General features: G+C 39.6%; 2 protein-coding genes, 1 long non-coding RNA gene and 1 pseudogene across 22 annotated transcripts; 1 reads left to right on the top strand and 3 right to left on the bottom strand.

Moving 5' to 3' along the window:
* Positions 1-36,408: 36,408 nt before the first annotated feature.
* Positions 36,409-246,210, top strand: LOC114094371 (polycomb protein SCMH1). Of its 18 annotated transcripts, none has more exons than XM_071617736.1 (21): positions 36,409-36,706; positions 89,982-90,111; positions 97,721-97,818; positions 100,995-101,063; positions 101,519-101,542; positions 110,790-110,860; positions 125,869-126,103; positions 130,806-130,894; positions 141,110-141,353; positions 194,212-194,444; positions 198,162-198,288; positions 213,682-213,882; positions 215,899-216,090; positions 223,196-223,390; positions 226,538-226,603; positions 227,652-227,794; positions 238,485-238,748; positions 240,176-240,721; positions 240,945-241,088; positions 241,765-241,926; positions 245,590-246,210. In XM_071617736.1, exons 3-20 carry the CDS (start codon positions 97,797-97,799, stop codon positions 241,885-241,887), a joined length of 2,988 nt encoding a protein of 995 aa, XP_071473837.1. In that variant the 5' UTR covers positions 36,409-36,706; positions 89,982-90,111; positions 97,721-97,796; the 3' UTR covers positions 241,888-241,926; positions 245,590-246,210. The 18 variants fall into 18 exon arrangements, with proteins under 18 accessions (XP_071473837.1, XP_027793308.2, XP_071473836.1 ...); XM_027937507.3 differs by lacking the exon at positions 36,409-36,706 and adding an exon at positions 37,040-37,209 and having other exon boundaries at positions 240,179-240,721; XM_071617735.1 differs by lacking the exon at positions 36,409-36,706 and adding an exon at positions 37,040-37,209.
* LOC114094373 (tropomyosin alpha-3 chain pseudogene) lies at positions 93,402-94,318 on the bottom strand (annotated as a pseudogene).
* Positions 200,040-242,657, bottom strand: LOC114094374 (uncharacterized). Of its 3 annotated transcripts, none has more exons than XR_003583019.2 (5): positions 242,577-242,657; positions 236,554-236,650; positions 221,841-221,947; positions 207,338-207,495; positions 200,040-200,236 (listed from the first exon to the last, which is right to left on the bottom strand). It is a non-coding gene; the product is annotated as an uncharacterized lncRNA (long non-coding RNA). The 3 variants fall into 3 exon arrangements; XR_011708817.1 differs by having other exon boundaries at positions 236,554-236,645; XR_011708818.1 differs by lacking the exon at positions 221,841-221,947 and having other exon boundaries at positions 236,554-236,645.
* Positions 245,353-274,682, bottom strand: Ctps1 (CTP synthase 1). The gene is made up of 19 exons (XM_027937512.2): positions 274,555-274,682; positions 271,253-271,431; positions 268,755-268,925; positions 266,381-266,481; positions 265,542-265,658; positions 262,910-262,993; positions 262,322-262,402; positions 258,963-259,114; positions 257,847-257,979; positions 255,260-255,348; positions 254,288-254,382; positions 253,583-253,645; positions 251,645-251,688; positions 250,373-250,469; positions 249,174-249,229; positions 248,988-249,084; positions 248,235-248,379; positions 247,567-247,660; positions 245,353-246,274 (listed from the first exon to the last, which is right to left on the bottom strand). Exons 2-18 carry the CDS (start codon positions 271,416-271,418, stop codon positions 247,576-247,578), a joined length of 1,776 nt encoding a protein of 591 aa, XP_027793313.1. The 5' UTR covers positions 271,419-271,431; positions 274,555-274,682; the 3' UTR covers positions 245,353-246,274; positions 247,567-247,575.
* Positions 274,683-276,939: the final 2,257 nt, after the last annotated feature.

The raw sequence follows: 276,939 nt of genomic DNA, 5'->3' as shown, positions 1-276,939 counted from the left end.
TGCGGGGGCACTTTGAGATATGGGGAACGGCAGGTTGACTGAACACCAGGAAAGCAGACACCTGCCAGCCGAAACTGGCCATCCCTGTCCCCTAGGTCCTGGGGTCATTCTCTGTCTTCCAACTGGGGAACTCACAAGTGGTCCTGGAACCCCAAAGGCCCTGCACTGCATCTGGACCTCTTCTTTCAGCCTCCAAGTTCCCAACTGCAAATTGAGTCTTTTGCAGAGAATTAGTCTAGTTCCATTTCCCTTCTGGTTCACTCCTGCCAGGCCCAGAGAGCTTTTTTATATAGCCACAATGGTTCATCAAGGTGTCATGCTAAACATGGCTTAGTTAACTCCTGAGAGGAATTCTGTTCTCGTTTATTATTTTTTCTTCCAGCTATATTGCAATTATATCCTCCTAGTTTCTTAAAAATAGAATGTTCTTTTTATGAAATGTGCTGAGTTGACAAAAATTTAAGTTGCCCAGTTCTATGGGTTCACCTTTTTTTTTTTTTCAGTAAAAAGATCTGGGAATTAGATTGCCTATAAATCTAATCCAGCCCCTTATTTTCACAAACTAGAAGAAGGAATCCAAGAGAAGAGGCTTAACTTGTCAAGGAATCAGCTTTATTTGTGAGCTGTATAGCCTCTGGGATCAAAGACCCGGTTCAAAACCAATCTGGCTATTTTGTGACCACAACTGGGCAAGTCACTAGACCTGAGTATGTCTCAGTTTCCTCATTTGTCCATGAACTGATCAGAGAACAAATAAGACACTGTATGGTTATTACTTTGAGACTAAAGCACCACAGACTGTTAGTTGTCATAATCCTTCACCTGCATGGCTGAGCCAGAAGCCAAGCTTCCTGGCCCACGTCCTGTTACTCCTCCCTGCCCTGGTGTATTCCAGAGGGACAAAGGTGGGCTATGGAGTCAGAGTCCTGGCTAATCCCAGCAGTGACATTCACTAGTTGTACAACTATGGAAAGAAAAACTTGCATCCTCAGTGGTTCTTCATCTGAAAAGAGGGACTATAATAGTTGCCTTGTTCCCAAAAAACCAAAGGCAGAATGTTTTCTCTGATATGTGAACACTAATTCACAATAAGTGTGTGTGTGTGTGTGTGTGTGTGTGCGCGCGCGTGTGTGTGTAGCCCTAGAGAAGAATAGAGTTACTTTGGATTAAGTAGAGGGGAATGAAGGGAGGGCAGGGGTATGGGGGTAGGAAGGGAAGTAGAATGAACCAGACTTTATTACCCTATGTACATATGGAACTATACAACCAGTGTGATTCTATATCATGTACAACAGAGAATGAGAAATTATACTCCATTTATATATGATGTATCAAAGTGCATTCTACTGTCCTGTATAACTAATTAGAACAAATAAAAAAAATTTAATATATATGTGTGTGAAAATATATATAATTAGTTACTTTGTGGTTGGTGGGATTATATGAATGTATTAATATGGGGAGGCTACTGCCTAGAGCCTAGCTCATGACCGGCTGAAAATAAATGGCTATTCTCTCTCTTTCCCCCATATCCCTTTTTCTGGTTGTCATTTCGTGAATTTCTTCAGTGGTGACCAATCTTCTACTCCTTTGAAGGAGGATTTGATTTTGGAAAGAGACTATGGTCACTGTGAGGCTCCCCTGGCCAGAGAGGCAGAGAGTAAGTAATGGAGCCCGGGCAGGAATACCCTCTGTGTCCATGGAGGCCCCAGCTCTACAGCAGGGAGGAAGAGCCTCTCCTTCAGTGGCTCGGAGGCCAGCTCAGAAGGAGGACAGTATTGCTGGGGCCACACTTCCACATTGCACAGCCTCTTCTGGAGCCATCAAGGGACCAGGTTTGAACCTCACAGGACAGGGTGGTCATCACGTTGGCAGCTCAGAGGGGATGGCTCTGGCCTTGGAGACTGCCTTTCATCCTTGTCAAGCCAGATGTCAGAGCCAGAAAGACACATCATCCAGTCCACTCCCCCAGGTTTGATAAATGAGAGAAGTAAACCTTGCCCTCCCCCACAGGTGCTCTGATGGACAGTAGGAAAACTTCAAGTGCAGTTCAGAAAGTGCACACTAGAAAGTGACCTTGGAAATATCTAGCCCAACTTTCCTTCCTTGCCCACCCTACAGTACAAATAAGGAAAGGGAAGTCCAGGTAGAAAAAAGCCACATGCCCAAGGCGACAGAGCTCTTGTATACCCAAGTCTCCTGACCCTCACGCCATGTCCAACTACTGCCCAGAGACACAGCTCTCTAAATGAGGAGCAGATGCTTGTTCTCCCAGGCTTTCCTGAGAACAGCCATGGAAGAACAAGAGCAAGCCCAAGAAGAAATGCTGGAAAGTAGGCCACCGTCCAGGAGAAATGGCCACACCAGGGGGACGGCACGTTAAGGGGATGCTTTCAGCAAAGAGGCTAATTGGCTAGCAGCTGCGTCCCTGACTTTCAGGTTGGCCAGGAAAGCCCTCCTCTCTGGTCTTCACCTTCCCAGCTATGAAGGAGAATAAATATGGCATTGTATACCCCCCTGGCCCTTCATCCCACACCCTAAATCCTGCAATCCCCCAGGATCTCACAGCAGGAACTAATGGCCACACTGTCAGAAATGCCCCTTGCCACTAACTCCCACAATGCCCACTGGAGGAACAGAAGGGAAAACTGGCTTCAAGCTTTTACCTCAGACTCCCACTTTATTCATTCTCAGTATCATTTTTGCCCTTGTCTCCCCCACATCTTCCAACCCTCCTTAGGCATCGACTGCAGGAACCTGAGCCTGGGAAAACTGCGCCACCTAGGGGCATTCAGCCTCCACTGCAGCGTGGTAGAGGAGGACGGCTGCCTGTGGGTTCCCTTTCGGTGTTAGAGATGGCTTCTGATCCTTATCTGCCTTCTGGGTGTTCATGCCACTTCGAGAAGGGCAGGTCAGGGATCTTGAAGCCCAGAAACAGACAGTCCAGCAGCTATAATGAGGCAGAGTCCAGACCAGACCTGAGGCTTCCTGATTCCAGCAAGCGTTTTCTTTTTCCCCCTATTCCAAGGGCATCTCTAGGTGGAGTGACGGTTCTCAGATAAGAAATGAGTAAGTCTTCAGCAACTGTTCTTTAGTGGGGCAGAAGTAATCTTAAATCGCTGGGAGAGGTTTTTGCTTGTTTCAATCAGGATTTAGAGTGGGACAGGGCTGGCTGTGGGCGGTGAGCAGCCTGCTAGAAACACCAGGGCTTGGGTGTCTGACAGACAGGGGCCACGTCCTGGATCTATCAAGGACTATGCAATCCCGATCCCTCTTCCAGGACAAAGTCCCTGAACTACCTGAAGAGCAGAATTAACTTTCTGACTGGGTTCTTGGGAGGATCAGCAACAAAATCTGTAAAACACCTGACACGTGACTGGTCTCTGGTCTGCCTGTCCTCCGGCAGCAGCTAGAACCACGCTGCCTCTCCTCCATGAGCCCAGGGCAAGAGCCAAAGGCCCAGAGTGGCCTAGAGGCCACCGAGGTCCTGCCTCCCATCCCCTCCCTCACCTTTCTCTTTCTCCACCCACTCTCACTTCCCACCCCTGCCACCTCCTCTCCCTCCCACTACCTGCCGCTGGCCTTGGCATCCTAGCTACAGTATTTACTTTCTCCTGTGCCTGAAATAATGTATGCATAACCTGCTCCCTCATGTCTTCAGGTTTTTATTTAAATGGCACCTTCCAGAGGGGTCTTCCCCACCTAAAACTTCCACACCTGCCCTGTATTTTTCTCCCTCGGCATTTGTTGCCACCTAACGCACTTCTTTTGTTTACTTTCTGTTTCCCATTCAATGTGTTCACTGCTAAGTTCTTGGCATATAGAAAAGGCTCAGCAAACATTTGTTAAATATGTGGACGACGACTCGAATAATTTTAAAAAGAAAGTAAAAACAGAACACCACCCCCAACGCCCCGAGTGAGTTTCCAAACTCAGAAAAGAGTTCACACGTGTAATCATTTTCATTTTAAAAATCCTTTCTCCGAAGCAGCCACCATTACTCACCCCCAGGACCTGAGGCAGGGGAGGGATGGCCAGGCCTGCTCTGTAGGTAAGGAGGAGGGAGCGCTGCAGATTCAAGAGCTCAAGTCTGGGGCCCACAGCTGGTAAGGGGTAGAGCTGAGAACCAGTCTCCAGGCTCCGTGGCTACAGAGCTTTCTCCTTCCCACGCTGTGGCTTCCATGGAGTGGGGGACCTGGAAGTACTTACACTGAAGCACTTGGTTGAAGTATTGTTCTTAGCATAAGCACAGTACTTAAGTGGCCACCCAGCCAGCTTTCCAAGGGCTATCTCAGGGGAGAACAGAGCCTTTTGTAACATGCATGAAAGCTAGGCAAGGCCATGAGATTGGCCCAGGGCAGACAAAACCAAAGTAGCATGGGCAGCCTCCCAGAGCAGAAGCTACTGTCGGGGAGTGGATGGAGGAGGAGAGAGAAGCTGTGAGGGGCCAGGCAGGGGAGCACTGGAACCAGGTTCGGGGCTCCTGGGATTCAATCCCAGCTCCACTCGAAGCTGGTGGCTGGATTTCCAGGGCTCTCCTCTTTGTCACCCCTCCCTTGCCATTCATCTCTGGCATAGCACTGCTGTCTTGATATATTTGCTTTTCCCTCTGAGCCAGCAGATCTTAACCAGGAGGAATTTGACCCCCCAGAAGACATCTAGCCATGTATGGAGACATCTTTGGTTGTCATAGTTGGCACCCAGTGGGCACAGGCCAAAGATGCTGCTGTATGTCCTATACTGCAATGACATCCCCCAAGAATCATCTGGACCAAAGTGTCAACCATGCCAAGGTGGAGGAACTTGCTCCAGACCTGAGTCCCTGTAGGCAGGAGAAGTGCTGAGTCTTCTCTATATCCAGAGCTGGATGTGGCTCCTAAAGGACATCCATGAGTATTTGCTGATAGAGATGGTTCAGAACACAAAACCTCTGGGTCTGTCCTAGGCCTACAAGTCTGTGATTTAAACCCCTTGATTTTACACTGCAGCTTCACACTGTCTCTCACGTAACAGGGCTGTGGACCTGGGGTCAGAGGTCAGAAGGTGTCTCCAGAGAAGGGGACTCAAGTCACCTTTGTCTGTGGCTCTACCTCTCCCTTAGGTCCCCAGTCCCTGCTCTGCCCTGACTCAGAGGCAGCCCTGGGCATTTAGATTGGCCCAACATGAGCTCAAGTCGGCTCTCCCCACCTTCACCCTCCAGTGGCCCTTGGGGAGCCACCTTACTTCCCTTCCTCCCTGTAAACCAGGCATGGTCCCTGACCTACCCAGAAGTGAAGTGCTAAATAGACATGAAAAATTCTCACTACTGAAGGTGACAAATTGGCTGCTCCTATTAGGAGGGTTCTGATGTCAGTAGCCTGGCTTGACCGGACAGCTTCCTGCTCACCATAGTCCCAGTCAAGCTATGGCCAACTAAAGTGCCCCAGGAGCAGAATCCAATTTGGGTTTGCAACAGGCAGCCCTGATGTGATGATCCCCTTGTTCAGGGTAGAGGCACCCTCTTGAGAGTGGGCTGCTCCTGCCATGACACACCCCCTGCTGAATGCTGGGAGAACAAGTCACATCCACCTCTGCCCCCATAGGTGCCCCTGTGTCTGTACCCTGTCTAGCATTTTCATAGCCCTGCAGGGAGATGCTACATTCACAGAGGAGCTAGGCCTACAAAGGTGAAGCACTGCAGGTGGTGTCTTGGGATTTGAGCTCAAATTGTTCTGCATCCCCTCTATCCACCTCTCCAGGGGAACTTTTCTGAAGGGCAGATATAGGAGAAACCCCTTCCCCCAGCCCAAAGGAACACCACATTGTGCTGTGGGGAGAAGGGAGCAACTAGGAATCTCACTTCTCCACGCACCCTGCCCCACCTCCAGCCTTGTCCCAGCCAGTGTGAGGGAGTCCCCAGAGCTGGGAGAAAATTTAGCAAGCACCCGTCACCATTCCTGGCAGAGTTTCAGGAGCAGAGGACCAGAAATATGCCCTTCCCACCGGCAAACTGTGAACGCTATTCCAGAGCCTCCAATAGGATTTAAAACTCTTAGCTACATTTCTAGGATACACATAACAGGCCATCCAAAATTCCTATTCCATCTTCTTCCCCACATCACAAAGATGGTTTGCTCTTCCTACAGCTGGACCTCACACCTGTATCTGCATGTGTTTCTCTCTCCACCTGGGAATTCCTTTCCCCATTCTTTTGGCCAAGCAAATCTTTTCTCAAGCTGGACTAACCTATCCAGTTCCTTGGGCCCACACACTTAGGAGCCAAAAAATTTTGATTTCTTTTAAAATCAGAAGGGGAAAAAATGAAATTCTGGGGCAAAGAAAATGTTCATAATTCATAATAGTATATTTGTATTCATACCAAGGTTGTGTTAGTCAACTTTCTGTCTCTATCACAAAATGCCTGAGATAATTTACTAATTAAAAGAAAGGTTTATTCTGGCTTGTAGTTTTGGAGGTCCACAATCCTTATTGCTCCAGGCCTGTGGCATGACACTGTATCATGGAGGGAACACATGGCAGAGCAAAGCCACCTACCTTGTCATCCAGGAAGCGAAAGAAGAAAAAGGAAGGAGACACCAGGCCCCACCTCCTAAAGGTCCTGTCCCCTCCCAGTAGCACCACCCTGGAGACTTTAACACATGAGCTTTTGGAGAATTCAAGACCCAAACTAGAGCAGGGGTTGTAAATATGCTTTTTAAGTGTGTGTGTGTGTGTGTGTGTGTGTGTGTGTAAAAGGACCCACAAAGGCAAAAAGGCCTAAGACCCAAGAAAGTCACAATGTGGACCTGTCCCCAGCTTCAAACCTTTGTCCACTTCCTTGAAGCAGTATTAGCCAGAGCACACAGCACTGTCCCTTGTCTGTGTCCCCACTATCCATCCATTTCTGTGCTTGGCATATGCTATCATAGTCTTTTGTAAACCTGGCTGTCCATTAGATGGTGAGCTTTGCAGGAAGGGGGCTCCATGTGTCACATTCCCCTAGCTCAGGGGCAGCACATTGGCAGGCACTCAGCAAATATTACTGAATTCAGCTGATGCCCCTCAGCACAAATAAGGAACAAAGGCCTCCCTTCCCCCAGGTCTCACAATAATGTACACAGCAGAGCCGTTTCTCATCACATATTCATTCAAATGTGCCCATTGTGTGCCAGGTACTGTACCAGGCAGCAAGAATCAATCAGCATTAAGAAAACAAACAAGATCCCTTCCCTCCCAGAGCTCATATCTGACGTCCCCTCCAGCCAGTCTGTCCCTGATGCCCCCATCATTTTCCCATCCTGCCCCACTGATGTTCCCCAAATGCTAGGACTGGGAGAAGAAAGGCAAGCCCAGGTCTCCTTTTCTACCTACTTCAGCCCCTCCTCAGGCCCCATGCTTCTCTCAGAGGGACTGCATTCCTTTTTCTCCGCCCTCTTGGAAGGTGACTACTCCAGCTCCCGCGTGCTCATTAATTTCACGCTCCGTCTCCTGCGTGACTGACCTACTTTCTGCTTTTTCCCATGTGGCTGCCCAGCTCTGGGTCTCTCACTCACCTGGGGCTGGGTCTCCCTCAGCTTTTCCCTTTTCCCTGCAGCCAGGTGTCCCCTCTGAGGCCCCAGACCTCTCTGTCCTCACCACTGGAGTGGAGGCTTCTGTGGCCCTGGGGAAGGCAGGAGCAGAGGGCTTGTGTGCACAGACCTGGAATTTTAGCCCCATTCCTTCCAGGTGCAGAGTCTTGAACAAGCAATCACCCAATCTGGGCCTTCACTGATTTCGTTTATGTATGTCGACCCTGCATGTGGTTGTGAGACAAAAGAATCTGTTAGAAGGGTGGACATTGCTTGGATTAAAAAATATCCCTTGTCCCAACTTTACCCATGAACCTCCTGTCAGCTGGGATACCTCAATTTCCAAAGAAGCTTGCTACATCCCTCTCTGTTCACAAGGTGATTTTGTCCTTCCTGTCAGGCCCCTTGATCTGCCTCCTTCAAGGCCAAGCGTGGGGAGCCCCTCCTGAGCAGTACCCCAGCCCCTTCTCTTCCTGGATCCCCTCAAAGAGCAGTCTGCAATTCTTTATATCTCTCCTCACTCGGGAACAGATATGAGGCAGGATTTTTAATTGGTAATCCTCATTTGGTATTCATCACATCTGGGCTTTTCTGGGAGTGCCCCAATGTCAAATATCCTGTCTTCTCATTCCCATGAACACATTTTGAAATAATAAGAATAATAGCTGGCATTCACTGCATGCTACTCAAGACAGGTGCTGTTTTCCAGGCTTGCTAAATCCTTGACTGATCCTATAAAGTAGGTAATATTATTTCTCCTGTTTTTCAGGTGAGGAAACTGAGACAAAAGAGAGAAAGAAACTTGCCCACGGGGATGGAGCTAGAATTATAACCGAGCAAGACTGGCCCTGGAGCCCAGCCCTAAACCATTGAGGAAGCACAACTGTTATTGCTTGTGCTCAGAACTGGCTCAGCCATTCCTCAGTCAGGGTTAGGGGTGTAGCTCAGTGGTAGAGCACTCGTTGAGCACCATGCACAAGGCCCTGGGTTCCATCCCTAGCACTCAAAAAACACAAGTGTCCACACACTGTATATAATTTTCCACACAGCAAATGGGATTATTGGTCCTCTCCTCTTGGAAAGGACTGAATGGCTTCTAGAACTCTTGCTGGGCTGAAACCAGGGAGTACTGGGTTCCTTGTACAGTATATGGAAGGCCAAGGTCAGTGCTGGTCCCTGTGGGGACAGGGCTCAGCCTGCATGGCTGCTCTTGTGCTACTTGGGTGTTAGGTACACAAAGGGCACAGAAACCATCTGATCTACTCTGAGGCTGCTGAGGAGGACCCATGATGCTATCTCAGGGGGTGGGACAGTACCTTGGCTTCAGAAATGCAGTGCAGAGAGGCAGGACATCAGGTAGGACCTTCCCACTGTGCAAACTCCATTTGAAAACATGTCCGGGAGAAAGGACAGATAAGTTACTCAGCTACAATGCAGAGCATGGCTTCTGCCCCCCCAGCACAGTAGCAGGGCCCAAGTTCAAGGAGAAGTGTCTGGACAGTGGCCCCCTCCGCCCCCCATAATTGCCAGAGGGGAGATGCTGAATCCCTGTAACACCGCTTGAGTGGAGGGCTGTGGACATGACTTTTTATCCAGCAGAGTTCATTTGGCTTTAATAATGAATATTAGTTTCTGATTATAAAGATAAAACATGCTCATTGTGAGCATTAAGAAAAATTTTAAAAGTCATCTATAATCCCACAATCCAGAAATAAAACCATTAACACTTTGGTGCCTATTCTCTGAGCCATTTTTTCAGGCCTATGAGTTTCCACATCATTAGGATTCTAACAGTACATGAGTATTTTCCCATTCTGAAAACTCTCCAAACCATGATTTTTAATGACTTTGTAATATCTGATCCTACAGGACATATCACGATATGTTTAAGTATCCTCTTCTTGTTGGACATTTAGATTATTTTCTACTAAAACTGCAATGGCTATTGAAGCAAGAAACAAAACTGCCCAGTCATATATGAATGAAAGAAAGAACAAATGAACGAATAGGGTTGGCCAAATGTTTAAGGGTCTGGACAGCCAGAGAGGGGAGTCCAGACCCAGTGCAGGGGAAGACCATGAGAATGCTCTTTGAACCCTTCCAAGGCAGGGGCTGCAGACAAAGCTCTGGCTACTGGAGCACTGGGGAAGGGGCACTCCCACTTCAGGTCTGGCCTCAGGGACAAAACTCAGCAGGAAGCCAGGGAAACTTGCCAACCAGGCTTCCCTGGTGGTGCAGGACTGAAAGAGGCACTCGCTCTACTTTTCACAGCATTCAAAAGCAGAACTGTCAAAAGCGGGCCCCCAAATGTTCATATTATGTGGGAGAAAGTCTTGGGGAGAAAATGAGGAAGGAGGGGAATTATGCAATTGAAAACATGTACCAGTCCAGACAGAATAATGAAGTGCAGACATTGGATTTTGCACTCAATGGAAATTGCATTTAGCCATGTTTTGTGGTTTGAGAAAAAGAGAGAGACTGACTCAGAGAGACAGATGGAGACACATGGGGCAAGGAGAAAGAGATAGGGGAAAGAAGGAGACAGATGTGGGGAGAGCGGCAGCGGCAGCCAGATGGAGTCCCAGTGAGGACAGCATAGGGAGCAGTGGGGCTTGGGGCGAATGGCCCAGTCTTTGGCACCTGGTCTGCAGAGAGCCAGCCCAGCAAGTCCAGGGCTAGTTCTGGCCTTCCCAGAGCCAGAAGGAATCTAAGAGTCTTCTGGCCCCAATCTGGGGGCTTGGGATTATTTTACTATATTTTTTCTTTATATTTTTGTATTTCTGAATTTTTAAAAAACAGTTTATTCTGGAAGTGGGAGTGCACATTGGTCATAACAGCAACTCCGGAGGTTGAGGTAGGAGAATCACAAATTTGAGGCTTGGCTTGGCAATTTAGTGAGATCTTGTCTCAAAATTAAAAAAAAAAAAATTAAAATGGGGATAAAGGTCAATGATAGAATGCCTGTCTAGCACATGTGAGGCCCTGAGTTCAATTACCAATACCACACATTAAAAAATATATATATTGCTTCATGGACTACTAATTAACAATAAAAAGGAAGCATCTATTGATATATATGCAAGAATTTGGATAGATCACAGGGCACTATGCTGAGTGAGAAAGGTCAGTTACCTACTCACAGGTTATACCTATGCTACAATCTCACTTATATGACATTCTCAAAATAACAAATTATAGCAATGGGAAGCAGATTAGTGACTTCCAGGGCTAGGGATGGTGGAAGGCTGTGGCCATGACTATGAGGGCTAGCACAAGGGAGACCTATAGGATGATGGGATAGTTCTCTTAGTGGTCACACCAATCTCTACATGTGATAAAAATGACATAGGACACACACATTATATCAGTGTCAGTTTCCTGGTTTTGGTATGGTCCTGTTGGGAAAACTGGATGAAGGGTCATGGGAACTCTGTTCTACTTTAGCAACTTCCCATGGCTCTATAATTACTTTAAACAAAAAAAGTTACCTCCCCTACATAGTTGTCAAAAAGCAGATCATGTACTGTGTGTGTGTGTGTGTGTTTGCACGCGCGCATGTGTGTGTGTGTGTGTGTGTGTGTTGGGGATCAAACACTTGGGGATGTGGGTTAGTGTTATCTATAAACTCATGTACTATTCTTAATAATCAGATAAGTTATCCCAAAATGTTAAGCACCACACAGATGGAAGCTAAAATAGACATGACAAAATGTCACGACCTGGGGGTTATAATCCACACAGAAGTTCTTATGTAATCTAAAAACCCACCCTGAGAGTAGAAGGCGGAACAGAAGCCACCTGGAGGAGTTGGAGAGAGAGCGGCTGAGCAGGACATGCCCTTGGCCTCCTCCTGGCTGTGTGACTCCACTTCTCTAAGTCCAGGTTCCTCATCTGCTAGACAGATTAAAGGAGACAGTGCTCCTGAAGCTCGAAATGCTTAATGGATATGAGGTCTCTTCCTTCTTCGAGGCAGCCACCAGCTGTGACCTGGGCTTGGGGGCCTCCCTTTACCTACTGGAGTCAGGAAGGAAAGTTAACACCAGAAGTGTCCTTAAGAGAATTCCTTACATGCTATCAAGCGTGTTATAAAAGTTGTTTTGCTTTGCAGTGTTGGTGATGGAACCTGGCATGCTAGGCAAGCTCCCTTACCACAGAGCTACACAGGAACCCTACAAAAGTTAGGGGGAAAATACCCATTTTTTTCCCTCAAATTTTTTTCTACAATTTTATTTACCTTTAAGGGTTTTTTTAAAAAAAAATTCTTTTTAGTTGTAGATGGACACAATATTTTTATTTATTTATTTCTATGTGGTGCTGAGGATCGAACCCAGTGCCTCACACGAGCGAGGTAGGCGCTCTGCCACTGAGCCCCAGCCCCAGCCCAAGAGTTATTTTTAAGGGTATCTTAAATGTGGCAGAATTTGGTGGTGAGGGGTGGAACACTATGGCTTCGAAATGGAAACAAAAATGGCAATTCCACCAGCATTTTTCAATGGTGCAGATGAAAGCAAGTCTTTCTGCTCTGGCAACTGTAAAACACTGAAAGCAAGGCAAGTTCAAAGAGCAGTAACACTGGCAACTGGCGTCACCTGCTCAGAGGGGACCACACAGGTGGGTAGATGTGAGTCGAGTGGACCCGGAAGCTGAATTCTCAGGAACAGTAGAGAAGCCCTGTATCACCTGGTCTCTGCATTTTACTGCTTAAGACTCCGAGGACCACCAGGTTTGAAGCCAACCCTTTCATTCATAGATGAGACCCACAAAAGAGAAAGCTTGTGCCCAAGCTCTGGGCACTGATATGGGGCAGCAGAGGATATGCTTTTGGAAATACATTAGCATGGGCTGTGAGGCTTGCTTTCAGAGTGGCCATGAAGCCTCTTGGCTCAGAAATAGCATATCCGTGACACTTCACAGTTTCTAAAATGCTTTTGTGGAGCTGTTTGCTTTGCTTCTCCTTCTTGCTTTAAGCCTCCCTCCATCCAGGGCCCCGCCTGGCACCCAGTGGAAGGTCAGCTGTCCACCGCTTGAGTTCCTCCAGTGACAGCAGCCCACTCCTTGTTGGACAGCTCCTGTTGTCAGAAAGCTCTCCTCGGCAGCCAGGTGTGATGTCTCTGACCCAGCCAATCAACCCCACACACAGCCTGTCATTCCGCCATTTGAATTCCATTCCTGTACATTTTAAAGATGAAAACATCTTTATGAGTCCCTTGTTGAAATGCAAATATGGCTGTGAACACCTAAAGCCCCAGGCAGTGAAGACCTTTGAGGTAGAGTGCTGGCAGGTTGCCCTGTGATGGGGTGACTGGGGAGAATCCGGAGCGATGAACCCGAGGCTGGGAGGCCAGGAGGGCTGAGTACACTTTGGGTCCTCCAGGGCCTGCTCCTTGTTGGAGAATAGAACAGCGGTCTCCAAAAAGGCGGATACCTTTTTATCTGCATCTGCATGCTGGCTACTAGAAACAACCCTAGCCACACTCAGGGGTGTCTACTCTGCAGAGATTCAGGGATCCAGAAACTTCTGGTAGAGATGGTGCTGCAAATTCATGTTCCATCCTCATGCACAAAATTCACAGTAAGAATAGAACAAGGTCTACTCCAAACAGGAATAACCATGCTCAGAATCAGGACAAACAGCTCTCTGGAACAGAAATGCAAAAAGAGATGGGTGGCATAGGGTGGCTCAGTAGCAGGTCCAGTGGCCCAGAGTTTGACTCCCTTAGGGTACAAGTATCTGCATAAGCCCCATTTGAGACGGCTGCCAAGTGACTACACATATGAACACCCTACCCCCCCATCTAAGGAAGAGAGCCTTGAATCCTCACCATAAAACTTGACTCCTAATGGGGTCCTGGGAGTGCACAGAAACCATCAAATCGCCATACCGCATGAATCTGTACAGAAAACTTAGTAGCACCCCTGAAAAGCCTACAAACTAAAATTTCACAATACATGGAGAAGATAAATGCTGACGTAGACAACCAACAAAATCAGTAACTGGGAGAAGGATCCCATGACAGAAAAACATAAAATGATAGAATTATCTGAAAACAACTTCAAAATAAATATATTTGGGGCTCCTCAAATAAAGTCAAGAATAACATCCATCCATGAAAAGAATAATAAACTATAAAGATAGATGGACACTAAACAGAACCATTTAGGAACACCAGTAATGGGAACATTACATATATACATACATATATAATTGAAATAAGCTAAGGGGGCAGAATAAATCTAGATTGGATGAGGTAAAGATAGGATTAATTTTTTTATTTGGAAAAAAAACCCTGAGATTTCTCCTAGCATGCAGTAAAAGAAGGAGAGATAAATTATGGAAAAGAGCTCTGTAGGAGTTAAAGAATGTTTTAAGGCAATAGATAGGTTTTAGACCCTGTCGGGGTCTACACCCACATTCCCCTGGCTGACCCCACTGGTCATCTGATAACAGCTCTATTCTGGATGGCAGCTTCTGGTGTCACCACTTAAAGGCATTTTCCTGGCCACAGGTGAATGCTATGAGCCTCAACTGTACCCCGCAGTACCTTGCTCACGATCAAATCCTTTGTTAGCTCTATTTCTTTCCCTGCCTCTCTTCCCCGCTTCTTCACTTTTCTTCCTGGAATCATCTCCCCAATTAAATTACTTGCATGAAAATTTTTGTCTCAGGCTCTGCTTTTGGGGAATTCAAACTGAGACCCATAGGAAAATAGCCAAGGCTTAAGCAAGAACCAAGTCCACTCTCTCTTATGGGGTGGTAGGGCATCAGGTCCTTTAGGACTAGGTGGAATGCCCCTGAGTTCAATTCCCAATACCCACCCCAACAAAAAAAGAGGCCATGTGCCCCTAATTAAAAGTCAGAGATTTTATTAAGGAAAAAAGTGGAGCACCAGATACTGGGAGACAACAGACATTTCATGCCTCAAGCAGTTAAGAGATGTGGAGCATAGATCCACAGACTGCTATGTAGGAGTTCCAGAACAGAGGGGATGCTAGGGAAGCATGACAGAAGAAACAAGGAATTCTTTAGGATTAAAGAAGGATTTGCAATGCATGCTCAATGATGAACAGCACAAATAAAGCAAATTCACATCTTGCCTACAAAACTAATCTGGATCCAGATTCTATGAGTGGGGCCTCTGTACAGCAGTGTGCTAGTGCCAACTCAGATTCTCTCTCTCTCTCTCATATATATATATATATATATATATATATATATATATATATATATATATATAGTTGTTGATGGACACAATACCTTTATTTTATTTGTTTTCATTTTTATGTGGTGCAGGGGATCGAACCCAGTGCCTCATGCATGCTAGGCAAGTGCCCTACCACTGAGCCACAACAACCCCAGCCCCGACTTTTCTTGAGCACTGATTATTTACATCTCTTTCCTGCTCTGAGCTTGGTGATGTTACATTGGAAGCTTGAGACTGGCCATGGATGGAGAATGTACATCATTCTTAGCAAATGCTATGGATCAGAGCACCCTACCTCTGAGATCCAGTTTTCGGCATTTACTAGTACTCCCCTGCTTATAGGTGGGATGAGAAATTCAGACTTTGTTCTAATTGGAATAGAAAGCCATCAGAGGGTTTTGAACTGTGGTATGGCTTCATTCTAATAACGTTGCTGTAGAGAACAGGTCCGCAGTGTGCAAAAAGAATGGAAACAGGGAAATGGATCTGGAGGTGACTACAGTGGACTTGGTGAACAAGGGCTGGGGAGCTGGTCTGGACAGGTCCCAAGGAGGAGCTACTTGAATTTTGTGTCCTATTTTCTTGTATCACCTCACATCCTGATTTGTCTTTGTTGACAGAGTTAGTCTGGTGGTTGGGAAAAACATGTTTTCCTGGAAAGAGCATGAGATTTGGGGGCCTGGAGCCATTTCTCAATACCAACCCTTGGGGAAATTTCTTATCTTCTTTGAATCACAGTGCCTTCTACATGAAATCGACATACTGCCAGAAAGGGTGGGTGTGAAGACTAAAGGAGATAAGAAGCAGGCAATTCCCTTTATCCTTCTTTCCTGGGGCAGAGCGCCCTGACCCTCAGACCACTCTGACCCTCAGACCACTGCAAACTATAAATTCCATATCCCAGAAGCAGCAAGAATGAAACTTCAGTCATGGGATTTCCCAGACTAAATATGGGCCTCTCCAGTTCCTAGGTAGGCCACCAGTGCCACCTAGTGTCCAGCATGGGTTTATGCAGGCAAGCCTTTCCCCAGAATGATTTCTTGGTACTGAAATCACCTCAAGGTTAAAAAATATTCCACTGCCAGATGGAGCCAAACATATATTAACTGTTGTAACATTCACTGTCTAACTTGGTAGCAAAACTTGCTCTTTGATACCCCCTAATCATGCCAGGGCATGTCAATCTTGCTTTGGTATCCAGATTGTAGAGGATAGGACCTGTGTCTTTAGCATCTACTCCTTTTTCTTGAGCAATTACTTTGGGCCAGGCATTTGGACTTAATTCTAAGGAAATTATATTCTTAGTCTTTATCTCAAGAAATTTGAGTCCAAAATATGGAAAGTGACTTGCTTAAGCACCTGGGTAAACAACAAAATTGAGATTTGACTCCAGGGTTCCTCTCTGCAAATCTGAGGTTTTTTCTATAAACACATCCAGCACAAACTGGGCATACAGCAGATAATCACTAGGTCATTCTATTTATTAGGCTCTTTTAAAGTAGTGGGAAAAAGAGAACACTGAACAAGAGTCAGGAGACCCACACTCAGGTCCAAGGTTTGTCATAAAAAATAACTAAGTCGGGCTGGGGATGTGGTTCAAGCGGTAGCGCGCTCGCCTGGCATGCGTGCGGCCCGGGTTCGGTCCTCAGCACCACATACAAACAAAGATGTTGTGTCCGCCGAAAACTAAAAAATAAATATTAAAATTCTCTTTCTCTCTCTCTCTCTCTCTCTCTGTAATAAAAATAACTAAGTAATTTTAGGTGGATCTATGCCACTCTGTGGCCGTCAGTGTTGTCATGAGTAAAACAAAATGATTGAACTACTGGTCACAAAGGTCCCTGTAAGCCTAAACATATAACAGTTGCAAAGTTGGAAGTGCTGTGGGCAGGGATTAAATAGTGGGGAGTCTGAGGCATCTGTCTGGAGCTTTGCCCATCAGAAGCTGTGAGAACTTGGGCAAGTTATTTGATCTGCCCTCCATTTCCTTGTCTGCAAAATAAAGGTAATGAGAATACTCATTCTCTACTTCACAGTTATTGAATTATCTATTACACCTTCTTAAAACTGTGTTTGGTATACAATAGGTGATAAATTTGTGTTCATTTTAAAATTATTGATTCTACCTTTTACCTAACTCTTTTTGTTAAGCCATTGAGCCAGATCACATGAAAGTCTTGTGTATTACAAACAGGATGGTCCAATGGTTAACTTCTCTAAGGTCAAGGACTATCATATAGAAAATCATAGAAAAAGCAATGATAAAGGTCATACATCTGACATACAAGTTCCTTCTAGGAGCTCTTAGATTATAACTTCAATAAAATTCTTAAGAGAAAGTGAGGCCCAAATACCATTACTGAATCCTAAATTCCAATGTCAAGGTACTGGGAAGACTAGAGACCTGGATCTTATACCAGACCACTCTGGGCCTCAGTTTCCTCATTTGTACAACTGGGGATAAAACTAGCTGAGTATTTACAAAGACCCCTATTATGGGTCAGGCACTGTAATAGGTCTTCACATAGCTAAATGGGAGAAGAGTGTGCATTGTCAAGGGGACAAGGATCCCTGCCCTCTCATTTGGGGCATTATACGACAAGAACAAAGGCTAGGCAGTAGAATGGTGCATCCTCTCCATCCTATTCTTTGAGGTCTCCTGGAAAACTCACAGGTGGGAAGTTGGAGACCTTGATACATGATGGGACAAAGCCCTTCCCTTTTCAGAATCATAGGTCTCTATAGAAGTATAGTCCAATAGAATTTTCAGAGATAATAGAAGATTTCAATATCATGTGCTGTTCAATATGGTGGTTATGTTGATCAGCTTTCTGTGGTTGTGACAAAATACCTGAGAAAATCAACTTAAAGGAGAAAAGATTTATTTTGGCTCATGGTCATTTATTTTTTGGCTTCAGTCCATGGTCATTTGGCTCCATTGATTCTAGGCCTGTGGTGAGGCAGGATACCTGGCGGGAGCATGTGGTAGAACAAAGTTGGTCACACGGCAGCCAAGAAGCAGAGAAAGAGCAAGGAAAGGACTGGGGACAAGATATGCCCTTCCAGGGCACAACTTCCGTGACTTAGTTTTCCCAAGTAGGCCCTATTTCTATAGTTTCTACCACTTCCCAATTGTCCATTCAATGATAAGCCCATCAGCAGATTAATCCATTGATGAGCTCAGAGCCCTCATGATCCAATCACCTCCCCAAAGCCTACCTCAGGACATCGCTGCATTGGGAACAAAGGCTTCAACACTTAAGTCTTTGGGGGACATTCCAGATCTGAACTGGCCATTAGCCACCAGTACCTTTGGGGCACTTGAATTGTGGCTAGTGCAACTAAAGAACATTATTTTAAATATATTCACTTTAAAAATTTTTTAATTTAAACAGGCCCTTGTGGCAGGTGGCTACTAGATTGTATTCAGCTGCTCTGTAACTATAAGATCAAATCAAGCATCTTCTTGAAGCAATGAGGAAACTGTGACACAGTGGGTTTGGTGAATTGCCTAGAGGCATTCAGTGACTCCACAACAGAATTAAAATCAGATCCTGGCTTGCTCCTATTCCATGATGGTCATCTCTCCCTGCATCACTCCTGCATGCTTGGAGACCTCTGCCATGCTCTACATTGCTCCCTGCCTCCCTACAGCTTGGTAGACACCCTGACTGCAATGCTCCTCTGACCCACTCCTACACCCTTTCTGCATAGCAAACTCCTACCCATGCTTCAAGATCCAACTCAGACATTACACCTTTTCCACAATCCTGCCAGATCTTTACTCCCTCCCCATTCTCCTGCAGCATTTTCCCTGCTTAGTTGTGTCTACTTAGGGCACTTGAAATAAAATTTTTGTTTCTGTCTCCCACTTGACTAGAATTCCATTAAGACACCTACGGGCTTGATTATTTCTATCTCCAGAACCCACAACAGAAGACTCTTCAATGTGTGTGGAATCAAATATTTGATATATACTAACTATTCTACTGGCTTTAAATTAAACAAACTTCATCCAGAAGATAAGGGAGGTATAACTAACAATCAGGGTGCCTGGTTTCTGCTTGCAAGTATGGTAAATTGTGTTCTCTGTCTGGGCCTGAAGAAGTTGAAATGGGTCATTTCTAAGGCAAACCTCAGCCCTTAAGGGATATATTCTGAGCTTGGGCAAGTGGAGGTGGCTGGAGGTGGCAGGCACAGCTGGGAATGAGGCTGAGGTCGCTGAACCCAGGGCTGCTGAGAGATGTAGCTATGTCAGCAGCTGCTGCTGGGTCAAGGGGCCAGAAGAGTACAGGATCCCGAGAATTAGTAGAGGGAGGGTGGGAAAGCAATAGGAGAGGAAAGGAAAAGTACAGAACCAGCTACACCAAAAAGAGAAGGAAAACAGGAAAAGCAACAAAATCCTGACTGTAGAAAGCCATTCAAGCATTTTACTCATTCATTCAACAAATATTTAGTCACATATTTCCTGAGTGCAGGGGCTATTAGAAAAAGAAACTGAGGCCCAAAGCAGGGGGATGACTTGTTCCAGGTGACATGAAGGCTCCATTGCACCGATGGAGAGTCAGCCACATCCCTTGCCAGCTTCTGTTTGTCAGCCCAGCTCCATTCCTCCCTCTATTAGAGAAAACTTATATATACCCAATTGCTGAGTTGCCCCTGTTCTCTGACACCACCTACTTATAATAAGCCTTTCCTCACACTCTCTTTCTGAGATGTCTCTTAGTGCCCCAAGGTGTGCCAAGCCCTCTGTGCAGCATGGAATAGTCGTAGCACTGAGTACAGCTGCAGTGTGGTGGGGCGTTGACAGAGATTTAAATGGTGGAAATTCAGTCCCTATGACAGAATAGAAAAGAAAGACACACACACGATTTTTGTATGTATATAAGTATACATATAATTTTTTTTATCCAAAGTATCTTTCTTTCCATTTACACAGTGTGGGTGACTTATTACTCTGCTTGTGAGAGAAATCGGCCCCCTGGCCTAAGTAGTCTCTGGTAAAATCTGGGAAATCACTCTCATGGAGAGGGGAAGAAATAGAGACAATAGATTAATATTTACAAAATTTGATCACATGGCAGTCTCTATCTCATTCAATGCTCACAACACTCCACAGGGTTGTTACAGCCTTATGTCCCCCAGTTGTAAAATAAGTACACAGGCCTAGAGATGTTTGTTAAGTAAATATCTGATGTTAAGATTTGAAGCAGGACTGATTCCAAGCCTCTGCTTGGTACACCCAGCCTAAGAATGCCTTCACCCTCCCTAAGAAAGAAGGGGTGATCAGAGCTGTCCACTCTGCCTCCTTTCCCTAGTGCCCAGACAACCTGACCACCTTAGTGCAGACTCCTCTATCCCCACAGTCCTGGGGCTAAGACCAAACAGTTAAGTCTGAGTAAAGCATAATTCATCAGCCATCAGAAGCCCTGCAGCCATTCTCACTTTGTAAGTGGGGAAACAGGCCTATGAGGTTAGGCTCTTCTCCTCTCTAGACTCGCTCTAGTGCTTGCTCAAGCTGCGTTCAGCTGGCAGGGGCCAGTGACATATATTTCTTCCCAACTCTGTGTTGAGTTGGGCTGGTAACTTGCTCTTGCTCACAGTTCAAGCACTTAACCTTAAATACTAGCAAATGCTAGAGATCAAGTGTTTCTTTTTTCATTTGAAGTTGCTACAGAGAACTGATTGTTAAACATTTACCAGCACACCACCGGCTTCCTCTCAATAAGGAATAATAAACATTGGTGGGATGTTCAGGAGCAACTTCTGTCAGAGCACAGGAAAACTGTGATTTTTATCATTAATATTCATGTGGCCTGTGATTACTTGTGTCCAAATAATCTGAGGCTCCTGTTGAAAATGTTTCCTGGGCCATAGGGAAACAGAATCTCTGTAGAATCTCAGCATTTTGTCAGGTCTCCACAGATGATTTTTTTGGTTCCTGAGTTTGAATATCACTGCTTTGTAACCTCACTGTCATATCAAATGACACCTCAGACACAGAGGGCAATGTTTAGATTCCCCCAAAACACACAATTCTGCCTCAATTCCTGAGTGCCTGCCACCTACTAGCTGAGGGTGGATAAGACAGGCCCAGGTTGCCTTCTGTCCCCATTTCCTCAACTCTGAGATGACATAGTACCCCACTGGTGTTTAGACATTAGAATCAGACAGAATTTTCTAGATGAGTTTGCCTGCTAGATCTTCCAGTAGAACCTATTAATACATGGGAATGTATAGTTGATTCTTAATTAGCTAAAAAGTTCAAAGTAAAAAAAAAAAAAAAACTGGGTTAGAGTCCTGGATCTGACCCATGCTGTGTGTGAGATGTAAGGCAAGCCCCTGAGCCTCTCTAGGCTGGTCTGGCCCCCTCTGTTAAACCAGCATTCATCTCAGAGGTTTATGAAAATCAAATGAGACAGAGCTGGGAAGGCAAACTCATTTACACAGCTCTGAGTCCACAGGCATTGCCTCAGCTGTCTGCCCTTACCGTGGACCCTCCTCAACCCCAGCGTCATGGAACTGTCTCCCTCACCAGGCTGTGAGCACCTCAGTGAGGCCCTGGGCTTACTCATCTCTGAGTATGCTTAGCACACTAAGTATTTCCTAAAGGTCTATGGTTGAATACTAATTGTACTAGCCAGGGTTCTCCAGAGAACAGAACCAATAGGAAAGAAAGAAAGATATGGAGACTTATCATAAGGTATTGGCTCACATGATTATGGAGGCTGAGAAGTTTCACAGTCTTCTGTCTGTTAGGAAAGACTTAGGAAAGCCTGTAGTGTGGCTCCAAGGTCTGAGAGTCAGAGAGCTGATGGTGGAGACTTCAGCCCAGGTCTGAAGACCTGAGAACAAGGACTGCCAAGGGTAGGAGGACATCAACATCCAGCTCAAGCAGTTGGGAAGAAAGCAGATTCAACCCTCTGCTGCCTTTTTGTTCTGTTCAAGCTCCCAGCAGACTGGAAGATACTATCTACATTGGGGAGCTACTCCCTTCAGCCTACTAATTCAAATACTAATCTCTTCTGGAAATACCCTCATAGACACACCCAGAAACAACACTTAACCAGCTATCTGGTTAACACATAAAATTAACTACCACAAATATATATGATCCAAATGTAGAAACAGACATAAAACCACCCACACATAGATCTGCTTAGGAGTTACTCTCAGAGAGGTTGTATGCAGGTATAATCATAGGCTTGGGGTCAAGGGTTAGAGCGGGGAATTGTACCTACTGCTGTGTAACAAATTACCATTGACTTACAGGCTTGAAACCACACATTGATTACCTCACAGTTTTATGGGTCAGGAATCCAAGCCCAGCTGAGTCCTCCACCTCATGTCTCACAAACTGCAATCAAGGGATTTTCCAGGGCTGGAGTCTCATGGGAGGCTTGGCTGAGGAAAGATCTAACCTCATGCTTGCTCAGGTCGTTGGCAGAATTCATTCTCTTACATTCGTAGGATTGAGAGCTACCATTTCTTGTTGACTGAGTCGGAGGCCCCCTCAGTTCTGTTCCTCACCTGTGGGCCTCTCAGTCAGCCCACCACACTACAGCTTGTTTCTTCAGAGCCAACAAGGCAGAGGCAGGGGGACTGCCTGAGATGGGTGCCACCCTTCCGTTGTTTATATAATAATGGGCATCCCGTCTGTCCCATCACCTGTACTGGATTCTACTTGTTAGGAGCAAGTCACAGGACCTGCCCCCCACTCAAGTGGAATGAATTACACAAAGCCATGAATGTAACAGGTAAGATGATGGCCTCAAGAATCTGTCAACCCGGGCTGTGGTTGTGGCTCAGTGGTAAAGCACTTGCCTAGCATATACAAGACACTGGGTTCAATCCTTGACACCATATAAAAATGAATAAAATAAAGGTATCAAAAATGTTGTATCTGTTCTAAAAAATCTGTCAACCACAGGAGCCAAGATGAACTTCAGAATGTTTTTCCTTGGTGAAGCTGGTAGACACAGACTTGTGGCATAATAGTGCTTTGAAAAACCATATCTAACTATTCTACTCTACTTAGGAGAAAACAAAATCCTACAGAAATGGAGTCATCAGTGAGAACATAGCACTGTGACACTAAAATCTAGATTCTCTGGCTGACAATTTCCAACATACTCTATTACTTCTGTCTCTGCTTACTGTCAGAAATTTGGGAACAAAAAATAAAATTAGGTGACACTTAGGAGCTATAGCTCAGGGAGTTTGGAATATCTTGGAATATCTACAGAATAATTTCAAATCCTTACCATGACACACAAGTCCCTTTGACTCCTTGTGCCAGGCATTTTTAATCTCATCTCTTTGCTGTCATCCGGTATCCAGTGTTGCATCACAGAGAACCACTTGGTACTCCCTGGTTGGTACCTCTCTCCCTTTATATATTCTCAACTAGGAATATACTTCATTTTCTATTCTGGGGTGGGGGTGGGGAATAGGACAAGGACAAGGGGAAAAATAATAAATAATTAAATAACAATTCTTTTAGTCCCATTCAAAAACCATCTTCTCTGTGAAACCTTACTTAATTCTTTTTTTTTTTTCTGTAAAGCTTCTGTAATTCGTATAGGCAGAATAATTAACCCCTCCCTCCTTTCTGCCCTAAGGACCTAATGCAGTCTCTATGGTAGCTCTCTCATATGTATAACAGTTGTTTCTGATTTCTGTTTCTCCTATGACACAAGGACCTTAAGGCAGGGTTGTTGGAAAAACGTGAAACTAATTTGGTTTAAACAAGTCTATCGTGCCAGCTGGCCCTGTCAAAAGACTACCACAGTCTCCTGCTGAGCTGAGACACCAACACAGCTAATGAGAGTATTTATTTCTAAGCAGATGTCTCATTGCAAGTCAAGGAAAGGCTAGCTCAATCCCCACCCAATTATATTCTCTTTTGTAGTTCACCCAGCACTTCACTCCATTGAGGAAATCTTTAGGGATTGATTGGACAGAATTGGATTGTCATTCTACAATGATAATTGATGTATTCCAAAGACTGACCCCTTACTAAGAGTTTGGGTAACAGAGATGAAAAATAAGACAAAAAAAGGGGCCATGAACCCTTTGAGCATATTTTGGAGCATATTTTGGAACCAAAATAGTTCCTAACTCAAAGCCCAACTCTGTTACTTACTAGCTATATGATATTGAGCAAGTTATTTACCTTCTCTGGTATCAGTTTCCCCAGTTAAACAGGGAATCACACCACCTACTCCATGAAGAGTGCTGCATGGATTACAGGCGATGATGAATCACATGCCTGACACATTGCAGGTGCTCATTAAATGTTAGTGGCCTGCTTCTTACCCATCCATAGAGAATCAATGTCTCAGGCAATAATTACCATACCCTGTGATCAGTGCTATAACAGATACAAAGTGCTAGGGAAGCATAGTGAATGGAGGGACTCATTCTACCAAATAGAGAAAGGAAAGGGGAACACTTCCAACAGGATGAGCAGGATCTAGCTGGCTAGGGGGATGTTCAGTACAGGGGAGAGTGTGTTCAAAAGCAGCACTGTCCTACACCTAGACTTCATTTTTATCTCTCAGATAAGCTAGCTTCTAGGCCTCAAAGTTAACATGGAGATAAAACAATCTCCTCCTTCTGTGATAGATGACTGGTGTTTTTATTTCTGTGCTGTACTAGAGAAAGTGTTTTCTCTCTCAACCAGAAATATGAGATAATCAAATTTGCAGCTAAGTTAATGCTGAGAATTGAAATGCACTGAATTCCAAAGTTCTCATTTGAAGAAGAATGTCAAGTGAGTCTCACCCCCAATGCATGTGTCACATTTTGGAATATATCTTAGATGGGAATTTGATGCTATTGATTTGAGACATATGTATAATCTGGGAGTGATATTCTTACTGTAGGAACACTCAGAATCTCCTAACATTCTTGCATGCATAATTTCATGATTTTAATAACTTAGACTCCCAGAATCCCAGAATGTTAGTACTAGAAGACCCCTCAGAGTTCCAACCTCCATATCTCCCTGGTGAATAAACTGAGGGCAAATATACAGAGAGTGATCTATATAAGACCATACAGCAAAAACCTTATTTTCTGACACTGATACTTAGACCTCTAAGTTTCAAATCCAGTATTCTTTCTCCGGGACTACAGATCCCCTTGAAGCACTGGAACTTGTTTAAATTAGGGCCATTTCAAATTGTATACTTCAATAATGGGAGTTCATTTTGAGAAAGATTCATTCCCTTTAGGTTCAACTGGTTGCTTTAAGCCCCAATACCCCCAGTTCTTGACCATTTCCTCAGTACTAGGAATCTAGAAGTGATAGAATCACAGGCTCTTAGGATAAGAAAGGGATTGTAGAGATTTCTTTGGTTCCACTCTCTTTCCACCAAAGAAATAGCCTTCTTAAACATATCCAGTGATGTACTCATTTCTCCCAAAGAAATTCAAGCCATTATTTGGCCACAACTTCAAGCTTCATTGAACAGAACTCTTGTTTCTCTAATCTGTCCATTAAAAGAAAGACAAAGAGGGAAATGGTGCTCATAGACAAAATTCTGAAATCTGAAATGTTCCAAAATCTGAAACTTTTGAGCATCATGATAAAAATACCATGCGTAAATGCCTCTGATTGCTCTTCAGTACCCACTTGAGGTAAGTAGTCCAAGCTCCTTAGCGGAATAATCCAGACTTTGACAATCTGGCTCCAAGCAGGCCTTGTAGGCTTTCTTTCACTCACTCTTCTAGTGCATCCTAGGTTTCCCTTGAGGATGCTTTTCTGTCTCTGAACATGCTGCACTTGCTTCCTGCATGCGCTTCTCCTCTTCCTCTGACCAGAGCAATCCTGAGGTTCCTTTAAGGTCCACTCAAAAGTCACCTCCTTGGTGAAGTCTTCCCTGGGCCAAATTAACTCTTCTCTGTTTTCTCTAGCATATTGTACATTGCACTCCTTCTGTTGTAAGAGCCCCTTTTGCATTGTCTTGGTCCTTTGTGGTCTAGGACAGGGGTTGTTATTTTGCTTTTCTTTGCATTCCCAGTTCCTAGAACCTAATAAATGTCCCTTTGACATTTATGGAACATAATGGCCTTAATCTCTTTAAAATTTTTTTTAATATAATTTTTTTAGTTTTTTTAAGTGGACACAATATCTATGTGGTTCTGAGGATTGAACTCAGTGCCTCAAGCATGCAAGGCGAGCACTCAACCACTGAGCCACAACTGCAGCCCTAGGCTTAATCTTTTTCCACATTAGCCTTTCAATTATTTGAAGACCTCCTTGAAGAACTTGCCTTACCCCACTCCACTTTTATTTATTTCTTCTCTAGGATAATCTTCACAAGTCTTTCATCTGTTTCTTGTAAAGTCTGATATCCAGATTTCTTATCTGGTCATTTGCTCCTGGATGTTAATTGCTCAATATCTCTATTTAAATATATGACACCTAAAACATAACTCAATGGCCCAGATGGGCTGGTTGCAGCAGAACAGTGAGAGAATTTCAATTTATGATTTGGAGGGAACATTTCCTTTATCATCGCTGTATGCCAGGAGCCTTTGCCTGCCTTGCTGTCTTCCACTCTTGAATAATCTGGTGATGTGGGTGCTATTTCTCCCATTTTATGGATGAGGATACTAGCCACTTAGTAAGGCACTTTGAAAGAAAGCCATCTTAAAAGTCACAAGTCTAGAGCACAAAGTGAGTTTATGGCCAACCAATATCTTTAGATTGTTTATATATTGACTGCTGTGAAGTTATTATTATTTTTTATTACCAGCTAGTGGTAGACTTAAGGGCAACTGAGGACAAAAAGAATCAGTGCCTTTAGAAGAGTGTGAAACCAAAGCACAGAAAAAAGGCATGTTGGATTAATGACCAACTTCCTAACAATAACAGCCTTTATCTAGGAGCTTAGAAAGAGCCTGGAATTTCTCAACCTCATAGTTTCCTGGAACTATTTTTATTTGGTATTTTACAAGAGGAGAAAGAGTAGAAGTGTCTTAGATAAACAATGAGGCTTGGAGCTCAGCACATCTCTGCAAACACAATCAGAATCCGAGTAGCCAGTGGGGCCCTGTGTTGCAGGATAGACAATAAGGAGGCTGCCTCTCTGGCCTGTGGCTTGGGTCTGAGAGGGCCCCACTGTGCATGTTCATTCCACCTATATCAACTGAGCACCATGTTCCTGATGCAAGGTGCTGGGATAGAGTGAAGAACACAGAGAGGGTTCCCACCCTCTGGACCTTCTAGTAAATGCAATGATAAAAGTATGTGCCCAGGGTACTAGGTCAGGAGGAGGAGGGGCATTTCACCCACCCTTGGGTGAGAAGGTATTAGAGGAAGTTCTCAGGGAAGGTATTCTTAATTGATAAGTAGGAGTTAATCTGCTGAAGGCAGAGGAAGAGACAAATGAACGAAGAAAAAGTTCCAGGTGTGAGCAGAGCCTCAAATGCAAAAACAACATCAAGCTCCCATAAAGTGTGGGAAGAATTATAAGCAGTTCAGTGTTTAAAGTTCAAGAAGCTAGGGAGGTAAATAGGATTATTAAGTGCCTCTTGTGTACTTAGGTGCTGTGACAAACCCTTCATTTACATTATTTTACATCATTAACTCTCTGTGTGACTTTGACCAAGTCATTGCACCTCTCTGGGCCTCCCTGGTAAAATGAGGATTAGTGATTCTAAGGTCCCATCTAACTTCAGACTCTGGCATAACTGAGTGGAAAGGCATTCAAATCTGTGGTCTGCCCACCATGTTTATAGGAATATTAGTGAGGGGATTGAGCATCATGATCGTGCATCCCCAAATTATAGGCAGAGGAATATGCAAGAAGATCCTATTCAACTTAAAACATTTACCAAACATCTAATTAATGTGCCCGAATTTGGAAAATACCCAGATTTGTTGAGGGCCACAGCCAAGTGGGGATGACGCATGGCATTTTTGCCAGAAGTAGTGGTTGAGAGGTGACACCAGCGAGCCATTAAGATGATGACTTTTGAGTTCTCGCGGAGTTCCCGTTGAGTTCCGGTTGAGCTCTTGCAGGGATTCCTGAAGAGTTCGGGTTGGTTGGTGAAGTTCTGGTGGTGGGAGTTCCGGTTGGTGTGTGGTGTTCCTGGAGGAGCAGCGTGGGTGGCGTTCGGGAGAGTTCCCTGGGAGCATATGTGGAGTGTGCTGGTGGAGTTTGGAAGTAAAGTTTGTTCCTGCTTGAGTGGCTCGTGATTTGTGCCCAGCCAGACTGCGGCACAGATTAAAATTGCTATCTGGCAGGGTGGTCTGTGATAAACGCCACTGGAAAGGGTCAGATGGTGAGTTGTGGACAGCTCAAAGTTGGGAGAGATCACAGTTGGTGTGGAGGGTAGAGCAAGGCTTCTTGGAGGAGATGGCATTTATGATGGACCCCAGGATGCAGTGTTGAGGGAGAGGCTGAGTCGGGGGCATTGCAGGCAAGGGGAGCAGCAAGAGACTGATATCATTAACCAACCCTGCATTTCTGCTCCCTCCATCAGCCCCTTCTATCCTGCCCTCAGAATTCTCACCTGACATTTGAGACTCTCCGTAGTTAAGTGTAGGTCCCATGTCTCCACTATGTGGATCCTCTGCTCCAGCGACACAAAACTACTTGGAATTTCTTAATATGTCCCTCAGTTTTCTATCCCTCATTATATTTCTCCATACAATGCCCACTTCCCTAATACTCACTCTAAACAACTTCTTCTACCCATCATTCAGGTCCCCATCTAAAATAAGAGTTCTCTTAGTAACCCTTCCTGAATCTTCCAAATACCACAATATTCTGACTGCATTTCCCTCTTGGCACCTGTAACTTCTTGCTTTGTATCATAATATCTGTCCTTACCAGACTGTAAACTCCTTGAGGAAAAGTGCTACCCCAGGTTGATATCTCTTCAACTGTCTCCCACATGGTAGGACTCAATAACCAACTAGAAAGCCAGCTCCACCACACACAGGCTCTGAGCACAATGGTCAGAGTCTAAATGAACTTTCTGTTGTCTAACACTTAAAGACAACTGGAACCATGGTTCTATTTTCCTGCGTCATCCCCTGAACTCAGTTCCAGCAGTGGACTGTGGTTAGCTTACCCATTCTTTTTTTTTTTTAATATTTATTTTTTAGTTTTAGGTGGACACAATATCTTTGTTTTACATTTATGTGGTGCTGAGGATCAAACCCAGTGCCTCATGCATGCTAGGTGAGAGTGCTACCACTGAGCCACAACCCCAGCCCAGCTTACCCATTCTTGTATTTGTTTTAGGAATGGGAGCCTGAGGATAAAGCTAGCTGAAAGGTGTAGATGGCATCCATGGAGCAGGTGGCTGATCTGAGGGGGACAAATTAAACAAACCTACAAAGAAAGGGCCTGCAAAGAAAATTAGGGAGCCTCCATTTGGCCAAAATTTAGCATTCTGATGTAAGTGCATCATTCCTACTTCATAAAGGAAAAAATTCAGAGAGTTCAGGAGTCTAGAGAAATTAAGAAGCTTTTTAGGGTCATATGTTAAGTAGCAGAGCTTGAGCATGAAGTCAGGTCAGACGCACTCCCTACTGAATCACAATTGCCACTCAACATCACAGCTGTCTCTGAGGGGATAGGAGGTTCAGAGTTCCTAGTAAATGATCTTTTTCCTAGATCAAAAAGTTTCCAACCCTTCCTCTGATCCCAAATTTCATATACAGATAAAATCTGTTTAAACAGCCCATTTGATGACTTTGGGCACCCTCGAAGCAGAAATGAAGTCTCAAAAGGCCAATGACCAGGAGGAGGTATGAAAGGGAACCACCAAAATCAAGGAAGTGAAGAGCTTGTGTGTTCTAGTGCCTCCTTCACCCCAGCTTCCTTTAAGCACCAGAAACCATCTCTTATATTTCCTTCATGTCCTCTCCTCCAGGTCAACAACGCCACCATAAAAATAAAATGTTCCTCAATGTCTGTGACAGAATGATCACCCTCTTTTCTGTCCCTTACAGAAGGCTTTTCCAGGTTTAACTCCTTAATGTAATACATAAACCTGTGGACCTGGGGTTTTCTAGTATCCCTTCTTTAAAAGAAATACATCCTGATTACTTTTCCTTTTGTCATTCCTCTCTTTGCCTCTGTACTTCTTGGCATCCTTCTGCCTTTTCCAAGGGTCACAGGGTCTGTCACAGCCCAATTATCTATTCCTCTCCTTTTTAAAAGTATAAGCATGATTGGGCTGGGGATGTGGCTCAAGCGGTAGCGTGCTCACCTGGCATGCGTGTGGCCCAGATTCGATCCTCAGCACCACATACAAACAGAGATGTTGTGTCCGCCAAAAACAAACTAACTAACTAACTAAATATTAAAACTCCTCTCTCTCTCTCTCTCTCTCTCTTAAAAAAAAAAAAAAAGTACAAGCATGAGTCAGGTGCAGGGGTGCATCTCTGTAATCCCAGCGCTCAGGAAGCTAAGGTGGGAGGATGGCAAGTTTGAGGCCAGCCTCAGCAACTTAGAAAGACCCTCAGAAATTTAGGGAGATCCTGTCTCAAAGTAAAAATAAATAAAAAGGATGGGACATGTAGCTCAGTAAACCTCAATCCCCAGTAAACCTCTCCACCCCACCAATACAAACAATGCCACCTCTAATGTGCTGTAATGTGCTGTGCCCTAGGATACTAAGTGGAATATAAGTGAAATTTGTGTGCTCAAGGAAACTAGTCTAACTTAAAATCCCACAATGTGAATTATTTCACACAAAGATATTTACCAATTGACAGTGCAGAGGAGGGAGCAATTAACTCTTCCAGAGTAGTGTCAGGAAAATATTGAAGTGGATCTAAAAGAGAAGCAGGGATCCAAAAGACAATATGTATACTTTTAACTTGTTTCTTTTTTAAGCAAACATGTAGGAATATCTCTATATGAAGCCTGCCAGAAGCATTGGAGCTACAGGTGAGTGAGGTCTCTGATCTCAATAAGCCTTCAGGCTAGAAAAGGAGTTTCTAAACATACCCTAATAATGGCAATACAATGCATGTTATGCCATGGAAAAAGTTATAGAACAAACTGCCAGAGGAGATGGCAGAGATCATTTAATTTCTCACTAGATGTAGTAGGTACAATTCTAAGATGATCCCCAAGATTCCTGGCACCTGGTGCACATGTGAATAATGAGCTGTGACTGTGGTGAATTTTACTCCCTTGGTTGTTGTTCAGTACTCTTTCTAGGCTGTTTCCATGTTATTATCTATTTTTAGGCTATGTGATACAGCACAGTTGACCTGAAAGCAGGGAGAGTATCTGAGTGATCCTGACTTAGTTACCTGTGTTTTCAAAGCTCAGAGTAACTTCTGATTGGTTGAAGAAGGGAAGTCAGAGAGTTCCAAAGGATGAGATGGGTTCAATATGAGAGAGGTTCTCTGTTGAGCTAAAGGGGACCTCCTTGCAAGGACCTGAGAGTGGTCCCCAGTAGGCAGTGAACAAGAAAATGAGGATCTCAGTCCTATGGCCACAGGGCAATGAATTCTGCCAACAACTTGCAGACCTCTCCTTTGAGCCTCCAGACAACTTGAGTTCAGCCTTATGACACTGAGCAGAGAACCCAGCCACATGACACCAGGGTTCTAAGCTCCAGAACTATGAACTAGTTACCTCTAAGTTTGTTTTAATTTGTCATACAGCAATAGAGACTAAGGTGAACACTAATGACACTGTGTTCTCCTGTTAACATACTTGCTTTCTCAACTAAGCTCCTTGGTTTCAAGCTGATCTAATTAATTATTTTGAAACCCAGTTGCTAATATGGAATGAAAGTTTAAATGAGGCACAGGAATGCAGTTTAAGATTCTGTCCATTTTCTTTTCCCAATGATGCATAGACTGACACGGAGACTAATACTTGTACTGAAGGAGGAGGCTCCCTTCCAGTCAATTGCATCACAGCATAGTCCAGAGACAAAGCAGGGAGGCCAGCCTCCCCTGCCCAACCTTGGCTGATGTGGATTTCCCTCCCAGGAGCATTGCTCACAGAGGATCATAATCAGGACCCCCTCGTGCAAATAGAAAGCTGCCAGGTTCTAAATGATATTCATAACCCACTCCACACTCAGCACAGCAGGAGTCTCAGGATTTAGATTTCACTTAACATGTCAGCTGTATGTGAAAGCCAAACATACATATTTTTTGAACAGCCAAACTGGAAGTTTTTTGAACCTCATTTATTGATTTCTTTTTTTAAAAAATTGTAGATGGACACACACAATACCTTTATTTATTTTTTATGTGGTGCACAGGATTGAACCCAGTGCCTCACACGTGCTAGGCAAGTGCTCTACCACTGAGCTACAATCCCAGCCCTCATTTATTCATTTCTTGTAAAACATTTTATATTTTAATATGAAAGAGAAAAGGGTAACTTAATGACCATGATTATTTAGGAATAGTTAAAATCCCTGTGGACTCCTTCCTGATGATATCTCCACTCTCAAACCCCCAAAGAGAGTCAATACCTAAATTTGGTGTTTATTGTTTTCATTATATTTTGATTATATGTGTATGTGTGCCCCTCAACAAAACTGGCACTGTTTTATTTTAAAACTTGAAGTGGCATCCTACTGCTCATCCCTTGGTTGCTGATCAGTACTCTTTCTAGGCTGTTTCCATGTTATTACCTGTAGCTCAAGACGGAGGGTTGGAGAAATTTTCTGTAAAGGGCCAGTTAGTGAATGTTTTAGGTTTCATGTGTCATAAGGCCCACTGCAGCACAAAGGCAGCCATAACAAGCAAGCTAAGTTACAAGAAAACTTTCCCATATAATTTTCCTATACCATGAAATATTACTCCTCTTTTGATTTTTTTGAGCATTTAAAAATGTAAAAATCAATCTTAACTCCTAGACAGAATGCAAACAGAAGAGGGGACAGATTTGGCCCAAGGAACATTATTTGTCAATCCTGCTCCCAAACATTTATTTTCTCGCTATAGCTTTCTACTGTATATTCATTCATTTAAAAAAAAAAAAATCTTACTAAGCATCTACCCAGGATTGTTGCCGACCAGACCCTGATTCTACTTTTAAGAAACTTATTTTGTATTGGGCTGGGGTTGTGGATCAGTAGTAGAGCACTTGCCTAGCACGTGCAAGGCAATGGGTTCGATCCTCAGCCCCACATAAAAATAAATGAATAAAATAAAGGTATTGTGTCCAACTACAACTAAAAAAAGATTTAAAAAAAGAGAAACTTATTGTGTAAGTGAGAAAGATAAGATTCCTTACTCAGTAATGAGACTGAAAAAATGAAAGTTCTAGGAGAGGTTTATATGGCTTGCCACGAAAGCTAATGGGAGTAGAGGCAGGAGAATTTGTTTCATATTGACACTCCTGGGAAAACAGGCTCTGGAGCAGGTATACCTGGGTTCTTCTGTGGCTCCACCATTTACTGGCTGTGTGACCTTGGACAAGTTACTTCATCTCTCTGAGCCTTGATTTTCCTATCTATAAAATACAGATCATCATAGTTGTGGTTTGGATATGAAGCACTCCCAAAGGCTTGTGTTGGAGTCTTGTTCCTCAATGTAGCAATGTTCAACATGTGTCTTTTAGGAAACAATTGTATCATGAGGGCTCTGATCTCATCAGTGGATTAATCCATTGAGGAATTCACAGCTAAATGGACTATTGGGAGGTGGTGGAAACTGTAGGAGGTAGAACCTAGTTGAAGGAGTGGGTCCTTGGGGGAGTGCTGTTGGGGATTAAATCTTGCCCCAGCCCCTTCTGCTCACTCTCTTTGCTTCCCCACCACCTTAAGGTAAGCAGCTTTGCTCTGCGACACCCCTCCACCCTGATGTCCTGTCTCAGGCCCAAAGCAGCTGACCATGGACTGAAACTTCTGAAACCTATGAGTCAAATCTTTCCCCCTCTAGGTTGTTATGCTCAGGTATTTGTCACAGTGACAAAAGCTGACTGACACAATGCTACTTATAAATGCATTTGTCGTGAAGAAGCAAAATGTCACAAGAATTAGTTTAAATAGTACTTGTAAAGCACTGGAAGAGTGCCTGGACCATAGCAAGCAATCTGAATGCTCTGACTCTTCAAGCTCTTCATACTCTTTCTGTATGTTAACTTCAAGCTGGAGGATCATGGAAGGCTTTGTGAAGGCAGTATAAAATCAGAGGGTTTAAAGATGGTTAGGATTCAGATACATGAAAATGGAGAGGAAGGCATTCTAAAAAGTTAGAAGAGTATATGGGACAGCCAAGACAAGAAAAGTACAAATTAGAATACAAGTGAATCAAAAGGGAAGTAAAGGAGGGGAGTGAGAAATGCATTTAGAAAGGAGGATTGTGGGCAGATCACAGAGAGCCTTGACTTTCTCCTATAGCTGCCAAGGACTTACTGAGTTTTAATAAGTGGGAAAACATCATGCTTCCAAAATCTGGCAGCTATGCAAGGCAAGTTTGGGAGATAAGAGTCCAGAGTTAGGTTATAGTTCCCACCATCCAGGGAATGGGACTTTCACCAGAGCAGAGGCAGTGCGCTTTGGAAATTCCCTGCATATGGAAGAGGAAAGGGAGACATTTAAAACACCATCACAGGGATTACGGTGGAGCCATTGTCTGAGATGGCAAACACAGAAAAAGAAGCTTCAGGGTAGTCATGATTTTGCTTCTTAATCTGTAAAGTTTGAAGCTCCAAGTGGAACTGTCTAATAGAAGTGGAGCTGAGAACAAAAAAATGTCTGGGCAGAGAGCTGATGACACAGGCTAAATGCTAGCAAGATGTTAATCCTTTTAACAACTTGAGAGATGGGTATATGATCATCTCATCTTAAAGGGGAAGGAACAGAAACTAGAGATGTTAAGAACAATTCTCCACAGCAGGCCTTCTCAGTGTTCCATCCCAGGACAGTCCCTCACACCCATGCTCAGAGGCTGTTTGATACAATTCTGGTAAACTTGGATTTTTTTTTTTTTTGCCTTCTTGGTTTTAGCAGATTAGAAGCTGGCAGAAAGGGGAAAGGGATAATAACAACAAGAAAAGTGACAGCTGACAACTAGAAACTTGAAAGCATCAAGAACTCTCATTACACAGCATTTACATGTCCTTCACTCCTTAACAGTCTAGGGGATTCCTTGATAATAAAGCTTGGTACTGATTTGTGTTCATAATGAGTTTAGAAAATATTAAATTTCTTTCTGTATACTTAAATTAGAAAGGCAATGAAGTTTTAAATATATTTTTACAAGATATTCATCTGACATAAACATTTGGGGGGAACATATCTTAAAAAAAAAAAAAAAAGCTTCCCAGACAGCAGACATTTTGACACAACTGTTTCCCTCTCACTCATCTGAAGAGCCCTAGAAGCATGTAAAGGATATTCTGGGCTGTGCAGTCTTGGGGACTCTGCCAGGGCTCTCATGCCCACCTACACCATCACTGATAACCTGTTCCTTTCCTCCCATCTGCCTGGCTGACTTGATTACTTCTCAGAAAGTGGGCAATAAGGGGAGGTCACAGTGTTCTGGGTCAAACAGCAGCTGCCACAGAACCCAACAGCAGAACCCTCCCTACACAGGGGTGAAGTGGAAACAAAGGTGTAAAACGGGGCACCTGACCTGCAGTGTGTCTGGTGGAAAGGCAATACCAAATCAGGAATAATGACCAATCATCTGGATCCCAGCTCTGTAGCTCATCAACCCTGCATTTCCATGTTTTTATCCCTTTGCCTTGAAAGCCTGCCAGGGGCAGGAAATCATCCCTCAGGCCTAACTAGGGTCTTGAAAGCTCTTTCTGAAATGCAAATCTGAGAAGGTCATTTCCCTAAGTAAAACTCCCCAAGAGCTTCCTATTGCCTAGCAGGCATTCATAAACCTTGCAGTCTCAAGACTCCTTTCTATTCTTAAAATACTACAGAAGACTTCAAAGGACTTTTTTCTATGCAGTGTGTTTCTTCTATATTTACCATATAAAATTAAAACTGAAAAACTTAAATTTATTCGTTAAAAATTACAATAACAAACCTATTACATATTAGCACAAGCACATTTTTCAACGAAAAAAATCATATTTTCTAAGACATAAATTAATGAGAAGAGCGGTGCTTTACATTTGTGCAAATTTCTTTCAACACCTGGCTTAAACGAAGACAGCTGGATTCTAAAATCTACTTCTGTATTTAATCTGTTGCGATATCATATGTTCTGTGGAAAGCCTCGCTGTACACTCATGTGAGAATGACAGAAAAAAAAGTTGGATTGGGACAAAAAACCGTTGTTTTTGTTTGCTGGTGTTGTTGTTTTAGTTCACTGACCCCTAGAAGGGGTCACCCGGGACCACACTGTGAAATCTTTGACCTACAAAATAAAATCGAAGCTCTCTACCTAGACGTACTAGGTCCTCCTTTCACCTCCTGCCTTACTTTCCCTCCCTACCTGCAAGGGCAGCAGCAGCGTACCCCAGGTCTCTCACATGCTCCCACACCAGTCCCTGCAGCTAGCTGTCCCTGCCACGCCTTGATACCTTGGCACTCAACCTTCCCTCTGCCTGAGATGAGCTTTCCCTGCAGACTCCTTCCAGAGCCAGCTTGCATGTCTTTGGCTCCAGGAGGCCTCCGGGGACCCACCCCTGCAGGCAGAGCACAAGTGGACAGGAGTCTCCGCACGTCATTTGCTAGCTGCGCGACTTGCACAAGGAGCGTCACCTGCCTAGACTTCAGCTTCCCCACTGCTGAAACGACGTGGCGGTGAAACAGAACTGTAGCGAAGAGCCCTGGGCGCATGACCCTGTGCACCGAGCGTGGCACGCCAAGGCTGCCCGCATAGCCGAAGGGACTGCGCCGGAACCGCTTATACTCACTCGCTCGGCCCTCGGCCCTCGGCCCTCGGCGCTGTGGCCTGGGCTTGACGCGCACTAACTTATATTTTTCCTCCTACTAGCCCTCGGGGTTAAGCGCCAAGGTGTCAGAGAGGACCTCGCTGGAGCGGAGGTGAGAAGTAACTCGCTCAAGGTCACCACAGTCAGCTGCCGGCGGGGCGGGGCGGGGCTGCTCGCAGCCAGCTGCCCGCGGCCGCGGGATTCGAACCCCAGCCCTCTGCGCGCGCCAGTTTACCGGTGCGTGAAACGCCAACTAGACAGTGGGTCGGGCGCCGGCCGGGCCGCGGGCGGGAGGCGCTGGGTGGCCGGGCGGGGTCGCTCCCTCGGCCGCCCCTCCCCGCGCGCCTCGCCGTCCCGCCCGCCGGCGCGAGCCCAACGGCCCAGGCGCGCGCCACCTCGCGGCGGGAGGCGCGGGCGGGGCGGGGCTGGGGAGCCCGCGCCCCCGCCCCCTCGGCCGCCGCCGCCGCCTCGGTGGAGCCCCCCGCCGCCCGCCCGCCACTCTCCGGAGCCGCCCGCCCGCCCCCTTCCCGCGTCCTCGCTCGCTCCCTGCGCAGCGGAAACATGGCGGCGGGAAGGGAGTGAGCCGCCCCGTGCCCCGCGCCGCCGCGCCCGCAGGTAAGCGCCTCGCGGCTCCCGCCGCCCGCCGAGCCCGTGCCCTGAGGGGCCGCTGGCCACCAGAAGCCGGCGACGGACCTGCGCGGCCGCTGCGCCTGCCCTTCCCGGCCCCTGCCGCCTGTCCGTCTGTCGCGGCGGCCTGCGTGTCCGCGGCCCTGCCCTGGCCGTGTCAGCCCAGCCGCGAGCCCCGGCGGCCCGCGCTGCGTGTGCGTCCGGGCCCAGGGTGGACCCTGGAGCCAAGCACAGGGGCCTTGTGGAGGGTCGGCCTCGCGGGGCGGCGGGTGCGCGGTCGCTGCGTCCTGGCGGCCCGCGCCGGGGCGGTCTGGGGAAGGGCGGGCAAGAGTCTGCGTGATGTCTGTCTGCGTGGGTCAGTTGGACTGCCCAGCTGCCGGGGGTGACAATGCCTGCGGTGCTGGCGGCCGGTCCCTGGTCCCCGGGCAGGCGAAGACCGAGGGTCCTGGGAGCGAAGGCCTGGAGCTGTCAGCCAGGGATCTCCAGGCTGGGAGAACTCACGTGTGCCACCTGCCCCTGCCCGGGGCCCCGCCAGAAGCGGCCCTGGAGAGCAGGTTTCAAACCCCAGACGGGGCCTGGAGCAGCTAGCACCGAGGCCAGCCAGCAGCCCTGGAAGGCTGGACACGTGGGCGCAGCACTGAAAGGGGTTGGTGAACCCAGAACTTCTGCAGACAGGAAGGGAACTGAAAGTCATCCAGGGTCCCTTTCACCCATCCCCATGCCAAAGTATCTTTCAAAATCCCGAGTAGTACCCTAGAAATTGGACGTATTTGGACAATTCTTCCATTGATGGAAAGCTGATCTGCTCCCAGGGAAACCCATTCTGTATGTACCTTCACAGATTTGATTATAGCTTGACAGAAACAAGAATGCCTCCCATTCTTCCTAATTCTTTTCCCTTATGGCCAGCTGTTAAGATATCTGAAGGTAATAATCACGTCCCCTGAGGCTTGTCTTCTCTTGGATAATTCTCTGATCCACTCCCTGGATGATTTCTCTTCAAAGATCTTGATGTGACCAAAGAGATGAAACCTTGTTAAGTTTTTATAGGAAGGTCCTTGGCCCCAAGGATTGGCCTGCTATAATAAAAAGTACTTTCCCTTCCTCATTTCTGTGCTGTGTTTTGAACTTGAAAAAAAAAAAAAAATAGCCCTCCAGTAGTGATTGTTCTCAGGAGCTGAGATTCTATTTCGTGGAAATTTTCACATTCCCCCGCCTTTAACAAAATGTCTAAATGCTTTATCAAACAAACTAATGTATATCCAAGGGGTTTAAACTGTAATGTGCCATGTGAATTGAAGAGGTTATTATTTTTACTCAGAAAGAGATCGAGACCTAGTTTGGTGCCAAACTACAATTTAATATTTGGTTGGAGAGGAAAATGCTTTATTACACTGAACTCTTTGCTCCTTTTCTGCCAGCAGAAGGCCCCATATTGATATGAAAAAGAACAACTTTTTTGTTGCTCACTTAACAGCATTATTTTTTACTTTTTAAAAATCAGTTAGCTTTTAGAGGTAAGTGGGGTTAAATTTTATTTTAAAAAGGTTCTTTCACCAATTTCCTAAACCCCTGCCTAAACAACTCTGCAAATTAATAATTTCTGAAACTCAGCAGGGATGTGATGGCCTTGTAGATAAAATCTTGTATCTGGGGCCCTGTTCAAGTTTTAAGCAAAGTTTCACTGTTTTTATGACTGAGATAAGCATATACCAACAGTCAGAATTGGCTCTTTATCTTTGTTCTTAATGTCTTCATTTTTTAAATTGGTAAGTGGTTTTGAAGTTTGCAGCACATATGTCAAGTTTTGATTTCTAGTTTGTGCAAATGTGTTTCCCTTTTATGTAAGTTGGGTACATTTTTGTATAGCACCATTCAGTGCAAAACTCTACAGATCCAGAAAAGACTCTGAACCTTCAAAGAACTTGGAGTTAAAGTTAGGAGAAACTCACCAGTGAGAAAGCACAGAGAACATTCTACTGAAAAATTAAACCTACTGTATTCTTTTACATTTATATACTTATTATAGGTAATATGTTCAGCACTATGCTATGCTCTGTGCTTAGCTGAGCATACAAAGATGAATACTAATCTTTGTGGAGCTGGCAAATTAGATGCTTAAATTGGTCATTTTTGGAATGAAAAAATAAGAGCTGCGCATATGATGCTGTGATTGACCCAAAGTTAGTGCTTTTAGGCTAGCCTAGGAGTTGAGGGAACATTTTGGGAAGAGATGATACGTGACCCAAATCTTAAATGATAAGTAGGAGTAAGGTAGGCAAAGATGAGTAGAAAGTATATGTCAAACAGAAAACTGATTGAGTAGAGGAATCAGTGTGAGAAAAGAAATGGCTTGTGTAATGAACCACAGCAATTTGGGACTGATAAGAATATAATAGTAAACACAGAAGTGTAAATTGTGAGGCTGGACATACAGGCAGAAGCCATACCATTCTGGGCCTTTTATGTATAAGAATCTTGAAATTAATTCAGTGGGTGATATTTTAAAAATAAGACATGGTTGACATAGCATTTTTAAAAAGTGGTCATAGGAGAAGAGGAAAGGATAATTTGAAAAAAATCTGAGGCTTTGTGATTGGATGTGCATGTGAGAGAATGAGAAGTCAGGTTTTTAGCTTGAGTGATCAGGTGGATGGTGGTAATATTGGCTGAGACAGGAAACAGTGTACAATGAGTTGTTTTGGACTTGAAGATTTTGTGATTGCTTGAGTTAGTTCAATGAGTAAATTTAGTGGAAGTAAGCTGGGTACTATAGTCAGAAAATGAAATATTAATTTATTATTAACATGAATGGGGCAGGAGTTGTGGCTTAGTAATAGAGCGTTTGCCTAGCCTAGCATGTGTGAGGCACTGGGTTTTATTATCAGCACCACAAATAAATAAGTAAAAATAAAGGTTCATGAATAACTAAAAAAAGATATATACATATATATATTAATTATATATAAACTGGAGTTAAGTTGTCTGATTTGGAGCTGTTGTAGGTAACAGCTAGGTCTCTGTGTGTGGGTAGCTGAAATACAGTAGAAATTAAGGTCAGCAAAGCTGAGTATAGCAAGGAACTCTGAGGCTGGTATATATTGAAACCATGATGTGTGGATAGTGAAGTGATTTAGGATGGTGGGATGTGGGGAAGAGAGGAAGATTGTGACCCAGGTGCAGTAAAAATAGGAATTAATCAGGAGGGTGGTAGATGACAGATGAGGAGGTGGGGTGGAGAATGCTATAGCCAGATGGTGCAAACCTCAAAGGAGGAGGAGTTTTTAAACATGAGTGGAAAAATAATGGTTTTTGACTGCTTTCTCCTGCAAGCAGAGTTCTTATCACTTCATCTTTATTCAGGATTCATATTAATCATTCTCTTTGCTCTGAAGAGTTTGTTCTTAGTTTTGAAAAGTAGGAGGGCAATACCCCGTATCAATTTTTTCTGCTAATATGTAATGACAAAAGGTTTTCCTCTGATGATTAGTGGGTGGACAGGAAACAGATAAATCAGTGAGGATCTACCCATGGTCACTGGGCAGAGTATTTCAGAAAGTGCCAAGGTTTTAGATTTAGAAAGATTAGGATTCATATCTAGACTCTTGTCATTTACTGGCCTTATGACTGTAAGTGAATTGTTTAGCCTCTGTGAAATTCAAGGTCCTTATCTGTAAAAAGAAAATTCCTTTTTCATAGGGTGTCATAAAGATTACATTAAAAATATATATTCACTGGAAAAGCAACAGACATCTTACAGTTGCAAAATAATGTTGGTTCCCTTCCATCTAGCTTTAAGAGGCTTATGCTCTGCCAGAAGAAATGAAAATTTTTTCATACTTACCTAAATTACAAGGCATGATATAGTATGTACTCTAAGAGAAGTAAAATCAGAAAGATTTAAAAGTTCAGAGGAAAAAGCATCATTTCTCAACATTTGGAAACAAGGTTATATTCTAGAAGAATTTCATTTGGACCTTGGAGAACAAATTTCAATAGACCAAGAAAGAATTTAGTTAGAGATGCAAAGTAAGGTCAAGTATAGAGTATGTTTGTTAAGAAGTAATAGCTGCCACAAGTTTGAGTATTATATTTACGTAAGTCAGTAGTATAATATGTAGCTAAAGAAAAGGTGTGGGACCATTCATTATATTACAGATATGAAACTATGAAGTTTGGATTTGACTCTAGATATACTAGAGACCATAGCTTATACATCCTCTCCCTACCTCAGTTTACTATGTGTAAAATTTATAGTCATTAATTCAGAACTTCAGATTCTTTTTCTGAAGGATACCAAATAAGAAATTCCACATTTGAAAGTAAGTTACTATGTAGGCCAATTTTAATTTTTAAAAAATAACCACTAGGATTTGTTTTGAATCTGTAGTTTAATCTTTGCAGTCACCTTGTTTAGTAGACTTAGTGGAGTTAAGAAATGTACCAGATCTCATCAATAGAAAATGACCAAAATGCTCTGATTTCTTTTTCACTTCACCTTACTTATTTAGATTTGAAAAGAAGCCTGGGTTCCTCAGTGTCACCAAAAATTAACTGTACAACTGGAGACAGATCACTTTGACTTTCAGATCTTCAGTTCTCTGACTTACAAAACAAGGGAAGTTGTAGCTGTTAAATTTAAGAAAGATGGCATGTTCAAGTCGTTCACACAGTGTTTTTCACATGTTAGGAACAAAAATGTTGGGTCCCTACCTCCCTATTTGTAACTGATACCTTTGTCAAGGCCTTAATGCTAACTGTAGCCAAGACATATTTTCTAGAACTAATTATTTTGATAACTTTATGGCTAAATAAACCCAGCAAGTCTTATCACCTTATCTTTGTTCCAGCCTCTTCAGTCATCTTTCATCTTCTGAACTGTTATTCTTGTGCTTTTCTGGCTTCCTCTTCCTCTTTCCCAACTGTTCTTGTTTGCTCTTTCTCAAACTTTTCCATTTTCTCTCTCAATCTCCTGTTTCCTACATTGTTAACCATTTTACTAGTTATTTTTGTGTGTCCTGACCTTAAGTTGAAGCCAGGCTTCTTCAGAGACCTGAAGAGCATATTGTTTGCTCTGAATCTCTTTTAAATGGTTGCAATGGATGCAGCTCATTCTACTATATCCCTCCAATCAAGAGAGTAGGGGGAGAGGAGGATAACTAATATTTTACACATCACTATCCAGGTATCATCATCTTAAACCCCCATGCTCCCTGGCATGAGGGTTATATCATCCTCATCTTCTGATAAATAGATCATTACTTTTAAATCTTTTATATCATGGCACACACATGATCTGCCTTCCCACCTCAATTATTGTCCTCATCCTGATTGACTCCAGTGTTCACGTGGATGATTTCTTTCCCAACATGTTGCCCTCTTCAACTCAAGTGATCATCTCTTTAGCTAATCGACTTCCATAGTCATGCCATGGACCTTGTCATTCAGAGATGGTCCACCTCTGAAATTACACATGAAGGTATGCAGCTTTGTTCAAAATTTCTTCTCCTACCTGAACTTTGATTTTTCCCACTACTAGGTCTGTTCTTTGCCCTTATCAAAATCTATATTCACTCACTTCCCACTATAGTTTGATTATCTTAATCCACCACTATTTTGTTTATTCTCTTGCCATTATCCTTTATTCTCATGCTCCATTTTTCCTGTTCCTGTCTGGGCAATGTCCCAGACCTTGTTGAATCAACCTAACCCCTCTTTTCTTGCCTATATCAGTTCTATTTAACCCTGCTGGAGGAAATACACATAGTTAATGGATTGCTGCCATTGGGCTTTCACTACCTAGTCATTTCTGTGTCCTGTTTTCTATCATGTCTTATGTCAAACTTATTTTTTGATCGCCCTGTTTCTCCTCTTACTCTCAGCGTGTGTTGCCGCTTCTTAAAAGAAAAAGTAGAGATCATTAAAGGAGATCTGTCTTACTTGACTGCTAGCAATCTAAATTACTTAAAATTGTCTACTTATGCTTTTCTGCTTCTTCCTTTTACTTAAGGCCAAATCTCTGAGCCCCATCTTTTTGTTGCCTTCAACCTCTTTCTCTTTCTGCTCATTTTCTCTTTGTGTACATTTTCTTTTATATTTAAATCTGCTTAGAATTATTAATAAATCTTATTAACAAAATCAATCTTATAAATACCCTACCCTTCATACTCAGGCCTCTTGAATGTTTGTTTAAATTTGACATAAAAACTTTCTGATTCTTCTTTCTACACCCTGACTTTAGTTCTCCATCTGAAAGTGAGGATATAATAGCACTTGCTAGGTGCTGTAGCATCTAAAAGTTTTATGAAAAAAATTTTAAATGAGGTAATGTATAAGAAGAAGCGCAGGACAGTATCTAGCAAATTGTAGAATGCAATATATGTTATAATCATATATTTTTTCTTTTACCATTATTGCTAAAATTATCTCAATTTTCAAAATACTCCTGAGGAGGTAATAAACTCTTGACTTTACAGACGAAGGGAACTGAGATTTAAAGGTCTACAAATTTGCCCATTTCACACAGGAAGTGGGCAGAGTCCCTGGAACTTCTGTGATCAAAGTCATCAGTCTCCTCCTTGGTGCTGATAGGGACAAAACTGTGTGTGTGTGTGTGTGTGTGTGTGTGTGTGTATTGGGGGGCACTGCACAGCAATTTCTAGGCCTTTGCTGCATCATTTCACATTCCTGTTTAATGTTCTCTCTTCCTTAAAAACAATTTTTCCTCCCTTGGGCTTTGGTATACTTTTGTGGTTTGGTTCCTCCCTGGCTATTTCATTGTAAGTGTTCTTTGGGTGAGAGCTTCTCTTGCATGTCTTTGGTCCTAGGTCCTCTTACCTTCATTCCCTTAACAATCTCATCCACTCACTTGGCTTCTAATAGTGTCTGTGTACTAATGACTCAAATTTCTGTCTACGGTCAAGATACCTCTTCGGAGTCTTAGACTTTACCTTTTGCTGCCTATAGACAGCTTCATTAATAGTTATGCATGAAGTCTGGCAAAGTCATTGTGTCCCAAATTGTACCCAACATTTTTGTCACTTTTTCTACTTTACCTCCTCTCTTCCTGAGGGGTGCCTCTGGTTTAGAGAAAATTCAAGAGTTCATTCAGTGGTTATTGTTGATCACTTAAATAGAGAGGAATAAGAAATAAGACATAGTTCTTTTTCTCGGGAAGCTCACTATCTATCGAGTGGAGGAAAGTCAGATATGCTTAACTAACTCTTAAACGATATCAAGTTAAATGCTACCTAAGTGCATAAATACTGTAGAAATTCAGAGGCAGAGGAAAAATTCACTGATTTCTGGGATGGTTGTATAAAGCTTCCAAATTCATTGCCTGAGGAAAGCTCAACATAGATAATTTAAGGATGGAAGATGAGATAGAAAGTATGGGAATTTGGACATAGAGCTGCTTTGAGAATAAGAGTGAAAATTCATCCTTTTTTTTTTTTGTAAATCCTTGGAATATTATAAACTCTGTTTAGTAAGTTTTCATGGGATAGATCAATTCTAATTGTTTCTCAGTAGAAAGTATTATAGATTCAATTATCAGCAGTTTATTGGAGCATTCTTTTGAACATATGTTCTGCACTAGACACTTAGAAGACAGAAAACCAGGAAATATTTAGTGCTGTGAAAGCATTCATGGCCTATTCAGGGAGTCAAGAATGAAAATTATATTACAGTATAGTAATTATCATAGTAATGGTGATGTGCTGTGGTAGGATATCTATATATGTTATAGACTGAATTATATCTCCCCAAAATTCATATGTTGAAGATCTAACCCCTGGTTTTTCAGAATGTGATTATATTTGGAAATAGGGCCTTTAAGGAAATATTTAAGGTAAAATAAAGTCAAGGGTAGGCCCTAATTTGAGTCCTTGTAAGAAGAGATTAGGACACAGACATAAACAGAGGGAAAACCATGTGAAGATAGAGGGGGAGAATACAGCTATTTATAAGCCTATGAGAGTGACCTCAAAAGAAATCTTCTCTGCTGACATACTGATCATGGACTTCCAAACTTCAGAACTGAGAGAAAATAAATTTATTTTGTTTAAGCTGCGCAGTCTGTGGTATTTGTTCATAGCAGCCCTAGCAAACTAATACAGAATCCTTCTCTGAGAAGTTAATATCTGGTTATGCCTAGGAGTTGCATGGATAGTGTAGGTATAGTAGCAGCAGGAGTATGGAAGGATAGATAATTACGGTCACAGAGTATTAAAGGATAATGTCACATTTTCCTATATAATTTGAAATATATAATAATCTTGTTAGGTAGGATGCAAGGTCATTGTAAACCCTATTTTCTGATAAGAAACTAAAGTGCAGATGGAGTAAATGTTGTGTCCAGCTACAAAGAGTGTCAGGACTAACTCCTCATATCTAGGTCTTCTCCCTATAGATTTTGTGTGTTGTCCAGAATAACGCCTGGTCTCTTTAGACTGCCTTTTTAAAACCATGTGCTGTTTGAACCTCTTACTGTTTCTCCTACAAGTCATCATGAGTTAATTTTCTTAAAATTTGAAGCATGTGAAGGCCGCTGCATTATTTTTGCCTTTGTATTTACTATAAATAATATAATTGTTCCCTTTTAAAATGAAAGCCTATATATGTATATTCATTTTAACTACTATGCCTGTTGCTCATTGGCTTATTATGGGCTCATTCCCAAATATTATTTATTATAATTGCTTCACCTCATGCTTATGTAGATTTTTCATCTGAGACATTCAAACATGATGGAAATAAAGCTATTTTAGCCACTATGCCTTTGTTAAGTATAATAGAAAACATGAATTTGCATACTTGTTTTTGAAAATTTTAAGAAGAGGTCAGATGATTTAGAATTTTAGACTCCAGTCCTGATTATGTGGTGCCCTGATGTGTGTTTAGTTACCTCAAGGGACAATGAAAATCTCCAAATAAATAAAATTAATTAGTTTCTTTAAAAATTAATAAATTTGGGAGAATAAAAATTTATAAAATCTAACAGGCATAATTCTAACAGGTTTATAGTTCCACATTAAGGGAATATAGGAGTTTAGAAACATTGTCTAATTTCTTTGTATTTGTTCAGGTTTTCATTTGTTCATTCATTCAACAGTTATTGATGTATCTAATTGCTGCCATGCACAGTGTACTGTAACAAAGATGAATACTACAATTTTATTTTATTTTTTAAGCTTATAATTATTAATATATATTAATTGTATAAATTAATGGCAGAACACACTTATATAAAGCTTAAATTGCATTTCAACTGAATTATGAATATACAGTTGTCTACTCATTATTCTTTTTACTTTTTTATGAATCTGAACTATTTAATTAAATAGTATTTAAAGAAAATAATAGCTTATTGCCCTTTTTACGAGTGTAATACAAGGAGGAAGGGGGATGTAAAGAGATATTATTAGGATAAATCATATAAAATTTCTGGTTTTATAAATTTAAAATGGCCTAATATGGGTATCCTCATTCAGTCTAATATAACAAGTGCTCTGAAATATATTCAAAGTATTATGAGAATAAGAGCAAGAATGGTTGATTCTAAGACAGAGGAGGAAGGTGATCTTTGGATCCCTAGAGAAAGGAGGATGACATTTGAACTGGATCTTAAATGTTCAGATTCACACCTGGACCAGTCTGATTCAACCCCAGTGTTCTTTCTATTTCACCATGTACATTTCCTCAGCAGTGTTATATAATTTTGAGAGTATCAGTGCAGGCAGCAAGGTTTACTTAGGAGAATTGTCATATGTATTTTTTGACTGAATATATTCTATCTGACCAAACGGTGTAGGCAAACTAGAAAGATCCCTGATATTGTAGTTGGATATTAAAATGTCCCCCAAAGGCCTATGTGTTGAAGTCTTGGTCCTCAGGTTGGTGTTATTGGGAGGTGTTAGAACCTTTCAGAGGTGAAGCCTAGAGGAAGGTCTTTGGGTTATCTGGGGGTGTGCCTCAAAAGGGGATAGTGAGACCTTGACACCCCACTTCCTGGTTATGAGGAACTTTGTTCTGCCACCATGATGTCCTGCCACACCATAGTCCCAAAACAGGGCCAATTGATCATGGCTGAAACCACCCAAACTATGAGCCAAAATAAAACTTTCCTTTTTGTTAAACTAGTTATCTCATGTAAGCTGAATAGAAGAATGAAATGCTTTAGTGAATCAGAGTCAAGTTTTTTGTTTTAATTTGAGCAAATATATGAAATAGCTTCCTTGTTATGGTTGGTGCCCATATGTTAATAAATTGCAATATATATATATACTTTCAATCTTTGCCTGCCTCTACTTTCCCATTCTCAACCAACAAACATTTACCAACTGCTTACTAATGATACAAAGGAGAATAAGATAGGGTTTTTTCCTTCAGTTTATTATCCAAGTGAAAGTATTATTATTTAATTTCAGTGCTCTTCCTTACTGAAACTGTAACCCTAGTCTAATCAGGAGACAACCCTAGTCTAACAGCAGACAAATCCTGGCCAAGGAACAATTCTACAAAGTAACTGAACAGTACTCCTCAAAAACTATACAGGTCATCAAACAAGGAAAGCCTGAGAAACTGTCAGCCAACAAGAGCCAAAGACATGACAACTAAATGTATTATAATGCCCTGGATATGATCCTGGAACAACAACAACAACAAGTTAGGTAAAAACTAAGGAAGTCTGAATAAAGTGTGGACTTTAGATAATAATGTAGCAGTATTAGTTCATTAACTGAAACTAATATAATGTTCCATACAAATGTAAGATATTAAGGGAAACTGGGTGCAGGGCATATGGGAACTCTGAACTATCTGTATAGTTTTCTATAAATATAAAACTGTTCTAATAGAAATTATATGCTATTTCTTTGGGATTTAGTTAAAATACATTTCTTCATAAAATGACATTTCTAATATGGTAGAGTACTTTCATGAAGCAGACAAATTGTGGTCTACTGATTTATGTACCAAAGTGAATGCTAAGTGGATGTCTCATAAAATTTTTCCACTTCAGTATCATACATGTAGGTGCCAAAAAATATGCTAAGTGCTTTTCAACAGAGAGCACTGAGATAGATGCAAAAATTCGTACCACATATTATTGCTTGATAATTGAAAATATAGTACCATTATTTGGAACAAGTGTGGATAAATCCTCACCCTAATGTGTGAACAAAAATGATTCAGTTCATATTGGAATGCTTTTTATGTGAGTTGTTTGATACCAAAAAAGTATTTAATATCTATTACTGCTGTCTATGAATGTGAGTTGAATATTTTTTTTTCTGCAAATGCTTTATTAGTATGACTTTTGTCATATACTTAAGAGGAATGACCAAAGTCATACACAAGACATACTCTCTTTTTTAAGAGGAATGACCAAAGTCATACTCTTATGACCTATAATTTTATAAGTCTTGGAGTCTTGTGCATGAAAGGCAAGTGCTGTACCCCTGAGCTGTATGCCCAGCCCTTGGATTTAGTTTTAAGAACAAAACTTTAAAAGAAATCTCTTAATCACCAAGTTTATAGTTCTACTGAGTATCTTATCATCAGTTATAGTTATACCTATACGTAAAGAAAAAAATCTATCTTCAAGGACACATTCTGTAAAAACTTATCAAATGATCCTAGGAGCTCTCTCTCTACAGAAAGATTAGAAAATATTGCTAAACAAATATCAGTAGAACTGGCAATTGTCTTGTTTCTCACTCCAGAACCTACTCTCCAAACTCCCTAACTCTGAACTCTCAGATTTCTGTCACAACTCCAACTTAATTATGTAAGGCAGCTTTATTTAATGGCAAAGCAAGAATTTGTTATTTGGGCTAAATCATATCAACTGTCTCAATCAATAAAAGTAGGGTTGTTTTTATGCTGACCTTGACACTTGGGTGTTACAACTATCTTCTTGAGAATTGCTAGTTTAATTTGGTGAAATGGTGTGGGGTTTTGTTTGCCCCCTCATCTTAACTTCTTTTATTTCACTTATTTAATTTAAAAGTAGACAAAGGTTGTAAATATAACTCAGTGGTAGAGCACTTGCCTAGCATGTGCAAGCCCCTGGGTTCAATGCCCAGAACCACAAAAGTAGATAAGTAAGCAGATAGGGTAAACTGGATTGAATTAGAAGAGAATGCGACAAAGATATTTAAATTAATACATTTTCTTTCTTTTAAATTCAATGAAAGCTTTTGTTTATGAATTTATTTTGAAGTTCATATAAAAGAATTGGTTTCATTTTATTTTGTTTAACATGTATTAATTATATATTTAATAGGGTTCAATGTATTTCAATACATACATATAATAAGTGCCAATCAAATCTAGCCTCCTTTTATCTACTACCCATCCTCGCTTCCTATCCTCTAATAATCACTATTCTGTGTTCAAGGCTACTTTTTTTTTTTTTTTAATTTCCACATATGAGAGAGGACACATGGTACTTGTTTTATTGTATATGGCTTATTTTACTTAACATAATATCCTCTAGTTCCATCCACTTTATAGCTAAATAATATTCCATTATGAATATACAGCACCACATTTTCTTTATCCACTCATCCATTGAAGGGCACCTAGTTTGATTCCATATCTTAGCTATTACACACAGAGCCACAATAAATATGGGAATATGGGTATGCAGGTATCTCTTTGGGAGGCTGTTTGAATTTCCTTTTGATATATACCTAGAATTGGGATAGCTCTATCATATATAATATGATATTTTTAGTTTTTTGAGGAACCTTCATATTGTAGTTTGTGTCAGTTTACATTCTCATCAACAGTGTATGAGAGTTCCTTTTTCTCTATGTCCTTGCCAGCATTTTTTTTAATAATCTAACTAGGGTGATGGGATCTCATTACAGTTTTGATTTGCATTTCCCTGATGGCTAATAATATTGAACATTTTTCATATATGTATTGATAATTTGAGCTTCTCCTTTTGAGAAGTATATATTCAGATAACTTGACTATTTTTTTTTTAAATTGGATTACTTTTGTGTTAAGTTTTTTAGTCTTTTTATAAATTCTGGATATTAATTCTTTGTCAGATGGATAGTTGGTAGATATTTTCCTCCCTTCTGTAGATTGTCTCTTTAATCTGTCGATTGTTTCTTTGCTGTGTAGGTGCTTTTTAGTTTGATTTAACCCCACTTGTCTATTTTGGCTTTTGTTTTCTGTGCTTTGGGGATCATATCCAAGAATTCATTGCCTATACCAACTTCTTGAAATGTTTCCCCTATGTTTTCTAGTAGTTCAGATCTTACATGTAGGTCTTTGATCCATTTTTATTTGATTTAGGTATGGGGGGGTAGGGGGGAGGAGTCAAGTTTCAGTCTTCTGCATGTAGATATCAGTTTTTCCAGCACCATTTGTTAAAGAGTCTGTTCTTTCTCCAGTGTTTTTGGCACCTTTGTTGATAATCACTTGGATGTAGACATGTGGGTTTATTTCTGGATTCTCTGTTCTATTCTGTTGGTCTATGAGTCTGTTTTTATGCAAATACCCTGCTGTTTTGGTTACCATGGCTCTGAAGTACATTTTGAAATCAGGTATTGTAAAGCCTCTAGATTTGTTTTTTGTTTTTTTACTCTAGATTGATTTGAATATTCATGTGTTTTTTTCTTCTTCCTTGTGAGTTTTTAAGGAATTTTCTTCTAGCTCTGTGAAGAGTATCATTGGCATTTTGATGGTGATTACATTAAATCTCTAGGTCGCTTTGGGTAGTATTAACATTTTAGTAACATTTATACTTATAATACATGAAAATGGAAAGTCTAGTGTGTGGGGGTTGGGGTGGTTTATCAATTTCTTTCATCAGTGTTTTATAGTTTTGACTGTAGAGGTGTTTCACTTCCTTAAATTTATTCCTAGGTATTTAAAAAAATTTTTTGTAGTGATTGTGAATGGATTGCTTTCAGGGTTTCTTTCTCAGCAAATTTACTATTGCTATATAAAACTACTACTGATTTTTGAATGTTGATTTTGTGTTTTGCAACATTACTGAGTTTATCAGTTTAATAGGTTTTTAGTGAAATCTTTAGTTTGTTTTTTTTATATAGAATCAAATCATCTGCAAACCGTGATGATCTGAATTCCTCCCTTACTTGTTGTTTATCTTTTTTTCTTTCTCTTGCCTAATTGTTCTGGCTAAAACTTTCCATATTATATTGAATAAGAGTAGAGAGAGTGGACACTCTAGTCTTGTTTTAGATGTCAATAAGGAATGAGGAAAAGCTGAAAGTTTTAGTATAATGTTGGCTGGGGTTTGTCATATATAGTCTTTTATGTTTAGGTACAATCCTTCTATACCTTATTTGCTCAGGGTTTTTATCATGAAGGGATGTTTAATTTTATCAAAGGCCTTTATCTGTTGAGATGATCATATTATTTTTATCTTTCATGCTTTGATTTGGTATATCACATTTATTTGTGTATGTTGAATTATCCTTGAATCCCTGGGATAAATACAGCTTCATCATGGTGAATGATCTCTTTGGGTTTTTATTTTTATTTTTTAGTTGTAGTTGGACATACCTTTATTTCACTTATTTATTTTTATGTGGTGCTGAGGATTTACCCCAGGGTCTCATGTGTGTGAGGTGAGCACTCTACCACTGAGCCCCAGCCCCAGCCCATGAATGATCTTTTTAATGTGATTTTGGGTTTCATTTGCTATTTTGTTAAGAATTGTTGCTTCTGTGATCATCAGATATATTGGTCTATAATGTTTTTTTTGTTGTTGTTATGTCCCTTTCTGGTTTTGATATCAAGGTAATGCTGGCCTTGTAAAAATTAGTGGAAAGATTCCCTTCTTTTCAATTCTTTGGAATAATTTGAGAAGAATTCGTGGTAGTACTTCTTTGAAAATTTGATAGATAGAGCAATGAAGCCTTCTGGTCTTGGACTTTTCTTTTTTGGTAGACTTTTATTACTGATTCAAGCTCACTACTCATTATCAGTCTGTTCAGGTTTTCTATGTCTTCATAGTTCAGTTTTGGCAGGTAGTGTGTGTCCAGATATTCATCCAGTTCTTTGAGGTTTTCCAATTTGTTGGCATGCAGTTGTTCATAATAGTCTCTAATGATACCTAGTATTTCTGTACTATAAGTATATTGTCTTTTTATCTCTAATTTTATTTGGGTCTTCTCTTGGTTAGTTTAGCTAACAGTTTGTGTCATTTTGTCTTTTCTAAAACAACTCTTTTGTTTCACTGATCCTTTTATTTTTCAGTCTCTATTTTTGCTATGATCTTTGCTATTTATTTCTTCTAATTTTGGGTTTAATTTGGTCTTTCTTTTCTAGATTCTCAGTTAGGTTGTTATTTGAAATCAATTTTGTTTTTGATGTAGGTATTTATTGCTACAAGTTTGCCTCATAGTGCTTTTACTGTATTCCATAAGTTTTGGTAATGTTGTTTCTATTGTAATTTGTTCCAAGATATTTTAAGTTCCCTTTTGATTTCTTCAATTTCCCATTGTTTGTTCAGTAGCATTTTGTTAAGTCTCTGAATTTGTATAGTTTCTAATGTAGTTAATTTGTAGCTTTCTTTCATTGTGGTCAGAGAAGATAATATATATATATATATATATATATATATAAAATTTTTTTTAATTTGTTGAGATTTGTTTTGTCGTCTATTATATGGTTTCTTCTAGAGAAAGTTTCTTCTAGAAAAAGTGCTGAAGAAAAGAATGTGTATTCTGAAGTTGTTGAATGAAATGTTCTGTAAATGTCTCTTGGATCCATTTGATCTATAGCATAGTTTAACTCTGGTGTTTCTTTTTGTTTTGATGATTTATCCATTTGTGGAAGTATGGCATCAAAATCTCCCACAATTATTATATTGGATCCTTTCTCTCCCTTTGTATCTAATATTTGTTTTCTAAAACTGAGTGCTCTAGAACACTAGGTACACATGTTATATCTCTTGTTGAGTTGATTCTTTCATCATCATATAATGATCTTCTTTGTCTCTTTTTACAGTTTTTATCTTTAAATCTATTTTGTCTAAGAATAGCTACTCCTGCTCACTTTACTTACAATATCATATTCTATCCTTTCAGTGAAATGTTAATGATTTTGTTGACTTCTGTATTTTCAACACTAACAGAATTTTCTTTTGTTAAATCCCTGAATGATGACATTTAAATAAACAATTATGCTGAAACAGTGTCAGTTTGTGAAATTTAGTAATTTGCTGGTATTACTGATAGTTACTAATAAAAATCTATATTTAGTTACCTAATATAGTAAATGTTTACATATTAAGTGCTCAATGCATATTAGTTAAATCCAAATTTGAATTAATGGACTATTTGCATCCTACCTAATTTTTTCATGTGTGTCATCTTTACCTTATATTGAGAGGGAACGGTATTTTATTCTGATAATAGATTAGAAATAATTTTGTTGTATTATGATTGACATAATTTTAAATCCCATATTTGCCACCCCTAATCTACTAAAAAGATCCTTAGATTTCAGAGACTGGTTTGATAGTCCCTGCTGTATTTATAAGTATTTTTTTTCTATGCATTAAAGAACCCAAGATCTTGGAAGGCAAGGCATATTCAACTTTGTGTGATCATTATATGCTTTCATGGTTTCTGATATATTGCTTGGCTTGTAATTTATTCAAAGTAGATATTGTTATAATGTCCTTGTTCTGTGTTCCTAGGGAAGAACAGAGCTACTATTTTATAATCTATGGGAGGAGACAACCAGAATTATATTGAATGTTAAAAATTTAGTCTAAGCTAATATTTCCCTTGGTGGCCTGATTATGTGGATCATTTGGAATATTTAGAAAGAAATAACAGATACCTGACCTGGAGATTCTGTTTCAGTAGTTTTAGGGTATTGCCCCTGGTAATTATTTTTTGGGGAAAAAAAAGCAATTCTAGTTTTTAAATATTGATAGTTTATTAACACTGTTTAGTTGCAAAGGACAGAAACCAAACCTAAATGGATTGGGGCAAAAAAGAAATTTATTGATTTACTTAATATGAAATAGGGAAGGTATTAGTAATATTCACATTGCTTCTGGATGTATCTCATCTTTATCAGGCAAGAAATATGCAAGTGAGGTATTTGGGAAGATACTATGAAGTATCAATTTCACTCCCAATTAGGTTCTACCTTTCTGTCTTACACTGTCAGTTTTCAAACTTAGCAAGTTTCAGTGCAGACTGTAGTCAAAATGAACTTTTTTTTTTTTTTTTAAAGAAAAGCCACATTTCCTTCCCAATGCTTTCACACTGACCAGTTTACCTCAAGGCTCATGTTCTCCAATATGCATTGGTATAGCCAGGTTGTTATAGCTGGCTTTTATTTGAATTGGGTAATATATATATAGTCTTTCTAAATTGGATGATGTCTAGACTGTTTTAGTTATTAAATCCTTTGATATCTGCCCTATTTCATAGTAAGCCACATATATGAAGACCACATGAATGGTCAGTGCACATCAGATCCTATGTTCTTCCTACCAAGTCTCTTTTTGCAGTATACTTCAATACACTGAATCCCAGTACAAAACAGACCACAGTTTGAACAACTATCTCATACCACATTATAAGTATGGTGAGCCAACCTCTTGGAATAGAGAAGTCTACACTGCTCTGTTTCAACTTTGATCAAGTTAATCCTGTCGTTTGTACCAGTCTTCTTCCACATACCAAATTCTGGGTTCTTTTGGTTGCAAGTAATGGACACTAACTCTGGTTAACTTAGTCTACACTGGTGATTGTCAGAGTCACTGGAAGAGATTCTTTAAAATTAAAAATTCCTGTAACAAAATAAAATATTTTTTAAAAAATCCATTGTATTGGGTTCTCTAAGAGGATGGAATATAGGAATTAGTATTTTTAAAAAGCTCTTTAGGGGCTGGGGATGTGGCTCAAGTGGTAGCGTGCTCGCCTGGCATGCGTGCGGCCCGGGTTCGATCCTCAGCACTACATACAAACAAAGATGTTGTGTCCGCCGAAAACTAAAGAATAAATATTAAAAAATTCCCTCCCTTTCTCTCTCTCTCTCTCTCTCTTAAAAAAAAAAAAAAAAAAAAAAAAAAAGCTCTTTAGGTGAGCTGGGAATGCAACTCAGTGGTAGAGCAGTGTTTACTGTGAGCAAGGCCCTGGATTCAGTCCCTAGCACCATGCCAGAGTGGGGGCGCAAGAAGAAGCTTGCAGAGTGATTCTGATACTTGCTCTTTGTTGGCAGTTTCAGTGAATGGCTTTCTAATTCATTTGTTTTCTCAGGTGTGAAAACTGGGAGTCATTTCTGAGATTAACTTTTCTTATTTTCAGTTCATTGTTAGTACCCATGAGGGCTGTATCCTAAATATCTAATGAATCTTTCCATCCTCTTTTCCTTTTTCTATGCTCATCTTAGTTCTTCTTTTGGACCATTGTATCAACCCCCTAAATGTTTTTCATGCTTGCACTTCTGTACCTCATTCCCTAGCAGTGATGTTGCCACAGATCTTATCTCACCCCTTCCAGAATGACTATGGAAGACCAGTTGGGATACCTCCATAAGGAGGTGCCTTTTTGTCTCTTGAATATACAAAGTTCTTACCTATCGCTTAGATTTTGTACATACTGTTTGCTTGCCTGGGAAGGTTTTCCCCTGACTCTTGGTTAGTTTTTTCAGCTTAAAAATCTCCTCCTTATGGAGGTATCCCAACTGGTCTTCCATAGTCATTCTGTTTATTTCTGTGTTAGCACTTAATCACACAATCTATTTATTTTTGTTTACAATTTCCATAGGGAAGGGTTCTTGCCTGTCTTACTGTTATTTTTAACTCTCCTGTCATAGTGCTTAGCATATGATGGCATTCACTTTGTTGTTATTGAGTGAATGAATGAATCTTCACTGCCACCATCATGGTCCATGCTTCTATCATCTCTCCCCTGGATCACTACAGTTGTATTCTAACTGCTCTGCCTACTACTGCTTTGGTTTTCCTGTTATCTATTTTCCATGTTGCTTTAGGGTTAACTTTTTAAATTTTTGAAGTCTGATACATTTTTCCTTACCTCTTCATATACTTTCCATTTATCTTAATATTGCTTATATAATTATTAATTATAAAATATAGACAACATAAAATTTACCAGTTTAATTGTTTTTAAGTGTACAGTTTAATAGCATAGAGTACAGTCACATTGCTATGCAACTATTCCCATCATCCATCTTCAGAACATTTTTAATCTTGTAAAAACTGAAACTGTATACACATTAAACAACTATTCTTCCTTTCCTCAAGTCCCTATTAGCCATCATTGTGCCTTCTTCCTGTTCTGTGGCTGTTCGTGCCTTATCCCACCTATCCTCACACATACTCCACATTTCCCCCATCTTTTTTTTAAATTATGTATTTTTTAGTTGTTGATGGACCTTTATTTTATTCATTTATTTATATGGGGTGCTGAGAATCAAACCCCAGTGCCTCACATATGACAGGCAAGTGCTCTACCACTGGGCCCCAGCCCCTATTCTCCCTTCTTGCATCCCCCAACAAGCACCATTGACTTTTGTCTCCGAATTTTGCCTCCTCCAGGAAGCTCATTTAAGAGGAATCATAATATTTGCCATTTTGTGGCTGTATGTACTTTTGAATTTTTAAATATGATATTGGCAATAATGGGTTGACATATTTAGTACTGTCTTTGGGCCAAGCTTATTATTTATTTAATCATCACTGTCTATGCCAGTAAAGGCTTTATCCATCCTCACTTGACAAAAATGAGGCTAGGGAGATTAAATAATTCATCCAAGGTCATAAGTATATAAAGCACCAAGTACAGCTTTTGATTATATATACCTCTCTTATCCTTATGCTTTGTTCTGTACCCCGAAAGTTCCAACTTATGTCAAGATGGTGCTAGAAAGGAATTGAATAGTTTCCTGTCCTCTTTCCTTGTGCTCTTATATATCTGTTTACCTTGTTTAGATTTTCTTTTGAAATAGCACAAGGAAAGTTACAATAAAAATATGTGAGCTTTATTTTCAGACTCCTTTAGATTATAAACTCCTACAAAAGTAAAGGCAGTGTCTTTCATTTATATGTTCCTAGCATCAGCCTGATAGAAGTCACCAAGACATGTGTTTAATTAACCTGAACAAATTTTGTGTTCTGTTTCTGCCCCTCCTTTCCTATCAAGGAAAACTGGTTTCCAAGATACAGATACCTCTATATATAGTTTTTGCTTTCAAGGAGCTTAGTTTAGTTGGAGATGACACGAACAAAAAATATCATCATCATCAAAATTGATTCATGTTTAAGTCAATTCCTGTTTGTACCAAACATGTTAAGGCCTTATTTTACATAAGGAATATTTTTGTGAAAGTTAATTCCATGAGTCATGGAATTAGAGACAGTGCCTCTAAACAATGTGCATATCCCCCAGTGAAGTTCCCTCAACTGCTGCCTGCCCACAATCCAGATGATGCTTGCCACTCTGTGGGATCAGTGAGAAGTGATTGAATCAGGTGAGGGATTCTAAAACTGGGGATTGTGTCCCTTGCCTTACATGAGCAAATAAACCCCAGTCCCCAAATACCTGGCAAACACTTCAACTCTTCCCTGATAGTATGTCAACCATACAACAGCTCAAAGTTGTTAGTTTTCTTAAGAAAACTAATAATTAGCCCAATTCTGCATGTGAGAAAAATTTAAAGAGTATTGATGAATGTAAAATATTTTTAATGTAAAAATATTTACAAAGTGATATACCTAATTAGCACATTTTGCTATGTACTGTCACTGGTTACTATTGGTTATATTGGGCCACCATAGAACTCAGTCATGGTATTCTGTTTTAACCATGACTATTTTGATACCAATTGGTGTATTACAGTTCAGTTTTGACACTAATCATCCAGATCTAGTGTCGGACTCCCACGGTTTCAGAGGAGCATGATGCCCAGTAAGACTGCTTCTACTTCAGATCCCAGCCTCAAGTAGGAGCCACAGACTGCCCAGACCAACTGGCTGAAAATCTGAGGGATCCATGACCACTCTCAGGTTTGGTAATTCACTAGAACAACTCAACAGAATTGCTGTACTTATGATTACAGGTTTATTATAAAGGACACAAATCAGGAACAGCCAAATAAAGGGACACTGAGCATGATGCCTAGGAGAGTCTTGAATGCAGAGCTTGTGTGCGCTCTTTCCATGGGATCAGGGCATATTACCCTTCAAGTTCATCAATGTGTTCACCAACTGGGAAGCTGCATTGAGCTTCAGTGTCCAGAATTTTTATTGTAGTTTCATCAAGTAGGCATAATTGATAACTCAATCTCCAGACACCCTCCACTTCCCAAAGTTTGAACTAACTCAAAGCCTCAACCCTCTAATATATGTAAACAGCTTCCCATTCTGATTCAGCCAATTAGCAGAAGCTTAGGTGTGAACCCCAGAGCTCATGAGTAAGATATATTCCTATCACTTGGAAGACTCCATGTAGAAGCTCTGTGCTAGGATTTTGGGGCAAAGACCACACAAATTCTTTATTATACAACATGTGGTACAAAAGAGAAAATTTAGTGTAGTGGGTAAGAGTAATGCAGTAAAAAGTTATTTAATTTTATTTCCTCATGGGGTTGTGGTGAGGTTTAAATGTGATCATTAGTGTAAAGCACTTAATACCATGCCTAGTACGTATGTCTTGAATATATAGTGACTAGTATTAAGGAGTGTTTTAATTTCCTTGGGCTGCTTTTAACAATCCATAAATTATGTGACTCAGAACAACAAAAATTTATTCTCTTATAGTCTGGAGGTTAGAAGTCTAAAGTCAAGGTATCAGTTGGGCCATGCTTAATCTAGGACTATGTGGAATCCTTTCTTGCCTCTTCCTAATATATGGTGATAGCTGTGTTCCTTGGCTTGGAGCTAAAGCACTCCAGTCTCTGCCTGTGTCCTCATATGGTGTTCTCCCTATGTGTCACTGACTTTATCTTCTATTTAACTCTTTTTTTAAGGACACTAGTCATATTGGATTAATGCCTACTCTCATGACCTCATCTTAAATTGTTTGTATCTGTAAAGACCTTATTTCCAAATGAGGTCACATTCATGGATATAAAGGGTACACAGTTTGGGGGACATAATTCACAGTTGTTATCCCCCCAAATTCATGTCCTTTTCAGTTCTTTCACTGCATCCTAACATTCCCAAAAGTTTTAACCCATTCCAGCATAAACTCTTAAATCCAAAATCTTATCTAAATACAATCAACTCTAAAATCCCAAATCTCATCTTAATATCTAAGTCAGGTATGAGTGGTCCTCTAGGTATAGTCCATCCTGAGACAGAATCCCTCTCTATGTGAGTTCTATGAAACCCCAAAGAAAAGTTACCTGCTTCTAAGATGCAAAATAGAACAGTCATAGAAAAGACATTCTCATTACAAATTGGAGAAAATGGAAGGAATAAAAGAGTCACTGGTCTTGGAGCTGTAGCTATAGCTCAATGGTAGCACTAGAAGTATCCCAGGGACACTTCAGTTAGTCATAGAATAGGTAATTGAATAAATGATAGATTACATGAGTCCTTTACAGTTATTTCTAGTAGATGTTTGTATTTTTCAGTTTTTAGTTATTTTTCAAGAATACATTCTATGCCTATCTTAATGAGGACCTATACTTTTTTTAATTCTCCTTATGCCAATATCAGTGTTTGTAGGTCTTTTAGAGGATACACTATAAAAATTGTTTTGCATTGAAGAAAGCTTATCCAAGGCAGTTCTAATGAGAGATCAGTTCTGGTGATAAATAAGAGATGTTAATTGCCAGATGTCATTTTGTTTTATTTTGCTCACACTGATCTCATTAATAAATTGCCACCATAGTAATATGAAAGTAAAGAACTTTCTAGAATCTCAACTGCTAGCACAGAATCATAGGTCAACTGCATTGTTGTACACAATTGGGTTAAAGAGTTTCAGGCTCCCTCCCCCCACTTTGAAACATTTATATACTTTGAAACATTTATATTTTGCAAAATTCAGATCCTGTTTTAGTGCTTGTGTACTTTCTAAGTGAATATTCTTAAATTCAACTCATCGAACATGCATCTGATAACCACTATAATCAGGCAGTGTATTAAATCCTGAGGATGTAAAGATGAATAAGGCATCCCGTCAGGGCTTCACCATCAAATACAGAGGAGAGATATGTAAACATATAATTATAGTACACTATTTAAATGCTCTAAGCAAAAACCAGATATAAATATAGCATAGAAGAAGAAATGGTTATCTAGGGAAAAGATTTAGGAAGGCTGAGGAAGAGAGGATCCATTGATTTCTGAGTTAAATTGTGAAGGATGAGTTGTAAGTTAATGAATTGGGTGTTTAGTGGAAAAAGTGCCTTATTGTAGATGAGTTGAGTGACTGTAGATCATTTAAAATAACTTAGGGGATGAAGGTAAAAAGGAAAAGATGAGCAGTAAATGAAGCTGGAGAAGTAGTCAGGGGCCAAATCTTTAAAGGATTAGATTTTGAAATGGCACATATGTTTGCCTAGAACTTTAATGGATTTTATCCTGTAGTCTACATGAATCCATTGAAGGGCAATAGATTAACCAGAGAAGCAACATGATCCAATTTTAATTTTCCAGGGATTACTCTGATTACTGTATATACATTGGAATAGAAGTTGAAAGAGGCCAATTAAGCTACTGACTACTCGTGAGAGGGAAAAACATGATATATGCAAAGAGCATGGCCTAGATTGTTTCTTTCTGATATCAATTTAATCATGTCCTGACTCTAAATCTGAAGCTTCTTCATCAGTTAAATGGGAATATGTGATCTCACTAGATATTATGAAAAATTGTGTTGCAAATGCATGGAATTGCTCCAAAGCACTGAGTTTAAGTGTTACTTGTTAGATTTCAGATTCTGTTTCTGTTAAGTTTTAGATAACTTAAGTTTAGGAATTTTTTTATTGGCACACGTTATCCAGAACGGTGGGTTTCATTGTGGTGTATTGGTACATGCCTATGACATTATTTGATCAATTTTACTCCTCAGTATCTCCCCTCCTCCTTCCCCCTGTCCCCACTTCTTTACCTTACTGATTTAGACCATTCTATTTCAATAAAACAGAAAGAAAAAAGAAAATTTATAAATATTTTACGCTCATATTAAAATATATATTTTGGGATTTTCCAAACATTTTAAAGATAATGCAATTATCTTTAATTTAGCTATTGTGAATTGTGCTGCTATAAACCTTGATATGGCTGTGTCACTGTAGAATGCTGTTTTTAAGTCCTTTGAGTATAAACTGAGGAGTGGGATAGCTGGGTCAAATGGTGGCTCCATTCCAAGTTTTCCAAGGAATCTCCATACTGTTTTCCAGATTGGCTACCCCAATTTGAGTCCCACCAGTAATGTATGAGTGTGCCTTTTCCCCCCCTCCTCGCCAACACTTATTGTTGTTTGTATTCTTAATAGCTGCCATTCTGACTGGAGTGAGATGAAATCTTAGTAGTTTTGATTTGCATTTCTGTAATTGCTAGAAATGTTGAACATTTTTTCATGTTTGTTCATTGAGTGTATATCCTCTTCTGAGAAGTATCTGTTCAGTTCCTTAGCCCATTTATTGATTGGGTTATTTGTTTTTTTGATCTTAAGGTTTTTGAGTGCTTTAACTTTGGTATATATACACAATGGAACATTACTCAGCATTAAAAGAGAATAAAATCATGGCATTTGCAGGTAAATGGATGAAGTTGGAGAATATAATGCTAAGCAAAACAAGCCAATCCTCAAAAACCAAAGGCCTAATGTTTTCTTTGATATGAGGATGCTGACTCATAATGGCAATGGGACGGGGCTTGGGAGGAATGGAGGAACTTTAGATTAGGCAAAGGGGAGGGAGGGAAAAGGAGGGGCCAAAGGGGTAGGAATGATGGTAGAATTAGTTAGACATCATAACTTAAGTACATGTATGAAGACATGAATGGTGTGAAAATACTTTGTGTACAATCAGTGACTTGAAAAATTGTGCTTTATATGTGTAATATGAAATGAATTGTATTCTGCCATCATGTATAACAAAGTAGAATAAATAAATAATTTAAGAAATATTGCAGGGCTGGGGATGTGGCTCAAGCGGTAGGACGCTCGTCTGGCATGCCTGCGGCCCGGGTTCAATTCTCAGCACCACATACCAACAAAGATGTTGTGTCTGCCAATAACTAAAAATAAATAAATAAATAAATATGAAAAAAAAAAGAAATAATGCAACTAATGCTCTTTCCTTTGGACACCATTTGAGACTCTCAATTAGAGAATCAAGATAAATGTCTTTTGTGGGGGGAGGTAGGGAAGTGCAATAGGAAAAACTTGTAGGGAAGTGCAACAGGAAAAAAAAGTGAGCTATTTAGCTGAAAAATAGCATCTGGATTTGCTCTGCCTGTTCCTTCAAATGTTTAATAAGAATCATATGAATAGTTTTTCTAGCCACCTTGCATATCTATTGTGAGGATGACATTTGTTTTCTTTAGTAAACATTTACTAAACAACTACTATTCAAGGCCCTATTTCTAAGAATGTAAACTGATTACTACCTGAGTCACAACTCCAAGTGAAATACCGGGCTAAAAGAACTGATAACTATAATACCAATAAGACAATATGTGAGTTAGATAACTTTGAAATTATGAAGAACTTTGAAACTGGAAGTTATATTCTGTATAATATATATTGTTATGTTTTATTAAGTGCATTTCACATTATTCTTTTTTTTTTAGAGAGAGAGAGAATTTTTTTTTAATATTTTATTTTTAGTTTTCGGCGGACACAACATCTTTGTTTGTATGTGGTGCTGAGGATCGAACCCCGGGCCGCTGCACGCATGCCAGGCGAGCGCGCTACCACTTGAGCCACATCCCCAGCCCCTATTTCACATTATTCTCATTGTGCCTCTCCAAGTAAAGCTGAGATAGTCACTTTTTTCAGTACCTTCCAAAAGTAAATGATAAAAATGATTTAGATTTTTTGCATATTTTTAATTTATATGCATATTTTAAGCCCAGGTTTGATTGGGCATAGTATTCACTGATGTCCAAGTAGCTCAGTTAAGTTCTTCTCTGAGCCTGAGCTATGTGCATTTGTGTGTGTGTGTGAGTGTGTGTACAGGTACGTGTACTTACACACATGTGTGTAATTGAGATGAAATGGTTATTATTTCTAGAAGTGCTAACAAACATTAAGTCTTTATTCTTTCCGTTAGTCTTTTTGCTTAGCCTACCCAAACTTTTACTGTTAATCATTGTTGAGCTTTGAGATAGCAACTTCAGTGAAATCATTTAAAGTCATTTATTTTAAACAAACTGACATAACTATAGGGGGGGGGAACATCTTTTCCTCACCCCCCCCTGGATTGACAGCTTAGGCCCCTATAACAAAGGTCATATTAACAGGAGAAAAACATAACCCATTTATTATATATAAGTTTATGTGTTATGGGACCCTTCATATGAAAATGAAAACCTAAAAAACAGTTGAACTTGAATATTTTTATGCTAGGTTTAATAATGAAGTGGACAGTTATAAAGAGTGGGCTATGTCATTAACATAAACCAGACATGTTTTTGTTTTTCCACAATGTCAGAATTTGTTAAATAATTGTCAGAATTTATTGAATAACAATCACTTGACAAGCTACATAAATTTCATCAGCTTTAATTTGTTGAAATACTCATGGTTCACTTAGTGCTGTGACTGAGGCAATTGAAAGTTCTTATCCATTCCAATTTTAATTATTACTTAAGTCACACATCATATTTCATACAATGATATATGTATAGGTTATAGAAAAGCTAAGAGAGTGTTAACAGTGGCCAGAGGGTTTTGTTTTGTTGTTTTTTCTTTTTCTTTTTTTTGTAGATTAACAGCATACCTTTATTTTATTTTTTTTTTTTATGTGGTGCTGAGGATCAAACCCAGTATCTCACACATGCTAGGTAAGCGCTCTGCCTCTGAGCTACAGCCCCAGCCCAGAAAGAGTGTTTTTTAAAATTAATTAATTTATTTTAATTAATTATACATGACAACAGATTGCGTTTTGATTCATTGTACACAACTGCAACACTTTTCATTTCAGTGGTTGTACATGATGTAGCGTCACACCATACGTGCTGTCATACATGCACCTAAGGTAATGATGTCCATCTCATTCTGTAGTGGCACCCCCTTTCTCCACAGAAAATCTTAACTGGGCTTCTCCAGAAATCTTCACCATGGCTGATTTTAGGACTGTCAACAAAAGAGTTCAATGTAGATAAACTTCCTATTTTTGTGTTGCCCTATTTTACTTGGCCACTGGCCAGGAAGAAATCAACATTCCAGGTGCTGGACACCCCCTTACTAGTTTTTTCACAAACATTTATCCAGTATAGTAGTTTGTAGAAATATGTAAACAAGGCCTCTGGCCTTAAGCTGGGGCTTCACAGAAATGTCTACATTTCTAAGATAAGAGAAGTTACCAATTGGGCTCCATGGAAACGGCTGGCAGGGGGAGGAAAGAAAGGGGAGAAGAAGCTCTCCCCTTCTCAGGTGTTGTCCTTGTTGGGTTAACTTGCCCAGAACAGTGGAAGAAAAAGCTGCTTTTATGTGAACTTCTACAAACTGTGAACCTCTGAGCCCCTCCCCTTACATGCTGGGTATAAAATTGTGAAACTACCTGAACTCAGGGTTCAGGGAATTGATTGAATACAGCAAAAGCTGTGCCCTCTGAACCTGGCTGCAGCCAAATAAAACTGTTTCCTGCTATCTTTGGTGCCTTGCCTCATCTGTTTCTACAACAATTCTGCCATCTTCCCTGCCCCCATGCATCCCTAAACCTCCCTCTCTTGTGCCCAATCACAGTTCCTCCTTTTTCCCCATGCCTCCCCCCTCCCCATTATGGATCAGTATCCACTAATCAGAGAGAACATTTGGCCTTTGGTTCTGGGGGACTGGCTTACTTCGCTTAGCATGATTTTCTCCAACTATCCTACAAAGCTATAGTAACCAAAAACGGCATGGTATTGGCACCAAAATAGACATGTAGACCAATGGTACAGAACAGAAGACACAGAGACAAACTCACATAAATACAGTTATCTTATATTAGAAAAAGATGCCAAAAACATACATTGGAGAAAAGATAACCTCTTCAACAAATGGTGCTGGGAGAACTAGAAATCCATATGCAACAAAATGAAAATAAACTCCTATCTCTCACCATGCACAAAACTCAACTCAAAGTGAATCAAGGACATAGGAATTAGTCCAGAAACTCTGTGCCTAATAGAGGAAAAAGTAGGCCCAACTCTTTTTAGGCCTCTACTTCCTTAACAAGACTCCTAAAGCACAAGAAATGAAATCAAGAATTAATAAATGGGATGGACTCAAACTAAAAAGCTTCTTCTCATCAAAAGAAACAATGAGGTAAAGAGACAGCCTACATATTGGGAGGAAATTTTTGCCACACACACATCAGATAGAGCATTAATATATAAAGAACTCAAAAAACTTAACACCAAAAAAACAAACAACCCAATCAATAAATGGGCTAAGGAGCTGAACAGACATTTCTCAGAAGAAGATATACAGTCGATCCACAAATATATGAAAAAATGTTCACCATCTCTAGTAATTGGAGAAATGCAAATCAAAACTACCCAGCAAGAAGGTTTTAAGAGACTGCACTAAGAGCAAAGGCAGAGAGCAGATAGAAATGCCAAAGAGTCACTGCAGGTGGTCACATAAGATTACAAACTAGCCAAAGAACTAGTGTAGAGTGTGGAAATAATTTTAGGGCAAGATCCAGAAAACAGGAAGTTTTGAAGTGGGCTTTGTCACAGAGAGATCCAACTGAGCTGAAGCCCCAGGGACAAGAGTCAGAGTTGTAACCTGCTGACCTTGTGATGCATTCAATACATGGTCTTGTAGAGAATGGATTGGTGTGTGCCACAGTACCACTGTCTTATGTGCCTCTCCTTTTATGTGTTTCAAATTAGAGAGTTGAATCATTCAATAGTCTAATGTGTCTTAAGATGTGCTTTTATAGCTGGGAGTTATTTTTTTCACTAAGTTCTGTATGTCTGACATATGGTGGTTATCTATTTGCCCAGACAAGTTACCAAGTCATTCTGCCTTTAGCACTTGTAGTCAGGATACAGTAGCTCAGGGCAAATGCTATTTTATAAAATGGAGTAACTCAGAGATAGGGACTGCTGTCCTATACAACATAGAGTAACTCAAAGCAGGATACAGCCTTCTCTCCACAATAGTTGTGAAGAAAAAAAAATAGGCAAAGGGAGTATGATCTAATAAACCAGGGCAGGGTGGAGAGGAGGACCCAGCAAGGCCTGTTGGTCAATTTTTTTTCAGGCATCTCTGTGTCTTTGGCTCCTTTCCTCTACATATAGGGAGGAAACCTCTCACATAAGGGTCCTTTGACCCTGCTTTGTGGGTAGTGCAGAAAATCCTTTCTAGGTTTTAGGACCTTCTTAAGAGAAGAGTAGAGGAAAGTGAGAGAGGCTTTTCTGCTTCTGCCGTTTTCTCAGACTCTTTCAGCTTAAAATATTTCAGGGTAGTGAGTCCTAAGCCCCCATTGCATTTTCTGGAGAATATTTTAAATCTTTTTTTAATGTCACATTAGAGTAGGTTCTTTATGGAAGTCATTGTGTTTTTCTCCTTAAAAATTACTTTTAAAAATTAGTAAAAATAATACTTCACATATTGGGCCTAGTGGCCTAATCAGTTCTGACCAGTACTGCAGCTAGAAGTTTTAGGTGAATAGTCTGGGGTGCTAGCACTGGTCATAGAATCTCAGGGACTCCAGAAAACTGGACTATTTGGTGTGCCCAAGCAATAAGTACAGTCTTTTTCCTGTGGTTGGTTAGAGGCTCTCAGCTTTGATTTTTCTCCAAAAAGCTGTTTAAATTATGTATACCAAAATGCTTCAAATTTCTGGTTCTTTTGCAATTCTCTTCTCTATGTTCCAGTGCTGCTAAGTAGCTATGTACTTATATTTTGAAAGTCTTCTTTCGTCATCTCAATGCCATGTCTTATAAGTGGCTTTTAATAAGACAGAATTTGCCTTTGTGTTACATGTATTTCCTTAATAAGTTGTGAAGACCGTATCCAGAACAGTCTTTGGAAAGCTAAATTATGTTCATGATTGTGTTGCTCAATCCTTTCCACCCTCTCAGTATCTTTATGTAATGATTCTGTCAAATTTCAGAGAAACTTACAGATATAAAGCACCTAGCTCATTTTTGTTTAATGTTGAGATTTTCCTTAACTGCCTTTCTCTCAGAAATCAACTTACGGGCCCCCCACCCCCCTCGCCTGCCAGGTAGGGGAAGGGTGACCACCGACAGAAAAGGCCCAGTGGCCCAGGGCGGGACAGAGCTTCCAATCACTCCTGCAAGGTAGGCGGGCCTGCGACCCACCGGCAGAAGAGGAGGAGTCGCCTGCTGAGAGGCTGAGCCGCCCCCTCCCCCTGCGCCAGCATAGTAGAGAGAACTGGGACCAAACACAGAGCAGGCCCAGCGGCCTGCTGAGGGGCAGAGCCGCCCCCCACCCCCCTCGCCTGCCAGGTAGGGGAAGGGTGACCACCCACAGAAAAGGCCCAGTGGCCCAGGGCGGGACAGAGCTTCCAATCACTCCTGCAAGGTAGGCGGGCCTGCGACCCACCGGCAGAAGAGGAGCAGTCGCCTGCTGAGAGGCTGAGCCGCCCCCTCCCCCTGCGCCAGCATAGTAGAGAGAACTGGGACCAAACACAGAGCAGGCCCAGCGGCCTGCTGAGGGGCAGAGCCGCCCCCCACCCCCCTCGCCTGCCAGGTAGGGGAAGGGTGACCACCGACAGAAAAGGCCCAGTGGCCCAGGGCGGGACAGAGCTTCCAATCACTCCTGCAAGGTAGGCGGGCCTGCGACCCACCGGCAGAAGAGGAGCAGTCGCCTGCTGAGAGGCTGAGCCGCCCCCTCCCCCTGCGCCGGCATAGTAGAGGGAACTGGGACCAAACACAGAGCAGGCCCAGCGGCCTGCTGAGGGGCAGAGCCGCCCCCCACCCCCCTCGCCTGCCAGGTAGGGGAAGGGTGACCACCGACAGAAAAGGCCCAGTGGCCCAGGGCGGGACAGAGCTTCCAATCACTCCTGCAAGGTAGGCGGGCCTGCGACCCACCGGCAGAAGAGGAGCAGCCGCCTGCTGAGAGGCTGAGCCGCCCCCTCCCCCTGTGCCGGCATAGTAGAGGGAACTGGGACCAAAGACAGAGCAGGCCCAGCGGCCTGCTGAGGGGCAGAGCCGCCCCCCACCCCCCTCGCCTGCCAGGTAGGGGAAGGGTGACCACCGACAGAAAAGGCCCAGTGGCCCAGGGCGGGACAGAGCTTCCAATCACTCCTGCAAGGTAGGCGGGCCTGCGACCCACCGGCAGAAGAGGAGCAGTCGCCTGCTGAGAGGCTGAGCCGCCCCCTCCCCCTGCGCCAGCATAGTAGAGAGAACTGGGACCAAACACAGAGCAGGCCCAGCGGCCTGCTGAGGGGCAGAGCCGCCCCCCACCCCCCTCGCCTGCCAGGTAGGGGAAGGGTGACCACCGACAGAAAAGGCCCAGTGGCCCAGGGCGGGACAGAGCTTCCAATCACTCCTGCAAGGTAGGCGGGCCTGCGACCCACCGGCAGAAGAGGAGCAGCCGCCTGCTGAGAGGCTGAGCCGCCCCCTCCCCCTGCGCCAGCATAGTAGAGGGAACTGGGACCAAAGACAGAGCAGGCCCAGCGGCCTGCTGAGGGGCAGAGCCGCCCCCCACCCCCCTCGCCTGCCAGGTAGGGGAAGGGTGACCACCGACAGAAAAGGCCCAGTGGCCCAGGGCGGGACAGAGCTTCCAATCACTCCTGCAAGGTAGGCGGGCCTGCGACCCACCGGCAGAAGAGGAGCAGCCGCCTGCTGAGAGGCTGAGCCGCCCCCTCCCCCTGCGCCAGCATAGTAGAGGGAACTGGGACCAAACACAGAGCAGGCCCAGCGGCCTGCTGAGGGGCAGAGCCGCCCCCCACCCCCCTCGCCTGCCAGGTAGGGGAAGGGTGACCACCGACAGAAAAGGCCCAGTGGCCCAGGGCGGGACAGAGCTTCCAATCACTCCTGCAAGGTAGGCGGGCCTGCGACCCACTGGCAGAAGAGGAGCAGCCGCCTGCTGAGAGGCTGAGCCGCCCCCTCCCCCTGCGCTGGCATAGTAGACGGAACTGGGACCAATCACAGAGCAGGCCCAGTGGCCTGCTGAGGGGCAGAGCCGCCCCCCACCCCCCTCGCCTGCCAGGTAGGGGAAGGGTGACCACCGACAGAAAAGGCCCAGTGGCCCGCGGCGGGACAGAGCTTCCAATCACTCCTGCAAGGTAGGCGGGCCTGCGACCCACTGGCAGAAGAGGAGCAGCTGCCTGCTGAGAGGCTGAGCCGCCCCCTCCCCCTGCGCCGGCATAGTAGAGGGAACTGGGACCAAACACAGAGCGGGCCCAGCGGCCTGCTGAGGGGCAGAGCCGCCCCCCACCCCCCTCGCCTGCCAGGTAGGGGAAGGGTGACCACCGACAGAAAAGGCCCAGTGGCCCGCGGCGGGACAGAGCTTCCAATCACTCCTGCAAGGTAGGCGGGCCTGCGACCCACCGGCAGAAGAGGAGCAGCCGCCTGCTGAGAGGCTGAGCTGCCCCCTCCCCCTGCGCTGGCATAGTAGAGGGAACTGGGACCAAACACAGAGCAGGCCCAGCGGCCTGCTGAGGGGCAGAGCCGCCCCCCACCCCCCTCGCCTGCCAGGTAGGGGAAGGGTGACCACCGACAGAAAAGGCCCAGTGGCCCGCGGCGGGACAGAGCTTCCAATCACTCCTGCAAGGTAGGCGGGCCTGCGACCCACCGGCAGAAGAGGAGCAGCGGCCTGCTGAGAGGCAGAGCCGCCCCCTCCCCCCCGCGCCTGCAAGGTAGTCGGAACTGAGACCACCATCAGAACAGGTCAGACCTGCAACCGAGAGACAGAACAGGCCCAGTGGCCTGAGGAAGGGTAGAGCCGCCCCCCCCCCCACGCCTGCAAAGTAGGCGGACCTGCGACCCACTGGCAGTACAGCCCCAGAGGCCTGCAGAGGGGCAGTGCCGCTGCCTGCGCCTGCAAAGTAGGCAGAACGGCGACCACCGACAGAACAAGCCTAGCGGCCCGCAGAGGGACAGAGCCGCCGCCCGCGCCTGCAAGGACGGCGGACCTGCTACCGACTGGCAGAGCAGGCCCAGCGGCCTGCCGGCATGGTAGGCACATTGCCCCAATTGGCGGAGGGGCAGAGCCGCCGCCCGTGCCTGCGAGGGAGACTTTGCAACTATACAAGGCCAATATAAATATATAGGGGGAAAATTCAATAGCACAACAGTTTCACCAAGAAGAAAGGAACGCGAACAGTATGAAGAGACAAGGAAAGAAAGGACCACAAGCATTGCAGGTCAACTCAACTTTAGAAGAGGTAATAGCTGCAGCTGATGGAATGTCAGATAAAGAATTCAGGATATACATGCTTCAGATGATCTGGAGTCTCAAGGAAGACATCAGACAGCAAAATCAGACAATGAAAGATCACTTCAACAATGAATTACATAAACAAATCCAAGAAGCAAAAGATCAACTATACAGGGAAATAGAGGTTATAAAAAACAAACAAACAGAAATCCTAGAAATGCAGGAAGCAATAAGCCAACTTAAAAACTCAATTGAGAATACTACCAGCAGAGTAGAACACTTAGAAGACAGAACATCAGACAATGAAGATAAAGTATTTCAACTTGAAAAGAACATAGACAGCTCAGCAAGACTGTTAAGAAACCATGAGCAGAACATCCAAGAAATATGGGATAACATCAAGAGACCAAATTTAAGAGTCATTGGGATACAGGAAGGAACAGAGTTTCAAACCAAAGGAATGAGCAATCTATTCAATGAAATAATTCGAGAAAACTTCCCAGACTTGAAGAATGAGACAGAACCCCAAATCCTAGAAGCCTACAGGACGCCGAATGTGCAAAATCATAAGAGACCCACACCTAGACACATTATAATGAAGATGCCCAACATACAGAACAAGGAGAGAATTTTAAAAGCTACAAGAGAAAGGAAGCAGATCACATTTAGGGGTAAGCCAATCAGGATAACAGCTGATCTTTCAACACAGACTCTGAAAGCTAGAAGATCCTGGAATAACATATTTCAAACACTGAAAGAAAATGGGTTCCAACCAAGAATTGTGTTTCCAGCGAAATTAAGCTTCAGGATGGAAGATGAAATTAAAACCTTCCACGATAAACAAAAGTTAAAAGAATTTGCAGCTAGAAAACCATCTCTTCAAAACATCCTTGGCAAAACATTACAGGAAGAGGAAATGGAAAATAACAATGAAAACCAACAGTGGGAGGTAGGACACTAAAGGGGGGAATATAATCAAAGTGGAAAACAAACCATGTTTAGTAACATAAATAAACAAATATGGCTGGAAGAACAACCCATATCTCAATAATAACCCTAAATGTTAATGGCTTAAACTCACCAATCAAGAGACACAGGCTAGTAGAATGGATCACAAAACAAGACCCAACAATATGCTGCCTACAGGAGACGCATTTGATAGGAAAAGACATACATAGGCTGAAGGTGAAAGGTTGGGAAAAATCATATCACTCATATGGACTTCGGAAACAAGCAGGAGTATCCATACTCATATCAAATAAAATAGATTTTAAGCCAAAGTTAATCAAAAGGGATAAAGAGGGACACTACATACTGCTCAAGGGAACCATACACCAACAAGACATAACAATCATAAATATATATGCCCCAAACAATGGTGCAGCTATGTTCATCAAACAAACTCTTCTCAAGTTCAAGAGTCTAATAGACCACCATACAATAATCATGGGAGACTTCAACACACCTCTCTCACCACTGGACAGATCTTCCAAACAAAAGTTGAATAAGGAAACCATAGAACTCAATAACACAATTAATAACCTAGACTTAATTGACATATATAGAATATACCACCCAACATCAAACAGTTACACTTTTTTCTCAGCAGCACATGGATCCTTCTCAAAAATAGATCATATATTATGTCACAGGGAAACTCTTAGACAATACAAAGGAGTAGAGATAATACCATGCATCCTATCTGATCATAATGGAATGGAACTGAAAATCAACGATAAAAGAAGGAAGGAAAAAGAATATATCACTTGGAGAATGAACAATAGGTTACTGAATGATCAATGGGTTATAGAAGACATCAAGGAGGAAATTAAAAAATTCTTAGAGATTAATGAAAACACAGACACAACATATCGGAATCTATGGGACACATTGAAAGCAGTTCTAAGAGGAAAATTCATTGCTTGGAGTTCATTCCTTAAAAAAAGAAAAAACCAACAAATAAATGATCTCATACTTCATCTCAAAATCCTAGAAAAAGAAGAGCAAAACAACAGCAAAAGAAGTAGAAGGCAAGAAATAATTAAAATCAGAGCTGAAATCAATGAAATCGAAACAAAAGAAACAATTGAAAAAATTGACAAAACTAAAAGTTGGTTCTTTGAAAAAATAAACAAAATCGACAGACCCTTAGCCATGCTAGCGAAGAGAAGAAGAGAGAGAACTCAAATCACTAACATACGGGATGAAAGAGGCAATATCACAACAGACACTTCAGAAATACAGAAGATAATCAAAAATTATTTTGAATCCTTATACTCCAATAAATTAGAAGATAGTGAAGGCATAGATAAATTTCTTAAGTCATATGATCTGCCCAGATTGAGTCAGGAGGATATAGACAACCTAAACAGACCAATATCAATTGAGGAAATAGAAGAAACCATCAAAGGACTACCAACTAAGAAAAGCCCAGGACCGGATGGGTATACAGCAGAGTTTTACAAAACCTTTAAAGAGGAACTAATACCAATACTTTTCAAGCTACTTCGGGAAATAGAAAAAGAGGGAGAACTTCCAAATTCATTCTACGAGGCCAACATCACCCTGATACCTAAACCAGACAAAGACACTTCAAAGAAAGAAAACTACAGACCAATATCTCTAATGAACCTAGATGCAAAAATCCTCAATAAAATTCTGGCCACTCGGATACAAAGGCACATCAAAAAAATTGTGCACCATGATCAAGTAGGATTCATCCCTGGGATGCAAGGCTGGTTCAATATAAGGAAATCAATAAATGTTATTCACCACATCAATAGACTTAAAAATAAGAACCATATGATCATCTCGATAGATGCGGAAAAAGCATTCGACAAAGTACAGCATCCCTTTATGTTCAAAACTCTAGAAAAACTAGGGATAACAGGAACATACCTCAATATTGTAAAAGCAATCTATGCTAAGCCTCAGGCTAGCATCATTCTGAATGGAGAAAAATTGAAGGCATTCCCTCTAAAATCTGGAACAAGACAGGGATGCCCTCTCTCACCACTTCTGTTCAACATAGTTCTCGAAACACTGGCCAGAGCAAGTAGACAGACGAAAGAAATTAAAGGCATCAAAATAGGAAAAGAAGAACTTAAATTATCACTATTTGCAGATGACATGATTCTATACCTAGCAGACCCAAAAGGGTCTACAAAGAAACTATTAGAGCTAATAAATGAATTCAGCAAAGTGGCAGGATATAAAATCAACACGCATAAATCAAAGGCATTCCTGTATATCAGCGACAAATCCTCTGAAATGGAAATGAGGACAACCACTCCATTCACAATATCTTCAAAAAAAATAAAATACTTGGGAATCAACCTAACAAAAGAGGTGAAAGACTTATACAATGAAAACTACAGAACCCTAAAGAGAGAAATAGAAGAAGATCTTAGAAGATGGAAAAATATACCCTGTTCATGGATAGGCAGAACTAACATCATCAAAATGGCGATATTACCAAAAGTTCTCTATAGGTTTAATGCAATGCCAATCAAAATCCCAACGACATTTCTTGTAGAAATAGAGAAAGCAATCATGAAATTCATATGGAAAAATAAAAGACCCAGAATAGCAAAAACAATGCTAAGCAGGAAGTGTGAATCAGGCGGTATAGCGATACCAGACTTCAAACTATATTACAGAGCAATAGTAACAAAAACAGCATGGTACTGGTACCAAAACAGGCGGGTGGACCAATGGTACAGAATAGAGGACACAGAAACCAATCCACAAAACTACAACTATCTTATATTTGATAAAGGGTCTAAAAGCATGCAATGGAGGAAGGATAGCATCTTCAACAAGCTGGGAAAACTGGAAATCCATATGCAACAAAATGAAACTGAATCCCTTTCTCTCGCCATGCACAAAAGTTAATTCAAAATGGATCAAGGAGCTTGATATCAAATCAGAGACGCGCCGTCTGATAGAAGAAAAAGTTGGCTACGATCTACAGTCGGTGGGGTCGGGCTCCAAATTCCTCAATAGGACACCCATAGCACAAAAGTTAATAACTAGAATCAACAAATGGGACTTACTCAAACTAAAAAGTTTTTTCTCAGCAAAAGATACAATAAGAGAGGTAAATAGAGAGCCTACATCCTGGGAACAAATCTTTACTCCTCACACTTCAGATAGAGCCCTAATATCCAGAGTATACAAAGAGCTCAAAAAATTAGACAATAAGAGAACAAACAACCCAATCAACAAATGGGCCAAGGACCTGAACAGACACTTCTCAGAGGAGGACATACAGTCATTCAACAAGTACATGAAAAAATGCTCACCATCTCTAGCAGTCAGAGAAATGCAAATCAAAACCACCCTAAGATACCATCTCACTCCAGTTAGATTGGCAGCCATTATGAAGTCAAACAACAACAAGTGCTGGCGAGGATGTAGGGAAAAGGGTACACTTGTACATTGCTGGTGGGACTGCAAATTGGTGCAGCCAATTTGGAAAGCAGTATGGAGATTTCTTGGAAAGCTGGGAATGGAGCCACCATTTGACCCAGCTATTCCCCTTCTCGGTCTATTCCCTAAAGACCTAAAAAGAGCATGCTACAGGGACACTGCTACATCGATGTTCATAGCAGCACAATTCACAATAGCTAGACTGTGGAACCAACCTAGATGCCCTTCAATGGATGAATGGATAAAAAAAAATGTGGCATTTATACACAATGGAGTATTACTCTGCATTAAAAAATGACAAAATCATAGAATTTACAGGGAAATGGATGGCATTAGAGCAGATTATGCTAAGTGAAGCTAGCCAATCCCTAAAAAACAAATGTCAAATGTCTTCTTTGATATAAGGAGAGTAGCTAAGAACAGAGTAGGGTCGAAGAGCATGAGAAGAAGATTAACATTAAACAGGGATGAGAGGTGGGAGGGAAAGGGAGAGAGAAGGGAAAATGCATGGAAATGGAAGGAGACCCTCAGAGGTATACAAAAGTACATACAAGAGGAAGTGAGGGGAAGGGGAAAAATAATACAAGGGGGACAAACGAATGTCAGTAAAGGGGGCAGAGAGAGAAGAGGGGAGGGGAGGGGAGGGGAGGGGGGATAGTAGAGGATAGGAAAGACAGCAGAATACAACAGACACTAGTATGGCAATATGTAAATCAATGGATGTGTAACTGATGTGATTCTGCAATCTGTATATGGGGTAAAAATGGGAGCTCATAACCCACTTGAATCAAATTGTGAAATATGATATATCAAGAACTATGTAATGTTTTGAACAGCCAACAATAAAAAATAAAAAAAAAAATAAAAAAAAAGAAATCAACTTACGGATTCTAATTACAAGGCTTCCAAGTAAAATACTTTAAAAATTCATATGTATACTCTGATCTCTCTTCAGATTATGTAAATCTTTGCCTTTTAAAATTCAGAAATATTGTATCATTTAAAAAATTTTTTAATTTATATATGACAGAAGAATGCATTACAATTCTTATTACACATTAGAGCATAATTTTTCATATCTCTGGTTGTATACAAAGTATATTCACACCAGTTCATGTCTTTTTACATGCACTTTGGATAATAATGTTTCCAAGGTGCAAAACTACCTGGGGACAGGGCTTCTGTATATCTGTGGCAAATCCAGTTGTGTCACAGGGGGTTGAAATGGATAGTGCAGGGGTGGGACCCAGATCTGGTTTCCTCAGCCTCCTTCCTATTTCCTTTAGAAATTCACAGGCCATAGGTGGGGTCATGGCTCAGTGGTGGAGATCTTGCCTAGCACGTGTGAGGTTTGATTATCATCACCACATAAAAACAAATAAATAAAGGTATTGTGTCCATCTACAACTAAAACTATTTTTTAAAAAAGAAATTCACAGACCATCAAACCAGGACTAACCTTCTTTTCTGAACCAGTATCAGATACAGTCTGATAGGTGCATTGGCCCATGTGGAAACCATGGGACTGAACAAGGGGGTAGGTAGCATGTGCAGTAGTGAGGAACACTGGCTCAAAAGCCAGGTCTCCGGATTTGAATCCAGAGCTGTCTGACCTTGGTAAACTAATCTCATTCATCAGCTTCCTTATATTTAAAACAGGTGCAATGATAATAGTACCCATCTTATGGGGTATTGTGAGGAGATTTGAGGTCAGGCACTTTGAACAATGCCTATTATGTGGTAAGTGCTTCACAATGCTAAGCAAATGCTATCACTATTTACAAGTATGTCTGTAAGAACATACTTGTAAATGCCATTAGATTTTTACCCATGGAGCAGCAGACAAAATCTCATTAAAATGAAGATAATAATAGTACTTGCTTTATAGAATAGCTGTGAGAACTAAAAAACGTAAAACATGTAAGGTGCTTAGAGCAGTCCTTGGCACATAGTAAGGACTTAAAGAGATGTTTAGTTTTATCATTTATTTCCTTAGCTGTCCTCTAGCCATATGGTTGTATGACTGGAAGTACCATATTTTAATTTTATTTAAATTTAGAATTAAAAAGTGATCTTCAGTTAAGTTTTTGGGAAATTTTTAGTATGTTTGGAACAACTTGAGTATGTGAATCTTTTCTTCTAATTATAAATGTGGGAAATCAAAATACAGATCAAGTATTTCTAATGAAAACTTTAGCGTCTAAATTGAGGTAAACTAGGGCTGGGGTTGTGGCTCAGTGGTAGAGCACTTGTCTATCATGCATGAGGCACTGGGTTCAATCCCAGGCACCACATAAAAATAAAGGCATTGTGTCCACCTACAATTAAAAACATATTTTAAAAATAAATAAATTGAGGTAAACTATACATAAATATAAGATTTTGAAGACTTACTATAAAAAGAATTTTTTAAATGATTACTTGCTCAGATGATATTTTGATACATTGGGTTAAATAAAATGCATTAAAATTTTTTCATCTCTTCCCTTTTTTTAGCTTTAAAAATGTAACTACTAGAAAACTTAAAATTACATAAGAGGTTTGAATTATACTTCTATTAAATGGTGCTGCTCTTGACCCTGGGTCAGGAAAAGGAGTAATGGGAAAAGAATATGAACTAGGTGGGGTGCATTTTCTAATTACACAAATATCCCTGGAGATTCTGAAATAACTCCAATCAGTGGAACCTCCCTCCCCATCAAATTATGTTTGCCTTTTACCCACCTTGCTGAAAATCAGTGCCATATGGTTATATGACCCTGCTTTTACTATTAGGAGTATTTTCTGTTCTCTACGGTATATCAGAATGGAAAAAAGGTTGAGTCACTGGTCTATTTAAAGGTTATTGTGCAGGCTAGATACCTATTGATTTTGATGAAAAAAAAATTTGGAGTTCTCTGAACTGTTACTACCATATAAAATTGTTCTCTGAAATAGTATATCACAAATCCTAGTCCAGTGAACCCAAGGGACTTAAAAGTGAGGCAGAATTAAAGTAGATTTTAATTAAATTGATTGTCAGTCGCTGAGGAAGTTGAGGAAGGCATCTCATTTTCTAAAAGTTAAATTTCAGGGATTAAAAAAAACCTCAAAAAGCTAATTAAGGAGATGAGATCTCTCTCTACAATGAAAACTATAAAATATTGATGAAAGAAATTGAAGAGGACTCACCCTCCACCCAACCCCCATCAGGTCCATAATTTTTATTCTACTTTCTGTCTCTGTGAATTTGCCTATTCTGGGTACCCAGTATAAGTGGAATCATACAATATTTTTCCTTTCGTGTCTAATTGTTTTCATTTTGGGTAATATTTTCAGGATCCATCCATGTTGTAGCATATATGAGAATTTCATCCCTTTTTACAGCTAAATAATATTTCATTGTATGTATATGCTTCACTTTCTTCATCCCATTTTCTTTTTTTACTCTTTGACTATTGTGAATCATGCAGCTGGTAACAGAGGTATATAAATAGCTGAACTCCTGATTTTAATTCCTTTGAGTATGCACCTAGGAGTTGAGTCACTAGATCATGTAATTCTATGTTGAAACTTTTAAAAAACTACCAAACTATTTTCCATGGTGGCTGTACCATTTTATATTGCAAGAAGCAGTGCTTGAGGATGCCAGTTTTTCCACGTCCTCATTAACACTTGTCATATATCTATTTTTCATAACAGTGATCCTGATAAGTGTACAGTGGTAATTCGTTGTGATTTTGATTTCCATTTCTCTAATGATTAGTGATGTTAAGCATCTTTCCACATAGTCATCTGTGTATCTTCTTTGGAGAAATGTCTGTTCAGGTTCCTTGCCCATTTTTGAGTTGAGCTATGTGGAGTTTCTTTCTGGTTGTCATTAATCTACAGGAGTTCTTTTTGTATTCTGAATATTAATCCCTTATTTGATATATAATTTGCAACTATTTTCTCCCATTCTTTGGATTGTCTTTTTATTCTCCTCATAGTTTTCTTTGATACACAGAATTTTTTCATTTTGATGAACTACAGTTTATCTGTTTTCTCTTTTGTTGTTTGCTGTACTTTTAGTATACTGACAAACACCATATAATATTTTTTCTTTTGTGTCTAATTAAATTAGTATTCTGACAAACATTGACAAAGGATTTTCCTGGTTTTGTTCTAATAGTTATAGTTTTAGCTTATATTTAAGATATTTAATGAATTTTGAGGGGTTTTTTGAGGGTTGTTTTTTTTGTTTGTTTGTTTTTTGTTTTTTTTGGTATGGCATAAGAGTTCAGTTTCATTCTTTTGCATGTGCATATCTAGTTTTTCCAGCACCATTTGTTGAAAAGTGTCCTTTTCCCATTAAATGGTTTTGGTACCTTTGATAACAATCAATGACTGTACATGAGGATTTATTTCTGGCCTCCCTATTCTATCCCATCTATCTATCTATCTCTGTTCTTCTGCCAGTACTATACTATTTTGATGACTGTAGCTTTGTAGTATGTTTTAGAATCAGAAACTACCTTGTTGTTTGTTTTCAAGATTCTGTTTGAGTTTTAGAATTGCTTTTCCTATCTGTTAAAAAAAAAAAAAAAGGTCACTGGGATTTTAATAGAGATTACATTGACTTTGTAGATTTCTGGGGTAGTATTGTAATCTCTCCCCCACCGCCCCAGTACTAGAAATTTAACTCAGGACCTTTGGCCACTGAACTATAATCCCCGGTCCTTTTTTAATTCTTACTTTTAATTTTGAGACCGGGTCTTGCTAAATTGCTGACGTTGGCCTCAAGCTTGAGAGCCTCTTGCCTCAAAATACCAAGCCACTGGGATTGCAGGTGTGTACTACCACACCAGCAGTTTTATAATCTTAACATTAATAGTCTTCTAATTTATGAACATAGATTGTCTTTCTAGTTTTTAATTTCTTTTAGCAATGCTTAGTACTTTTCAATGTACAACTCTTTTACCTCCTTGGTTAAATTTATTTCTATATACTTGATTATGGTTCTTAATATTTTAAATGGAATTATTTTCTTGCTTTCCTTTTCAGATTATCCATCACTAATGTACAGAAATGCAAATGATTTTTGTGTAATGAATTTGTGTCCTACAACTTTACTGAATTCATTTATTAGTTCTAACAATTTTTTTGTGGAGTCAGTAGAGTTTTCTACATGTGAGATTGTATCCTCTGCAAATAAAGATCATTTTACTTTTTCCTTTGAAAAATGGTTCCCTTTTTTTCTTTTGCTTGCCTAATTTCTCTGGCTCCACATTTGCCCATTCAATCAGTCATAGATTGAATATACATTTTTTAAAAATCACAACTTATGCCAACTTTTTTTCTTGTCTTTATTCCCTGAATAATACTGTATAACAACTATTTACATAACATTTATATTTTATTAGGTATATAAGCAATCAAAAGATGAATTAAAGTGTATGGGAGGACGTACATAGATTATATGCTAATTACATATTATTTTATATAAGGAACTTGAGTATGCATTGATTTTGATATCTATTTCATTTACTATTGGTAATCCTAAAACCAATTCCCCATGGATATTGAGGAATGATTGTACAATGCTTAATTAAAGTGGTTAAAGTGAACATCCTTTTCTTGTTGCTATTGTTAGGGAAAAGGCTTTCAGTCTCACTCTTGAGTATACTGTTCAGTGTGGATATTTTCATCTATGGCCTCTATTATGTTGAGAAGTTCTTAGTTTATTGAGTGTTTCTGTTAAGAAGGGAGGTTACATTTTGTCAGATGCTTAATATGTATCAATTAAGATTATCATGTGGAGCTGGGGTTGTGGCTTAATGGTAGAGCGCTTGCCTAGCACATGAAAGGCACTGGGTTCAATCCCTCAGCACCACATAAAAATAAATAAAGCCATTGTGTCAAACTACAACTAAAAAAAATTTAAAAGAAGATTATTATGAAATTATTGTTATTTTTTACTTTCTTATATTTATGTGGTATACAACATTGGTTAAACCATCTTTGCATTCTGGAATCCTACTTGATACTTGCATATTAATAATCCTGTTACTATGCTGCTGAATTTATTTTGCTGAGTATTTTTGCACCAATATTTGTAAGGGCATTTTCCTGTTTTAATTTAAAGTTTTATTGGAATACAACCAGGCTGATTCATTTCTGTACTCTCCGTTTCTACTTTCATGCTACAGCAGAAGAGTTCAAGAATTGCAACAAAGATCATCAAGCTGAAAAAATGTTTCCAAAAATTTTTTCGAAAGGTTTGATAACCTCTGAGTTAGACAAATAAACCTCCTTATTCTGGCTCCATTCTGGCCAAGAACTTTTCAGGTTCTCATTTGGATTTTTGTGTAGATGTACCTTTGAAGTAAAATGGCCCTGTTCATACTCCATTGAATATTTTAGGTCTTGTGAAAGTTACGTTTTCACAAAAGTTAATAAATTATCATTTTAGTTTACTCATCATTGTTTAATTACCTATAGATCTGTCCTCAAAGGTCTATTCCATTTTTAACAGAATCAGGGTTTGGAACCCACTAAGCTGAGGGAAGAATCCTGGAAACTGGAAAGCTAACCAAATTGTTGCCTTTGGGAAGCTCATTCTGGGTATCTGGTCTGATGACTTCCTTTGATAAAAACTTAATTTTATTGCATGTCTCCTTTGAGCTACAGTAGTTCACATTTCTATTTTTCTATCTTCTAGATTTCTTCATCATGCTAATAAGGAAGAATGATTTTCTATTTGGTATAGCTGATCGTATGATAAAAAAAACAGATCCTTGAAAAGGTCAGAGCCTGTAAGTGCACATGACAGAAATAGACTTATCCTCTGTTAGGCTGTGTATGAATGTACATATCTCACACACACACACAAAATACCCAGAATGATTTTTTAAAAATTCATCCTTTCTTATGAATTTATCTTATAGTTTTAACAAATCCTGTGTTTCATTTATACAGCTCTTTATAGCTTGTCAACTATTCTCCATACAGTTTTCTCATATAGTCTTCACGATAATCTAAAATAGGTACTATTGGTAATCCTATTTTATGGAAACAATGATGAGTTAAGAGACGTCTTCAAATCTTATAAATCTTAACTGTTCAAGGCTTAATCCCAGATTGTTTTTGTCTCTAAATCTTACTATTCTCATACATCATAAGTTCTTAATCAGTATTAGAATTTTAGTGTATATGTAATTTAAGGATGTATGTAAGTAAGCAAGCTGTATGAAATTAGAAAAAAAAGTAGGTATGAATCTATGGAAAAATGCTTTTATGGGTGTAAAATATCATTAGTGAACCAGATTTTAACATTGAATGCTTAATATGCAATCTTAGGGATGATACTAGAGTCTTCCATATATAATATAACATTGTCTTAGAATGGCAAAGTTCTTCAAGAGTTGCCCCCTACCTTCTTTTCTAGCTTCATCTTATTCAATTCTTGTCATTCATCTTTGTAGCTTCCCATATCCTTTTCTCTCTATAATACATGGCTAGCTGTTGTCCAAACATACTGTCCATTTCCATGCCTTAGTACCTTTGTACTATGTTCTCTTGGTAAAATGCCAGTCATCTTTCTTTCCACAATTGTAACTTAACTTCATCTCTTCTGTGAGGCTTTTCGCAACTTCCTAGGTAAAGTTGGTCATTTTATCCTACTTCCTGGAGCATTGTGTTTAGCAAATTTTTACTATAAGAATAGTAAAAATTACATTAGACTGTGTATTTGAATTGCTGCCTCTCCTTCTGATTGTTTGTGAGCATGAGCTGAGACTTGTCTTTGTATTCTTAACACCACATATTACTATTAGTCTTAAATACATTTGCTTAATGAATAAAATAATAGCTACAGCTCTTTAAATCTGTACACTATTCTAAGTGGCAGACTAAAATAAAATACCTAGAAGTTTATAAATATGTGTAAAACAATATAGTGTATACCTGAGGTATAGCAGTGGAATGATTAGAGCCAGATACATTATTTAGGGATAGATTCCTGTAGGTCAGGGGTTGGCAAACTGTCATCCAGAGACCAACTCCTACCTGCTACCTGTTTTTGTTAATTAACTCTTAACTAAAAATATTAGAACAGAACCATATTCATTTGTTAATGAATTATTTATGTATGACTGCTTTCATGTGATAGTAGTTGCAATAGAGACCATGTAACTCATACAACTGAAAATATTTACTCCCCAGCACTTTACAGAAAAAAAAAAAATGTTCCAACATTGCTGTAAGGTTTTGAACAGAGGTATGAAAAGAAAAGGAACATGAATTAGTAAAGCATGAGTGCTTATAATGCAATTAAAACTAGTCAAAAGTTATATGAAATAATTGCTGTTGTTTTTATTTTGCTGTTAAGGAAACTAAGGCATGAGGAATTAAGTTAATTAGCCAAGATTTTATACTAGTAAGTGATAGAACCAAATCTGAATCTAGGCAGTTTAGCTGCAGAGTCTTCATAATAAAAGAGGAAATATCTAGATAGATTTTGTAAAAAAAAATACCCATAAGCTTCAAGTACAGTACTTAGTCCAAGAAATTAGGAAGTGTGCTTCCAAACATGAAAAAGTGAAAATAGACCATAGAAGAATAATATTAGGGAGGCAGGATGTCTAATTCGAAGAGTATACTATGTATTAGGCAGAATGGGAGGAAAAGAAAACAGATACATTATACATTGAGACATGTTATAGTCAGTCATTGAATGTAGTCTTGACAAGACCAGAAAGCAGTTAACTTTTCTTTCATACTTAAAAGCTGTCTTTAAATACCTGAAGATTGGTATAACCAACTCAGAGACAAGCTATGACTTTAAAGGAGATAGAGGGCATTCAGTGACCACAATCCCCAAAACATACACATCTGCATCCCATGTAAATTAGGGTTAGTAAAGATGTTGAATCATAATACACACCATTCCCTTTTATTCTGTTTTGCCCTCTTATGGGGACTGATTTCTGTCCAACTCCACATGACTGCTATGATAAACATTCACCCCCTTGGGCTACTTTTAAAAAATGTATGCATATTGTGTGTATGTTAAAGTAATACATATGCACTCTGAAAATTTTGCCATTTGAAGTATACTAAGTGAAAAGGGAAAGTTGCCTTCCATCACTATCTCACCCTGTTAAAAGTCTGATATTGTGTGAAGTTACTATTATTAGTAGAAGTATGCTGGGTTATTTTATGTATTAAGAGTCATTGAAAGAGAAAAGAATTGAGAACCACTACCTTAAGGCCAAGATCCACTGCCAGAAAAGGAAGGAATTTTCTGGGGAGGTATGAGATCTTCATTACAGGAAGTATAAGCATAAAACCTTTTTAGGGATGTTAGAAAATTCAAGCATTGGCTAAAGTTGGTTGGATTAGAAACTGGGAGAAGGATGCATTATACTAAATACCTTAACTATAATCAAACTTTAATCAAACTTTTAGTATTATTTCCAAACCTTTTTTAGGAGGATGCAGTTTATACCAGCAGACTGATTACCAAGTATGAAAGAAAGGACTCAGTGTGACATTGACCTGGTTACCTTAAGTAGAGGACAAAGTGGTATAATAGAACTGATTACTTTCCAGTAAATATTGAATTATTTTTATAGATTCCTTTTTATCTTATTGACCATCTTGATATCCTCAAAACATACTTTATTTTCTATTTAAAACTCTATTTATACTTACTTTTCAGAACTGTAAATAAAGCAGGCACACATTGTTCATTATTTCAAAAAAGACTATCTGACAAGTTTTGTGTGGTAGATATGGAGGAAATAATTGAGCTGGGCCCTGCTGCTAGTGCCCCATAGACTCACAACATGATATAATTTAAAAGGGACCAAAGAGATAAGGAATGTAAAGTGCCTACCATAGTACTGATAAGTTATAGATGAAGAAGCAGAAAACAGACTGGAACACTGTGAGCTGCCACTGGTACAGTTGCTGTTGCTATTTTTTCTGCCCTCATATCACATTTCTGTAAATCTTCAGAGAGAATATTGGTGTTACACACACACACACACACACAAGCATGCACAAATACTTCTCAGTTTTTGACAGGGTTGCATACAATAAATCAATTATAAAGTGGATTTCACCTTTGAAGTGAAATTCTGAATCAGAGTTCTGTTTTCATTATCACAAACAACACTGTGCAACTATTCATTCAGAGTATAGGACCTAGGTTTGTACTAAAAATTTTACCTCTGATGTATTCTGACTGGCAGAGAGTATAACATTCAGGACTGTCATCTCTTTTATTATAAATACTAACTATCTGGTGGCATAGTGGCATGTACTTGTAATCCAGCTACTTGGGAGGCTGGGGCAGGAAGACTGAGTTCAGGCCAGCCTAAAAATACCCACCCCATATACTAACTAGAAAGATGATGATGATGTAACCTTACATATTGCATGATATCAGATCTATGTATGCCTATCTGAAAGTATAATATGGCACAACTGGAACCACTAAGTGACTTCTCTGTTTAAGCCAGAGCATTCTAAGAAGGATCAACTTTTGTGCTCTGGATCACACCAATGTAAACCTCTGGAAAGAGTGAACATTTTACATGGTTAAAGTCTACTTAGGACGGTCTGTAGAACAAAGGGAATTTTGGCCTCTGTATTTTCATTAGTCATTCATTGCTAGCTGCCTTGCTTGTTAAAGGCAATATTGATATTCTGTGGGATTCTTCTCTCTGTATTCATACATAGAGATGTATAATTACTGCAGAGCAAATTGGGGAGGGAAAATGCCAAGGGGAGCTCTGTTTCATCTTCTTTGTTCACATCTGCTACATGGAAAAGACAGAATTTATTGCTGTCTTTGAAAAAGGGATTGCCTAGTTATCCCCACTCACCCACCCACTTCCTAGCAGATCATCCCAGAGGAATATTACATCTCATCACACTTATCTCCAAATGAAGTAAAAGTAAATGAAGAAGATTTGGAGGCAGAGAATCAGCTGGGGAGCACTAGGAATACTTCCTAATGAGAGAAAGAAGCTGATCAGTGCTGCATTCTATAGTAGTCCCCTGTCCCCTGCCTCCCTGTAGCTTGTCCTCCATGACCACAGTGAGCACGTGTTCTATTTGCAGCTCTTCCATTTTGAGCTCTGTACATATTGACATAGAATTGTGGTTTATCACTGAAAAAGTTCTTTCTTAGTGGGTCTTCAGAGGTTGTTTGATGAATCTCTCTCTTTTTTTTTTTTTTTTTCCTGTTATTCAGTTTAATTTCTAGGGGAAACATCCTTCCTTTTCTATTATTTTCTGTGCTTTCTTTCCTCCACCCCATTTGTATGTGCATGCAAACTTGAATTATTTGTGTTTTTTTTTTAATTTCTAAGTTCTAAACTATTTAACACATGGTGCCTACATTTAACCTAGCTTTACCTCTTTAAATTCCATTATTGCCTAATCTTATTCAATGTCCAGATCAAGCTGATAAGCATTAACACTTCCGTTTTTACTGTAATAAAATGAGTAGATTATCCACATTCACATGTATTCTCTCCCAAACTGGGCTATTTTAAGCAGAAAGCATTTGTAGGGTTTCTTTGTGTGAGTAGGGTTTTTTGGTTGTTTGTTTTGTTTATAGTGTGGGGTCAGGAGGAGGCACAGGAATGGGAGACAGAATAGGTGAAAGAATAGTTTAGGTTCATATCCTTACTTCTTTTTTTAAAATATATTTCTTTTTAGTTGTAGGTGGACACAGTACCTTTATTTTATTTATTTAGTTTTATATAGTGCTGAGGATCAAACCCAGTGCCTCACATGTGCTAGGCAAGCGCTCTACCACCAAGCTATAACCCCAGCCCAAATCCTAATTTCTTTACTTATTGTAACCATTTAGAAAATTACTCAACCTTTCTAGGTATCATCTCCTCATTAGTAAAAAGAGATAATAATAATAATACCATGCTACATGGTGAAAATTTAGTAAGATGCTATCATTGAAATACTTAGCCTAACCTCTGGCACATGATAAACACTTAAAAATTATAGCTATATGATGTTAATGATAATTATTAATATATGTTGATCAACTTTTCATTGCTATGACAAAAATACCTGACAAGGACAATTTAGAAGAGGGAAGGTTTATTTTGGCTCATAGTTTCAGAGATTTAGTCTATAGTCAACTCACTCCTTTGCTCTAGGCCCAAGGCAAGCAGAACATCATGGCAGAGAGGAATGTGGCTGAGGGAAACTGCTCTGCTGATGGCAGCCAGAGAGCAGAGGAAGGGGCCACAAGGAATATGAACACTTCTGCACACCGCCAGTGACTCACCTTCTGTAGTCACACCCCACCTGCCTACAGTTATTACCCAGTTAATCTATTCAAACTAGGATAAGCTGATATAATTATAGCTCTCATAATCTAATCATTTCATTTTGCCTCTGAATATTCATGCATTAATATAGAAGCTTTTGGGGGACACCTCACATCCAACCATAGCAGTATACAAGTAATAAATTTATAACTACATTTTTCTTAATATAATACACAAATAATTCTTTCTACTTTTCCTTGATTTAAGGGATGGCCAGTTGTGATTATTTTGTCACATTTTGAAAGAATGCTTCTATAGTATTGTTAATTTTTCTATCACATATTATCTTTCAAAAATTTCTAGAAATACCAGAACTTTATATTCTCTAGATCTATATTGTTCAATACAGTTGCCACTAGCCATATGTGTTTATTTAAATTTAAATTTAATAAAAATGCAATAAAAAGTACAACTCTTTAGGACAATCCATGAGCCACATTTCTAGTGCCGAATAGCCCATTAGACAACACAGATATAGAACATTTTTGTCATTGTGGCACAGCACTGCTTTAGATATTAGTTGTCTATCCTCTTGTGTTCTTTCCTGAAAAACCAAAGAGGATATATTTTCTGAGGTCATATAGATCCTACTCTCTTAATATTTGAGGGCTCTGAATATCTTATTTTGAGGATTCAGATAACTCTTTTTTATGTAACTTCTTAGTATCATTTCTGTTTTTTTAAAGTAAATACACTTTCACTTCCTGTAGGAAGACTGGATTACCATAATTTGTGAAGGTCCCAATCAACAGTAAAAGGAAGTCAAAGGAAGAATAGGCAAAATAGAAGTAGTTCTAACAGATATTATGTAGAGTAGTTACTCAGATTGTGAATAGTTGAGTTCTCAGGGGTTAACTAGTAACAGGAGTTTGACAGTCCCTTTTGTTAAGTATATTGTACTATTCAGGATCTGAGTTTTTCTTGTGGGAAAGGTAATAAACCACATTTTCCCCTAATAATACTTGTTATCTGCATTATATACTTTTAAAGCCATTTTGTCAATGTACAGTATATATACAATGGAGTTTTACTCAACTATAAAGAAGAATGAAATTATGGCATTTTCTGGTAAATGGATGGAAATGGAGAATATCATGCTAAATGAAATAAGCCAGTCTCAGAAAATCAAGGGTCAAATGTTTTCTCTCATATGTGGAAGTTAGAGCAAAATAAGGGAAAGAAGGAGGAGAGGATCAGATATCATAAAGATATAGGGAAGATCAGTAGAGTAGAAGATGGTATTGAAAGGGAGGGAGGAGGGACAAGAAAGGGGAGGAAATGCAGAATGAATTTAACAGAATTATGTGCACATATAAATATCCCATAAGGAATTTCACCTTTATGTTAAGTACAAAGAACAAATCAAAAATAAATAAATGAGTGAAAAGAGGATCATTAGAGTAGATGAAAGATATTAGGGGGAGAGAGGAGGGAAAAGAAAAGGTGGAGGAATGGGACTGAAATCAAATTCCATGCATGTATGATTTTGTCAAAATGAACTCAACTATATATATATAACTATAATGCTCAAACAAAATAAAGCCATTTTCTCATTTGGAATTTTCACCCTGTAAAGCAGGTAGCATTGGGGTTATCATCCCAATTTTCGTTGCAAAGCAAGCTGAATTTCAGTGTAGTTATTTGCATAAAGTCCTAAAGGAAAAGCAGTCTGTAAAGGAAAATATAGTTGTTCAAATCAGATTAAAATTTTAACTTCAGATTCAGTGTCTTCCTTTTTTTAAAAAATTAATATTTTTGTGGATGTTGTTCTTGCTTTACTGCCTCAGACTGGTACAGGAAAATAGTGAAAGTTCTTTAGAAAATTCTGAGGCACTCTCAAAGAATTGCTGCAGTCTCATCTGGCCTTTAACCATGTGCTTTGGTCACCATAACAATATACTAAAGAATGAGTGGCCTAAGTAACACAAATTTATAGTCTAAAAGTTTTAGAGGCTGGAAATCCAAGATTAATATGCCAGCAAGATTGGTTTCTGTTGAGCCCCCTCTCCTTGGCGTGCAGATGGAACCTTCTCTGTGTCCTCATTGTGGTGTTTTTCTTGTGGTGGATTTTTGTTTGTTTGTTTTACCCTGTTAGATTTGGGTCCCACCCTTCTGAATTCATTGAACCTTAATTATCTCCTTAGAAGCCCTGTCTCCAAATACAGTCGAATTGGGGATTAGGGCTTCAACATATGAATGGCGTTTTTAGTATTTTTTTATTTTATGGCATAACTTGGTTAGTTGGAAATAATGTTTATACTCAGTATTTGCATGGTACCAAATGTAGCAAATATCTGTATTTATTTTTGTGAATATAGAGTCTTAAGTTGTATCAGTGATACTTGCTATAAAGTAACTTCCAACCTTGGGATATTTTAATAGAAAAAAATATATATCAAATGTACTACTTTTCTTATACCCTCATCCAGTTTGTTAATATGTAAAGGTCTCAGTCAGGTTAATAACTATCCTCCCTCTTCTCCCCTCATCAACTTTGCAGATGGAGAAAATAACATACGGAGAAATTGGCTTGTCAGAAGTCAGAGCAAGATATTGGCGGATCCAGGGATAAATCCCAAACCTCATAACTCCTTAAGCAGTCTTTAGTTCATTGATTATGCAGCCTAGTGGTAAGTTCTTTTATGCTATCATAGAGGTAAGAGGGATTAAGAAACTGTATTAGCTTTCCATATATGTGCAAAAATATCTGAGAAAATCAGCTTAAAAGGAGAAAATACTTAGTTTGCTTCATGGTTTCAGAGGTTCAGTCCATGGTCGTTAGGACCTGTCACTTTGGGTACATGGTAAAACTTTCAAACATCGTGATAGGAAGCATGTAGTAAAGCAAAGTTGCTTTTCGTAGCTGGGAAGCAAGGAGAAACAGAGGAAAGGAATGGAGTCCCAATATATTCTGCATGGGCATGATCCCAGTGACCTATTTCCTCTACCTAGGCCCTACCTCCTAAAGGTCCCAAAGGCTAATGTCCATTTCATGATTCAAAATGCATTCAGTCCATCTCCAACAGTCAGTAAAGTTTTAACAATTCCAACACTGCTGAAATGTCTTAATCTTCTCTGAGCTCAAAACATATTCTTAGCTGTGAACCCCCATAAAATAAAATAAAAAGTTACATACTTACAACATACAGTGATAAGACAAGCATATGGTAAACATTCCCATTCCAAAAAAGAAAGAATGGGGTAAAAAAAAAAAAAAAAAAGGAATGGAATTAAAGCAGGACAAATCTAATAGGACAAACATAAAATCCTGTAGCTCCATGACCAGCATACAGGGCACACAAAGGTACAATATAAGATCCAGAAAGCTTGAGCAGACCTGTCCCCTATAGTCTTGCTGGCTGCAGCCCACATGGACTCAACGGTTTGGTTGACTCTGCTCTGTGTCTGAAGCTTTCCTTGGTAGATGCTCCACATTCCTGACATCTCTAATTTCCTGGGATCTCCAGTGCAACTTCAGTCTCATTCTCACGACTTCATTTATTTCCCTTTCAGGAGCTACTTGCAAGATCTCTGACCCTGCTATGCTCTGCCTGGCTTCCCACACTTTCCTTTGAATTCTCAGTGGAAACCTTCATAACCCAACCCTTGCATTCTCCTCACCTAAAAACCAGCATCATGCCAAGCATGGTGGTGCAGGCTGTAAGCCTCACTCAGGAGGCTAAGTCAGGAGCCAGCCTCAGCAAATTAGTGAGGCCCTAAGCAACTTAGTGAGACCCAGTTTCTAAATAAAATATAAAAAGGGCTGGGATGTGGCTCAGTGTTTAAGCATTTCTGGGTTCAATCCCTGGTACCAAAACAAAACAAAATAAAAACCAGCATCTCCTGGATAACACTAAGGTCTGCCTCCAGGAACTGGGTCTGTTTGGACCACAGCTGCAGCCACCTCCTTGTGCTTGGATAATTGAACAAGGGGAAATTAATCCAAGAAACAATTCCTTATGTAGCCCTATGGGGAAAAAAAATGTGCCTGGGAGAGGTTCTCTTCTCAAGCAGGTCTTTTAAATAAGTTTCTACTCTACACTCTTGAGTCTAGGATGGGTGAGTTACTGATAATTCCTGTAATGCCTTCAAGGCAACTTTCTTATTTTCCTGGTGCAGAGTGTTTGGATTCTTCTCCTTCCCTCTCTCCTCCTTCCCCATTGTCCTTAAGGGACAAGGTCTTTCGATGTTGCCCAAGCTAGGCCCCAGCAATCTTCCCACCTTAACCTCCCAAGTAACTGGGCCAGTAGGTATGCCAAGCTTAGCTTTTTAAAATGGAACTAATAACTTTAGCAACCACACCCACCTTAGCCAAAACTTTGCATGCACTTCTCTGGCTGAACAAATTTTAAAAAATTTTTTGCTCAGGCGATTCTCCTGGATCGGCTCTGGTCAACTGGAGGGTCTCACCCAAGAGTGAATCGCAATAAAGCCTTGTTCAGCTGCTTTAAAAAAAAAAAAAAAATTTTTTTTCTCAGCCAGCACAGTGGCGCATGCCTATAATCTCAGCTACTTGGGAATCTGAGGCAGGAGGATCACAAGTTTGAGGCCAGTCTCAGCAATTTAAATGAGACTTTGTCTTAAAATGAAATTTAAAAAAAATAAAAATAAAGGACTGGGAATATAGCTCAGTGATACAACACCCTTGGGTTTAATTCCTAGTAACAACAACAACAACAAAAATTCCCATCTGTTTTTTACTTTTTTTTTTTTTTTTGGAGGGACTTTATTTCAAAAAGACACTTGTCAATATTCAGTATCAAAACAGTTGGACTATTGTTTGTCTTTCTCCCAACTGGCCCCAAAGAGACCACAACAAAGGAGAATACATTTTAAGCCAGTAAGCTGCAGGATGTACACCTAACAGACCTCACGAAACCTCACCTAAAAAAGTGGGGATTGGGCTGGGAAAGAAACGTTGAAAGATCAGCACACTGCCAGCCCAGACTGCAGGACTCTCACAGCCAGACGAGGTGGCCAGGTACCCCACCCCAAAGATGCAGTTTCACAATAATATAAAAATTTAAAAGTTGTGTACATAAGCTATTCAAGATTCTCCAACACTGACTGATACAAAGCACAATGAGATGGCACTTTTAGATACAGCAGCTTCAGACCCAGAAAAGGGTGATGAGATGAGTTCATATGGCTAAATCAGTGGCCAAAACATAATTTTCTTTCTTTCTTTTTTTTCTTTCAAGCAAGCAGGAGAGCAATTAAGTGGTCACGCAAGATTAAGGGGCCCATGATCCATTCTGTGAACACTTGGAAAGTGGGTAGAGATGGGAGAAAAATTTGGTCTCAGGGCTAAGAATATGGCTCAGTGGTAGAGCATTTGCCAAACAAGCACGAGGCCCTGGGTTCAATCCCCAGCACCAGAAAAACAAAAAGTCTCAGAGGTCTCATCATGTTAATTTGGTCATTTCTGATGAAAAAAAGTAAAAAATAAGAATACAGTTGTCTAAAGATACCTTAAAGCTAAAAATGAAACAAAACCTGAATAGCAAGGTTTTTGTTTTTTGGCGAACTCCTCTTGGGATCACCTTTCTGGTTTGGCTGGTACTTTGCACAGAGCAATGAGGTTTGCCATAGTAGCGTCTTTCCCTGGGCTCTGTTTGGCTCTCAGTAAGGCAGGCCCATTCCTCTTTTCCTCCTCTATGGAGAGGGCAATAGGGACTAGGCTGGAAAGTTACCTTCCAAAAGTGAGAAGGGAATTAGATTGCTGCTTCAGAGCTATGAAATTATTTGTAATGTTTTACAAATGGTTACTGTAACAACAAAAAAAGTAATTACAAAATGTGTACATCACAACATGCTTTTAAAGACACTTTGCGTTGTACTCACATTCCCTTAAATGCTGTTCCCAAAGGTGCTCAGCCTCTAGCCCAGCTGGAATCTCTGGGAAGAAGCAGACACAGTTTGGTGAAAAAGACAAGGGGGTAGGGGGTCGAGGGGGTGTTGAAAGGAGAAAGCAGCCTTCCAGTTAAAGATCAGCCCTCAGTTTCAAGGTCAGCTTCGGGCTGGCTGGCCTCAGGCGGAGTCAGGGTCAGAGGGAGGAGCAGCAGCAGGGCAGGACTGGGGAGCCCTACATCTCATTCAGGTCAAGCAGAGTCTGGTCCAGCATCCTTTGTGTACAGAGGTGCTCCTCTTTGGTGCATTTCAGCTTATCTTCCAAATCATCAATTGTCTTTTCCAGTTTGGCTACCGATCTCTCGGAAAACTCAGTGCGGGTCTCTGCCTCCTTGAGCTTATCGATAAGTGAGAATCTTTATTTCTTCCTCATATTTGTCTTCTTTTTGAGAGTACTTTTCTTCAGCAGCATTCAGACACTTCAGATTCTGGTCCATCAGTCTGATCTGCTCATCCATCTCTCGGCAACGGGACTCTGCCAGCTCAGCTGGTTCCTCTGTGCGTTCCAAGTCTCCTTCAATAATCACTAACTTACGAGCCACCTCTTCATACTTCCTATCTGCTTCTTCTGCAATGTGCTTAGCTTCTTTGAGTTGGATTTCCTGGAGTTCCATCTTTTCTTCATCTTTTAGGGCCCGGTTTTCAATAACCTTCATACCTCTCTCACTCTCATCAGCAGCTTTTTCTGCTTCCTCCAACTTTTGCAGGGCAGTAGCAAGGCGCTCCTGAGCATGGTTCAGCTCCTCTTCAACCAGTTGGATCCTTCGGTTCAAGGAGGCTACCTCAGCCTCAGCCTGTTCCCGGGCCCGCCTTTCTCCCTCAACTTCCCGCTGGAGAATGCTCAGCCCTCTCCTTGGCATCATCTGCTTGCTGCTGCTGAACCTGGATCTTGCGCTTCACTGCCTCAACGGTGGTGATCCCGGCCATGGTGCCCACCCATCGGCTTCTCTTATCTGCCTTCTGCCTCCTCTCGGTGCTGCAGCCGCTTCTCTGTTTTTTACTTTTGATTTTCATTAAACCTGTCTGAAAGCAGCCAGCAATACTCATGATATACCATGACTGCTATTTTGCTTTGAAATTTCCACCTTCAGATTTATTAGTCCATACCTTTAAACTCAGCCTTACATAAAATTACAGGACATAGGCAAAATGTTTACCACAGTGTAACACATATGGCCTCTAGTCCAATTTAATTCCCAACAGATTCCTTACGTACATCTGAAAGCTTATAAGCACACGTCTTTTACTCCCTGCATTCCCATCAGCATTCTCTTCTATAGTTCTTACCAGAATCTCCCTTGAAGCTCTACTTATAGTATTCTAGGCTTTTTCTGGCCCACTTCTCTGGAGTTTTCCAAATTCCTCCTGCAGCCCAATTCTGTGGGCTTCTGAACCACATGGTCAGGTATAGTCACAGCAATGACCCCACTCTCAGTACTATTTTTCTGTGTTTGTCAACTTTGTGTCACTATGACAAAATACCTAAGAAAAATCAGCTTAAAAAGAGGAAAGATTTTTTTTTGACTCATGGTTTCAGAGGTTTCAGTCTGTGGTTGCTTAGCCCTGTCACTTTGGGCCCATAACAACGTTTTCTAGTTTATTGTGCCTTACCCTTTCTTATCCCTTACTCAGGACTTATAATTTGGGTGATTTGTCTTCTTTGGGATTAAGTCACATTTGCCCTTCTGCTTCACACTAAAATCTGCTATTTTCTCAAAAGCCTATCCTACCTTTATTCCTGAAATAGTTGGGAGTCTTAGTTATTAGGAAGATCGAACAACCGAGCCACATGAAAAAAATATTTAATCAGTATATTCTGTCCTCTGTTCCTCACCTCCCCTCTTTGCCCATTGTTGGTTCTTATTGTAACTCTGCTTTCTCCATTATAGTAAAAACTATGGCCACTAATGTTGACCACTTCCTCCTTCTCTTATCCACCCATATATCTTATTCCCTAGCTTCACTGAATTGTAATTGTCCAACATGGTACTGCCCAAGAGCAATTAATGCAAACCACATATATAATTTAATTTTTTATAATAGCCACATTAAAAAAGGTAAAAATAAGCAAAATTAATTTAGAAATGTATTTTATTTATATATCTAAAATACTATTTTGATATGTAACCAGTACAAAAATATATACTGCAAAAATCTTTGAAATCTGGTTTCTGTTTTACAGCATATCTTAAATCAGATACCAAGTTTTATCAAAAATATTTGATCTATATTTAGATTACAAGAAATTTACAGTTGAAAAAGTAGATCTACTCAAAAAAAAAAAAAAAAGGTGGGTTAGGCTTAGGATCCCAGGTGGGGGTGGGGGGGTGAACTCGAACCTACTCTGGACCTGGGTCCCTTGCAAGTCAGTGAGGGCAGATCTGGACTGGGCCTGAGCTCTCCTAATAGTCTGCCAGTTGGAAGGGGTGAAGGGAGCTGGGCTCTGGTGGGTGTCTGCCAATGGCAGGATGGACCCAGGCCTACTGTGAGCGTGGGTCCCGTCTAGGCCAGCATGGGCAGATCTCTTAACATCTTTTGTCCTATGTCAGCTTTATTTTCAAGATTATATACTTTGTCTTTGTTGCCTGAAACTCTATCTTCCAAGTGTTCTAATCTGTTGCTGATGATTTTGGTTGACTTTTTATTTTGGTTTATTAATTCCTTCATTTCAAGGGTTTCTGATTAATTCTTTTTCAGAATCTTTATTTCCTTAGTGAAGTAATTTTTTACTTCTTGTGTTTTCTCTCTGATTTCACTCCTTACATCCTACGTCTTTTACTTCATAGATCAGTTTAATTATGAACTTTCTAAATTCCTTCTGTGGCTGTTATGGTTTGGATGTGCGGTGTTCCCCAAAAGCTCACGTGTGAGACAATGCAAGAAGGTGCAGAGCAAAAATGATTGGATTGTAAGAGTCTTAACCCACTCAGTGAATTAATCACCTTATGGGATTAATTGAGTAGTAACTGAAGGCAGGTGGGGTGTGGCTGGAGGAAGTGGGACATTGGGTGTGGCTTTGGGGTACATATTTGTATCTGGCAAGTGGAGATCTCTCTGCTTTCTGATCATCATGTGAGCCACTTCCCTCTGCCACACTCTTTAGCCATGATGATTTGCCTCACCTTACGCCCTGAGGAATGGAGATGGCTTTCTATGGACTAAGATCTCTGAAACTGTAATACCTCAAATAAACTTTTCCTCCTCTAAAATTGTTTTGGTCCTCCTCTAAATTTGTTTTGGTCAGATCTTTTAGTCACAGCATCAAAAATGCTGACCAAAACAGAGGCATTTCATCTGCTGTAGTGTCAATGGAACCAGGCTCTAGGGTCTCTATGACCCATATTCCCCGGGATAAAACACTGTCCTTGCCTGATTTTTCTCCTGTTCTCCTAGGCATACTCTGGGTCATGCCAACAGGCATCTACCAGGTCTGTTTTTCAGACCCAGCTCAGATTTCCCAGGTCTAGGCTCCTAAACTTGCTCCTCACAGCTGCCACAGCCTCATGGCAAGGTAGCTCTTGCCTCAGCTCTCTGTAGACAACCGGAAGACAGTAGGCGTCTTTCCTATAGGAGGATATAGTGTAGCACACCCTCTGGATCCGTCAACAGTGTCCTTGATCTCTGATTTCTCTGTACCAGATGCCACAATGCTACCTACAATGTATGTTTCCTTAGTCCCCCTCCCTGCTTTGCTCACAGTGGTCAGTTCTGGCAGCCACTGACGGTGGTGGTGGGCTTCCTTCTTTATTTTAATATATCCCAAGCTGTTCTGAGTGTTCAGAATTGAATCCCAGGAAAATCCCACTTTCATCTATCTCACTGAGAAGCTATTTATCCACTTTCTTGGTCTCCCACCATGGAGCAGCTTGGAAAGCAACCGCCTCTACTCTGCCATCTTCTCTCCTTATGAATGTGATTTCAGTAAGGAAGTAGCAAAGACTTTAGAGTTGTTTTGAAAACATTGAGTTGGAAATGAGATTTAAATGTCAAACTGAACAATATAGAATAGGAAGTGCTCTTTCATTCATTTAATTGATTCTGATATGTAAGATATAAAGGAAAATATCAATTAATACAGGTTTATGAATAGTTAATAAGATAAACACATGTGCTTAATCAAACATAAATATATACACATGGGATATAGATTCATTGCTACTACCTCAGCTCCCATAATATTATTTGTTACTTAGAGAACAAGAATCCCAAAGTTTAATAGAATCTTAGAAGTTTTTTTTTTTTTTTTTTTCAACCCATAAATTCCCTCTCAGCTTAGGAAAGTTTACACATTTGATGATGAGTGGTCATCCAGCCTTTCTGCTTCCACAGGAAAGTTCATTGCCAGAAAGTCTCTGACATCTGCTTCCCTGCAATAAATGCTTTTTCAAATACCTCCAATCAAAAGATGACGTTTTGTGAAACCCCTGGTAAGAACCCCAGTAGAATGCAGTTTTTGTTCAGTGATATATATGCAGTATCTAGAATCATGACTGACAAATACCAGATAAGTATTTATTAAATGAATGAATCTTCCTAAGCAGGATTCACATTGTTGCTTCAATTCCATTTTTCATTGTGGATTTACTCCCTTTTTGGACCATTATTATATATCTTTCATTGCTTTTTCCTGCACTACATCTTCCCCTCCATGACACTATTAAACTTACTGAGCCCCAGATTTCTCATTTTCAAAAAGATATTGATAATACCTGAGGTGATAGATATGAAAATGACTGGCTCTGGCCTGCTATAATGTTAGATTTTAGTTAAATCTGAAATGGAATCAGTACAGCAACCTCTGAGCTTTTACCTTACCCTGACATCCATGAATGAAAATTTCATTTTTAAGATTAATTTTTAAAATTATAACAAAACATACATAACAAAGTTTACCATTTTAATTTTTTTAGTGCTGGAAATTGAGCCCTGTGCCTCACACATAGATAAACACTCTACTACTAAGGTATATCACCAGCTTTCCATTTTAACTAATTTTTAAGTGTACAGTTCCGTGGCATTTCTGGTCAGAAAATTCAAAAAAACATTTACTTATGGAACCATCAGTCCCATCTATCTATAGATCATTTTTTTATTTTGCAAAACTTAAAACTCTACCCATTAAATAATAGTAATTTCATTTTTAATATTAACCTAGCATGATTGAAATAGTAAATTTGTTGTAAAAAATTAAGATAAAGCTAAATATGAATGACTTTTATATCATCTGCAGTTTTAGATGCTCTGTTTTTTGTTATTCTTAGTTAACATGAATAACTGCTATCCAACGTTAGTGGTTTCTTTAGTTAAGTACCATTCTCTATATTACAATAGTTTTGATGAGAGCATCATTGAAATATTGACTTATTCATATGTATAACTTTTCTCTCACTCATAACTGTTTCTGAATTTGGTAAAAAGATTTTTTAAAAAGTGCTTTCTGTGTGTCAAGTTCCAGGAATACATACTGGCTTAGTAAGTATTTAGATGTAGCATTCTGTGATAGGCATAAAGGTACAAGGTTGAGCTAATACTTTTCTTAGAAGCATTACCAGAAAATTTTTACAAAGTAACATTTGTCCTAGATCTTGAGGAATAAACAGAAATATCTGGAAGAGAGAAGTAGGAATATGTTTATATGTTTGGTCACAGTATAGGGTATGATCCTTAAAGACTTTTTGTTGTTGTTGTTGTTTTTGGTACTGGGGATTGAATTCAGGGGCAGTCAACCACTGAGCCACAACCCCAGCCTTATTTTGGGTTTTATTCAGAGATAGAATCTCACTGAGTTGCTTAGTGTCTCACTATTGCTGAGGCTGGCTTTGAACTTGCAATCCTCCTGCTTTAGCCTCCCGAGCTGCTGGGATTACAGTTGTGCAACACTGTGCCCAGCCCCTTAGGACTTTTAAATGGAGTAGTGACATATTTTATCTTATCTGTATTTTAGAAAAATAATGTTGATTTGTATGTAGAAAAGACACAAGAATAAAGTAACTGTTTTTATTGAGTAAAGGAAGAGATAATGAAATCTAAATTCAAAATTTGGTAAAGAGTTTTTAAAAAGTGCTTTCTGTTTGTCAAGTTCAAGAATATATACATAAGCTCAGAGGTTGCTGTACTGATTCCATCCAGGAGATGGGAGAGAGGAGCTGGTCACTTTAGAGGTAGAACTGGCAGAATTGGATAACCAATTGATTTGAGAACCAAAAGCAATGAAAAGCAGACAATTAAGAAGAATTTCAGATTTCTGACTTGTTATTGCTAACTGGGAAAGGGACTACCAGAGAAGAAAGACATTGCTTGTGTAAGAGGAATAAATTTGATTATTAAATAGTATCATACATGTCATACTACATTAAACTACATATCACAATATACTCTGAAACATGACCATTATTCTTAGAATGCTTTAAAATTTTTTAAATAAGTGGTTTCTTTTATTATGTGTGAAATTCTCTCAGCTGCTGTTTTCTCATTTAAGAACTGATACAAGAGAAAACAACTACATTACAAAATGTACACTGTTTAAATACTTCCTGATACATGGAGTAATTTGTGGCAGTATTTAAACAATGTACATTTTGTAATGTAGCTGTTTTCTCCTTTTCTTCTTTGGGCACTGCTTTCCAGGTTCCTCTAGTTTGTGTGAGGAATTAAAAATACTTGTTGGGCTAGGGCTGAAGCTCAGCTACATCTGATTAATTTCTATAATTAGAAATTATAAAGGGGATCCAGTACTACCACCCCGTATATTTATTTGCTGTGTTTACTTCCATTTTTTTTTAGTGATAATTTTTAAGAAGTGTATTCATTTGTTAGGGCTGCCATAACAAAGACCACAAGTTGATGGTTTGTTTAAATGACACTAATTTATTTTGTCATAATTCTGGAGTCCAGAAGTCCAAGATCAAGGTGTCAGCAGGGTTTCCTCTGAGGTCTCTTGTTCTTAAGGTATAGATGGCCATATTTTCCCTCTGTCTTTATGCCATCTTTTCTCTGGCCCTGTCCAATTTTTTTTTTTTCTATAAGGATATCAGTCATATTGAATTAGGGCCCACCTCAGTGACCTCATTTTAACTTAACTACCTCTTCAAAGATCTTTTCTCCAAATACACACTCTGAGGTACTGGGGAGTGGGGACTTCAATATGAAATTTGGGAGGGCACAGTTCACCTACATGGGTGCTCTTTGTTTTTAGTTTTTTTTGTTTTTTTTGTTTTTTTTTTTTTTTTGTATAATTGTGATATTTTATGAATGTAACTTTTATTCCCTTGTTTTACCTAATAACATTATAATTTAACATTTTCCCATTTATTCTTTAGCCTTTGTAAAAGTTTAACAGTTTCAAAATATTTTTCCAAGTGGTTACACAGCTGAATCTGAATCAATCTTCTGTTCTGAACGCTTATGTGTTCCCTCTTTTCTGTTACTATAAGCAGTTCTAAAGCTTTTTAATTATAACATTCTTGTCTCTATTTGTATTATTTCCTAAAATACAATCTCAAAAGTGATGACTTAGTTAAAAACTGTTAATGGAAACTGCTAAATTCAGAAGTAGTGAATCTTGTGTTTTCTTTCTACGTGACTCTTTTCTCTCTTCCTGCAGTAATAAACTGGAATGATGTTAGAAAATACAAATATGGTCACCTATCAGAGTCTGCATCCCAATATCAAGGTAAGAAAAAAGCCATATAGCATGAAAAAGTTTTGTTTGACATTTTTTACCATAAAACATTTGTTCTTAGAAGTCTGAGTTTATAAATAACTCACTTTTTAAAGAAAAAGCAAATATTGTCATTATTAAGGTGTCTATAAAAAGTAACATTTTATTCTGAGCTGAAAATCTGGAAACGTACATTTCTTATAAATAATCCCAATTATATTTAGAGCTTTAGGCACTGTTGCTCAGTCCCTCCAGGTTTTCATAGTTTTTATTAGTTTAGTCTCTAGAGAAAGGCAAAGTTTAGTGTACTGCCGCAGCTACTAACTAAGAAAACTCAGTATCTTTTAAAATGAAGTAATCAGATAAACAAACTTTCAAACCCCTATTTTACTCCAGAATTGCACCTTTCTACCATTTCAGTATGTTTATCATGATGACCTATGCTATAACATTTTTTTGTTTAATAGAAACTGGTGACATCCTGGAGCTAGGTAAGATATTTTTCTTGTTTCTGCTAAATAAAGGGAATTACTAAGATTGTAATCAGTTTTACTCTACTAGGAAGATACTTCTACATGTCTCCATCTCATAATCCAATGAACTCTGTGCTCACCTGCCTAATGTAATTTATCTCAGTGCCACATCAAGTCCTACTTTTCAGGAGGTCACAGACAAAGCTAACAAAAAGGAAGGGGGTGTGGCTGATTATGTAGACTATAGGAGGAAAGGAAACTAAGCCCCACTGGAAGTAACTTCTTAATGCACTGCAACTAGAACTAAACAAAGTTCCACTGTCATAAACCAAAGTTTGGTGGGATTTGCCCAAAAGAAATTAATTATAAATTGAACTGAAATTAAGTCTAAAGATTTTCTAAGTGTATGAACTAAATTAAAACTAAAATATTAAAATGTTATCAGGTAACAAGTCAGATTGATAACTTCTTTTGGTTTTTATCACTGTATAGTATACTTCAGGATTAGGATTTGAGGAATAAAACTAATACCAATATTTCTCAATCAGCTTTAGGGTTTTTACATAAGCATTAATATTAATGTCTTAGAATCCTTTAAAATCTTTTTACATATTACCTTAATGTTGGTATCCTGATACCTTTATGAATTTTTGTTCAATTTTGTGTGTGTGTGTGTGTGGTGCTGGGGATTGAACCCAGGGCCTTGTGCATGCAAAGCAAGCATTCTTCCAACTAACTGAGCTATATCCCAGCCCCCGTTCAGGTATTTTGGTATATTTTGTTACTGTAATTACATGTGTTCAGCCTGTTATTGTCTATTTGCTTTTTCTTGCCTTTTGTTCCTATAACATGATACTTCCCATTGCCCACTGACACACAGCATAACATAAAGTAGAACACTAAGAGTCAGAACCTCCTGGGTGTGTTGAGAGCCAGTTCTGCCACTGAGTTACTCTTAAATCCTTAGTTTTCTGATTTGTAAAATGGGGTTAATTCCATTCTGCCTACTTCACACGTTGTAAAGAAGATGGCATGAACTAAATCATGCAAAAATCCTTTAAAACTTTCAGATACTAATACTGTAGAGGATTGTTTTGACTTTCATTCTGTTCAACGATTTTACTAGACTTTAAGTCAGATCTTCTGACATTCAAAAGTGAAGCTGAAGAAATTAATGAAATTAAAATATGCAGGTAAAAGTACCTGGCACTTTATAAAGAAATGATACTTATTTTTATTGCTCCTTAAAACCTTCTTCAAGATTTCTAAGATGCCAATAAATAGTGGGAAAATGCTCAGACATAGGAATCAGGCAGGACTTGGTTCAAATTCCCGTTCCCCACTTATCAGTTTAGTAACTTTAGGCAAATTATTTAATATTTTTGAGCCCATTTTCTTATCTTTATAATGAGCACAAAACCTGCTTTTCAGGCTGTAGTGAACATGGGAGATGCTGTGCTAGTCTGGCATGCCAAGGGAAGACAGTGATAGCTCCTGCTAGTTTTGTTGCTCATATAAGTAATAATTGTAGTTCAATGACAGCTTTAGGCATGTAAACAATCTATTTATTGAGAGGGAATTATGAAACATGGATGCTCAATTCACATAAAATATATCAGTTGACAAATGATGTTAAAATTTGAAAGTATAGTTTTCCTCATGAGAGTACTGGTTAGCACAGGCATAGCCTTTGACATGACTTAATACTACATATTTTATTTTTTTTACATCAGGCAGAGAGAACAGCCCCAAATATCAAACAAATAAAATTTAGTAGATCTGTGGAACTTCAGTGTTGGAAATGCTGCTCTGGCCCAGCATTTCAAATTTGACATTTTGAATTTCTTATAAAATGTCTTATCTTGAACTATACAAGTTGCAGGGGACTTATAGCCTCCTCAGGTAGATTGCTTCATATTAGATAGATATTGGGCAAAAATTTCTTTCTTTGTAATTTATATTAGTCACATTCTAACTTTTAGGGCTGTATGAAACAGGTTTAGCCTATTTTTTATTTACTGGTCTCTTGATTATTAGAAAGCAGTTGTAGGATCTAGTTTGTCACTGCTGCTCTGCCATTTTCCTGGTTTAAGCCACTATCATCTCACACATAGATTATTAATGGCATAGCTTCCTAACTAGTCTTCCAGCCTCCATACCCTTCCTTCCAGTCCATTGTTCACCCTGCAGCCAGAATGACTGCACCCCAAGCCCTTCATCACTTTTGCTTCTCATTAACATTGTGTGGGAGGCATTCATATCTGAACAGTGCTTCTATCTACAACTGCTTTCTTAGACTACTTTTTCTTTAAACTTTACCCAGTAAACATACCAAAAAATCCAGTTTGTAGAACTCCTTTTGCTCACCTCCAAGCCTTTATACATGCTTTTATTTTCCTGTCTAAAACAAAGTTTCCTGTCTCTTTGGCTTCTGCTTATCTTTTTACACTGTTGCTTAGGATCCTAAAGATGACTTCCTCTGCACGTTTCCACAAACCCTCCAGGTGCTCCTATAATACCCACCACCTCTCTAGGTGTAGCCCTTACCATAGCATATTATAGTGGATTGTTTGGCCTCTGTGTCTCACTAGACCAAAGCTTTTCAAGGGACAAGGACAACATTTTGATCATGATTATGTCTCCAGCACAATACTGTTGATATTTGATAACTACATGGATGAGAAAATGGCTCTGAGACTTTTTTTTCTCATGCTAAGTAGTCATGAACTATTCCTTCAGTTGATCCTCGGGTGACTCTTTGCCACAGGTCACCATTTCAACTCTGCTTTGCTGTATCTGTCTCAAAGTAACTCCCAGATGAAATTTAATATCCCACATGTGATTTTACTAGTCCAGTCAAGATTAGGACTATTACTTCTGTGCTGCTTTTCTTTTCATTCATTCAAAAACTTTCACTAAATCTTTATCATTAAGTTTCAAACACTGTATAAAACAGTGAAGATTTTAAAAATGAATAAATATATTTCCTATCCATAAAGAGCTCACATAAATAATTATAATGATAGGATGTGATGACAGTAGAGGCATAAACAAGATATTATAGAAAATATGGAAATTGTAGGATTTGTTCTTGGAATATAAGAAAAGTCAGAGGTTTTGCAAAGAAAGTAACATTTTTACTAAGTGTCATTCAATGGGTAGAGGCGACATGGCAGACATAAGAGGCAAATAAAGCCAAAAGTTGTTTAAGGAAACTCTTAAGTCATATTGTGATTCTGTATCTATGAAGCCTCCCAAATCCAAATCTTTTTCATTTCAGGATACCTGCCTGAACCTTATAAAAAGTTTTTAATTTCTTCTCTCTATTAATTTCTTCTTTATTAAATAAAAATAAAGTTACTTTCTTTTTCATCCTTTTTCAAAGAAGAAACCACATGGAAATGTTAGTGGAGCAATATCATAGTTGAACATATTTTTTACCCAATATTCTCCAACCTTTGAGACATTTGATGAAAGACTGTACATATTAAATCACTCTGATTCTTGTGTGCATGTTCTTTTAAAACTAAAACTAGCTGGCAGAAACATGTAATAATGAAAAGTGTTGCATTGATACTAGAAGCTGAGTTTCTACTTGAAACCTTTCTTTTTCAATCAGGGTATTTGATGAGCTCTTGACTTTTAGTTAGGATGTTGTCGCGTATGTTTAAAAGGTTACTAATGATATAATTCAGTTTCTATTATTTGTTTTCAGAATTTTGGGGGGGATTGGTGTTTTATTTTGAAGTGATCCATTAAAAATATCAAGCTATTAATTTTAAAGGGTTCTGAGCAATGTTTTGAGAATGAATGACTGTGTATCTTATAGCTTTAGACATTTTTAAATAGCTGGTTTTTATTAATGTTAGGTATGCCACAATTTATAAATCATCTGAAAAGTGCCAAGAAGACATAGCATTGAAGGTATGACTTATGAAAAAGACTTGCTGTAGCAGATATTTAAATTGGTTATGAAATGATGTGAAGCTGAGTGCTTCTCATGATGGAATAGACAGGCTAATTAGAGGAACAGAATAGAGTCCAGAAATAGATCTAAGAATACATAAGAAATTAATATAAGATCAAGGTGGCATTTCAAATAAGTAGGAAGAAGATGATTTATTCAGTAGATGATATTGGAGCACATTTATTGAATATGTGTAAAAAGGGAAAGCTAGAGTCTTTTCTCATTCATTTCATAAAATAAATTCCAAATAGATCAAATACTAAAAAAAAAATGAAACCAGAGAAATCATAGAAACATGGGCTAATATTTTTTATAACATTGAAGTGAGGAAACTATGGTATGAAAACCAAGAATCCATAAAAGAACAGACTGAGAAACTTAAAGGCAAACCCTACCAAACTGAGACATACATCTTCAGTATAAGGGCAGACAGAGGATTAATAGTCTTCATTGACAAAGACCCCTTAGAATCTGTGAGAAAATAAAAAATTAACTCGGGAGAAAAATAACAAAATAAAATGTAAACTAGATGATAACTGTAAAAACAAGAGCTTTAACTTTATTAATCAAAAAACTATAAATAAAAGATAAATAGGACTTTTTTCATTGATAATATTTATCAAAATTATAAAGATTATGCCCACACACAAGAATGGGGTCCTAATTAGAAAAAGATATAGCCTATGCTTGTATAATTTTATGAAAATGGATTCTACTATCATATATAACAAAGAAGAACCAGTTAAATTAATTTAAGTAAAGAAAACATTAGCTTTTCCTTAAAAAAAAAACAAAACAACAGTTTAGGAAGGTGTGGGAAATACACTCTCATGCAGTTCTGATGAGAATAGAAATTTGTATAATCTTTCCAGAGACTATTTGGCAACATGTATTATATCAAAATTTAAAATATTCATATTCTTTGTTCATTAATCCTACTCTGGAATTTGCCCTAAGAAGATAATCTGAAAAGTATTCAAAGAGTATACACTTAATGAAATAATAGTATTTAACAAAATTTGTTGTTAAGTTATATAAATTATGGTATATATGAACAGTGGAATATCATTTAAACAGTAATTTTGGAGTAGGATTTTTTATCTAAAAATGTTGATTTTCCTTATTGCTCTCAGGCATTTGCATTCTACACTTACGTGGAACAAAGTAGAGATCTTCTAGAAGAATGTGACCAGAATGCCAACTAACAAACATCTTGTTTATTATCTTTCTTCCCCATTAGAGTATAAGCTCCACATGGACAGAGACTTGCTCTATTGCTCTTGGCCATATATTCTCAGTGCTTAGAGCTAGGGTTAGCATACAGTAGGTGTTTGATAAATATTTGTTGAATGAAGAAATATTAGAAAAGAGGATTCAAGCATCCAACTAGGTGAACTCCTGTGCTTTACATTTTACAGGCTTCTTATGTCATTTGTAAGAAATTGTCCCTTCATGGTACAGGCCCTATTTTCCTAATGATAAATGTCATTGTAGTGTGGTATGTGTTAGAATTTAGAAAACAATTTCATAAGCATTATTCAGTGATATAAATAAGACGACTGGCTTTTTCTTATCTGTAATGTCTCAGCTTAGAGAGTTCCTCTGTAGAGCATATGTCCATAACTTCACTAAGATATCTCCTAGTTCATCCCATTGCCTCATTTTATTCCTTTGAAATACTTATTATCTTATTTATTTATGTGTTAATGGTGTCTCATTATATAATAGAATGTAAATTCCATGAGGGCAGGGACCCCAAGCTATACTGCCTCACTCATGGCGGATGTTCAACAAACATCTATTGAATAAATTATTGAAAATGATCAAGTGATAATGTTGAATGCCTTGAATTATAATGTTAGAATAATTGAAAACACTCAAATTATGTGTGTTCACAAAGCATTATACAAAATTAGTTAATATTTATTTTCACATGATCTCAGACCTCAAGTATGGAACAAATTTCCCTGTACTACATTCTCAAGGCAATCTGTATTACCTCATTAACTTAAATTTGTCTTAATTGTAACAGAATATTTGTTATTACTTTTTTACTATATCTGCTTATCTCTCGGCTGAAAGCTCTATAAATTTAGGAACTTTATCCATCTTGTTCCCATAAGATTTAACACTGTTCTTTGTACTTGGAAGGAATTTAAATATTATTAAGTGAAAAATGTATGTACAATCATACGAGATAGGTATTATCTTTGTTTTTCAGATAAGTAAAGTGAAGTGTGGAAGGATTAAGTAATTTCCCCCAAGATTGTTAGCTATAGAAACAAGACTTAAACCAACATCTTCTGACTTCAAATATCACATTCTTTCAGCTACACCAATAGTTTCTATACACAGGTTTTAATTAGAATTACCTAATGAGCCTTTCAAAATACAAGTTCTCATGCCACACTTGAACCCTATTCATTGAGAACTTCTGAAGACAGGGTCCTGAACTTTGTTCAAGTGAGTGAAAAAAATCTATGATTATGGTTTTGGTATCAATTGTTTAGACCATGGATTAGCAAACTATTGTTTGGGGCCAAATCCAGCCCACTGCCTATTTTTGTCAGTAAAGTTTTAATAGAACATAGCCATGCTCATTCATTTACATATTGCTTATGGCTACTATTGCACACAATAGCATAGTAGTTGTGACATAGATTATATGACCTGCAAAGCATAAAATTTTTATTATTTTGTTTTCACCAACTCCTGGTTTATATCTTGCTGTCTATAATATAGTGCTTGCAAATATTTGTGGTAGGCATTGGTAGTAAGTGTTTTCAAGTATTCTTATTGAGTTAATAAGAACTATCTTAATTTGCAGTTTACCTGATGTTTTACTTAGCTTTCTTGCCTCTGTGACCAAAAGACCTGACCAGAATAATTAAAGGAGGAAAATTTTTGTTTGGGGCCCATGGTTTCAGAGCTCTCAGTCCACAGATGGCCAACTCCATTGTTCTGGGCCCAAGATGAGGCAAAATATCATGGCAGACGAGTATGGTGGAGGAAGGCAGTTCAGGACATGAACACCAAGAAGCAGAAAGAGAGCTTCCTTTACCACAGACAAAATATAAACCCTAAATACAAGCCCCCAGTGACCTACTGCCTCCAGCTACAATTATCACCCAGTTAATCCATTCAAGTGGATTAATGCATTGATTAGGTTAAGGCTCTCATAAGCCAATCTTTTCACCTCTGTACTTTCTTCACATTGTTTCAACACATGAGATTTGGGGAGACACTTAATATCTAAACCATAACATCTGACTAAGGGACTAAGCTTGAGAAGTCAAGTATAAGAAAAATATCAGTCTAGGTATGGTTTAAGCCATCAATCATCATAGTGGATAGACTGCTTTTAATAAAGAGATTCTTTTTCATTTATTTTCTAATAGGGTGTTTTCAAAGTGGTGTAATGTCTGAGGTTTCTGGCTTGTATACCGATAGCACAAGAATTGATTCCATGTGCTATCGGTAATAGAGAACTATAATTAATATTCTAATTATTGTGGTATCACTAATGATGTGGTAATTCTTAAAACGAAAGTCTCTTGGGTTCTTCTAGTCAGAATTTAAGCCAATATAAGCAATTAACCAGAATTCATCAAACCTCTAGGCATGTGTTGCCCAGTTCATTAGCTCTTAGCCACATATAGGTATTTAAATTAAAATTATTTAAGATCAAATAAAATTTAAAACTCAGTTTCTTACCCATAGTAACTACATTTTAACTGTTCAGAAGTTACATGTATCTATTGCTAATTTACTAGACAGCACAGATACAGAACATTTCTATCAGCACAGAAAGTTATATTGGACATGCTGCTCTAAATAAAAGAGCTTAAGAGTTTCAATTCAGTGAAATTCAATACATACTATTTAATTTAATTTTTAATTTATAAGGATAGAATAATTATTTGTATGATTTCTTTTTCTAATAGTGAACAGTTATGACATGTATTCAGTTCTTGATTTAGGACCCTCTCAGCTAAGAGCAAATTCTTTATTAAATTCTGATAACCTCTTTAAATCTTAACTTCAGGAAATATCAACTTATTTACCCATGGACTGTGTCTGGTCATGATGATTAATCATTGACTAATTCATGAAATGTTTCAGAACTGACTGATTTGTGGCCAAATCTATTTGGCTTAGTTAAGGATGATGGTGGGAAAGGAACCAATTTTAAACAGAAGCTATAAAATCAATAGAGTGTAAAGTCTTGGCATCTTCTTTGGAGTGCTTTAGTTTTCATCATTCAGTGACTCGTTTTTATTCCCAGCATCTAGTGCTTTTTGCATGGCCCAAAGGGGCCCTGTGCTGCTCCACTACAGAGGAAACTTCAAGAAATGCTGGTTTGCTACAGTGTTTTAGCTTGTGAGAGTCTCTGGGACCTTCCCTGCTCCATCATGGGGTCACCTCTAGGTGGGTATTAGGAGGAGATTGGTAATTGGTTTAACCTTTAAATAAATAACTTGGTAATCTTTTTTGGTCCAGTGAAATCTGTATTTAATAGCCTGTCCCTTACCATGTTTTTCTGACCCCAGCATGATGTCACCTTAAAGATTATTTCTCTAGGATAGTGTTCTTTAAACTTTGAAAGACATATTCTTATTTACTGTCATCATAAATGCTTCCCAGGTCCTACTTTCTCTAGATTACCAGACCTTTGTCATTTTGTACCTCAAAGCAATACAGCTGTGACTGGGATGGGAGTGGGATAGGGATAGGTGAGAGAAAGCCAGTTTAAAGAGTGAGGACTCAAGTATCATCTCACTCCTCTGGCTTCCCCTCCCCTCAAATCCTTTCACCTCATGTCTCCAGATGCCTTTCTTTCATATTCTTTCTAAGCCAAGAAGGTAGAATCCAACCACATTGGGTGTTAAAATCTGTCATTGGCTGTAATAAAGGGCCACTGCAGGAATCAGATTGTTCAGAAGGAATCTCCCCACTCCCTTTCTGTTTCTTCTGTTCTGTTTTCCATGAGCTTCCTGGGCACTTCTTTAAGATAGTTGTATATCTTGCTTTGGAATTTTGGATTACTTTAGAGACTAACATGGAGAACACTTTGGGTCATCTTGAAACCATGATTTTATTAAAACATTAATCTAATAAATGATCCATTCATGTCAACTAAATCCTTCTCCCTAATACTCCTTGTAGCCCAAACAGGAAAAAAAAAAATTCTTTATGCTCAAATGAAGTCTGCAAGTGGCTTAATGTTTAGCATAGATTATATCCCAAAAGCATTTTTTAGGAAGTTGACTGTGATAGAGATTTCTATTTCCTTTACAGGTCATTTTACCTGGGACAAATACCTAAAAGAAACATGTTCAGTCCCAGCGCCTGTCCATTGCTTCAAGCAGGTAATTAATTCTCAACATCATTAGTAGGTGGGAGGCAGGTAGTTTGCTTTTGTTTTTCTTTTCTGGTTCCTAAATAAACAAAACTCGAGGCAGAAGCCCTTTGACTGTTCACCTGAGGTCCCCAGAGTAAACTAGTATGGGAGGACCACAACTCAAGAAGTAAAATTTGGTCACTATGAGTTTTAGCAGTAGACATTTTCCCCAACTTCATCCCAAGTAACACCCTTTCCTTCTTCTTCACCTCCTTGAGGACATTCTGTGTTACTGAAAAAATTTGTTATTTTTTACTGTAGCTTTCAATTCAGACAGATAAGAAGGAGACTTACAGCCCTTAGACAGTTCTTGAAAGAGGACCAGTATTCCTTTCTCTGTACTCAATAACTTTGTCACAATCTTATCTTCCTTTAAGAATGTTGACACCGAGTCCCACTGGGAAACATTCGGGAACTGATAAGAGGTCATCCAGAGCTTCCGCCATAGAATTAAATGCTGGAGAAAGCGCACATGTGATGTTGAGTGTGTCAGTATGGATAAAGTTGATAGATGAAAAGGTGTACTTATGCTAAACAGATCTTAACATCAGGAAGTTATTTACGTCTGTCTTTCTTTAGCACTCAATGGTTATTTTCCTCTGTCAACATTTCACTTTTAAATTTGAGTTTTATTTTCTAAGTGAAAATATAAATTTAGGACCTGCTTATTTAAAATAATAGGGGCTGAATTCTTATTTTTACCTGAAACATTTTCTTAAAGTCATATTGTAAACAATAGTTTTCAAGTCACTGAAGAAAGGGCAATAAACAGTGATCTCTGAGAGATGGACAACACATGAATTGAGCCCTGTGTGATATCCCAGCTTACTGTGTTAAGAGAGTTTCCAGATCATGGCTCAAGAAGAGGAGCCCAAGTTGATACAGCAGATTTCTTAATTTGAGGAGATGGAACTGGGAGTGAAGGAACAGCAAATTGTCTAGAATTTGCAGATCAAAGTACCCAAGAAGAGAGAACTTCACAGGAAGAAAACTACAAAAATCTACAGAGAGTCCTTTTCAACTACTCAGGAAAGTTCTACTGTCCAGTACATATATGTGAGGAAACTACTTAAAGTCAAAGGAAAACCTATCTGACAGAATTAGAAGGAATAGAGCCTAACAGGACTTGGAATCATTTCTCTTTTTTTAATATTTTTTTTTAGTTGTAGTTGGACACAATATCTTTATTTATTTATATGTGGTGTTGTCCAGTGCCTTACAAGTGCGAGGCAGACGCTTTACCAATGAGCTACAGCCCCAGCCCTGGAATCATTTCTGATTCCATCTACTCTACTGGAAAAAAATTTCTTAATTCATTGGGTATTGAGTTAGAATGCCCAGGAAATCTTGCTTAGTAGCAATTGTGTTGACAGTGAGCCATAGCCTGAGCACTGTTGCAGACTTGCCTAATAAATTATAAAATTAACACTCAAAAGGATTAAGTTATTCTCATGTAGCAGCATCTGGGAACAAAGCACAAGCAAATTTAAAGAAATGCAAAAATATCCATTACAATACCTGGCATCCATTCATAGATTACAAGGCATGCAAAGAGGCAGGAAAGTGCAATCAATATTAAAGAGAATAATCAATTGATTGGAACTAACTCAGGACCTACACCGATCATAGAATAGAAAACACACTAATTATTCTAATTTATTGACATACATAATTTAAGCAGAAAAATAGAAGATATAAAAAAAGACTTAAATTATACTGCTCTATGTGAAGGAAAAAATATACTGGGTAATATTAATGGCAGAAGAAAGATTAGTAAATTTGAAATAATCCAAACTGAAATGCAAAAATAAAATGGAGAAACAAAAAGAAAGACCAGTGAATGGTGGGATAACTTCAAGAGGCCAAATAGACATGTAATTGGAGTTTCTAAAGAAGAAAGTATTTTTCAAAAAATGAGGAAAATTGTAATTGTACAAATTCAAGAAGCTCAATGAATCCCAAAAATAAGAAACAAGAAAAAAAAAAACTACACGAAAGCATGTCATAATTACATTATACAAAGTCATTGATATGGAAGACCTAAAAGCATCCAGAGAAAAAAGACATTTTCCATATAACTAATATAAGGATGACATTGAATTTCTTGTTAGAAATAATGCAAGCAAGAACAAAGTTGAGTAGCATTCTCAAAATACTGGAGGAAGCACCATCAACCTAGAATACTATGCCCAGCAAAAAAAAAAAAAAGAAAAAGAAAAAGAAGAAGATATTTTCAGATAAACAAAAGCTGAAAAAAATTAATCACTAGCAGACTCACATTACCAGAAATGTTAAAGGAAAAATCCAAAAGGAAAGTCGTACCAGATGGAATAACAGATCTATGCAAAGGAATGAAGGTCACTGGAAATTATAATAACAATAATAAATAGCCAGGTGTGGTTAGTACATGCCTGTAATCTCAACAGCTCAGGAGGCTGGGGCATGAGGATCACGAGTTCAAAGCTAGCCTCAGCAAAAATAAAGCATTAAGCAACTCAGAGAGACCCTGTCTCTAAATAAAATACAAAATAGGGCTGGGGATGTGGCTTAGCAGATGAGTGCCCCTGAATTCAATCCCCGGTACCAAAAAAAAAAAAGTAAATATTTTTTCTTAATATTTAAATGTCTATAAAATGTATTTGGTGTGTAAACAATTATAACTATTTATTTTGGGGATTACATATATGTGTAAAATGTATGTAGCAATAGTATAAGGGCAGGAAAGGAGAAATCTAAGTGTAGATATACCATAAGGTTCTAATATATAAAATAAGTATAATATTACTTAAAGATAACCTATATAAAGATATTTACTATAAACCCTAGAAAAAATAATAAAATAATTTAAAACAAATAGCAATATAGTATATTTGAGCCCAGACTTATCAGGAATCAAATGAAATATAAAAGGTCTAAACTTTCCATTAAAAGGCTAAGATTGGCACATTGACAATTTATTTGTATACTGCCTTCAAGAAAAATTATACTTCTAATATAAAGACAACAGGTTAAAAGTAAAAGGATGAAAGATGATATATCATGCTAATATTAGCCATAATGTATGACCATAATATAGCTGAAATGAGTATATTAATCTCAAAGTATATTTCAGAGAAAATATTACCAAGACAAAGAAGGTAATTTCATAGTGATAAAGGGGTCTTACACTACTTACACGAAGCAAAAATTGATGGAATATAAGGAGAAATGGATAAATCCAAAACATATCTATACTTAGACTTTTAATACTCTTTCTATAATAAAAGAACAAGTTGACAAAAAAGTGAGCATATAGTAATTTTGAACATTACTATTCATTAATTTGACCCAGTTGACTCACATACACTCCAACATTAATATAGCACACTTAATTGTCAAGTGCATGCAGATCCTTTATCAAATTAGGCCATATTATGAGCCATAAAATAAAGCTTGAGAAATGTTAAAGGATTTAAGCAGTACAAAGTATGTTCTATGATTATAGTTGGATTAATTTTTTTTAAAGCCAAAGCAGAAAATTACGTGGAAAATCTCCAAACATTTGGACCCTAAATAACACATTTCTGAATACCTTATGAGTGCTGAGAAGACAAAAGGTACATTAGAAAGTATTTTAAATGAATGAAAATGAAAACAGAACATTTCAGAATTTGTGGAATGCTACTAAAGTAGTACTTGGGAAATTTTATAGCACCGAGTTCTTTTATTTAAAAAATAAAAAAGAGCAAGTTAACTCTGAAGTAAGCAAAGGACAGGAAACATTAAATATTAGAGTATAAATCAAGAAAATACAGAACATTTTTTAAATAATAAAATCATCAAAACCAAAGCTGGTGCTTTGCAAAGATTAATAACACTGATAAACCTCTAGCCAGAGTTACCAAGAGTAAAGGAAAGATGATGCAAATAATTATTATCTGAAATTAGAGAAGTTATATTGCTGTGAAGTTAAAGGTATTCAAAACAAATTATGCCTTTAAATTAATAACTAAAGTGAAATGGATAATTTCCATGAATGACACAAATTACCAAACCTCAGTCAAGATCATAGAAAACCTGAATTTCTGCTATAGAAATTGAATTTGTGGTTAAAGGCTTTCTCACAAAGAAGATTCCAGGCCTCAGTGACTTCTCTGGTGACTTGTTTCAAATATTTAAGGAAAAATATTACAAAGTCTACACAGACTGTCTCAGAAGATTTACGGCAAGGGGATACCTTCAACTCTATGAGATGAACATTTCTGCTGCCCAAACCATAAAATAGCATGGAAAGAAAACTATACAGCAATATCCCATGAATACAAGCAAAAATCCTAAACAAAATTTTAGGAAAAAGAATATAACAGTATATAAAAATAATAACTCATCATGACCAAGTGGGATCCTAGGAATACAAGGTTGGTTTAATTTTCAAAAATCAATGTAATTTGTCATATGAACACACTAAGGAAGAAGAAAATGTATAGTCATTTCAATAGATGCATTAAAAGCTTTAGACAAAAATCCAATGTCAGTTACTAATAAAAATTCTCAACAAACTAGAAACAGAAGGGAATTTCCTAAGTTAAAGGGCATTTATGAACAATCTACAAATGACATCAGACTTAATGATAAGGATTAAATGTTTTTACCTTAAGATCAAGACAAGGCTGTCTAATTTTGCCACTTCTATTCAGTATTATCTTACCAAAGCACATAGTTCAGAAGAAGAAATAAATGGGATTAAAAGATTAGGACAAACACAAAAGAAAATATATAGAGGGCAAATAAGCACATGAATAGAAATGCTCAATTCCATTATTTTATTAGGGAAATGAAAATAAAAGTGATTAATATACTATCCCTATGGGTTTATTTAAATGGCAAATAGTGGAAAGGTTGTGAAGCAAATGGAATTTTCATGTACTGCTAATGAAAATGTAAAATGGTTTACCTACTTTGGAAAATAGTTTGGCAGAAAAGCATCATCACACTACTGAGCTAAAGAATGTACTAAAAAAACCTGGGAATTGGATAATAATACATTCTTAGCTTTAAAAAATTATATCTCAAAGATAAAGCCAGCATTCTACTCTATTGTTTAAAATAATCCAATAGAATATATAACAGAAGAAAAACTACCATTTATAATAGTAGCCAAGGAGGGAAGGAGGAGAACTAACAAATATGCAAAACTTACATAGAGAGAGCTTTAGAAGGCACCTTTCCAAAGGTATAATCCATAAAAAAAATTTAAAAATTCATGGAGTGGACTTTTTCAGAATTAAAGACTTCTGATCTCCAAAAAGACACTTGTAAGAGAATTAAAAATACAGGTCACAGCCTAGGAGAATATACTTGTAAATCACATAGCTGACAACAATTCTCCCCAGATTGATTTATAGATTCTGTCATTATCACAGGTGCTTTTTTTGCAGCGGGGTGGGCACAAATTGACAAATTGATCCTAAAATTCAAGTAGAAATACAGGAGACCCAGAATAGCCAAACAGTCTTGAAGAGGGGAAACAAGTGGAGAACTCATATTTCCTGATTTCAGAACTTACTACAAGGCTGCAGTTCTCAAGACATTGTGGTTCGGACATAAAGAGAGACATATAAATTTTTGGACTAGAATTTAGAGTCAAGAAATGGACCCATGGAGATCCAACATGGCGGCGGGTGCAGAGAGATCAAGGCTCTGACCTCTTCAGCTGCGTGGGCATAGGGAGTCGTAAACCATCTAAATGCTGTTTGCTCAGGATCACTAGGCAATGCTGAGCTGACATGGATCTGGGGCGAACAGTCTGGGCCTCTCAGAACACACACCGAGCCCGGATCGGCTGAATTCAAGCTCCCGTTCGCCTGCTTCTCGCAGACAAACTGCTGTGACTCAGCACTAAACGATCCCGCTGAAACAACTGGTCGGCCCTTCTGAATCTACAGAGGTTAATGCCAACCAAGCCTTCATAGGCAGTGGCCACAGGATTGAAACGGGGCTTGGGAGAGCCAGTCAGGACCCACCCGTTGCATTGGTCACCTGGCAAAGGGAACGAACTGTCCCCATTTGCATGGGATGCCACCATGGCAGAGAACTGACGTCACCAGAATGCGGCGGAGGAGATAACTCCATTGAAACCGTCAGCGACAGGTGTGTAACCCCCTAGCCTTCCCTCTCCACACAGCGGGGAAACCTTAAGGGCCCCTCCCAGCTCTCCCGTGAGCGTGATAGCCAGACCGAGGGAATCAGGAGTGGCGCGGGACCCGCGGCGCAGAACTCCCGGCTACCGCTCCCACCAGTGCTGACAACTGAGGTCTCTTGCACCAGCTACCGGGGGCGTGGCTACCGGAGGGCAAGCAAAATTCGCTGAGGGTTCTGTTCTCAGCCCCAAGCTCTACAAACTTAGGGTCTGAGGGAATGGCAAACAGGGAGAGTGTGCCCAGTCGCTCATGAAAATAGGGCTCCCAGGAGCAGCAGACCTGGCGTGTAGCCAGTATTGTGGTGAGCATCACCGGTGAGCGGGGCCTGGCTTGAGGGAAAGTGGGGAAGTGACTAGACACAAGAGAAGGCCCTAGGCACTCAGGATTGGAGACCCGCCCAGTCTGGGAGGAGGAGCTGCTGCACAGTGATTGGTTCCCTCGTATTGAGAGGAGAAGCTTGGCCCAGTGGGAACAGCTCCACCTACTGGAAGAGAAGTTAATCAAACTCTAAGACTGCATTTATTAATTTTTTTTTAATTTGGGGTTTTTTTTTTCATTTTCATTTTTTTGTTGTTTTTTAATTTTTTAATTATTTTTTAAATTTTAACTTTAATTTAAAAAAATTTTTTTTCTATTTTCTATTTTTTTTCTTTTGTCTTTTCATTTCTTTTCAATTTCCTTATTCCCCCTTCCTTGAATTCTACCTGCTTACTCTCATTCTCTTTAGTGACTTCTTCCCTTCCCTTCTAATACCTTTCCTCCCAAGCAGCAAATAAATTTATAGGAGTAAACAGTAACTCAGCAGTCAAACAGAACAAGAAGTAACATGAGCAACATGAAAAAGCAAGGAAGAAAAGGAGTACAAATAATGCAGGACAGCCTAAATATTCAGGAGGACCTAGAGGCATCAGAAAAATGGTCAAATAAAGAACTCAAGGATTACCTTAGACAGATGGAATGGAACCTTAAAGAGGATATGAGACAGCAAATTCAAACAGTGAAAGAACACATTAAAAATGAATTACATAAACAGATAAAAGAAGAAGTTAAGCATCTTTATCAGGAGATAGAGATTATAAAAAAAACAAACAATAATTCTAGAAATGAAGGAAACTATAAACCAAATTAAAAACTCAAATGAGAGTATCACTAACAGAGTGGAGCAAGTAGAAGCCAGAACGTCAGATAATGAAGACAAAATATATCATCTTGAAAAGAGTCTAGCCAACTCAGAAAGGCTGGTAAAAAATCACGAGAAAAACATCCAAGAGATGTGGGATAACATAAAAAAACCAAACTTAAGAGTCATCGGGATAGAGGAAGGTATAGAGGTTCAAACCAAGGGAATGAGCAACCTGCTGAATGAGATAATTATAGAAAACTTTCCAAAAATAAAAAAGGAAACGTATATACAAATTGTAGATGCATACAGGACACCGAGCATACAAAATCACAGTAGACCAATGCCAAGACACATTGTTATGAAGATATCCAATATACAGAACAAAGAGAAAATATTAAAAGCTACAAGAGAAAGGAGGCAGATTACATTCAGGGGTAAACCAATAAGGTTAACAACGGATTTTTCATCACGGACGCTGAAAGCGAGAAGATCCTGGAACAACGTATTTCAAACACTGAAAGACAATGGATGCCAACCAAGAATTTTGTATCCAGCAAAATTAAGCTTCAGGTATGACAACGAAATAAAAATCTTTCATGTTAAACAAAAGCTAAAAGAATTTGCAGCCAGAAAACCAGCATTGCAAAGCATTTTGAGCAAAACACTACATGAGGAAGAAATGAAAAACAATAACCAAAACCATCAGTGGGAAGTGCCTCAGTAAAGACAGAGGGCGGGGGGAAAGCTAATCATGGAGAAACAAACTAAATTAAAAAAAAAAAAAAAGATAAATAATCAAACATGGCTGGAAGTACAAACCATCTATCAATAGTAACTCTAAACGTTAATGGCCTAAACTCTCCAATAAAGCGACATAGGCTGGTAACATGGATTAAAAAAACAAATCCAACAATATGCTGCCTCCAGGAGACACATCTGATTGGAAAAGACATACACAGGCTGAAGGTGAAAGGTTGGGAAAAAATATACCATGTACACGGTCCTCGTAAGCAAGCAGGGGTGGCCATCCTCATATTGAATAAAATCGACTTCAAGGCTAAGTTAATCAAAAGGGATAAGGAGGGACATTATATACTGTTAAAAGGAACCATTCACCAACAAGACATAACAATTATCAATATTTATGCACCAAATAATGGTGCTGCGACATTCATAAAACAAATTCTCCTCAAGTTCCAGAATCAAATAGACCACAACACAATAATTATGGGTGACTTCAACACACCTCTCTCACCACTGGACAGATCCTCCAAACAAAAGTTGAATAAAGAAACTATAGAACTCAATATCACAATCAATAACCTAGACTTAACTGACATATATAGAATATATCAACCATCATCAAGTGGATATACCTTTTTCTCAGCAGCACATGGATCCTTCTCAAAAATAGACCATATATTATGCCATAGGGCAACCCTCAGTAAATATAAAGGGGTGGAGATAATACCATGCAGTTTATCTGATCATAATGGAATGAAACTGGAAATCAATGATAAAAGAAGGAAAGAAAAATCCTACATCACATGGAAAATGAACAATATGTTACTGAATGATCAATGGGTTACAGAAGACATGAAGGAGGAAATCAAAAAATTCTTAGATACACAACATATCGGAATCTATGGGACACAATGAAAGCAGTTTTAAGAGGGAAATTCATCGCCTGGAGGTCATTCCTCAAAAAAAGAAAAAACCAACAAATAAATGAGCTCACACTTCATCTCAAAGCCCTAGAAAAGGAAGAGCAAAACAACAGCAAATGTAGCAGAAGGCAAGAAATAATTAAAATCAGAGCGGAAATCAATGAAACGGAAACAAAAGAAACTATTGAAAAAATTGACAAAACTAAAAGTTAGTTCTTTGAAAAATTAAATAAGATTGACAGACCCTTAGCCATGCTAACGAAGAGAAGAAGAGAGAGAACTCAAATTACTAACATATGGGATAAAAAAGGCAACATCACAACAGATACTACAGAAATACAGAAGATAATTAGGAATTATTTTGAAAACCTATATTCCAATAAAATAGAAGATAGTGAAGACATCGATAAATTTCTTAAGTCATATGATTTGCCCAGACTGAGTCAGGAGGATACGCACAATTTGAACAGACCAATATCAATGGATGAAATAGAAGAAGCAATCAAAAGACTACCAACCAAGAAAAGCCCAGGACCGGATGGGTATACAGCAGAGTTTTACAAAACCTTTAAAGAAGAATTAATACCAATACTTTTCAAGTTATTTCAGGAAATAGAAAAAGAGGGAGCTTTTCCAAATTCATTCTATGAGGCCAACATCACCCTGATTCCGAAACCAGACAAAGACACCTCAAAGAAAGAAAACTACAGACCAATATCTCTAATGAACCTAGATGCAAAAATCCTCAATAAAATTCTGGCGAATCGGATACAAAAACACATCAAAAAAATCGTGCACCATGATCAAGTAGGATTCATCTCTGGGATGCAAGGATGGTTCAATATACGGAAATCAATAAATGTTATTCACCACATCAATAGACTTAAAGATAAGAACCATATGATCATCTCGATAGACACATTCGACAAAGTACAGCATCCCTGTATGTTCAAAACATTAGAAAAACTAGGGATAACAGGAACTTACCTCAACATTGTAAAAGCTATTTATGCTAAGCCTCAAGCCAGCATCATTCTGAATGGAGAAAAATTGAAGGCATTCCCTCTAAAATCTGGAACAAGACAGCGATGCCCTCTATCACCACTTCTATTCAATATAGTTCTCGAAACACTGGCCAGAGCAATTAGACAGATGAAAGAAATTAAAGGCATAAAAATAGGAAAAGAAGAACTTAAATCATCACTATTTGCAGACAACATGATTCTATACCTAGAAGACCCAAAAGGGTCTACAAAAAAACTACTAGAACTAATAAATGAATTCAGCAAAGTGGCAGGATATAAAATCAACACGCATAAATCAAAGGCATTTCTGTATATCAGCGACAAAACTTCTGAAACGGAAATGAGGAAAAACACCCCATTCACAATATCCTCAAAAAAAATAAAATACTTGGGAATCAACCTAACAAAAGAGGTGAAAGATTTATACAATGAAAACTACAGAACCCTGAAGAGAGAAATAGAAGAAGATCTTAGAAGATGGAAAAATATACCCTGTTCATGGATAGGCAGATCTAACATCATCAAAATGGCGATATTACCAAAAGTTCTCTATAGGTTTAATGCAATGCCAATCAAAATCCCATCGGCATTTCTTGTAGAAATAGATAAAGCAATCATGAAATTCATATGGAAAAATAAAAGACCCAGAATAGCAAAAGGAATTCTAAGCAGGAAGTGTGAATCAGGCGGTATAGCGATACCAGATTTCAAACTATATTACAGAGCAATAGTAACAAAAACAGCATGGTCCTGGTACCAAAACAGGCGGGTGGACCAATGGTACAGAATAGAGGACACAGAGACTAATCCACAAAGTTACAACTATCTTATATTTGATAAAGGGGCTAAAAGCATGCAATGGAGGAAGGATAGCATCTTCAACAAATGGTGCTGGGAAAACTGGAAATCCATATGCAACAAAATGAAACTGAATCCCCTCCTCTCGCCATGCACAAAAGTAAACTCAAAATGGATCAAGGAGCTTGATATCAAATCAGAGACTCTGCATCTGATAGAAGAAAAAGTTGGCTCCGATCTACATATTGTGGGGTTGGGCTCCAAATTCCTTAATAGGACACCCATAGCACAAGAGTTAATAACAAGAATCAACAAATGGGACTTACTTAAACTAAAAAGTTTTTTCTCAGCAAGAGAAACAATAAGAGAGGTAAATAGGGAGCCTACATCATGGGAACAAATTTTTACTCCTCACACTTCAGATAGAGCCCTAATATCCAGAGTATACAAAGAACTCAAAAAATTAAACAATAAGATAACAAATAACCCAATCAACAAATGGGCCAAGGACCTGAACAGACACTTCTCAGAGGAGAACATACAATCAATCAACAAGTACATGAAAAAATGCTCACCATCTCTAGCAGTCAGAGAAATGCAAATCAAAACCACCCTAAGATACCATCTCACTCCAGTAAGATTGGCAGCCATTATGAAGTCAAACAACAACAAGTGCTGGCGAGGATGTGGGGAAAAGGGTACTCTTGTACATTGCTGGTGGGACTGCAAATTGGTGCGGCCAATTTGGAAAGCAGTATGGAGATTCCTGGGAAAGCTGGGAATGGAACCACCATTTGACCCAGCTATTGCCCTTCTCGGACTATTCCCTGAAGACCTTAAAAGAGCATACTACAGGGATACTGCCACATCGATGTTCATAGCAGCACAATTCACAATAGCTAGACTGTGGAACCAACCCAGATGCCCTTCAATAGATGAATGGATAAAAAAAATATGGCATTTATACACAATGGAGTATTACGCAGCACTAAAAAATGACAAAATCATGGAATTTGCAGGGAAATGGATGGTTCTAGAGCAGATTATGCGAAGTGAAGCTAGCCAATCCCTAAAAAACAAATGCTAAATGTCTTCTTTGATATAATGAGAGCAACTAAGAACAGAGCAGGGAGTCAGAGCAGGAGGAAAAGATCAACATTAAACAGAGACATGAGGTGGGAGGGAAAGGTAGAGAAAAGGGAAATTGCATGGAAATGGAAGGAGACCCTCATTGTTATACAAAATTACATATAAGAGGTTATGAGGGGAATGGGAAAAAAAAAAAGAAATGGACCCATCAATTTATTGTCAATTGATTTTCAATAAGGGTGCCAACATAGTTCTTTCAAATTTTCAAAAACCAGCACAAGAACAGCTGGAAATCCCCTTTGCCCTTCTGTACCATATTAAAAAAAAAAATGAACTCCAAATGGATCATAAACCTAAATGTAAAATCTAAAAGTAAAAAACTCTGAGAACACATCAGAGTAAATCTTCATGACCTTGGCTTAGGTTATAGTTCCTTAGATATGGCACCCAAAACACAAATAACAAAAGAGAAAATAGGTACATGGAACTTCAAAGTTAAAGCTACTGTTATTCCAAGGACACCATTGGGAAAATGAAAAGGTAACACAAAATAGGAGAAAATATTTACAAATCCTATATCTCATAAGTGACTTGTATCACAAATATTTTAAAAATCTTTTTAAAAAACTCATCAATAAAAATACAACACAATTTTTAAATGGGCAAGGAGTTTGAATATATATTTCTCCATATAAAATGACCAATAAGCACATGACAGAAATTCAATATCATTATCTCTACAGAGAAATGTAAATCAGAATTGTAGTGATACCACTTCACATCCACTAGATGACAAAAAATTTTAAAACAGACAATAACAAGGTTGGTAAAGATCTAAAGATATTGGAATGCTTGTTAATTGGTACAGAAATTATAAAATCCTATAGCCACCTTAGAAAACAGTTAAGAGTTTACTCAAAATGTTAAATGTAGAGTTACCACATTACCCAGCAATCCCACTCATGAGTATATACCTAAGAGAATGGAAAATACAGGTCTACTCAAAATGTATCATAAGTGTTTGCCACATTATTATAATAGCCAAAAAGGAGAACAATCCAAATGTTCATCAGCTGATAAATTAGTAGCGTAGTATATCCATACAATGGAATATTATTCAGCAGTGAAAAGGAATGCAGTACTGTTATATCCTATAACATGAATGAACCTTGCTAAGTGAAAGAAACCATTCATATATTGTTCACATATTATGTAATTCCATCTGTATAAAATTCCAGAATAGACAAATCTACTGTAACAAAAATCATATTCATAGTTTCTAGGGGCTAAAATGAGAGGCGAATAGAGAGTACCTCCTAAAATGAGTACAGGGTTTCTTTTGGACATTGATGAACTTATTATAAAATTAGATAGGTATAATGTTTGTATGACTCTGTGACTATATTAAAAATCATTGAATGCATACCTGAAAAGTATTCATTTTCTCATGTGTGAGTTAAACATATACCTAACATATGATCCAGCCATTCTCCTCTTAGATTATTATTATGCAAAAGAAAAGAAAGTCAGTTGGCCCTCCATCTATGAGTTGCATATCTGTGGATTCAACCAACCCCAAATCAAAAATATTTGGGGAAAAAATGTGTCTCTGCTGAACACGTACAGTTTTTTTCCTTATCATTATTTCCTATACAATACAGTACAATAATTATTTACGTAGAATTTATGTTTTATTAGGTACTATAAGTAATCCAGAGATAGTTTAAAGTATACAGGAAGATATGCATAAGTTTTATACAAATACTACACCACTTTATATCAAGTCCATTTTGTGGAATTAAGCATCTGCAGATTTTGGTATTTCGAGGGCATCCTAGAATTAATACTCCACAGATACCAATCAACAACAGTACATTTTCATATAAAGATTTGTATATAAATGTTTATAGAGCAGCTTCATTTGTAATTGATAAAAACTGGCAACAAACTAAATGACCAGCATCATGGTATATCACTTACCAATAAAAAGAAATGAATTTCAGATTGAGTAACAGATTTTGGAATATTTGCATATTATATAATGAGATATCTTAGGGATATGACCCAAATCTAAACCCAAAGTTCATTTATCTAATATGTACTTTATACACATGTCCGAAAGGTAATTTAATACAGTATTTTTAGTGCACCTGTGTTTTAACTGCAACCCATCACATGAGGCCAGGTGTGGAATTTTCCGTTTGTATCATCATGTCAGTGCTCCAAAAGTTTCAGATTTTGTAGAATTTTGGATTTCAGACTTTCCGATTAAGGATACTCAACTGTATTGATATATTCAACAATATGGGTAAATGTCAGAATAGCTATGCTGAGTGAAACAAGCTAGACAAAAAGTGTATTTCCTGTATGATTCCATCTAATAAAAGATGCAAATCAATCTATAGTGACAGAAAGTAGATCAGTGGTTGCTAGGCATGGGAATCTGGAAAGACCCAGGAAAAGGTGTTACAAAGGAGCATATGAGATCCTGACGGTGATGGCCTTGTGCATTACTTTGATTGTGGTAATACTTTCATGGGTGTATATGGTGTCGTAGGTATGTACACAATGTCAAGACTTATAAAGTATATAGTTTGTTGTATGTAAATTATGAGTTGATTTATAACTTAATTTCAATTTTTTAAAAAATATTAATTCCCAATAGTCTGTGTGGTAGATATACAGACCACTATACTGAATATTCCATGAAGAGACATTAAGGATATAGTTTAATGTGATTTAGTGGTCTTGAAAAAAAAGTGTTATACCAGAAGGGGTAGGGTGTTGGAAAAGGTAGAATGAGAAAATATTTAAATAACTGGACTATATGAAACATTCTTGTCCTTTTTTCACTACTATAAATTAATATTTGATGCTTAATAGGAAAGTAATTTTCTTCTTCACCTTCTTTCTTTGTGTTTCTTTGTATGAAACCTTTCCTAAGTGTTAGAGAATAACTCAGACAAGTTGTCCCTGGGCCAGTTATAACCAATTTGAGTCCAAAGCATATATTTTCAGGTTCCATCTCTTAACATCCTTATTGAAAATGCGGCTTACTTTTAGTCTTCTTAATCCTCATGACTTGTTCTCCTCAGTCCTTCACACCTCCAAGCAACGAGTTCAAGATCAGCATGAAATTGGAAGCACAGGACCCCAGGAACACCACATCCACATGTATTGCCACAGTAGTTGGACTGACAGGTGCCCGCCTCCGCCTGCGCCTTGATGGTAGTGACAACAAGAACGACTTCTGGCGGCTGGTTGACTCAGCTGAAATCCAGCCTGTTGGAAACTGTGAGAAGAATGGGGGTATGCTACAGCCACCTCTGGGTGAGTAACTAGACACAGGATTTCCCTAGCCCATCAGTTAGGTTCCAGAAATTGTACTCTTATCATGGAAAAGCTTACAATCTCCCCCCATTCCTTCTTTTTCACATGGTCTCCTCAAAAGGCCCATCCAAAATGAAACAATCTGCAAATCTGGACATTTCTATCTCTACATTAGTTTATGATAGTCAAGCTTCTCTCAAATTCTTCCTTTTCCTAACAAGAAACCACATTCTTCATCCTTTTTTGTCAGTGCCCTTTATTCCAAGAGAGAAAGTGTAAGGCAGTTTTTCCATTTAATCTTCTCCAAAAAAAACCAAAAAGTTACACACATACACACACACATGCACACATACACGCACACGCACACACACAAACACACACAGGCACATGCACACACCATGAAGATTTCACCAAATCCTATGACAAGTAGTGAAAGAAAAATCTCCAGTAGAACTGATGACTGCATAAGGGTCCCTTATTTCCTCTCCTCCAGGTTTTCACTTGGTACTTTGCATTTTCTCATTTTGAATCCATTATTAAGAAAATCCATTGCTTCATTTAAATTAATAACCCCACCAAATTTTTCTATTCCAGATTGAATTTACTTTTTTGCTTCAATATATATGAAAGATTCAGCTCAGCTCATCAATTACTATCATATTATCAATCATTACTGCACCAAGTTTTGGAGAGGGATGGACTTTAGAACCTGTTGCCCTCAAGAAGCTGAAATAGCTTAATCTAGTCGAATTAGATTATTCTGTCTGATTAGATTAACTTGATTAATCATTTTAAAGAGCTCCCCATGTGCTTGTTTAACATTTTCTCCCATTTAAAAAAATTATTTATAATATAAAGTTTCAAATATATGCAAAAGTAAATAATACAATGAATGTCCATATCATTTAACATGGTTCTCTCTCCTCTATTTCCTAGATTGGTGCTAGATCTAGAGATTTTCTCAGATTTATGTTCTATTTTTCTGTAAGAATATTTCACTGATGGTGGTGTTTATTTCTATGCGGAAGCATATGTGGTCTGATTGTCTCTTTTTTTATCATGTAGCAGCCATTGATGTTCATGGTTTAGATCAAGAGTTAACAGATTTTTTCAGTGGGTTAAATAGTAAATATTTCAGGCTTGTAGATCTTTTATAGCTACTATTCTTTGTCCTTTTAAGTGTGGAAAGCATCCATGAATAATACAAAATAAATTAATAGGCAGGGCTGTGTTCAAGCCTGCTGACTATAGTTTGCTAACCCCCTAGTTTAGATATATAAATTCATTATGGTTGCAAAGTGGAAAACTTTAATCCTGCCATATTCTACAAAAATAAAATGAAATATATCTATTAAAATAAACTTTCATCCGTGGGCTAGGGTTGTGGCTCAGAGGTGGAGTGCTTGCTTATCATGTGTGAGGCACTGGGTTTGATCCTCAGCACCACATAAAAATAAAAGATAAAGGTGTTGTGTCTACCTACAACTAAATAAATGTTTTAAAAAGTAAATACACTTTCATCTGGACTTTCTCACTGCCTGCAGTTCCTGTAGCTCATTAAGACTTACAAAGGAGAATGGGTGCCAAGTTTTACAAATATATAAATCAAGGTTATACATGGATTACAGGGCTTGGGAGGGCCGATTCCAAAGCATGTTATATTTGTTCTTATAAAGGGAGCTAACAAAATTGACATAAATTAGGAAAATAAAATATTTTTTTATCAATTCTTTGGTTATCTTGCAATGATACAATTCATACAGGATTATTTTCTATATCTATTTTTAAAATTATCAATTGATTTACTAGCACACTCCAAAAGTATTTAATAAATGTAGTTGTTGTTGTTTATCATAAAATTGTGATATTTTGATTCATCATACTAAAAGTCCATATTGATACTTGAATTGTCCCATTTTGGGACAGTAGAAGCCTCATCAGATTGTCTCCTTATTCTTACATATATTAGTAATATTTGTAGCTATTGTGAACTTTTGAAATTTCAAAATGTTCCACATTCATCTTGTACATTTTCCACCCTGGGATAGAAGGAGATATTTTTCTAGGTATCTAAATTTTTTTCAGTGATAAGTGGGATTTAGTGATCATAATCTGAGCACTATAGCACACAGTACTACTAGGGTGGTCACTCTTTCTTCGTTTTTTTTGTTAAAGAGGGGCAGAGCATTGTGATTTCATATTAATACTTCCCACTAAAATTCAGAACAGTGGTATTTATGCCTATTTCATCTCTACCGTCTTGAATCTGTATCTCCTTTATACCACAACAAAACCCTCATTCTCCACATGAACAAATTAACTCATTTGCTTCATTCCACAATACACATATAACAGTTTCAGGCTAGTTATCAACACTATCACCATTATGATTATTGGTAGTGTTTGAGTTATTTGCAATTTTTTCTTACCTTCAAAGGAAATATAGCAAATAACATAAGATCTTATGGATTACCTTTTTTTCTGGATGGTTCTGCCACCAACTTAATAATTAAGATTCATTTGTTTTATTTATTTATTTTTTGAGGAATTGCATTTTAAAAATTAATTTCACTTTATAAATACATTAAATATATTCATTTTAAAAGCAAACTTTATAAAACAAGAGAATAAATCCCCTTCACCCTTTTCTTTCTTTCTTCCATATATAACTGCTCAATTTTATTATTTATCCTTCCATTTTGAAAGAGGCAAACAGATTTGAAAGAGGCAAATTTCAAAAACATATTTTGAAATTTATATGTGTATAAATACACAATGTATACATATCAATATATATTTATATGTGTATATACACACATACTTGCCTATAAATACTGACACAAATGATTGCATACTTTACCTACTTTTCTCAACCTTGCTTTTTTCATTTATTGATATGATCTAAAGATGGCTTCAGAATAGTGTGGAGATATTTCTCATTCCTTTTTACAACTGCATTGTAAAAGTATATTATTCTCATGCTATTTTATGAATCATTATTTAAAAATGCATTGTGATGCAATTAAAAAAATATGAGCTCCCAAGGATAATATAGTGGCCATCTAAATCAAAATCTTTCCAAAAATTCTATAGAAACATACAGATGAAAAAGGAAAACAAACCATTCATAAGCATGCCTAAATTTAACTAGGAGTTAAGAATACCAAAAATTTGAATTATATTTTAGTGGGGATATAAAGATCTAAAGCCAGCAGAGATAATACCAGACCTGAACCAGAACGAAAATTTTATGCAGATAGGATATACATTAAAAAAAAAAAAAACCAGAGAAAAAGCATTGGCAATCTAGCACAACCAAAATCACTCCTAGAAAGCAACACTTCCATCTAGAATGGAAAATATTAAGTTGTATGGGGCTTTTATTCCCATTTCCTCTTCTCATTTCCTCCTCCTGATGTTAACTTGTAGTTATTAATAGTTAATCCCAAATGCCGATTCTTCATTTTACCTGCATTAATATGTGTAAGATTAGTGTTGTGGGTAAAAGCATAGGCTTCTTAGGACTCAAGATTACTTAGGATTCGATCCTGTTTATGTCATTTGCACACTTTGAAATTGTAAGCAACTTAGTTAACATTGTGCTTCGTTCCTCCTCTGTAATATATAGATAATAATACTGGTCTCCTAGGGCTGTCTTAAGGGCTAAATTAGATTCGGTGTAAAGTAACAGCACACAGTAAATACTTAAGAACAAAAATATTGTTGTTATTTCCAAGTCTGCAGCTTTGATGCTGAATAGATTTTGAATGGATTGAGAAGACTGAGGTGGGCTAGAAACTGTTGAGAAGCATTTTATTTTGGTCTCAGGATGAAGAATTGAAGGCAAATTATAAGAAGCATTTGGGGCTCGTATTAAACAATATGATAACAATAATGGTCTCAGGTTTATAATTCATTAATTAAATTATTCACATTTACTTGATGGATAACAATGGACAATTAACCCCTCTAGGCCCCTTATTACTTTCAGAAAATAAAAGTTTGAGGGTAAGATGATCCCCTCTGGCCTCATCATTCCATGATTCTTAGATGTTAAAATAAACAAGGAATATAAAAAAGTAATTTATACTTGGTTTGTGTTTTTACATGTGTATGCATAAGAAAGAGATAGAAAAATATTGAATTAATTTATATTGAGACAAAGTGATTTGCTTATATGTTGATCTTATTAGTTGGCATGTTTATTTACCTCTTAAGACTATTAGATCCTCTTTTATACTCTACTTTCCAGATTATTTCTAAGTATTTGTTAATCCTTTTCTTACAACTTTTTTGGATTTTTCAAGGAAAGTCTTGTAGGCATTATGATATATAGTGTGTGATTTTTTAAAAAATAATTTTTACTTGTAGTTGGACACAATACCTATATTTTATTTATTTTTATGTGGTGCTGAGGATCGAATCCAGAGTCTCGCATGTGCTAGGTGAGCGCTCCACCGCTAAGCCACAATCCCAGCCCCTAGTGGAAACCCGTCTTACTATTTACTTTGTAGCATTACCCGGGACAAGTTACATTTCCTCCAATGTGCCTCCTTTTCCTCATCTTGTCTAATGAGGCATTTCTTTTATTTTAACTTTTAAGTCTATTCCTAATAGCCTATGATTCTATGACTGTCACAGCATGTGTTATGGGAGGAGTAGCTGGAATTTCTTAATCTCCTCTTTGTTGTGTTTGCTGTAGGATTTCGGCTGAATGCCTCCTCTTGGCCCATGTTCCTTTTGAAGACGCTAAATGGAGCAGAGATGGCTCCCATCAGGATTTTCCACAAGGTAGGCCGTCCTTCAGCTATCACCAGTTCCAAGGAGCTACAGTTCAAATACTTACCTCCTTTCAATTACTGAGGCTCTGGCATCTGCCTTCTGTTTATGCCCTGAAGATGCCTTCTCAGAACCTGGTTCAGTAGAAGACTATTTTAGTACTTATGAGGTACCCATTATTCTCAGAGAAGTGTATTAAGGCTACAATAAAATAGGATTCCTGGTTTTTGGTTTCAGCTGTCAATAATAAGTTAATAAGATCCTTTTCATTCTTACCTATAAAATAGAACTTACCTTACCTATAAAATAGAACTTACCTGTAAAATAGAACTCTACCTTATTGGGTTGTTAAGAAGTTAAAATGTGTTTATTAATAGAACTATAAAATGTAATATAAATATAAAGGAACAAATCTTAAATGGAGTTCTGTAGAGTCTATGTTCTAAATAGAGAGAGGAAGAAAGGAGACTTTTTGAGTTCCTACAATAAGTTTGGGTCTTTATATATATACTATATCATTTAATACCCACAGCTAACTTTATGGATTAAGAATTAGTAGTTCAAGATCCACCCAAACCAAGTTCTGTAGGGCCCAGGCACACAGCGGGTCCACTCCTTTCCCAACAAGGCAGACACACGCCAGAGCCTAGCCTCTGGTGCAGGACTGCCCCTTCTGACCAGTGCACTGCTGCGAGAGCCAATATCCAACCAGAGGGCTCACATAGCCTGTACAGGATCCAGGATTTCAGTAGGCTCAGTTCACCCCTCCCCCAGCAGGTCAGACACTTCCAGAGCCTAGCCTTTTGTACAGGACCACCCCTTCCTACCAGCAGACTATCATGGGAGGTCAAGCCCAGTGGCCCAGATCCACCCACTCCAACTTACACAGGTCCCAGTTCCAAGATGCAGCAGCATCCATTGAGGGACACCAGCAGGGTCTGGAAAGCCCAACATCAAGGTGAGGTACAGACAATTTGAACATGTTCTACAAGAATATAGGGAAGAAACTGTAATATCTCAGATCCACACTTCAAGAAAGGAAGATACATAAACAACATGAAAAAACAAGGGAGGAAAGTGCCCCAAACAAACCAGTACACTATAATAACAGAACCTATGGACAGAGAAGTTGATGAAATGTCAGAGAAGGAGTTCAGAAGGTTCATAATTAAAATGATATGTGAATTAAAGAATGACCTAAATAAGCAAATACAAGCAAAAATTGATCACTCCGACAATGAGATAAGAGAACAAATACAGGTAGCAAAAGATTACTTCAAGAGAGAAAGAGAGACTCTGAAAAAAAGCCAGTCAGAAATTCTTGAAATGAAGGATACAATAAATCAAATAAAAAACTCAATAGAAGGCATAACCACCAGACTAGATCACTTGGAAGAAAGAGAACGTCAGATAATGAAGACAAAGTATACAATCTGGAAAATAAAGTTGATCACACAGTGAAGAAAGTTAGAAACCATGAACAGAACATCCAAGAATTATGGGACAGCATCAAAAGACCAAAACTAAGAGTTGTTGGGATAGAGGAAGGCACAGAGTTTCAAACCAAAGGAATGCACAATCTCTTCAATGAGATAATAGCAGAAAATTTCCCAAGCATGAAGAATGAATTGGAAAACCAAATACAAGAGGCTTACAGGACACCAAATGTACAAAATTACAACAGATCTACACCAAGGCACATTATAATGAAAATGCCTAGCATACAGAATAAGGATAGAATCTTAAAAGCCACAAGAGAGAGGAATCAGATCACATACCAGGGGAGACCAATTCATATCTCAGCAGATTTTTCAATCCAGACCCTCAAAGCCAGAAGGTCATGGAACAACATATACCAAGCTCTGAAAGAAAATGGATGCCAGCCAAGAATCTTGTATCCAGCAAATTTAGCTTTAGATTTGATGATGAAATAAAAATCTTCCATGATAAAGAAAAGTTAAAAGTATTTACAACTAGAAAGCCTGCATTACAGAACATCCTCAGCAAAATATTCCACAAGAGAAATAAAAGACAATGATGAAAATCAGCAGAGGGAGGGATTACACTAAAGGAAAATCTAATCATAGAAGAAACTACCAATCAAAAAACATAGACTAGCAGATTTTATCAAAAAAAAAAAAAAGGACCCAACAATATGCTGCCTCCAAGAGACACATCTCATAGAAAAAGACATTCACACATTGAAGGTGAAGGGTTAGGAAAAATCATACCACTCACATGGACTGCAGAAGTAAGCAGGGGTTTCCATCCTCATATCAAATAAAGTAGACTTCAACCTAAAGTCAATCAAAAAGGATAAAGAAGGACACTATATACTGCTCAAAGGAACCATACACGAACAAGACTTAACAATTATAAATATATATGCCCCAAACAACGGAGCGTCAAACAAACTCTTCTCAAGTTCAAGATTCAAATAGATCACAACACAGTAATTTTGGGTGACTTTAACACACCTTTTCTACCACTAGATAGATCTTCCAAACAAAAGCTGAACAAAGAAACTATAGAATGCAATAATATAGTCAGTAACTTAGACTTAACTGACATATATAGAATATTCCAACCTTCAACAAGAGAATATATTTTCTTCTCAGAAGCACATGGATCCTTCTCTAAAATATACCATATACTATGCCACAAAGCAATTCTAAGCAAATATAAAAAAGTAGAGATACTACCCTGCATTCTATCAGATCATAATGGAATGAAATTAGGAATCAATGAAAAAATAAGAAATAAAATCCACTTCAACACCTGGAGACTAAATAATATGCTACTGAATGAACAACAGGTTACAGAAGACATCAAGGAGGAGATTAAAATGTTTTCAGAACTTTAGATTTAAAAAGTTTTTAGAACTTTTAGTTTTTAGAACACAGATATATCGAAATCTCTGGGACACTATGAAAGCAGTGTTCATTGCATGGAGTTCATTCCTTAAAAGAAGAAAAAGTCAACAAATAAATGACTTAACACTACCTCTTAAAGCCCTAGAGAATGAAGAACAAATCAACACCAAAAGTATCAGAAGACAGGAAATAATTAAAATCAGAGCTTAAATTAATGAAATTGAAACAAAAGAAACAATTGAAAAAATTGACAGAACTGCTGGTTCTTTGAAAAAATAAATAAAATTGACAGACCCTTAGCCATGCTAACGAAGAGAAGGAGAGAGAAAACTCAAATCACTAATATACGTGATGTAAAGGAAATATCACAACAGACACTACAGAAATACAGAAGATAATTAGAAATTATTTTGAAAACTCCAATAAAATAGAAAATATTGAAAGCATTGACAAATTTCTAGAGGCATATAATTTGCCCAAATTGAATCAGGATAATGTACAGAATTTAAACCTATCAATTTCAAGCAACGAAAAAGAAGATACCATCAGAAGTCTGCCAACCAAGAAAAGCCCAGGACCGGATGGATATACAGCTGAGTTCTACAAGACCTTTAAAGAAGAACTAATACAAATACTCTTCAATTTATCCCAGGAAATAGAAAAAAGAGGGAATACTTCCAAACTCATTCTATGAGGCCAATATCACCCTGATTCCAAAACCAGGCAAAGACACATGAATAGGAAGGAAGGAAGGAAGGGAGGGAGGGAGGGAGGAAACTTCAGACCAATATCTCTAATGAACATAAATGCAAAAATTCTCAATAAAATTCTGGCAAATCGAATGCAAACACATATCAAAAAGATAGTGCACCATGAACAAGTGGGATTCATTCCAGGGATACAAGGTTGGTTCAACATATGGAAATCAATAAATGTAATTCATCACATCAGTAGACTTAAAGATAAGAATCATATGATCATCTCAATAGATGCGGAAAAAGCATTTGACAAAATACAGTACCCCTTTATGTTCAAAACACTAGAAAATCTTGGGATAAAAGGCATATATCTCAACATCATAAAGGCTATCTATGCTAAGCCCCAGGCCAACATCATTCTAAATGGAGAAAAATTGAAAGCATTCCCTCTAAAAACTGGAACAAGATAGGGATGCCCTCTTTCACCACTTCTATTTAACATAGTTCTTGAAACACTGGCCAGAGAAATTAGATGAAATAAATTAAAGGGATATACTTAGGAAAAGAAGAACTCAAATTGGCACTATTTGCAGATGATATGATTCATACCCGGAAGACCCTAAAAGTTCCACCAGAAAAACTCCCAGAACTAGTAAATGAGTTCAGCAAAGTAGCAGGATATAAAATCAACACTCATAAATCAAAGGAATTTCTGTATATTAGTGACAAATCTTCAGAAAGGGAAATGAGGAAAACTACCCCATTCTCAATAGCCTCAAAAATAAATAAATAAAATGCTTGGGAATCAACTTAATGAAAGAGGTGAAAGATCTATATAATGAAAATTACAGAACCCTAAGAAAGAAATCAAAGAAGATCTTAGAAGATGGAAAGATCTATCTTGCTCTTGGATAGGCAGAATTAATATTATCAAAATGACCATACTTCCAAAAGCACTATACAGATTTAATGCAATTCCAATCAAAATCCCAATGACATTCCTCATAGAAATAGAAAAAGTAATCGTGAAATTCATCTGGAAAAATAAGAGACCCAGAATAGCTAAAGCAATCCTTAGTAGGAAGAGTGAAGCAGGTGGCATCACTAGACCAGACTTTAAACTATACAGCAGAGCAATAGTAACAAAAACAGCATGGTATTGGCATCAAAACAGACCAGTAGACCAGTGGTAGAAAATAGAGGATACAGAGACTAACCCACAAAACTACAGTTCTCTTATATTAGACAAAGGTGCCAAGAACATGCATTGGGGAAAGATAGCCTCTTCAACAAATGGTACTGGGAAAACTAGAAACCCATATGCAACAAAATGAGATTAAACCCCTATCTCTCACCATACACAAAACTCAACTCAAAATGGATCAAGGACTTAAGAATACAACCAGAGACCCTTCATCTAATAGAAGAAAAAGTAGGCCCTAATCTCTATCATGTAGGATTAGGCCCCAACTTCCTTAATAAGAAGGAAGTTGTGGCACAAGAATTAAAATCAAGAATGAGATGGACTCAAACTAAAAAGCTTATTCTCAGCAAAAGAAACAATCACTGGGGTGAATAAAAAGCTTATATCTTGGGAGAAAATCTTTACCCCTTACACATCAGATAGAGCACTAGGGTATATAAAGAACTCAAAAAGCTAAACATTAAAAAAAAAAAAACAAATAAATCAATAAATGAGCCAAGGACCTGAAGAGTCACTTCTCAGAAGATGATGTACAATCAGTCAACAAATACATGAAAAAATGTTCATCATCACTAGCAATTAGAGAAATGCAAATCAAAACCAATCTAAGATTTCATCTCACTCCAGTTATAATGGCAGCTATTATGCATACAAACAACAATAAGTGTTGGCGAGGATGTGGGGAAAAAGGTATACTCATATACTGCTGGTGGGACGCAAATTGGTACAGCCAATATGGAAAGCAGTATGGAGATTTTTTGGAAAATTGGGAATGGAACCACCATTTGACTAGGCTCCCTCTCTTTGGTCTATACCCAAAGGACTTAAAATCAGCATATTACAGGGTCACACCCACATCAATGTTTAGCAGCACAACTCACAATAGCTAAACTATGGAACCAACTTAGATGCCCTTCAATAGATGAACGGATATATATACACAATTGGATATTACTCAGCAATAAAAGAGAATAAAATCATGGCATTTGCAGGTAAATGGATGGAGTTAGAGAAGATAATGCTAAGTGAAGTTAGTCAATCCCAAAAAACCAAATGCTGAATGTTTTCTTTGATATCAGGATGTTGATTCATAGTGGGATAGGGAGCGGGAGCATGGGAGGAATAGACGAACTCTAGATTGAGCAGAGGGGTTGGAGGGGAAGGAGGGGACATGGGGTAATTAATGATCATTACTATCCAAAGTACATGTATGAAGACACGAATTGGTGTGAATATACTATGTATACAACCAGAAATATGAAAAATTGTGCTCTATATATGTAATAAGAACTATAATGCATTCTGCTGTCATATATAAATAAAAAATTTACATATAAAAAAAGAATTAGTAGTTCCATTTTATAGTTAAGGAAACATACTTTTGAATAAAACACTTGCTCAAGATCACATGGCTAAGTGGTGGAATGGGAATCCAAAACCTATATTCATTCTTCCTTATTTCTCAAGAGGAGAGGCAGACAAACTGCTGTTACGTGAATTCTCTCTTGGGGTGAAAGTTATTGTAAGGGGAACTGAATTAGGTTAGCCTATACTGCTAGTTAAATCTAAACCCCAAGAGCCTTCTGGTTCTCAAAATTCAGTGTACAGGAAACTGGAAAACACTTTTACTACAAAATACCTAAAAATGCTGTCAGGCATGGGGAGACCTAACAAATATTCTTTTCAATGCTCTGCTGAGCTTACCAGAAAGTAAGAAAAATTTTACTTTTGGTAGGCCAAAAATGAAGGAAGAAAAATGATGGTATTAAATGTTTATACTGACCCTATCCCTATAGTTTCCTTAGGGGTTTTGCCAGTCTTACTTTTCAAGAATCGTGTCTTTTTATATATAAAAATACACACACACACACACACACACACACATGCTTAGGGCCCATTCAAGACAGGGAAATGTACCTGCATGCCACATAAAAACCAGAGAATGCCTCTGAAGTGTTTACCCCAAGTGAGAAAATGATTGCATTGATAAGTAAGAGTCTCTGCTAGACCATGTGTAGGGATGGGAATGGAGTCATCTCCTCTGATTAACAGAGCCTTTACCCTTGTTGTCCCAGGTTCACATAAACTCCCTATGTTGTTTAGGAATTCTACAGTTGTATGGATATTTCTGGGTGCCTAGAAGAAGCAAATCTAAAATCTATCTAGAGGGTTTGATGTCACCAAAATCCCAGAAGTGAAATACCACTGAAGATAAGCACTTAATCTCAAATTAGCCCTGAAAAGCTTTCAAAACAAATCTGCCATGAGGGGGAATCATTAAACAGAACAAACAGTAACATAACCCCAAGGACTTTCAACCAATAGAAATGTCACCTAGAGATTATAACTTAAGTATTTGAAAATAACTGAAGAACTAAAAGAAGGAATAAAAAAGTGAGAAAAAGCATAAAACACAATTTTTAAAAGACAGATTTGGAAGAAAAAGACCAAATGAAACATCTAAAGATGATACTTAAAGAAAAATTAATAGGTATATATGTAACTTAAACACATACACCTGAAGAATTACCTGGAAAACACGTTGAAGACTTTCCCTAGATTGTAGCACACAGAGAAAAAAAGATGGAAACATGAAAGGTAAAAAGCAAGAATACTTAACCACAGGCAAATTATCACCTATTTAAGACTGATGAACTGTAAATGAACGTACCCTAGAAAGTAATATAAACAAAATATTAATGTTCTTTTATTTACAACAGACATTCAATAAATCAACTTTTGAATCACACAAACAAAAAAAGCAAGAATACTATTAGAAGGACTGACAGATGCTGAACATGAAATCCAGGAAGATTAATTAGAAAGGATAGAAACAGATAATATTAAAAAATATAATAACTGAGAGTTTGCCAGAGCATGTAATAAAAACATATATAGCTTAACACATCATAACTCTAGGAAACTAAAAGTCGACAGAGAAGATCTGAGAAAGTAATTAAACAGAATGTCTTCAAAGTGATCAGCTGACATGTTTCTTGACAGCAGCAGTATAAGCCAGAAGGAAATGGGATAATATTTTCAAAGTACTGAGAGAAAGTAGTCATCCACCTAGAATTCTATGTCATTGTAGAATGAAAGTAAAAATCAGATTTATCAAATAAACCAAAGGAAATTGATGTAACACCTGAATGAACAACTTAAGATTTTATTTCAGAAAGAAGGTGATTTAACCATAAAGTAAGAATGAGATGGAAGAAATAATGGTGAGGAAATATATTGTTTGCTTGTCACTTACTGTATAAAGCAATTATAATGACAAAAGGAAATACTCGGCAGTATAATAAAGTAGAACTAAATTGTCTACACTATACAACTTAGGAGTAGTTGAGGTATTCTAATGTTCTTTTATTGTTTCAGACTATAAATAAAAGATGAGTTTTAGTCTTTGTTATTCAACTATATAATTAAAATCTTACAGGGATCCATGAAAAGATTATAAATAGACTTAAATTTCTAAATCAATGGAGGGTAAGAAGGGTATGAAAACTTAGGTGATGAAAAAGAAGTAAAAGTGCCTTGGAAAATCAAGTTAAATAGAAACATAGACAATAAAATAACTGTAATAAATTCAGCTGGGCATAGTAGCACACACCTGTAGTCCCAGATAGCTACTTGGGTGGCTGAGGCAGGAGGACCACTGGAGCCCATGAGTTCAAGACATGGTGCCTAGGAAACAGACCCCCACCACCACAAAAAAATAAAATATTTCAAAAATCCCAGTTATCATAAGAAATGAAGCTAAACTTATCAGTTTAATCATATAGAAATTAACCCTTTTAAATTCTATATGCTATTTACTATGGATGTTGCTTAAACATAATGACATAAAACTGTTAAAAGTAAAAGACAACAAACAACATTCTAGGTAAACTTTTATCAAAATAAAGCTGGTATAAACTATACCGAAATCAAAGGAGACTCTGATGCTAAAAAGCATTTAAAGCTTACCACTTAATCATTAAAAAGTACATTTTGTCAAGAATATTAAAGCATTTATAAGCATCTATAGTCCTGAAAGACATAGCCTCAAGATTTATAAAAATTTGACAATTGCATGACAAGATTGGAAAATTCAAAACCACTAAGGAGTGTCTGAATGCACTTCTCTCAATAATGGATAAATAATGTAGATAAAAATTAATATATCATGCAGTATGAAATTAGTTGATGGCTTTTTAAAAAACCAGTTCATTTCTACCTAACAGCAACAAATGGCTTGAGAATAATTTTTTAAAAACCATTTATGATAACAATAGAATCACAATATGCCTAGAAAAGATGTTAGTAAGAAATCACAGGATATTTATAGAGGAAATTTAAAGTCTTTATTGAAGAAGTCTTAACAAATTGAAAGGACTGTCATGTTCATAGATGAGAACGCTCAATATCATACATAACAAAGGTTATTTCTTCCCAAATTAATATATAAACTCATTGAAGTCAAAATCTTAATGGAGTTTTCTGTGGGACATGACAAGCTGATAAAATTCATTGAAAGGTGAAGGAGAAAGAGCAGCCAAGACAATATTAAAGAATCACAAAGTAGGGGGACATTTCCTACCAGCTACTCATTTTATAGGACTATGTTGTTGGTACAGGATGAAACAATAAGATATAGGGCAAGAACAGAGTGTACAACATTTTTTTTGAAACTTGATCCATGTGACTACAGATCAGCATCTAAGATTTTACACACTGCTGGTGAGTGTGTACAATGTTGCAAACACTTTGGAGTACAATTTAGCAATATTTAATAAAGCAGAAGATGTAGTCTATCCTATATCTCAGCAATTCTACTCCTAGGTATATATTCTGAAGAAACCCTACCACATGTATACAAAGGAACAGTGCAAGAATATTATTAAAACACTTTTGAAATAGTAAGCAAATAGAAACAACCTTAAATGTCCATTTAAAGAGAATGAATAAAGTGTGATACATACATATTACAGAATGCTAGTAGCAGTTAAAACGACTGGAGCTAAATTTTTCAACATGGGTAAACTTCATAAATGATGTTGAACAAACAGGCAAGTTGTAGAATGATGTGATCAGTACAGTATCATTTGTGTAAAACCTTAAAATGTGCAGATAGATATGTACACATATAGTAAAGTATAAAAACAGGCATGGGTAATTGTTAACCTCTGTGGTAGGTGAAATAAGAATGGGTCAAGGAAGGGAACAAAGGGAGATTCAGCTTTACCTGTGACCTTTTATTTAAAAAGAACTGAATCAAAGATGTCAAAATATTAGAATTAATAAAGTAATATTTTGGTGTACTTTGAAATCCATTTAAAATAAAGACTAAATCTCCTTGGTAAATCTTGCATAGCAGTCATGTTTTAATCATCCAGATGAGACAACAGTCTATTGATGTATTTAGTCCTTTTCTTTGTGTCTAGGTCTGATTATTTATGTTTCCATCTAGGAGCCACCATCACCTTCCCACAACTTCTTCAAAATGGGAATGAAGCTGGAAGCTGTAGACAGGAAGAATCCTCATTTCATTTGTCCAGCCACTATAGGGGAGGTTCGGGGCTCAGAGGTGCTTGTCACTTTTGATGGGTGGCGAGGAGCCTTTGATTACTGGTGCCGCTTCGACTCCCGGGACATCTTTCCTGTGGGCTGGTGTTCTTTGACTGGAGACAACCTACAGCCTCCTGGCACCAAAGGTAAAGGCTCTTGAAACCAGGATGCAGATGATGAGGGAGATTACCTATCTCTGTCACAGTCAGTCTGTTCTCACCAGAACACTTCACTAATAGGCAGGGGAGGAAGAGGACCAGCAGCTTAGGTACATACCAAGGCGTTCAGAGAATAGCCATTAACAGTAAAGAATTAAGTGTCAAATGAAGCCAGACATGGTTTTGGGATGAAGTACAAATTCCTCCCTGTAAGTATCCTGATTTATTATCAGGGAAGTAACTTCTCGTTTATCTTACTTTTGCCTCTAACCCCTTTCAAAGTATAGGTAGTAACATTCTCAAGGCAAATGTCATTCTCAAGGCAAATAATGAGCTAGGGTAACACTGTGTTGTAAAAAATATTTCAGAATTGTTACAGCAAGATGGGATCCATCTCCACCATACAAGCTGTGTGGCTTTGAACAGTTAATTCACCTCTCTAAACTTCTGATTCCACATCTTTAAAAGAATACCTACTTCATAAAGTTATTGTGAGGAATAAATGAAATTACATCTGGCAAATAGAAGGGGCTAAAATAAATTGTTATTGTATTAATGCTGCTATTATTATAGTTATGCTATATTTGTTACAATTACTACATAATGTTATTATTATTATACTATTATAAAATTAACCACTAATAATGGGAGATATGTTCTCCCATTATTAACCACTAATTATACTATTATAAAATTAACCACTAATAATGGGAGAAATATTATAATAGTGCCACAGACTAAATGAATCATAAATTATACTTTTAATGATGATGATGATGATGATGATGATAATGATTGTTGATGATGATGGTCATAATGATAGAGATCATCCAGGATAGATTTAGAGATGGCTGCTTTTAATAAGGAAAATAATAATACTTCCATCCTCTTAAGTCTAAAATATACTGGTAAACCTGAGGAAAGAAAAATTCACTCTTCCTATTGTCTCACAGTCTCTTTTCTAAACTTCTGTTCTTTAATTCAATTAGCCAAATATTTATTGAGCACATCATTGTCAGCCAAGCTGAGGATGCTTTAGTGACAAAGATGAACAATAATCCTGCCTTCATAACACTTTTGTTCTAGTGGGGTAAGACAGAGAGCAGATGCTTAAATCAAGAAATAAGACCATTTCAAGTGCTAGGGATATAGCTTAGTAGTAGAGCTCATCCTTTTCCTAAGTTTGGGCCTGGGTTTAATCTCCAGCACCAAAAGAGAAAAATGAAAAAAGAAGAAAGTCATTTCCAGTAGATAATTTGTAAAGGGAAATGAGATAATTTCTCCTAAGAAAACAAAGTCTGATAAGCTAGTGACAGTGAAACTATAGTAATAATGGAAACTATATGTTTAATAGCTTTACTGAAGTATAGTTGATGTAAAATTTATCGCATATATTTAAAGTGAAAAACTTTAATAAGAAAATATTTAATATGAAAAACTTTGAATAAACATACATCCATGAAATCATTATCCCAATCAAAATAATGACTGCATCTATCATCCCCAAGTTTCTTTATGGAAGGGTAACTTCTAGATAGAATTTCTTTTCAGGAAAATTTGTCTGAAAAGTCAATGTTTGAATTAAGACCTGAATGATAAGAAGGAACTATCAAGGAAAGAGTGCCAAGCATACAAATGGGACAGCTAATGCTGTTGTCCTGAAATGTGAATGAGCTCACTTTGTTTCCAGGGCAGAAAGCAGATTGCTCTTACTAGAATACACAGCCTGAGTGAGAAGGTAGTACAAATTGATGCCAGGGAAGCAAACTGATGTCAGAAGATACAGGGCTTTGTAACCAGAATGAGAATTTTGAACTTTATTCTGTACTTACTAGAGAACCATTAGAGGGTGCTAAGCAAGGGAGTAACAAGTGACAAGATCTGATGTACTTTTTGAAAATCACTTGAATTCATATCCAAAATATAAAAGAACACTTATGGCTCAGCAGTAAGAAAACATAAATAAACCAAATAGGCAAAGGATTTAGATGGATATTTCTCTAAGTAATATATACAAATGACTAATAGCACTTGAAAAGCTGCTCAGCATCATTAATCACTAAGGAAATGTAAACCAAAATCATAGTGATATAACCACTTCACACCCACGGGTATTGCTGTAATCAAAAGATGAACAATTACAATATTATGGAAGATTGGAAAAATTAGAACTCTCATAAATTGTGGTGAAATCATAAAGTACTGCAGCAACATTTGAAAACAATTTTGAAGTTACACATACTTATTATGTGACCCAGAAGTTCCACTCGTAGATATATACTCAAGAAACTAGAAAACATATGTTCACATGAAACACATTATGAATATTCTTGGCAGTGTTATTCATAATAGCCCAATAGCCAATAAATGGATAAATAGAATGTGGTATAGCCATATAATAAAATACTATTTGGCAATAAAAAGGAATGGTTTACTGATAGTGTTACAGCATAGCTATATCATAAAGATATTATAAGTGGAAAAAAAACATGCACTGTCTGATTACATTTATATGGAATGTCCTGAGCATGTAAATATATAGAGGCAGAAGTGGATTTGTGGTTGCCAGGGGCCAGGGGAGATATTAGAAGTGACTGCTAATGGATATGGGGTTTTATTCTGGGATGACGAAAATGTTCTAAAATTAGATTGGGGTGATGTTTGCACAAACTTTGTGAATATACTTAAACACTGAATTGTGTGAATTTTATGGCATGTGAATTATATGGCAATAAAGATGTTACCTAAAAAATCACTTGGGATGCTCTGTGGAGAATGGATTGTGCAGTGGTTATTGTGAATGAGGAAGAGATGAGGGTGGCTTGGATTAGGATAGTGGTGCTGAGGTAGGGGGAACTAGAAGTAAGGTGATCAGGAAAGTGCCACTCCTCTATATGGTACAAGAAATATATGCCCAGGAGTCAGTATGAGAAATCTGTTGCCAATCCTCTTCATGCCTTATTAAATTATTGCTCTGAGAAGCAGCAAGAGAGGTGCCTTGGAACTGGTACTGCAGTCATTTTTATGTATTTGAGGTCAAAACAGGATAGGCTCTGGTAATTCAAGTTTCATTCAGTAAATAGGTCAATTTTCTCAGTTTCTTGCCTGGAAAATTATGTTGTTTTATTGGAAAATCTCCTAGAGACATTAGGCAATCCTACCGAACCAGAGCTGGGAGTTTGTATCCAGGAATTACTGGGCATGCATTCCTATCTGACTGCACTCACGCTGATAAGAAGTGACTCACAATGCAGTTGAGGCTTCCAGAGGAGTTTTCTGACTATTCTCTTCTGCATTTCTCTGAAGACCTTAAATTTTTCATGGAAGATGGCCAGAAGGACCAGGCTCAGAAGGCCAATAGACCTTCTTCTATATGATATTTCCAGATAGGTCCTTTGGTTATAATTCCAGCATTTATCATTCCATTGTTCCCTTCAGTAACTATTTTCTCCCTGACCTCATTCTCAGTAGGTCCTAGAGTGGAGCTTTTCATAATAGCAGAGGCTCAGCCATCTTAGTATCCTGGCTGAGGAACAAGTGATGCAATGTGGAAAGAATGTGATTACACAATTCATTTCACAAAACAAGATGTTCTCTGTACATAAGCCTGTTCTTTCTAATCTCCTCCATTCTTTCTGCCTTCTGGTCATTAGTGTTTAAATTGTTTAAAAATTCAAAGTAAGATGAAATATCTGATGCTTATAAGTAGGAAAAAGCCCAATGTTCATTTAATATTTTTTTACACGCTGTTTCATATTATCTTCCTGGTAACTCTGAACTAGGTGCAATTATTTTTAGATACATTTTATTTATGAGAAAACTGAAACTTAGATAATTAAATGTCAACTCTATTGATATGAGTCTAGAGAGAGAGACTCTGGAGATTTCTTCATGGAGCAGCTGTCAGGTCCAGTACAGTTTGAGCTGTATTGCCTTCACCCATCATCCTCCTACTCTCCCTGTTCTCCACTGGCCTCTTTTCAGAGCTTCATTTGAGATCCTGGATTTTGGCTCCCAGATCCTGGTAGGAAGTAGAAAAGATGTAGTGTGGTAATATATCAGAGCACTGATCTGGATTCTAGTAGCAGTAGAGCCAACACACTTGTTATATACACGAGAGGCTGAACTTGGTCTTTGAAGGACCTTCTACTTCTGTAATACATGTAGTTTAATGATTTGGGAAATAGGTAGCAACTTTTGTGACCTTGTCTCCTACTTGATTCTAGATCAATCAGCTCACCTACTACCTAGCTCCATCTAATGAAGGGAGTCCTGCATGCCAGCTGTTCACTGCCTCTCCTTTTCTTCTTTGCTAAACCAGTAGTATCCCTTTAGCTCCTAAACTGATGGGCAGCAGCTATCAAGATTCCAACTAATCCAGGATACTTGGTTATAAAATGAAGAAGCACTTTTTTGGCTCATTTTTGAAAGTTATAATTGAAATAGACACATGCTCTATTTTTTATTAATGCTTTATAGTTATACATAATATCAAGGTTTATTTTGATATAATCATATAAGCATGGAATGTAATTTGCTCTAATTCAATCCCTAGTATTTTCCCATTTCATTCCTTCCTCTCTTCTCCCATCTTTTTTCTCTACCATCTCTACTGGTCTTCTATTTATTTTTATTTTTAAGTAGTGTTTTGTAGATACACATAAAGGTGGACTTCACTGTAGTATATTCATATATGTACATAGGATAGTTTGATTCCACCACTCCTCTTTTTTCTTTTTTCCCATCCCTCCTCCTACCCCTCAATCCCTTCCTCTACTCTACTGATCTCTCTTCTATTTTTATGGAAATCTCCTCCATACACCTTTCCACCTCTTATTTTGGTCTAGCTTCTGCATATGGAAGAAAGCATTGATTCTCCGAGTCTGGATTATTTCCTTCAGCATGATGTTCTCCAGTTCCATCCATTTACCCACAAATACCATAATTTTATTCTTCTTTATAGCTGAGTTAAACCCCATTGTGTATATATACCACATTCCCTTAATCCATTCATCTGTTTATGGCATCTGGACTGGTTCCAAAATTTGGCTACTATGAATTGCACTGCTATAAACTTATGTGGCTATATACTAATTTTAGTTCTTTTAGATAAATACCATAGAGTGGTATTCGAGTCGTATGGTGGTTCCATTCCTAGTTTTTTTGAGGAATTTTCATACTGCTTTCCAGCATGATTGTACAAATTTTCACTCAACGGTGTACGAGTGTTCCTTTCCCCACCCCGCTCCATCCTCATTAGTATTTATTTGTAGTCATGATAATTGCCATTCTAACTGAAGTGAGATGAAATCTTTATGTAGTTTTGATTTGTATTTCCCTATTTGCTAGAGATGTTGAACATTTTTTCATATATTTTTTGGCCATTTGTATTTCTTTTGAGAAGTGTCATTTTTAGTTCTTTTGTCCAGTTATCGATTGTGTTGTTTGTGTGTGTGTGTTATATTTTTTGAGTTCTTTATGTATTCTGGATATTAATCTCTTGTCTGAAGAGCAGAGGGCAAAGATCTTCTCCTATTCTGTAAACTCTCTTATCATGCTCTTATTTGTTTCCTCCACTTTGCAGAAGCTTTTTAATTTGATGCCATCCCACTTATTGAATTTATTTGATTAATTGCACTTTAGGAGTCTTGTTAAGGAAGATGGTTCCTGTGCCAATATGTTAGAGTGTTGAGCCTACAACAAAGTTTCTGATCAAATTCCTGGGTCTTTGATCTACTTTGAATTGACCTTTGTGCATGGAGAGAGGTAGGGATCTAGTTTCATTCTTCTGCATGTGGATATCCAGTTTTCCTAGCACCATTTTCTCCAACGTATTTTTTGGCACCTTTATCAAGTATCAGATGATTGTGTCTATGTAGATTTTTTTCTGTCTTCTATTTCATTGGTCTTCGGGTCTGTTTTGGTGCCAGTACCATGCTGTTTTTGTTACTGTAGCTCTGTATTATTACATGTGGTTCAGTATTATGATACCCCCAGCTTCACTCTTCTAGCCCAGGATTTCTTTGGCTATCCTGGATCTCTTATTTTTCCAAATAAATTTCAGAACTGTTTTTTCTAGTTCTGTGAAGAATGTCATTGATATTTTAATGGATATTGCATTTAATCTGTGTAACACTTTTGGTGTTAATTAATTCTGCCTATCCAAGAACATCAGTTGTCTTTCCATCTTCTAAGGTCTTCAATTTATTCCTTCAGTGTTCTATAGTTATTATCACTGTAGAGGTTTTTCACTTCCTTGATTAGATTTATTCCCAAATATTTTAATTTTTTGTGAGGCTATTGCAAGTTTCCCAGATTTCTTTCTCAGCATATTCAAAATTAGAGTATAAGAAAATAATTAATTAATGTATGTTGATCTTGTAGCCTGTTATTTTATCAGCTCTGGAAGTCTTCTGTTGGAGTTTTTCGGGTCTTTTAAATATAGGATAAGTAAACAAAGATAATTTGATTTGTTCTTTCTCTATTTGTATCCCTTTAATTTCCTTCTCTTACCTGATTGCTCTGGCCAGAGTTTCAAGGTCTATGATAAATAAGAGTGATGAGATTGAACATCCTTGTCTTGTTCCTTACTTTGGAGGAAATGCTTTCAGTTTTTCTCTGCTCATTATAATGTTGGCCTTGGGTTTGTCACATATAGCTATGACAATGTTGAGGTAGGTTCCTCTATTCCTAGTTTCTCCAGTGTTTTAAACATGAATTGGGTGCTGGCCTTTGTCAGATGTTTTTTCTGCTTCTATTGAAATAATCATGTGACTCTTGTTCTTTACCCCATTTATGTGATGAATTACATTTGTTGATTTATGTATGTTGGAACAACCTTGCATCCCTGGGATAAAAACCACTTGATCATGGTGTACTATTTTCTTAATGTGTTTTTAATACACTTTGCTAATATTTTACTGAGAAGTTTTGCATCTATATTCATCAGGGATATTAGTCTGAAATTTTTTTTCCTTGATGTGTTTTTGTCTGGTTTTGGTGTCAAGGTGCTACTGGCTTCATGGAATGAATTTGGCTGTGTTACCTCCTTTTCTATTTCATGGAATAATTTAAAGAGGATTGACATTAATTCTTCTTTAAAGTTCTGATAGAATTCAGCTGAGAATTCATCTGATCTTGAGCTTTTCTTTGTTGGAAAGCTTTTCATTGCTGCTTCAATTTCATTACTTGATATTGGTTTGTTTAGGTTTTCTACATATTCCTGGTTAAATTTAGATGAGTCATATGTGTCTAGAAATTTGCCAGTATCTTCTAGATTTTCCAGTTTATTGAAGTATAAATTTTCCAAATAGTTTCTAAATAATCCTCTGATTTCAGAAGTGTCTGTTATGATATCTCCTTTTTGTCTCTAATTTTTTTATTTAGGTCTTTTCTCTCTTTTAGTTAGTTTGGCTAAAAATTTATCAATCTTGTATCTTTTCAAAGAACCCATCTCTTTGTTTCATTGATCCTTTGTATTTTTTTAATTCTCAATTTCATTAATCTCAACTCTGATCTTGATTATTTCCTGTCTTCTAATTTTGGAATAAGTTTGTTCTTCTTCTAGGACCTTGAGATGTAACATTAGGTTTTTTATTTGGTATCTATTTTTCTAATACCTTTATTTTATTAATTTTATGTGGTGCTGTGGATGGAATCCAGCGCCTCATACATTCTACGCAAGCACTGTACCACTGAGCTACAACTTTAGCATTGGTATCTATTTTTTTAATGCAGGAACTCAGTGCTATAAACTTTCCTCCTAGAACTACTTTTATGCTTTCCCAGGTATTTTAATATGTTGTACTTCTATTCTCATTTGTTTCTAAGAATTTCTTTAAAATTTTCCCCTGATTCCCTCTGTAATCCATTCATCATTTAAAAGAGGAATAAAATAAAAAGATTTATTGTTTAATCTCCAGGTGTTAAAATGAATTCTCTTTTTTATCTTATCATTGAGTTCTAATTTTCTTCTATTATGATCTCCTAGGATGCAAGGAATTATCTCTGTATTTTTTATATTTGCTTTTTTGCTATGTGCCTTAAAATATGATCTATTTTAGAGAAAGTTCCATGTGCTACTGAGAAGAAAATAAATTCAGTTGTTGATGGATGAGATATTCTACAGATGTGTGTTAGACCCATTTGATTAATAGCACTTTTTAATTATGAAAAGTCTCTACTTAGTTTATGTCTGTATTACCTATTTAATGGTGATAGAAGTGTTAAAATCATGCAGTATTATTCATTGTGTCAGATGTTTTTTCTGCTTCTATTGAAATAATCATGTGACTCTTGTTCTTTACCCCATTTATGTGATGAATTACATTTGTTGATTTATGTATGTTGGAACAACCTTGCATCCCTGGGATAAAAACCACTTGATCATGGTGTACTATTTTCTTAATGTGTTTTTAATACACTTTGCTAATATTTTACTGAGAAGTTTTGCATCTATATTCATCAGGGATATTAGTCTGAAATTTTTTTTCCTTGATGTGTTTTTGTCTGGTTTTGGTATCAAGGTGCTACTGGCTTCATTCTTTATATTGATTTGTTTTAAATATTTAGGTGAACTGTTATTTGGGACATAAATATTTACAATCATTAAATATTTATCTTTTATTTTAAATATTTTTAAATTGTAGTTGGACACAATACCTCTATTTTAATTATTTATCTTTATGAGGTGCTGAGGATCGAACCCAGGGCCTCACACATGCTAGGCAAGCACTGTACCGCTGAACCACAACCCCAGCCCCCAATCATTATATCTTGTTGTTGGATGATAACCTGTATGAAGTGATCTTTGTCTCTTCTGGTTAATTTTGACTTGAAGACTGATATGAGAGTAGCTACTGCTTGCTTTTGTTTTCTTTTGCTTGATATATCTTTTTTCTATTCTTTGACATACGGTCTATGGATGTCATTGCCGGTAAGGTGAATCTCTATTAAAATATGGCTGGGTCTTGTTTTTAATAAAGTCTGCCAATTTAATTGGAGAATTTAGACCACATACATTCAATGATATCATATAGAGATGATTTTTATTTTCTTCCATATTTCTCTTTTGTTGTTGTTGGTGGTGGGTTTTTGTTGTTGTTGTTGTTTGTTTGTTTGTTTGTTTTTTATTCTGGACAAACCATCAGAAGGGGACCCAGTGACGACTGAGACTGCCTTCCCTTTACAGCCTGGGGATTGAGGGGGAAATTTTTGTGGTTAGGCCATTGCTAAGGGGTTGTTAGGGAAGGGTCCTTGTGGTGTCAACTTCATAAGGAACCAGGTGTTTTTCAGGATTTTAGTCCCAGATAACAATTTCCTTTCTTATGATGATGGAGTGTTTGGGGTTTCTTTGTGTGATGTTGGAGTATTGTCTGAGGTTTAGGTCAGGGCTGAGTCAGAGTGACCTTGAGGTGACTCCTTTTCTAAGGTGGAGGATATGTTTCAAAATGACAATGCTTGTGTTAAGTCCTACCTAACATTCCTGCCTTTTTCTTTGATAACATTCCTGCCTTTATCTTTGATAAGAAAGTGATGATGGGAGAAGGGGTGGTGATATATTTTAAACTAATTCCCATTGAAAGGTGCTGTCAGTTGAGGATGCCTGTAGGTGTTGGTATTGAGCAGTTGTAATGGAGCTTAGCAGGAGAATGTTCTGGACTCTGATCAATAATGGCATTTATGACCCCCTGTAAAAAAAAAGAGGTGAAGAGCCAAAACAGGGAGGTCCTAATGGCAAGGCCAAAAATTAAACAGAGAATTGGGAAGAGAAAGGTGGCTAGGCAAGTTCTTGTCTCATTGGTGGGTAAACAGATTTAAGTATTATTTCCACATCGGAAGAAGATCCCCAGGTTATAATCATGACAATCAGAGCAATGATAGGAGACAACTTGTTTTAGCTGGAGGTGGGATCTTGTAGGGAGATTTTAACAGGAGTGTGGTGTGTGACCATGATGGGTTTGGAGATATTCCATATTATGGTTAATATCTCAGGGAGAAGCACTGATCGGGATGTTAGAGGGGAATGAAAGACATTTGGTTGGTATATAAGGATTAAGGAGATGAGTGTGGGAAGCTATGGTGGGAATTAAAATGAATAGAGACATTGAACTTGGTTAAGATATCTTTGCCAAGGACAGGAGTTGGGCATCAAGTGTGTGTATTGCCTTCCAGTCAAGCAGCCAAAAACACACAAAAAGACTTTAACCTAAAAAAAGTAATTAATTAAAAAAAATTTTAAAAGATGTTAGCCTACGGTTTTAATCTGGGGTGGTGGGATCTTATTCATTGAGGTCCCCATTTCTGTCTGCCTACAGGATATATCTCCTGCCTCAACCCCTCTCTGAAGAGGTCCTTGACTGCTATCAGGGAAAAGGGTCAGTAACTGCTCTAGTGTCTTTGAGCTGATGATGGGCATTGGTTATGGTAGTCAAGGAATCCCTCTAGAGGATCTGTCTGGAATTGCCTCAAGAGAAGCTAGGAGACAGCTCCATGGAGGGTCATATTTTCATCATCATCTGGAGCTTAATGAACTCTGGCATCTTGTGCACCAGGGCAGTCCAGAGGTCCATAATAGCAGTTGGTAGGTGGCTGTACCAGGTATACATGGAGGAAAGACCATGCTAGGACAACAATAAGCAATGCAGCAAAGCATTATTGTCTGTAGTTAGCACAAAAATAATCAGTTTTATCAGCCAGCCTCTGAAGACTATGAAGATAGTAACTTATTAGAGCTTAGGATGTGGTCTGACACTTCATTTACTTGTGAGTGGAGGTCATTCAAGGCTTTAGAAACATTAGTAGATTTTCTAGAAGCACAACGTTTAATTTTTATAATGGCACAGGTATCTCCTTGAGCTAGGGAATACTATCTGATTTCTATGAGGTGGATTTATTGGCATTATCTCTATGTTAACTGAGCCACAACCTCAGCCCTTTAGGTCTTATATACATCTTATATTTGGATTTCCCTCTTATTCCTAAAATTTGGAAAGTTTTCTGATATCATTTCATTGAAAAGGTCTTACATTCCTTTACTTTGTATTTAAGAGCCTTCATCTGTACCAACAATTCTTAAATTTGGTCTTTTAATATTATCCCAGATTTCTTGGATACTCTGGTTATGGTCTCTTAATATTTTTGTTGTCAACTTTATTTTAAAGATTATATAGTTTGTCTCCAAGGCCTGAGACTCTGTCTTTAGAGTGATCTAATTGACTGGTGATAGTTTCAATTGATTTTTTTTCCTTTCCTTTTTTTTTTTTTTTTGGTACTGGAGATTGAACCCAAAGGTGCTAAATCACTAAGCCACATCCCCAGCCCCTTTTTTATATTTTATTTAGAGACAGGGTCTCACTGAGTTGCCTAGGGCCTCAGTATGTTGCTGAGACTGGCTTTGAACTCACGATGCTTTTGCCTCACTCTCCCAAGCTGTACGTTGAATTTTTAATTTGACTTACTGAATCTTTCATTTCCAGGATTTCCATTTGGTTCTTTTTCAGACTCTCTCTTTATTGAAATGATCTTTCACTTCCTATATTTTCTCTCTGAGTTCATTCTTACATCTTCTTTCAACTCATTGAACATTTTAACTATTAACTTTCTAAGTTCTTTCTCTGACATTTCCTCCACTATGGTATCAATGGGATCAGTTTTTGAAGTTTTTTGGGTTATTTGGGGTGATTTATTCCCTTGATTTTTTCATATTGTTTGTATATCTATCCATCTGCTAGTATGATTATCATTTCTGCTTTTATGTAAGAGACTATATGGTGAACTTATTTCTATTAAGAGTCCCAGACTAGGCAAATATCCAAGTATTCATACTTTCATTAAGTGTATGTCCTCTGCTATTCCTAATATCAGCACCACTTTGAGAGAAGATATTAAACCCTATTTATTACAATCACTTCAGAGCAAAGCTACATACTAACCAGCTTTAGGAAAAACAAAAACTTATTGATAATATTCTCTACAGTTCCTCTAATCCAGATAGTAATGTTATAGAATAGGTTGAGAATTAGTTATTAAAGACATTAAAATTACAATTATATAGGGAGAGAAAATGTGCAAATGTAATTGAAATAGATGCATGTTTATTTTTTAAACTAAAAAGCAAAATAAAGAATCCAGTGCATATGGCATAATAATCCTAATGAGATCTTCAGCCATCATAGCTATGCACTTAACTTTCCCTTGCTCTGATTTCAGATGGGAAAGCCAGTTTCAGATTATAGCTTAGCTTTCTCTGAACTTTTATAAGAAGAAGTGAGCTTGAGACCCATGCTACTTTGTACTTCTATTTTTATTAAAATTAATTTATTGCTATTCCAGATTATCTATCAGTCTCATATGACTTTATTTAATGACTAACTACCCCTGTAAGATGTAAAACAGTGTTAGGCCTGTATTAAATGGTATCAACTGGATCTGTCTGATTTCTACATACTAATTCAAATATGAGAGTCCAGTACAGGTGCTGCCCTTCAGTACACCTGTTGGAGTATATAGTCAATCGGGCCTTCTTTACCCTTTCAGTCTATTATTTTCACCTGGGACAGATTTCACTGTACAAAGATAAAACTTCAAAATCTGACACAATGTTATGGCTAATGTACAGGAATATTACCCTGGCCTGTATGTAGGGTAAGAATTTGGTGTTTAAAAGCCAAACTTTTAGACTATCTCCGCCCCCCCCCCCCCCATGAAAAGTGTTTTCTACACTTTTAAGAATATTCTCTTTTATTGTAAAACTACAATAGGAAAATAAGCTCCATTCAGTTTTGGATTCTAGGATTAAAAAAAGCATTGGTCAAACTGTAATCCTAGAGTACAGAGAGGGAAACTGGGATAGACACAACTAAGGCTTGTAGGTCATGACTTGAGATCATTGAAATTCTAACCATCAAGTCATGATTGAATACTAGTCATTGGATGGATCAAGAAGGACACCATAGTTTTTTTAGTGTGTAGACCAATAGAGAATTACAACTTTGGAAGAGCAAAGTGCAGAATACCTTTAATCTAGATGGAGAGATTGAAGGTTGGAGATCACAGAAGCCTTCAAAATGAAACCTGAAGATGGTTTCAGAGATGGGAGACAGAGCTCTAGCTAGCAGTGGGAACAGATTAGTGGAGGTCCAAAATTTAAACAGAAGTATAGTTAAGAACACAAAATGTGTTTAAATGGCTAGATGATGAGTTGTAAGGAGAGAATTAAACAAGGAGAAGTCTGGAGAGGTAGGCACAGGAAAGGCACAGCTTTCCTTAGAGGGCTCTTTTCAGGAACTGGGAATTAACCCGGTGAGCAGTGAGAGCCATTTAATGGATTTTAAGTGGTAGAATTACAAGCCAGAGCTCTGTTTTGAACCATCCCAATAGCAACAAAAGGATAAATGGTGTCCAGAGGCCAGAAGCATCAGTTAGCCAGCTGGTATCACTCCAGGTCAGAGAGGGAACTAAAGCAGTGACATTGTTGTGGGACAGATAAGACTGGGGCCACATTACTCTTGGTTAAAGAAACCCAACTGTAAGCTCTTAAAGTTTATTTTCACACCTACTCCCTCCCTCTCTTCCTTTCCCTCCCTCCCTCTCCTTATTCCAGCTTCTAGCTTTGTCCTTGTAATCTAATTACATCTAGTAACTCTGGCCTTTACTCATGCATCTCTCCAGCAGTTTTAGAGCAGCCCATGTTAGCAGTGTTAGGCTCAGTAGAGATTATAAAGAGTGTCTACCTTCCAGGTTGATTTATTGAAATGAAAAATAGGTGTGCAAATACATAGTACTGGGTAATACATAATAGTTGCTAATATAGGTTAGTTATATCTGTAGATACAATATAATATAGAAATTATAGAATTTGGATGCTCACGGATCCAAGAAACTTGGAACTGCACACAGAGTCCACAACTCTTAAACGGAGCAGAGACACACAGGAGGTTATAAGGATGATATAAAAAGAAGGCAGGAGTTTGATTGTAACTTTTAAAACTCATTGTCTTAAGCACTATACAGATTCATTTGGAAAAATAAAAGACCCAAATAGCCAAAGCAATCCTTAGCAAGGGAAGAGAAGCAGGAAACATGTCAATATTGGACCTCATATTATACTACAGAGCTATAATAACAAAAACTCCATGGTACTAGCTCCAAAACAGGTATGAAGACCAATAGAATAGAAGACACAGAGACAAAGCCACATATATACAGTTATCGGATACTAGATAAAGGTGCCAAAAACATACCTTGTAGAAAAGATAGCTTTTTTAACAAATGGTGCTAGGAAAACTGGTGCTACGTGTTTTATCCATATGTAGAAAAATTAAATTTAACCCCTACCTTTCATCCTGCACAAAAGTGAACTCAAATGGATCAAAGACCTAGGAATTAGACCAGAAATCCTGCAACTGCTAGAAGAAAATGTAGGACCAATTCTCTAACATGTTAACACAGGAACTAACTTCCTTAACAAGATTCTTAAAGTGTAAAAAATAAAATAAATAAATGGGATGGCATCAAATTAAAAAGCTTCTGCACAGCAAAGGAAATGAGAGTAAAGAGAACCTACAGAATGGGGGAAAATCTTTGCCACCAGATCCTCAGACAGGGCAATAATATCGAGAGAATACAAAGAAATCAAAAAACTTAACACCAAAAAACAAATAACCAAATTAATAAATGGACAAAAGAACTAAACAGATATTCCTCAAAAGAAGAAATACAAATAAGTGGTCAATAAAAATATGAAAAAATGTTCAATATCTTTAGCAACTAGGGAAATATATACACTGAGGGCTGGGGTTGTGGTTCAGTGGTAGAGCACTTGCCTAGCATTTGTGAGGCACTGGGTTCAGTTCTCAGCACTGCATATAAATAAATAAATAAACAATAAAGGTCCATCAACAGCTAAAAAAATATTTACAAAAAAAGAAAATTACATTGAGGGGCTGGGGTTGTGGCTCAGTGGTAGAGCACTCGCCTAGCACGTGTGAGGCCCTGGGTTTGATCCTCAGCACCACATAAAATAAAGATATTGTGTCCATATACAACTAAAAAATACATATTTAAAAAAATAAAATTACATTGAGATTTCATCTCCAATCAGAATGGCAATTATCAAGAATACAAATGATAATAAAAATTGGCAAGGATGTGGGGGGAAGGTATACTGATGCATTGTTGATAGGACTGCAAATTATTGTAACCACTCTGAAAAACAGTATGGAGATTCATCAAAATCTAGGAATGGAACTACCATATGACCCAGCTACCACTCCTCAGTATATACCTAAAATATTTAAAATCAGCATACTACAGTGATACAGCCACATCAGTGTTTTAGAAGCACAATTCACAATATCCAAGCAACCTAGGTACCCTTCAACAAATGAATCAATAAAGAAGATGTGGAGTACTACTCAACCATAAAGAAGAATGGCATTGTGGTGTTTGCCGCTACATGGATAGAACAGGAGAACATCATGCTAAGTGAAATAAGCCAGTCCCAATAAGTCAAAGGTCAAATGTTTCTCTAATATACAGAAGCTAATCCAAAATAAGAGGGGGAGAGCAGAAATTTAAAAATCAAACAAAGAGGGAGAGAAAGGGGGGAAAAAAGGATTTCATCAAAATAGAGGAAAGATCAGTAGAGTAGATGAAGGGGACTTAGGAGGGGGAAAAGGGACAGGAAAATGGAATGAATCTGACCAAACTTTCATATATGCATGCATTGATGTGGCATGGTGGGTCCCATCATTATCTGTATCCACAGACACTAATTTTTTTAAAGAAATTAAACTGTAAATAGATTGAAGAGGGATCAGTGAAGTGGAGGGAGGGGAGTAGGATGGGGAAGTGCTAGGACTAAATTGGAGCGGGTTGTGTTCCATGCTCTTGTGATAATCAGGGTATATCCTGGTGGTGTTTATAACAAAAAAAAGAGTAAATATAGATAAATAATAAAATATAAATCATTTAAAAATTTATTGGTCCTATACTAGGAAAACTGGAACACGTCCACTTGACTGTGACTGACTAGCAGATACTACCTCACAGGGTACTTTTATGTCACCTCTCTGAGTGGCCTTGGTTTGATCAGATACATTTGCAGAACCTCTACTGAGAAGATACAGCCTTCCATTTGCTAGATTGCTCCTTTTACCTTTAGCTTTAGGCAACTAAGTCACACATTTGAGTTTCGGTAATATGAGTCTTTTAAAGTTGGCTTGTGGTCCCATCATGCATGATTTTAGTTATCTTTCTGTTTTCCCACTCTACAGATATCTCAGCCCAAAGACTCTGAAAAAAATGTGACATGTCTTTGTAGTCACAGATGTAGTTACAGATCCACAGACTGTAGGGATAAGAGTTGGGAGGGGGAAAGGAAGCTGGATGTGGAATACCAAATGTGTCAGTTAACTAGAAGCAGGAAGCAGACATACTTTATTAAACAAACTGGAATTTAGAGGAGTGGCGTTTCAGCCTTGGCATCAGGCCAGCTGGCAGCATATAACTGAACCCAGCCAAGATGAGCAAAGCTAATAAAGAACACATCCTCTAAATTACTATGCCAAGGCCAATGAGAGATTTCCATGAATGAAAATTATATTCCAGTTCAGGAAACCAGTAAATGAACTGGGTTTCCCCTGTGCTTTTTTTCTTTTCCATAGTTTTTCCATGTTTTGTGTCATGTAGACACATATCCTCACAAACTAGACTGTCATACATTTTATGATTCCATTTCCAATTCCATATGCTCTATTGTTGCTGCAGAGAGGATAAATTTGATGATGAATTCTTTGGAGCAGCCAAGACTGACAACTAAGGATTATTTAGAGAAACTGAGAAGGCAGCCGAGTCTTAATATTCTTCATTATTATAATCAGGCATGTTTAGTTTTTTTATCTTATTTATTTGGATGCATTTCCCACATTTACCTGTTAGTTTAAGGGTAACATTGTGGAAAGAACATAGACTTTGGAGACTGAAAGGTGTAGGTTCAAATCTTAGTATCTGCCGTGTGGCCTTTGGCGAGCCTTTTAAGACGCGTTCCACCATCTTTCCTACCTGAATGCCCCCTCCCTTCCTCTCCCTCCCCTTTGCCCTATCCAAAATTCCTCCATTCCTCCCATGCTCCTTCCAAGTTTGGTTTCTCCATTTTGAAATACCCAAGTGTGATGGTTGTCTCAGGAAAAAGCACTTTTGTGATTGAGTTGCAAGGTGAACTAGCCACATTTTTTTTTTATCAAACATTATCTTAAAAGAATAACTGACTTAAATACTTGGCAGGCATTTTCTTCAAAATTAAATGAGCTGGTCACATCAAGAAGGACAACTTGTAAGCATTTGCTGACAATGATAAATTTATTAAGCTTTCAGATAAAAAACATTATTTTGGAAAATTGTATCCACCTTGAATTTCACATTTTTGTAATGCATGAAGACTTCAGAGTCACTCTTTACCATATTCTTTCCCACCTAGAAGTCATTTGGTTAAGGCAGCTGGTTGTCTTAAAATTGAATATGAAATTCAGGTCTATATATACTGGTGGAACCTAGAATCTCAGGGTTAGAGGAACCTCAGAGGTCATCAGATTCAACCTTTCCCTAATTCCCACTGAAAACATCCCCTACAAATGCTCATTTGCCCTCATTTAAATTCTTCCTCACAAAGAGAGAGATTGCACCCTTCCAAAGGAGCATCTTCCATTTATGATAGCTCTAATGGGTAAAAATACTATTTTTTAATTTGGAGATAAAAATATGCATTCCCCTAGTATCTGTTCTCTGGCTCTAATTTGTTTCTTGTTTCACCTGAAACCTTTTTATAGTGTTTGATAATCTTGTTCCTCCAGGTCCTTTTTTTCTCCAGCCATTGAAATTAATGATAGTCATGTTAAATAAGAGGATTTTATATTTTCTACTATCAGGTAGGGATGATAATTTACAAGATTTGGATAGTGCTCTTTTTTATTTATTTTTTATTTTTTTTAGTTGTAGATGGACAATACACTTTGTTTCATTTTTATGTGGTTCTGAGGATCAAACCTAGTACCTTACACATATCAGGCAAGCAATCTACCACTGAGCTACAACCCCAGCCCTGGATAGTACTTTTTAAATTATCTTTTATCACAATACCCTGGTTTGGTAAACCAAATGTTTTATTTATTTATTTATTTATTTGTTTGTTTGTTCTAATTTATTATACATGACAGCAAAATGCATTTCCGTTCATAGTACACAAATGGAGCACAATTTTTCATTTCTCTGGTTGTACACCATTCATGTCTTCATACATGTACCTAGGGTAATGATGTCCATCTTGTTCCACCATCTTTCCTACCTGAATGCCCCCTCCCTTTCTCTCCTTCCCATTTGCCCTATCCAAAATTCCTCCATTTCTCCCATGCTCCTCCCTCCACCCCCATTATGGATCAGCATCCACTTTTCAGAGAAAATAATCTGCCTTTCTTTTTTGCGGATTGACTTACTTCACTTAGCATGATATTTTCCACCTCCATCCATTTACCTGCAAATGCCATGACTTTATTTTCTTTTAATGCTGAGTAATATTCCATTGTATATAAATCCCACAGTTTCTTTATCCATTCATCTATTGAAGAACTCCAGGTTGGTTCCACAGTTTAGCTATTATGAATTGTGCTGCTATAAACATTGATGTCGCTGCATCACTGTTATATGCTGATTGTAAGTCCTTTGGGTACAGATTAAGGAGTGGGATAGCTGGGTCAAATGGTGGTTCCATTCCAAATTTTCTAAGGAACCTCCATACTGCTTTCCAGATTGGTTGCATCAATTTGCAGTCCCACCAGCAATGTAAAAAAATGTGCCTTTTTCCCCACATCCTCACCCAAACTCATTGTTGCTTGTATTCTTAATAACTGCTATTCTGACTGTAGTGAGATGAAATCTTAGAGTAGTTTTGATTTGCATTTGTCTAATTGCTAGAGATGTTGAACATTTTTTTTCATATCTTTGTTGATTGACTGTATATCTTCTTCTAAGAAGTGTCTGTTCAGTTCCTTAGCCCATTTATTGATTGGGTTATTTGTTGTTTTTTTTTTTGTTTGTTTGTTTGTTTAGTGTTAAGTTTTTTGTTTTGTTTTGTTTTATTTTTTACATATCCTGGAGATTACTGCTCTGTCTGATGTGGATATGGTAAAACTTTGCTCCCATTCTGTAGGCTCTCTATTCACCTCAATGATTGTTTCTTTTGCTAAGAAGCTTTTCAGTTTGAAACTATCCCATTTATTGATTCTTGATTCTATTTCTTGCACTTTAGGAGTCTTGTTAAGGAATTAGGGGCCTAATCCGATGTGATGAAGATTTGGGCCTACTTTTTCTTCTATTAGGTGCAGGGTCTCTGGTCTAATTCCTAGGTCCTTGGTCCACTTTGAGTTGAGTTTTGTGTATGGTGAGAGATAGGGGTTTAGTTTCATTTTGCTGCATATGGATTTCCAGTTTTCCCAGCATCATTTGTTGAAGAGACTGTCTTTTCTCCAATATATGTTTTTGGCACCTTTGTCTAGTATGAGATAACTGTATTTATGTGGGTTTGTCTCTGCATCCTCTGTTCCACACCATTGGTCTACAAGTCTGTTTTAGTGCCAATACCATGCTGTTTTTGTTACTGTTGCTCTGTAGTGTAGTTTAATGTCTGGTATTGTGATGGCACCTGCTTCACTCTTTTTGCTAAGGATTGCTTTGGCTATTCTGTTTCTCTTACTTTTCCAGATGAATTGCATGATTGCTTTTTCTATTTCTATGAGGAATGTCAATGGGATTTTGATTTGAATTGCATTAAATCTGTATAGTGCTTTTGGTAGTATGGTCATTTTGACAATATTAATTCTGCCTATCCAAGAACAATGGAGATCTTTCCATCTTATAAGGTCTTCCTTAATTTCTATCTTTAGTGTTCCGTAGTTTTCATTATAGAGGTCTTTCACCTTTTTTGTTAAGTTGATTCCCAAATATTTTATTTTTTGAGGCTATTATATAAATGGGGGTAGTTTTCCTAGTTTCTCTTTCAGAGGATTTGTTTGGGATGTACAAAGATGAATTTGATTTATGGGTATGGATTTTATGGGTATGGATTTTCTAAGTATAGAATCATGTTGTCAGCAAATAATGATAGTTTGAATTCTTTTCCTATCCATATTCCTTTAATTTCCTTCATCTGTCTAATTGCTCTGGCCAGTGTTTCAAGAACTATGTTAAATAGAAGTGGTGAAAGAGGGCATCCTTGTCTTGTTCCAGTTTTTAGAAGGAATGCTTTCAATTTTTCTCCATTTAGAATGATGTTGGCCTGGGACTTAGGATAGATAGTCTTTATGATGTTAAGATATGTTCCTTTTATCCCTGGTTTTTCTAGTGTTTTGAACATGAATGGCTGCTGTATTTTGTCAAATGCTTTTTCTGCATCTGATGATCATATGATCCTTATCTTTAAGTCTATTGATGTGATGAATTACATTTATTGATTTCCGTATGTTGAAGCAACCTTGCATCCCTGGATGAACCCCACTTGATCGTAGTGCACTATCTTTATATGTATACATATCTTTTTAAAGTTGGCAATGGACATTTATTTATTTATTTATTTATTTATTTATGGTGCTGAGAATTGAACCCAGTGCCTCACATATGCTAGGCAAATGCTCTACCACTGAGCTACAACTCCAGCCCCTGCACTATCTTTCTGATATGTTTTTGTATTCAATTTGCCAGAATTTTATTGATAATTTTTGCATGTATGCTCATTAGAGATATTAGTCTGAAGTTTCTTTCTTTTGTGTCTTTGCCTGGTTTTGGAATCAGGGTGATATTGACCTCATAGAATAAGTTTGGAAGTGCTCCCTCTTTTTCTATTTCATGAACTAATTTGAAGAGTATTGGTATTAGTTCTTCTTTAAAAGTCTTGTAGAACTCAGCTGTGTATCCTACTGGTCCTGGGCTTTTCTTGATTGGTAGACTTTTGATGGCGTCTTCTATTTCATTGCTTGAAATTGATCTGTTTAACTTGTGTATATCGTCCTGATTCAGTTTGGGTAAATCATGTGACTCTAGAAATTTGTCGATGTCTTTAATATTTTCTATTTTATTGTAGTACAAATTTTCAAAATAATTTCTAATTATTTTCTGTATTTCTGTATTTCTTTTTCATCACTGATTTTAGTAATTTGAGTTTTCTCTCTCCTTTTCTTTGTTAGCATGGCTAAGGGGCTATCAATTTTATTTATTTTTTCAAAGAACCAACTATTTGTTTTGTTAATTTTTCCAATTATTTCTTGTGTTTCAGTTTCATTGATTTCAGCTCTGATTTTAATTATTTCCTGTCTTCTACTACTTTTGGTGTTGATTTAGGTCATTTATTTGTTGACTTTTCCTTCTTTTAAGGAGTAAACTCCATGCATTGAACTTTCTCCTCTTAGTACTGCTGTCATAGTGTCCCAGAAGTTTTGATATGTTATATGATTGTTCTCATTTACCTCTAAAATTTTTTAATCTCCTCTGCTTTCTTCTGCAATCCATTGTTCATTCAATAGCATATTATTTAGTCTCCAGGTGTTGGAATAGCTTCTATTTTTTATTTTATCATTGATTCCAAATGTTTTCTGTTTTTTCTGTGATAATTTCTCTTCATTCATATCAGGGGGAGATAGAGTATTTTCTCTGTAGAAACTTGGAAGCCCACCTTAGCACTGAATTCACTCACATATATATGGTTCATTAATCAGATTATACCTCATGGGAAAGAATGAAGGTCACCGGGCAAGACCATAATAATATCTCTAACTCTTATGATTTAGAATTAAGTGTACCCTGAAAGGCCAAGGTTCGTCATCGGAGATTAAAATGCACACACACACAGATAGCAGTGACAAAGATGAAGCACTTTACTGCAAGCTGGTGCTAGCTTATATAGAAAGTGAGATTCAGTTATCTTAAATCAGGAAGCTCCCGGGGCCAATCATAGTAAAGGTCAGGTCATCACCTATGGTGCACGAACGTCCGCCCTGCATAAGATTCATGGAGGGCACGAACTGTCCACGTGTACGGAAGACGGGAGGGCCAATTAGAAGGTTTTCAAAACAACTTGTTATCCGCCCACTGGCAACTTGCCCGTCGCCATGTTGCATTAGGGGCTCCTTATCTGAAAGGCCCGGAGAGTTCTAGCTGCCCAATGGCAATTTGCCCACCGCCATGTTTGAAAGGCCCGGGGAGTTCTCAGGGAGACTCCCAGCATACCCCAAGCTCATGTGTGAGACAATGCAAAGACAAAACTTTCTCTCTTTCTGCTTCCTGATCATAATGTCCTGAGCTGCTTTCTTCCTTTATACACTTATGCCATGATATTCTGCCTCACCTTGGGCACAGAGCAATGGAGTTGGCTATCTATAGACTGAGACCTCTGGAAGTATGAACCCCAAATAATCTTTTTCTCCTCTAAAATTTTTCTTGTCAGGACTTTTACCACAGCAACAAAAAAGCTGACTAAAACATTAACCTTTTGTTTATTTCCTAATTAGTATTTGGCTAAGCTAATTACCTTTTCTAATATTGTTTAGAAAGATGTTTAATGAGCACTATTAAACATTTTAATAAGAAGTTAACATTTACCAAGTTCATGTGGGGTCCCAAGAGACATTGATAAATTATCCCATTAAATTTCACAAACCTCTTGTGGGATTTATAGTAACTGTCCTTGTTTTATGAATAAAGAAACTGGAACTCAGAAAGGAGAGGGGAAAGAATAAGAACTAAAAATTTTTGAGTCCCTAGGTCATGTCAAACATAGCATTCATTTATCCACTTCTTCAGACTTTGTCTTAGATAAGCTTCATAATAATCCATAACTCAAAAGAGGCTATTATTTGCAAGGACTTGACCTAAGTCCATGGGCTTCTAACTTCAAAATCTTAATTCTTTCTACTATATTACTTTTCACTTCTTTATTCCTCAGAAGAGGTATAGAGATAACCATGAGGTAGGTAAGGCTACGGAATTATACATGTAGAGTGAGGTAATTATTGTTAAAGTAATTTGAGAATTGTAAAGTGTGATTCTCATATGATGGAAGTGAATTACTGAGACTTACCAGAAACTCCAGAGCTCTTACACTAGTATCAGATAATTGGGATGGATTTGAAATGTGTGTTGGAATTGAAACGAGAAGAATTGGGTGTGAAAGAAACATTCTTCAAAGCACCAATTGCTAGTCACTTCACTTTTAGACAAGAAAAATCAGCTTTCCAAGCCAGTCACTATCCACTGTTCAACCATAGAAAATGAAATGCAGGGCTAGGGATTTAGCTAATGCAATTGATAATTGAGTAAGCCATTCATAATTGAGTAAGCCATCTGTATACATACTCATGCAACCAGCCCTGCTAATTCAAATATTCCTAGGAATTTTAAGTTTCATGGAATTACAAGAGATTGGAAGAGCCATCTAAAAGCTTAAGACAGAATGCCCACAGAGGGTATTTTGAGTACACACAAGTTTCTGTGACCTTGCTTTACACCACCTGGAAGCCTGTTTGGATATAGGTTTATGGTGCCTCTCTGATTATTTGTACTTTTTAGTGACAGTACACTACCACACTTACATTTGCTATGTGAGTATTTTCAGAATTATTTTAACATAAGTCACATAAAATAATGTTGTTATTATTGACTAACTTAGCAGAAGCTAGTTCTCAACCCCATCCAGAAAATTTTTTTAAAAAAATAGTACATGTATTTTCCATATTAACATTAAGGTGTTTTTAATCTTTCTCAGTAACATCTGTTGACTTATATTTGGCTTTCAATATCATGTGATATCTAAAATTGAAAATTAAGTAAATTTAATCAAAAATACTTATTTTATTCCTCTTATGTGTTAGTAGTATATGAGGTATAGCAGGAAATTTAGTTTTATTGGAGGAGATGAGATGTCAATAAATATAAAGTAGAAAGAATTGTTGCTGATTTGACTTTCTTTTGCATCCTGCTTACATTTGCTATATATTTTTAGAACTGTAGAATTCTCATGTAACTTTCACAATGGAAAGACCGTTTTGGAAATTTGATTTGGAACAAATTATTTAACCTCTGTTAGCTTTAGTTTCTTCATCTATAAATTGGTACAATAAGAGCTCCTATTCCATAAGCTCTTTAAAAAGTGGATCATTATGGTCCCCAATACCCTTTCAAAGAATCTTCAAGGTCATAACTATTTTAATAATAATATTAACACCACTTTCTTTTTTACTCAGTTGATTTTTGTACTGATGGTATGAAAGGCAGTGATGAGGAAACTGCTGGTAGCTTGGCATCAAACTAATGATGGCAAGGAAATCTTTCACACATTGTAGAGGGAATCAAAAAAGAAAGAAACATGAAAGGCAGTGATGAGGAAACTGCTGGTAGCTTGGCATCAAACTAATGATGGCAAGGAAATCTTTCACACATTGTAGAGGGGATCAAAAAAGAAAGAAACCAGGCTCACTTTAGAGTGTCCTTGATGAAGCAGCAAACTTTGTTAATTTTATTAAATCTCAACCTTTGCATATATATCTTTTTAATATATATATGTGATAAAAAGCAATTCTGTTGCTGACTTTTTGTGGTTACTTTAAGAAAAATCACTTGTATAGTTGAGCTATCATTTGAACTAGCTACGTGTTTTGTGGGACTCCATTTTTACTGCAAAGAATGACTAACAGACAAACTGTGGTTATTCAGATTTAGATATTTGGCAGACATTTTCTGAAAAATGAACTAAGTGAACCTTTACTTCAAGAAAACAATAATAACATTTGTTACCAATGATAAAATTCAAACTTTAAAATGGAAATTTGAAATTTGGAATATGAGTGTCTGCCACCACCACCTTGACAGCTTCTCAAAACTTTAAAAAGATTTTCCTAATGAGAAATCAACTAATATAAATGTTTGATATTACTCAATAAAATATACCAATATTAAAAAATACACTCAGTGAAATAATATATTCCAAATGACCAAGTCATGATGTTGCAAAATCATACATGGATTAAAATCCATTAAAAATAAGCATAGAGGGAGATAGCAAGGATGGTGGAATGTGATGGACATCATTATCCAAAGTGCATGTATAAAGACACGAATTGCTGTCAACATACTTTATATACAACCAGATATGAAAAATTGTACTGTATATGTGTAATAAGAATTGTAATGCTTTCCACTGTCATTTATTTTTTAAAAAATAAATAAATTGAATAAATAAATAAATAAGCATAGAGGGCTGGGGCTATAGCTCAGTAGTAAAGCGCTTGCCTTGCATGTGGCACTGGATCCGATCCTCAGCACCACATAAAAATAAATAAAGGTACTGTGTGTTCATCTACTACTAAGAAAATATTTTTTTAAAAAATCAAGATAGGGGCTGAAGGTTGTGGCTCAGCGATAGAGCGCTCACCTCGCATGTGCAAGGCCCTGGGTTCCATCCTCAGCACCACATGCAAATAAATAAAGTGTATTGTGTCCAACTACAACTGAAAAAAAAATCAAGATAGGGGTCTGGGACTGTGGCTCAGTGGTAGAGAGCGCTCACCTAGCATGTGCAGGGCCCTGGATTCTATCCTCAGCACCACATAAAAAACTAAATGTTTGGAATAAAGGTATTGTGTCCAACTACAACCAAAGAAATAAATATTTTTTAAAAAAAATAAGCTAGACTAGTGGGTTTTAATATTAACAGAGTATGAAAAGTTCATTGGTAAGGTTTTAGATTTCACATTTTGATTAATATCAAAAGAACCTACTACTGAGTTTTGATGTAGTACCAAGGGATAATATCCAAAATTACTTGAAAAATCTACTTAAATACCCTCCCTTTTCCAACTAACATATATATCTCCAGGAATCTGTATTTGCTTCATATTCTTTGATAAAAATGATACATGGTAACATACTGAATGTAGAAACAGGAAAATCCTATATTAGATGAGACATTAAAGAGATTTTCAAAATGTAAAGTAATAACATTCTTCTAGTTTGTTTTGAAAATACAGTAATTTTCATTAAAATGTTAACATGTTTTGATTAATTTAAAATTATTTTTTAATTTCTAATATGATACATATTGGTAAATATAACCCACACACAAAAAAAATCTCTTGATGGTCCTCAATAAATTCTAATACTATAAAGTGGTTCTAAGACCAAAATCATTAGTTTAGTACATGCAGCAAAAAGGACACTTGTTAGAGTTATCTAGGGAGAGTGCAAATTAGGTCAGAGAAATACTAAGGAATCAAATCATATAGGCTTAGTAGGTCTTAGCTTAAGGGCCTTGGCTTTCACTCCAGGTGAGAAGTGAGAATATTGGAGGTTTTGAGCAGAGAAATGATGAGATCTGAGGCATGTTTTAAAAGACTCACTCTGGAGGCTATGTTTAAATATATACTATAGGGATAGGGGCCATTTAAAAGATTATTGTACTAGTCCAGGTTAGAGATTATGGTGGCTCCCATCAAATAAATAGGAGAGGGGGTGTTGGGAAATGGTCTGATTCTGGACATATTTTGCAGTAATAGCTGATGGGCTGCTATTGGGACATGGAATATGAAAAAGAGAGGAGTCAAGGATGACTTCAAGGTTTTTATCCTGAGCCATTTGGATTTGAGAGATAGAGAAGCCTGGGAGAAACAAGTCTAGGGACTTAGGCTGGTGAATTAGGAGTTCATTTGAAGGTATTATACTTTGAATGTGTAATAGACTTTCAAGTGGGAGATTTTTTTTAGTCAAGTTTAAGAGAGACTTCTAAGCTGGTAATGTAAATTTGGAAGTTTTAATTATAGATACCATTAAAGAGATCTAGAGACATCTAGGGTTGTGTTCTGAAAGTATGACCCCCTGAGACCAGCAGTGTCAGCAGCACCCAGTATTTTGTTAGAAAATACCCAGACCTGCTGAATCAGATACTCAAGAGCCTAGGGCTCAGAAACCTGGGGTAACAATCCTTATAGGTGATGCTGATGCTGGCAAAGTTTGAGAACCACTAAGGAGTATGAGTGTAGATGAAGAAGAGAAGCTGTCTGACAACTATCCAAGGACATTCCCAATATTTATAGGGTGGTAGGATATTTTTGGATTCACCTTTTTCTATAGTAAGTAATAACCTTGGCTCCCACCAACATCAGTCTCATAATCCACATAAAATAGTTTTGCCACACTCATACTACTAGTAATAGCTCAAGATTTGTTCACATTTTCCCTCCCTGGGTGGATGATATACAGTTATTATGTTCAAAATTTGCTCAAATAATTTTTTTCATCAATGTATGTTACTCATGTAAAACACAGTTGGGTCCACTTGTTTCTCTTTACATTATTTTAAGTTTAGCTTTTTCCCCATTTTTTGTAGATTTAATTTTATTCTTTGATTATGCAGAAAATTCACTAGCTTCCAGTCGTCAAAAAGTTTACAGGGAGAAGTATCTTTCCTTTTTCCTTTTACCTATTCCCATCACTACCACTACCCTCTGCGAGTAATCACTTTCCTTGTCTTCTGGTTTATCCTTCCAGTATTTCATCTTGCAAATTAAGCAGATGCATGCATTTTTTTCTCACCCTTCTTTCTTGCACAAAAGGTAGCATACTTTACTCTGGGAGTCACTCCATTGCAAGCACAAAGCTCTCCCTCATTCTAAGTTGTAGAATATACCATTATGTATTTATACATACCATAGTTTAGTCAACCAATCTTTTGCATTTGGGCCTCAGGTATTTCCAGTATTTTACAATCACAAATAATGCTGCAGTTAATGAAGTTTTATATATGTATTTTAATACTTTGGATATATATCTTCAGGATAAATTTCCAGACATGATATTATTGAGTCTAAGGGTAATAATTTTGTTAGATATTGCCAAATTCCCCTCTACAGAGATGATACTAATTTTATTCTCACTAGCAATGTAACATTGCTTATTTTCCTGTAGCCTTATGAATAGAATCTATTATCAGTGTTTTGAAGTTTTTGCCAAACTGATGGGTAAGAAATGGTTTCTCAGTATAGTTATAATTTGCATTTCTCTTTTTATAAGTTTAACATATCTTTGATTATTATTAGAGCTTTATAGTTATACATAGTAGTTGGTTTCATCCCAACAAATGTATACATTTATGGAAATCTATTTCAATTCATGATACCCCCATTTCCCCTCCTCCCACTTTTCCTTCCTGTCCTCCCTCCCCTCTCCCATTCTTCTTCCTCTACTCTACTAGACTTTCTCTCACTTGTCTATTAATTTGTATTTGATTGAGTCTTTATGTTGTCCTATCCTACTCTCCCCCTTTCTTTTATTTTACTCTACCTTCTGCATATGAGAGAAAATATTCAACCTTTGAGTTTCTGAGTTTGGATAATTTTACTTAGCATGACATTTTCCATTTCTTCCATCCATTTACTGGCAAATGCCATCATTTCATTCTTTTTTATGTCTGAACTCCATTGTATATGTATACCACAAATTTTTAATCCATTCATGTTTTGACGGGTATCTGGGTTGATTCCATAATTTAGTTATTGTGAATTATGCTGCTATAAACATGAATTATGCTGCTGTAAACATGGCTGTGTTGTTATAGTACACTGATTTTTAGATCTTTGGGGGAAAATACCAAGGAGAGAGATAACTGGGTCATATGGTGGGTGGTTCCATTCATAGTTTTTTGAGGAATATCCATACTGCTTTCCAGAGTGGTTGTACTAGTCTACAGTCTCACCAACAATGCATAGGTGTATCTTTCTCCCAGTAACATCACCAGCATTTATTGTTGTTCATATTCTTGATTATTGCCATTCTGACTGGAGTGAGAGGAACATCTTAGTGTATTTTTTTGATTTGCATTTTCCTTATTACTAAAGATGTTGAACATTTTTTCATATATTTATTGGCCACTTGTGTTTCTTCTTTTGAGAAGTTTCTGTTTTAATTATTTTGCCCATTTATTGATTAAGTTATTTGTTTGTTGGTTTGTTTTGGTATTAAGTTTTTTGAGTTCTTTATAAATTGTGAATATTAATCCCCTATTGGTGGGGTAGCTGGCCAAGATTTTCTCCCATTCTGTATGCTCTCTCTTCATGTTCTTGTTTCCTTCGCTGTGCAGAAGTTTTTTAGCTTGATGATATCCCACTTATTGCTTCTTGGTTTATGGTTGTTAATATATGGCTGATATATGGATGTTGATCTTGAGTTTTGCAGGTCTTGTTAAGGAAGTCAGTGCCAGCACCTATATTATGGAGTGTTTGACCCTATGTTTTCTTCTAGAAATTGTAAAGTTTCTGGTCTAATTTCTAAGTATTTGATCCATTTCAATTTGAGTTTTGTGCAGGGTGAGAAATAGGGGTCTAGTTTTATTTTTCTACGTATAACTATCCAGTTTTCTCAGCACTGGTTGTTTAAAAGGCTGTCTATTTCCAAGATATATTTTTTACATCTTTGTCAAATATCAGATAGCTATATGTATGTGGCTTTGTCTCTTTATGTATTCTATTCTGTTCCATTGGTGTTTGTGTCTAGTTTGATGCCAATACTGTTTTTGTTACTACAGATTAGTAGTATAATTCCAGATAATATATTGTGATGCCTCCTGCTTCATTTTTTTTTTTTTTTGCATAGTGCTGTTTTGGTTATTCTGTGTCTCATATTCTTCCAGATGAATTTAAGAATTGTTTTTTGCTAATTTTGTGAAGAATGTCATTGGTATTTTGATAGGGATGGCATTGAATCTATATATTGCTTTTGGTTGTATGGCCATCTTGACAATAATTCTACCTGTCCAAGTTGTCTATCTTCTAAAGTCTTCTTCAGTTTCTTTCTTCAGTGTTCTATAATTATCATTGTAGACCTCTTTTTTAAAAATATTTTGTTTCAGTTGTTGTTGGGCATAATACCTTTATTTTATTTTTATGTGGTGCTGAGGATCAAACCCAGTATCCCGCACATGCTAGGAGAGCACTCTACCACTGAGCCACAACCCCAGCCCTAATTGTAGAGCTCTTTTATCTCCTTGGTTAGATTAATTCCCAAGTATTTAACTTTTTGAGGTTATTATGAATGGGATTTTTTTTTTATTTCTTCATTGGCTGAATCACTGTTGGAGTACAGGAAAGTTCTTGATATATGGGTGTTGATCTTGTATCCTGCTACATGGCTAAACTCATTTATAAGCTCTAGAAGTCTTCTGGTGGAATTTTTTGAACCTTCTAGATATATAATCATATCATCAGCAAACAGAGATAGTTTGATTTTTTTTTTCCTATTTTTATCCCTTTGATGTCCTTTTCTTACCTGGCTAATTTTTCAGGAACTATGTTGAGTGGTGAGAGTGAACAGCCTTGTCTTGTTCCTGAATTTAGAGAAAATGCTTTTAGTTTTTTCTCCACTTAGTATGATGTTGGCTTTGGTTTTGTCATGAATGGACTTTACAATATTGAGATAAGTTTCTTCAGTCCCTACCTTCTCCAGCATTTTTTAACATGAATGGGTGTTGGATTTTATCAAAGGCCTTTTCTGCATCTATTGAGATGATTATGTGATTTTTATCCTTTATTCTGTTTAAGAGATGAATTACATTTATCAATTTGCATATGTTGAACCAACCTTGCATTCCTGGAATGAAACCCATTTGATTATGGTTTATTTTTTATGTATTTTTGAATGCATTTTGCGAATATTTTGTTAAGGGATTTTGCAACTATATTCATCAGGGATATTTATAGTTTTTTTGATGCATTGTTTTCTGTTTATATCAGGTATACTAGCTTCATTTAAAGTATTTGGGAGCATTCCCTCCCTTTCAATTTCATGGAAGACTGGTGTTTTTTCTTCTGTAAAGATCTGGTAGAATTCAGCTGAGAATCTGTCTAGTCCTGGGTTTGGGGGGTTTTTGTTTCTTTGTTTGTTTTGGAAGGCTTTTAATTGCTGTTTCAATTTCATTACTTGATATTGGTCTGTTTAGGTTTTGTGTATCTTCCTGATTCAATTTGGGCAGGTCATATGTATCCAGAATTTGTCACTGTCTTCCAAGTTTTCCAGTGTATTGGAGTATAAATTTTCAAATGATAATCCTCTATATTTCAGCAAGGTCTGTAGTTTTATAGCTCCTTTTTCATCTCTGATCTTATTTGCATCTTCTCACTGTTTTGGAGGGGGTACCAGGAATTGAACGCAGGGGCTGTCTATCACTGAGCCACATCCCCAGCCCTATTTTGATCTCACTGAGTTACATAGCACCTTGCTTTTGCTGGGGATGGCTTTGAACTCGCAATCCTATCTCAGCTTCCCAAGCTGTTCTCTCTCTTTCTTTTGGTTAGTTTTGCTAAGGGTTTGTCAATCTTATTTATCTTTTCAAAGAACCAACTCTTCATTACATTCTTGTGTATTGTTTTCTTATCCTCAATTTTATTGATTTTGGCTCTGATTGTAATTATTTCCTGTTTTCTACTGGTTTGGATATTATTTTGTTCATTTTCTGAGGCCTTGAGCTGGAGCATAAACTTGTTTATTTGAGACCTCTCTGTTTTTTAATGTAGGCACTCAGTGCCATAAATTTTCTTCTTAGAATTGCTTTCATGCTGTCCCAGAGATTAATATGTTGTGTTTCTATTCTCATTTGTTTCTAAGAATTTCTTGATTTCTGTTCTCATTTCTTTTATGATCCATTCTTTAAGAGAGTATTTTTCAATGTCCATGTGTTTATGTGGTTTCTCTTATTTTTCTTGCTGTTGGTGTCTAGTTTCATTCCATTATGATCTGGTAGAATACACAGAATTATATTGACTTTTTTGTATTTGTTAAGATATGCTTTGTGGCCTAGGGTATGATCTATTTTGGAACAAGTTCCATGTGAAGCTGAGAAGAAAGTGAATTCAATTTTGGGGGGTGGAATATTCTATAGATGTCCATTAGGACCATTTGGTTTAGAGTGTTGTTTAGGTTGGACATCTCTTATTGATTTTTTTTTTATGTCCTATCTATTGATGACAAGGGTATATTGAAATCCCCTAGATTTATTGTGTTGGGGTCTGTTTGGGATTTAATATCATGAAGTATTTTTTTCCACATAATTTGGTACATTGACATTTGATGGATAAATGTTTATTATTGTTATATCTTGTTGGATTGTTCTCTTTGCTAAGATATCGTATCATGGACTTTTTCTGTCTTCTGATTAGTTTTTGCTGGAAATCTGCTTTGTCAGTTGAGAGTAGCTACTCCAACTTGTTTTCTTGGACCATATGCCTGGGATATTTTTTGCCATCCTTTTACCTGTAGCCTGTAGATGTCTTTGCCTATAAGATGAATATCTTGTAAACAGCATATAGTTGGACCTTGTTTTTTGATTCATTCTGCTAATCTGTATCTTTTAATTGGAAAGTTGAGACCATTAACATTCACTGTTAGTATGAATATGTTTGTGGTTTCCTGCCATTTTGGTTTTTTGCTCTATTCTGTCTTGATTCTCATTTTATTGATTATTCTTCTGCTGAACTTCCTCTGTGAGTTTGAGGATTTGTTTTTAATTCCTCTGTGTGTACTTTACCTTTGAGCATTCTTTTTTTTTACTTATTATTTCTTTCTTAATTTTTTTCTTTTTAACTGATTTTTTAAAATAAATAACAGCAGAATATATTATAATTCTTATTACACATATACAGCACAATTTTTCGTATCTCTGGTTGTATATAAAGTATGTTGACACCAATTCGTGTCTTCATACATGTACTTTGGATAATGATGTCTAACACATTCCATCATCCTTGCTAATGTGAGTATTCTTTTTTTTTTAAAGGAGAGAGGGAGAGAGAAAGAGAGAATTTTTTTTTTGTAGATGGACACAACACAATGCCTTTATTTTTTTTTAATATGGTGCTGAGAATCGAACCCAGGTCCCGCCCATGCTAGACAAGCGTTCTACCGCTGAGCCACAATCCCAGCCTGTGAGTATTCTTTTTAGTGCTCACTTGGTGCTGAATTTTTTTAGGTTATTCTTCTTATGGAAAGTTTTTATTTCACCCTTAAATTTGAAACTGAGTTTTTCTGGGTATAGTAACCTTCACTGAATTTTTTTTTTCTTTTAGGGATTGGAATATTTCATTCTAGGCCCTCCTTGATTTTAGGGTCTGAGCTAAGAAATCAGAAGTGAGCCTTACTGGTTTGCCTCTAAATGTCACCTGATGTTTCTCTCTTGTGGCTTTTAATATTCTTTCCTTATTTTCGATGTTAGGAAATTTTATTATGATATGTCTCAGTGAACTTCTCATTTGACTGGGTATATTTAGGGTCCTCTAAGTCTCCTATATGTGGATGTCTATTTCATTCCTGATATGGATGAAGATTTCAGTAATTATCTCATGAAAATGTCCTTTACCCTTTTAGTTTCTATCTCCATGTTCTCTTCTAGTCCAGTGATTCTCAGGTTTAGTCTTTTAAAGTTGTCCCAGAGTTCTAGTATATTCTGGGCATGTTCTATAATTTTCCCCTTTTACTGCCTTCTGTGTATTCAAGATCATATAGCCTCTCTTCAGTGCCTAATGTTCTGTCTTCAAGGACTGAGGTTCTATTTTCTATATCATTTAATCTGTTAGTGATGCCTTCAAGTGGGTTTGTATTTTGATTGATTGTATATCTTTCATTTCTAGGAGTTCTAGTTGGTTTCTAGAAATAGAAATATTTCTTTATTAAAGTAGTTTTTCATCTCCTGTAATTCATCTCTTAATTCTTTCCTTAAATCTTCTTTTAGTTCATTGAACATTTTTGATAATCAGTTTTTAATAATCTTTCTCTGGGTTTTCATTCACTTCACTATCAGTGAGATACTTTGTTGAGGGATTGTGAATTTGGGGAGATCTTTGTGCCTGTTTCTTCTGTTTTCAGAACTCTTGGACTTGTGCATCAATTGAGGTGGATTCCTTTACCTTTCTTTTCTTTTTTTTTTCACATGTCCTTTTGTGTGTAATTATCTTATTTGTTCTAGGACTTTTCTGTTTTTGATGTATGCATAGATGCCAAGGTGTGGGACCTGAGTTCCCTCTCTAATTGTTCCTCCCTGTGTCCATGTTGTTAGTTTGTGACTTTTAGCTCCTCATTCTTTGAATTGCAGTAATGTTCCGGAATGTTTAATTCAGCAACAGAGTCTCTAAAATGTCTTTGTAGGTTCCCAGCATGTCACCTTGGGGTAAAATAAGCAATAGTAATAACTGTTGCATACAAACCAATTAGTTCTAAACTTTGCTTATGGTGTTTTTTGTTTGACTATCTGCCATGCAAAGTTTTAATTTTATTTTATACTTAAATTTATCAACTTTTTATTATAGTAGTTTACCATATTTTCCTGAGGGGAAATATATGTGTGTGTGTGTGTGTGTGTGTGTGTGTGTGTGTAGACCTCTGAGCCACCTGAAGTTTATTCTTATGCATGATAGAAGAAATCTCAGTTTTTCTCCAAAGGCTATCAATTTTTCTACCATCATTTATTAAAATGTCTGTCTTTGCCCCAGTGATTTGAGATACCACCTGTATCATATACCAAATTTATGTTGTATAGTTGTGTCTTTCTTTCTATTCCATTAGTGTGACTGTTATTAATACACTAGTACCATTAGTTTTTACTATAGAGGCTTTGTAATTTATATTAATATCTGTTAAGGCTAAACCCTCTTAGGTTTTCTTTTGTTGTTTTCTTAGCTATTCTTTCTCTCTTTTTTTAAATCTGAGTTTTGATATCAGTTTGTCTAGCTCCAGAGCAAAAAAAAAAAAACAACAACAAAAAAAAAGCCTTCTTGATATTTTTATTGATATTTCATTTAATTTTAGATTTTTATTAAAAATCTTATTAAAATTATCAAATTGGGGGCTGGGGTTGTGGCTCAGTGGTAGAGCGCTCACCTAGCATGTGCGAGGCCCTGGGTTCAATCCTCAGCACCACATAAAAAAATAAAATAAAGGTATTATGTCCATCTACAACTAAAAAACATTTTTAAAAAATAAATAAATAAAAAATAAAATTATCAAATTTGTCTTTTTACTTGTTAAAGTTTACTTGTGTAGGACTTTCAGAAGTATTTTGTAAATATTTCCAGTATTTCTTGTTAACTTTATTTCTAAGTATTTCATCTTTCTTGTACTGTTATAAATAAAGTTTCCATGACACCCATGAAACAATCCTGGCCAGCTACTGGTTATAGGCTAGTTCCTTGATACCTTTCTTTATATGCTCCATTAGAATTGAACTGGATAAGCTTAAAATTCCCCCTTTGAACTTGGGTACTGCTTTGTTATGGGATTAGTACTTTGATAACTTTCACTACATTTTCCCTCAAACTTGATCCATTTAAACTTACTGATTTTTACTGGGATTGGTTTCAGTATACTTTGTTTTCCTAAGAAATTCTCCTTTTCGTGGGCTTACAAATTTACTTATATAAAAATGCAAAGTGGTCTCTTTAGATATTTTAAGATGACTTTGATTCAATCATCTTACCCATTATCACATCTTTCTCCTTTTTATTCTGATTAGATTAACTAATGATTGGTCTATACTATTTATTTTTTCTTAATTAAATGGGTGTTAATTACTGCTGGGATTAATCTCCTCTGGTTTCCTTTAATTTTCTCCATCTCTCTCACTTGTATGAGACAAACACACCCCTCCAGACTAGCCAAGCTTCTGAAGCCTGATTATGTACTGTGTAAAATAGCATCCTTTACAAAATGCAAATCTACCCAGAACCTCCGAGCATGATCTTACTTATAATTGGGTCTTTGTATATTTAACTAGTTAAGAAGTGGCCAAGGATACAAAGTTTCAGTTTGGAGGAATAAATTTTTGAGATTTATTTCACATCATGGTGTATTAGTCTATTTTCCATCACTATAAGGAAATTACTCAATAATTATAAAAAGAGTAGCCTTGAGGCTGGGGCTGTAGTTCAGTGATAAAGCACTTGCCTCGCATGTGTGAGGCACTGGGTTTGATCCTCAGTGATTACATAAAAAATAAATAAAGATACTGTGTGTTCATCTACAACTCAATAAATTTTTTTTTAAAAAAGAGTAGCCTCATTTTACTCACAGTTTTAGAGGTTTCAGTCTATAATCAATTAGCCCTTTTGCTTTGGGCCTATGAAGAGGGAGCATATCATGGTGAGAGCACATGGCTGAGCAGAACTGCTAATACCATGACCAGGAAGCAAAATAGTAAGAGGAAGGGACTGAAGATCCAGTATACTCTTCCAAGGCACACCTCCAATGACCTAAAGTCCTTCCACTAGGTCCCATTTTTCAAAGGTTCCACTAGCTCCCAAGAGTAACCCCCTGTGGATTAATCCTTTAATCCATGGGCCTTTGAGGGACTTTCAAGATGCAAACTTTAGCAGTTGGTGATGCTACATGATAATAGCATAATGTATATTTCAAATTGGCTAAGAGAGTAGATCCTAAATGCTCAGACCACAAAATAGGCTAGGTATCTGAGGTGATGAATATGCCAGTTATCTTGCCCTAACCATTCCCAGGTGTATGCACACATACACACGCACACACAAGCGTGCACAAATACACATCACACAAATATATACAATTTATAGCCAGGTATAGTGGGACATGTTGGTAATCCCAGCTACTCAGGAGTCTGAGGCAGGATGATTGCAAGTTCAAGCCTGAGAAGCTTAGCAAGATGCTCAGAAACTTAGCAAGACCTGTCTCAAAATAAAAATGATTAGGGATATAGCTCAATTGTAAAGCACCCCTGAGTTCAGTCCCCATTACAAATACACACAAGTACACATGCACACACTTGTGCACACACATACACCTTCTACTCATCAAACATAAAAATTTTAGGAGTTTTAAATATATTTTTAGTAAACACAGTAATTGTACACTTATAATGTATGGTGTGACATTTCAATACATGTAATGACAGATCCAATGTGTAACAATCAGATCAAGGTAACCAGCAATCCATCATCTCAGATACACATCATTTCTTTGTGCTAGGAACATTCAAAATTCCCTCCACCATCTATCCCAAAATATTTACATTAATTGTTGTCAGCCATAATATTCCTATTGTGCTATAGAATATCAGAAGTTATTCTTCTTATCCAAATGTATCCCTGTGCCCTCTCTTAATCCCTCCCTACTCTACACCCTTCCTCTCATGTCCTAATAACCACAATTATATTCTTGACTTCTTTGAGATCAGCTTTTTAGCTGTATAAGTGAGACCATGTGGTATTTATCTTTCTGTGCCTATCTTATTTCACTTAACATAATATCCTCCAGTTCATTTCATTTTTATAGTTGAATAAGATTCCATTGTGTGTGTGTGTGTGTGTGTGTGTGTGTGTGTGTGTGTATATATATATATATATATATATATATATATATATAAAACATTTCTTTATTCATTTGTTGATGGATAGCTAGGTTGATTCTGTATCTTGACTGTTGTGAATAGTGATGTAATAAGCATGCAAGTTTTAAGTATTTCTTTTACATACTAATTTCAATTTCTTTGGACATGTAATATATACCTAGTAATGGTGTTACTGGACCATATAGTAGTTCTATTTCTAGATTTAAAAAAAAATTTTTTGTTGTATATGGACACAATACCTTTATTTTGTTTTATTTGTTTTTATGTGGTGCTAAGGATCAAACCCAGTGTCTCACACATGCACGGCAAGCGCTCTACCACTGGGCCACAACCCCAGCCCTATTTGCAGATTTTTGAAGACCCTCTACACTGTTTTTCATAATGGCTATACTAATTTGAATTCCCATCAATAGTGTATGAGAGTTTCTCTTTCAAACTATCATTATCAACATTTGTTTTTGTTTTGTCTCTTTAAAATAGTTATTCTAAACTGGGATGAAATGATATCTCACTGTGGTTTTGATTTGCATTTTCCTGATAATTGGTGATAGTTTTTCATATACTTGTTGGACATTTGTATATCCTCTTTTGAGAAATATATTTTTAGGTCACTTATTATATAATTGAATTATTTGTGGGTTATTGCTGTTGAGTTATTTGAGTTCCCTATATAAATTCTGGAAATCAACTACCTGTTAGTCAGCTTTTCATCTGTGACCAAAATACCCAACATAAACAACTTGAGAAAAAGTTTATTTTGGTTTATGGCTTCAGTTTATGGTTGGCCTGATTCCATTGCTCTGGGCCTGAGATGAAGCAGAACAAAATGGCAGACTCTGCTCATAGATAGAAAAGGACTAGGGACACAATAATCTCTTTCAGGGCATGCCTCCAGTGACCTGCTTCCTCAACTAGGTCCTGCTTCCCCCAACTAGGTCCTGCTTCCCAATAATCCATTCACACTGTTAATCCATGAAGAAAATTAATCCATTGATGAAGTTATAGCCTCCCTGATCCAATCATTTCCTAAAAGCCTCACTCCTGGATATTGCTATATTAGGAAAACATTCCAGATCGAAACCATAGCATCCCTTGTCAGATGAATAGTTTGCAAACCCTTTATCTCACTCTATTTTACTGTTGATTGTTTCTTTTGCTATGCAGAAGCTTTTTCTTTTTTTAGTTTGCTATGATCCCATTTGTCAATATTTGCTTTTGATGCCTGTGCTCTTACAGTCATATCCAAAACATCTTTGCCCAGACCAGTGTCCTAGTTTACCCTGTATTTTCTTATAGTAATTTCAGTTTTAAAGATTGTTCATTTTAAATCTTGGATTCATTTGAAGTTAATTTTTATATATGATGAGAGATTGAGATAAAATTTCAGTCACCTTCTTCAGTATCCAGTTTTCCCAGCACCATTTATTGAAGAGACTGTTCTTTCTCCAATGTATGTCCTTGCTGCTTTTGTAAAATATCAGTTGGCTACAATAAATATATGGATCTATTTCTGGGTTCTCAATTCTGTTTCATTGGTCTATGCACTTGTTTTTATGTCATTACTATGCTGTTTTTTTAATTATCACTTTATATTGTGTTTGAAATCAGTTATTATAATGGCTCCAGCTTGCTTGTTACTTTTTTCTTATTTTGTTTTTGCTTTGGTTTGCTTTGGCTGTTCAGAGTCTTTTGTAGGTTTTTCCTATTTCTATGAAGAATGTCTTTGGTATTTTGTTAGGGAGTGCATTTAATCTGTAGATTATTCTAGCTGGTATGGACATTTTTAACAGTATTCTTCCAATCCATAAAAATAAGATGTCTTTCTATATTTTCATGTAATGAAAATGATCCCATCATTTCCTAAAACCTCACCTCTGGACATTGCTATATTGGGGCTGTAATAAGCCTTGGGGACATATTACTCCTAGGTTTCTTTCATCAGTATTTTGTAATTTTTTGAGAGGGGACCCAGGATTTTGATTTATTAAATGAATCTAGTGTTTTTCTGCTATCTTGTTAATTTGTGCTTTTTAAATGATTTCTTCCTTGTACATTTTTATGGTTTACTTTGTTTTCTTTTTCTATTATTTTTAAGTTGGAAATATGATTCATTTATATTATTTAATTTTTAAATTTAATATTATTGATAATTTATTTTATTCATAGAGATGAATTTAAATTTATGAATTTTCCTCAAATTACTGATTTAAAATTATCTCAGATCCTGATATGGAATGTTTTCAATATCATTATTTTTCAGAACTTACTATGTAATTCCTATTTTTATTTCTCCTTTCACTTGAGTTTTTAATAGATTATTTTTTAATTCTCTGTCAGTATTTTTGTTTTTTATTTTGGTATTTTTATGGTTGTTTTTTATTTTGTTTTTAATATTATTGCATTATGATGAGAGAGAATTGAAACTTGCTAGCATTTTCTTTGTGACTTAATGTGTGATGAGTTTTTGTGATTGTTCCATGTAGCCTAATAATGAGGGTATTTGTAGTGTTCAGTATGTATCCAGGAAATCAACATAAGATGATAGTTATTTAGATTTTCTGTATCCTTACCATGTTTTATCAATTTGTCCCATCTTATTTTGAGAATAGTGTCTGAAAACACTGTGTTATTATGCACCTTTATTTCTCCTTACATCTCAAGTAAGCAGTATTTTATGGAATATTTATAACTAAGTATGATAAATTTATTGTGCTTATATAGAAGAGTATCTTTATTCTAAAGATATAAATGTTGAATGATTGACAGGCCTTAAAATGGAACCTGGAGAAATTTGCCAGAGTAAAACAGTTTAGTTTTTTAAACAGAACTATGTTCATTCTGTCCTGGATCACTATTCTTTTTACTTTATCACTGTTCATTGGGACATGGATGCTTGGAATTTATTTTATACCCTCCTTCCCTATCTTTTGCATTAGGATCTTCCAGAACATTGACTTCATGTATTAGTTTTCTTAAGATCCTAATGATTCTCTTGATCTTTTCTTCAAGTATATTTGGCTTTTTTAAATTTGTTCTTGGTGACATAGTACCAAAGAGAGCTGTCCTGTGTTTTCATGGAAATAGCTTCAAGCTTTCATTCCTTACCTATTACTTAAGAAAGTCTTTGTGATTAGCTTCTGTTTTCAAATCAACTTTAGTCTAATTTCACACACTACCTGTATACATTGTCCTATTGTTGATAAGCTGGATAACCTGCCCTTTTCACATACACTTTCCCAATTTCCTCTCCACCAACTATCTGATACATTGTAATATACTACTAACATGTGCCTTTCCTAACTTTAGGTTATACATACATATATGCCATTTAACTTTGGGCATGTGATCCCTTTGGAAATTAACATGTACAAGGGAGTTGTATAACTAAAATCAAAATACTAGCCAAAATCAAATCCTAGGGATCCTAGGGTGGTCATCAAAACTAAATACTGGTGAGTAGAATCAGAGAGCAAGCCTGAAACAGACATCAGCAAGGCTTAGAGCCCAAAAGATCAGAGATGAGAACCACTAACAGCTAATGTCAAATCTCAAGGAACATATAAAGTATATGGAGAAAGTCCAGGTTATATTTCCCAGGGATTGCTAGTATAGACCCAGTGGACCTACTATTGCAAGTTTGAAATGAGTGGTAGTACTACTAGCACTAAAAATGTATACTCTGATTAAAGACTTACATATTGAAAGTACTAATTAGAGAATGAACAGTTCTCCTTCTGTTTCCACAAAACATGAAGTTATATTAGTGTAGTATTTAGCCAAAATATTATTATGTCATACAACTAGTATGTAATGGAGCCATGATTTAAACTCAAGTTTGTATGTCTCTAAAGCATATTTATAAGCCATCAACCCAGGTTAGATTGGAATGACTCACTGTGGAAATGGCCTTAGAGAAATGTGAGGTACAGTCCAACATCTGTGTTCCAAAGAGGTCTTCAGCTTTTAATTTATTGCATATATGGGCTGACAGAGCACATTCAAGGGAAGGGTCCAGATCACCATTTTTTGGCCTATGTTGTAATAGATGAAGAGTCCCTGTTCTATCAAAAGCTAGCCTTTCCACTTGTTTTCTTGATTGCATAGTTTCTTGCCTCTCTCTCACCTACATCACTAGTTGTCTCCCCCAAACCCTCCTTTCTAAAACATACAAAGGTATTGTCAGCATTTGAAGATACTCTGATCTCTAATCTTTCCCTTAACTTTGCCTCTCTGTTCCAACTAATGCCCCATGTCTCTGACGTTCCACAATGAATTATTTTCTATTGCTGTTGTTGCAATTAACCAGAAACTTAGTGACTTAAAACAATGCATTTATTATCTCGCAGTTCTTTGGGTCTGAAGTACAGATAGGATCAGTGGTTTCTCTGTTCCAGTCTCACAAGGCCAAAATCAAGGTGTCAGCTAGCCTGAGTTCTTATCTGGAGACTCTGAAGAAGGGTTTGCTTTCAGACTCATTTAGAATGTTGGGGGTATTCAATTTCATGTTGCTGTAGGGCTGGAGTCTCTGTGTCCTTGCTGACTGTTGGCTAGGGGCCCATACTCAACTTCTAGAGCTGCTCACATGCCCTGGCTTGTGGCCCCTTTATCTTCAGTCATCCAACAGTGAGTCAAGTCCTCACACTTCGTATCTCTCTGATCTCCCCTTCTTTACCATTTCTCCTGCCTCTTGCTAGGGAATGTTATTCACTTATTAAGATTCATGTGAGGGGCTGGGGTTGTGGCTCAGAGGTAGAGCACTTGCTGAGTTCAATCCTTGGCACCGCATAAAAATGAAATAAAGATATTGTGTCCACCTATAACTAAAAAAATAAATATTTTTTTAAAAAAATAAAAATTCATGTGATTAGATTGGGCCAACTTAGATAATGCATGATAATCTCCCCATTTAAAATTTTTAATCATAATTACATATACAAATCCCTTTTGCCATGTAAGTAACATATTGACAGGTTCCAGGGATTAGGGTATAGGCAACTTTGGGCATCCATTTTGCCAACTATGCATAGTTAAGGCTTCTAAAAATACCAACCTATAGTTGCTATTTCTATCTTCATCTTCCATTCTATTCTGTTCTTAGCCTTTTAAAATTATCCTCCATTCCCACTGATCCAGTGAAGCAGCTCTTAGCAAGAACACAGTGACTTCCCTTGCTACAAAGCCTTCCCTGCACTCATCATGCATAGCCTGTCAGTCATTTTCAGCACAATTGATCACTCCCTCCTCCTTGAAACACTACTGTGGCTTCACTTCTGGGATATCACACTCTCTCAATCTTCCTTTCTCTGTCCCCCTCAGCCTTCTGTCTCCCCTGGCTCTGGCACTCTCTGCTTCTCAGCCTCTAATTGCTAGAGTGCTTCAGGGCTCAGTCCTAGGTCCTCCTGTTTTATTCTACACGTACTCTCCCTAAGTGAGTCCATGTCTATAATGCTAATGACTACCAAAATTATATCTCTATTCTTGACCTTTCTGCAAACTTCAAACTCATTTATTTGACTGCCTGTTCATTATCTCTAGAGATCTAAAAGTCATTTAGAACATAATATAACCAAAAGAGATTTTCAATTCCTAACCCACCCCCTTCCAAATCTATTCCTCCTCTAATTTTTCCCTATCTTGGTAAGTGACTAAAAACCTAAATTTCATCCTAAATTGCTCCTTCCCTCCCTGTGCTCCATTTAATTTAGCAGGGCTGTCATCTCTGCTGTAAAACCGTACCTTGTATTTATCTACTTCTTTGTACCCTCATGTATATCATGTTATTCTCAGCCACCATCATCTCTTGCGTGGACTTTTACAAATAGCCTCCTAATTAATGTCTCTTCTTCATTTTTTGCCTGTTTAGAATCCACTTTCCCCAGAGTATCCATCCAGGACAACCTTTTTCAAAATTAAATTAGACCATGTCCTTACCAAGACCCAGAAGGCCCTTCCTGATCTGACTTCTTCTATTTTTCTGATCTTGTACAATTATTTCTTTTATTCATTCTGCTGCAGTCTCTCTTCCTTTTTCTTTGTTTCTTAAACTCAGGCTCATTATTTCTTTGCAGCTTTGGCATCTACTGAGTCCTCTGCCATTTTTCTGTGGTTCCTCACATGCCAGATTCCTTCTTATCATTCCAGTCTCAATTCAGCAGAAATTTCATTCACCAATATACTCCAAGTTCATATAGCATAACCTGCTACATAATCTATTCTCAATACTGAATGTTGGATGAATGAGTAAACGGATTAGTGAATGGATGAATCTTGAGTTAGTAAAAAGAAAGTTGTATGGTATGATAGAAAGTGCAAAGATTTTTAAGTTAGACCTTGTCAATTCAAATCCAACCCTCTTTATGGGAAAGGAGGGGAAAACTCTTTATTGGTGGCCTTGGCCAAGTTACTTAGTGTTTCATAGGCATGAATTTAAAACTCATTGTTTTAATCGCCAATAGGTGCTGTTTCATATCCTTCCCAGTGCAATTTAGTGGTAAGGAGGATTGTCCATTGCACTTAGTATAGCACTGCTATTGCACTTAGTATAGCACCCTTTTCATACTAGGTACTCAATAAAAGTCAGTTTCTTTCAGCAAGATGAATTCCATCAATAGGGAACATGCAAATGCCAACCATTGCCTCCATTTGTTCGTAATCTTAACAGTTTATATCTGCCCTTTTTTTTTGGGGGGGGGGGGCGGGCATCAGGGATTGAACTCAGGGGCACTTGACCACTGTGCCACATTGGAGGTGTGTGATAGCTACCTTCCCTGTAACTGTAGATAGTAACTTCATCTACTTTATTCAGGCTGCATATACCAAGTTTCTTCACTGAAGAATTACTGTTTTCTCTTATAATTAGCTAATTGTCTTGTGGAGAAGTGCTTTGAGACTACAAATCACTGGCTATTTTTTACTTAGAGACAGGGTTTCACTGAGTTGCTAAGAGCCTCACCATTGCTGAGGCTGGCCTTGAACTTGATCCTCCTGTCTCAGCCTCCGGAGCCACTGGGATTACAGGCATAGCCACTGCCTTTTAGCAACCTTACTTGTCATTATTATGGCCAAAAGAATAGGATGAGTAGTTACATACAGAGTGCACAGATGAGAAGAAATTTATCAAAGAGGGGAAATCAGTTCTACATATCTTCATGTGCTGTGATTCTGTTTTAGATATGCTTCTGTCTTTGCAGTGAACCTTACCTTTGCCTTTTCCATGTGTAGATCCATATTATCTACACTGTGTCCCCTGGCAGAATCTTTATGTGTTAGAGCTAGAAGATTCCTTAAATATCATGTGCACTCTTCTCAAGTTGACTATAGCATCTCTTTTGAACCATACTTATTTCACCTTATTATGGACGTAAGCCCCACAACACTACCCACACATCTTCATATAACCATACTTATAACTCCATTCCTCTCTCCATACTGATTGCTCTGTATCCTTACCCACCCTTCACCTGTGCCCCTTCCTAATTACAAAATCATTAATTGTTTCAAAGATTAATTAAAACATCACTTTGAAATTTTGCCTCATAAGCCTCATTTGCCTATCTCACTTGTCCCTTCCCCTTTCCTTGCAATATTAGTCATTTCTCCTCTAGGTTCTTATAGCCCTGTGTATGTGTGCATTTCAGCACTGTCCCCATGAATCTCTTACATAATTTCAACTTAACAGAAATGTTGCAACAGTTATATAACAATTCCTTGTCATTTCACCAAGATTTCCCAAATATTAACATCTTATCCCATTGGCATTAGTAGTATCATGATACATAATACATTTTCTGAACCATTTGACAATAACTTGCATGATAATTTCTTTACTACTAAGTAATATAGTATGTTTTTTCTACAAACAAGGGCATTTTATGTATAACAGTATTAGTTTCTAAATCAGAAAATTAATATTGATATAATACTAAGAATATATATTTATTAAAACCAGAAAATTAATATTGATACATACTTGTGTCTAATCTATAAACCCTATTCATATTGTGTCAATTGTCCCAATACTGTAATATCTTTTAGGAAAAGAAAACTCTGATTCATGGATTGTCATGTCTCTTTAGTCTCCTGTAATCTGGAGTAGTTCTCTCCTTCTTTCTTGTTTTTCATGACTTTAATATATTTTTATAAATATTTGTCCGATTATCGTACAGATTGGCTCTCAGTCTGGTTTGTTGGTGTTAACTCATGATTAGATTCATGTTATGTACAGTATGACATTCTTCTCAAAGCGTTGCATTTGGAGGTGTGTGATAGCTACCTTCCCCGTAACTGTAGATAGTAACTTCACCTACTTTATTCATTTAAGTTTTATTTATTTAAGTTTCTTCACTGAAGAGTTACTATTTTCTCTTATAATTAGCTAATTGTCTTGTGGAGAAGTTCTTTGAGACTACAAATGTTCTGTTTCTCATCAAATGTTCACTCTGTAGTTTTAGCATCTACTGGTGAATCTTGCTTGAATTAGTCATTTACAAATTATTTTCTAATTTGCTCATTTCATAGACAGTTATTAACTAGGATTCTAAAATAAGCAAGGTTTCCCTTCTTCCCTATTTATTTGTGTATTCATTTGGTTACCACACATGGATTCCAATTTTATTCCGTGAGTTGTAATTTGTTATTATCATTTGTTTTGATGCTCAGATTGTTCCAAGCCAGTGAACATCCCTTGAAATTGGCTTGTGTCCTTTTGACATGGCCCCATCCTTCTTTGAGCACCTCATTACCTTCTGACCAAGGTGTTCATGCTTATTTTGTATCTTCCACACTCACTGAATTATGCTTGATTGTGCAAAGATCTCCACTTAGCCTTCTCAAGTTTGTACTCCTCTAGAGCAAGAATCATGTTTCTTTTTTTCCAACATAGATGCTTGTTAAGCCTGGATATTCACTCTTCAGTTAATCTGGTTAAATTAATTAACACATAAAATGACAGTCCTTGGACTCCTACCAGTCTAGAGATATCTCCCCTACCTCCTAGGCTATATGACAGAGTGTGCTCAGTGAACGCTCCAAAGATTAGAATCGTGCCTGACTCTGCCACTTCACTTCTCCAAGGCTCACTTTCTTCAATTTCAAAGGAGGTGATAAATGTCAGCCTTCACAAGATGGTCATGATTGCCAAGTATAATCACTAATGTGTAAGAAGAACTTTATCAAAGTACTGTTGATTAAGAGTCTAATTCTGTTAACCTTAGTAGCATAAAATTTTTCCTATCCTTTGTCTTTCTCTGAAGTAAGACAGGGATTAAATTATTTAATTATTTACTTTTGGGAAAATAAGAGAAGATTGTTTTTAAATTATAAACTCAGAGTCACACCATGGGGACAAGAGTAGAATTAGATCCTTGGTCTCCTGATACCCCTCCATTTTTTTTTTTTTAAACTAGGGTAATTAAGTTAGAATGTAGCAAGGCAGGTCAGGCCTTCCTGATAGAAAGAGCTTCCAAATCTTGTAGTCCCTCAGGATAACTTAAGAAAATCCATTTACTAAGAAGCTTTGAAATTAGCACATAGCCTAATCTGTACTAACTACTCACACAAGACCTGCATAACCTGATTTTTCAGAACTGTTCAGTATAATTATTTGGTTTCTTCTGTCCAAGTCTTTCAGGCCAGAGTGAGCAACCTCTTCTCCTGTTGGTATTGTGGACTTTTATGTCTAGCCTTACAGAAAAAAGAGAAGTAAAATTATTTTCTACATTTTTATTCTGTAAGCCTATACTGAGTACCAACTAAGAACTTAGCACTTGGTCAATATGATGGCAGAAATTCCAAAGTGAATCGCTTACCTCCCTGCCCAGTTTACATTCCATGGTCTATTTATTACTGGAGAAATCTGGGGCAATCTTGGGGTTTAGAATGGTCAATTTAAAGTGATACCATTTGGGCTGGGGATGTGGCTCAAGTGGTAGTGCGCTCGCCTGGCATGTGTGGCCCGGGTTCGATCCTCAGCACCACATACAAACAAAGATGTTGTGTCTGCCGAGAACTAAAAAATAAATATTAAAAAATAATAATAATAATAAAAAGTGATACCATTTACCTTGTTCATTTACTCAAGCTATGGTATAGAATAGGTAGAGTGTTGAATTTAATGAAGGTTATTTTTTTCCTAGACAAATCTAGAAAAAGGAGGGCAAGGAAGTGATTATAATTATAGATCAGCAGTTCCCAAATCTTTTGATCTCAGGGAACTTTTATATCTTTAATGACCCAAAAGAGCTTTCATGAATGTCATTTCTCTCTCTCCATATTAGCATGGTAAAAATTAAATCTTAGGCTGCTTTTTTTTTTTCTTTGCACTTCTAGGAATCAAACCCAGGACCTCATGTATGCTAAGCAAGTGCTGTACCACTGAGCCCCATTCCAACCCCAAACTAAGAACTTGTAAAAATGAGAATATACAAGCACATATTCCATGGGAACAACCCAAATTTCAATTACCATAAGAACAGATTAATAAAAATTGTATATATGTACACAGTGGAATTCAGCCTTAAAAATGGACAGGGAGAAAAAAATCCTACCATTTGTAACAACTTGAAAAAACCCAGAGGACATTTTACTAAGTGAATGAAGACAGTCATAAAAGGACAAATACTATATGATTCCACTTATATGAAGTATCTAAAATAATTAAATACATAGAAGCAGAAAATGGAATGATGGATGCCAGAGGCTTGGGAAGGGGCTATGGTTATAAAGTTTCAATTACATAGGTGAATAAGTTTTAGAGAACTGCTCTATAAAATGGTGCCTGTAATAACAATATGTATTGTGCACTTAATATTTTGTTAGGAGGTTAGATCTCATGTTGTGTTCTTAATACACACACACACACACACACACAGACTGAGACATGAGGAAACTTTTAGAGGTAATAAATGTTTATTGTCTTGATTGTGAATCATGGATATATGCATACATCCACATTCACCATGTATACATTCACATGCATATTTATATACAAAAAGTATACCCAGAAAGCTGCTTTTTAAAAAAAATAATAATAAATAATGTATTTAAAATAAATAGAATATACAAGCACATATGACATTATACACGTAACCTCTGGAAGATTCCCACCACAATGGAATGTATGTGAAAAGAAAAATAATGTTTAACATCATTATTAATATGCACAGACCCTCAAAAGGTTTTTTAAGGGCCCCCTTGGGTCCCCATACCACACTCTGAGAACTGCCAACTTTGTAACATTTTTAAAATCTTTATGTGTGCATGCACATGCCAGTATTGGAAATCAAACTAAGGGCCTCACTTATGCTAAGCATGTCCTTATCAATAAGGTACACCACAGCCTAAATCCATTTTATTTATAGTAAACATTTAGATTATTTCAAGTTTCAGTTATTACAAATAATATTCTATGAGCATAAGTTTACACATATGCTGGTGTACATGTGCAAGAATTTCTCATGAATTTATACCTAAAACTGGAATTGCTGAATCATACGGTATATCTTCAGATTTATTACATAATGCATATGGTGCTCCCAAGGATCCCTTATGAATTCAACATCAGACAGTAGGCTACACTTGGCATCAAATATTACTTCATAGACAGCATGCAAATTTTGTCAATTATTCTAATATTCTCTTCCCAAAACTTTTTTTTTTTTGATGCAGGCTCTGATACAAGATCATTCATCACCTTAGCTGTACATTACTTTAGTCTTCTGAATCTGGAATCGTTCTGTCTTTTTTTATGATATTGACAGACCAGTTATTATTTTGAATGTGCCTCAGTTTTGGTTTGTGTGATTCATGATTGCTGACTATGGGCAGAAAGAACACCTCTGTGAATTGGTACCCTCAGTGCATCACATCATGTCAGTGTGTCCTATTTTGATGTCAACTTTGATCACTGAGTGGAGGTGCTACCTTTCTTAGATCACTCTTTTCCCTGACTTCTAGAACTTCACACTCTTCTCATCTTCTGCATTCATGGGTCACTCTTTAGTGACCTTTGCTAGACCCTCTTCTAATTTACAACTTCTAAATATTGGAGTGTCTCAGAAACAAATTTTTTCTTCCTTCTTGACTCCACTCATATCCAACAAGATCTCATCTAGTTTCATGGCTTTACATACTGATGATTCTCAAATTTTTATCTCTAGTCCTGGCCTCTCCCTTAAATTCCAGACTCACATATTAAATTGCCTAATTAGTATCTCCATATTTTGATATCTAATAGGTATCTCACAAAAAGCATATTTAAAAAGTAAATTCTGGGTTTCCTATCCTGGTGAATGACATCTTTATTCTCCCATATTCTAATAATATCAGATCATCCATGACTACTCTTTTTTATTAAATATAATTTTTTAAAAATTTTGATTCTTGTTAAGTTACTGAAGCCGACCTTGAACTTGCAATCCTCCTGCCTCAGCCTCCTGAGTTGCTGGGATTATAGGCATGTGCCACCATGCTAAATATGACTTTTTTATTTGTTTTAATTAGTTATACATGACAGAAGAATGCATTTTGACACATCTTACATAAATGGAATATAGCTAAATATGATTTTAATTGAACCTGTTCAGTATAATTCTGTGTTTTCTGTTTTCTAATGTTCTGTTTACTATCCATGTTTGTCGGCTTTTCTTTCAAAGTGTATTCTGAATCCAACTATTTTTCAACCTTTTCAATAATATGATTATATTCTAAGATTCCAGTTCACCATTATCTTTTATCTTTTTTGTTCATTTATTTTATATTGATACAGTTCATTTCCAGCACCCAGAAGACTCACTTATGCTCTCTCTTAGTCAAAACCTTACCTACTCAACACCCCCAAAGGTATTCACTATTCTATCATCTAGATTAGTTTTTATATTTTCAAACTTAATATAAAGGGAATCATATATTCTGGTTTCCTTTGTCTAACATTTTTTGCAATGAGATTTATCAATTTTGCTGCATATAACAATAATTCTTTTTATTTCTGTGTATAGTATTTTCCCCCCCTACAAATATGCCACATTTTAAAAATCTATTCTTCTATTGGGCAGTTAGACTGTTTCCATTTTTGCCTTTCTATGAAAGATGCTGTGGTACATATTCTAGTGCATATCATTTGGTGGTCATACTCATTTATCTTGGACATAGACCTAGGTGTGGAATTGTTAGGTCATGGGATATACACGAAGCAATTTTTCAAAGTTATTTAGGTTCACAACAACAATGTTGAATTTTAGTTGCTTCACATCTTTACCATTGTCTGGCATTGTCAGTCCTTTTGATTTTGGCAATATGAGTAGAGGTGTAATAATGATGGTTTTAATTTGCATTTTTCTGACAATAATATTTAGCAACTTTTCATATGTTTATTATCCACTTTTATATCCATCTTTGTGAAGTGCCTCTTGAGAGCCATTTTTAAAATTAGGTTGTCAATCTTTCTATTACTCATTTTTACATATGCTAGATATTATTTTTCTCACATATTTTTTCTACTCCCTGAATTGTCCTTTTCAGTTTTAGTTTTGTCTTTTGATGAATGGAGATTTTTTTCTTTCTTTTTTCCCCCCATGGTGCTAAGGATGATAAAACACAGGGCCTCATACTTGCTAGGCAAGTGCTCTACCACTGAACCCCAGCCCAGAAATGTTTTCTTTTAATGAAGTTATATGCCATTCTTTTCCTTTATAATTAATGCTTTTGTACCCTATTTAATTAATTCTTTGCCTAACCCAAGTTTTGATGATTTTCCCCTTGTGTTATTCTAGATGTTTGGTGTTTTTGTTTTCATGTTAATTTTATTATCTAGTGTGAGTTAGGGGTCAAGTCTCACTGTTTTCCATGTGGATAAGACTTCCTACAGTTAACATTGATTTCTGCATAAACTTCACTATACTTGGAGAACATATTCTGCATCTTTTACCCATCTGCTGTAATCAACTGGTTCCTTAATTCTACTCTTGCCCCACTCACAGGATAGTCAGAGCAGTTCCATGTCACTCCCCATTCAGGGACTCCCCTTCATACCTAGAATAAGTTCGATTCATTTTCATGTCTGCAGAGTCCTACTCAGTCTTCTTGCTGCTCCTTCTCTAACCTAATCTCTCTCTACTCTCCCTTTTGCTCACTCAGTTTACTGACTCCTTCCCATTCCTCAGACACACTAACATATTCCTATTTCAGAATCTTTACACTTGTTACACTCTATAGTTGCAAGGTTCTTTCCTCAGATCTTCGTAGACTTCTGCCTTTGCCTCATTTGGGAGCTCTGTGTAAATGTCATCTCCTTGAAGAGGACTTTTGGTCCACCTCAGTTTCCTTACCCTTACACTTTTTACTGTCTGATGTTATCTGTGTATTTGTTTGTCAACTTTCTGTCTCTCCCTCTAGGAAAAAATCTCCGTGAGCTTGGAAACTGCTTTTTCGCTGTTCTATTGCGAAGGCTTAGAACAGTGCATAACTTGTAGTAAGTGCTCAATAACTTTTGTGAAATGAATTAGATATTCCTTATCTCAAAAAAAATCTCAATTTAAGGATAAGAGTAAAATTAAGAAGCACTCTAACACAGAAATCTACAAAATCTTTTAGAAATTGGGGAGGGCTCTACTTGAGTAGGGCATGATCAGAGAAGGCCTCAGTATGGAGGCAGCCCTGGATTGAGGGCTGAAAATTTAGTGTTATGTATGCTTAACCAAGAATAATAGAGAGCTTAATATGTAGAACTATTGGAACACAAAGATGGGTGACAGGAAATGACATCAAACATAATGGGGGGGGGGGCAAGATAGGGGCAAAGACACAAAAGCCTTTGAAAATCATGATAAAGAATTTAAACTTCTCAAAGGTATTAAGGAGCAAAGGATTTTAAGGTAAAGACACATGCTGTCAGATTTATATTTCCATGTGTTTCACTGTTCCTTGCTACAATAATCATATTAAAACTTCAAGTTGATTGATGTAGACTTGGTCATCAGTACTCAGTTTCAAAACAGAGTCCTTATCCCATCTCACTGCATCACCTGGCGAAGCCATCATTTTCTCTTCTGAGCCTTGTATCTTCATTCTCAGCAAGAAAAGATTGTGCATTCCTTAGAGCCATTCTAACCCAGACGCTATGGTTCTGATCATGTACCTCAACTTGGACTTAGGTCACAATGCTTCTCTAAGATACCTGGGGAGAAATTTTTAATATTTTTGCTGCTAGAAATAATTTTAAACCTTCAATTCTAGCCAATTAAAATTCAGTTTTCTTCTGAATTTTTTTAAACTTTTGGGTCAAATGACAGGAAACTAGTTCCCTAGTGCAAAACTACCTGAGCAAAAGTGCAAATTCTTTTTTCCTTGTCTGGGATGGGAATGCAGGCAAAGGAGGGCGTGATAGAATGAGTCTTTTTCTTGCAGTTGTGATTCCAAAGAATCCCTTCCCTGCGTCTGATGTGAACACTGAGAAGCCCAGCATCCACAGCAGCACCAAAACTGTCTTGGAGCATCAACCAGGGCAGAGGGGGCGTAAACCAGGAAAGAAGCGGGGTCGAACACCCAAGACCCTTATTTCCCATCCCATCTCTACCCCATCCAAGTCAGCTGAATCTTTGAAATTCCCAAAGAAGAGGGGTCCCAAACCTGGCAGTAAGGTAGGTAAAAATGTGGGATTCCCAGAAAGGGGTAAGGGGCTATAAAGGGGTAATTCATTCATACCAGTTTATCTCGGAAAGCAGCAGATCTGTTCCTATTCCCCACCTAATGTATGACTTTAAGAGGAATATCCTAAACTGTCATCTCTACTTAGCTTTTTACCTGGGAGTTGATACTATTAGAGATAGAATAGTGGAGACAAATTTTGACATTGATGAAAGTTACTCACATAAGGGGGGGATTCTATCTAGTCTTTCATAGGAGGAAGGCTCTGCTCCTTGTTAACTTTCCCAATGTAGATTCCCAGCATGTGAACAGAAAGAGCAAATTATTCTGTAAATATTTCTTTTGCTATCACTCCCCCTTCTGTAAAAAATTATTAGATACCTACTTAGTGTCAGGTTCTAAATTAGACACCATTATCTCACATCATGTAATCTTCACAAAACTCTGGAGCTTGTGTTAATGTTATTTTATTATTAAGTAAGTTGAGACTTATGTATGTGAAGTGATTTTCCTAGGTCCTAAGCAAGTACATAGCAGAGACTGTATTGATTGATACCTCAATCTTCAAATTCCAAGGTCACCACTGCCCTATCATGTATTTACTCTCTACATTTCCTAAGGGACTTAACACCTCTAGTGTTGGAAAAAGTTACTAAATCAAGGTCCTCTGAGTACTATTATTGGAAGTACTAACTCTTAGACATGCCAGTTCTTCATGGATATCTTCCCTAGGGAAAGCATTGATGTGAAGAGGAGGCTCTTCAGCAGCTTCTCTAGGGCCCCTCTACCATCCCCTCCTCATTACTTCCTATCAGTGGATTTCTCAGACTCTCCTTCCTGAACTAGAATATCTGAGTTCCAATGTGGAAATGATGCCCAGTTCCTCCTGGGCAATCCATTTCAGTCTCATATTCTTCCCTAGGGCTAGTTAGTTGATTTATTTGTTTTATTTGTTTAGTAGATTAGTAGCTCCAACTAACTTCAGTCCTTATAGAATATAAGCTCTTCAAAGTCCTCAATAATCTAATCTTTTTCTTTTCTTTTTCTTCTGCAGTGCCTTGTATCTCAGTCTCTTGGGAGATGTTCAGTATGTGCAGAATGGATGGATAGATGGATGGTTGGATGGATGGATCAATGGATGGATGGATAATTTAAAATGATGATGTTACCAATCTCAGTTGTCTCCTACTAATTGGCTTTAAACACTCAATGTCACTTCCTAATCTTCCTATATAACATATGATATATCTGAGCTATTACCACTAACCCCTAACCCAGGTCCTGATTTATTTTTATCTCTATTATATTCTTCTTTCTCATGTTGTGGAGAAAAGGCTGAAGGCCCTAGGGATGCCAAAGTCAGAGAAGCCATAGTTTTGATGATGTGAACACATTGTAAAGATTGTCAAAGAGGAAGAAAACTATCTGTGGGACTCCAAAGACTGAAACAATAAGCAGAAACTTAAGCAGAAGGTCTTTGTCTCAACATAAAAGGAACAGTTAATTGTATCCCAAAATGGGACTAGAGGTGTTTTGCTAGAGACTGGTGACTTTATGAGAGGAATGTTTTCAGGGAGAGGGAATAGAAGTATTGGATGGATGGTTGACCATTAAGATACTTCAGAACCTAACTATTATGCTCTGTTCCCTCATGTAATCTTAAACATAGTGGCCAAAGTCTTCTTTCTTTCCATCCTTCTTGAAAGCAATCATTCTCATCACATTTGTATTTTATGGCCTGGCTTATGACTCCCTCATTCCCCTTCTATTCTTTTACCTACTTCTATAAGAGTATATACCACCCATTTTACCTATGAGCATAATATTCCTTTTTGAAGCAAAAAGGAAGGCTTTTAAGCCAGTCAGACTTAGGTTCAGATGTCACCTCCATTTGTGGCTACCTGTGTGACTCTGGGAAAGCATCTTTGAGTAAGGTTCTGGGCCCCAGTTTTCTCACCTATATAATAGAGATGATGTAATATGTGACAAGATAAAATACATGGAAATGCACCTATCTGAAATAGGAATCATCTTTCTGCTTTCTTCTACAACATCCAGGCACATAACTTGCTCCTTTAGGGACCCCACAAAATTCTACCAACTCATTGAAGTTTCCCTTCATTCCTGACTCATTGGTTATTTGGATATTCACTTTTAGTGATATTGGGAAATATGAGCAGACGTCCATTTCTGTTAAGGGTTTGCATGAGGGCTTTTCCAGGCAAGACCATTGTATACATGCCTACTGCCATCAGCAAACTCTCTTCAGAGAGTGTACTCCTAGCAAGCAGACAGGTTTATAAAATTCACAGTAGTTGACCCTAAATGGGGCATTTAGTAAAAGGGGATTTCTGGATCTTGGTAATGTTTGTGTTTGCATTACATTAGATACACTTTTAGAAAACTATTTCTTGGAACACCCTGACATCTTTATCCTCCAGAGATTTCCCTGAGCAGCTTAAAGAAAATATATTTCTCTCAAATCCTCTTTATTACTTCCCCTTTGTTGGTGCTTTGCACTGTGGGATCTGACATAACTTTCCTGTGTACACATATGAATATCCCACAGTGAATCTCAACATTATGTACATCCACAAAACTGGGGTCCTAATTAGGATAAGATGTATTCCATGATTTATAAATTATCATAGTAGATTCTACTGTCATATTTAACTAAAAAGAACAAATAGAATTTTTTTTAATTTTAAAAATTAAAAAAAAAACATGTGTTATATATGTCAAGCACCATGCTAGAAATGATACTCAGAATCAGACCCTCAAGCAGCTCAAGGAGGCAGTATGCAAACATATAATGACAATGACAGTGTTATTTATGTAAATGTCAATACATTGACAATTGCAACAATACAAAGTACAGAAAATAAAAAAAGTAGTAGTTAGAGGAAAACTTCCTAGATGAACCGAAATTTGTAAGGTAAATAAAAGAATAAAGGCTACTTCAGGAAGAAGAGACAACTAAATATTGAAGGTGTGGGCTAGGTACACCTTCAGGGTTTTTAGAGAAGTGTTATGATTAGGAATTGCTAGAATAGGATGTGTGAGGGAAGAGGTAGGACAGAATAGTAGTTTGTAGAGTTAGAAGTGTCATTTTTATTTTTAAAAACAGAAAGTAACAAATAATGTCAGTAGAGATTTAAGCCATAGTATGCTTTTTTCTTTTTGCTTTTAGCTGCCCAATTTCTAAAGAATCTGGGATTTCATATGATAGTATTGAAGCTAGTATAAACAAGCATTAAAATCTAGCTCTGCAGCTAGGCATAGTGGCACATGCCTGTAATCCCAGCGGCTTAGGAAGCTGAGGCAGGAGGATCACAAGCTCAAAGCCAGCCTCAGCAAAAGTGAGGTGCTAAGCAACTCAGTGAGACCCTGTCTCTAAATAAAAATACAAAATAGGGCTGGGGATGTGGATCTGTGGTCAGGTGCCCCTGAGTTCAATCCTCAGTACCAAAAAAAAAAAAAAATCTAGCTCTGCAGAACACAAAATCTTATGCATAGATACAGAAAATGTTTACTAAGCATATCTATTATATGTACAGCTTTGGGCTAGATGCTGAATGGAAAACAAAGAAAATGAAGTTCCAGCTACAAATATATTTTTGTATTATGGGTGAATTAAGTGCCAGGAGTGGAGGAAGAGAAGACAAGTTACCTATCATGGGTAGCAAACTTTTCCCCATCCATTTTGACAGAGGAAACCTCGGACTTTGCTGAGCCCACCACCCACCTCACCAACAACCAGCACCCCTGAACCGGATACCAGCACTGTTCCCCAAGATGCTGCCACCATCCCCAGCTCAGCCATGCAGGCCCCCACAGGTAAGAACAGAGAACCGGACTAGCTTTAACAAGCCTTTGGCCCCAGCATCTACACTTCCTCTTATCTTCCACCAATAGCTAGCCCCCTCTCTTTTCTAAACCTAGGTAGAATCTTTTTTAAGCGTTTTAAATTTGGCATTTGGAATAGTCTCAGAGAAACTTCATTCTGTCAGAATTATCAAAGAATCTTAGGTGAGTGTTCTGTGAACTTAAGGTTGGAGACCTTGGGCCAATTAGGGGAGATTGTGGGAAGTACCTAGAGGTCCCTGACCTAGTTTAGAATAATACTAACCTGCAGATCTGGGAGCTTCCACTTTGTAGTGATCCCTTTCATCTTCCAGAATCCTCCTAACATTCTAGTAATGCCGCAACCACTCAAATTTGTATGAAATTTTTCTGATTTTTTAAAACAATCTTGATGATGGTCAACTGTAGTATAATGTGAGTGAACTTGATTTGGGAGGCCAGCCAATGCATGTTTCTTTCAAAACAAAATCTGATGGCTGAAGAGGATGGGTAACTGGCTTATATATATCTGTTCCCATTTTATAAACTAGGAGTTATGCATATCTGCTCCCATTTTATAAACTATCTATGGAGGGAACTCTAAAAGAACTATACCTTTAAAATAGATTCACAGTTTCCCAGTGAATTAGCTATAAAGAATAGAACTCATTTTTATGTGCAAATTAGAAGGGGTGTGTGTGTGTGTGTGTGTGTGTGTGTGTGTAATCTTGCTCTACAAATACTTTATCTTCTTTAGAGATATTTAAGTAATTAGAGAGATCCCCATGGAAGCTGTGGGAATTAGAGTGGTCTTTCTCTTAGAAAGAGTTGAGTTTCCAAAATCCTAAAATTTAAGAGCTTAAAGAGAAGGGCCACCCACAATTTCCTCTCCAAATAACCTGTAGAATCTGACAGAGCCTGCCAGTAGCATGTATGTTCACCTGTGTTCAGTGCCTTATCACATGATTTCTCCAAATGTCATCTGCATCTAGATCCAGCCAGTTACTGGGTTTTCTTAGTCCCTAAACTCCATGTATGATGAAGTAAGGACAAATAAGGACATTGGTAATAATATTGATTATATTTTCCAACCTCCTGACATGCCCCCTAGATACCTGTATACTTGCTTGGTTTAGCCCGCCTTGTTTTGGATTCCAAGTGGGTGTCAAAGTGCCTTTTCAGTAGTATCTAGAAGACCCACAACAGCAAGAGCTTCATGACTATAATGCATACCATCTCTTGCACTCACTGGGTTAGCATCCCTCCCTTGGCCTAAAACTCGTGGCCCAGGGAAATTTAAATATGCATTTAAATTTCTTTCATGAGAATTTACCATGTGTGTCTGTGTCCTGTTCATGTCAGGCTATAACAACCATTTCTGATCACTGTGTCACAATCTCTCGATTGGACCTTGGCTCACTCTGTGTGAGCCCCAATTCATACATCTATGCTTAGGATTAGCTGAGGCTACTTTTATTGTCCCTTAATGATAACATAAAAGCTATCATAGATTTAATGTTGTGTACCACAGTATATCCTTTAATACCTTCCTTTCATTCTTCTTAACTCTGGCCCGCACAGACGATGAGAATGGAGTTCTCCTCGGTGGAATGGGCTGGCTAAGAAATAAAAGCTAAGAAAAATAGAACAATGAAAAAACCACAGGACACTGAAAATATTTTCAGAAAGCAGGGACAGGATGGGCTAGCAGATCATACAGACCAAGCTTCTACACTCTGGCAAAATGGAGCCCAAGCTTGCTTTATTTATATCAGGGGACATCAAAGGCAGGGATAAGGTTTCAAGGGCGGAGTCTTGCTTCCTGGTATCTTGAAGTCAGCAGGTTGATTGACATCTTGGCAGGTCACACCCATCTCAGGTGCTGTGTGGGATCTCTGGCAGAGCTTGAGGGGGAAGTTCACCTGCATCAGGCGATCAGTCCCTGTAAGAGTGCCACAGGAGGTTCCCAATGCCAGACTTAGGCCCTCATTAGGCTACTATGCACAACATAGTCCACACACGGCCCATGGACGGTTTGTGACACTTAACTGTACAACACTTATGAAAATTTGTTTATTTTTCGTTTTATGTTTTATCTGCACCTATTGATTTGATCTTAGAATTTTTCTTATTGAACTTGTGAAGGTGATGGACTACATTAATTGATTTTTCAATGTTGTACCATTCTTTGGAAGTTATAATTATTCCCACTTGGTGGTGTTAGTGTATAATTCTGTTTATACATTCATAGATTTAATTTGCTAATTTTTGAGAATTCATTTTTCTTTATTCATAAGTGGTGTTTGTGGGGTTTTTGGGGGGGGGCAGTGGGTAGGGGGTGCTAGGGATTGAACCCATGGCCTTGTACATGTGAAGCAAAGCACTCTACCAACTGAGCTATTACCCAGCCCCTAATTTTTTTATTTTTATCAATTTTTATCTTAGATTCATACTTTTAGTTTTGTATGAAACTGTATTCTCTCTGCAGCCTCTCATCTTTCCCTTTCCCTCTACTCCACCCCAGGATTCTGAGATTTCACCTTAGAGGCATTTTCACCTACCATCCTACACACACATTTGGTAAAATTTTCTTAAATTCTTTATTTACACATTCTAGCGTACCTGGTGTTCAGATGTTGGACCACTTAAACTGGTCCTCTAATATTCACACCCCTCTTTTTTTTTTATTGCTTTTAGTTGTAGATGGACACAATACCTTTATTTTTATTTATTGAGTTTTATATGGTGCTGGGAATTGAACCCAGTGCCTCACTCGTGCTAGGCAAGTACTCTACCTCTGAGCTACAACCACAGCCCACTCCCTCTTCATTGTTATCCCTATTCTATTTGTCTTTTCATTCACAATTCTACAAGCCTTCCTCAACTATATTTTCCAAGCTTTGTACTGAGTTTCTCATTTCGGCCATCTTACTTTCTAAATTATAATTATTTAGCACTCCAGTGACATTTTCCAAAATGTGTTTGGTGGGAATACCAGTCCTGCAAAATACTCTGCATTAAAGCAATTTACATACGTTTAGGGAATTTAGTCATATACATTTTTTTTAATATTTATTTTTTTTTTAGTTTTCGGCAGACACAACATCTTTGTTTGTATGTGGTGCTGAGGATCGAACCCGGGCCGCATGCATGTCAGGCGAACGCGCTACCGCTTGAGCCACATCCCCAGCCCCTTAGTCATATACATTTAAGAAATGCTTTTACTCTACTTCTTCACATTTGGAAATTTGTATCTGCTGTCAAGAGCTCTTTTTTGTTCTCTGAATTTTTTTTAATAGACTTTATTTTTTAGGGCACTTTTAAGTTCACAGCAAAACTGAATGAAAGGTACATAAATTTCTTATATTCCCCTGTCCCCACACATGTAGCACCTCCCTTATATTCAGCAACCCCTACTGGAGTGCTTCATTTGTTATAATTGATTCACTTGCCTGACACATTATTGTCACCCAAAGTCCATGGTTCACATTAGGGTTCTCTCTTGATGTTTTACATTCTAGGCATTTTGAGAAATATATAATGACATGTATCAACTATTTACAGTATTATACAAAAGAGTTTCACTCTTTTAAAATTTCACTCCTTAAAAATCTTTGTGTTCTTCCTACTCATCCATTTCTCTTCCCTAATCCTGACAACCAGTGATATCTTTTCTGTCTCCACAGTTTTGCCTTTTCTAGAATATTATATAGTTGGAATTATACCATATGTAGCCTTTTCAGATTTATTTCTTTTTGCTTAGTAATATGCATTTGAATTTCTTTCAAGTCTTTTCATGGACTTGATTGCTCATTTTTTTTAACATTGAATAATATTATATTGTCTGGATGTACCACAATTTATATATCCATTCACCCACTGAAAGACATCTTGGTTGCTTATAAGTTTTGGCAGTTATGAATAAAGCTGCTATAAATATCCATGTGCCATGACTGTGTGTACACATAAGCTTTCAATTCTTTTGGGTAAATGCCAAGGACAGCAACTACTGAATTAGTAATAATATGTTTAGTTTTGTAAGAAATTATCAAACAGTCTTCCATTGTAGCTGTAAATTTCACCTTCCCTCCAGCAATGAATGATAGTTTCTATTGCTCACCATTCTCATCAGCATTTGGTATTGTTTATGTTCTGTACTTTGGCCATTTTAATAAGTATGTGGTGAGATCTCACAGTTGTTTTAATTTGAATTTCCCTAATGACATGATGTTGAATTATCTGCCATCTGTATATCTTCTTTGATGAGGTATCTGTTAATGTCTTTAGTTCACTTTGCAATCATTTTAACAATTAGAAAACAATTCTTAATTTGTTTTTGAGTTTTGAGAGTTCTTTGTATATTTTGGATGATTCTTTATCATATGTCTTTGAAAAATATTTTATTCCAGGATGAAAGATATTTTCTTCTTCTTCTCTTGATAGTGCCTTTCTCGTAGAGTTTTTCATGAAATCCATCTTATTAATTATTCTTCTGAAGATCATGCTTTGGGTGGTGTATCTAATCATCTAGGAATTTTGAAATTTTGCATTTTATATTTAAGTCTATTATCCATTTTAAGTTGATATTTTTAAGATAAGGTTTTGTCTAGCTATGTTTTTCAGAGAGAGGGTTGCTTGTTTGTTTTTCTTTTGGCATGTCGATGTCTGGGTGCTCCAGCACCATTTGTTGAAAAAAAACTACTGTTTTAGGCAGCTTTTTCACTGCTGTGACTTAAAGACCCAACCAGAACAACTGAAGAGGATGAAAAGCTTTTGGGGGGGCTCACAGATTCAAAGGTCTCAATCCATAGACAGCAGGCACCATTCCTCGGGGCTCAAGGTGAGGCTAAACATCATGATAGAAGAGAGTGGCAGAGGGAAGAGGCTCACATGATTATCAGAAAGCAAAGAGAGAGAGAGAGAGAGAGAGAGAGCTCTACTTGCAAAACACAAATATATACCCACACCTCCAAGCCCCACCTCCTCCAACCACACCCCATCTGCCTTCAGCCACCACTCAGTTAATCCCATCAAGTGAGTAATTTCACTGATTGGGGTAAGGCTTTTATAACCCAATCATATCTTCTCTGAACCTTCTTGCATTATCTCACACATGAGCTTTTGGGGGACACCTTATATCTAAATCATTTAGATTTAGATTGCCTTCACTCCTTTCTGAAAGATAAGTTGTCTATATCTGGGCATGTGTTTATTTCTGGGCTCTTTATTCTGTTTCACTGAGCTTTCTGTCTGTACTTTTGGCAGTATCATCTTATCTTGGTAATGATAGCTTTATAATAAGTGTTGGGTCAGGAAGTATCAGTCCCCCAACTTTATTCTTCTCCCTCAATACCATATTGGTTATTCTGGGTCTTTTTTTTTTTTTTTCTATTTTTGCCTCTCCATTTAAAGCTTAGGTCCACTGTGTTGACATCCACAAAATAACTTCCTGGGATTTTTATTGGGGGTTGTGTTGAATCTCTAAATCAAGTTCCCTGTCTATGAACAAGAAATAGCTCTCCATTTATTTAGTTCTTTGATTTCTTTTATCAGTTTTATAGTTTTCCTCATAGAAATCTTGTATATATTTTGTTAAATTTATATCTAATTATTTTGCTCTCCTTCTTCTTCTCCTTCTTTTCATTTTCTTTCTTCATCCCCTCTTCCTTCTCCTTTTATCTTCTTCCTGCTTCTGACACCATTATAAATGGTATTGGGTTTTGTTAAATTGATTGTTGATTGATTATGGTTCTGGGTATTGAACCCAGTAGTTCTTTACCACTGAGCAACATTCCCAACCATTTTTTTTAAATTTTGAGATCAGGTCCTACTAAGTTGCTGAGGCTACTTAAACTTGTATCCTCCTGCCTCAGCCTCCTGAGTCCCCAAGATTATAGGCATTTGCCACTGTGCCTGGCTTAATATTATCTACTTGTTGGTTGCTGGTTCAAAGGAGAGTAATTGACCTTTTGTATATTGATCTTATATTATGTGACCTTGTTGTAATTGTTATTAGTTACAAAAGGTATTTGGCAATTCTTCCATATTCTCTTCACAAGCAATCATATACCAGCAAAAAGGTTTTTTTCCCTTCCCAATATGTATACCTTTATTTCCTTTTCTTGTCTTACTGTATTAGCTAGGACTTCCAGTGCGGTGTGGAAAAGGAGTGGTGAGAGAGGAGGGACATCCTTGCCTTGATCCTGATCTTAGTGGGAAAGCTTCCAATTTCTCACCATTATATATGGTGTTAACTCTATGGGTTTTTTTAATGTATGTTATCTATCAAGGTGAAGAAGTTCCCCTGTATTCCTAGTTATTTGGGAATTTTTTACTGTGACTGAGTATTGGATATTCTCAAAAGCTTGATCATTTTTATGGTCATGTGATTTTTTCTTATTTAGTCTATTGATAGAATTGATCACACTAACTTTTGAAAGATGAATAAACCTTGCATATCTGGATCAATCCCACTTGGTCATGATGTATAATTCTTTTTATGCAACATTGAATTAAACTTGCTAATATTTTGTTGAGGATTTTCATTCCATGTTCATAAGAGGTACTGGTCTATAATTTTGTTATGTCTGATTTTGATATTAAAGTAACACTGACCTCATAGAATGAGTTAGAAAGTATTCACTCTGCTTTTATCTTCTAAAGAGATTGTGGCTAATTGGTATAATTTCTTCCTTAAATGTTTCGTAGAATTCATAAGTAAACCTACCTGGGCCTGGCACTTTCTATTTGTGGATATTGTGAATTATTGATTCAGATATATGATTGCTTATTTAATAAACATATGCTTGTTTAGATTGTATTTTTCTCCTCCTCTTTCTCCTTTATCCTTATTTATTTATTTATGTATTTATAAGAGGCAGTGTCTCAATACATTACTCAGGCTGGTCCTGAATTCCTGGGCTCAAACTAAGACTACAGGCACATATTATTACACCCAGCTTTGTAGTTTTATTTTTGATTGAGTTTTGCCTTTCAAGGAATTGATCCATTCATCTAGATTATCAAATTTTTGAGCATAGAGTTTTGTGCATGGTTTTCCTTTATTACTTTTTAATGACCATGTTATCTGTAGAGATGTCTCCCCTGCCACCCCAGTCACTTCTAATATTAGTAATTTGTGTAATCTCTCTTTTTCTCTTACTATGGCTAGAATCTTATCAATTTATCTATCTTTTCAAACAGGCAACTTTTGGGTTCACTTTTTTTTCTGATTTTCTTTTTCAACTTCATTGATTTCTGCTCTAATTTTTATTATTTCTTATCTTCTTCTGCCTACTTTGGATTTAATTTACTCTTCTTTTTCTAGTTTCCTAAAGTGGAAGCTTGTGTTACTGATTTTCAGATTTTTTTCTAAATATGTATTCATTGCTATACATTTCCCTTGAAGCACTGCTTCTATTTTATCTCACAAATATTGATGTTATATTCTCATTTTTATTTAATTCAAATTATTTTTTAGTTTTTTATATTTCTTTGACCCTTGTCTTTAGAACTGTGTTATTTAATCTTCATGTGTTTGAGGATTTTCCACATATCGTCTCTTATTGCTTTCTAGTTTAATTCTATTATGTCCTGAGAGAGGATATTGTAAGATTTCTAGTCTTTTAAATTTTTTAAGTATGTTTTATGGCCTAAAATATGGTCTGTCTTGATGAAGTTCCAAATGAGAAGAATATATATTCTGCTCTTGTTGGATGAAGTAGTTGATTGATGCTACCTTTGAGTTCAGTTATGTGCTGGATGTTTCTACATCTGATAGAGGAGTATTGAAGTCTCCAACTGTAACAGTGGATTCATCTATTTCTCCTTGAAGTCCTAACAGGTTTTGCCTCACATATTTTGACATTCTGTTGTTGGATGCGTACACATTAAGGATCAATACTTCTTAGAGAATTAATCTCTTTATCATTATGTCATGCTCCTCTTTCCCTGATAATTTTTCTTCCTCTGAAATTTGTTCTTTCTGAAAGGAATATAGCTACTTCTACTTTTGATAAGTTTTAGTATGGTATTAGATTTCTCCACTCATTTATTTTTAATTTATATTATTATAAATTTTCTTATATACAAATAACGTGGATCTTTTTTTATCCAGTTGAGAATCTATCTCTTTTAATTGGTGTATTTAGTCCATTGATATTTAAAGTGATCATTGATATAATTGTACTAATACCTAACACGTGTTTCTGTTTTCTATTTGTTGCCCTTCTTTTTGTTATTATTTTTGTCTTTTTCTGCACCTCCTTGAGTAAAGTTCCTTTTTATTTTCCCTTATTTCTTGGCATGATAGTTATATTTCTTTTTTACTTATTTTAGTGATTACCCTACAGTTTGCAATATATATTTACAACTAATCCAAGTCCACTTTCAAATAACACTATATTGCTTCATAGGTGTTATGAGTGAGTATTTATTTTATAATCCTAATTTCTCACTTTCATACCTTGAACTGTTTCTATTAATCATTTCATTGTACATAAGCATGTGCATACACACACACACACACACACACACACACACATAATCAAGGATATCATTGTATTATTATTTGAGACAAACTTTTATCTATTAGATCAATGAAGAATAAACATTATTTTATCTTTATTTATTCTTCCACTTATGCTTTACCTTCCCTTTCATTTTACTTATTTATTTATATCTGTTCATTTGTTTTTGCAGTGCTGGGAATCAAACCTAGGGCCCTGCTAGGCAAATGCTATACCACTGAGCTATACCTCCAGACTAATTCTATTGAGGATTTTCCACATATCATCTGTTATTGCTTTCTAGTTTAATTCTATTATGTCCTGAGATAGGACATTGTATGATTTCTAGTCTTTTAAATTTTTTTAAAAGATTAGTCAGTCACACATCCCAGATTCAAGAGGAGGGGAATGGACCCCCCCTCTCAGTGGGTGTAGGATCAAAGAATAATGGATCATATTTTAAACAATATCATTCAACTCTTTGAACATAAATTACCTATACTTTTCTTACTTTAAAAATTAATTCTTTTACTCACAGGATTTCTCATCAAAAGCCTCTTCCCTTTACAGTATCAGGCTCAAGATCCAAGATTGCATCATCTAAATCGGGTGTGGGTGTACACAAGGCCACTTGAGTGAAGTTTCTCAGGTGCATCTCCTTGAGTGCAATTCCTCTCCATTGAATACCTGTGTACTAAAAAAAAAACAAAACAGATTATCTGCTGTTATCACATGTTCAACACACAGTGGAGGGAACAAATATAAGATAACTTCCCCTCATTCTAAAGGGATGGAAAATAAAGGCACTGGTCTGTAGAAATTCTGAAATACAACTGGGCACATGTTACCATCCCTAATCAGATTCAGTATTACCTCTTGGAAGTTGTTTTCCCTTGCTCTTTGTTTTGTCCTCTGGATCATCCTTCCATTTCCAAGAGCAAAATGAGATGAACTTCTTAACCTTCTTGCCTATAAAATGCTAGAGGCCCAAGGGATCGTTTCTGTTTTGTACCATCTCTCAACCTTCTGGCCATGCTGGCAGTACTTCTGCTAGATGGGTTCTCTTAAAAATTTGAAGGGCTTTTTTTTGACTGCTGTCCAGGTTCATTTTATGAAACAAAAGCCACAACCACAGATGTCCAAAGACATCCTTTTCTGCTTTGGTCCTTCTGTGCAGCTGCAGCTATGAAACTACCCTTAAGATTCCTAAAAATCCCATTTAAGAGAAAGAATCTGCAAGTCTTGACCTTAATATTCTTAGAGCCTTTTGGTCTCAAAGTCTATGAAGCATACACTTATATATTTCTGACACCTTAATTAAGAATTTTTTTCTGTCATTGTGGAGTTTATCTTTGGCCCTTTCTTACGAGCTAAAGTAAAGTTGTTTGCCCTCTGGAGAGTCTGGAAATGAGAAAAATTCTGTTTGTAAACTATGAAAGTCCTGGGTTTGTGTGTATGTTTAAAATTTTTAAGCTCATCTTTCATCTTACATTTTATCATAAGCAATGAGAAGTATCATGGCACTTTCATTACTTAGTTTGGAAATTCTAGCTATTTCTTTGAGCTCATCAGGAACATTTTCTATTTTTCTATATCATGGTAGGCAACAATCTTGTCAAATTTGCAGTCCCTTCCTAGCAAACATCCCCTGTCCTCCATCTTCCAATAAAATTTTCCTCACTGTCCTTTTAACTGTCACTGAAAGGCTCCTAGAGAACTTTTAGGTTTGTATTAAATGCTCTTCAAGTTTTCACTAATATTCTCTTTGTAGCACTCTGTGCATTTTTTTTTTTTTTTTTTTTTTTTGGCTGTTTCAAAGCCATTGCCATGTGTTAGGCCTTTGTTACTGCAGTATCTTGTATCTTGTATCAGTCTGTTCTGATAATAATTTGTTCTTTAACAAACCACCATAAAACATCATGGCTTAAAACAGCAGTAAGAGAAGAGATGGGTGGGGAAGCTTTTCTCTGTTGTATACAGTGTCAGCTGGAATGGCTTGATGGGACAGAAGGACACACTTTCTTCACATGGTGACACATTGGTTTCAACTATTGGTTTTTCTCTACAGGATACTTTGCTTGGGCCCAGAAATTGGCACAGTGTCATTTCCACTATAGTCTATTGGTCAATGTGAAAGAGATCAATAGGAAGAATGTCAAAGAATTTGGGGTTTAAGTTTTAAAACTACTTCTAAAGTTTGTATGGTTTTACCTTTTATATTTCACCATTTAATCCATATAGAAAAATATTTTTAAAATCATCACCAGGTGTTTAGTCAGCTTTTTTGTTACTATGACCAAAAGACCTGACAGGAATAATTAAAAGGAGGAAAAGTTTAGTTTGGCATACAGTTTCAGAGGTCTCTGTCCATAAATGACTGATTACATAGCTTTGGGTGCAAAGTGAGACAGAACATCATGGCAGAAGGGCATGGCAGAAGGGCATAGCAGAGGACTGCAGCTCAGGACATGACAACAGGAAGCATGGAGAGCTCCACTCACGGAGGACAAAATACAAACCCCAAAGGTATATCCCCAGTGACCTACTTTTTCCATCTACACTCTACTTCCCTATAGTTACCACTTAGTTAATCCATGTTAGTGAATGGATTCACTAATTCTTGTATTGTCTCACACATGAGCTTTTGGGAGATGTCACATATTCATCCCATAACATTCTGCCTCTGGCCCCAAAAAGCTCATATCCATCTCATGATGAAAAATACACTTAGTCCATTTCCAAGAGCCCCAATAATCTTAACAGTTCAGCATTATCCAAAAGTCTAAGTCCAAAACCTCATCTGAGACTCAAAACTCAAGGATATTTTCCCTTGTGAAGATCAAAAGCAAGTTGCATTTATCTAATATAACATGATATAGAATAAACATTTCCTTTCCACAAGGGAAAACTAAGGGGTGGGACCAAAGCAAAACCAAAATCCAACTGGGCAAACAAGTCCTGTAGCTCCATTTCCAGCATCTGGGATATATGGCATCCTGGTGTTCTCTCCAAAGAGTCTTTGAAGCTCTGCCCCTATAGCCTTGCTGGTTACAGCCCATCACAGGGACTCTGACCCTGCTACACTTTTTTTTTTTTTTTTTGAGAGAGAGAGAGAATCTTTTTTGTAGATGGACACAACACAGTGCCTTTATTTTATTTTATTTTATGTGGCACTGAGAATCAAACCCGGGTCCCACCCGTGCTAGGCGAGCACTCTACTGCTGAGCCACAATCCCAGCCCCCCTGCTACACTTTGTCTAGCCTCCCAGGCCTTCCTTTGAAATCTTGATGGAAGCCACCGTGATCTCCTAACCTAGTATCCTGCATTCCTGCAGAACCAGCACCACATGATCAATGCCAAAGTCTGCCATTATTTTAAGCAGTAGCCAGCCCTTTGGGAACTATGACTGCAGCAGCCTCTGAATGCCTGGGCAGCTAAGCACAGTGAAACAACTTCCTAGGACACACAGTGTAAGCAGAGTGCCCCCATGGTCTCTTCTCAAAGGAATTTTTACTTTACCCCTGAGCCTGAGATGGGTGTGGTCTTGCCAATTCCCGAGAATCCTGCAAGCCATCTTTCCTATTGTCTCTGGGTAAAGTATTTATTTAGTGCTTTTTTGGTTTAATTGCTTTAACAACCACAATTTGCTTAGCCCTAGTTTTACTTGTATTTTTCTGGCCAAAGTGCAAGTTTTTCAAATCTTTCATCTTTGCTTGCTACTCCTGATTATCACAGTAAACTTGGCTAAAAGCCACTGGCAATATCTGAATGCTCGGATACCTTGGAATTTCCTCCATTGATGGACTAGTACATGACCTTTAATTTGGCTTCACAAAAAGTTTCAGGACATGGGCAAAATGTATACAACTTCTTTGCCAGAATATTACATGAATGGCCTCTAGTTCAATTTCCAATAGAGTTCTCCTCCTCTGAAACCTCATGAGCCCAGTCTTTACTGTCCACAGCCCTGGCAACATTCTGGTTCTGGACACCCATAAAAATAGCCCATTAAGCTCCACTTACAATGTTCTAAAGCTTTTCAGCTTGCATAAACTTTCAAAATTCCCCCAACTGCAACAATTTGCAGCTTCAGATGCTTCTGAAGCACATGGACAGGTTAATCACAGCAGTGACCCCACTTCACAGTACCATTTCTGTTTTAGTCAGCTTTTCTGTTGCTGTGACCAAAAGATCTGACAGGAACAATTAGATGAGGAAGTTTATTTTGGCTCACAGTTTCAGAGGTCTCTGTCCATAGATGGCCAGGATGAGGCAGAATATCCTGGTGGAAAGGCATGGCAGAAGAAATCTGCTCAGGACATGACAACAAGAAGCAGAGAGAGCTCTGCTCACCAGGGACAAAATATAAGTACCAAAAGCACACCCCCAGTGGCCCACCTCCTCCAGCCACAGCCTACCTCCCTACAATTACCACCTAATCACCTAGTTAATCCATATCAGTGGACTGATTGACTGATTATGTTAAGGCTCTCATAACCTAATAATTTTGCCTCTGAATATACTTGTATTATCTCACACATGAGCTTTTTGAGGATACTGCATATCTAATCTATAACACCAAGCTAGTTATATTTTTTCCTTTGTATGTTTTAATTGAGATAAAGTTTGTATTCGTGAAATGTATAATCTTAAGTGTACACTTGGATGAATTTTAATAATGTCAGCACCCCTGTAACTACAACCCTGATCAAGATGTAAGATGTTTCTGCCACCACAGAAGTCCCCTCAGGCCTCCTCCCAGTCAGTCTCTGCTCCATGTAGATTCTGATTTTTACCACTATAGATTGGTTTTCCCATTCTTGAACTGAATATGAATGAAACATGCTACGTGTACTTTTGTATTTTGTTTCTTTCATTCCAAATAATATTTCTGAGTAGCACCTATATTGTTGCACCTGTCAGTGGTTCTTTCCAGGTGATATTCTATTAAATAACTATACCACAATTTGTATATCTGTTGATAGGTATTTGGTTCTAATTTGGAGTTAATTTGAGCATTCTTATAAGTGTCTTTTCGAACCATTTGTTGTCACTTACTTTTAATACACTTACTTTTAATACTTTAATACTTATATATGTGTTTGTGTTTAAGTGGTTTTAGTAGAAGAATCACATTATTAGACATAGAAATCCTCACTTTCCTTAACATACCTCAACTGAGCCTTCTTTTATTAAGTATACTTTATATTCACTTTCAGAGTTACCATTTTGCCAATACTTAGGCCTTTGTAATTAGGGGATAAAACAGCTTGGTTTTCATCATTCCCCATTCTTGCTTGAAGGAATTCTTCTTTCTTGTATATACCAACTCAGTACTACTTCTCTTCTTTTTTTGTGTGTTTGTTTTGAGATATCTTGCTATGTGCCCAGGTGGCTCTCAAACCCCTTGGACATGTGATACTACACCTCAGCCTCCCAGGTTACTGGAATCCCAGGCAAACCACCACCCCTGGCTCTAGTTGCTACTTTTCCAATCTGCTTTCCAACTTCCAAAATGTTATTGTTGTCTCCTCTTAGAATTAGGAGAGAATAGAGTGAAATGTATATGTTCAATTTGTCTCATTTATGATTTTTTCCTTTTTCTCCTATTACCTTCCTCATCCAGCTTACCATCTTTCTATTTTCCTTTCTTTTTTTCCTCTTCATATTGCTTCTCTTTAGAGCTATACAGGTGGAGATTCCTCAGAGAGCATCAGTTCAACCCCCTCATCTTTATAGACAATGAACCTGAGACCCAAAGAGGATGGCAGTTTATCCAGCAGCCCACATAACTAGTGCCCTGACCCTTTTTGCCTTTAATAGCAAAGGAGATTTTTGCCCTCCTACTCACTCAGTGCAAGTAAGAACAGTACCCACTACTCAGTAGAAGCCTGAAAGGACATCAGGAGAGAGAATGTCATTACTGACCAAGCTGATGTAGGTCCTTCCCAGAGGCCAAGGACACAACAGCATTTAGAATGGCTTCCATCTCCTTTGCCCTGAACCCCCACACACACCAGTGCCACATGGAGGTCAGCAACCAAGAGAGTGCCCAGCAATCTTGACAGGAGAACTTCTGAGAGAAAGAATATATACATGAGTCTTATAGACCCTTTTCATATTATTTTTCTAGATTTTATTTTATTCTTGATTACTCTTTTGGGGTCTGAGTATTGATGTAGAAGATAGTAAAAAAATTATAAGGCCCAGAATAGAAAACAAGGCAAGCGACCACTGGTGTGATGATTCTATGTCCAATACCAAATATACACATATATGAGTACTCTCTTGCCATTATTACCATGGTCCCACAGCTCCTTACATAGATACAAGTTGAGAGGTGTAAAGAATTTATGAGGCAACCAAGTACAAAAAATGAAAGTTCATACATCTGGGGAAATGTTGAGGTTTTTTTGTTTTGTTTTGTTTTTGTTTTGTTTTGTTTTTCAAAACACAGAAGACAAAGTACAAATTCTGTCCTTTGGTTTTTGCTCTGGGCTATTCTTCCAGCAAGGCTGTATTCTCAGAGCCCTTGGTCATGCAATTTAGTCTGCTGGTAACTTGACCCCCACCGTTTATCCCTTGCAGTGTTTCAAACGGAAACCTGCTGAGACTCCTAGTGGGGATCAAAGCTCAGGGCATAATAAATGCAAGAGAGGGGCTGGAACTGTAGCTCAGTGGCAGAGCCCTTGCCTAGCATGTGAGAAGCACTGGGTTCTATCCTCAGCACCACATAAAAATAAAACAAATAAAATAAAGGCATTCTGTCCATCTACAACTAAGAAAAATAATTAATAAAAAAGTGGAAGAGAACACTGTGCTTTTGAATTCTCTGTGCCAGACACTCTATAAGTCTCTTGGATTTTTTGTCTCCTGTAGTTTGTATCTACTTGAACAAGAATGGCAGCCCAGGCCCTCACTTAGATAAGAAGAAGATCCAACAGCTCCCTGACCATTTTGGGCCAGCCCGTGCCTCTGTGGTATTGCAGCAGGCTGTCCAGGCATGCATCGACTGTGCTTATCACCAGAAAACTGTCTTCAGCTTCCTCAAACAGGGCCACGGTGGTGAGGTCATCTCAGGTAAGCACCCTTGGGTTAATGTGAACTCATAGCCAGGGTGCAGGCCTACTTAACTGATTTCTGACAAGGCATCCTGGTTTCTACTTGATACCCATAGGCTCTGGAAAAATGTGAAAGTGGGCTGGGGATGTGGCTCAAGCGGTAGCGCGCTCGCCTGGCATGCGTGCAGCCCGGGTTCAATCCTCAGCACCACATACAAACAAAGATGTTGTGTCCGCCGAAAACTAAAAAAAATAAATATTCTCTCTCTCTCTCTCTCTCTCTCTCTCTCTCTCTCTCTCTCTCTCTCTCTCTCTCTAAAAAAAAAAAAAAGAAAAGAAAAGAAAAATGTGAAAGTGTCCCATTCCTCTGAGCCTTATGCATACCTCCTCCAGGAATACTCAAGCTAACTCTGCCTGAGTTTCTGGTATCTCTCCTGTCTCCTGGCTTACTCTCCCATAAAGAAAATATATGAGTATGTGGCTTTAAAGGCATTTCAGAAGGAGTAGTGTGAGGGGCTTGGTTGTGACAACAGGAGTTTCTTCAGAGTGCATTAGTCTCCATACTGGTTTTAGGGAATTACTGACCTTCTCTCATTTTTCTGACTTCTTTGTTTCCGGTTCCTAAACCAGGCACATACAAGGGAGCTGTGTCCCAAGTCAGAGAGGGAAATGGCATTCACTTTCTTTTCTACTGACAATTTGATTCAACAGTAGTTTTTTGCTCTCACTGAGAGTATTTACTTTTTCTCATGTGCCCTGCTTCTGTTTCAATTTTCCTAAGTCCAAAATTCTCTTGGTTTTTTTCTATTGGTTTTTTTTTTTTTTTTTGGGGGGGGGGGCGTTAAATGTCTTTATTAGTGTATTTAGTTATACATAATAGTAGAGTTCTTTTTAGTATTCTTTCTCATCAAACCTATTAAGCCTTGACCTAAAGCCTTCCAGTCTTAACTATAATGCTATTCTATAATACCCTGTTCTTCCTCCCTAATGAGTTACCATAACCAGCTTCAGGAAACCCAGCTGACATGGAAAACCCCATAAATCACCAAACTATTCTTTTAGCAAACATTTATGGAGCCCTGACCATATGTGAGAGGTTATTGTCAGATACTAGCTAGGAAAGGGGAATAATAGAAGAGACTCAGGTCTGCACAGGGGGAAAGAAAGAATCAAAACACCTAATTGTGACAAGTTTTGTAATAGAGAATAGTGTGGGAACCCATGCTAGGGAGTAACTGGCTTCATGGAAGATGGGGACAGACAGAGAAGGAAATGTTCTAGAAGGCTGGAAACTGTTGGGAAATTAAGTCCATGTCCCTTCTGAGGCTAGGCCACTCTCAAGCCTCTCATTTGCTTCTGTGCAGTAACCTGAAGGGACTGACCTTTACCTCCTCTTTAGCTGCTCTAACCCTGCTGGTTCCTGAGAGTGACCTATTTCCCCAAGTCTCCATTTCTTCACTGCCTTCAGAGCCATATACTCAGACCTTTTGCTTTTCAAATTTTATGCTGATATTTTTAGTAGAAATAGGAAGTATAATAAAACCAATCGTGAAACAGTTTCAAATGTTGCCAAAATTCAGTGCTTTTATATAGATTGGAAATTGTGTGCCCAAGCCATTGCTAGTGATGGCTATATTCTCCTCTTCTGCCCAGCTTTTCTGTTCTTGGGCAATTCTTGTGAAAACAGCTCCCCAAATGAACAGATTTCCTGGAAGAGGCTCAATCAAGTGATGGAGCAGATAGAATTATGTTCACAGTTGTTTTCACAGGTTGAGTGAAATCATTCCAGAGCCCTAAGGGTGCAACAGACCTGGCCTGGCCACTCCCATTATTGCATGCCCTTTGGAGTTGAAGGCAAAAATCAAAGCCCTCCAGGGAGGGAGGGAAAGGGAGGGAGAGAGCAGCCTGAGCACTGATTGCCTTTGTGTAACCAGGTAAGCCCAAGACAGCAGCTGGCTGGACAACCCCTGCCCTGTGCCATGCTACACTGTGCTGCTCAGCTGACGTACATGGTTCTATTTACTTAACTCCACAGCCGTGTTTGACCGAGAACAGCACACCCTCAACCTCCCAGCAGTCAACAGCATCACCTATGTCCTCCGCTTCCTGGAGAAGCTCTGCCACAACCTTCATAGTGACAATCTGTTTGGCAACCAGCCCTTTACACAGACTCACTTATCACTCACTGCCACAGAGTACAGCCACAGCCACGACAGGTACCTACCAGGTAGGAGTTGGGATGGGACCTGGGCTGAGAGGGGGGTAGGACTGGCAGCAGCACCTTCTAGGGCCAGTTCTCAGACCTGCTAGCCTGACATCTTTCTGTCCACATCTGCAACACATCTGGGAGGTTTTGATTTCTTGATATCTTTATGCTTTAGGATTTTGTCTTCTGTTCTTGATTACTCTTCTTTCCTCTGGACCCTTATCCCTAGGAAAAGCTGGCTTATAAATCCCCCCTTCTGAGCTCCAAACAGCATGTGGAACCACTGTGAAATCACAGCGTACTTCCCAGGGTGAAGCTGGCAGCAAAGGTCTAACACAGCTCTCTCTCACCAGCAGGAAGGTTTAGTCTCAGGCTGGAGATTGAAAAACTTGCTCCCTGGTGATTGGCCATCATTCTTTCCTTTGGCACATGGCCCTAACTCTTTTAGCACTGCCAATCTAGCAAGTCAATTCAAGTTCCTGCTATTTCCAACTAGGCCGGAAAATAACTTTTTTAGTTTTACATACCAGACTCACAATGGGAAAGCGGATGCCACGTGGCTAGGTCAGTGACTAAGCACTTCCAAGAGAGGTTGAAGAGTGAATGGAACTCACATCTCTAATCTGGAGTTCAGGACGCAGAACAGAGTGGGTGAAGGAAAGCTCAGCCTAACATAGCAAGGTAGGTCACTGTTGAAAGGGAGAAAGGCCTTTTAAAAGACATCTGTGGACCATGTCCCAAGCGGAAGAGCTGAGAAGAGGTGTGGTCAGTATGGGGTTGTGCTGTCTACCCTTGGGAAAGAAAGCACAGGTCTGAAAGGTGCCCCTCAAGGCTTGTTCCTGTGGCTTCTTCTCTCTTCTTTCTTTCAGTATAGTTTTAATGGACCACTTCTGACTTAAATGCTACTTCTGGAGAATGTCTCAGGGAAGTGACCATTTATTTTCTCCCCTGCCCCATCTATACTTCTGCACCCAAATGAGCCTTACTTGTATGACTTGCAGGTGGGACAAAAGATAGCTGAATTGTAAATATTCCTGTGGGCGTCAGACCATCTGGTCCCTGCAGCCGTGTCTGTGCCTCCTGTCTGGTTCTTTTCTTCAGGATGAACTTCTCACCCAACCTGCTCTAGATTGCTTCCTTTCAGCATTAGATTTTTTGAGAACAGAAAAGGTATTCTTACCTGCAGTTAGAATGTTGCACAAGACACGGTGGAGTTGGTACAAACAAAGGCAAGTTTTTAAATATCTGCAGCTATTGAGGAATTCTGAGCTGCATTTCTGTCATGAAAGCTGGGTCTACCTGATTCTAAAAGCAGGGATACATAAGAGTGGGTAGCTTGTCCACAAGGGTAGCTGTTCATTTAAAGAGAAAAATGCTTCTGAAATAAATAGGATCTCGGAATTTTTAAGTGGAATACTATCATTAAGAACTGGAAAAAGTATACTGGCAGCAGCATTCAGAGACTGGGCCTGAAGTCATGAATGTGGTTTGGGACTGGAGTATGACCTTTCCTGGGAATTCTGTTCCAGTTTACTTCTCTCTGATTCATCTACCAGATAAGAGGAGCAAGCTTCAGCCAGACTCTTCCTGCTCTACCAGCTAAGAAAGAGACAATGAATAGGGTGTCATTTTTCCCATTTTCTGCCTCCTTTCCCTTCTCCCACTTTCAGACAGATAAAGAGCCAACTCTGTGCCCTTGTTTACTTTCTAAGCTCAATTTCCTTATAGTGGGTGCTCATCAAATTTTCTGCTCCCACCATGGTTTCTATTTGCTTCCCTGAATGAGCCTTTTAACTGTGCTCAGAAAAGTCAGAGCCTTGCCTGGATTCCTAACTCCTCTGTGCCTTATAAATTATCTTGCCTGTTTGCCTGCTTTAGTGACCCTTTTCTCTGTTCCTGGTCCTTTATCGGTTCTTGTGTTGTTCTGATAACTGAGCTCAATCGTACAAGAGTTGTCTTTTGCTTTGCCCTTTGGATTTGATATTTATCACTCCTGCCCATGTACCGACTACATATTTCTACTAGTTTGACATCTGTAGGTACCACCTATGTTTTCTGGGTGCATACTAGAGCTCTCTCCCTTCCAGCTTGTCTCCACAGTACCCTACCACTATGATCTTGGCCTAACTGGTTGTACACTTCTAACATGGCAGACAGCCACCAAAAGCTCAGGTAGACTTCATCTTGGATTCAGTTTCTTTGCCTAAATTCCTAAATTGAGACAATTACTTTCTCATTATTTTATTTTGAAAACTTTCAAACCTATAGAAAACTTGTAAAAATAGTACAATGAGAAACCATGCACCCTTCATGGTTTCTCATTGTACTATCACTTAAGTTTGCAATATTTATTTTTGCTCTTCCTGTATGAGTATATACAAACTTCTGTCTCTGTGTGTGTGTATATATATATTATATATGTTTGTGTGTGTATATATACATATATATACACACATGTATGCATATGTATGTTTGTGTGTTTATTTACTGAATCATTTGAGAGTTAACTACAGATGAGAAAGTTTACCTTTAAATACCTTTGTCTATTTCTCTTTAAAATAAGAATTTAACATAAAAAAATGCAAGAAATTTGGGGCTGGGGTTGTGGCTCAGCGGTAGAGCGCTTACCTAGCACATGCGAGGCCCTGGGTTCCATCCTCAGCACCACATAAAAATAAATAAACAAAATAAAGGTACTGTGTACAACTAAAAAATAAATATTTTTTTAAATGCAAGAAATAAGAAAATTCTGGCTAATATGCAATCTATATCATAATTTTCCCCAGTGGTCCCAGTGATGTCCTTTATAGCTATTTATTTTCAATCCAAGATCCAATGAAGGATCATCCACTGCATTTCATTGTGCTATCTCCTTAGCTTCCTTTAACTAGAGTAGTTCTTTTGTCTTTATCTTCCATGACATGACATGGACATTTTGAGGGACCAGGCCAGCTGTTTAAGTCATCAAACATTTATTAAATACTCATTCTGTCTTAGATTTTATACTGGACTCTAGGGAGATAGAGATGAAACAGACTCAACCCCTGGGCTCAAAGAGCTGAGAAAGGGAGAGATGTGGAATGTGGACGTGATTAAGAGCATGGACCCGAGGTATTCTGACATAGACAGTTGTGATGAACAATTACTGGGTTGAAAGGAGAGGGGAGAAGATTTCTGGGGAAGTCAGTGTTAGAGCAGAGTCCCTTCTTTAGGACCACATTTACTGAATCAAGGACAAGTCTTATGGAGACTAAGTTAGAGGGGCTCCTTCAGGTCCCCTAAAAATTGATAGTGATGGGCCCCACCAACTGTTTGTTTTAGCAGTAACTATTTTTTAGCTATAACTGAAGTCCATCTAGAATTAACCTGTGGGTCTGCTATTTTGAGATTTCCCATGTTCCTCTCTGATAGAGGAGGTGGTTCACTTGTTCCAGGACAATGAGTTTCTTGTACCTTTCTTTCTAGTTGCCATCCTGATCTCCAGAGTTAGTGATAAAGTGGTTCTTCTGCCCAAATCCCAAGACTCACTGAGATTAAAGCCAAGTAAGAACTATGAAGTCTCTCAGGGTGCCTCTCATCACCATGTAGGTTTCCTCATGGAATTGTCAAGAGTTTTCAGGAATCACATGTTTGTGGTTAATTGAAGCACATTGTCTGGCACATGTGCAGTTCCCAGATGGCTGTACTCTTCTGCAGACCAGCTTAAACATCAAGTTTGTCAGGGAGAAACTTGGTCTCCTCATCTAAAAGGACCCCCCTATTATTGTCTGCCTGGATGCCCTATTCCTTTCCTTTGTAATATTTATAAGAGTTTAACTTACCTGCATTTTTTCCATCCTTCTCACTAGACTAAATGTTTCATAAGTTGAATAACAATCTTGTGTTTACCATTCTCAGTGTCCATCACCTTAATTGTCACATGGTATTTAACAGGATTTATGGGTGAATAGGCAGGAGAAGATGTGGGCCACATGGTTCTTTAACACCTTCAGCTTGCACGAGGATTGTGTTTGTATCTCCAAGTCCTGTGCTGGTCTGAGAATTTTCTTGGATCCATAGCTCTAGTTCCATACTTACTCAGTAGTTCCATACTTACTCAGTTCATTCTACAAGGGAGAGGTAGGTGTGAACATGGAATCCTTGAACCTCAGAAGTAGAAAATGCCATAGAGGTCACTGAGTGCTTTTCTGACCTCTGCTTAAATACTCCCAATGACAGGTTGCTCCTTTTTTTTTTTCTTTTTCTTTTTTTTTGGCAGTTGATTTTATTTTCAGACTAAAATCTAAAATACCTAATTTATTTATTTTTTGTACCAAAAACTAACCCCAGGGGCACTTAACAACTGAGCCGTATCCCCAGCCCTTTTTCTTTTTTATTTTGAGAAAGGATATCACTGAGTTGCTTAAGGCCTCATTAAGTTACTGAGACTGGCTTTGAACTGCCTCAGCCTCCCAAGGCACTGGGATTACAGATGTGTGCCACGACACCCAGCTAAAATGCCTTCCTTTTGTGAACTGAAATCTGCCTTCTTTTAACTCCTGCCCCTTGTTCTACTTTCTGCATTCCAAAAGAACAAAAGCTATCTGTAGCCCTGTTCCCTGCCCAGGCTGCCATTGGGGTATTTGTCTCCCATGACTTTTCTCCAGAACATTTGCCTCCCCATGCCCTTTCCCCATGGCCATGATCTCTAGGCTCCTCTCCACCATTTAATTCTCAAGTCACTTTGAGAAAAGCTGCTTCTCCCTGAAAGTGAGTACATGGGTAAGGGCCTCCCCGCCTATTTCCCTGTACCCAATAGAGTGGCAGCATCATTCCACTACTTGTTGAATGATTATTGCTGTCGTGTCTCCAGCATAGCAACAATAAATTTAATTTACATTGATCGTAGAAGACTAAAGATTTTTCATCTCCATCTTATAGATGGGCAAACTGAATCTCAGAAAAAGGCACTGATGATTGACAAATGATCATTCTAGAAGTAGAACTCATCTTCCAGCCCTAACCTCAGATACCTGAACCAGTGAAACTTGTTTTAGTAGTAATTTTTTTTGCAAAGGTAAGATTACATTAACCTCCAGTGTATAAAAATTAATAGAAACTGGAATGAGGCCCAGAGCCTCCCTGTGGAGGATCCACAGATTCTGTGAGCACAATTGGAAAGTATCACTGTGGTCTTCTACCCTGACCTTGTCCTACCCAAAAGCAGCAGGACCCATAAGATCAGCCTTAAAATGTCTAGGGCCTCTCAGAGCTTTGGCATGATGCTTAATTTTTCTAGTATATCTCATTAGGACAAGATTTAATGATCTTGCCTAGTCCAGATGCCACCATCCAGATGTTCAGACCCCTCAAATCACAATCCAGATCTCAGCATCCTTGGTGCTGCTGAAAGAAAGAGATTCCCACTTGTCTGCATCAGCATCTGGTGAGCACTAGCACTGTTGTCATGATTATGTGTCACAGCTGTTGGCCTCTGAGGCAGACAGCAGCAGGCCTGGAAGGGTGGAATGGCTGGAAGGGTGAGGTGACTCTATTGAATGGCTGGAAGGGTGAGGTGACTCTACTGAGAACTGCAGAAATTAGATCAAAACAATTTTTTTCAAAGTTTGATTTGCTACTCCAACTATGAATAATAACAAAGTAACAGTTTCTCACAACCTATTCCATGTTCTCATTTAATGTTCTCTGTAGTACAGAATGGTTTTCCCCAATTTTACACATGAGGAAACTGGTGCTCAGAGAACAAAAGCAACTTGCCTAGGATAACATACCTAGTGAAAGGCAGAAGCCAGGTGTAGAACCCAGGTCTCCCACTTCTTGGTTGGTTCATGTCTCAAAGTGGAACTGCTACAGATTTCTGGAAAATCAGAAGCCTCATCTGCAGAAAAAAAGTAGGCATGGTGTAGGGATCCTGGAGCCTCAGAAACTTCTTTCAGAACTCCTTCTAGGAAAGGGCATCCACAATTAACCTCCCTGTGGAGAGGAATAAGCTGTCTGATGCCAGATTTGACTTTGAGCACATGATCGCTGACCAGTTTTAGGTATTAGGAAGTTGTCCTAAAATTTTAAATCATCTTGCCAGTGAGGTCTTACTGTGTGTCAGAAAACAAATTTAGTGTTTATCAGAGTCCCTGAATGAATCCCAAGCATTATCCACACACTTGATTCTAAAAATCATGAAGAACACTGATATGGTCTGGTACCCAAGACCCCCTCCCCATACAGAGGATGCAGTCGATAGAGCTGAAGAATTAACTTGGCCTAGGTAGAAGCTGGTTACAAGAGGGTGTCAGCTTTGGGTTCCTGAGTGCTGTGATTGCATGCTACTGCCTGATGCTGGGACATGGGCCAGGTGTAGAAACATCAGGGTGAGATTCCCTTTCAATGGCTTTCATAGCCATTCGTTTCTGACATTCTCAGGCCCCTTGTAAGGCTACCCCTTATGTAGATGGGTTTCCCATGGTATAGGTGAGGAGACAGGTTTTCAGGGAAGCACTCTGCTAAGTGGCAGAGCTAAATTCTAACCCTGATCCTCATCTCCAAGCCCAAGCTTTCCCCAGTGTACAACCCAAGCTTCCCTGGAAAGTTTCTGTTGAACAGGGTAAATAAAAACGGAGGTTACAAAGTAGGAGCAGATGATCCTTAGACAGGCCTTTAACTGGGCATCAAGCATCATTTCTGAGATGTCTGGTGGTTCAGCAGAGGTCAGCTTCTAAAGGACCCTCTTCTGAGCAAATGTATCCCTTCTGGTGATAGCTAGTGGCACCCCTATCCCTGCTCTAGAGCACCTTGTGACTAAGGCAGTTTCTTCCATGCTAGAGAGACTCCATTTTTTAAATAAATTTTTTCTCTTTATCTATAAAATCTTAGGACATCCAGGCAGAAAAAAATCTTAAAGACTATCCAGTCTAAGAAGAGGAGTCTTTAAGCAAGCCAAAGTCCAGAAAGTGACACTGAGTTTGGTTAAGGACACCTGGTGAGAGTTGGGGCCATGACTGACACACAGGTCTCCTGAGTCCCAGCCAAGGATTTATGTCTTGTTGCCTCTTGTTCCTCTCAGCTGGTATTGAGAACCAACACTCTGAAAGCTCACCCCTGCTCTACCCCTGGTTGTATTGTTTTCCAGGTGAAACCTTTGTCTTGGGGAATAGTCTGGCCCGGTCCTTGGCACCACACACAGACTCAATGGACTCTACGTTGAATCCTACCAACCTTGTCAGTACCTCCCAGAATCTTCGAACTTCTGGGTACCGGCCCTTGCTTCCCTCCTGCGGCCTCCCACAGAGCACTGCCTCAGCTGTGCGCAGGCTATGCTCCAGGGGTAAGATGACCAAAGTTTGGGGCCTTCTGTCTCCCTCCCTCCCTCCTCTTTTCCTTCCTCCTCAACTCTGGGAAGCCAGAGGGAACCTAGCTCTGTTGCCCCCTGTATGGTGGTGGGACTGGGGCTAAACCCACTATTATGCTTGATATCAGGCACCTGGAAAGCAATTAGAATCTGGGGTTAACTTGAGAATAGTAGAAACTAAAAGCCAAAGACTGGGAGACAAAAGAAACAGGAAAGACTCATTCCATATGTTTGGTGGGAGTATATAAAAAAGAAATCACTTTTTGTCTTGTAAGGGAGACAAACACTTAAAAAGATAATTATAAAATAATATCGAATGCAGTGACAAATATGCTTTGAATAGTATGAAAACTGCAAGAAGAGACACCTAATCCAGCTTGGCATTTAAGGGAAGCTTCCTTGAGCAAGTGGTACCTTGTCTAAAACTGTGTGAATAGTCATGACAGGGGTAAGAGGGTTCCAGGAAGAGGAGATATGCAAGGACAAAGGGATAGGAGATAATATGGGTGGCCCCAGAAGTGTGTGCAGTTTTATATTGCTGAAACATAAAATGTGATAACAGGGCTTCACAGAGCAAAGCCTGGAAGGGTCAGAGCATGTATCACTGGAGACCTTAAATGCCATGCCAATGAGTTTTAACATTATCTTGCAGGCAATGTGAAGCTACCAGAGGCTTTTAATTAGAGACAAGGCATAGACCAAGTTTGTGTTTCCAGCAGGATTCTGCCTTCTATATTGTGTATGGACTTGAGGAGGGACACACTAGAAGACCAGTTACCAGATTTACAAGAGTGGGCCAACCAGAATGATGACAGCCTGAATTAGTGATAGAGGTTTAGAAACAGAAGAAAGTTATCCGTGAGATAAATGTTGTCAGAGCTAAGGATTGTGAGAAAGGAGGGAGTGGAGAATGTCTTCCAGGTTTAGATGTCTATCTGTGGTGGCTGGAGGGAAGGCAGTGCCATTCACCAAAAGAGAACCAACCATGGAAAAGTAGGAACAGAGGGAGCCAGTTCGAGGGTCAGTGAGGACACCCAGCAGGCAGCAGCTGCCCAGGTCTGAATGTCAGAAGTACTGAGCTGAAGGGAAGTGTTTGGGAGTCATCGACATGTAGATAGTAAAAAGGATAAGGTGAATGACTTCCCACAAAAATGTGTGGAATAAAAAGAACAGTTGAGCAATGATGGCGTCCTGGGAACCAATAAAGTACAGGAGGTAGGAACAGAAAGAGGAGCCTGCCAAGGAGGCAAAGGAACATTGAGAGTAAGGGGAAAAAGAAGTTGATAGTGTGGTGGCCAGGGATACAAGCCGTGTTCTAAGGAGAGCACAGCTGAATATGTGGTCACAGAGGGACTGAGAAGTATCTGTTGAGCCAGTAAGTAGTTATCTTAGCAAGAGTGACTTCAGTGGTGGGAGAGGTTGGGGTCATATCAAGGGGAGTTTAGGAATAAAGAAAGATTGTGGGGGGCTGGGGAATATTGCTCAATGGTAGAGCACTTGCCTGGCATGTGTGAGTTACTGGGTTTGATTCGCAGCACCACATATAAAATAATAAACTAAGTAAAAGTTTATTGACAACTAGATATATTTAAAAAAAGAAGAAGAAAGATAGATGGTGGTGAGAGGGCCTATAATTCAAAAGAAATTCTTTTAGAGTTGGAATACTCAAGCATGTTTGTCAGTAGACAACTTGAGCTTTCCAAAAAGTTAAAAGAATATAGGGAAGAGGAGAAAACCTTGCAGGTAGTGGGAAGGAAGAAAAATCAAAGACATAGACAGGCTTAAGCGGGGTGGGGGTGGGGGAATACACCTTCTCTAGGGTAAGAAGGAAGATCATGTCCATCAGTGGACAGAGAGAGGGCTGAGTAGGGGAGGGCTTAGGAGTGCTGAAAGATTGGACCAGTCTAGGAGAAATGGATCAAGTAAGGGAGGATTTACAGGAAACATCAGGGGCCCAACTATGCTTGGAGAAATAGTTTGCCAGTTTACAGAGCTGTGGTTTTCTTCTGTGGTTATTAGTAATCTAGATATGGAATGAGAAAAGACAGTTTGAGAATAGGGTTTTAAGTTAAGCTAGTAAGGCAAGATGGGGCAGGAATGGAGTGTATGTAAGGAAATCAGTGGAGCTAGGAGAGTGAGTAAGGTCATCAGCTACTGGTTGTGGACAGTGCTGAAGAATGTGATGCAATGCCTGTACTGAACGTGTAAGTCTCAAGAGAGTTACAAAGATGAGAGGTTGGTGTCAGCAAATGGAATGTTTAAAATTCTGAAGTTGCTGGGTGTGGTAGCACATGCCTATAATCCCAGTACCTCTGGAGACTGATCACAAGTTCAAGGCCAGCCTCAATAACTTAGCAAGACCCTGTCTAAAAAAAAAGATCTGAGTGGGTTGCTCAGTAGTTAAGGACCCTAGGTTCAATTCCTACTACCAAAAAATAAAATCCTGAAGTAGACTTGTTCCAAGTGATGGCAAGAACCAGACAGTGGCCTTGGCAGTAGGAATTTGAAGTAGACTGGAGGTGAAAGTCGCTGGAGTCATGGTAGTTAAATGGATCACTTCTAAGGATAATGGAAGGAATTGGTGTGGGACAGAAAGTGTGAGCAAGTACCAAAAGGCTTCATTTAACAAGGGGTAGTAACTTAGAGATCTGTTATATAACTGTGACCAGGAAAAGCAGATGATTAGGTCCATTTTTGGCCTCTGAAGAACATTTCATAGGTGGATGATCTTAGATTGGGGAAGCAGGAAATTGCCACCTCCATATCCCCAGCTTGGCCTATCCCAGCTTGGCCTCCCCCAGCCCAGGGACATGTGAGGTATGAAAAAAATAGACTCCATCAGCAAGATCAGCAATGAAAGGTGACCTCGGGAGAAACAGAGTTTTCATGAAGACTGAGTCAGGAGAAGAAGCCTGTGGTATCTCCCCACCCCCACCCCAGCCAGGTGGCAAAATGGGATAGAAAGAGACCTCAAGTAGAGGTTGAGCTGAGAGCTGATTTTAGCCTCACCTCCTCTGCCTTGTGACTGGGGTAAGTTGTCCCACCTCTCAGGTCTCCCATATGCAAAGTATTCCTCATGTGGGAAATAGATATGCTGCTGATACCAACCTGTTCTTTCCACAGGAGTGTTAAAAGGATCAAATGAAAGAAGGGGTATGGAATCATTTTGGAAACTAAATCATTCCCCAGGTATGTAGGGATTTTCTGTGATTGTTGTCTTCCCCAAGGCCTGTTTCTGGGTGGTGCTTTGAGATAGGTTCCTCTCATGACGCTGGCTTCAGATGGCACTGTGGCCTCCTAGGATCTCCACTCTTCCTATGGAACACATTGTGAGTCTGTCTGCCAGGTCATGGTCTAAACCTCTTTGACCCTGAAAACCCTTGTAAGACTAGAGGATTCTATTTGGCCCTAGAATTATTTGTTTCAAAGAATTTAGATGTTGAGTCTATCCCCTGTCTTCTTTCATTAATCCAGATTAATTATGGGTTTGTTAGTCTGGTCTCTTATGGATGTGCCTCACCTGCCTCAGTCAGTCACAGAGACAAGCAGCCTTCCTTGAAGGGCAGCCACCAGTTGTACATATTAGGGTGAGAAACAGGGGCCTGAGATAAGCTGTCTGCAGAAATGGGAGTAGAAGACAAAGCCAGGGCACTAAAGTATCTCCTTCCTAGCTGTATGGTCTTGGGCAAGTTTCTTTACCTCTCTGGACCTGGGTTCCCTTCTCTTTAAACTAAAGATGGCGAGGACCTCCTTCAAGGGTTGTTTTAAAGGTGACTTGAACTGACAATGGTGAGGTTCTTTATAATTTGGAATACTGATCACCTATCTGATCACTTTTCTCCACCACCACCGTGGTGTAGACCACAGCTGTCTCCTGCCTGGATTTTTATAGTTTCTTTTTTAACTGCTCTCTTGTTTCACTCCTTCCCTTCTAATATGTGTCATCCACATGGACCTTGAAAGGATCCTTTTGATTTTAAGCTGGTGTGTATCACTCCTCTGCTCAAACCTACCTGTCACTGAGAAGAGCCAGTGGTTTTTAGTGCCATACAAGGTCCTCTATTAAAGTCAATTTGACTTTCCTTCTGTGGAAGAACTCATGACTCCCAAGGCTGCCTCAGTCCCTCTGCTCATGCTCGACTGCCGCCGAGCACATCACCTGCAAGGCCACTGAGTATGCCCAGGGAGTGGTGAGGACATACCCACCCGCTATGGTAGGCGCCTTCCTCTCCTGCAGGGTCTGACCGATACCTGGAAAGCCGGGAAGCCTCTCGACTGAGTAGCCGGGACCCCTCCTCATGGACAGTCGAGGACGTGATGCAGTTTGTCCGGGAAGCTGATCCTCAGCTTGGACCCCATGCTGACCTCTTTCGAAAACATGTAGGTGCCTCTGTCTGACCTCTCCCATGTTTACTAGAAATTTTGCCACTGTAGCCTATAGACTTTTAAAGGGCATTAGCTATCCATTTGTTCCAGGTCCTTTGAAACAGAATGCAGGAGATGCCATAGAAACATAGAAACAGAATCTGGGGTCTCAGACAGACCACTGGGCATTATGTCCACTTTATTCAATGAGTGTAGGATGATTTGGCCACATTCCTGCCGGGTTTGTGGACTGGGGCTCAGCTTCAAGCACAGGGACCTCAGTCCCTTCTCCCAGAAGTTTGCTTTCCCACCTGCCTTTGCGTGAGAATCAGGGGCCTCAGCCCAAGTTTTTAAAGAATTCCTAGCAAGTGACCCCACACACACACACCTTATCAGTCCCCCATCACCTACTTGCTCCTCTGTGAGCCTTCAACATCTCTTGAAGTGACCCTTTGGCTCCATGGCAGCATTGCCCCTGATCCCCCAGCTCTGACCATACTCCTGATTTGGGTCTCAAGCCTGCATCTCCTCAGCCAGTGCTGCTTGATACTTTTCTTTCTCTGGGCACTTAGAGTAGGTCACTGCTCCTTTATGTCTTTCACACCAGGTAGGTTTTCACAGTGACTAGAACAGGCCTGAAGGGCATGCAGCTGTTCAGTGAGTTCTGCTTTGGCCCAGCTCACGCAGAGAAGCCTCTGCTGCTCAGGAGAGCTGATGAGTCACAGAATAGCAGTTGAGGGTCAATATAAACACAGGCCAGGTACACAGACTGGGAGGTTTCCTGGAAGAGATGGAGTTGAGCTGGGTCTTAGGCTTGGAGGGTGGGGAACCACCTCCCAGGAACACAGTACAAGCTTGTGTGAGGATCTAAGCGACTGCTTGGTAGTCAATGCCTGGGGAAGAGGGATGCTCAGAGGCAAAGGGGGAGAACAGGAAGGCTTCAGTGTCCCAGCAGCATGACATACTCCATGCAGTTGGCACTTCTATGGGTGGCCTTTAATCAGAACGTGGGGCAGTCAGACCAACTAGGCCTCTGATAGCACCTCCCCACTACCCCCATCTCCAGGAGATCGATGGCAAGGCCCTGCTCCTGCTGCGCAGTGACATGATGATGAAGTACATGGGTCTAAAGCTGGGGCCTGCACTCAAGCTCTCCTTCCACATTGACCGGCTGAAGCAGGGCAAGTTCTGAACAGGAGGCACAGCCTAGACAACGGAGTGGTCGGGCAGATGGGGCATTCTGCTCCTAGGCACCTCACTGGAGCCCAGGCCACTCCAGGACTCCAGGAGGCTATGTGGAGCCACCACTGCTACCCCCACCCCTCTTGCCATGATGAGTCCTTCCATGAAGGACCAAGGAGGGGCAAGTATGGGCCTGGGGCTGGCGCTGCTCTTCCCCTCAGCCCTGCCATGGCTCTGAGGTCCCCTCTATTTATTTTTTAAGCCCAGCTATCCTCTCACCAGGAATTTAGACTGAGCACTGTCCAAGTGGCAGAGGAAGAGCCCTTGGACCCCCCTACCCTGCCGCTCTCCTCCTGGGTTTGGTGTGGCATCCCACTGCCCCACAGTGCCTGCCTTCCCACCAGATCCCAGACTCCACAAACTCATGGTGCAAACCTTTACCTTTTTTAAAAAAGATCTTTTCTTATTGCTAATTTATTGTTTCTGGACTTGGGCAGACACTCTGGGTAATACTTCTCTTGCACCAGACACTGGGTTTTGAGAGTAGGGATACTACCCTGCCCTGGTCCCAGAGAGGCTCCCAATGGGTGTAGCCCCTTTTCAGAGGACACTGCCTAGGGTGCTTCTCTTTGGAATGGACAGACCCACGTGCTCCCATTGGGAGAAGAGGGTCATACTGTCTGCCTCTCTCTGCCCCCAGTGGGCCATTTGTAGCCCCAGCCCTCCTGCGGGATGGGAGCTCTCCCACACGGTCTCCACCACAGTTCCTTACCCTCACCAGAACTGCTGCAGAAAATTGGGCCTAATGATTTTAGGCCAAAAAGGCCCTGTGGTTGGGGGAGGGTCTCTAGGCTGGAATGTTTGCCTCCTCACTGTCCTGTGCTTCCTTGTAAGCAAGTCAGCAGTTCAGCTGCTCCTGCTGCCATCTGGACTTATTTTATGTCAATTTGTTTATAAATAAAAACCAATACAGATGCCAGTGTCATTTTAATCAGTTAACAGTTAAGTCACTCTGCATTCAGTGAGCAGATCACTCTCCTCTCCATCTTGATTTTCACATACATAAAATGAGGAGCTTGGACTAGACGGTCCCTAAGAGCTCTTCTAATCCCAGCAATCCTACACAACAGGCTAGCTTCCAGAAGCCCCCAAGGTCCCAGCAACTGACTAGCAGGACAGTTGTGTGAATCCATTCTCTGCCCTCAAAGGGCTTTGCTGTGGTGCAGCTGGACAGTGGGGAGCCTAGCAGTTGCACCATATGGGGCAGTAAGAAGTAGCATGAGAGCCAGCAAATGTGAAGAGCCTCAGCTGGCTTCATCCTCACCCTCATGCTTATGACAAAGTTTAGGGTTTTCAGGAGCTGGAGAGAAAATATAAGGAGCAACTGCTCAGTGCAGTGTAATCTGTTATGGTTTGGATCTGGAACATCCCCCAAAGCCTCATGTGGTGAAGGCTTGTAATGTTCAGAGGTGGGGATGTGACTGGATCATGAGGGCTCTAACTTTATCAGTGAATTAATCCACTGAAGGATTCATAGCTGTATGAATTTAAGATGTAGCAGAAACTGTAGCAGGTATAGTTGGAGGGAGTGTATCCCTGGAGGCAGGCCCGTGGGGACTGTATCTTGTCTTTGGCTCTGTTCTTGGCTGTCATGTGCTGAGCAGCTTTCCTCCACCGCATCTTTCTGCCATGATGTTCTGCCTCACCTCAGGCCCAGAGCAATTGACTTGGCCAACTAGGGACTGAAAACAGGAGCTGAATAAATCTTTCCTCCTCTAAGTTGTTTTTCTCAGGGATTTTGTCAGAGTGACAGTTGACTAACACTGACCATAACAGTAACAACACTTGTATAAATCTGTGCCACACAAACTGCTCTTTAGGAATTATAGTTATCTTACTGAATCTTCACAACAAAGGAAAAGCTCAGGTCCCACAGGCAGGAAAGGCCAAAGAAGAGTTTGAAGCCAGCTTACCTGACTGTAAGGCTTAAATTCTTGCCTGCTTGCTATAGACCCTTGGGTGGGTCATTTCCCTCCTTTAGGCCCATCAGGCTATGAGTGGTTTGGATGAGACTTCTGCAGGCTCTACCAGCCTTTACCAGTTCTTGATGTTCTTGATAGCATGAACAGGAGGCACAGCCTAGACAACGGAGTGGTCGGGCAGATGGGGCATTGATATTGGCATCAAAGTCGACAAGAAGATCAGTGGAATTGACAAGAGACAAATTCACATACCCACATATCCTTTCCACTTGGCCACTATGAGGTTCTAATCACAGTCACTGAAGCAGCCAGTGTCAAGGCTGCCAAACTACAATAGTCCCTCTTTTCTATACTCCTGAGCATGAGGCCCTGGGTGGCTGTGCTGTTCAGTCAAGATGCTCCCAAAGAGGGCCCGACTGAACTTGAGGAACAAACTTCTGAACGTCCTTACTGCCTCAAGAGACCGAGACATTGAAGCTAACACCTGTATCTGAGCAGGCCAGACATGCTGTGAGGCTGGGCCTCATGGAGCTGAATGGACACCCTCACTTGCTCATCACCAAGAGTAGGCACTTTACTGATGTTCAATTTTGAAAGTGCTTATTGTGCTGAGTTTTATGTATATCATCTCATTTAAATTTCACAGCCCTTTAGGATAACAACTATGTTCCCCTATCTTATAAACACAAAGACAGCTTAGAGAATTCAAGTAATTGCCCAAACTCCACAGCTAAAAATGGGTACAATATCTCACCTTACATCCAAGGAATAGTTCAATTTCAAGACTCCCATAGGGGAGGCTGGATGCAATCTGAAGCCCTCAGACAGGAAACAGCTGCCAGCAGGTGGGGCAAGGCAGGCCTTGCAGAGGCTACAGTCACCAGGATAAACAAGAATTGTTCTCCTTGGCTGCCCAGGTGATGGCTTAGGTACAGGGGATGGACATCAAGGAGAAGGCAGGACTCACCTTGGCTTAGAAGCATGATGCTCCAAGATTGCCAAATCTCTTTGAACAATATGATAGGCATAGTTTCCAGGGTCCCTGTGAGGGCCATGCCATTTTGAGGCACTGCACTCAAGAAGCCCATAGTTTAGGATTCTGAGACCAATTTATTTACAGGTAGGGGACATTTTTACCATAATAAATAGTGCCTTGATAGAATAAATATTGTCCAAGTGGCCATACTACACAAAGCACTGTACAGATTCAGTACAACCCCTATCAAAATGTCAATGACGGGGCTGGGGTTGTGGTTCAGTGGTAGAGCGCTTGCCTAGCATGTGTGAGGCACTGGGTTCGATCCTCAGCACCACATAAAAATTAAAAAATATAGGTTTTCTGGCTGTCTACAACTAAAAATAAATTTTTTTATATACCAATGACATTTTTTACAGAACTAGAAAAAAAAAAGTCCTGAAATTCATTTGTAAGAATAAGACCCAGAGTAGCCAAACAATCCTGAGCAAGAAGAGGAATGCTGGAGACATCCCAGTGCCTGATCCTGTACCACAGAGCTATAGTAACCAAACCAGCATTGATATTGGCATCAAAGTCGACAAGAAGATCAGTGGAATTGACAAGAGACAAATTCACATACCCACAAAGGTGCCAAAAACATGTTGGAGAAAAGACAACCTTTTCAACAAATGGTGCTGGGAACACTGGATATCCATATGCAGAAGAGTGAAACTAGATTCCTACCTATTGGCACAAAAGTCACATCAAAATGGGTCAGACTTAATAAATTAGACTAGGAACACTGAAACTGCTAGAAGAAAACATAGGGTCAATACTCTAACATACTGGCACAGGCACCAATTTCCTTAACCAGACTCCTAATGTGTAAGCAATAAAACCAACAATAAGTGGGATGTCATCAAATTTTCAAACTTCTGCACAGCAAAGAAAATGCATGTGAAGAGAGCCTACAAAATAACTAAACAGACATTTCTCAAGAAAAGTAACAGATGACCAACAAATATATGAAAAAATGTTCACTCTAGCAATCAGGGAAATGCAAATCAAAACCACACTAAGATTTCACCTCATTCCAGTCAAAATAACAATTATCAAGAATACAGATAATAAATGTTCAAATCTCTTTGAACAATATGATAGGCATAGCTTCCAGGGTCCCCAGGATATGAGGGAAAAGGTACACCTGCAAATTAGTACAACCACTCTAGAAAGTAGTATGGAGAGTCCTCAAAAAACTAGGAATCGAACCACTATATGACCCAGCTGTACTCCCTGGTCTTTAGCCAAAAGAACTAAAATTGGCATACTATAGTGATGCAGCCACATCAATGTTTATAGCAGCACAATTCATAATAGCCAAATTATGGAACCAGCCCAGGGACCTGTTGATAAATGAATGGATTAAAGTGGTATATATACACAATGGAGTTTGATTCAGCCATAAAGAATGAAATTATGGCATGTCTGGTAAATGGGTGGAAACAGAGAACCTCAAGCTAAATGAAATAAGCCAGACACAGAAAAGAGTCAGATGTTTTCTCTGATAGGCAGAAACTAAAGCAAAATGGGAAAAATCAGATATCATAAAGATGGAGAAGATCCAGTGGAAAAGAAGGAGATCAAGAGGGAGGGAGGAGGGACAGGAAAGGAGGGGAAGGAATGTAGAATGAATTTGACAAAATCATACTATGTGCAACTGTAAAAATACCACAGAGAATTCTACCTTTATGTATATCTATGAAATACCAATCAAAAAATTAATAGTTGAGTGAAAGGAAAAAAATAAAAATATTGCCTTGAAACAATTGACACTCTGCTTTTATCTGGTTTCCAGGGGAACAGAACTAAAAAAGTGACTAAATGCCAAGTCTGAAGGAAGAGAAGGAACTAACCTCTGGGGTCAGAATTAAATGTTGTTTAAGAAAAGCAGAGCCAAAAATGATTAAAGAAAAAGAAAACCAAATAAAGCCCTCAACTGGTGGAATTGTTTCACCAAGTCAGGCATTCTAATAATGACCAGTCATCCAAAGTAGCTGGGCTGGCCTTGGGCAGGCCCTTGCACACGCGGTGTGGTGCAGGAAAGGCCACTCCATGGAGCCCAGCACTCCACCCACCCATGAAGCAGGAAGACACCATTGACTCATTGCTAAGGAAATCTGGAGGAAGACACCAAGTACTTCAGGAGATAATGATGTGCAGGAGCCCAGGAGTGCAGCTCAGAGGGAGACCACTTGCCTAATGTGCTTGAGGCCCTAACTAGTTCCATCCCCAGCACCACAGTGGGGGGAAAAAAAGTTAACCCAAGAGCCTAGCCTCTACTAAGGGACGGTCAGGGAAGAACTGGGCATTTTTCTGGAAGCCCTCCCCATCTTTGACTCCTCCTGCCTGCTGGCCAGGTGGACTTCTATACTTAGCTCCATTGTCTAGACCATTAGTCCTGAGGAGTATCCACAGCACCCCTCGTTGGCGTCCTTGTGGAACTTAAATCTTTCTCTGGGATGTGGCACTGGTGAGCCAAGTTGATGCACTGCCCCTGCTCTCACATGGGGTGCCACAACAATTCCTAGAAAGAGCCTGAGCTGGCTTACTCCACCTTACAGCCAGGCACCCCACCCTGCCAGCCCTCAGAGTTTTGCAGCCTTTGCTGCAGTCTGGCTGGGCACAAATAACCGAGCTGCCACAAAGCCTTGTAGATTCAAACAGCAGCTCTTTATTCCCCAACTCTCACCGGCACTGCACACACCACACGGGAACACACTCCCTCACCTGGGCTCCGTCCAATCTCTCTGAACCCCTGTGAGAACTCACGGGAACTTCAAGGTAGCAGGCGCCGGAGGCAGCAGGAGCCGCCTTATTGCCCGCCAGTAAAGGTCAAATATACAATACAATCAATCCAGCATCACAGCAATTATATATAGCTTAACTCAAATCATCATCTCAATGGTTTGCTGGCGTCACCTTTCAACCATTCCCTCTGGCAAATGCCAGGCATCATTCTGACTGGGCTGTGGCTCTCAACAAGTCTCTTTAGCCTAACTCACCCCAAATCATTGCATCTGGTTTTGCTCCCACATTCCATTAGGCTTCAAACCCCTAGTCCAGGAACAATGACAGCCAGGCATCAGAACTGGGTGCTTAGCCTATAATAAATACCAAAGCCACTGCAGGTGCTCTCAGAGGCTAGCAGCCAACAGCAGGATGGACCCTGGGGCAGAGCTCCTTGAGTCTCAGAGAAACCCTACAGGTGACTGGGCCTGGACCCATAAAAGGTGAGGCAGGAAACTATATGCAGTTGGTGGTTTGCTAGACAGGACTAAGGGCCAAAGCTGGAGCATCATGGGTCCCAAGAGCTCAAAGGCCATGTCCACAGTATTCCTACCAGAATTTGCTTTTTTAACATTACTGTCTCTCCCACAGGTATCTGAGATTCCCTGTCCCCCTTCTCCTTGATTAGCCCCCCTGGGCAATTAGCAAAAACTAAATTTGGGAGTTGAGAGGAAGAAAGAAGGCAGATGTCCATCCCCAATTCAGGTTCAGTGATCATGGCTGTGTAGACCGTCACATGGGCACTCCAGAGAAGGTGAAAGGGGAATTCCACTGCATCTCTGTGCTCCATCTTGGGTCCCCAGCTCTCATTCCAAGAGTCTTAAATTCCAGAGCTTTTTTCCTTCAGTGCCAAATGAGGCTTGCCAATAAGATCACAGACATCCAGCAAGAGGATTAAAAGATACTGCTTTCCCAATTCCATCACCGCATGAGTGGCCTGCCAAGCACCTCGACTTCTAAACCATAGCAATGAGCCTGGGATGAGGTAAAGAGCCCTGTTCAATTACAATGCATTTCTGTATTTAAAAGACTATTTTTAAAATTGTATTTAGTGATTATAATAAAAGGCAGTTTTTACCCCTACCCCCAAAGGAAGTGAAATGAATGTTCAGCTCATATACGTCTGTTAAAGGCTATGGAAAAATGGGTGACAACGTGACTTAGAGAGATTGCCAGTGAGGGCGGGAAAGCTTTGACATGCAACTTGGCATGGGAAATCTCATGCCAAACAGCTGCCTGTGGCAAGGCAGTGAGATAAGGAAGGAGAACACTCCTCGTTGGTTCATGTGTTTCACCCCAGGACTCTTCTGTGGCCAGCTGTCTCTTTTCACACAACCCAACACAACTGGCGTTAACCATCCTGAAACAGCTGCAGCCGAGCTGTCCAGTGCTGTGAGAACACCTCATGGATGACACAGTTGAGAAAGGCTGGAAGAAGGGCTCAGGGATCCCAGGACATCTCAGGCTGTCCCTTCATTACTCTCAGGGCTATGGAGACAGCTGAGGCAGACCTGGCTCCAGGCCTGGGCAAGGACAGTGCAGCTGCCCAGTCTTCTCAGAGCCCCACACTGCCACCATGAAGGGCTGGGGCTTCTTCCCTTCCCCCACACCATCATCTCTCCTCCAGTTCCCCACTTGAGCTTCTGCCCCCATCCCTAAGGGAAACAAAACATCTTCAGAATGGCTGCCTGCTGTCAAGCAGTCCTTCAGTCAGTCGAAGCATCACCTCTGTCCTCCACGCTCACTCCCCATAACCAGAAGCTTCCAGAAGCAGCATGAGAGAGAATATGTTGAAATACACTTACCAAAGTCCCCACTTGCCAGGAGCAGGTCCCTGCATTTGGAGAGGCTGTGCATGACCCATGTCTTCGTCCCAGTCAAACAACAGGTAACAACCCTGTACTTCAAAAGAGACAACAACACTTGATCTATTTTTCAGGACTCTTCTAGATAGCAACTTTTGTCCCTGGCATAGAGAAGGGCCTGTTGTCAGGGGTGGTTCTGGAAGCTACCCTGTGTATTTTGGTCCATCCTGGGAGCAGCTGGGACTCTCTGCCTTCCTTCTCTGTCTCTGTGGTCCTGACCAGTTAGTTTCTGCCCATCTGTGAGGCCCCCAGGAGGCTTGGCACACCTGAGTCTCCTGTGAGGTCCTGGGCCATCTGAAAGCCCAGGGCCCTGGGAGGAACAGTCCACAGGAGGGAATCCTGAGAACAAAAAAGGAAGTATAGGTTTTAAGCACCAGGACCGAAAGTGGTGGCAACTGGGTGGCCTGCGTGGGCATTGGGGCCTAGAAAGGCACTGCAAAGGGAGGAATTATGTCTTCAGCCCCTACTTTCTGAAAGCTGCCCAGAAGGAGCCCCATGATCAAGCTTATGTGGTTGGTGGGCAGCCATGTCTGCAGGTGTGGGAGAGGCCTTGTCCACAGCTGACCAAGAAGGCATTGTTGACCCTCATGAGATCACAGAGGCAGTTGTGCAGGCCCCGCCCATTTCCCAGGACCCTGGTTCTCCCTGCCTCCATGCTAAGCTCTAAGTGCCCTGGGAGGTGCTAGTAGGGGTCGGGGTTGTGGGAGCTCAGAACTGGCACCTCTCATGTTCCTCCAGGAGCCAGAAGGATATGAAGGACTTAGGCCTCTTTCCTCCTATTCCTGTTTGCCTTGAATGCCCCTGCCCCAGCCGCGGTGGCTCCCAGACCCCACCTGCCTCCAGGATCCAACCTGAAAAGATGCAGGCTGGTGGCACCTACCACACCAGCCAGAGGCTGGCTGTGTGGGGGTGAGTGGAGGGACTGGTATGTGCACAGGCACAGCTCCTGGGCCTGGGGGCAAGGCACAGGAGCCCAGCTGTAAACCCCATTCTCAGCCTCCTCAAATTATATATATATATATATATATATATATATATATATATATATATATATATATATATATATATGCAAAGGCCATTTGTCTGGGGAGGGAACATAGATTTTGTAAGTGTGCCAAAAAGCATAAGAACCCTCTGACCTCATACTTAACTAATTTCAGAGTCCCTACTGGGTTTGGACCAGGCAGGCAAAAGCAGCCATGGGGCTGCTGGCCAGCCCTGAGTCCTGGGCTAAGTCCTCTCCAAAACACCCTCTTTAAAAGGTTTCTTTGGAACCTGGAGGCCGTAAAAATCTTCTAGTTGGCAGAAAACCCCAAGGGTACTTACGAGGCCCCTAGCCTGTGGCCTGGGGATGGAAGACAGGACCCCTGGGGTCATCAAGAGGATGTGGTGAGGCTTTTAGGGACCTGAATTGTGGGCCTTCCTGCTCTTCCTTGGGCAAATACCCTCAGTCAACCTGCAGGCTCTGAGGTCTGGCTCAGTCCTTTCCCACTCTCTCTTGCCCAGGTGTGTGGCAGACCACTTCTTGGTGGCCCTCTGCCCTCCTTCTCTGTCTCTGTGGCCCTGCCAGTCTGAGAGGCCCCTAGGAGCCTTGGCACACCTGAGTCCCCTGTGAGGTCCTGGGCCATCTGAGAGCCCAGGGCCCTTGGAGGAGCAGTCGACAGGGAGGAACCCTGAATCCCTTCCAAGGAAGACACCCCATGACCCCAAGTAAGAGATCAGCACAAACACAGATGTGGGAGACCTTCATGGAGTCCCAGAGCAAACAGCCCCTGCCAAAGCTCCCCCAAGAAGAGTCCCTGCCCGAAGACACGAGCCCTAGGGCAGTTCCCCACATGTACACGCTCTATGTGGGCCACCTGAATCCCCAGTTCTCAGTGCCCGTGCTCGCCTGCCTGCTGCGGGATACCCTGGAGCGACTTGAGTTGCGGATCCCACGGGAGCACATCGAGGTGGTGAGGCGGCCACGGAATGCCTATGCGTTTGTGCGGGTGGCCACCAACAAGAATGTCCTGGCCTCCCTACCCTGGCGCCTGCAGATGGCCATGGAGGAGAAGCTGATCCTCAAAGAGCTGACAGCCCGGGGGAAGGAGCTGGTATTGAGTGAGGCCCGGGAGCCACTAATCTATAGAGAGGTAAGTGGGACCTCCCCAAGCCAGTCCCAAAGACACCCAGAAGGGAGGCCTGGGTGAGAATGGCCTGTAGGGTTGGGGGATGTCTTTGAAAAAATGAGGACAGATCTGCAGACTTGCGGCTGCTCAAGTGATACTGGCCTAAAGCCTGAAGCTCATATGGCCCACTTTCACCCAGAGGGCCACTATCCCTTAGAACAGATGGCCAGCCTGAGCTTGTCTGAAGAAAAGCCAAAGTGTGGGGCTTTTTCTTGGGCCCTTTTGCATTCCAGCCTCAGCCTGAGAGGGCCTCAGATACACAGGTCCTGATTTTTCTCCTTGGCCTACCTCACCTGCCCAGTAGACAAACACCAACACCACTCTGTCCTGGCCCTGCCCTCAAGGAGCCCCCACTCATGAGCAGCGCCAGATTCCACCAATCACAAATCTGAGGTGGCTGTCTGAAGACATGGGGCAGTCCTCACTGCTCTCTAGGACAAATTCTCAGGGAACAAGCTGGGACCTGGAGAACTGGAGAGGCACTCAGGACATTCCAGGCAGAAGGACCAGCACTTGCAAAGGGACGGGGCAAGGGTTTGAGTTTGTAGGGAAAGCTGCTTGGTGTCCCTGGACTGATAAGTGAGTCTTCTCTGGGGAGCCACAAGGCTAGTAGGGCAGTGCCTTTCATCGCAGGTGCCAGCCCACGCTTAGCCCCCAGCCCTGGAGAGGCGAAAGCAGCAGGAGCCAGGAACAGGTTTCCAAGGGGGTGTGACCACCTGACTTGCCCTAGGGCTAGAGGAGGATGCCTGGGAAAAGGAGAGTCAGTGAGGGGCTTCCTGATGAGGCCCAGACTAGGGAAAGAGCCACAAGGACGTGACCACTCTCTCAACAGATCAGTAGCCATGGAAGTGGGCTTAGGAAGGGCAGAGGAGAGCTGGGATTCAGGAGGACTTGCCAGAGGTCCAGGAAGTAGCAGTCAGGTTTCAGGGAGATCATGAAGCCAGTGCAGTCTCTCAGTTCAGAAACGTGCAACTTGACGTGGATGGGGACCTCAGGGTACTTAGGAACTCAATCATCAGGCCCTGGGCCTCACAAAACTATCTGCAACCCAAGTGGGAAAAGACTGGCACACAGATGTGCCGGCTCCCAGTCCTAGGAAGAAAATTCCCTTCTTACCCACCCAGGCATACCACAAGCCAGACACCTAGACTTAGAAAGAGGCCAGGAGGGGAAGGGACAATGGCTAGTTTAGACCCTTGAACCAGGAGGGTGGTCCCACATTGATGGCAGGAGGGTGAGCGAATTAGGCCATCAGACTAAAGGAGGCATCAGGATGTCCACGGGGGCTGGACCTCAGGCAGGGGCGCTGTTGGAAGTCTGGCAGTTGTCTCAAGGCAGGGGCTCCTGACTTCCCAAGGATCCATATGCCCCACTCTCGACCCCTACCCCAGCAGGAGGAGGACAGTGGCCCAAGCCGAGGCCCCAGCCCTGGCCCCAGCCCTGGTCCCAGCCCGGGTCTCAGCCATGGCTCCAGTCTCCCCATGCCAACAGGACCTGCAGACTCCTCATCTAGGTGGCACTGCACCCATCAGTGGCAGATTTCCCAGAACCGGCCCAGCGGCGTGCGCTCTGACAGCGCCATTGTACACCAGGAGATCCTGGGCCAGGAGCACCTCTTCCAGGGCACTTTCCTGGGCAACGAGACACGAAACATGGAGTTCAAGCGGGGCGGTGGCGAGTACTTGAGCCTCGCCTTCAAGCACCACGTGCGGCGCTATGTATGCGCCTTCCTCAACAGTGAAGGAGGCAGCCTGCTAGTGGGCGTGGAGGACAGCGGCCTGGTGCAGGGCATCCGCTGCACCCACCGCGATGAGGACAGAGCGCGCCTGCTGGTGGACTCCATCCTGCAGAGCTTCAAGCCCCAGGTCTTTCCCAGCGCCTACACCCTCACCTTCATCCCTGTCATCAGTGCCTCCACCACCAATGTGCCTCTCAAGGTAAGCCTGTGGGACAAACAGGCTTGTCATCTGTCATGGCCCAGCAGGACAATGGCCTGTGCTACTTGCGGGGGGTGGGGAGTGGAGCAGGGGGGTGGGGAAAGGAATCCCTCTAGGAGCCACTGCTCCCTTAAGGAGCCAGGGCCAGGGTGGAGTCCTGGGCAGGACTGGGGCTGCCAGCGTCAGCTGTGGCCTCCACCCAAGCTGCCATTCCCCCACCAAGGTGCTCCGTCTGACTGTGCACAACCCCAAGACCCAAGGGGAGCCCCAGCTGTACGAGACAGACCAGGGGGAGGTGTTCCTGCGGCGGGACGGGAGCATCCAGGGGCCACTGTCCGTCAGCGCCATCCAGGAGTGGTACAGGCAGGTGAGGAGGCCCAGGCTGCAGTGGGCAGGGCCCAGCTAACCCAGCTCCTCCAGCCTCTCTGAGCAGTCCTGTGCAGAACATCTTGTGTCCTCGGGTCCTTGTGTCCTGTGTCAACCCATGAGCACAAAGGAGGGCCATCCCCTATAGTACACTGTCCAGTGGCTAGGGGAGAGGCCCAAGCAGTCTCCTCAAAATCTATGTCCCTCTTTCCATGGTGCCTGACACCCTCACCCACCCAACTTGAGTGGTTGAGGTATTCTGTTGTTGAGAACAACAGGAGAACGGAGAAATGAGAATATTGGAGAGTTACAAGAAAACCCCAAGGACTGTGTAATACATTCGGGGGAGCTCCAGAGGCGGGGAGGGGTGTGCTGAACATAGTCCCAAGGGGAGGTCTTTTTGCAAGAGGGAACTGCCAGGTGGTGGAAAGGCAGAGGGCAAAGGAGGCAGTCAGTTTGAGGGAAGGATGTGGCTAAGGGGCAGCTGTGCCTATCCTAGCATCTGGGAGGCTGCAGAGGAACACTCCCTCCCCACATCCGTGCTCTGTAGCCTGTCAAGAACCCAGGGCTGCCTGGGTCATGGCTCCCCCTCCCCTCAGGCTACAGTTCGCTCCAGGGTGAGGGTGGACAGCTGGGGCTGACATCAGCTTGGCCATTTGTGCTATGCTGCCCCTCAGAAGTGGACAACAGAGCTGAGCAAGCTGGAGGAGAAGGTGAAGGTGCTGACGGTGGAAAAGGAGCAGCTCCAGCAGCAGCTGAGGCAACAGCGGCCTGTGTCCTGCACCTGCTGTGTCCTGTAAGGGCCCCACGGGCCGCTGCACAGTGCCAAGCTGCACAGGGTGAGGCAGAGACTTCTGATCTGGGCTAAGTCCTAGCAACAAAACGCACCTGGGCCAGGCAGGTAGGAGGGAGCTCTGGCTTCCTGCTCCTTCAGCACAGACCCACGTGGCTTCACCAGAGCAGCCTCTGTGTGTAGCCAAGAATGTTCTTGGCAGCACATCCCCAAGCATGGACTTTCAGAAAGAACTTGGCCAGACTCATCCTATGGCTGAGCTGTAAGGAAATGTCCCTCTCCCTCAATGCTCTTTTAGCCCAAGCTGAGGTCTATGACCCCAGTCAGCTAGACAGTGCCAGAAAGGAACTTGTCATCTTAGGAAGGTCCCTCATAGCCAGTAAGGCATGTTTGGAAACATTTACAAGGCAAACAGGCCATCCTGCAGCCCTCTCCCCTAACTTGCTGGAACTTGAGATTGTTAAAGATCCTTAATAAGTCATATAACCCTGGGGTGCAAATGGTTATTTCTAGCACATTTTGTCAGCCAGCCAGACACTGCTGGGTCATGTGTTCCCTGCTCTATCCACCTCTGTCCAGGAGACACAGCCCACCCTGGGCTCCTACCACACAGGGCTGTGGGTGGTGACAGGAGCCCAGTTAGCCTCAAGCTCAGCTCCATGTTAAAGGCCAGGTGCCTTGGGGCAAAGCACTCACCTCTTTGCTTCAGTTTCTTTGCCTGTAAGAGTAGCAGTGGGCAGGGCAGGCGTTGTCATCATCAGGAAGTCCCCAGGGTGCTGGCCCTAGCCCAGAGCAGCACCTGCACAGGAAAAGCCTACTCCCATTCTAAGCACCCCCAACCCTGGCTCTGGAGAGGGTTCCTGCTCTTGTTGTTCCTCTACTGTTCCCACTGCCAAGCCAAGACTAAGGCCAGAGCAGCACCTATACTCAGCCCTCCATGTTCCTCCTGCCCCCTGAACCAGCCATGCCAGCTATGCCCACCAACTCCTTCCACCTGCACTCCCCCAGCCCCACCCCCACTCGCCAGCCACTCACAGCCTGGACCACTCACAACTGCTCTGAGACTTGGTTTCCCACTTATCAGACAGGATACAAGCCTGGCCTTGGCCACCACTCACACTGGTTAGAGACCAAGTGTATCATGGATGTATGTATCATGACAGGTCACCAAACTCCTAATACCAGAGATGAGAACTTTTAACTCAGTGATGACAGAAGCAAATCAAGTGAAATGAGCCCAAATGTATAGGCAAATCTTTAACTGGGGTTTCAGCTAAAGGGAAACAGCACTCATCAATGGCCCAGATTGCTCCCTAAATAAAGGGAAATGCAAGCTTTTATTGGTTTGCTGGGATGGGCTAGTCTGATAATTTTCCATTGACCAGGAGCATGGTTCCAAAAGATGTTGAGGATACCACCAGTCACATTCAACTTGCCTGGGAACCACTCTTGTAGCTGGTGCCCATCCCCCTGTGCAAACACCCTGGCCTTGGGGCTCCATCTGGGCCTATGACAGGGCTAAAGGACTATGGGTTTGGGGGCTGCTCTAGCTGCAGAAAAAGCACCAGGGCAGGAAGAAGAAAATATGCCCGCTCCAAAGGCAACTGACACATCTACAGGCAGAGCCGAGTAGAGTCTATCCAAAAGTTAAGGAAACAAAGGAGACAAGCATATGAGACACTCATCCCAGCCACCCACCGGACATCTGCAGCCCAAATAGTCAAGTGTTTTTCAAGTTCCTGAAAGGTAGCCTAGGCAAGCATTATCGTCATAACCCACACATCAGAGGTGTTATCTACAGCAAAGCTAGACTTTGTGACCTCCAAAATCAGTGATTTTTAAGTTGACTTAGAATAGGTGAAGCCAGAGTTTAGTGGTAACAACTTCCTCTTGTGTAAACATTGTTTCTGTGGTTTATCAGGTCTGAGGCTGTTGGAAAGAGCACAAGGGCAGAGAGGCAACGTGACCTACCATGGTGGTCCCTGTCTGTAACTCACCCAGTGGGCTGTCCCAGGGTGGCTGAAGCTGCTCAAGAGCTACACAAAGAATGGATTACTTGAGCTGGGGTGTCCCTCAGTGGTGGCGTGCTTGTCCAGCATTCACAAAGCCCTGGGTTCTATCCCCAGCACCAGGCATGAGGGTGGGAACCTTACTCAAGAAGCCACAGCAGAGTTTCTGGCCAACTTCTATGAGCCAGGCACCGCAATCCTCAGAAATGCCCTTAGTGGGAAGTAGCCAGTTTCTACAAAGGCAAGGTGATCTCAGTCAGCTGCTTCAGACTGCCCAGAACCCAGGAGAGATGCTACCAAGTCTCTTCCAACCTTAGAGAAGCCTCTGGGCCCTGGTCAATCGACACTGGCATGGCAGGGCGACACCATCTGGCTGAGCTCTGCAGTCCCTGGAGAGCTATGTGGAGTTCCTTTTCTCAGAAAGGTTCTGCAGGTGGCCAGCCCTAGGCAACTGGTCACCTTAAGGGAATCTTCACCAGGGGCAGGAACATGACTACAGGGAGCTCTTCCAAACCTCCCTATACCCACCCAAGTCCTCACTGTCTCAGGACACTGGTGACCCCAAGGGACCTGCCACTCCCTCAGTGTGGGGAGTGACAGGCTGCTATGTGGCATAAGGTCAGAATTCCGCTCAACCAGCCATAATAAAAGCTCTAGACAAGTATGAAGAGCTCTGTGGAAGTGAGTGTTTTAGGTCAGTCTGTGAGCAAGGAAGGCAGACAAAGGTGACTTGTTCTTGGTCAGAGAGCAGGAAGGCAGGCTCCCCCTTGGACCACGAATGGAAGGACAAGAGTCTACTTCTCTTGAGTCTCTCTGAAGTAGAAGCTGGGCCAACTCACTTGTGAGAAACACATTTCCCTCCCCAAACCCAGTATCTCAAATTTCAGCAAGTGAAGGCTGTTAGGTAGACTGGTGAACAGGTGGCCTGAGGCCTGAGTACCTGCCTCAGCAGAGAAGACAGCTCGTCTCTAAGAGGTGTGCTCAGCAGCCAGAGGGTGAGTGGGTGCCTGTCACCAACCCCTCACCCAGGACAGTGACCATGAGCTGGACCTGTATTCCAGAGGCTGAGGGTGGAAGCAGAGCGGGGAGAAAGCAGTCCAGCTGGTTCAGAAGGTCCTTGGTCGGCCATTCTCATCTCTGGGGAGGGGCCCAGTTTGCAACTAGCAAAAAGGCCCCCTGTGCAGGGGCCTGCACTTCTTCCCTCCCCCTTGTCCCTGACAAGCTGTACACTTGGCACTCATGTCACTTTCAATCTCTCCTGACATGTGAGAACCAGGATGTGAAGCCCTGTTTGAAAACTCAGGTTCCTATTCACAAGAAAGGCTCGCCTCTAGCTTACAACACTGGGATTGCTCACTGAGGCTGCAGGCCAGAGGAGCAGCAGGCACCAGCGGCACCCCAGCCACACACTGCAGCTTTCCCCACCTGGCCAGTAACAGACATAAAGAGAAAGAAAAGGCATCTCTTGTTCTGCATTTTTTATTTCTTAAGTTAGAGTATACATGGAGTCCAGCCAGAATACAGTAGGCAGTGGCTATGCCTATTCCATCACATTAAGAAAATAGTTTTCATATTGCATTTTAACTGCAGTTAACACCATTCTGGAAGAAGAAAGTACCCTCAGGTCAAAGCTGTCTATATATGAGAGGGTTTTAGAGGCAGTTTCCCCACAAAGATTCTTTTTATTATTTTTTTTTAAGTGACCCCTTGATGCAAGGAGTGTTTCCCAACCCCAGGACCAGGAGATGCAGCCAGAGGTGCAATTTTAAAATCATACTTCAGAGACACCAACTTCTTGCTGCATCATGTGACACCAAACTGACTGTCCCTTTGGAGGACAAGGACCAGCCACAGTTGGCACCAAGAGCTTCCACAACTCAAAGCAACACTGAGGCCTCAGCTCTGGCTTCACTGCTTTTGGTGACAGGCGGTGCAGGAGGTCACCAGCACCCCACAGGGGAAGCACCGGCTTCAGTGATCCTCCCTACAGTGATCCTCCCATGTCTGGTCCAGCCACCTGCACTGAGCAACGGCCTGGGCACCCAAAGGAAGCAACAGGCAAGACGCTCGAATCCACAATGACACGAGGTAGTTGGAGAAACAAGGTGGTGGACAGGCCTCCATCAGCCCCTGCTGTCAGCACCCATCTCAATGTGGGCTTCTCATCTCACAACCTCCTGACCTACACGGGAAAGGCCAAGCAGCAGGCGGGCCCGGAAACAGTGTACATGATGCGACATGCCAATGACAGTTTTCCAAATACCTTTCTCCCCGTAATAAAATAATCTTAATAAAAACATAATTTAAAGGAAGTGTCAAAAGCCGAGTGTAAAATCATAGCTGTAAACTCTTGTCAAAGTCAAAGGTTCTCTTGAAGAATCATCCCTGTTTAAAAAAAAAAAAAAATGTTAGCAATTATATGATGGCCAAGTAGAAAACTTAAGAATGTACAGTCAGCTGCCATGGGGAACAATGCCTGTTTTTCATGGTAGAATAGCAGTAAGAACTTAATATGAATAATCAGAAGCTAAATTTATAATTCCTACAGAATCACACATTTTTAAGACCTCTGCCTTGGCCCTGACACAAGCACTCTTTGTCCACAGTGTCCTCCTCTTACTGGTCTGCTGACAGGCACGTCTCCACAGAAACTCCATGTGGCTGACCAAATGCCCACCTGCCTTCCCCTGCCCCTGGCCCTTGTTGTCTTCCTGGTCAGGGGTCAGGGATTAGGGGGTGCCTCTGTTACATGCTCACCTGGCACAGATTAAGCAACCCAGGCCGTCCTGATGCTGACTGACTTCTCATGCACGCCCATCTGTCTATGCCCATAGGTTAGGTGGCCAATCAGTAAGGCAGAAGGGGAATCAATGGAGGTCACTGAATCAGTCCAGCACTAGGCCAGCAGAGGCCCCAGGGGCATGAGTACAGGCACACAGGATCCAGGAGGGCCACCTGCCCTGCCTCAGGGCAGGAACTCTCTTACCTGCAGTGGGACCACCAACAAAGTGGACCATACTCTCCCCCTTCCAGACCCCCACCCTATCCCCTTTCTGATACCCTCACCAGCAGAATCTATTTCTGACAAATAGTTTACTCTGTAATCTTAAAGGACTTTTAAAATTCATGGCAATGTCCATAATTGTTCTTTATAAACTTACAAACCCTGTCACTAAACAGACATTCAAAGCCTCCTTGCTGTTTGAATTTTGAAGAATTTCCGGAATAAGCAGCAATCAAACCAAACTATCTGCAAGCAGTATCAGTTCTGAAACACGTCTTGGTGAGAGCTTGAGGAGCTGCAAAATGACAGGCCATGCTGTCATGCCTGTCACCTCCTTCACCATCTCTGAGTTTATACAACTTCGTGAAACAAGGCCTAAGAACCCAGTCCCTTAGTTGGTCAGACTGGCACCTCTGTGAAGCAATCAACCATGTGACACCTGTCCAGTGACTGGTGTCACCCCAGCAGCCCCCAGAGCAGGGCAGGTAACTTGGAAGAGGGTGGCCCACTCACTCATAGTCACACTGACCTTACCACTTCCATTCTCTAGCCAATAAAAGTTCTTAGCACCAAACTTTCATGATATTCTTACAATCCTAGTGTGTTATCACTGTTTTGATAACACACTAAAACAAAACAAAAAGACCAACTTAACATTAAAAATATCACTTACATTGCCAGATCAGTCATGGTTTATTGATGGAAATTTCAGTTCAGTTATTTCAGAGTCAGGGGAGCTGCTCCCACTTCTGTCACTGTAGGTGTCCCTGTAGAATACAGAAAGTTTATTCCTCTTCTCCTGCCAAAACCCTCACGATACTTTTGTTTCTGTAGCCACTGTTACTGCAGGGACATGTGTCCACACAGCACAAATCAGACTTCACTACACAGTACACTCAGCCTGAGGCTGTTGAGGGATTTCATTCCTCTTACCATTCAGTTAATGATAACCACGCATTAGAGTAACCAGCCTCAGATAAGGGTGGCAGTAGGGTACAAATCCCCCTGGGGTGTGGCATACTCCCTGCGGAAAAACCCTGTCTCCTTAACATGAAGGAGACAGACCTCTGCCAAACATGCTCCTCAGCAGTATCACCAGAACCAGATGCTAGAGAGAGCAGGGCCTGATCAATACACTAAAGGAAGCAGCCTGAGGAAACTCCAGGACAGAGCAGGAACCTCTGTGGAAACGTGAGGAACACATGGTGTCTCATCCAAGGACCCAGCCATGACACCTATGGCTTTTTCTTGGGACTGATTGTGTGACACCTCACTGTGAGAGCCAGTGACCCCAAAGGACTGGTGAAGACAAGGAGCTGATTGCTGAAGCAGTGTCCCCACCTGGGCGAGAGCCTGCAGCCTTTCTGGAGGTAATGTGGGAGCCGCCCCACAGAGGCCAGGAGGAGGCCAAAGTATGGCGGGGAGGGCTTGATAGGCCTGGACAGGAACTCTGGGTGGTACTGAACTCCAACAAAGAAAGGATGATCTGAAATAGAAATCCAAATGATCCATTAGGTATTTGGGCAGAAAATGTGAAAGATGAGAAAAAAGTCTTATTAAATCGACGCCAACAGTCTGGGGCCTGGTGGTAGAGTAACTTCCAAATGTGTGCAAGGCTCTGGGCTCAATCCCCCAGGAAAAAACCCTAAATTATTTCAAAGTAATGTTACCATTTGAATATAGGTAGAGACAACCCCAAAGCCTGAGTGACCTAATCCCCTTCTCCCAGCACTGTTGTCCCCTCCCAGCTAAGGGGGCTCCTCTCCATAGACCCTCCCTGGGTCCCCTGGCTACTGTGACTTCCACAGGTTGAGCCACGCAGATCATATGAGAACTGAAAGAGGCCAAGTATCAAGTCCACCCCCTTTCTAGAGGAAGAAGAACGGAGGCCTAAGGTTACCTGGCTGCCTGCGGAAGGCCACACACAAGGATAAACTTCCTGGAGCTCCGGCCTCTTTGTCACCAAGACCTTTCCCCTCACAAGACAATGCTAATTCTGATTTGTCCAGAGCAACGACACATGGCTTTACACTTTCCCATGTGCCAAGAAATCTGACTTCATTTTTCATTAAATTCAACTGTCTCAGCAATTACCTTCCAACTCCACAATCTCCATCCGCTTCCCTTCAACATCTTGGCCAACAAACTTCAAGCCCTGCTCTTCCAAGCACTTTTTCAAGACTGGATTCACCTGTTGATCCATGAAAAATAACTGTGCTGATCTCTGTTACTGTGTCTCCCAAGTAACAGAAAAGAGCAAACACAAATTGGAATTCTCACCTCAAATCGATGGCGGTGCCGCTCTTCCAGGTAGTCTGGGTCTCCATAGAGTTTTCCTGGGGAAAAAAAAAGGCTGGATTTATGACTTTTGACTTGCCAAATACCCTGTTTCACACATCCTACTTCACAGTGGACTGTTATCGTCCACATATACAGGCTGCTGGAATTCTGGACCATGCTTCCTGCTCTTAGCACAATTTAGACTAATTTTTGGCTTCTGGCTCCTTCTGACACACTAAGAACCACAATGGAACCAGGCTCACCACCTCCATCAAGCTAAAGACAGAGTGCCCCGCTGCTAGACGCTATCTAGCAGACAGACCAGGACCCAAGCACCCTGAGCCCTGAGGACAGTGTGGGAAGAGAGACAGTTTAGAGCTTCGCAGATAAACTCTGGGGACAAGAGTTCAAATCAGTGTCTGAAGGTGCCAGCACCTGGTGGCTGTAGGCAAAGAGGCACCGTGTGTGTGCAAATGGGCTGCTTAATTAACCCACTCCAGTGAGACCCCAAGTCACAGAACACTAGAATTGGAAGACTAGTACTCAAGCAACTCAAAATTAGGCTGCCAAAGAGCCCCAAAAGAAACACAAGAGCACCTCTGCCACAGAATCAAAGGCAGAATGTTTGGGGGTACGGAGGCGGAGGGGGTGGACTAAGAGAAATGTCTTAAGTACTTTTCTTGCCCAATTTCCCTTCATCTCTAGCATATGTTAATACCTCTGCCACAGAATCAAAGGCAGAATGTTTGGGGGTACAGAGGCGGAGGGGGTGGACTAAGAGAAATGTCTTAAGTACTTTTCTTGCCCAATTTCCCTTCATCTCTAGCATATATTAATACTTTCTTCGAGTAAAATCTATTTGAGTTGACCCATATGAAATTGTCATTTTTGTGAGATAATAATCATCAAATTTCATACTTAACAGTGTAGGAAAGAAACAGACTGCAATGGATGTGACCTAACTGCCCTGTCCACATCCCAGAGTCCTGACCACATTGCCAGTGATCTAAGACCCACACTGCTGCCCTGCCTACCATAGTACATCCTAGGAGAAGATGAGTAAGAGGAGGGAAAAAAATTCAAAAGCAAGAACAAAAAGAAAAAAGCCAGGCTGACTCTTGAGAGCCCCAGCACCCCCCTATGATACACATCCTGAACAGGCCAAGCCAGAGGCCAGGCCAGTACAAGACAGCTCTTACTCATGACTGAGTCCTTGGTCTGGAACAGGGTTCTCCTCTTGCCCAGCCTCATGGTTCCTCCCATCTGCCCAGGGTTGTGTTCTGGCATGTCTATGACCTGGAGACGTTCAGAAAATAAACACAGACTACCAAACTCTGCTTCGTTAGTGGCTGGAACTCCTCCACTGAATACAGCCCACCTGTGAGCAGGCCCTACCTCTCTAGCCTTCCCTGGTAAGAGACGCTATCTCAGGAAACTGTCTCCTAGTAATTATTTTAAACCTCCGGGACAGGGGTTCAACCCTTTGGCCTTTCCTCATGACACTGTACCTACCCCTAAGTACTGGGGATGGCAAGGAACCAGGCCAAGAACAAACGGCACAGCATGGACACAAGCCTAGCTGTGTCAGGACATCTGCTCCCTCTGCAGTCCTGAGGAGCTGCCCAGTCCTTGGGCCTGCACCAAGCAGGGGTGGGCTATGGCACCCCAGAGGACAGGCCAGCTCACCTCTCAGCCTGGTGCTCCAGTGCACCTTCTGACCTTCAGGGCCGCCTCTGTGCCCCACTCCCCCACCCCCAAGTCCAATGTCAGGTGATGTTTGCCTGCCATAAGATTAAGAACCCTGTCCACTGAGTTCATCAGTGTCTTTAGTGACAAGAAGAGCCCCTGGCACAGAGCAGGTACTCAGAATGTGTTGAATATTGAAGGAAAAAAATGGCTTTCAACATGCCTGCCACTCCTGGGTTGGGGATTCGAAGATGAATAAAGGCACCGTCCCTCCCCAGTAAGCCTTAATAATATGGCAGGCTGACAGGCCATGTGACCAAAGTGAGAGATGATACCAGGTATGCTGGCCTGGAAAAGCTTTGGTTACCATTAAACAAATCAGTACCACATCCCAGCAGTTCTTTAATTACAGTCCCACCCCAGGACTGCTGCTGGAGAACACGAGCTGGTGCACACAGTGAGGACAGCAGCGGGCACGCGGGTGCATGTGGAGTACTTCATATGAATACTACTCCGGGGAGCCCAGGGGAATGGGGGTGGAAAGCTATTTTAATCAGAATCCCCTCTAGCTGTCTGGGCTGGCACCTTAAAAGGCTTTCTGTAGTGAACTGAAAAGATCAGTGAGAATTCCATAGTTTTTCCTAACCATTACGTCTGGGAGCACAAGACCCCGGGATTCTGGAGGAGGGAGCTGCATGGCTCGCTGCCTGTCTCTAACCATCCGCTGTGTCCTGAGTGCCCTTCCAGCCCCTTCTGACCCTGGGAAGGTTCAAACACAAACTCACCACAGGATGACTGGTCTTGGGGTCAAATTCTGTAGAATTGGCATCTGAAAAGTCAAAATACTTGGGTTATGAAGATAGCTAAAAACAAAAGTGATCACTGCTGAGCGCTAAATCACAATCTCCTCCCTCTATTTAAAATCAACGGTGAAATAAAAACTAGGGACAGCAATTTAAGATATAACGATATTCAACACATAAATAGGTGAATTTTTTCTATCAAGTCTTTAACTTTCTGGAAAGTCAAGTTGGACACAATGGGAAGAACAAAACCAACGGCACAGCCTAAAAATCTGTGACAGTTTTTCATTGTCAATTTTTTTTTTTTTAAACATTTTGTTGTAGACTCTCTCCAAAATAAGCAAGAACCATCTTCTCATTTTCTTTCATCTTTAGCATCTAATGTGCCCTATTCAACTGCCTGGTACAAATGCCAAGTCAAAAACTAACTGATTTCGATGGAAATAACCTATCAGTGAATAAACTTACCATCTAACCACTACAGACTAAAAGGACAAGGAAGTTCCCCGCACTGCATGTTGGTCCTGGTGTGAGCACTAACTACTGCTACCCTCCTGGGCCTGAAGCAGGGCCTGGTCTCCTCTAAAGAGCAAGCTCATGGCCAGTCACCCACCTATCTGGAACCCAAGTGGGAGGCAAGGGGTCAGGCTGTGCAAGAGTCCAGGAAATCGCAAAAGCCATTCCGGGGTCAATGGTGAAAAGAGAGCCCTGCCAGCATTCAAATGCCAGCACCAGGGGCATGCTGCCTACTATACTAAGCTTCCCTCCCGTGGTTATGGTCAAACAGCCTCTCAGAAGAGAGATGAACTGAAACCCAGCTTGGCCAAGTTGGCCACCGAGGAATCACCTATACTGCATAACCCAGACCGCTTTTACATCCCTTCAGGATGCTTTATTTTTCAAAGAACTTACATGTCTTCTGAAAAGCTAGTATTTGTCAGTTGGGCTACAGAGAATAAATGACTGTGGCAGACTATTCCATCATGGCCCCCCGACCACACATCCAGTACCCATGCCCTGTGACACCACCCCCACCATCTACTCCCACGAAGTCAGGGTTTGGCCTGTGACTTGCCTCAGCCAGTGGGACAGTGGCAAGTTTGCAAATGCCTGTGCAGTGAGCCTGGCTACAATGTGCAGTCAGGCTACAGTGTGTGAAGAAGCTTGGGCTGAATTAATATATGATGAGCCACAACATGGACACATTATCTCAGTGTCCTGCTGGGCCAAGCTCGAGGCTGAATGCCAGACAGGAGTGAGTGACCCCAGATACACAACTCCGAGCAGACAACCACTCAGCAGAACAATGAGAAGTTGTCAAGTCATGATTGTTACCAGCCACCAAGTTTGGGATTGTCTGTCACAGTGACACAGTTAATGAGCAGATCTGATATTACGTGAGCATTTCTTATTTGCCAGGCACGGCTAGGGACTACCTACATGCATTTCTTCACCAAATTTTTACAACTATGTGAAGTCGGTACCATTTTGACTCCATTTACAAAAGAAACAAAGACCTAGAGAGGCTAAGTTATCTAAAATCATCCATAATAAGTGACAAAGTCAGAACTTAGGCTCAGGTGTGACAGCTCCAGAGCCCAAGTTTATAACAACTGCATAGGCCTCACTTAGTCCAGTGACTTCTTGGTGGGTACCAGGGAGATGGTGGCCATGGTGGTCAAAGAGAGAATTTAAAGAATAGAACATGCTGGACAGAGAGCTGAAGATGGGCTTCAGCTGCCCCCGACCCTCACTCCCCTGTAGAGAGCTGCAGGGCAACCCAGTCCCAAATTTCATTCTGCACATGGAGGTTCTGAGGAGCCAGGCACCATCTCAAGGCTCCTACCACCCAACACGCAATGCCTTCACGCACTCAGGAAGCGGTTAAGCAGGAATGAGGGTTTCTAAATGCACGCTTACCTGACCATCCCAGCACATTTCTTGAAAACTCAACCACTGCCAATTGCATTCCTAAGCACACACCTTCCAGGGGGAGAGAAAACTAAATGAAGCTCCATTGAAAAGGCAGCTCCCACATTCCCACCAGCCTTGCCAAGGGCTCTGACAGTATCTTGCATGGTCAGGGTCATAACCACAAACTCTTAATTTCCTGCTACAAGTAAGCATCCCACTGGTATGCTTTATCTGTGTTGGATATTAAAAGCTGGGTGGAAGAAGTGGACCTAAAGATCCCAGCTTCTGCAAAGTTATCCAACTTAAAAAATAAGCAATAATCCAGTCAGTTTCAAGTTTTCAAGTATAAAATTCAAGTTTTCTTACCCTCCCTCATTAAGGTCTCACTTACAAAGTGGTCAAGTTGAAAATTACTAAAATGTACAGCACCAGGAAGCATTCAAAACCATTTTTGTCCAATTATAACTGGCTAGTATGCCAAGTGAGCAGGACATAAGACTCAATCTCCTGTGCACTGCAAACAGAATTTCTTCGATATTCCATGCATTGACATGTAGCTAATACACTTTTTATATTTAAAAATAAAGTCTGAATCTTTCCCAAAGAGAACCAAAAAGACTGAGCATGTCGTGTTTCAATATCTCCCTGCTGTATTTATAACTCCCTCCCAAATGGCTCCTCAGACTGGCGAGAGCAAGCACAGTTCCTTACCCAAAAAAGGCTTTTTCTGTTTCCGAGCCCAGGCAATGGCTTGGATTTTTCCTTCAGTACCACGAACACCAAATCCTCCTGGAACCAGGACTCCACTGCACAGGGGAACAAACCACAAGGCAACTCCGCTTTTCCACTAACCCAGCTTGCAACTACCAACAAAGAAGCTGCTGCCAAGGTATTGGGACCAGGAACTTACTCCATATATTTTGCTACTGGGACTAAGTCTGTATTCTTTTAAAGAGTGTCAATTAATTTGTCCATATCAACACTTTGAACTTAGAAACTGCACACAAAACCAGACTTAGTCACATGAGAAAATACTTCTATGAGTAGAAGGACAGTGTCCACCACTGTAAGGCTGCTACAGCACTTGGTCCAAGCACTTGGCTCGTGAATTTTAACATATAATTAGATAAATACAATTTACTTTTCCTCTTGACTCACAGAGTTCCCCAAGTCAGAAGGGGCCTTTTTCCTCAGCAGTGAGCCATGCTGACCAAGCACATCAACACCAGCTGCATGCCCAACAGCATTCACCTGCTCCAGGGGACCCAAGATCCTTGCTGACTTTTGACTATTATAAAGGACAGCTGCCAGGGCTAAAGGCGTAGCTCAGTCATGGAGCACTTGCCTGGCATATATAAGATACCAGGTTCCAACCCCAGGACCACAAATAAAAGGCTGCTAAAAATAATTTCTGGAATTCTACCGATGGCTACTCATCAAATGTTCTGGATGAAAAAATCGCTAAGCCTCATGATGAGATGAATGCAGCAAACTATCAATAAAATCAAAACGAGTCTCTTCGAATCCAAATCTATGGGTAGGTTGAAGTCATCCAGTAGGTAGTCTCTCTAGTAATTAAAAGACACTTAACAAAGTAGATTACCTACTGCTAGCACTGGAAGCATAGGACTATATTCATTCACACAAACAGAACCCTGGCCCCCCAGAAAGAACGCTACTTACTGAGCACTGCAGAGCTTCTGCCAGGCCTCGTGGTAGCGCACAGGCTCCTCCTGCAGGGTGCTGGGCTCCAGATCGGTGGAATCTATGTACTGGGGGCAGCAGGCAGGGCAGAGAAGCAACTCATGACTCCAACCACTCCAACCAAGCTCTTTCACAGTGTCCAAATAAGTTATCAATGTTCCATCACCCATGATTTGGGTTTTAAAGTCATAATATGTTTAAACTTAACAATTTAAAATCTTAAAGTACAAGATTTTACCAACAAGTTTCTTTCAAAATCATTTAACTCCTGAACTTGGCTTTATCTGCTCCATACTTTCTAGAATCCTCTCTCAGCTACTGTAGGAGACTCTAAATTATTATGTTCTGCTCAATAGACATTCTCCCCAGGCCACATTTCACCCAGTTTTGTTTGTGTCCTTTTTCATTTTCAACTGTGTTGAGGTATAATTTACACACAGTAAAACACAAGCATCTTGAGTGCACTTTGATGAGTTTTGTCAAACATACACATGAAGGCATAACCACCACCCCATCAAATATAGTGCCACTACCTCACAAGATTCCCAAAGATTCCCTCCTCCTCCTGCAGAAGGCCCAGAGCTGACTCCTGTCACCACAGTTTCTGCCTCTTCCAGAGCCTCATATAAACGGAGCCAAGCAGCATGCAGCCTTTCCTGTCCGACTTCTCTTGTTCAATATGGATTTAAGATTCATCCACGTTGCTGTATATCCCAAGTTTGATCCTTTTTATTGGCTGGGTGGCTTTCTACTGCATAAATGCACCACAGTACCATCCCCTAGCCTGTTGAGGACATTTGGGATGTTCCCAGATTTGGGATATTAAGAATAATGTGTCCATTTGAATAAAAATCTTTGTGGAGACACATTTTTGGTTTTGTTTTTTTTTTCTCTTGAGTACATATCTAGAATTTGGTCATATGTGTCTTTATTTCAAACTGTTAGACTGTTTTCTAAAATGGCTGTGCCATTTTACATTCCCAGCAGTAAGGCCACCCTAGGGGCTTGTGCCAGTCTCTCCCTGTAACTTAATTTGAATTTAGTTCCCTGACAACTAAAGGTGCTGAGGACCTTTTCACGTATATCACATGCATCTTCTTTGGGATCTTCTGTTCAAACCTTCTGCCCACTTTAATAAGATTCTCCATCTTTCTTCTACTCTCCCCTACCTAATTCCTTGTAGCTATTTCCCTGAACCTCAGAGTAAGACCTGGGCTGGCCGAGTTCACAGGAATCCTGACTGGGCCCTTGCCAGCTGTCTCCAGTTCACATTTTTCCATCCACTGAGTTCCCAACTGTTCCACACCTCCAAGCCTTTGGACATGCTCTTCCAACTGACAGGAATGCCCTTCCCATCTTTCCAACCTCCCAGAGGTCCCTCCTTGAGGGAGTCTGCCCTCCCTACATGTCTACAATGCAGGCGCATCCTCTTGCCTGTGCTACCTTCACACCAAACAAACCCAATATTCCTGAAACACAGGGACTAGAGATTTTTCATTCATCTCTCAGCCTCTACTATCTAACACATGGCAGCCACGCAACCTCAAGTGGATAACTGAATGATGGAAAGAACGAGCAAAAACTAAATCAGGGCTGTGTAATGGGATCCTCTGATTCTTAAACACTTCTAACAGGTTATCCTGCAGGAACCTGCCCAAAGCACAAAGCAAGCTAAGTTATCACCCTGAGAAACATGTAGAAGCAGGAAGAAAACTGCAGTGCAGATGGTGGGGCCAGGTTCATGGCACCATCAAGCACTGAGATCCCACTTCACTTCTAAATCTCAGCTGGTGAGCTAAGAAGGAAAGTTCTACAAGGGATAGATAAGAGGCAGGAACTGTGGTGTATGCCTGTAATCCCAGGTACTAAGGAGACTGAAGCAGGAGGATCACAGGTTTGAGCCCAGCCTGGGTAACTTAGCAAGACCTTGTCTCTCCCTGTGAGAAGGAGGGACAGGTGGGAGATTTTCAAGAAGCACTAATACGGCAAGCACAAACCTCAGCACGTCACATTATCTCATCAATCTTACAACCCAGGAGGAAGGAACATCACTATGCCTTTTTATGGGAAACTGAGCAGGGAGAGGGTTGGCCAGGGCCATATACTTCCTAGGCAATGGAGCTAGAATTTGAGTCCCAGGCATTTCATTTGGCAGTGGAGTCTTGTCCAAACATTCTACCAGCTCACCTTCTGCCCACCACACTGCAAAGCAAAGCAGTCATTGACAACACTCCAGGCAGTGCTATCGACCACACAACATGCCTCTGTCCACCAGGTCTTCCCACCCCAAAGAGCAATTTTATCCTAGGACAATTTCATGTGGTCAACTGATATTCAGATCTAAGCATTCAGTCTCTCTATACCTCTACTCTGACCACCTCTCCCCTTCATTATTTCCAGAAAATACTCTGCATTCTCAGAGCCAGGAACCAACCAACCTCTCTTATCTCCCAGAAGAAACTCAGAGCTCCAAAAACTTATAAAGGAGATATGGCATGCAGCATCTATGAGAATATAGACTGCTTCCCTATTTACCCCTTGGCTAACTTAGGTCATCCCACCTCACCTTGATGTCCAATTTGTGGTTGATGGCCAATGCGGAATGCTCCAGAGCTTTAATGACAGAGGCATATGAGTCTGAAAACTTTGTGTATTTACCCACAAGGGCAATAGAGCAGGTCTCCAGCAAGCGATCATATCTATCAAAGGTCAAGAAACACCCAATTAATTGGAATACACATCACCATGAGACCAAAACTGCTTTGGCAAGAGAAGAAAAGAATGTCTTGGAAGAACACAATGGAAACGAACATCACGAATGTCACACACAGACCAGTAAAAAAGCAATTTCAGGTCAACAGGGCAGGCTTTGTGAAGAAAGTTGGATTTTAGAAGCTATTATCAAAAAGGTTTCAAAATCTCACCCAAATTTGTTTTTAAAAAATTTCAATCCCAAAGGGCAAAAAAAACTGAACAGACACAAAAGTATAATTAGTAATAGAGCAAAATGCAAATAACGTTTTAAGAAAAAAGAACTGTAAGACTGTGGGCCATCTTGGTAGCTACATGTAAATGGACATGTAAAAGATCCATGAAAAAAAGGTCAAAACTTAAACATCACAGAACAGAATAAATGCTCCCTCCGCATGTGCTAATATGACCTCCACACTGTTTTTAGTTCTGCAACTGTGACAAGGCACACCCATTGCTTTGAGGCGCCGAGAGAAGACCCTGAAGCAAGGTGAGAGCACCAGCACTTCAGGAGGTGGTCCCACAAGGCCTTGCTGAGCAAGGGTGGTGCTGGTTGAGCAACATTTTCCCAAACGCGGTTCAGACAATAGGCATGCTGCCTGACCACAAGTGCTCCAGCCATGGCCACCCATTCCCATGGTAATCCACTGCCACGAGGCACCTGTTTGTGCTGACTGTATAGCTGAAAACAATCTGCACTCGCTGCCTAGAGGTCTGGGAACTGGCCCAGCCTTGCCAGGCCCTCTTCACCTATGTTGTCTCCACTTGACAACTACCAGCTCCTTCCTTAGCAACCTGAACGTCCCTTACCATGAAGACCTCCAGTGAGCTGAGAGCGAGGTGCTAACATGCTCCAACATGACTGAATCCCCCGGGCCCCTACCAAAGAGGAAGGCAGCTGGCACTGCCAGCTCCTCACGGGGAGGCAAACCTGTCTGCCATCTCTTTCCACTTCATCAGCATTTTCCGTGGCTGCCTCTCAATAGGAAGGTCAAGTCTTCGAAGAAAATAATCTACAACCCCTTGCTCTTCTAACAACAAGGGGACCCGGTAGATGGACGAGACATCATGGACACAGATTACCTGTTTTAAAAAAAGGATGTGATTTAATAAAAACAAAAACTAACTGAACTTACAGCCCTGGCTACTAGCTACATAACCTTGGAAAAATTTCCAATTTGAAAAAAGGGTAATCTTTTAGAAAAAGATATAATACCAAAACCAACTGAAGAAGACCAGAACAGAAAGTTAGTAGCTAATCTATTAGAACGTGGATGTAGAAATCCTTTTAAAAATCACAAGCCAAACCACAAATGTTATTTAAAAAAAAAAAAAAATCATATTGGAGGAGGACCTGTCCCAGGAATCCCTGAATGGCTTAACTCAGAACAGTGGTTCTCAGACTTATCTGCACAATAGAATCATTAAGGGACACTTATAAAAATCCTAATGCCCCCACTGCAACCCAGAGCACTTAAACTAGAATCTCGGGGGGAGGAAGCAGGCATCAGCATTTTTACAAGTTTCCATAGTGATTCCAATGTGCAGCCAACTTTAAAAACCACTGCATTAGGAGATTTAAAAGTGGAACTCACCATGCGAATAGACTGAAAAAGATGGATGCAGACTTAATTAAAAATCTAAAACCAATTCATAACAAAAATTGTAGGTAATTTAAGACTATTAGGGAAAAACTGAAAATATAAAAAACCCACAGTAAATTTCATATGGATTCATTTAATATTAATGTTTACTATTTAAAGTCCAGAACAAGGCAAGAATGGCCATCTATCACTATTCAGAAATGCTGGACAGACAGCCATTACATTTCATTTCACTGGAAAATAAATGAAACTTAAACTAGGAAACAAGAAACAATAACCACTAAATGCATAAACAATATCATTGCTTATCCACAAAAACCAAAAGAATTTATAGGTAAACAATCCAACCTAATAGAATTTTAGTAATGTTGCTGGGCTATAGAGCAAAGAACAGAAATTGCCAGGGTGTCTTATATGTGCCATATCTCATCAGGAAATGCAATTTCCTCACACAATACACAAAACTCAAAATGGATCATGTAAGACCTAATATAAGACTTGCAGAAAAAAAATGGAGAAGAAAATCTTCATGACCTTGGTTAAGCAAAGGGTCCTTAAAAAAAAAATGTGCAAAAGCACAACCCATAAAAGAAAAAAATGGATAAACTGAAAATGTAAAAGCTTTTCTGCTCCAAGACACTAAGACAATAAAAAGGCAAGCCACAGATGGGGATAATATTATAAATCATGTAAGTATATGACAAAAGGCTTGTATTCAGATTATATAAAGAACTCTTACAACTCAACAAGATAAATAACTCAATTTTAAAAACAGACAAAAAGATCTGAACATCAAATTTAAAAATGGAAATACCTGTCACATTTTTAATAGTGAACACTTTTAATGAGAATCAATTCTACTACAGAATTGAATTCCCTTCACTTGCTAGGACAGAAATATCTAAAATAATCAAAGTGAATGACAAAGGGCTGTTGAGAACATGAAAATCTCTCTGTGCTCCAGGGTTCAGTATGAAACAATCCTTCTGGCGGTCTCCTGGCTCAGGAATCACACCTGCGAGCCGTGACTCCAGCCCCGCTGAGGCCTGAGCCACCATGGAGAGGGCCAAGGGCTTTCCTTCTGCTCCATTCACGCCTACGCCAGGCCAGTGACCTCACCTGTCATCCTCCTATATTCTCCTCAAAATCTTACAAGTGGATTCTCTTATTTCAACACCACTGCTTTACTGTCCCCTCTGTGAGCCATCTGGGCTCTCCTGATCAGTCTCCTGATCCTCAGCCATCTAGTAGTCTCCACAGTCTAAGGTTGAAATTGCTCAACTTCAACTTCCCTTCTAGTCTTCCCTCAGCCAAACCTGCTGCTGTAGTTTGGTGTCCCCCAAGGGTCCATGTGACTGGTGGCTTGGAACCAGAGTGGTGGCATTGAGAAGTATTGGGTATTGGGTCTAGAAAGTTCCTTGGATCACTGGGGCCCCTAACCTCAAAAGGAATTAAGACATTTCTCCTGTGATCCTTGTTTTCTCGGAGAGGGTTATTATAAAAAGAGCAAAACACACCCCTCCCTGCTCCTAGCTGGAGATATCATCCTCCTCCACATGGGCTCTGCTATCCACCATGCAGTCTTCCCAGAGCATATGCTGTGCTATTTGGACTTTCAGCCTCCAACACTGTGAAGCAAGTAAACCTTTTTCCTTTATTAAATTAGCTGCCTCAGGTATTTTGTTGTAGTGACAAAAAGCTGACTAAAACACCAACCAATGCCATAATTTCAATTTATCACTACCAGAATTTTCATACTAAGAATTGTATAGGTTCCAAAATTTTGTTATTTTCTGTACCATAGGTCTGCTCCATTATCACAATAACAAAAAGCTAAAATATATATGAGAGACTACAACACCCCGACACCAGGCACCAGAGATACAAAGCTAAGATGATCCTTGTCCTCCAGAAGCTCAGTCTGTGAGGGGAGATAAACATGGACACATGCACACACACATCAAGAGGCACAGCATAGGCTCACCACCAGCATATGTGAGACGCACAGGTAGCCCAGAGAAGGAAGTGATGAATTCTGAGGGTTGAGGTCAAGGAGCTAAAGATAAAGCCTCTCAGTCTATACCATGTCCTAGCCAGACCCTGAAGTATGAAAATGAACAGATTTCCAAGACAACAGGGAGAAAGGGACACTGACTTCTGATAGAAATTAGCAAGCTCAAAAGCAACAACAGAATGGGTGTGAGGTATTAGGGAAACAGAAAAACATTCAGCAGGGATGAAGCATAAAGAACAAAGGGTGAGCCCAACAGTGGTACATGCCTGTAACCCCAGCAGCTTGGGAGGATCGCAAGTTCAAAGCCAGCCTCAGCAATTTAATGAGGCCCTAAGCAACTTAGCAAGACCGTCTCAAATATGGAAAATAAAGAGCTGGGGATGTGGCTCAATGGTTAAGTTCAATCCCCAGTACCAAAAAAAAAAAAAAAAAGAAAAAGAAAAAAAGGCCAAAGAGTGAGGAGGGAATATACAGAAGATGTGCAGGAACATTTGGGGAACCTCAAGAAGTAGGGGATGGTGAGTGACAGAGCCAAGGGTGTCCGTTCTGCTAGAGGCCAGTCTATTATATCTAACTGTGAAACACTAGCAAGCCTCATGAAACATTATGGTCAAGAGGCTTCAGGTAACTATAAACAAAAACAGTTTCCACAAAGATAAAATTTCTACTTACTTGTTCAGGTTCCACATGGCAGAACATTGATATTTTCTCTTTCACTGATGTGTCAAGAGGATTTGAGCACCTGCATACAACCTAGCAGTAAAGAAAAAAGGGGGGCTTAGACAGAAGGAAGGGTTACAAAGCTGAGTTTTTTCACTGAATAAAATTAAAATAGATATCACATTGTTAAGATGGATGAAAATGTTAGCATTCAGAACAATCCATGAAAATATCTCATCTTCAAAACTGAAATTCTTAAAACCCAAACCAGAGAAACGTAAGAGGATGGCAGTGTAAACCAAGAGGTAGATGAAAGAACTACAGGAGCTAACTGGGGCTTTCCTCATCTATGAATGTTCTTGTGTAGGAAAAAGACAATAAATAAAGAACAAAGAGGAGAACCAAGTCTCAGGAAGTGCAAGACCTCACAAATGCCTTAAGAAAATTTCACAACTTCAGCCCCAAGCAGGAACCCATGTCTTCCACCATTGATTTTCATTAAAGGCCTGCCAAGAAGACAAAGGTCCTGCCTGGTATGGAGGCATGATTTTAATTAGACCTAAGAGATCACAATGAAACCAGGTCATCAGGAAATCCTACCAGATCTGGGGAAAGTCCAAGCCCTCTAAGTTCCCGAACACTGTTCTGGGTGGGTTTCGTCTTCTGTTCCCCGGTTGAGCTTGGCTAATAGTCAAAAGAAAAAAAAAAAAAGGGAGGTTAGTTTCTCTACAATAAAGAATTTTCAAGTATAACTTTTCCATGAAATCCTTTTTAAAGAGAGTTTGACCATTTTTAGAATTTAGCTTGTATTTATTGAAACTGCACATGCATGTATTTAGTCAAATAGTTGTAGGGGATTTGTCCTAAAGAGCAGTGGTACCTAGCCTCATCCACCCTCTCCCACTCTCCAAACCCTAATAAAGGCTCTTCAACTTTTTCATTCCTTTTCTTTCTTTCTTTCGGTGCTGGGGACTTCAACTCTTTTTCTTATTTATTTAGGTGCTGGGGACTGAACCTAGGGTCTGGCACGTGCTAAGCACAAGTTTCACCACTGAACTATACTCCCAACTCACTTCAACCCTTTTAATTGATCCTTCTGGTATGCTTTATTGCTACTTCTTAACATTTAGAATGAGGCATTTTCTGTTGAATTCCCTGTTAAATGAGGACCTATTCTCTCCCTCATTCCTCTATCCTGACTAGAATGTACTCTTCTGGTTCCCGCAGCCTCTTCAGAGCTAAATACTATTCAGTTAAACTATGGGCCAAACTTTTCCTTTCTGTACTAAATTATCTTTATTCTCCTCTCACACATAAGAGATTTGCTGGGTTTAGAATTTTAGGTTGTAAAAAGTTCTCCTTTAGGATTTTTAATGCAATAGCTTTATTATATTTAGCCTCTAATATTGCCATATTGACTCTTTTTCTTAAAAAGAAAGTATCTTTTCCTTTAGAGCCTTTCTGCCTCATTTTTCTGAACCTTCACAGCAAAGTGCTTTGGTGTGGATCATGTTGGATCCAATATGCCTGGGCACTCAACAGCCCCCCGCCCTTTTTAAAATTTTCTTTTTGGTTATACATGATAGTAGAGTGTATTTTGACATAAATACATGCATGGATAATAACTTCCCATTCTTGTGGTTGTACATGATGTAGAGCTGCACTGGGTGTGTACTCTTATATGAACACAGGAAAGTTCTGTCCAAGTCATTCTACTGTTTTTCCTATTCCCATCCCCCCTCCCTTCCCTTCAATGGGCCATTTCAATCTAGAAACTCATGTCCCACAATTTCCTTTTTAGATCAGGGGTCAGAAAACTTTTTCTGTAAAGGCCTAGATTAAAAAAAAAAAAAATACTTGAGGGTTTTTCTCAACCTTATGATCTCTGTCAAAACTACTCACCTTTGTTTTAGTGCAAAAGCTGTCATAGAAAATACATCATCAAATAGATAGGGCTCAATTCCCATAAAACTATATTTTCAAAAAACAGGTAATAGGATGCTTTGACCCCTGGGCCACTGTCTGTTGACCCCCTGGTTTAGATCACACTTCCCTTTCATTTCTCTGTACCTCTTTTCTGGAAATCCTGTAATTTGGATACTAACTCCTGGACTAGTCCTCTAATTCTTACATTTTCTCTCCTATTTTCTGCCTATTGGTCTCTGCCCTACTTCCTGAGGTATTTCCTCAACTTCCTTTCTCTTAACATTTTCATCTATCCTATCCAATTCTTAACTTCCAAGATTGTCTCCACATGTTCCCTTCTTCTGGCATCTAGTTCTTATTTAATGCACAGTTTACCTCCTGCATGATTTTAATCAATGACTGCTACACATACTTAAAAGCTAACTGGAAGCTCTGTGAGAGGGGGCAGGCAGGTCACTGTGGGCCTCTGGCTGTCCTGGTTCACTGCAAAGCCCCGAGGTGGTGTCTTTTCTCCTGGACCAGTCATACACCAGAGAAGACCCTTACCATCTCCTACATGGAAGGACCAAGGCTGGCTGTGATGAAAGAGACAAAGTGTCTCAACAGTGTAACATCACACTCCACGACACGTTCCTGGTTCTGTGTCACTGCTCTCAATTAGTGCCTGCTATCTGGACACCCTCCCCAGGGCCTAGAGTCTTCTGCCAAAGTGAAGAGAGGCTAACGCCTACCTGTACACATTGGGTAGTGGGGTGAGGGTATACCTCTTCTGAAACAGCAGTTGCAATGAGCCCAACCAGTGCCCCCACTCCTAGAGGGACCCGTGCTGCCTGCTCTGAGCCTGTGGTGATTCTGCTGCCAACAGGGCTGCTTCTCTGCTCTCCCTACTGCCAGTGGTGAGGGTTCAGCACTTCCAGGCCTGTCTGCTAGATCGGTTTCTACATAACCAACTGCTCTCCAACTTCTCAATTTGTATTACTATTTAATTCCTCTTCGTGCTAACTTTGTGATTTTTTGTCTTTAAAAAGACAAAAAACAAAAACAATCAAACAAACAAAAAAAAAACCTTCCTCTACTTTTGCCATGTAGTAAAAACAAGGGCAGGTCAATTCGCCTACTTCAACCACAACTGCCCTGATTATCTTTCAAATGTTTTCCATTTCATCTTTTCAAAACATGATTATGATAAACTTTTCACCAAGAAATTCTTTATTCCTTGTTTCCATACCTCAAGAATTGAAAACTATTAGATAAAGTGTGAAAATCAACCTTTTCTCCCCCAAAGTCAAGACTGTAAATGCCTTACCTGAGGAACTAGACTGACGTGGATATTACAAAAGTTCTCCCTTTTGACCTTGAACTGGAACTGCCGGAAGGCCTCAATGAAAGGCATGCTTTCAATATCTCCCACAGTTCCTCCAAGCTAGAAGAGCAATGTTATTTTAAAGGTTGAGCACTCAATCTTTTTCAGGTCATTTCCTTTTCTAACATCTGCTCTGTTGCCTCAATTCAGTTACCAATGTAATAAGGACATCCCAGCCCTGCAGAATGTCAGTTGGTAGAAAGGGGACCCTTCTGGGTAGGCTCACAATTCCCCAAGGCTATTACAGATATTTCCACAGCAGTTTAAGAAAAAGAAGAGGTGAGAGAGGTACCAGGAATTTTATTTGTGTGAGAGCCACAAAGCAAAAAAAAAACCTAATCTCATCTCCTTAGCTAATCATAGATGATTTTTACAAAAAGTCATCAGATATATTAAAAAACTGCTGGAACTTTCAAGTCTCTTCATCTTGAAGGAACACTGAGATCCAACAGCTGGGATCAGCAGACAAAGCACCCGGAAACCAAAACCGCACACTCATTCTGATGAGTGCTCCTGCTGCAGGAAGCAAAGGTCTGCCAGCTTGCTCAGGAGAGAGGGAAATGTGTCACACCACTCTTTCTGGAAGAGCTGACATCAAATGAATACATAATGCTACAAAAGTAGTATCACTTGGACAAGAATTATCTCCCACACTATGACTGTCCTCACCAGCCCCACGGCAGCATCTTGCCCCAACTGCACTGGGAACGTCTTGCCAGGTGCCAATGGCTAACTAGGAGATGAATGAGTGCTCTGTTCACAAACACGGGGACCATACAAACCTCGATAACACACACTTGAGGTTCTAGGCCATCTTCATCTACAGGTATTAATGCCTGTCTCATCACCCACTCCTGGATTGCATCTGTGATGTGAGGGACAACTGGAAAGAAAAAACAAGCTGGAACTCATGCTTGTCCATAGGAATTGACTAAAGGAAACGCATTTACCTCAAATACTAAAAAAATAATTTTAAAAACTACTACACTTTTTGCCTGGACAGAGTAGTGGTGGTTTCATAAAAATACTTTTGAGGCCCCCTTTCAATGGCCTCAATAATCTCTGGTTCAAACTCCCCTTGGCCACCTCCTCAGATTTATAAGTTGTTGCTGGAAGCACACAAGAGGAGGCCAAGAATGGCATCCTGAACCACCTCAGAGCATCAGCCCATGCAGTCAGCCTGTCTGTCCACATGCAAACACAATAGGCCATGTGGTCACTCTACTGCTCACAGCCAAGACTGAAGGTGGGCACATCACACCTGAGTGCTTTTCCAGGCATAGGAGACCTGCAGGAGCCGTGCACATTATGCTTCCAGCTTACTGAAGGGTAGACAACCCGCTGCAGAGACAGGACAGCAGAACAGAGTGGTGAGAGGAGCAGCCTCTGGGGTCTGGGTTGACATCTCAGTTCACCACTCATTAGCTTCGATTCACAGGGCCAATTACTTATCTATTCTTAAACTTGGTTTCCTCTGTCAAGTGGAGTAAAGCTCCTACTTCATAAAGTTGTGGAAATTTTATGAGATGGTCTTGTATGCCAGAGTACAGTAAATGCCAGCTACTGCTGAACCTTTCAAAATCATAGTTGTTGGGCTCACTGTGAAAATTCCTACAGAGCAAAGATTACTGTTTAACTCCAGATTCTGTTCAACTCCAGTAAACACACACAAGGATATTCATTATCTATTCTACACACAGTGGCCAAAGTGATGTTTTGAAAATGCAAATCAGAATTCATCACTCCCATGTTTAAACTCTTCGGTTCTTCCCACTGCTGAGTCAATTCCAACTCCTTGCCTGGCCCAGAAGGCGCAGCTGGCCAACCTCTCTGAATATCTGCCTCGGTCACTATGCCTCAGACACACCACCCTCCCCTTTGTTCCTTGGAGCCCCCTGTGCCTTAGGCCTCAGTACTTGCTGTGACCCCTCCTCCTTCCTCACTGCCCATGACCTCCCCAGCTCCTCCGCTCCTCCTCTCCTTGAAGGCTTCCCCAACCATCTGTCCAAAGTAGCTTCCCCCAGCCATGCTTTCTCGCCTCACTCCATTTATTTCCTCACAGCTCCTATCAGCTATCTCATTTTATCTGTTTGGTTTTTCTCTCTCACACAGCCAGCTTCCATGAGGACAATAACCTCGTGGTCTTGTTCATCACATATTCTCAGCACCAGTTAGGTCCAACCACAGAGAGCATTTAATAAATATCTGATGAATCAGAGAACAGATGAATGAACACACTAGTGCCTAGAACAATAAACTACATGACTGACAACCATTTTAGTTCCTAATTGGTCCTTCCTAAGAACTTCCTTAGAACTCCTAAGAGCTGGATAGATAGGTGCTGTTATTATCTCCATTTTATAGGAAAGGAAACCACAACTCAAAGAGTGTATGTGATTTGTCCATATTCATATGCAGAGCCAAGACCCAAATATAACCAGATTAGTTCAGAATTGGGCCAGGGCAGACCCAGGCCAGCTGTCACTGTGACCCTCAGCTTTTAGTCCAGTAAAGTTGATAGTCAAAAGCAGATCTGCTCTCATAACTCAGAGGAAAATGTCCCCCCAAATGTGGGCTGCTGCCATTCCATTAGACCTGTGGTTCCCCACTCCCCTGTCACTTTTCAAAAGTAATAAAATACTTTTCTCAAATGAACACTTTGTACCACATTATCTGAACAGCAAACAAATAAAAGTGAAATTGTGCTAGTGAAAGTTTGAGAGGACCCAGAAACCCACTTTTCAGACTCCCCCTGGCCGATGATGCCAGGGAAAACCAGAGGGCACGATGGACACTGTTCTTCATCATGGTCCACACACACGAATCCCAGGGACACTGCGTCCACACTCCTGGTTCCATGTCCTGACCTAGCAGCCTCCACCACTTCACTCATCACTGTGCAAAAACAACCCTCTCTGGTCTCAAATGACGCCACATTGGCTGGACTGACAAGCTTCAGATACTACTCACACAGCAGAGGCAGTTTCTTCATGTTAGTTTCTAAGTAAATGGTCAATTTCTGATTTTCCACTAAAGGCATCATTTCAGTAATAATACCTTGACAAAATGCTAGAATTACATAAAAAGTCAATTTTTATCCTCAAAAGAAAGTAAACTGGCTAAGAATTTAAATCTTAAAGGTAAATCCAGTATTACCTTGGACAGTTTTCCCCAGGTAATCTCCTTTGCGCTCCTTGTTAATGACATACTGATATATCTTCCCAGTGGTGAGATTATTGTCCTTGGTAAGGCAGATGTCAAGGAACCTTTCATAATTACCCAGGTCCAGGTCCACTTCCCCACCATCATCCAGCACAAAAACTTCACCTACAGCAAACAGTGAGAATATTTTTTAAGTGAAAAATGTGTAAGTTGTGGCACAACTTGAATCCTGAAACTGGGCAGGAAAAAAATCTGCATTTGCATATTTTTAAGCCATCTTCCCAAGTCTCCTGAAATGTTTTTTTTTTGTTTGTTTGTTTGTTTTTGTGTGGTGCTGGGGATTGAACCCAGGCCTTGTGCATGAGAGGCAAACACTATACTAACTAAGCTATATCCCCAGCCCGTGAAAAAATCTGCATTAACTTGATATGAAGCAAAAAATCTATTTCTAGAAAATTAAATATGACACAAAAAAGTAAAATTACCTACTATTCTCCAAACTGTAACTTCAAACTTTCAGCCTTTCAACAAACTCTATCAGGAAGAGTTATACAAGTGGAAGGAATGGAAGGAAATGCCAGTCCTGAAGGCTGAGGGTAAAGGACACTTTACATTAGTATGGCAACTGTTCCCCAAAGGAAAAAAAAAGACTTCCAGAAAAGGCTCCCACCTGAGCAGAATAAAGTTTAAAGTATAACAAAAGTATGATTCTATTCAAAACTTCCATGACATATGCAGAGGAAGGTTGTGCTGATTATAAAAACTAGCCTCTGGGGCTGGGGTTGTGGCTCAGCAGTAGAGAGCTCGTCTAGCACATGCGAGGAACTGGTTCAATCGTCAGCACCACATAAAATAAATAAACAAAATAAAGGTATTGTGTCCAATTACTTCTAAAAAATATCTAAAAATAAAAAATAAATTAATAAACAAACAAAAAAAAAACAGCGTCTGGGCTACCCTTTGGTTCTAAGCAAAGTTGTGAATCTGCCCAACCTTCCCCCATTCCTTTGTTTCACATTCATTTCTTGCAACTTCATTCTAGATCTTTTTGTTTAGAATGATTCATTCCTACCATCACAATAAGAGACAAGCTCAAAAACAGGAAAGGAAAAAAATGTCTATTTTTTCTTTTTTAAATTTGTTTAGTTGTAGATAAACTCAGTACCTTTATTTATTTATCTATTTATTTTAATAAGCAAATTCTTTTATCACTTTGTTTTTTCCAATATTTTTATTTTATTTATTTTTATGTGGTGCTAAGGATCAAACCCAGTGTCTCACACATGCTAGGCAAGTGCTCTACTACTGAGCCACAACCCCGATCCAAATTTTTTTCTTAAGTGCTTAAGAACTTTATATTTAATACTCCTCTAAGGGTTGAAGATGTAGCTGAGCCCTTGAGAATCTACTACTAAGATCAGTAGTTGCTCAGATGTAGCTCAGTTAGGCTTTGCCTAACAAGTGTAAAACCCCGGATTTCAGCCCTAGAAACACCAAGAAAAAAAAATCCCCCTAGTATTTGGACCTTTTCCTGGTATTATTTATTACATAATGTTTATAGACTTTAACCTCAACATTAGAAAGGAAGAGTAAGAATGAAGAATTTTACAACTTAAAGGTATGTTTTCATAATACATCTCCCCCAGTTTTAAACAATGGATCTGAGGCAACTCAGCAACAACAAGGAGGTAAGATGCTCTTTTCCTACCCTCCCTAACGGTTTCAACTTAAAGATCTTCATTCATATTATTCAAACTCTACCAGCAAAACAAAATCCAAGCTTACAGATCTTTCAAATCCAGCATCTACCCGCTGCTTGAATCCCTACAAAGTGGTCCTGAGCCTCTGTCTGGACTTTTCCACCAAAGGCAATTTACAGCTTCTTGAAGTTCTTGAAGGACGCTTGCTATTACAAAGATCTTTCTTTGTTTCTTTTTTTAATCTTTTTTTTAGTTGTTAATGGACCTTTATTTTACGTTTTTTATATGCGGTGCTGAGAATCAAACCCAGTGCCTCACACATGCTAGGCAAGCGTTCTACCACTGAGCTACAACCCCAGCCCCAAAGATCTTTCTTATACTGTGCTAAAATCTGTCTTCTTACAATTTTCACCTACCATTCAATTTATAAAGATTGGTGTCACAAAGAATAAGCATACTCCCTCTCTTCTCAAATATGAAAAAGTTTATTATGTCACCAGGTATCTTTTCTTAAGAGAAATAACAAATTTTTATTCAACTGCTACCAAAAAGGTATTTTCCTTTATGGAAACTCGTAGACTCTAATCACTAAATTGGCTGCTAAGATTTCTGCTTCTCCCATCCAGGTAAGAAAAAGTATCAGAAATTCTGCCATGCTAGTTAGGGACCATTTTAGAAGGCAGGAAATGGAAGTTGTACAAAATGTAAATATGCCCAAGAGGTGACATATTCTTTCACATACACAGTTTTTAAGAAAAGATAGATGGGGGAGGTGGTTGTTTGGTTGCTTACCATGCTCATAAGGAGAGAATGTTCCTGCATCAATGTTAATGTAGGGGTCAATTTTAATTGAAGTTACATGTAAGCCACATGACTTCAGTATTGTGCCCACACTGCTGGCAATGATTCCTTTTCCAATTCCTGATATAACACCACCAGTAACTAAAATGTACTTCATTTTCCTTTTTGATCTGAAAGAAGAAAAATTATAGATAAAATGTATTTCAGTAAATCAAACTCAACTGGTTCAAATACTTATTTTGCCAATTACTGGCTAAGAACCCCCTTGAACATGTCTCATGACTTCAGAAGGTTCTTGTCAGGTTTAAACAGGATCATAACAGATGTTTCTTAGATCACTGAAAGGCATTAGTCAAAGACCAGTAGAAAAACCAACTGCTATACAACAATATAGATTTTATTTAAATCTTTTGACAATGACCTTTCGAGTCAAAAAACAGCTCTAAGCTGGTTGATACACTAGGCCCTTAACATTAGCTAACATCACCACCAAACACTGGGATACCAGGCAGGTGTCTCATTACTTCCCTTATATGGAGAAAAAAATGTAATCCTGAATTCTCTATGAAAGAAATAATGTCTTTGGCTAAACTACAATGTATCACTGAGAAATAGCTCCTTTATATTGTGGAAAACAGATGAAAAGAGGTTCAACATTAAAAAGGAGTTAAAGCTAAACCTAAAATTCTTCCAATTACAGGTAGTTTTCTTCTGTAATTTAATAACAACTTACTTCTTGGTGGCAATCTCTCCCAGATATGCCATGAAAAAAACTAAACACAGAGGGAAAGGGATCTCAGATAAGTCGGTAAGAAACCCAGGAATGGGCAGAGGAATCAGAGGGAGGAAACAAGATTAAATCCAAAGAGCAGTACAGTGCTGCAAGAGAGTGAAGAGACCCGATGAGAGGTAAGTGAGGTGGCTGCAAGGACAGCAGAGTGGAGAGGCAGGTGGAAATAGCACAGGCAAACAGTGAGGAGACAGGGACAGGCTCGCCAGGGGGGATTTAATCACCAGTCCCCAGCTTCAGAGATCCAGAATCAGCATTCGGTAGGCAAACCCAAATGTGACCAAAAAGAAAAACACAATCACCAAGTGGCAGGGCTATTTGCTTTGCAGGGTGAGGACATTTTCCTCCACCAAGAATGTTCCATGTGAAGATGGATTCTAACAAAAATAAGCTAAGAAAGGAACTAGGAAAGGGGAGTTCTGCTTGGAGCATTCCCCGCCCCACTCCTCACTGGAGCAGGAATGGACACACTTGGCAAGGAAATCAGAATGCTCAGAATGCCTTTCCCTCAGACAGCAAGGAAGACATGGGCCTGCACTTTCTATCCTCTGCTGCAGCAGTTTTTTGAGTTTCACAAAGAGTTTTATGGATAAATCAGAGAAATGCTAACTAAACATACCCATTTGGTTTCTTTAATGCAAGGCCTTTAAGAGGTGCTTCATGAGTTAACAGACACTGTGACCTTCCAAGGGGGTACTCAGAAAGCAATTTCCTCAAACTTATTGACCCTAAACCCTATTATTTGGGGGAAACCTTACTCTCACCATTGGCACCTTCCAGTTAAATGGTTTCTTACTGACAAGACAAATACCGGCCTTGGCTCCCCGCTCTGTTGTCAATTATGTCCTAAGAAGACATCTCTGCCTAAGACCATAATGTGGTCTCACCTACTAAATTTTGAATGTTCCTAGAAATTCCTCAGCCACACTGAGTTTCTGAATGGGTTTCTTCTGAAAAAGGGTCATCTCATTCATTTGCACTTAACTTGTCCCAGTTATGCTCTAAAAGGGTAACACCTGTCTTTGGGGCAGATTCTTTCAGTCTCCTACAGAGCCTGGCAATAAATAACCCTGCAGAGATCCAGTGGGAGTCTGAAAAGATTCATTCCCTCAGATTACAGTCTACCTATCATGTGAAAACCACTTACATTTTGTGGGGGACCCTCTCCCAAAATATTTAGGTTTGAACCCATAACTCAAGTTGCTGAAAATTCAGATATTGACAGAAGATTTACAAATAAATGAGTAAGCCAGGAGTGGAGGGAAGAGAAGGGACAATAACGTATGAAGACTATAAAAATGGAAAGAGGGCAAAACAACGTTCGGTGAGACCACGGTAAAGTGCAATGGCCCATCAGAGGGTGGTGAGTGGCAGTCTGGAGTGGGGGAGGATCTAAACCTCTTCTGCTATGTAGACCTGACTTGTGATGGGCCTTGAAGGACTGACTGTGAGGCCCAGAGCATGGAAACGGGGAGTAGAGGGGAAGGAATAGGGAAGGCAAGGTGCCAACTTGTGTGCCACCTTGAATGCCCAATCTTAACTTTATTCTGAAGATGATGGGAAGACATCAGAAAGTGTACACTCACAGAAACAACATAAGATGCATCGAAGAAATTCACCAAAGGTGAAAATCAAAAACCTTTAAAAAAATAAAAAATCAAAGTTGTGGGATCAAGTTCCATCTATCGTCCGTGAGCTGAGACCTCAGTCAGGTCCCTTGGGTTGCCCGATGCTGGGACTCACACCACGGTAAAATAGGGTGAGAACCTCCGCACCGCCCCAATCATAGGGCTGCTGACGATTCAAGATTATAACGAGTGCGGACGTGAGTGCGCCACGCAAACGTAGTGAACTTCTCCAGACAGCCTGCATCCTCCGCCGCGGGGAAGGAGGTGAGCATGGCTGGGCCACGGGCCATCCCAGGAACCATGAGGCCCGGCGAGCTCACAGGCCCCTTCCCCCAACGGAGGATCTGTGGGGGCCACGGGCCGCCTGGTCCATTCCCCACCGCGGCGGGCGACAGCGGGCCTGGAATCCCCCTTCCAGGTGGGAGAACCCGAGGCCTGAGACCAGAGGGCTGGGGCAGACGGAATGAAGTGGCGGCCACCGGGCTTTCCCAGGGACCGCTGAGCACGGGCTCAGAGACTCTACCCCGTCCACGAGCCAGGCCAGGCTGACCGGGCGCTGCCCAGCGCTGCAATGCGGGCCCCGCGGCCTCTGTGGCCATTCCCGCCCTGGCCGGCCCTCTCTCCTGGCCCCTCTCCGCAGCGGCTCCCGGCCACGCGGCCCGCGCGCGGGAGCCGGCACCTCGCCGGCCTGGGCCGCCCGCCCCACTCCCGTTAGGCACGCAGCCCATTGGGCAGGACGCCGGACCACCTCGCCCCTGATTGGCGGGGAGCGGCGTCTGTCATCCCGGCGCGGGGCCGGGCGAGCAGGTCTCGGTTGGAGCTGCTGACTCCTGCATGGGAGAGCAGTTCCTCCGGGATCCCTGGAGTCAGCCTACCTGAGGCCGGCTTCAGATCCTCCCGTCAACTACAGAGCTACGCCGGCGACTCTCGCGGTGAGCCCCCGGCAGCCAGTGATGAATCCCGGCCGCATGCGCCGGCAGTCTTTCTGGGAGGCGGGCTTTAGGCGGTGCGCACGCAGAGGGCGGAGGCGGAGGCGGAGGCGAAGGCGGGGCAGGCCCTGGGGGACGCGGGCGGGGCCCGACTGCGCAGGCGCGCGGGGCGCCTGGGCTCTGCAGGTTGTGCTTGTTTACTCGTGGATTCTGGGCTTCCTCTAATAAGAGACCGCCGAGTTGTGACTCACGCCTGGCAAGTCAGCCTCTTGGTTTAGCCTCGTACTGCGGCAACCTTCGGACGTTTTAGCCCTTCGGGCTGCCAGACAGACCGTCTCCTGTTCTCTACAGCGTGCATCCTTGTGCACTCCTTGTGGTGCCACCCCAGCCTCTCTCTTCCGCGGGTCCCTCTAGACCGAGAGACGCCAGCAGTGGCACCTCAGTCTGCAAGAGAGAAATCCAAGAGGGCTGTTTGACGCCAGCTCCTCGTCTGCTTCGCTTTCCCCACATGTTTCCTGACGGAGGCGACTGCTAGGGACATGGGTCGCAAGGCTAGTTTCATGCAACTGACATTCCCTGAACACCCACTCTGTGCCCACACTGCGCTGGATCATAAGCTACCCTCTTCTTGGACTAACGATGTAATGAGGCAAACAGATCCGTTCATAATATTTCCTCTGGATTTTCTTAAGTGCTGCTGAAATGTCAGGGGAGTGCCTAGGCGGGGACTGGCCAAGTGGGTGTGGATCAGGGATTCAGGTAGGGAAGTCTGGAAAAGTGGGAAGTGGAACGGGGAAGTGCACTGGCAAAGATGGGGAAGGCGGAGCAAGAAAAAAAAAAGCGGGAAAGAAGGAAAAAGGCGCCTATGTACTGGCTCCAAGGCCCAGAAGAATGTTAATAGTCAAGTCAGGGATTTTTTTCCTCCTGAGGATACTAGAGAAGCGCACAGACTTCTGACGGGAGGATTTTGTCTTTTGAGTAGCAAATAAATTCATTACATGTTTAATTATTTTTGCCAAGTACTACACACTTCACTAGGGCATCCATGAAAAGTCTTTCTCTCACCCCTTAATCTGTGTTCCTGTTTTCCTCCCTAGAAGCAATTTGCCACAAATTCTCACCTATCTTCATTGAAGGAGTTAAAGAAAATATATGATGTGATCAGATTTGTGTTTCAGGAAAATTACTCAAACGAGTGGATTCCAAGAAGCCATTTAGGAGGCTCCTGCAGTGGCCTCTCTCAGAGGCTTCTAGCTTCTTCCAGATCAGGACCATCACTGTTCTGACCCTATCAGCCTGCCATGCTGCACTCAGCTCCAAATCTAAAAAATGTGTGGGGTGTGTTTGAAGGGGATCTATGACCACACATTCTTTCCAGAACCATTTGATGTTTACTGAAGTGCCTAGAACATGGTAGACAGAACATACTTGCTGACCAAATGAAGATGCTATAGAAGATACCAAAATGAGCCATTTACCTAACTTCTGTGGGTGCACTCCACATTTCTCTTTAAACCTCTCCCATCTCCTCCCTATATTCTCTCCCAGCCGTGGGTCTTACTTCCCATTTGACTAAGAAAGAACTTCCATACCTATCAGCCTGCTTTTATCTATACAAACAAACTCTGCCTTTTTTCCTGTTTGTGGGCAAACTGCCTGCACTCCTAAAGGTCAACCTTTCCTCATTGCTTCAAGTGCCATATTCTCTTCATATTGTCCAGGATGTCTGATCATTCTCTCCTGCATCACCGTTTTTTCCCCTCTTCTAGATCATTTCCACTAACATGATACAAGTTCTCCCACTATAATCTAAGAGCCCCTCTCTCCACTCTACATCATTCTCAAGCTAACCCTCCAGTTTTTTTTTTTTGTTGTTGTTGTTGTTTTTATTTTTTTATCACTGCTTCTAAAAAATGTTGATCCTTGCCATCTCCAGTTTCTTCCCCTTGAACACATTCCAGTCAGGCTCTGCTCATATTCTATAAATCCATTGATATGGCACTTGTCAAAATTTATTCTATGTTCTCAGACCTCTTCTCTGTACATCAGCCTAGAGTGTAATCTCCAGTGTCTGTTCACAAATCCCAGACAAATAGTGTGATTGTATGCTCACAAAGTGCTTGTGTGCGTCTGCATAGTTGACATGCTCCTTTCTCCCACCTTGCACTCAGTCTCCCTGTGAACCTGTAGGTATAGCCATACTGCCCCCAGACCTGCCTCCAAGCTGACCTCTTTCCTAACTGCATTTGTCACAACCGATCACTTTGCTTTAAAGTATGTTCTTCACTTAGGTTCTAAGAAACCACTTTGGGCTTTTCTGAATTTCACAGG

Source organism: Marmota flaviventris, chromosome 10 (genome assembly GCF_047511675.1).
Source record: "Marmota flaviventris isolate mMarFla1 chromosome 10, mMarFla1.hap1, whole genome shotgun sequence".
NCBI lineage: Eukaryota > Metazoa > Chordata > Mammalia > Rodentia > Sciuridae > Marmota > Marmota flaviventris.
This window is presented reverse-complemented; position numbering and strand designations above follow the sequence as displayed.

Coding starts and splice junctions, on each gene's coding strand:
- Ctps1 (XM_027937512.2), bottom strand. CDS start 271,418: ATGAAGTACATTTTAGTTACTGGTGGTGTTATATCAGGAATTGGAAAA. Junction 268,926..271,252: donor ATTCTCTCCTTATGAGCATG/GTAAGCAACCAA, acceptor TGTTTGCTGTAG/GTGAAGTTTTTGTGCTGGAT. Junction 262,994..265,541: donor ACGTCAGTCTAGTTCCTCAG/GTAAGGCATTTA, acceptor TTTGACTATTAG/CCAAGCTCAACCGGGGAACA.
- LOC114094371 (XM_071617736.1), top strand. CDS start 97,797: ATGACGTTTTGTGAAACCCCTG. Junction 110,861..125,868: donor CTGTCCATTGCTTCAAGCAG/GTAATTAATTCT, acceptor TGTTCTCCTCAG/TCCTTCACACCTCCAAGCAA. Junction 240,722..240,944: donor CCACCAATGTGCCTCTCAAG/GTAAGCCTGTGG, acceptor TCCCCCACCAAG/GTGCTCCGTCTGACTGTGCA.